The sequence below is a fragment of the Homo sapiens genome, chromosome 3, assembly GCF_000001405.40.
Source record: "Homo sapiens chromosome 3, GRCh38.p14 Primary Assembly".
In the NCBI taxonomy this organism is placed as follows: Eukaryota; Metazoa; Chordata; class Mammalia; order Primates; family Hominidae; genus Homo; species Homo sapiens.
In genome coordinates, this window is record NC_000003.12 from 151,733,376 (window position 1) to 152,021,733 (window position 288,358).

Genomic DNA, 288,358 nt, shown 5'->3' on the forward strand with positions numbered 1-288,358 from the left:
ATAAAGTTCATCATCATACTATGTAATCCTCTAAGAAAACAGATAATTGCACTGAGCTTCCAGGCTTAGTCTATGGAAAAATTCTAGTTTGATGCTTAATAGAACTCGGACAAGTTGCCTCATTCCTTGTTTTTTAATCCAAAACTTGTTTCACCACAAGAAAGTTTTGTTAACATGTTTAATAATCCATGATAATGGCATTAGCCTGGATTTTGACTTAATATCAGCAAGCTAAAAAAAAAAAACCTGTTCTTAAAATATGTTGCAACCACCACCCAATCACAAAAATTTACTTCATGACTTATTCAGTGCTGTCATTTAGGTTCATTTAGGTTTCATTTAGGTTTAAGTCTCAATAATAAAGTTGTTTTGGGCTGATGATGGTATCACAGGGTGAAGAAACACTGTAAGAGTATTACATTGCATGATAATAATGCATGCACGCCCTCATGAATTATGAGATCTGTTCCAGTCTGTGTGCTTGCAAAACAAGTTACTACTGACACTGTAACATTTGAATTGAAAATTAGCTTCATGTTGTTAAGATGATCATATCACCTGAGAGAGTTCCCAAGTCTACAATTGCTCTACTAGTTACTATTCAGTGTTTGTGAAAAATTTTAATCTCAGTACTGTGAAGAAGCTGGAAAAAGGGATATTATGGGGCTAAAAGCTCTCTGTTTGGGGCTGCTTTGTGTTCTTTTTGTCTCTCATTTTTACACACCCATGCCAGACAACATTGAAGAAAGCTGGAAAATAATGGCCTTGGATGCCATCGCTAAAACTTGTACATTTACGGTAAGGTTAACATTTATTTTTTCTGTTGGAAATTGGGATGACTTATTGACTAAAAATGGGTGCTTATGAACTCTTTTATTAATAGTATTAATATCACCATTTTGAAAGAACCATTGCTTGTTTGAGTAAATTAATTAAACAACATTAAGTAAATAAAACTCCCTATATCTGTGAGTAACAGTGAGACAGAATTCTCAATTCTAAGACTTTATGTCTAAACGTGACATGTATAAAATAAATTTATTGTGACATGTATAAAATAAATGGTATTGCTAAAGGAAAAGGCTTTGAGGTTTATTTGAGAACTTGACTTAAATTTGAACTTTCAGGGACAACCTAGTCCTGTAATTATCTTTTAGTTGTTTAGATACACATTATTGATATTTGTAACTCTTTGATATTAATTTAAGGCTCTTATTATTTAATGGCTTTCATTGTCCATCTTCAATTCTAAATTGCTGGTTTTCAGGCATTATCTGACTTGGCATGTGCAGAATGAATTATAAATTCATGCAAAAATAGCTCCTTTAAAAGGGAGAGATAGGGTTAGAAACTAATATTTTTGAGTTCTTAAGTTGTATAGGCTTTGTATAATATGTACTTCCATTGATTCCCCGCTATCCTGCAATTATTTTTATCAGGTTATGGGGTTGGGGAAGAGATTGAGAAGAACATATGCAGGTAAAAAGTAACAACTCCATAATTTGAACTATAAACTGTCTCATTTTGAAACCCATACTCTTTCTGCCAAGCCAGACAGCTTCCAGAAAGGGTAACAATAAGAGGCTCAAAGGAGAAGGCCACAGAAGATGATCAGAAAAAAAGAGAGCAACCCATGGTATAAAAAGAAGAGGCTGTCTTATGATGCTTTGTACAGCAAACAGTATATTTGCTTTGTGAAACCACAGTCAACTCCTTCTGATGTCTGCTAATAGTTTCCCCTGTAATCACTTCTAGAGGCTTACCTTCTCCATAAATTTTCTCCAATGCTCTTACTTCTTGAGTAAGCATAAGTGGGTAAGCAAGTGTCACTTCCACAGAGAAAATACTATGCTCCCTTTCTTGATTATCTAATTTGTATCTCAGGGCATTAACTTGTTTAAACCCTACTACAACCCACTGAAGTATTATTATTACTGTCATATAGACAAGGAAATTGAGCTACAGAGAGTAATTTTCTCAATGTCTATCAGCTAGTAAGTAGTAGCATAAGATGCTGGTTTAAATGGATGCAGACTTGGCTTTGACATTTACTGGCTACAACTTAGAGTTTCTGCATACTTCCTCGTCTTTAAATTATAAGGGTTAGCATGGTGGCTCACGATTGTAATTTCAGTACTTTGGGAGGCCAAGGCAGGTAGATCACCTGAGGCTAGGAGTTCAGGACCTGCCTGGCCAACATGGGGAAACCCCATCTCTACTAAAAATACAAAAATTAGCCAGCTGTTGTGGTGCACGCCTGTAATCCCAGCTACTGGGGAGGCTGAGGCAGGAGAATCACTTGAATCCAGGAGGCGGAGGTTGCAGTGAGCTGAGATCGTGCCATTGCACTCTAGCCTGGATGACAGAGCAAGACTCCTTCTCAAAAAATAAAAAAATTAAATTAAAATTAAGAAAATAAAGTATAGTGGCTAGATGTTCTCAATTGCCCTGCAAATACCTTAATTTCCTTGGAATAATTATAATAATAAAGATTGTTTAATGTGTTATTAACCATGTAATATTTAAGTTTTTTTATGAGTAAACTGTCCAGTGACATAACACAAAAGTCCTCGAGAAGCTGGTCAGGAATACCAAAGGCAGCTTTTTTCAGTGACATCAAATATGGAATTTAAAGGTGAGGAAAGTGCCCTAATCTTTTTGGAGTTGAAAGCCAAAAAATTTGGATTATTACTAGTGTGTTCATATGAAGATATTTAAAACTTTGGATTAAATAAAATGAACAATGAAAAAAGAAAACATGACAGCATGCCTACAAAATTTATTTTTCTGAAAAAAATTTACAAATCAAAAATAATTACAGCGGCATAAAAAAACTGCTAGTAAATTAGTGGGTTTTGAATAGGACAGCTCTCAGTCTAAAATACTAAATATTTGAGATTTTCCTTTTTTATATACAAGGATTTATCTTTTTTTTTTTTTTTGTCTTTTACTTCAAGTTCTGGGATACATGTGCAGAACGTGCAGGTTTGTTGCATAGGTATACATGTGCCATGGTGGTTTGCTGCACCTATCAACTCGTCATCTAGGTTTTAAGCCCTGCATGCATTAAGTATTTGTCCTAAGGCTCTCACTCCCCTTTCCCCCTGCCTCCCGACAGGCCCTGGTGCATGATGTTCCCCTCCCTGTGTCCATGTGTTCTCATTGTTAGACTCCCATTTATGAGTGAGAACATGTGGTGTTTGGTTTTCTGTTCCTGTGTTAGTTTGCTGAGAATGATGGCTTCCAGCTCCATCTATGTACCTGCAAAGGACATGAACTCATTCCTTTTTATGGTTGTATAGTATTTCATGGCTTATATGTGCCATATTTTCTTTATCTATTCTATCATTGATGTGCATTTGGGTTGGTTCCAAGTCTTTGTTATTGTAAATAGTGCTGCAATAAACATATGTATGCATGTGTCATTACAGTAGAAATATTCATAATCCTTTGGGTATATACCCAGTAATGGGATTGCTGGGTCAAATGATATTTCTGATTAAAGATCATTGAGGAATTGCCACACTGTATTTCACAATGGTCGAACTAATTTACGCTCCCACCAACAGTGTAAAAGCCTTCCTATTTCTCTGCATCCATGGCAGCATCTGTTGTTTCCTGACTTTTTAATGATCGCCATTCTAAACACTTCTCTAGTTCTTTTAATTGCGATGTTCGAGTGTCAATTTCAGATCTATTCAGCTTTCTGATATGGCCATTTAGTGGTATAAATTTCCCTCTTAACACTGCTTTAGCTGTGTCCCAGAGATTCTGCTATGTTGTCTCTTCATTCTCATTGGTTTGAAAGAACTTCGTTATTTCTGCCTTAATTTAGTTATTTACCCAGTAGTCATTCAGGAGCAAGTTGTTCAACTTCCATGTAGTTCTGAGATTTTGAGTGAGTTTCTTAATCCTGAGTTCTAATTTGATTGTGCTGTGGTCCGAGAGACTTTTTTTTTTTAATTTTCATTCTTTTGTATTTTCTGAGGAGTGTTTTTTCTTCCAATTATGTGGTCAATGTTAGAATAAGTGCTATATGGTGCTGAGAAGAATGTATATTCTGTTGATTTGTGGTGGAGAGTTCTGTAGATGACTATTAGGTCCCCTTGGTCCAGAGCTGAGTGCAAGTCCTGAGTATCCTTGTTAATTTTCTGTCTCGTTGATCTGTCTAATATTGACAGTGGGTGTTAAGGTCTCCCACTAGTAGTTTGTGGGAGTCTAAGTCTCTTTGAAGGTCTCTAAGAACTTGTTTTATGAAACCTGGTGCTCCCGTATTGGATGCATATATATTTAGGATAGTTAGCTCTTCTTGTTGCCTTGGTACCTTTACCATTGTGTAATGTCCTTCTTTGTCTTTGATCTTTGTTGGTATAAAGTCTGTTTTATCAGAGACTAGATTTGCAACCCTTGCTTTTTTTTTCCATTTGCTTGGTGAATCTTCCTCAATCCCTTTATTTTGAGCCTATGTGTGTCTTTCAATGTGAGATGGGTCTCCTGAATACAGCACACTGATGAGTCTTGACTTCTTATCCAATTTGCTAGCCTGTGTCTTTTAATAGGGGCATTAACCCATTTACATTTAAAGTAAACATTGTTATGTATGAATTTGATCCTGTCATCATGATGCTAGCTAGTTATTTTGCACAATAGTCAATGCAGTTTCTTCAGAGTGTCATTGGTCTTTATATTTTGGTGTGTTTTTTCAGTGGCTGGTACCAGTTTTTCTTTTCCATATTTATTTCCTTTCCATGTTTCTTTCCATATTTATTTCCTTTCCATGTTTTCTCCTTATTTCCTTTTGTAAGGCAGGCCTGGTGGTGACAAAATCCCTCAGCATTTGCATGTCTGGAAAAGATTTCATTTCTCCTTTGCTTACGAAGCTTAGTTTGGCTGGATACGAAATTCTGGGTTGAAAATTCTTTTCTTTAAGAATGTTGAATATTTGTCCCCACTCTCTTCTGGCTTGTAGAGTTTCTGCAGAGAAATCCAGTGTTAGTCTGATGGGTCTCCCTTTGTAGGTAACCTGACCTGTCTCTCCAGCTGCCTTTACATTTTTCCTTTGTTTTAACCTTGGAGAATCTGATGATTATGTGTCATGGGGTTGCTCTTCTCAAGGAGTATCTTAGTGGTGTTCTCTGTATTTCCTGAATTTGAATGTTGGCCTGTCTTGCTATGTTGGAGAAGTTCTCCTGGATAATATCCTGAGGTGTGTTTTCCAGCTTGATTCCATTCTCCTTGTCACTTTCAGGTACACCAATCTAACGTAGGTTTGGTCTTTTCACATAGTTCCATATTTCTTGGAGGCTTTGTTTGTTTCTTTTCTTTCTGTTTTTCTCTAATCTTATCTTCACACCTTATTTCATTAAGTTGATCTTCAATCCCTGATATCCTTTCTTCCACTCGATTGATTGAGCTATTGATACTTGTATATGCCTCACGAAGTTCTTGTGCTGTGTTTTTCAGCTCCATCTGGTCATTTATGTTCTTCTCTAAACTGGTTATTTTAGTTAGCAGTTCCTGTAACCTTTTATCAAGGTTCTTAGCTTCCTTGCATTGGGGTAGAACATGCTCCTTTAGCTCAGAGGAGCTTGTTATTACCCATCTTCTGAGTCCTACTTCTGTCAATTCGTCAATCTCATTCTCCATCCAGGTTTGTGCCCTTGCTGGAGAGGAGTTGCAATCATTTGGAGAAGAGTCATTCTGGTCTTTGGAATTTTCAGCATTTCTGGGCTGGTTTTTCCTCATTTTCATGGATTTATCTACCTTTGATCTTTGAGGCTGATAACCTTTGGATGGAGTTTTTGTGTGGGGGTCCTTTTTGTTGATGTTGATGTGGTTGCTTTTTGTTTGTTAGTTTTTCTTCTAACAGTTAGGCTCCTCTTCTGCAGGTCTGTTGCAGTTTGCTGGAGGTCCACTCCAGACCCTGTTTGCCTGGGTATCACCAGTGGAGGCTGCAGAACAGCAAAGATTGCTGCTTGCTCCTTCCTCTGGAAGCTTCATCCCAGAGGGGCACCAGCTTGATGCCAGCCAGAGCTCTCCTGTATGAGGTGTCTGTTGACCCTTGCTGGGAGATGTCTCCCTGTCAGGAGGCACAGGGGTCAGCGAACCATTTGAGGAGACAGTCTGTCCCTTAGCAGAGCTCAAGCACTGTGCTGGGAGAATTCTCCTTCTCAGGATCAGCTGCTCTCTTCAGAGCCAGCAGGCAGGAAAGTTTAGGTCCGCTGAAGCTGCACCCACAGCTTCCCCTTCCCCCAGGTGCTCTGTCTCAGGAAGATGGGAGTTTTATCTGTAAGCCTCTGACTAGGGCTGCTGCCTTTCTTTCAGAGATGCCCTGTCAAGTGAGGAGGAATCTAGAGAGGCAGTCTGGCCACAGCCACTTTGCTACATGGTGCTGAATTCCAACCAGTCCAAACCTCCCGGCCTCCTTAGCACTGTCAGGGGAAAACCACCTACTCAAGCCTCAGTAATGATAGACCCCTCTCCCCCCACCAAGCTAGATCATCCCAGGTTGACTTCAGACTGCTGTGCTGGCAGTGAGGATTTCAAGGCAGTGGATCTTAGCTTGCTGGGATCCTCGGGAGTGGAACCCTCTGATCAAAACCTCTTGGCTCCCTGACTTCAGCCCCCTTTCCAGGGGAGTGAACGGTTCTGTCTCACTGGAGTTCCAAGCACCACTGGGGTACAAAAGAAACTCCTGCAGCTAGCTCCATGTCTGCCCAAACAGCCATCCAGTTTTGTGCTTGAAACCCAGGGCCCTGCTGTAGGCACATGAGAGCATCTCCTGATCTGCAGATTGCAAAAACCATGGAAAAGCGTAGTATATGGGCTGGGTAGCACAGTCCCTCAACGGCTTCCCTTGGGTGGGGGAGGGAGGTCCCCTGGCTCCTTGCACTTCCTGGGTGAAGCAATGCCCCACCCTGCTTCTGTTCGCCCTCTGTGGGCTGCACCCACTGCCTAACAATCCCAATGAGGTGAACTGGGTACCTCAGTTGGAAATGCAGAAATCACCTGCCTTCTGCATTGCCCTCACTGGGAGCTGCAGACCGGAGCTGTTCCTATTCGGCCAGCTTGCCAGATATTTGAGATTTTCAAGGGCAAGAAGGTTATGCAATAAGATCTTTACAGTATTATTTGGAAATAATATTTTTAAATAGTCTATTTCTTTTTGTTTACCTTGCTTATTTTTTCTTCCTTTTTAACTTTCTTTTTAAATATATTTGGTGTTATTTAAATATCTAAATATTTAATTTTGTTTGTTTTGTTCTTACAGGCTATGTGTTTTGAAAATATGCGTATTATGAGATATGAAGAGTTTATATCCATGATATTCAGGCTGGATTATACCCAACCACTTTCAGATGAATACATCACAGTGACTGATACAACATTTGTTGACATTCCAGTACGATTGTACTTGCCAAAAAGAAAGTCAGAAACCCGAAGGCGAGCTGTGATATATTTTCATGGTGGTGGTTTTTGTTTTGGAAGTTCCAGTAAGTTCATTGTATAAGGAAAAAGTGTAGCTAGCTCTACATTTTTGATATAAGAACTATTTTATATAAATATACACACTTATACTGATACATACATCTATATATATACTTGTCTGGATATGGATAAGTATAGATATAAATATGAGACATCTAATAAAGAGACATAGACATATGTTTGGCAACTAATATTATGGGGATTTTAAATTCAGTTTTTGTTTTGTTTTTTTATTATCCTTAGCTTTCATATTGAATGAACATATATCAAAGGAAAATAGGATATAAAGTCAGTTATTAAACTTTTTTCTTGGGATCTGAATTCAGGAGCAGAAACATTGAGGGGATGCAGATGTTTTAATTAACAAGTCAAAAGCATTTGCTATTGGTTGCTACAAGATCAAGTTTGCAGTTACTGATAACATAATAGAAATACTGGTAAGGCTTAGAATGCAGTTGTTAGTATTGACTCTAAAAAGAAAACACAAAATAGTACTATGTAATAATAAACTCTTCCCATAAAATCTCGGTTCCCTACTTGTCTTTTTAGGCATTTTTCTTACAGTGATTATTCAATAAATGTTTTTGTGAAGAAAAAAGACACACACATAGTGAATGAGAGGGACATCTGATGATCTCTAGAGGGATTATTATCCAAAATGTTCTAATCCATTTCTTTTATGTATTTTTTACCTTCTTAATGTTTTCAATACATTGGATTTCATCTATATTTCATCTATAATTTAATTTATATCATGTGTTAAAATGGTCGAATAACCTGCTTTCTTGATAAGATAAATACCAAGTTTGCCTCATTTCTCTCCAAAGAAATGCATTCATTCCACTGAAGTTTTTACGAGGTGTATGAAATATCCAAGTGTTCATATACATATTACCTAGGACTTGAGTAAGCACAAAAGAAATGGCCACTGACAGGAAAATATCACTTTGATTGAAAAATACTAAGAAGTATTCCTGATTATTAGGGTTATATCTCTTTTTACTGACATAGGCAATGATTGTGATCAGTAATTTCTAAAACTGTGAGAATTATTATTCAGGATATGACATTCCAACATTCTGCTTAGCTAAATTCTAGATGTCTTTTGTCAATATTTTGGTTTTATATTTACACATTATTTGTTTTCAGATCTCCCAAACATATGTGAATACACTGGAAAAGACTTAGATACTTTCTAATTTTCACCAAGAAAAAATAGACATTATAACTATTTTCTAGTATTTGCAAATTTTAATTTTCTTTCTTTTCCCCCTAGGCTTCCTCTTTTGTCTTCTCTAAAACATACATAAGTTGCTTTGAGAACCAAGAAATATAGGAAAATGTTGCTCTAGTAGACTTTTTATATACTTTTGTGATCTTTGTTTTTCAACATTTATCCTCATATCTTTTTGTTTTTCAACATTTATCCTCATATCTTTTTGTTTCTATACGCATTCTACAGACACTATAACAATAAAAAGGCATGGAATAAAAGAAACAAGACCAGAGAGATTATATCAGCAAATATTCTATGAGTACAGACAGTTTGAGATAAAAATGGGAAACAAACAAGCAAACAAAAATATGGCTTTAATTCTAAGACAAAAAGGATTGGGAGATAAAAATGAAGACATAGATTTGAAATACATCACTGAGTGGCTTTAAAGGTTATGAAATGAAACTGGAAATAAGACCTCAAGGTCTCTGGATGAAACGGATTTCTTGTGGCTGATAAAGAAACCCAAATTATGACACTAAGAGCTCAGTGTCCATAATGAGTGAGAAAAGGGTGGTCACACATCACTTTGTTCCCAGAGAAGGCAGCTCCAAACATCCTGTTTGCGCCCCTGAGCTAAGATGTTTCCAAGCTGAAACACCCTGATTAGAAAACTCATCCCACCAGTTGCTTGAAAGCGGTATCTAACAGACTTTTGGTTTGGGGCTTGGAAACTACCCAATCAGGAATCAGCTGTTTTAAACTATTTGAATAAGTTTGAATCCTTTATTTACATATATATACCTGATTGTGATTGAGGGATGCCAGCTGATTCTCCATATTTAAGCCACAGACCCTCTTTTTGGTCTCTGGAGCACACTTTTGTTTTACATGGAAGGCTATGTCTCCCTAATCTGCAGATTTTTTTTTTAATAGAAATTAAAGCTCTCCCATTTTCTTCTGAAGATCTCATGCTCTTTCGTTAACAAGGTGAAGTTCAGAGAGTTCTTAGGTCTTGTACATTTTGGTCTTCATCTATGCATGGCCTTTTCTTGAAAATTAACTTAATCTTTAATAAAACATTATTTTTTTCTATTTAAAAGACTAGGTGACTTACTTTCCTGTTTTCCAGGTTATATATACACCCTGTGGTTAGTTTTCACTTTGCAGTTTTGTTAATGTGCAAGAGAAGGTCCAGAGAAGTCTGGAATTTGATCACAACTCTAGAATTCTTTGGATTTCTAGGATCTTGTGGTAAATAAAGCAGCAGCAGATGTTACAGAATTTGCCAAGGTGCTTGGCCAGGGCCCTGGTAAATAGGATATGTGGGGACCTGGGGAAAGATGTGTGTGTGTGTGTTATGTGTCTGGGGAAAGTCAATAGCTTGTACATCAAGCATGTCAAAACTCATATGTATATCAAGTCTTCACACTGACCTGCCAGAGGCTCTCTCATATCTAGTTATTATTCCTTAGACTCTGTCTTAATGCCAATGTTATTGGACTATTTTATTATGTGGCATCTTCAAAGAAGACAAGAGGTTTTGAAGAACGATGTTTAGAGACTCAATACATACTATTACTTTCTTTTTCCTCCGACTTCTGAACCAGTTAAAAAATTACACCCAGAGTTCACATAAATGCAAGTCAAACCATTACCATTATTTCAGATGAAGTAAAATGCACCAGGATACAAAGGGTCCTGGGAAGGGTCATTGTGTACAGACAGCAGATGTCAAGACGATATTACAATAGGCTGAGCCTATTCTAGTTGATCCTCCCCAAAATAATCAATTGGTGAAGTCATCCTTTTCCTCCTGGAAAGAGTGGCTGAAAAGACTAGGAAGGGGAGAGTGTGCCACGTGGATTCAGGTCCATCTGCTTGGAAATGGGGGGTGGAAATAAAAGCTATGTGATATTCACAAACCACAGTTATTTCCACATTCATATCTGTAACTGTTTCTATAGCTTTTTAATTACAGGAAATACTTTGATGTTTATTTCTTCATTTCAGAACAGAGGGCTTTTGACTTCCTGAATAGATGGACGGCAAACACGCTTGATGCTGTTGTTGTAGGCGTGGAGTAAGAATGATTTTTTTCTGGCTACTATGATTTTTGCCTTTACCATGTAGAGGTTTGATTTCCACATCAAGTCAGCTATGCTTCAAATATAATTTTTTAAATTAATATATTTTACTTGTCACCATTGCAACATAGACTGCTCCTCAAAGAGGTTCAGTGTCCCATTATTTTTCTGTGATTGTGAGAATATCTGAATTATACCCCAGAGTAAGCAGTTTTGGAAACACTTGCTCTAGACACGTAAGACTCAGGTCCTATAAGGCCCTAGTAGTGTCCCAAGTAACACAGCTGGACAGAAGGAAGTATATTAACTATTACACATTTGGGATACTGGATTGTATTTGAGCAGGCAAGAAAAGTTTAATTTCATAGCTTTTGAAGTAATCTAAATACTATTTTATATCTGTTTTGATATAATAATATGTTTGTGCCTGGCTTATACATTCTATCAAATCCCTAAAATTTGTGTTGTTCTTTGTCCAAAAAGTATAAATCCACTGCATTTTAAATAAAGATACCAACATCTTTTTGGTACACATCTATGTCTAAGCTACAAATTACTTAGAGTTTTCTAGATAGTTTATAATAAAATTCTAAGAACCCTATTACCAACATTTCATATTGGCTATAGAAATATACATGTTTTAGCATTCTGAAGATCAAAAAGAAAAAGCTCTATGAATTGACTGCTAGATGTATTTTCCTGTCTTACTGTTCTACACACACTGGGGAAAAAATAATTTGTGCCCATGAAAAGAAGAGTGTGATAATTTGCCTTACAAATGAATTTACCAGAAATAAGCAAGCTCTCTGGCATATTTAAATTTTATTTATATATCAAAATTTTTATCTAGTAATAACTACTGGGTATTATCCATGATGAAGTATATGCACCGTCAGCTTATAAAATTTTTACCTAAATGTCCTTGATAAAATAGGACACTGCCTACAATATGCTCTCAGATCTGCAGCCTATTGTGCTTTTTAAACAAGCATTTTTAAAAAAATGTTTGGATTACAAGTTACATTGAGAATATGATGTAAGCTATACACCATCTCCATTCTAAAATACACTTGGACTAAAATTTTTGCTTACAATTCCTAGGAAGTTCATAACACTCCCCTGACTCCTCACAAATAATTCCATTCATGGATTTTAGGTACAAGATTGAAAACCTTATACTTTATTAAAATAATTTTCATTTTAATCAAGAGTTAGTAGAAAACTTAGGCTTGATTTTTAGAAGACTGAACAATAAAGACTGGCATTAAATTGCATCTATTTGGTATTTGAGAATTAGATGGACAGATACAACCATAAATGCTTTATTATTCTTTCTTTAAAGCTATAGGCTGGCTCCTCAACACCACTTTCCTGCTCAGTTTGAAGATGGCCTTGCTGCAGTCAAATTTTTTCTTTTGGAAAAAATTCTTACAAAATATGGAGTGGATCCCACCCGAATCTGCATTGCGGGAGACAGTTCTGGGGGCAATTTAGCAACAGCGGTCACTCAACAGGTACATTATATTTGTTTTTATGATAGGAGGCAGAAATTGAGGCTCATTTTTTTTCTATAGATAATTCAGTTCTTCCCCCACCATTTGTTGAAAAGACCATTCTTTCCCATTGAATTACAGTAGCACTTGAGTAAACATTTATTTAACCTTAATGTGACTATTTCTGGATTATTTTGTTCCATTGATCTACATGTCTATCCTACTGCCAATACTACACTGACTTCAACTGTTCTTCTTTAAAAAAAAATCTAGTATTCCATATCTTTCCCATTAAAATATTAGATTATCTTATCAATTTTTAAAAAGAAAGACTAACTGAATTTTTATTAGGATTGCATTGAATCTATAACTTTGGGGAGGATTGACGTGTCAACAATATTGAGATTTCCAATTAATGTACATGGCATGTCTCATACTTTATTAGATCCTCTTCAATTTCTCAGCAATATTTTACTATTTTCAGTGTAGAAATCATGGAAATCTTTTCTCAAATTTTACCCTGAGGTATTTTTTAAAATTTTTATTAAAATACTATTTTCTGAATGTTTATTTGGAACATATTGGAATTTGTAATTTGTAATTTATTTCTATGCTATATAGAAATACAATTGATTTTGATATTGGCCTTTTCCCATCATATCCTCAATAAACTCACTTATAACGCTAGTGTTCTGTGTTTTTTTTGTTTTTTTTTTTTTTAGTTTCCTAGGATTTTCTATATTTTCAATGACGAGAGACAGTTTTAGTTCTTGCTTCCCAGTACTTGTTCCTTTTAATTTTTCTTTTATTATTGCACTGTCTGGGGCCTCTAGTAAAATATTTAATATAACTCTCTTGCTTTGTATTTTTGGAGGAAATTTTTCAATATTTCATCAATAAATATAGTATTAACTGAAGGTTTTCATAGTTAGCTTTTGTCAGATTGAGGAACTTATTTCTACTCCTAGTTTGCTGATAGTTTTTGCATAAATGGGTCTTGAATTAGTCAAATGTTTTTACTCCAACTATTGAGATGATCATGTAATTTTTCTTATTTATTATTTTAGTGTGGTAAATTATGCCAATTGACTTTTAAATGTTAAATTATGCTTACATTCTAGGCATGAGCCTTACTTGGTCTTGATGAATTAAAATTTTTATATGTTGCTGCTTTCCATTTGCTTTAGTTCATTAAATGTTTTGTATTTTTGAGATTAATCTTTAATTTTTAACACTTTTTGTCAGGTTTTTTTTTTTTCTTTGAGATGGAGTTTTGCTCCATCACCCAAGCTGGAGTGCAGTGGCGCGATCTCAGCTCACTGCAACCTCTGCCACCTGTCTTTGTCAGGTTTTGAGAGAAAAATTACACTAGCCTCATTAAATAATTTGGGAAGAATTCCAACTCTCTTATTTTCTGTTTTTTTCTCTTTTGTGAGGTTGTATTGAGGTACAGTTGAAAAGGAAAAATCATATGTATTTAAGATGTACAACATGATGTTTTGATATATGTATGCATTTTTAAACAATTAACAAAAGCTAAGTAACGTAATCATTACCTCACATAGTTACCATTTATTTTTTCTCTATGGTGAGCATGTTTAAGATCTGTCTTAGCAAATTTCGAGTACGCAGTATTATTAACTATAGTCACCGCACTTAATATTAGATCTCCAGAACTTATTCATCCTGCATAACTGAAACTTTGTAACCTTTCACCAATATCTCCCTGTTCTCCCCATCTCCATCCCCTTTCATCTATATCCCCAGCTCCTCATAACCACCACTCTACTATCCACTTCTAGGGGTTTAACTTTCTTAGGTTCTACATAAAAGCAAGATTATGCAATATTTGTCTGACTTATTTCATTCAGTGTAAGGACCTCCAGGTTCATCAATGTTGTCACCAATGACAGGATTTTCTTCTTTCTGGAGGCTGAATAATATTCCATTGTGTGTGTTTGTGTGTGTGTGTGTGTGTGTAGATACACACACACACACACCAAATTTTCTTTATCCATTTATCCGGCTGACAAACAGTTTGATTCCATATCTTGGCTATTGTGAATACTGCTTCAATGAATATGCGAGTACAGATATCTCTTCACATTACTGACTTTGTTTCCTTTGGATAGATACCTAGAAGTGGTATTGCTGAATCATCTGGTAGTTCCATTTTTAATTTTTTGAGGAAACTCCATACTGTTTTCCATAATGGATATACTAACTGACATTTCCAACAACAATGTACAAGGGGTCCTTGTACATATGTCTACTCAGTTCTATTTCCCATTTTTTAAATTGGGTTATTTGTTTTCTTGCCATTTAGTTGAATTCTTTATACATTTTGAATATTAACCCCTTATTGAACCCATGATTTGAAATATTTTCTCCTACTTTGTAGAGTGTCTCTTCACTCTGTTGATTGTTTCTTTTTTCGTGCAGATGCTTTTTAGTTTGAGGCAATCCCATATATCTATTTTTGCTTTTGTTGCCTGTACTTTTGGAGTCATACCTCCCAAATTAGTGCTTAGACTAATATAAAGTCATTTTTCTCTAAGCCTTCTTCCAGTAGCTATACAGTTTTATATTAAGTGTTAGACCTTTGATTCATCATTTTGAGTTGATTTTTGTATATGAAATGAAATGAGTGTCCAATTTCATTCTTCTGCATGTGGATATATGAGAATTCTCAACATTATTTATTGAAAAGACTGTCTTTTCCTTTTGTGTGTTCTTGGCACCTTTGTCAAAGATCAATTGACCATTGCTATAGCTTGGTCTTTCCCAGTCAAAGCTCATGTTGAAATTTGATCCCCAATGTGGCAGCATTGAAAGACTGAGCCTAGTGAGAGGTGTTTGGGACAGGAGGGTGGATCCTTCGTGAATAGATTAATGCCCTTCAGAGGGAATGAATGAGTGAATTCTTGCTCTCCAGGGAATGAAATAGTTTGTCAGAGAGCAGATTATTAAAAACAATCTGGCTTCCTTGGTTTCTCTCTCTTGCTTCCTTTCTTGCCATGTGATTTCTTTGCACATGCAGATACCCGGTTCTCTTTCATGAGTTAAAGCAGCCAGAGGCCATTATCAGATGCAGATACCCAATCTTGAAACTTTCAGCCACTAGAATTGTGAGATAAAAATTTTTTAATAAATTACCCAGTCTCAGGCATTCTATTGTAGTAGTGCTAACTGAACTAAGACAACAATTTATTTCTTAGCTCTTTATTCTGTTCCATTGGTCTATATGTTTGTTTATATGCCAGTACCATACTGTTTTGATTATTGTAGCTTTGCAGTTTATTTTGAAATCAGGCATTATGATGCCTCCAGGTTTGTTCTTTTTACTCAAGATTATATTGACTATTCAGTCTTTTGTGGTTCCATATTAATTTTCTATTTCTGTAAAAAATACCATTGAAATTTTGATTGGAATTGCATTGAATCTGTACATTGCTTTGTGTAGTATAGACATTTTAACAGTATTAATTCTTTGGATCCAGAAACATGGTTAATCTTTTCATTTACTTGTGTCTTCTTCTATTTCTTTCATTAATATTTTATAGCTTTCTGTGTATAGATCTTTCTACCTCCTTGGTTAAATTTATTCCTGGTGTTTTTTATGTACTTATTTTTGATGCTATTGAAATGGGATTTTTTAAAATTTCTTTTTAAGATAGTTTGTTGTTGGTATATAGAAATGCAAGTGATTTTTCTATGTTGATTTTGTATCCTGCAACTTTACTGAATTTATTTACTTGTACTAACAGATTTTTGGTAGAGTCTTAGGGTTTTCTGTATCTAATATCATGTAATATGAAAATAGACTTTTTTTTTGGTTTTTGAAACAGAGTCTCCCTCTGTTGCCCAGGCTGGAGTGCAGTGGCATGATCTCTGCTCACTGCACGCTCTGCCTCCCGGGTTCATGCCATTCTCCTGCCTCAGCCTCCCGAGTAGCTGGGACTACAGGCACCCGCCATCATGCCTGGCTAATTTTTGTATTTTTAGTAGAGACAAGGTTTCACCATGTTAACCAGGATGGTCTCGATCTCCTGACCTTGTGATCTGCCAGCCTCAGCCTCCCAAAGTGCTGGAATTACAGGCGTGAGCCACTGCACCCGGCCCAGACTTTTTTTACTTCTTTCTCATTTGGATGCTTTTTATTTCTGTTTTTGTTTGTTTTTTTGTTTTCTTAATTTCTCTGACTAGGTCTTCTAGTATTTTATTAAATAGGTATAGTGAGAATGGGTATCTTTGTCTTGTTCCTGATGTCAGAGGAAAAGCTTTCAGCTTTTTATCACTGAGTATGATGTTAGCCTTGAGCTTGTCTATATGGCCTTTATTATGTTGAGGTACTTTACATATAATTTGTTGAGAGTTTGTATAATGAAAAGATATTGCATTTTGTCAAGTCATTTTTGCATCTGTTGAGATGTTCATGTAAGTTTTATTCTTCATTCTCTTACTATGGCATATCACCTTGATAGATTTGTGTGTATTGAAACATCCTTGGGATAAATCCCACTTGAACATGGTGTATGATCCTTTTAATGTGCTGTTGAATTCGGTTTGCTAGTATTTTGCTTATAATTTTTGCACCTATGTTCATAACGGAAAATTAGCCAGAATATCTTTGCCTTTCATGACCTCAACATTTTTTAACAGTGCTGGGGATTTTTCTGTGATGCTTACTCATTACGTCAGCTTCCGCCACCTGTGCATCCAGGTTCCTAAGTTCACCTATGAGTCTCTGTTCATCACTTCCTCCACCTACGCATCTATGTTCCTAACGAATAGTTTGCCAGCCTTTTCTTATCTTTCATGATCTTGCCACTTTTCAAGAGTGCTGGTTTTTTCCTGATGTCTACTCCTTATGTCAACTTGTCTACCTTTCTATTTAAAAAAAAAAGATGAAACTAGTCTTCTTCAGACTTCTTTTTGAGAAACACTGCTCTGTACTTTTTAAAATATGACTTTAGTTATAAAAACTTGAGCCAAAAGCTTACTCTAGGTGCCTCTCTATTTATTTTTTAAAATTTCTTTCCTTTTAAGTATTATAAGATTCAGGATTAGAGCACTAGAAGAAGTTTATATACATACATATTTTTATATACATATACACTTGAAATACACGTTATACATACATAAGTATATATGCACATACATACATATACATGTACATGTACATATGCCTATACGTATATATTAATCTATGACATCATACACACAAAACCCTATTGTGAAACCAAAATTGTAGTGATAACAAAGCTTCACCTTTGGTTCTATACCTGGGCCTCCCTTCAACCCAACCTGTTACACTTTAGTTGCCCTTCATGTTTAGAGCTCTAAGTAAATTTTCTTAGGAGAAAAATAAAAGAGGACTTCATTGCCAAGAAGAAAGTTTGCAAACCATTAGACATGTTGATTCCTTAGGACTCTTCCAGACAGAACTTATTTGCTATTTACTTGAAATAATGTCATTTATTTGAAAGATCTTACTGGAGTAAAATGAGGAGTATGATGGAGGGTAAAAATTGGAGAATGCCCTGCTTAGAGATTATTATACTAATTACTATGTAAAATTGCATAGCAGTCTGGTCTAAAATTTCATCTGAAACCGGTTTGGGGAATGTAGAGATTCTGAAAGCTGTCCAACAATTACCCAATAGTGATTAAGCAACATCTTACCATACCTCTAATTTCTTGCACATTTGTAACATTTGCTTGGCTTTGCAAGTGTAGCAAGCATAACTGAAACAACAATTGGGCTTGATGTATTGGCTCACCTCTGTAGTCCCAGCACTTTGGGAAGCCCAGTGGGGAGGATTACTTGAGGCCAGGAGTTCAAGACCACTCTAGGAAAAATAAAAATAAAAATAGTCAGAGGTAGTGGTACACTCCTGTAGTCCCAGCAACTCAATAGACTGAGGCAGGAGGATTGCTTGGGCCCAGGAGTTCGGGGTTTGCAGTGAGCTAGGATCACACCACTGCAATGCAACATGGGTGACAGAGGAAGACCCTAATTCTAAAAAACAAAAAAGAAAAGAAAGAAAGAAAAAAGAAATAACAATTGGATGTAGCCATACAGATTCGTGAATATGTGATACCCTACCTTATAACTTTTCAGCAGGACAATACTTAATAACACAGGCACCAAACAGAGACGTGATTCTTAGTAAAATCTGTAGGGCAGCACAAAAGTGCACAAAAATCTAACACCATTCTATTTCTTAATTAATTATATAAGAACTTAGTATCTATTTAGACATTCTGATTTATCTGTTCAAAGGGAACATAGTGTAGTATGCAGATGAACAGGCTGCAGAAGAACTCAGTGTACTTAATGAGCATTTAAAAAGGTGATTTTCTTTATCCTTTCCTATTTACTTTTGTGATTATACTTTAAGTTATTTGTTCTTCATGGACTGCTAAACTTTCTATATGAATTACATATTCATTGAAAAGCTTTATTACCTGTACTGTGTTTATTTTGGGTCATAAGAATCAACTTTTACTTTGAAATTATTATAGAGCTCATTTTTTCCAATGTCTCATGATCCTGTGATTGATAATATGTTATAGATTATGGCTTTAAAAATTCGGTATCAATAATCACCACTGAGGGATATATTTTAAAAAATGACTCATCTGTTTCAATTCACATTATAAAAGGATTTTCTCATGGATTAGGACACATACATTACCCTGTCATTTTCTCTTGTGGACTTGGTCCACTTTTCAATTGTATTCTTATTATTGAGAAGAAATGAATATATTTAACCTATTATTGCTAGATTTCCTGGCAACATCACATGATGTGTCCTAAAATCACTGATGTGGCTTGCTGGTCACAACGATCTGGATGATCACTATAGCTTAGAAAACTCTTGTGGACATGGTGCCTTAATCTTTAATTAAGAGGAAAAACTATTTCTAAACTTTAATCATATCACTTAAATCCAATTTCATGGCCACATTTTATTTTAAAAGAATGTATGCATTGCTCTTATTTAGGATCAGAGATATTCTTTTTACTTTCATAAAACAATGGGAATTGATTTGATATTTTGAAGTAATTAGTAAGTCCTACTCTCTTAGATATTCTAAAAAATAAGTATTTCAATGTAGGTAATTTAAAGAGGAAGCTGTGATATGCAATAGCTCTACTTATTTAGGTTTATAGCTTTGGTCTTTCTAAATACACTTTTGTTTCTAATTTGTATCATTTGTCATAAGGTGGTAATAAAGCCGTATGATCTTATTTATAATAATATTTCTATGGCATCCCATATTTCTATGGCTGTATATATTACATATGTGACACTTCTTTAAAAATATAAAAAACTCTTTAAAAACAGTTTAATAGCAAATATTAATCAGAAATTATAATTAATGGTGATGATTTTTAGAAAAACATGATTGACATGCAGCATTCTTGGACATGGGATGATGTCCCATACATAGATAGTATGTATGTTAGTTTCTGTTATTTTGTTTGTTTACCTCTGTGTAATCACTGCATATCAGTGTTATAGAGGTCACCTGAAGTCCATCAGAAGCAGAAATATCTGTCTTCTTTTACTTGCACCTGGAAGTGGTATCACTGTGAGTCCTGCACTTCTGAGTGATATAATCTGTTTTACTGTCACACTTTTAGGACATAAAGTGGGAAGTGGGATTTTAGGGGAAGAATAAAGATCAGGAAAGGACAGGATTAATCTGCAAGGAGGAGAGCAGGTTGATTATCTTGGACTCTAGCCCATGTGGGAGTTTTGCAGTTTCCAGCATGGTTGGAACATGCGTGCTAGGATGAGGCCAAAAAATCCTCCCATTTGGAATTTCTTCATGGTGGTTCATAGTTTATCCAGATACTCATTGGCTAGTTGTGTATTGTTGGAATCAAGTTTGGAGTTGTTAGGGGTAGTTCATAGAAAGGAAAATTAGTGGGGATAGCAATCACAGTTTCTATGAAGTTGAGTGCTCTGGGTTGAAAATGACAGATATGAAGTTTGGTGAACAATACTTACCATTAGCAATGTAGGAACTCCTCAAATAACAAGTTAATATTTTGTCTACATCCATCCTTCCATGGATGACAGGCTATGGATAAGTTGGTGTGGGCATGCAGGAATTTGAATAACACACACTCAAACCAGGGAGCTAGATGGTAGGGTATCTTGTGAACAAGTAACTGGATTGAGAAGGGTAGTAGATGATGGGGGGCAAAGTGCAAGGGCCGTAATATGTTCCCTTGGCAGCGGAAACCATTATTCTCTAGGAAAGTGCCATGCCCTTTGAATGGTCACAGGGCACTTGGGAAATGGGAGAGGATTCAGTAATGCCTCAGACTGTCTGGAGTTGACTTTATGCCAAGTGCAGGTGTCCATGGCAGATTACTGCTTTGAATGGGCTTTGAAGCAGTTGAGTCATAAAATGACACAGGGCATGAAGTCATGGATCATCCCTTCTCTGACTTTGTTACCAGCTTCCTTTCAGCCACCACTCCCAATTCATGCTGTCCAGGAGGGATGTTTGCGAATGAAAAAAACTGATGTAGGAGTGAAAATCGTGCTGGTCCACATGTTTACTCCAAGCATTTTAGCATGGCATAGAAGCTTTTCATGAACTGGGTCCCAAATTTTGCTCTCAAAAGTATAAACTTAGGAGACCAGTCTTCATCATGGTATAAATAAGTTACTTTCTTGATGACAATAATACCAGTGGCATGGCCTATAACTTGAAAAACACGGCCTATAACTTGAACCAATTAGAGATTCAAACTGGGGGACTTAATAAGGGAGGGGCAGAGCAAATAATTTATATGAGACAATTTTACTGTAAATACCATAAGTTTAGGATTAATGATATTTAATTATAAAAGGAAAGTTCAAATGCATACTATCCATTGTGTTTTCATGAAAATAAAGTTCATTGTTGAAAAAGATTAAGAATAAGGATGGGCTTTATTGAAGCTCTTCCACAACCTTTAAGTTACTTAGCTATCCAAAGGTCTTTATTATATTGGAAATATAATAAAAAGGTAAATAGAAGTTTGAAATACAGTTACCAGTGTCTAAACTCTAAGGACATTACCGTGAGCCAGATATGTTCTCTCAAATTTTGACCTTTTACTTTTTCATTCTTGTTCTTTACAAAGTAATAACATCCTGAGATGAATGTCACATTTTTTTGCACTCAAGTACATATCAGTTACCCACAAAATCAGAAATACATATCCATTCCTTCATGTCCATTTTATAGAATGCTCCATTCTAGGCTTGTTTTGGTTTAGTATTAATGTTTATGTGCACTTTTGAACTTTGCTTAGCTGGCTATCTTCGAGACCATATAGGTCTAGGAGGAAAGAACTAAGCTATAGATAGGTCAATAATTCAGCATTACTGTTGGGACCTACTTGTTTTATACTTGTTACTGTTTCTCGGATCCTATTATTCCTGGCTCCAGATATAGTGTCCTGTTAAAAGAATTATACATCAGATATTATAGTTTTTAATATTATGGTTTCCATATTATTAAAATATTCATTTTTCTATTTTCCCATATGATATTAATGACTTTATTATCTTAGGCCCAGTAAGGGGTACAATGACAACTTAGGTATCATGTCAGTGTTTGTGAAATTCAAAACCAAGTAGAAAGATTAATCATGTACATTTTTGTATAATAAAGGAAAAGTGACGACTGGCCTTAAAGAGGTAATAGAGATTTGGGAATTTAAAAAAGAAGAGTTTCCTTTGATCAGGTATTTACATGCAGAATCACACATATATGCTTGTGAGTATATATAAAATGTGTAGAAAATATCTGAAACACACCTGATAAATAACATAGTTGTTAAGACTATGGCAAAATTGCCAACCTCGGAGAATCTGACTCAGGTGCTTTTCCAATATCTTGAAGAGAACTGACTTTAGCATGGGTTTTGAAGAATGTTAGAGGAAAAAAGCCTTGAATGGCAAAGTAACAAATGACATAATGGGGAACATAGAGATGGGAAATACTGACACATTTGTTGAAGTGACTTATTTCATATGGCATTCCAGAAAGGAAAGTTAGGGTCAGGCAAGGTTATTGATGGACACTTTTTGACCTGTCCCTGTTTATGTGTTCTCTGTTTGTTTTTTTCCTAGATTAGCGAGATTGAGAGTAGGATGACTGAGGGTGGGCTATTGATAGCAATCTTTGATTAGTAAATTATCTACCTAAGGGCATGGCAGAGAGATTTGGGATCTAGGAAAGTTTCTGTAAGATAACTTTGTTTTGGCTCATTTTCATTCTACACTTATTAAACCTCTAGCATCTTGGAAGTACACTGTAGAGATGGTAGGATACCATTTCCCTTTCTGAGGTACCTCTTGGATTTCAATTTAGTTTTTCCTTTCAGTTCAGCCAGCCACTGTGGTGACTGGGTGACTTAGAGGTACATCCTGTGGTCCTGAGCTTTTCACTTGTAGCAGCAGCAGGTATTTTCATTTGTCCAGATCCCAGACTCTAGCCAAGGCAATAGCTCTTGGGAGATTAATTCAACGTTATCTCCTGCAGTCTGCAGGGTCATAGGTGAGACCTCAAATGCCTTTCTCTTTGAAAAAGAAAAGGCACTCCTTATCAAGTACTTCACATTTTATCCTTGCATATCAGACTTGTGCACATCGATTTTTTCATAATTTTCTCCCTTTGTTTCTCCAACACTGCATCATTCTCATAAGATACCTGTTGATTGGCCTTTTTTTTCTTCACCTTGGTCCACGTGCTTTTGCATTGGGATAATGTTTCTTAAAAATTATGGTATGATGTTGGTAATGTCCACCTTGTTTCCAAAGAATATATTCTAAAAATGTTTAAGATTTTTTTTTAGATTCTATAATGAAATAATATGATTTAATAGCTATATTTATTTCTTCCACTCACTCTGGTTACTTTATTTAAGAAGGATTTTTACAAAACTATATGTACTGCCAATTTCCACTAGAAATATCTTTAGAATTGGATCATTTTCATTTGTGATTTTTGACCAAAAAATCCTGTGTATCTCTCTCGCCTTGTACATTCTCTTTCTGTCTCTTTCCCTCTCCTCTCTTATACTTTCTCCTTTTTTCCTCACACAAAAAATCAATATTTTTTAAAACCTTAAATTTAAATTGGTTTGAATTTTTTTATGCCATGGTAATATATTATAAATATTATAAAAATAATTATGATACATCACATCAATTTATGTAGATTTGTTTATCTTATGACTGCTAGATAATTAAATTTTTTTTCTCCTGGTATTTTGGAAATGTTTGCATTACAGAATATTACCATATATTTTCAGGTGCAGAATGATGCTGAAATAAAACATAAAATCAAGATGCAAGTCTTACTTTACCCTGGCTTACAGATAACAGATTCTTATTTGCCATCTCACCGAGAAAATGAGCATGGTATAGTTTTGACCAGGGATGTAGCCATAAAACTCGTGAGCTTATATTTCACCAAGGATGAAGCACTTCCCTGGGCAATGAGAAGAAACCAACACATGCCTCTGGAGTCAAGACATCTGTTTAAGTTTGTTAACTGGAGTATTCTTCTTCCTGAGAAGTATAGAAAAGACTATGTATATACTGAACCAATTCTTGGAGGACTTAGTTATTCATTGCCAGGACTTACAGACAGCAGAGCATTACCCTTGTTGGCCAATGATTCTCAGTTACAGAATTTGCCACTAACCTATATTCTTACTTGTCAACATGATCTCTTAAGAGATGATGGACTTATGTATGTTACAAGACTTCGAAATGTTGGAGTCCAAGTTGTTCATGAACATATTGAGGATGGAATTCATGGAGCTTTATCATTCATGACTTCACCATTTTATTTACGTCTAGGTCTTAGGATAAGAGATATGTATGTAAGTTGGCTGGATAAGAATTTATAAATATGTGATGTGTATGTATAGCCCTTACATAGTGGATTGTAATTTGTGATATTTTGTGGTTTTGGAGCAAAGAACAATGTCATTTGAGTTATCTAAATCTACATTTGCAACATTTGTAGCAGTTAATGTGTGTCCTTGAAGAGTTATTAAATTTTCTGACTTGCAGACCCTGAATATGTAAAATGTATGTAATCCTGCCTATTTTCTCCTTACTTATAATTTATTATAATTATGTTGGTTCTAATAAGAACCAATGCTTATTAAAGTTGAGAAATAAGAGTGGTTATTGGCAAATTAAGCAAGATACTTTCCAGATAGGCACAGAAATTGTTGTAGTGAGTGGGAAGAGGAAAAAACATGGAACAAACTTGCTGCTAAAAATATATGGAAACCACTGGACTAAATAAACCCTAAGGACCCTATATTAGTTTCCTGTGACTATTGTAGCAAATTACTACAAATTCAGTCGCTTTAAACAACAGATATTTATTCTTTTACAGTTCTGGGGTCCTAAAGCATGAAATTAGTATTAACTAGGCCCAAACCAAGTCACAGGCAAGAGACATGACTCCCTTGGAGACTCTCTAGAAGGTGCTCTTTGCCTCTTTTAACCTCTGGTGGCTGCCAGTATTCTTTGACTATTCTTAGATCAGTTTAATCTTGAAGGCCAGCATCTTCCAATCTCTTTCTGCTTCATCTTCACATTGCCTTCTTCTCTGCCTGTGTCTAATCTCCCTATGGGCTTCTCTTAGAAAAACACATGTGTTTACATTTAGGAGGGTCCACCTGAATAGTCTAGGATAATCTCTGCATCTCACGATCCTCAATTTAATTGTATTTGCAGATTTCCCCACCCTTTTCTATATAAAGTAACCTTCAGAGATTAGGATGTAGTTATCTTTTGGGAGGCCATTTTTAAAAATATTTTTTAAAGGAGGCAGCAGATCAATATTATAATTCAAGAATCTGATCTAAATATGCATTCAATAATGAAGAACATTTGAGTATGGACTAGAAAAGCTTCTCCAAAAAACTTTCAAATATATCATCTCAAATTACCTAAAGAATAAATCACTTCTGTAGCCCTTTTGTTGAGTGGAATCATAAACAAAAAACTGAAAATTTATTGCTATGAAAACAGATCCATGGTACAATGTTATAAATTTTGAGTATTAAGCATAGTCAGTTGAATCCAACTAAGAAGTTAAAAATGTAGTAAGAAATGTGTATATGTATGAGTATGTGCATGTGTGTGGGAAAAATCTACCATCCAATTGACCCAAAAACAACTTACTCAGTTGGGACCAGACATTTTTCTCAATTCTCCATGATTCAGAAGGCAATTAAGAATTACAATTTCAACAGTCCACAAACAAAATAAGATTTTTTTAATGTAGAGAGAAATTAATTATGTTCAAAGAGCCCTTTTTCTTTCACTCAATTTCAGTACCCCAAAGCTAAAAACGCAAACATGACTATGACAAATGAAAATAAGTATCATGGGAATCTGTTTTTTTCCTCTGAGAAATAAAATCTAAATGGAGATTTGATACTATATGCTATACTACATACACTAAGAATATTGTATTTTTCATAATTCTGATTTAATCTCCTGTAAACTTGATATATTTTAAAATTTGTAATTTGTTTTTCATGATACTGAATCTGGTTCCAGTTCTTTTTCATCATTTAATATACTGGCTACCCGTTCTAATTAGGAAAACAAGTCCTAGAAATCTCTTCATTTTGACAGCAAGTGCTGATTTGTAAGAAAATCATTAAAAATGCAGCTCTCTAGGAAGCACATTTTGTTGATTGTCCTATTGTCTGAACATTTTCACAGTGATTCCTGACTAAAAATCCTTTTAATTTTGTAAGCACTACACTAGTGTGTCATGTCACTAGTATGTACTTTCAAGCCTTTAAACAGAAAGGATGGCTCACAGCTAGATAATAACTAAGTTTGTTTTCGTTTTGAAAAAGTTTGTATCTTGCAGAGCAGAAAAGCACTTCTTTTTTTGCTACATAAGTATGTGGTAGAAATGTATGCTAAGGTAGGCCAGTCAATCCTTTTTTATTTATTTTGTAAATTTGGTCCCAGAATATTTCTGGAAGGAACCACAGGTAGACTAGCTTCCATTGCAGTCCCTTACCTCACTAACTTCTTTTGTGGCTTTATCCAGGCACTGTTACTGTTTGTATGCTAAAGGGTTCATTTCACTGGGTCTTACTTTCAAAGTTTGTTCCATTTTGTGTGGTGGCATGAGCATTGTGATCAAGCCATTAAGTTTGGAAACAACTGAATGAAAGTCGTCTGTTATAATGTATTTTACTTTATTTTTAAATTTCATTTTAAATTGACAATAATTGTACATATTCATGGGATACATAGTGACGTTTCAATACATATCATGTATAGTGATTATATCAGGGTAATCGGCACATCATCTCAAACATTTATCATTTCTTTGTGTTGGGAATTTCAATATCTTTTTTTTAGCTGTTTGAGATTATGTAATATATTATTGTTAACTATAGTCATCCTACAGTGGTATAGAAACTACCTAGCTGTAATGATGTATCTTTTAACAAATCTAATTTATTTCTTGACAGTATAGGGGAAGACTTGATTACACCCCATGGCATTACAGCTAAAAATTCCAACGTTTTCAGTCTCTTTGTAGCTATGTTATCCAGACATTGATTTGTATTTACATCTCATCTTCCTTTCTAAGAGAAACAGTGATGCAGAACCTGAGAGTCAAATTTAATATTCTCTAGGTACCAAGGCAAGGGTTTATGTTACAGTTTGTGTACTAGTCCAAGTCCCAAGTTGTGACGATACAGCTCCATAACCTACCTTTATACCACCCAGGGAAAGTATACAGAAGAAATTCTTGACTTCATCTATCCGAATTTCTACAAGTCATCTGTTATTTTTCTGATAATCTGCCTGTGTCTCCTGGAAACATAAGGTGTAGGTTTCTGACACATATATCTAACATGTAAAGAAGTAACAATTTCCAAAATACCTCCAAACAGCGCCACATCCTAAAGGAAATTTCTAGGTTTTTCTGCTGAAATATCCATTCCAGCATTGTGTTTGTTTGCTAGAGCTGCTATAACAAAGTATCACAAACTGAGTGCCTTAAATAAACAAAAGGAATTTATTACTTTGTGGTTCAGAAGGCTAGAAGTTGGAGATCAAGGTGTCATCACACCATGGTCCCTCTGAAGGCACCAAGGATGGATCTGTTTCAGGACTCCTGGCCTGTAGCAGCATAACTCCAATCTTCACATGATATTCTCCCGTTGTATGTGTTCTTCCCCAATTTTCCCTTTTTATAAAGATAGCAGTCAGATTAGATTAGGGCCTATCCTAATAATTTCATTTTAACCTGACTGTCTTTGTAAAGACCCTATCTGCAAATAAAATCACATGTAAAGTATTGGGGCTTAGGACTCCAACATATAGATATGTTTTATATATATGGTGAGATATATATATATTTTTTTATATATGGTGAGATATATATTTATATATGGTGAGATATATATATATATGGTGAGATATATATTTATATATATGGTGAGATATATACATATTGTGATATATATATATATATATATATATATATATATATATATGAATTTGGTGGAACACAAAAGAACACCTAGCAAGTATCATATGTTCCAATTTCTTAAAAGTAAATAAAGGCCTTGTGCCATTGGTGGTGTTCTGAAAGGAAGAGTCCATCAATTTTCCTTCTGTGCATTTCTCTCTGGGGAACAGGATACCAGCAAAAACTGAGCTGCTAGCTGAATACAGCATAGGTCATATCAGAGCCTGCCGTGAGCTCAGAAGTACCCTCATGGATCATATCAATGGTAGAACATAACCCTCTTCTCCTGTCATGTTTGAGCCTATTGTACACTCACCATCTACGAAGAAAATCACTTGCCTTGAGACACAGCAGCTCCTTTTAAATCTAGTTCCGATTAATGCAGAAAATTGTTCCATTTGGATTATGTGAATCCATTTGGATTATGTGTAATTTTTTCACATAGCTCTCTAGAGTCTTTTCAAACAGTCTCTCACTGATAGAACTTACCAGAATAATTTTTCCTAGCATGGGCCTTGGTGAGACATTAATGACACTAATGACACCATGGACAGTTCACAGAAGTCTACTCCAAGCCTCACTGTGGACAGAAATATCTGCATTTGTAGGAAGATTATCTGGGTACACCTTTGTTTGACTCCAACCCCAGCAGGAGTTCCTCTCTCCTTTTTATTTATTTTTTTAAATCACATTTGTTGTATTTACAGAAGTAACACAGCAGAAGCATATCCAAGATTACACACATCAAATAGATGGCTAGGCCCACCGTGCAATAGGTAAAATTTCTCATGACACTTTAAGGCCAATGCAAAATTTATACATATATATGTATATATCTGTGTGTGAGACAGCATGTGTGTAAAGAAGCATTTAAAACATATGCAAATCACGAAATCCATTTCAATCTGTTATCAGAAACGACATCCGTAACCTAGGTTTTGTGTGGCAGTGGCGGGGCGCTGGACTGCCATCTACCATGCCAGCTCCTCCTCCTCTGCCACTGTTCATGGCTCCCCAAACAACTGGGGGAATGGGGTCAGCCTCACCTAGGCCTTCGTGGGGTCCACATGCTACTCCCCTGGCTGCGATGGACCACCCTACTGGCTCCCATGGGGTCCTCAGTGAGCTAGAGGCTGGGCAGCAGCCTTTGCAGCTGTGTGCAGCTGCCCACTTTTTCAGCCTGCTTATAATTATAATAAAGAAATACATATATAAAAATAAGTATAATGTAAATTTCGCATACCTTCGAGCCTGTTAATGAATGTGGAGAATTCAAGTTCACTGCCATGTGATATACTTTCAGCTTTGATGTGAACTCAAAGAGAAGACTGCTTTCAATTGTAGGCCTATGATCTTTGCTTGATTATTTTACTTCATCTCCAACCAAATTCTTTTCACTAATTTTTGTGCAGCTTGCACCGAATAAGGCAATCTTCAGTCTCAGTACTGAGCTACTGCAGTGGTTCAAAAAGATCTGTGTCCTCCATGTGTACTGTTTTCCCTATCAGTTGTCACAGGCAGTGATGTGCATGACAGGGTGAATTGTATAGGATTTTATATTCCATCAGTTTGGTGTATATATATATTTGGATATATATGTATATAAATGTCTGTTAGAATGAATGTGATAATGGACAAAAATAAATGTCTATTAGAGTGTTTCCCTAAAATTAAAATATGGCTTATACTTTTCCACTTAAATAAAATGAAAGGTAAGTAAATAAAAAGCTGATAATTTTTGAAGATGAATAAGACAAATAACACCACACACCCGTCCCCAGACTCAGAGAGAGAATTAAAAAAAAATATTGGGAATGAAAAAGAAGACAGAAGGTATGGAAATAATTGTGTGACTGCCATGTGCTATTGGGGGCACATATATAAAACCTAGAGGGCGTGGGTGAGATATAAATAGGGGGAAAAAATGACACTCCCTATAGTATAGTTTGAAGTCAGGTAACTTGATACCTCTAGCTTTGTTCCTTTTGCCTAGGATTGCCTTGGCTATTCAGACTCTTTTTTGGTTTCAAATGAATTTTAAAATTGTTTTTTCTACTTCTGCAGAGAATGTTATTGGTAGTTTGATAGGAATAGCATTCAATCTATACAATGCTTTAGGCAGTAGGGCCATTTTAATGATATTGATTCTTCCTATCCTTGAGCATGGGCTGTTTTTCCATTTGTTTGTGTCATCTCTGATTTCTTTGAGCAGTGTTTTGTAACTCCCATTGTAGAGATCTTTCACCTCCCTTGTTAGCTGTGTTCCAAGGTATTTTATTCTTTTTGTGGCAATTGTGAATGGGATTGTATTCCTGATTTGGCTCTTAGCTTTGCTGTTGTTGGTGTATAGGAATGCTAGTGATTTTTGTACATTGATTCTGTATCCTATAACTTTGCTGAAGTTGTTTATCAACTGAAGGAGCTTTGGGCCAAGATTATGGGGTTTTCTAGATATAGAATTATGTCATCTGCAAACAGGAATAATTTGACTTCCTCTCTTCCTATTTGTATGCCCTTTATTTCTTTCTCTTGCCTGATTGCTCTGGCCAGGACTTCCAATACTCTGCTGAATAGGTAGTGAGAGAGGGCATCCTTTTCTTCTGCCAGTTTTCAAGGGGAATGCTTCCAGCTTTTGCCCTTTCAGTATGGTGTTGAGTGTGGGTTTGTCACAGATGGCTCAAACGGCATGGTACTGGTACAAAAACAGACACACAGACCAATGAAACAGAATAGAGAGCCCAGAAATAAGGTTTCACACTTGTGACCAACTGATCTTCAACAAAGCTGACAGAAACAAGCAATGGGGAAATGACTCCCTATTTAATAAAATGGTGCTGAAATAACTGGCTAACCATATCCAGAAGATTGAAACTGAACCCCTTTCTTACACCATATATAAACATCAGGTCAAGATTGATTAAAGACTTAAATGTTAAACCCAAAACTATAAAAACCCTTGAAGACAACCTAGTCAATACCATTCTGGACATAGGAACAGGCAAAAATTTCACGATGAAGATGCCAACAGCAAACGTGACAAAAGCAAAAATTGACAAATGGCATCTAATTAAACTTAAGAGTTTCTGCACAGCAAAAGAAACTATCAACAGAGTAAACAGACAATCTACAGAATGAGAGAAAATATTTGCAAACTATGCATCTGACAAAGGTCTAATATCCAGCATCTATAAGAAACTTAAATTTACAAGAGGAAAACAAATAACCCCATTAAAAAGTGGGCAAAGGATATGAACAGATACCACTTTTCAAAAGAAGACATACATGTGGCCAAAAAGCATATAAAAAAAGCTTAATATCACTGATCATTAGAGAAATGCAAATCAAAACCACAATGAAATATCATCTCATGCCAGTAAGAATGGCTATTATTAAGAAGTCAAAAAAAAAAAAATAACAGATGCTGGTGAGGTTGCAGAAAAAAGGGAATGCTTCTACATTGTTGGGAGTATACATTAGTTCAACCATTGTGGAAATCAGTGTGGAGATTCCTTAACGAGCTAAAAACAGAACTATTATTTGACCCAGCAATCCCATAACTGGGTATACACCCAGAGGAATATAAACCATTCTACCATAAAGACATATGCATGTGAATGTTCATTGCAGCACTATTCACAATAGCAAAGTCATGGAATCAACCTAAATGTCCACCAGTGACAGAATGGATACAGAAAATGTGGTACATATATACCATGGAATACTATGCAGCCATAAAAAAGAATGAGATCATGTCTTTTGTGGGAACATGGATAGAGCTGGAGGCCATTATACTCAGCTAATTAATGCAGAAACAGAAAACCAAATGCTGTGTGTACTCACTTATAAGTGAGAGCTAAATGATGAGAACTCATGGACACAAAGAAGGAAATAACAGACACTGGAGCCTACTTAAGGGTGGAGGGTGGAAGTAGAGAGAGAAGCAGAAAAATAACAATTGAGTACTAGGCTTAGTACCTGACTGATGAAATAATCTGTACAACAGACCCTTGTGACATGAGTTTAGCTATGTAACAAACCTGCACATGTACCCTTGAACCTAAAATAAAAGTTAAAAAAAAAAAACAAGTAATTACTGGAAAAAAAATCACCATAGCTGCAAAAAAAAAAAACGACCTTCCCTTAATTTATAAAGCTGAGAAAAATTGGAAAATTAATTAGTAATAATCACTGGAGAAGGCATCAGCAACAGATGGATTCATAGTAATATGAGTTTTATCACAATAGCATGAGTTATTTAAAACTGATTAATTCTACTGTAATTGAAATTATTCCAAGTGACAGAAAAACAATAAAAACATTCCAATTCTTTTTAGGAAGCAATCCAGCAATGTATCAAAAGAAAATACAATTTGAGCAGGCAGGCATGCCATAGTGACTCAGTACCAGAATATATATCAATATAGTTTATTACATCAAAAAATTTATAGATTTAGCAGAGCACAAACAAAAAAAAAAAAAGAAAAGGAATTAATGGAGAAGAACCATATGAATGAACCAATTAAGGAAAAGGCATGATAAAATTAATAGCTGGTCCTAATGTATGTAAATCTGAGGAAACATGAATAGATTCCTTAACATGATGAAGGTGAAATGACCAAGCACAATGGAAAGGGTTATCATAAATAATGAATCACAAAACAATTTCCTGTTGAAATTGTAAATAGGAAGTGATGACTATTATCACTCATATCTCTTGAATTCATACTATTTCCAATTCAAATGAGTTTATCAACCTTTTTATCTTATATCTATATCTTCTTTTCTTCACACTAAGATTCCTGCTTCTCATATACACTGGAGACAACAGAATTGTATTGTTTTTTCACCTGCTTTATCACACATTACACAGAAGACATTTTTAGAATTACATACCAATACATCCAGCAGTGTGAGTATTGAAAACAGTTTAAAATGTTTTGCATGCGTTCTCTCCATTTGCTCCCCATTTTGTAAAAATAAACTTTTTATTTTGAAATAATATTTAGATTTTCAGAAAAATTGCACAGATGGTATAGAGAATTTCTGTATTACTTTCACCCATTTCCCCTATTGTTAACATATTGCATAACCATAATACATTTGCCAAAAATAAGAAACCAACATTAGTATATTACTGTTAACTAAACTCCAGACTTTTTCAAAAATTTCAATATTTTTTCCAGTCATGGCCTTGTTCAATTCTAGAATTTAATCTAGGATGACCCATTGTTTCTATTTGTCACATCTGTTTAGACTTCTCTGGTCTATGACAATTTCTCAGTGTTTGCTTATTTTTCATGACTTCATAGTTTTGAGGAGTACTCATCAGGTATTTTGTGAAATGTCCCTCAATTTGTATTTGTCTTATGTTTTCTCATAATCAGTCTGGATCATGGGTTTGAACGGAAGACCCCACAGGAGCAATGACCTTTTCATATCACATCAGGGAAAACAATGCTATCACCATGACTCATAGCTGATGATATTAACCTTATTCATTTGGCCAAGGCAGTTTTTCCCAGGAGTCTCTACTATAAAATTACTTTTTCCTCCATCTTTCCGTATTCCTTAGAAGCAACTCATTAAGTTCAGCCCACACTCAAGGAGCAGGGAAAATTGAACTTTATCTCCTATAGGGTAAGAGCTACATAAATTATTAGGAATTCTTCCGTAAGGAAGACTTGTCTCTTCTCTTTCATTTGTTTATTTATTCAATTATTTATTTATATCAATGTGTCGAGATGTATTTATATATAAAATTTCCTTTTGGTCTAAAAATTGCTATATAATATCTGAAGACAATCAGATTTTTCTTTCTTCTATTATATAAGTTATTCGGTTTTTTTTTTTATGTGCAAGGGATTTTTTTTTTTTTTTAAAGACAGAGTCTCGCTCTGTCCTAGGGTGGAGCGCAGTGGCACGATCTCGGCTCACTGCAACCTCCGCCTCCCGGGTTCAAATGATTCTCCTGTCTCAGCCTTCTAAGTAGCTGGGATTACAGGCGTGTGCCACCACACTTGGCTAATTTTTATATTTTTAGTAGAGACAGGGCTTCACCATGTTGGCCCGGTTGGTCTCCAACTCCTGACCTCGTGATTCATTGGCTTCAGCCCCCGAAAGTGTTGGGATTACAGGTGTGAGCCACTGAGCCTGGCCTGTGCAAGGGATTTTTTAAGTCTAATAATCTTACTATTAATAGAATATGTCAGTATTGGCTACTATGCTTTAAATTTTTTCCCAGTTATGTTGTTTACCTCATTAATACGCAGTTTCAAATCTTAATTTTTTTAAGATTTCAGGAATATCTTGAAATATAGTTTTTAATAATTGTTCCATTCCCTTGCTTTGGTTTTTCTTTCATGTAAAATATCATTCTATCTATGTTGGATGTTCTTTCCCTGTCTTCATCATTTGCTGTTTTTTTAAAAGTCATTCTAATTTTGATCCTAATTTCTTTTTGCATTCACTTACATGTTTATATACTATAAAGTTCACCATATTTGGTATACAATCCTGTGTGTCTTGAAGAATGTATACCATCATGTAAATTTCACCATAACTGAGGCACAGAAAAGCTTCATAGCTTGAAAACGTTTTCTCCTATTTCTCCCTTGTAGTCAAACCCTTTTTTTGCCCTCAGCCCCACAGAAACTACTGATCCATTTTTTCTGTAAATTTACCTTTTTCCGGATTTCATAAAAATGAATCATAGAGCATGTAGCCGTTAACTTCCTTTTATTTGAAACTTCTATCTCATTTTCACGCTGTATTTCCCCTATGACATTTTCTGTATTCCTTGTAGCTTTATATAATTTTTATTCTCCTTTGTGCCCATTTTGGTCTAGTCTTTATTTTTGAAATGGTGTTGTTTGTTTGTTCTTTCATTTGTTCAGGGGGTTATTTATTGTGTTATTGACTAATTTCTGAGTTTTCATAATTCTGGTTTATGATGTTCTTTCACATGGCAGGTTATTGTGTTAATGACTTTGGCTAATTTTAAAACATTAGGATATAGTTTTCCTCTGCTTTGTGGGCTTTAATTGTCTATAAAGAGGTTATTTTGCTTATTATTTTGCTATTATAATAACTCTGAATGATATTTAACCTCAGTTATTTCTGAGGCTCATTTTCACAGGAAATTCATTAGCTTAGAAGTTAGTTCCTTAGAAAGGAACCATGATTTTGTATATTTTCTATTAATAACTTCCTCTTCTGTTGTTCTTATGAAATATTCCATTTTATTCCCACAATTTAATCCACTTCTTTCCCCATTTCCTGCTTAATTTAGATTCTTAGTTTCTTCTCAGTGTGGGGTTCTTCCCTGGAAGAACCTTTGGTTGATTAGTGTTGAGGGACAGTAGGGCCCAGCCTGTTCCAACCCCTTCAGGTCACACTGCAGATAGCTTACACAGCATAAGACTATGCAAACCCCAGCCAGTTTCAACTGTTTTCTCAGATTTGTAACCACAATTTCAGGTGAATATTTGTTGGTTAATTCTTATTCTGTCAAATACTTCATCGCTTTCCTCTGCTTCCACCTGCACATAGGGAAGATTATACCACACAGGCCTTGTAGTTGTTGGTAAATTATTTCCAACATAGATACTTGGAAGTTGGTTTGTTGTTATATTTTTGCCTCATATTTTTCTTCATATTATGTTGTCCATAGGTTTTTGGTTTTGTTTTATTTCTCTGTGAGTTCTTCTAAGGAGATTTGGGGATTTTCAAAAGCTGAGAACCTGTGTAGAAGATTTTAACTCATTTTTTCAGTAACCGATAGAAAAACACAAAAATTAAGTAAAAAAAAAAAAGTTTCAATAACACAGTTAATACTACTGACTTAATTTACACAAATTGAACCCATACCAAATAATGTCATAATACACATTCTTTTAAAGTAAAGTACACATTAAACTTTTTTTTTTTTAATTCTTGGCCATAAAGCAATTATCCTCAAATTTAAAAAGATAGAAATGCAGAGGTTAATAACAACTTCAGACTTAGGTTGGGAGTTACAGCATTGGTTCTCAGGCCTCAGACTCAGGCTGAATTACATTATCGGCTTTCCTGGTTCTCCAGCTTGAAGATGACAGATAGTGGAACTACTACACCTCTCCAATCACAAGAGCCAATTTCCACAATATGTTTCCTGTTTTATACATACATATATCTGCATCTACATTCAGTCGTACACCCATAGCAATGTTTTGGTCAGTGAAAGACTGCACATATTGATGGTGGTCTCAAAGGATTGTAATATTGTATTTTTATTATACAGTTTCTAGGTTTAGATGTTGATATGGTTTGGCTCTGTGTCCCCACTGAAATCTCATATTAAAGGAGGGTCCTGGTGGGAAGTGATTGTATCATGAGGCAGACTTACCCCATGCTGTTCTTGTGATAGAGTTCTCATGAGATCTTGTTGTCTGAAAGTGTGTAGCACCTCTCCCTTCACTTGCTCTCTCTCCTGCTCCACCATGTGAAGTTGTGCCGGTTTCCCCTTCCACCATGATTGTAAGTTTTAAAATATTCTGTTTGGGCCAGGTGCGGTGGCTCACACCTGTAATCCCAGGAGTTTTAGAGGCCTAGGCGCATGGATCACCTGAGGTCAGGAGTTCGAGACCAGCCTGGCCAACATGGTGAAACCCCATCTCTATTAGAAATACAAAAATTAGCCAGGCGTGGTGGTGTGCACCTGTAATCTCAGCTACTTGAGAGGCTGAGGCAGGAGAATTGCTTGAACCCTTGAGGCGGAGGTAGCAGTGAGTGGAGATCGTGCCACTGCACTCCAGCCTGGGCGACAGAGTGAGATTCTCATCTCAAAAAAACAAAACAAAACATAACAACAACGAAAAAATTCTGTTTGTTCTTCCTTACTCGAAGGTTTGTTATTTGAGACATACACTGCGTTTCTTGCACTGTCACATGGCCTTTTTAAAAATAAGGTATTCAGCTCTTAGTAATTGTGCATTAAATGTTTGTTTACTAACTGCCTAGCAACGTAATAAGGCTGTTGGATTTGACAGAACTTGCAGAAAATAAGTGCTGATTGTTTCTCAGAGCTCGCCTTTGTATTTCTGCTAAGTATATTTATTTAGGGTCTGCCCATGAAATGAAAACTGAACAGTGGAATTTGTACTCAGGAAGTTATGTAACACTTTATGGCAGGGCTTAAAACAATGAAAATTCAGCCACTGCATGTTTCAAACAAGTATTTGCTGTGTTGCCAAAGTAGAAAGAGCAGAAGGGAAACATCATGGGAAGAAAGACTATTTTGTTTCTGATTGCAGGGGTCCTTGGGGCATATTATGTTTATACTCCTCTCTCAGATAATATTGAGGAACTCTGGTGACTGGTGTGGATAGCTACACCTGTGAAAATGGTAACAAATTTGGTAAGTTCAGAATTTCATTGTCTCTGTGAATATTTAAGTTTAATCAGGAGAAAATAATTACCAGCTATATTATTTTTAAAACTTTCTGCTGTCTTGGAAATTTTGCTCTTAAAGTTTGCTTGACGATTTTCAAACCTTAAAAAAAAAAACAAACTTCATTCTTTAACACAAATCCCTAACAGAATAAGTATGAAGGAAGTATTCAAGTAATTTTAATTTTAAATATTAGAAAACAAAATATGCTGGCTGAGAAAAACAATCTTACTGTGATTTTCATGGCATGAATACTGACAGAATGAAGCATTTATGAAGTATAAACTTCAGAAAAGGTAGAATTGAGCAGCACTGTGATTAGTTATAGAAAATTCTACACAACAATCTTGGATTCAGGCATGAAAATGCATTCTCACTGAAATATTCTGTCAAAAGGTCAACTGGTAAAAGGTCAAGGGAAATTGAACACACGGCATGATTCTCAGTTGAAGGAGAGTGAGCCGCTGAGGCGACAGGGCAGCTCCCTGGCTGGCTGCCCCCAGTGTCCACACTGGCCCTCGGAGACCTGTGGTTTTTTTCTAGTGAGGCTAACTACTTGGATATGAAGCCATTCATGATTTCCTGGAAACTTCTCTGTAGCAAACTGCCTTCTTGTAGCAAAAGAAAAAGATAATTCAAGGACACTTAGCCTGGATATTTAACACTTGGCTCACACTCTGTTTCCTTGCATATATTTTTTAGGTGTTTCAACATTCTCTACTGGCATTTAATGCAGCTCTGAATAAGTGTGATACATGCCTTATTCTCAAGGTTTTTGTTTGTTTGTTTTTCTATTTTTATGTTTTTTTTAGAGACAGAGTCTTGCTCTATTGCCCAGGCTGGAGTGCAGTGGTCCAATCTCAGCTCATTGCAACCTCTGTCTCCTGGGTTCAAGTGATTCTCCTGCCTCAGCCTCCCAAGTAGCTGGGATTACAGGCATGCGCCACCGCACCCAGTGCATTTTTCTATTTTTAGTAGAGACGGAGTTTCGCCATGTTGGCCATGCTGGTCTCGAACCCCCCGACCTCAGGTGACCCGCCCACCTCGACCTCCCAAAGTGCTGGGATTACAGGCATGAGCCACCACGCCCAGCCCTCTTTGTGGTTTTTTGTTTGTTTGTTTGTTTTAAAGACGGGTTCTTGATCTCTCTGTTGCCCAGGATGGAGTGCAGTGGTGATCATAGCTTCTTGCAGCCTGGAACTCCTGGGCTCAAGTGATCCTCCCACTACTTGGCCTCCTGAGCAGTTAGGGCTATAGGCACATGCCACCATGCTTAGTTATTTTTTTAAACATTTTTTGTAGAGATGGGGTCTTGTTCTGTTTCCCAGGCTGGTTTTAAACTCCTGGCCTCAAGCAATCCCCCAAACCTTTGCCTCCAACACGCTGGGACTAGAGGCATCAGCCACTACATTCAGCCCCACATTTTCATTTTCTATTAGTTACTTAATTTTCTAGTCATTTTATTAGCATATAGAGTTGGTCCTCTGTATATACGGGTTTTGCATACCACATATATTATATTTTTCATCCTCAAGTTTAATTTTTAAAAATCTGTGTGTAAGTAGACTCACTCAGTTCAAACTTGCTAAATGGTCCAGTGTATGTTGTTACTGGACTTGGGTCAGTTTCACTGGAATATAGCTTCAAGTCTTATTTTTAAAAAGTTATTCTGGAATTATTTATAAAAATATTTATTTTGGGTCATTGTTTTGCTTTATTATTTGTATTTATTATGTGTATATATATATATTTATACGCTAAAATAATGTCATTTCTCTTGAAAGTGCTTAGTCTCTTTTTACATTTCACTTCCTTGTGTTTGCTTTTTCGTTTCTATCTTATATAATACCTTGAGTTTCTTTACCTTGGTTTTATTTCTGAAGTTATTTGTCTTTTTTGCCTTATTCCTTTTCTGAGTTCTACCAAGGAGTTCTGGGAACTGCTATTTCCTGACTTCCTCTTCAGGAATAGGGTGGGGACAATTTAGTATTGAAAATAGACAATTTTGTTATTTCTTTTGTACTTATTTAATTTGCATTAATAGGAAAGAGGTTCAGCTAGTTGTTTGATCACCCAGCCCTTTAATCCACATGTTTCCAACTTAAGATAGGAAAGCAAGTTTTTCTCATCCTTGGAATCCCAACATTATAGGTCCATTAGGATTTGGCTCATATTCACCTCCGGAGGTCCCTTTTCTTTCATGGATCCTTGTACAGACATCTTTATTGCTTTACCAAACTACATGCATTTCTCTGATTACAATAGAAGTGTCCTTGTGGCGATTGCTTTGGCCTAGCATGAGATTTTCCCCTTTGGCCAAACTCTACTCCCCTTTCAGTACTCATATCAGAGCTCACCCACTCCTTTTCACTTCTCATCCAGGCAGCTAGTTGGCCCACTGACCACTGCCAAAGTTCTTTGTACATATCTATGAGATATGCAGTGATGTTGTTTTGTAATTGCTAATACATCTATTTTTCCTTCTTGAATCTGAGCTTCTTTAGAAAAGAGAACTTGTCTTACTTATCTTTGTAATTCAAACTGTCTAGCATGGAATCCATCAAGTTGTAATTCCTCAGTAATTCTTTACTTTTTTTTTTAACCTAAGGCAACTATGTGGCAACACCACTAAACCTCCAGTATTTCCAGTTGTGCCATTCAGATTCACCTGTGAGACTACCAGACAGGACCATTGGGAATACCTATGCATAGTTCTGTGTTCATAAGCAACGCTGGCATTTGATATTTGTAAACTAGTACTTTTTTTTCCTATATCTCCTTTTAGGCTTTGTTAGTTGAACTCTTGGGAATCAATCATTTCATGAATACTGCAACGTTCTTTGTGAGCTTTCAAGAAGTCCCACCTACATCTGATGAAAATGTCACCATGATAGAGACAACTTTCAGTAACATTCCTGTCCGTGTATACATGCCAACACTAAAGTCAGAGATACTAAGAACGGGCTTAGTTTATATTCATGGTGGTGGTTGGTGTATGGGGGATGCTGGTATGTGTTCCATATTAAAAGTTTTAGTTTATCATATAACATACATTTTACTGAAATGTTGACTCCATCATATCAAGACAAACATGTTAGATAACAAAACACTTCAGCTGTCCAAAATTTATTTCTTTGGAGCTATGTAGATTTAAAAGAACTATTTTAAATCTCATTCTGAAAGAGGGCATAATAAATACCAAAAGCTGTAGCAAATCTCAGGTAAGAAGAGAATGTGTTTCACGCACTTAGACATTTATTATTAATTGCAGATTTGATAGAAAGTTGCAGTAGAAAACAATGAGGTGAGTTGAACAGTGGATTAAATATGAGGAAATAGAAATGGTAACTATAGTCTTCTCATAAGCTTAAATATTAAGGAAATGAGAAAGAAGGCGCTAGATTTAAAAAATAGAGTTGAATAGGGGTATTTTATTTTGATTTCATATTATATCATATATATTTTGTTTAATGCACTCATGTATTTATATAAATATTTATATTTTATATATAATTTTATTTGCTATAGAATCTAAAATTATTTTATTTGTATATAAATATATTTTATATTATATGTTTTCTATTATACATATTTTATAATTATGTATGGGAGGTCTATGAACATGATTATAAGCTGAAGTTAAGATGGTGGTAAATTGAGGTACATTGGAGAAACGCAGGGAGTGGTAGGTAGAAGAAGGGATGGGGGTTTATCTGACCTAGAGAATGTGGAAGCAAATTGGATTCAATGCAGATGGGAAGAATTGGCAAAACACAGGAGAAGGGACATATCTTCATTTGTGACAGAAGAAAAATAGGTGCTGATGGGTATTGATGTAGATTGGGAATGTAAATTGGAGCAGTAAATGGAGTGATTCTATCATTTTCTCTAAATTCAGATAGTAAAGTCATCATTTAACAATGCAGTGATGTTTCTAACACAAAACCTGAGTATGACATACCAGTTTCCATGAGTCTCTTCTGCCCAAAGCATTTCTTTGAAAACTTTTACATCAAAGTATCTGTGAAGAATGAAAATATGTTTACTAAAGTAAAGGAATTAAATAAGAATAAACCTAGAAAAAAATAACATTTGTCTGATACTTTCTATTTCAATATTAAAGAAAACATAAAAATATGTATTCCAATCAAAAATATGAGCATGACTTTTTATAGTAAAGGTTAAATAAGAACTTAAGACTTAGTGTGTATTTGACATGTCAATAATACTCGGCACCTAGTTTTGGAAACATCACAAGATAATAATATCTACTCCTCTTTCCATGGCCCCCAAGAGATAGGTTTTGTAAGAACCTCATATCCTGTTACTTCTCCTTCACTACTGTATGATTTCTCCTGACACTTGTTACTACCAAATTCTATTTATCTTTTAACAATTTTCTTATCTGCAAAAGGAAGCATTTGCCCAAGCCCCATAGCAAACAAGTGTGACCCATCCCCAATCCATACACATACCAAAACAAAACAAACAACAAAACAGAAGAAAACACATTCTTTCTTGTCTGCCAAGAAAATATGAATACCTAATTCAAGTCTTAGCTCTCTCTACTTCCTGTTTACTCTTCTCTATCTTTCTCTGGGAGTTTCTGTGAAGTCTAATTTGATTTCCAAAGAGCATTTTCTGTACTCCATTAAAGAAACTATTATTTTGCATTATTGCTTTTGGTTTGTATGCCTGTCCTCCCTACCCCTGTCTCCAGTAGACTGTGACTTCCTTAAAGTTGGAGTTAATATATATGTGTTTGTACTTTCAAGACCTAAGACCTGTTAAATGAAGGAGACAGAGATTAATCTTGAGGAGAGAAAATTGGCTTAAATGATCCAGTGTAAAAATGTACGAATGGATGAAAAAGCTGACAATGCACATGTAAAAGGAACACTGGGAAGAATTCATGTTCTATAATTAAGATAAAATATTAGAAATATTTTCTCTAGAGTATATCAGTGAGGAACAAGGTGTACTAGTAGGTTTTCTCTTGAAAAAAAACACTCATCAATTCATTTGGCTGCCTTTTTTTTTTTAATTTCAGCTTTGTTTAATTATGACTTTCTGTCAAGATGAACAGCTGATAGACTTAATGCTGTTGTTGTATCAACCAAGTAAGAGCACTCATGGTTTGTTTGGGTTTTGGCCAGATGCTTTATATAGGAAAATGCTCTCAGCTTTTTTGGTCTTTCTTTGGTTATGCCAAGAAATTGAGAAAGTGAGCACAGAGAAAATGAGGTTGAGCGTTACAGGAACAGACACGGGAAATAACAAATCAGATCAAACAGGAATCAGAAACAGGAAGTTTAGAAATAATTAGAATACAATTAAACTATTGGATCTTATGGACAAATTACTTCTGCTGGATTTCCAGCCTAGTTTTCACTAGCAGAGTTAATAAGAATGAGGGCTTTGAAATCAGAGAATCAGGTTCAAATCTGGGTTCTAAAATTGATTCTGCGACTTTGTACAAGTTGAATGTGATCTCTTTAGCTTAGTTTCCTCATCTTTAAACTGGGAATCATATAATATTTTCTACATAATAGGGTTGTTTTGAGGATTAGATGATAAAGCAAAGGTACTACAAGGTATGTCAGAGTAAAATCCTTCACTAAAAGCAATTAGCCACCAAATTGCACATGGGAACACAAGCAAAATCTATTCTCAAAAAGCATGCTAGATCAATAATTACTGGAAAATGCACCCAATAAAAATGAGTAGAAAAATGAAGAACCCATATGAAAAAACACAGTAGTGACCATATGCCATCTGAACATTAGATTAAAGTAGAATCTAACAGTTCTGAAAATTTGCTTACCATTTATTGGTTACCACCAAAGTGTAATGATCACAGAAAAAAAACATTCTGGAAGAAATTTATCTAGGGAAACGTAACACCTGCTTGTGTTTGTTTTTTCCTTAAACCTAATCCAAGTTTTGTATTAATGAATTTACTTGTGTAAATGACCTTTGTAAAAGTTTTCATATAGGGCATCATCATAAGGATGAAACCTGTTTTTGGATTTCTGATGACCCAAAGTATCAGGTTTGCTAAAGCAAAAATTACTTTTGATTTTAGGGTTAGAGTGAGCAGAAAATCATATACTTTTTAATTAAAAATAGTTGACTTAAAAATTGTTATTCTGCCCACAGCTACAGAATAGCACCTAAATATCATTTTCCAGATCAATTTGAAGATGTATATAATGCACTAAGATGGTTGTTATGCCAAGATATTCTTGAAAAATATCGTAGAGAGCCTAAAAGAATTGGCATTTCTGGAGACACTGCTGGTGGAAATTTAGCTGCAGCAGTGACCCAACTGGTATGATGCTCGGATTTGTTTTATTTCTTAAATATCCTATGCTTAAATATATTTATTTCAGATAAAATTTTTAGAAAAAAATGTTAGCAGATTCATAGATACCATATACTTGCAGAAGGAATTATACTTTTCATATATTATTCACACTATTTATATGATATTTAGCTAAAATTGCACACCTATGAGTTGTCAATTTAAAGTATTCCATAATTATAACTAGCCTACTATATTATGGATAAAATTGTTTTTGTTACTGTTTTTTTTTTTGACATAATAAACCAGGCAGTGATGTCTTAGAAGCAATGTTTCTATAGGGAAAAATAATTACATAAACTTTGCAAATTAATGTCTATAGTTTAATAACTGATTCTGCACTTGAATAACTGACTTTGATAATAAATGTCACATCTAAATTTACTGTGCAAAAAATATTGTTTTTGCTGCTTTTATTATTTATTTTATATACTTTGGAAATGTATAAATTTTGGTTATTGGTACATTCACGATAACCTTTTTCTGATTTCTAGCCAAAGGAAAAATACAAATTTTGTGATTCATTCTAATATACTATAGAAGAGATACATGCAACTTCCCCAAAATTGAACCCTATATTGCCTACACATTGTTGCTCCGAGAGGCCCCCTAGTGCAGTACAATTAATCCGTCAGGAGACACAGATTATTGGAGCTGAAGCAATGTCCAGCTGTGACCTTAGACAAGCCACCTAATCTCTTCAAACATCAATTTCTTTTTATTATATTACATAATAAGTCTTTCCTCTTACAGAGTTTAGACTTCTGAAATGATGAACCAGTTAATTCTGACCCATAATTATTAAAAATCTAGCTAAAATATCTTGTAAAGGGCTAATAAGATATAGAAAACTTCTAGGCCAAAAATTTTAAAAGACTAAAAAAGAGAAAACTTCACAAAAAATAATTCTAGCACTCAACATCCTCTCTGCCCTAAAGGCATATGGTAGTCAAAAGGAAACAATTAAACCAAGGTGAGCTTTGGGAGTTTCTCACGGTTATACATTCAAATCCTTGCAGATATGAGTACACCCATAAATCACTCCTCCCTTTAAGTGATGCTCTGTAGAAATACACTCTCAGAGTCAAAGTGAACCTGATGTAAAACAAAACGCACTTCCATTTAAAGCCTTGCTGCACATCATCCAGATGGCTAGAGGAACCTCAAGCTTTGAATTTAAATTAAATTAAGGTAGTATGAGTGGTAACTACTACTGTGTGATTGACTGAAATACATAAAAGGCATTGCTGGAGAAATACAGTACCATCATAGTCTTTAAATTATTCTTGCAAATACCTTGTGAAATTGAATGCCCCAAACACTATAAAATATACTTGGGCAAACAAGTAAGCAAGAAACAATGAAGGAAAGCAAGTTGAATCAGCAGACAATAGAAATGCTCTACAAAATTTAGATATTAGAGCTATCAGCCATACAACATGAAAAAACTGTCCTACTTTGTTCAATGAATTCAAAATGAGGGTTACGAATTTCAGCAGAAAATTTGAGGTTTTTTTAAAAAAATTCTAAAACAAAGTAATAACCTTATAAAAATTAAAACCTTAAAAATGGCATAAGTAATTTTACACAGCTGAAGAGATCATTTGTAAATTGATAGATGGGAAAGATGGGTCATATCAACTCAGGTAACAGGCAAAATGAAGCTTGAAGAGCCAAAAAGATAAATAACACAAAAAAGAAGATTAAAGATATAGTAGATACAGTCTGAAAATCCAATAGTGCTTTAAATGTTATACCAAAAAGAGAGGTAAGAGAATGGGAGAAAGAGATACTGAAAAATATAACAGTAGGCTGGGTGCGGTGGCTCACGCCTGTAATCCCAGCACTTTGGGAGGCCAAGGTGGGTGGATCACCTGAGGTCAGGAGTTCAAGACCTGCCTGACCAACATGGTGAAACCATGTCTCTACGAAAAATACAAAAAAATAGCTGGGCGTGGTGGTGGGCGCCTGTAATCTCAGCTACTTGGGAGGCTGAGGCAGAAGACTCTCTTAAACTCGGGAGGCAGAGGTTGCAGTGAGCCAAGATCATGCCACTGCACTCCAACCTGGGTGACAAGAGCAAAACTCCATCTCAAAAAAACCAAAAATTTATATATACATATAGTACCTTTACAGAAGTACCAGTTATACTAAAAGCTTACTTCTCAACAGCAACAATGTAAGCTCTAGGACAGTGGAACGATAATATTAATGTACAGAACAAAAATGACGGCCAACCTAATTTTATGCCTCAGAAAGATATTATTTAAGAATAAAGGAGAAACAGAGACATATTTAGATAAATGAGAATGAAGACAGTTTGCTGTCCTTAATAGGACAAATTGAAAGATACTTTAAGTAAAGCATTTTAGACAAAATGAAAACACAGATAAAAGGTTAAGATGTAGGAAGAAGCAAAAGGCAAGAATGTGATAAGATGTAGAGAAACCTTAATAAGCTTGGATAGTTTAAAATAACATATATAACATTAAAATATAAGAAAAAAAGGAGCTATAAGAGAAGTGGGAAGGACTTTAAGTGTTATAAACTCTTTTTATTACCCTAAAGGAGATAGAAAGTTAGAATTGGCATTTGATATGTTCATTACCCTTTGAGAAGTTAATAAATAACACATTGTAACACTGAGGACAACAATTTAAAGTATAGAAACTGTATAATTTCTAAACTGTTAGAGGAAAAAATACAATAATTGAAAGGTTAATACGAAAGTAGGCAAAAATAGAAAAAAAAGGATAATAAAATGAGGTAGTAGGTTGAAACCAAACACTTTAATAATTAGATTAAATATAACTGACCTAAATGATCTGGTTGTAAAACCAAGTTTGTCAGAGTAGCTGAATAAACAGTTTCTGATCATATGTAGTTTATAAATGGCACATTAAAGACATAAGCAGAAAATTAGAAAGTAAATGGGTGGAAAATACATACCATAAAAACACATTTAAAGATATTGCTAGGTTAAAAAAGAAGGTTACATCATTACAGAAAAAGTTTAAATTACCAAGAAAATACAACACCCTAAATCTGCGTGGATTTAATAATATGGCCTTAAAATAAATGAAGAAAATATTAACAGAAGTGCAGGGAAAAATACACAAGTCCACAATGATAGCGAGAAATTTAAGGATACCTCCTTCAAAAATTAAAATAAGAAGCAGACAACAATAATAGTAAGCTGAAAGACTGCTGGAATAACAACACATTTCGTGTAATGGATGTATAAAGAACAGAGGAACAAGCAAGCACACAAGGATTTTTTTTTTTAAATGGATGATGTACTGGGCTATGATGCTTTTATTATCTTTTAAACACCTTTTAAATGTTCTCCACATTTAGAGCAATATTTATAGGAATTTGTATATCCTTAAAAGCATATATTAGAAAATAAGAAAGGCTAAAATTATGTATCTGACTCAATAATTCTTTTTAAAAAAGAACAGACGTCCCTAAAAATACAAAGGAGATAATAATAGTGATAATATCAGAAATTATGATATTCCTAACAAGCTTCAGTAGTATGAATGAAAAGTAAAAACTTAATACTTTGAAAAGATGAATAAAATTGTAAAATCTCTAGAAAGACAAGCAGAGAGAAACAGATTAATGACAGAATTGAAAAAGGGGTAAGATTGTATGTAGATCCTTCAGAAATAAAAAAGAATTAGCCTTTAATAAGTTAATAATGCACACTGTAAGTCTTAAAAGAGATATTTTGAAAAACTTTTCAATTAAAACAAAATGGAAAAATATGTAAATAATCAAATTCCAAGAAAAATATAACTCACCAGATAGACACGAGAAATAAAAATCTGAGTCATTTAATAACTACTAAAATAATTAAATCAGTACAGGTTGAATATCCCTAATTTGAAAATTCAAAATTCAAAATGCTCCAGAATGTAAAATGTTATGAGCACCAATATGACACTCAAAGAAAATGCTAACTAGAGCATTTTGGATATTAATTTTTTGGATTGGGGATGCTGAACTAGTAGGTATGATACAAATATTCCAAAATAAAATTAAAAAAAAAAAACAGAAATCTGAAACATTTTTGTCCCACGCATTTTGAATAAGAGATACTCAAAATACAGTACCAGTAGAAAACCTCATTGGTAATACACGTTAAACATTCAAAGATGAAATAATTCCAAATAAACATGAAGTATGCCAGAGGATAGGAAAACTGTGTATATTCTCTGATTTATTTTCAGAGAAGCATATTTTTTATAACCAATCAAGCAAGAGCAGATTGTTGTCAGGAAACAAGAGCAAATTAATTTCAGGAATAAAACAATGAACCAATAACACGCATAAAACTAAGATATTAGCAACATGAACAAAATATACCATTATCAAGTTGCTAATAATGGAAGGAAACTGTATTTTATAAAAATCAGTTAATTTCCCTCATATTAGTAAATTACAGAAGCAAAATGATATAGCATCTCACTAGATGCAGAAAAAGAATTTGGGAAAAGTCACAATAATTGTTATCATTATTGGTTAACTAGGAATAGATAGAATTTCCTTAACCAGATAACCTACGTGGATTAAAAATGCGCACAGGTGGTATAATTCTAAAGAAACTTGCAATGTTAAATACCATAAAATAAAGAGTGATGATTTCTGGGAGGGAAGAAAGGTAAATGATCAATTCAGGGCATATGGTGAACTCCCTGAACCTTACAAATATTTGTTCTATTTTGCATTTCTGTTTTATGAAGCTATGTGCTTTCTTTTCTTTTCTTTTTTTTTTTTTTGACGGAGTCTCGCTCTGTCGCCAAGCTGGAGTGCTGTGGTGCCATCTCGGCTCACTGCAACCTCCGCCTCCCGGGTTCAAGCAATTCTCCTGCCTCAGCCTCACAAGTAGCTGGGACTACAGGCGTGCGCCACTATGCCCAGCTAACTTTTGTATTTTTAGTGGAGACGGGGTTTCACCATGTTGGCCAGGATGGTCTCGATCTCTTGACCTCGTGATCCGCCTGCCTTGGCCTGCCAAAGTACTGGGATTACAGGCGTGAGCCACCGTGCCCAGCCTATGTGCTTGATTTTCTATGTTTATTTTATTTAATAATAAAGGATTAATAAAATAACTGCACATTCAAAGATTTAGTTACCTGTAAAATTGAATTTATTGGTAAAACATAAAATATTTTTGTGTTTTTCCTTATCTAAAATCAGCCACCTATTAGCTACCTACTTAATTATTTACCACACCTCTACTAATGTAAACAGCATCTTTCATACTAGATATTGAGCTAAATGGAATGTGTGTGGCAATCTTACTTCAGCTATAACACTAAACTGATTATTTAAATTCAGAAATTATTTTTACATAAAAAATATTCTAATGGACTTATAAATATTTTATTTTGCTAAGTGGTTCCCGTTATTAACTTTGTTTTAAATGTAATAAAATAAAATTTGCTGCTATTTGGTTTTACTGCTGTATGTGCATATTTTATTTTATTTTTTATTTTTAGAAAGTGTTATATTTATGTTAAAGGAAGAATGTCAGCATGCTGTACTTTCTTCAACACTATATAGAAAATGCTGTTGCGAGTTTTCAGAAATAGACTTCCAATTTACCCATTAAACTTCGGTCTGAGAAGCACCCAAATGCATGTAGCTTCAATAATCACTATTTATGACCTATACCAGTGGATCCCAAATTTTAACTTGCATCAGAATCACCTGAAGTCCTTCTTAAAACTCAAATTGCTGGTCTCTACTCCCCTAATTTAGTACCCCATTAACAAGAAACATTTAGCACACCCTGAAAATATGCATGTTGATTTATAGATAATATTTCTCTTAACACCACTATAATTTGAATATTTAAAACATGAAAATTAAAATGAATTAGATTTTTATAGCAGGAATGAGAATCCTAATATGTTCTTGCTCAACTTTAATAAATATTTTTGTATTTATGGCTCCCAATCTCCCACAAAACACCTGAGAGAGTTATTTTCTAATTAGGATACCACTGCCCTATAGAAATTAAAAAAGATAATTATACAGATGATTGCAGCATGAAGAGAAAGAACACACTTGGAATACTCCCATTTAGAAAACAAATCAATCTGACCCACCTGTTTCACAGAGGGACTATAGGACTTACTCAGAACTAATTCGTTCAGTGTTAAAGCCAAATTAGAATTCTTAGTTATTTGATCCTTTTCTTTTTCTTTTTTTTTTTTTTTGTTTTTTGTTTTTTGTTTTTTGTTTTTGAGACGGAGTCTTGCTTTGTCACCCAGGCTGGAGTGCAGTTGGCCAGGCTGGAGTGCAGTGGCACAATCTCGGCTCACTGCAACCTCTGCCTCCCAGGTCCAAGCGATTCTCCTGCCTCAGCCTCCCCAGTAGCTGGGATTACAGGCGTGTGCCACCATGCTGGCTAATTTTTCTATTTTTAGTAGAGACGGGGTTTTACCATGTTGGCCAAGGCTGGTATCGAGCTCCTGACCTCAGGTGATCCACCCACCTTGGCCTCCCAAAGTGCTGGGATTACAGGCATGAGCCACCGTGTCCAGACTGAGATTTTGCTTTTTAATCACAGATTAGATGGTCTCTTTCCCCACCAATGAAAAAAATAGCACAAATCATTTTGCTTATATTAATAGTATTAAATTATAGATTCCTATAATATTGAAAATGGGAAAGTTCCTGAGATACATTTTTGTTGTTTCTGATTATCTTGTTGAGAATCTTAATTAATGGCACATCAATATATTGTTTTTAAATAAAAATGTTTTCAAATGAAAATTATTCAAGAAACTTATTTTTAATTGTTTTTCAGCTCATAGAAGACCCAGATGTCAAGATCAAACTCAAGCTTCAGTCTTTAATATATCCTGCCCTTCAGACGCTTGACATGGATTTACTATCACATCAGAAAAAACTAGACTCTCTAGTTCTGTCCAAACCATTCATGGTCAGGTTCTGTAGGGAATACTTTACCACAGACAGATCACTTGAAAAAGTCATGTTCTTCAACATGTACCAATGGAATCAAACCATCTGTTCAGATTTGTTAATTGGAGTTCCTTGCTCACTGAGAAGTTTAAGAAAGGCCACTTTTGTTATATTCCAACTCGTGGTAGTTCTGAGCTAGCTAAAAAATATCCAGGGTTCCTAGATGTGAGGGCAGCCCCTTTGTTGGCCAATGACAAGTTACATGGTTTACCCCTGTCCTATATCATCACCTGTCAATATGACATCTTAAGAGATGATGGACTCATGTACATCACGCGACTTTAGAACTCTGGAGTTCAAGTGACACATAACCACAGTGAAGATGGATTCCATGGAGCACTTTCCTATAATGGGCTTAAAATTGAGTATGGAATAGAAAATCAGTATATGAGTTGGCTAAGTGAAAATCTATAGTAAAAATGTAAGCAATGGTTTATTTAAAATGTATAAGGCTCAGAACAGGAAACAAATTAGTGAAAATCAAAGGGTTGATGTTTGAATTGGTCTTTATCATCTGTGACCTTTCTAAGGTCCTCATAGCCATAGTGGGTTTTGGTTTTGTTTTTATTTATTGGCCGCTAGCAAATTCTTCTCCATTTTATTTATTATCCTGTTATTCACTCACTTCTGTGAAGATACTTTAGTATTTTCTTCTGCTACCATTACTCACTTGTTAAATCTCTAGTTTACAGCTATAGTTTTTTGATTGCCGAATAGTATTACAGATGAGAAGAAAGTTTTAAACAAACACGTCTGATTTGTAAAATGCCAGTTTTAGTCAACATGAATTTAGAGACTTAAAATGTTTCCCTGTGAGAACTGATATGAAATATGTGCCATCTCTTTTAAAAAGCATTTGCCTCAATATAATGCTGTTTGCCTGTCACTGTAAAATTTGCTTCTTAATACAGATCTCTTCCAGTACTAGGATACCAACATTAATGCAAATGATCTTTCAGTTACTTTAGGGAAAGGCAGCTCTAATTGTGTGAGAAATTAGGGAGGTTGAGGTAGGCACGAAGCCAGCATAAGGCAGTAGCTCCACATGTGGCAGTGGCTTATAGTCGTGAGCGAAGCTTAAGACACGGAAGAAATTATACAACCAAATTGAAACACTTAAATCTCTGAAACTTCTTATGTCCATATAGGCACCGTATGGGGGAAAGACCACAAAGAATAAGCCATAGTGATCATATGGTATGTAAGGTTTGATCGTTTTGGAGCTGCATTGAGGAAGGCAGCTGAGGGCCAGCATAGAATTTCCTCACAGCCACTGGAAACCAAGCTTTCTTTATTTTCCTGCTCAGCTGTTGACAGGCAGGAAGCACTGGTGGGGACAGTGGGGCAAATCACACACTTCCATTTTTGTCTATTATATCAGGAAAAACAATAGCATTCCTGGAAGCCCCACTCAATACATATACATATACATATACATATACATATACATATACATATACATATACATATACATATACATATACATATACATATACATTTTTATATGTCATTCTACAGAATTATATCTCATGTGATCAGCCTTAGCTGTTAAGGTTGCCTGAGGAGTCATTTTTTTTAATCTGAGCACATCATTCTGAGTAAAACTAATATTCAGTAAAATCATGTAAGTAGTAGATAGGCAGTAAGAAGTAGGCCACAAATTCTTTAGGGTAAGTGATTAAAATTATGTGTGAATAATATATAGAAATATCTGGGGTCATATAATGCATGGAATGGATGTATAAATGAATTACACCTACAGCTCCCAATGGAGCATCACAGTAATATTTGTGTACTCAATTAGTTGAAGAAGGCATTTGTCTGTTTTTTTTTTTTTAATTTGGATCTCTATGCCCTATTCCTTTACCTCCCTCAAACCAGGTGCCCATAAATCAAAATAATCTATGTTCCCTGGTGGGAACATAGTCTTAATTTGGGTTAGGAAGATACATTTAAATATAGACATAAGTTATGATACAAAAAACCTTATTAAAGCAACATAAACAATAATGATGAAATGAATTGGTATTAGTTATACCATGTTTTCCCAAGACTCCTGCCAAAACGAAGACGCAGTAGAGTGAGGGAATGATAGCAACAGCAACATAACATTCTTTAATTATTTACCTGCAGATTCATTTTCTGGTACAAATATCCATCTTGGTGCCTATCTTTGGTTTCCTCAAAGTAAAATAGGATAAATAATTGAGTGTCCCCTACCTTACCAACTGGCTTTTTGTATTCTAAGTCACCAGGCCTGGCTCTTACTAATTGCTTTTATCCCTCTCTACATCTATCATCACTCCCAAGTCACCCTCATCTCCCAAACCCTAATACCTGTAAAGTCATTCCCTGTACCTTATTCTGTCTTTTCCATAGTCCCTCCCCAATTCCTATAAATTTCACTGAGCTGTCTGGGACTCATGATTCATTTATGAGTGACACCCTCAAGCTTTTGTCAGTGTTTTCCATCAGTTTTCAACTGAGATTCAGTACTTAATTTAGGATCATGCTTCTTCTATTTTTTTCTTCCACATTATTCATATTACAGGATTTTAATGTGCAGTAGATGTCTTCCTTGCTCATTGCTGCTCCCAGACTGTTACCTCTCCTACAGCCTTCTGAATTATTGTAGCAGGCTAGATCACCAATCTCCCTTCCATTTTGTAGTCATCTGCTTACCTCTGAGTCACTGGTACTCCTGTCTCAAGCATTTTAGATTTAAGCTCATTGTCACTCTAATACCCAAATCCATTATTGTTGTCATTCCAATATCCACAATGTAATATCTCCAATATTACAATTGAGGATTTCAAAATCTGTACAGATAATACAGCCAGCAACATGGACTCTGATTTTTATGACTTGTTCTTTTCCAATCATCTGTCCTCTATTCCTTTATTCTGCACAAATCATTTGTCCTTATAATCATGCCTTAGACCTTGTTACTAACAAAAACTATACCTCTCTAAAATCTCAGCATTAAATAGACTACTGTCGGATTATAACCTGCTGTATTTGTAGGCCACTGCCACTAATACTTCAATAGCCACAATGCTTGAGAATTTTACCAGGATTTCATATTTCCTCTCTATGCTCATATACATTTTTTTTATTTTCTTCATTACTCAGATTAAGTTGTATAGTCAGTCATTATCACTTCTTTGCATATATACCCCCAGGTTTTCTCTCTCTCTCCCCCATCTCTTTCTCCTTCCCCTATCACCCTTTATCCTTCACAGATGAGCATGATAGAATAAAATAATCCTGCTTCAATGTTCTCATTGTAAATTCAATACGGCAAGCTTCCCGTGTGCCCTTAGTGCTGTCCATCAATCATATTATTTTCCCCAAGTCAATCTCTCCTATTATTATAACTAAACTGTGCTCTTATATGAGGCCAAATTCTCTTAAGTGTATACTAGATTCATCCCCTTTTGCTTTCTCAAGGACAATATTCTAGAAATTATCTTTTTTTCTTCTGCTTTATTGCTAACTGCTGGATCATTTCCACCAGAATACAAATATGATAAAATTTCACTCTCTTTAAAAAAATCTCTCATGACTCTATTTCCCCTTCCAGTTCCACCATATTTCTCTATTTTCCTTTATAGCAAAACAAAAAGAAAAACTGAGTAGAGCTGTCTATATTTGCTGCCTCCATACACTTTCTTCCAAATCTTTCTTACATATCTTCTCCAATCAACCTTTTATCCAAAATTGCTCTAACCACCAAAATCCTTCTTGTCAGTGTTAATGATGTAGCAGGCTAGATCACCAACCTCCCTTCTGTTTTGCAGTCTTCTGCTTACCTCTGAGTCACTGGCTCTCATGTTACTATATCTATTGTTTTCTGATCTATTTTGAGTAGGGTGCTTCTGATCTTGGAACTCAGGCCTCTTCTCTATCTGCAGTTTATTCTCTGAGATGCCATTCAGTCTCATGGCCTTAAATGACAGAGAAGGCAACCCCCCCAGGTCATATCTTCAGTCTGGAGCTTCTCAAATCCAGCTTAATATATATCCAATGGCTTACTTGGCAAGCTCACTTGGATTTAAATAAAAATCCCAAACAAATTTCTGATCTCCCTCAAATAACCTCTGATCTTTGTCTTTCTTATTTCAGCAAGTAGCAATTGCATATTTCAGTTGTTCAGAACAAAAGCAAAACAAAGGAGCAAACAAAATTAGCTATTTTTTATTTTCTTTTTATTCATTCTGTCACACATATCGTTATCAAATCCTCTTGGCCAAAATATGTCCGATATTCAACCCCCTTTTTCTTCTAAACTCCATTGCTAATACCCTCCTCTAATCTACTACCAATTTTTGCTTAGAATAGTCCAATAGCATTCTAACCAATATCTCCCCTTCCACCCTGTACCCTTAGAGTCAATTTGCAACATGTCAGAAAATGATCTTTTTTAAATGGAAGTCAAATGATGTCACACTCCTCTGTTCAAGATCCTCCAGTGGCTTCTCAGCTATGTCAGACTGAAAGCTCTCTAACTAGTCTTACTTGCCTCCTAAGTGTTATTTGAACATCCCTGGAATGCTCCAGCCTTATCATTGAGACTTTCCAATTGACATCTCCCTATCTTCCATGCTCCTTCCTCAGATACCCACGTGGCTCACTCCCTTATCTCCTCAAATATGACCTTCTGAACTCCAGAGCAGCCAATAAAAATAATAAAACAGACATATTGGTAACAAACCTCAGGTGAAGGTAAAAGAGAATTATAAGAAATACTCAATTCGAAATAAGGCTTAAAAAGAGGAAAATGGTAGAAAGAAAACACGGGATACATAGAAACCAAATAGTAACGTTTAAGACAAACCATATCAATGATTACATGAAATGCAAGTGGTCAGAGCATCAAATTAGAAATCAAAGATTAACAAATTGGATTAAAATGGAAGGTCCAACTGTTTTAAGAAAAGCAAAAAAAAAAAACCTCGTAAATGTAAAAATGTAGATATACAGGCCGGGTGCAGTGGCTCGCGCCTGTAATCTCAGCACCTTGGGAGGCCGAGGCGGGCAGATCACGAGGTCAGCAGATTGAGACCATCCTGGCTAACACGGTGAAACCCCGTCTCTACTAAAAATACAAAAATTAGCCGGGCGTGGTGGCGGGTGCCTGTAGTCCCAGCTATTCAGGAGGCTGAGGCAGGAGAGTGGCGTGAACCTGGGAGGCGGAGCTTGCAGTGAGCGGAGATCATGCCACTGCACTCCAGCCTGGGCAAGAGAGCGAGACTGTCTCAAAAAAAAAAAAAAAAAAGTAGATATATAAGTAAAATGATTGGATAAGACATACTATGCATATTCTATTCATAAGAAATCTGGATTGGCTATATTAATATCAAAGTAACTTTCAGAACAAAACAAAATTATGGATAAAGAGAGGCATTTCAAAGATACAGCAGAGAAAGACAAAACGATCTGAAATGCGTGTACACCCAGTAGCAGAGATTCAAAGTATAGGAAGCAAAAAAAGACTAAACCGAAGACAGAATTGATAAACCCATAGTTATAGTTGAAGATTTCAAAACTCTTCTCTCATTTTATAGAACAAATAGGGGACAAATTTATAGGAACATAAAAGTCCTGAATAATATCATCATATAACTTAACCTAAATATAGAATAGATATTGCCTATCTCTTAATAAGTTGTTCTAGGTATTATTATTTTTGATAGATTTGTATTCTGGGCTTCATACTAGAGTTGTGAGTGGACTGCCCACCACAACTACAGTATTATCACGTTCTGAGTTTGTTCACGTACTTAATTTTACCAGTGGGTTTTATACCTTCAAATATTTTCTTTTTACATGTTAGTGTTTATATTTCATATAAAAACAGTTAGAAGAAAAGCTAGAAATTATTTACCAAGTTCTCTTTTTCCTTTTTCACTTTCCCACCTTGTCTCTAAAGGTCTCCACTCCCTCCCCTTTACCATCTTTTTCCCTGGTTCCCATCTTCTCCCCTAGTTACCACTCACAATGAGCTGTGCACACCTGTTATTAATTATCTTCACTAAGTTTTATGAGCTAGCACTCAGACTTTTGTACAAGCTTTTCATGCTTTGGGTTCACTTTCTCTTTCTGGGGGGATGATTTTAGCTCAGTCTTAGACCTTTCATTTCCCTTTCTTTTCTGTGTAACTTTCCCAGACAATTCTCTCCCAGGTCTCATTCTCTGTACAGTTTCAAGGCAAGAACTTGAGAAACAACTCTGTTGAAAGTTGCTGTTTACTTTTCTACTTAGAGATAATTTGAAGTTTGAGGCTTTGTAGCTTTATTTGTTCTTGTTGAACTATTTTGCTGGAGGGCGTTTCTTGAGATTTGAATTTATGTGGTCATGATTATTCTTGAGCACTTGGGAGATTAACAATTGAAAATTAAAACATAAAAGATGATTTAAAAAACATATTCAACTTAGCTGAAGTGAATACTAGTAAACTAGAAGATAGCTATCAAGAAGTAGATTACCTCAGAAAGAGAGAGCGATAAAGATATAAAAGATTTGAAAGAGTGACTAAATATATGGAGAATAAAGGTAATGAGTATAGGGGAATAATGTGCAGTCTTTGACGTAATAGGTGACATATGGTTAGGATATAGTTAAATTTATTTTTCCATAGCTGTTAGTACATAAATCCTCAATTTTTCTATTAAGCCATTTCTGTTTTATTATTAATATGTAGAAATGTTATGTGTAGTAAAGAAATTAATCCTTTGTTGCTGAATTGTCATTTTCTTTTGAGATAGCCATTTATCTTTTAACAAAATTTCTTTCTACATTTGTATTAGTCCATTTTCATACTTCTATAAAAATGCCTGAGACTGAGTAATTTATAAAGAAAAGAGGTTTAATTGACTCACAGTTCTGCATGACTGGGGAGGCCTCAGGAAACTTACAATCATGGCAGAAGGCAAAGGGGAAGCAAGGCACATCTTACATGGCAGCAGGCAAGAGAGAGAGAGACAGACAGAGAGGAGAGGGAGAAGCACCAGATATTTATCAAACAACCAGATATCATGAGAACTCACACACTATCATGAGATCAACATGGGGGAAACTGCCTCAATAATCCAATTACCTCCCACCAGGCCCTTCCCTCAACATGTGAGATTACGATTTGGATTACAAATCGAGGTGAATTTTGGATGGGGACACAGCCAAACCATATCAGCATTCTACAAAATGTGTTGTGCTATTATCTTAAAATTGATTTCTAATTTTATTGCACTGTGCTAATATATAATTTGACATATTAAGTCAAAATGCCTTAAAATAGTAAAATCTGGGTATGTAAATTATATTTTAATAAAGCTGTTATTTTTTAAATGGCATAAAACATGATATATTTAGAGAGAAATTTAACAAAATACATACAAGACAGGTCCAGAGACAAATGAAAGCTATTCTGGGAAAAATTAAAGATGTCCTAAATAAACAGAAAGAAATAAGACGTTAATTGCCCAAAAGACTCAAGATTACTTGGGTGTCAGTTCTCCTAATGATTTACTGTGATCCCAATCTAGATCCCAGAAGGATTCAGTTTGATTTTTAAAGAAAATATCATATTTATCCTAAAACATGTATGAAAATAAAAATGAATGTAGAATATTTTAAAAACTATTTTGGAAAACAAATTTATAGCATTTACAGTATGTGATTTTAAGATTGTATACAAAACTACTGTAATCAAGATATTTCAATAGAATAATATTCAAAAAGGATTTATTTCAATGACGTATTTCAATAAGGATAGACAGATAGATAATAAAAGACAATCTAGAAATAAATCCGTAACTTTGGGGTCAATTTTTAAAGACAAAATTGCCAAAGTAATTCAGTTCCAAAAGTGTAGTATATTTTTAAATGGTGCTTCAACATTTGAGTATCCATATAAAAAATCCTTAACCCTGACCTTTATTTCATTCCATATACAAAAATTATTAATAATCTCAAAATGAATCATGGATGTAAATACAAAAAAAAAACTTTAAAACTTCTGGGAGAAAACATAAGAGAAAAATCTTTGTAACTTTTTATTAGGCCAACATTTCTTAGATTAGACATGGGACAGAAAAAGCACTAGGCATAAAAGAAAAGTAGATAAATTGGACTTTATCAAAATTCAAACTTTGTTCCTATTATAAGAAGAGATACAAAAAAAGAAAGCAACATTTAAAAAGGGGTTTTAATTCTTTATTAGAGAGGTATCTTAATGCCCTCATAGTTAAAGAAAATTCATTTATTCAACAAATATGTATTTAAAGGCTCTGGATTTGGGACCGTGCATGTAGCCATGATGCAAGTTCTTGATGTCTCTTTCGAGAAAGAGAAAGAAAGGGAGTTATTAAAACATGATAAGTTCTTTGATAGAAATATATGTGTGAGTGTATGGGTACATAGATTAGAGTTCGGTCTGTTTTGATGCTCTCTTGAGTGGGCTGTATACACTAGTTCACATCCTAAACCTCATGGCATTTATGTTTTCTAAGCCACAAAGCTTGGCATATTGAGAGAATTAGAAAGAAAGGTGAAGACATCGGCTATTTCCTTAGCCTTGTGCAAACATTCAAAGTCATGACAACCAGAGGTAGCAGCATGACATAGCTAATTTTTTTGTGCTCCTTACTTACAGCTTTGGAGGCCAATCCATTAGGAAAGCAGCCAATTTGAACACTTCTTAGTCCACAATTTTCTCCTGCTTCCCATAGCACAACTGTGTTGTATATTGCTGTGTTGCAATATTAAGAATGGTCTTATTTTGCCTTATTTTGAATGTCTATATGTGCACATAACATGATTTATGTCAGTGTTAGCCTTGTGTTTTTCTATAGCAATAAAGATTGCTTTAGTTAAATCTTCTTTGGTCCATCAACAACTAATGAGAATTCATTTGGTAAACAGATTGTTTGAAGTCCCGCCACTTTTTCTAGATAAGGTGAGAAGATTAAAGGGAGTAAATGAAACCATTTTCAAAATGGTTTTCACTCTTTTATGTGATACTTTTCAATATCCACAGTGATAGTTCCAGTTCATAAACAAATTTCTGAGTTATTTGGAAAGAAAGATAGGTATTAATTAAAAAGCTTATATGAATTTGATAAGAATGATATACTCTCAAATTAAAACCACTTTCTAAGTTTTCTAACTTGAGAGAAGCCTTAATTTGCTATTGAAAACACACTTAAATCTTAACCTTTAATTGGGTCAAACAATAAGATCCTAGGGTTTACTTATTATTTAAATTCTGAAAGTATTTCTACAAACACTTTGGAAACTTATCTACAAATGTAAAATTGAAAGCTATACCATTTTCTGCCTTAGTAAAGTTTGTCTGAATATGAGTGAAACTAAATATCTGAAAAAAGTCAAGAATTTGGTACAGCAAGAAGCTCTGATGTCAGTATTTTTACATTGTTGTTGCATATGGTGTTCTGATATGCCATTATTTTACATAGTACATATTATCCACAAAGGAAAGTGTGATTCATGTGAACAAAGGGGAAAGAAAAACCACTGAAAACTTTCTCTTATCTGTGTAAAAGTTGCACTCCTTTAATCCGTAAAATTACACTTAGAACTGATGATTTATACATTATTTATTTTCTCCATTTTTAGTAGATTAATAATCTATAAGAAGTCAGGGAAAGGATTTTGACTTTCATTGGTCATTAGGCGTTAATATACTACACTTTTGCACCGTACAATCTTGGCCTTTTCTATGCTATCAAACTTTACTGCATTTCTACATATTTCAGGTCAGCAGTTTCAGCAGCATTTTTTAAAACAGGGGACAGATTAAGTCAGATCTATATCAGCATGAATCATGTTTGTGTCCCTTTCTCACTGTAATGATGATATTATGCAGTGATAAAATTAGTAACTATATTAGCATTTATTGTGGATCTCCTAGATGCCAAGTGCTATGCTTAATTCTTTGCATTCATTACTACCTTAACCCAAACAACACTCCTATTAGATATGAATTAACATATCTTTATTATAAATCAAATTATGAATCAAGAACATTCTAACAAACTTCCCTTTGATCACACAGCTGGTAATAATGTAAGTTGAAATCCTCATCTTGAAATGGTAAACACAATATATACTTATTATGGAGTATTGTTTAAACGGTAAATACCTTTATTATATGGGCTTTATGGAAAGGGGTTTATTTAGCTTTTTGTACCTTGTTCTTACTCAGAGCTCCATTTTCTTGATTTTAATCACAAAGTAAACTTTTGATTACATTGAACTTGGACTGGCCACAAAGTGACGAATGCAAAAGTGTTTCCTGCTAGAACTTCAGCTGAAGTCTATTGATTTTAGCATTCTTTCTTTGTATTGTTTTTTATTTTACTCTTCCTCCTTGGGATTCAGTAAATAAATATGGAGAGTAGTAAGATAGAATTCAATAGAGCATCTACTCAGACAGTGAAAATCATTAAGAAACAACCTGCTCAAAATTGTAATGTTTTGAAGAGAAATCTATCTGTGATATATATCTGCTATACAGATAGATTACATAGATTGATTACATAATAGTAGGAAGACAGATGATAGATAGATAGATAGACAGACATTACATAGATTTACACACACAAACACAAGATTGGGGAGACTCCTGAGAAAGCTTCCTTTATGGTGTGGGCCAGGGAGGGAAATGGCAGCTGCTGCAGAATGGTGGCAGAAGTCCATTGGGATCCTTGTCCTCTATCTCTCTTAAGAAATAAAACCCTAACATGCAGGAGTGAAGGACACCAATAAAGCTGTCCTACGGCACTGGTGAAAATACATCACAGTTGGCAGAAGGGAATAAAAAACAGCAACAACAATGACAACAACAAAACCTTCTATGCCATGAGGAGGAGCAGCATCTGAAATGAGAATATTATAGTTAAGAAAATAACCTTAAGCTGGGCACAGTGGCTCATGCCTGTAATCCCAGCACTTTGGGAGGCCGAGGCCAGTGGATCATCTGCGGTCAGGAGTTTGAGACCAACCCGGCCAACATGGTGAAACCCCGTCTCTACTAAAAATACAAAAATTAGCCAGGCATGGTGGCACATGCCTGGAATCCCAGCTACTGGGGAGGCTGAGGCAGGAGAATTGCTTGAACCCAGGAAGTGGAGGCTGCAGTGAGCCGAAATGGCACCATTGCACTCCAGCCTGGATGACAAGAGCAAAACTCCATCTCAAAAAACAAACAAAAAAACCCCCCAAAAAACCAAAAAACAAAATCTTAAAAGTTAGGCTTAATATTCACGTATCTGTTTTATGATTGATACATAGTATTTATGGGGTACATGTGATATATTGTGGCATGCGAGAAAGGTTTGCTTTTGGATGAGATTGAAATCATAGCTCACTATTTATCGCTTACTGAAAACTAGATGCCCTTGTAATACAGATGAGTCCAAATGACTACACACAATTGGTTTAAACAAGCCCCAAAGATCCTGATTCATCAGGAAAGAATCTTTGGTTGGATTCATGTCAGGATTAGCAGGATTACTTAAAGGTCCTGGTTCTTTAAGAGGATAGTGTCAGAAGAATTATAGTGAAACACAGCATTAAATTTTGATTCTCTCCTGGGCAAGTGCTGCTGTAAATTGAAATGTTTCCGTTTATATCATCCACTCTCCATGCAAAAATTTTCCTGACAACACAGAAAAAGGTGGTTATCCAAATTGTTTTCTTGCCTTTCTAGAACACAGAACCATGTTAAAGAAAGAGTAAGACTTGGCTGTGCGCAGTAGCTCACGTAATCCCAGCACTTTGGGAGGCCAAGGCAGGAGGATTGCTTGAACCCAGGAATTCAAGACCAACCTCAGCAACAAAGCAAGGCCTCATCACTACAGATAATTTCTTTAAAAAAATTAGCTGGGAATGATGGCACACACCTGTGGTCCCAGATACTCAGGAGGATGAGGTGGGAGGACCCCTGGAGCCTAGGCGGTAGAGGCTACAAAGAGGTATGATTCCACCACTGCACTCCAGTACTCCAGCCTGGGCAACAGAGAAACACCCCCTCTAATACAAAAGAAAAGAAAAGAAAAGGGGAGGGGAGGGGAGGGGAGAGAAACACCCCCTCTAAGAAAAGAAAAGAAAAGGGGGGGAAAGGGGAGGGGAGGGGAGGGGGGAGGGGAGGGGAGGAGAGGGGGAGGGGAGGGGAGGGGGGAGGGGAGGGGAGGGGAAGGGAAGGGAAGGGAAGGGAAGGGAAGGGAGAAAAGAAAAAGACGAGTGAATCTTACATTAAAGACAGCAGAATAGCAGAAGAAGCTTAAGGACACATCAAGGACTCCTTCATTTCTTATCAAGTACCTTGATATTCAACAACATATCAGGTGAGGTCATATATTAACTAAGATAGAATATGAAAGATCAAGAAGTTATATAGATTACAAGGTATATTTTTAAAGCCTACTTTAGTGCCTTTTATATTACAAAGTCCTTTATTTTTCTTATCTACCAGTCAGCCTTTCTAAGACATGACTCAAAGTTTCTTTTGCAACAAGGTTTTCCATTATTCACTACAAACCACTCCAATCAGTACTTAAGATACTCAATTTGCCCATAATTACTTGGCTTTTATTAAAGATGAAATAAAGTTAATTATTTAAAATATATCAGAACCTTTTAATGAATCAGTTTGTTTTTCTCTCCACTGGGGGGATGTGCTTCTACTATATTTTCCAGAATATCTGATAATTAACATGCTTTTCTTCAAGTCGGTGGGCAAGAGGCCTCTGTCTGGTGACGATCTGAAGATATGATAATGCTGGCAGTTTGGACAGAAGTTGCTAGAAGTGAGTATTTCTTTTTTCTCAGTGCTCACTGGAATTTGTACTGTTATTAGTAAAACTTGATACAACATGACAATCTGTTTTGCTAATAAGAACTCTCTGGGATAGAAAGTTAGATAATTGTTTTGGGTGGGAGTTTTCCAATGTCTATTTAATTTCAGGCATTGATATAAACTATAATGCTGTCTTATTGAAGAAACAGATTTACAAAAGGGGAAGAAATTCTTTTGCTTTCTGATATTGGGAGTCCTCATAGCATATTGTATCTATACACTCCTCTCAGATAATGTAGGAACCATGGAAAATACTGCTGCTAAATGCTGTTATGGAAAGTCGTCATATTCGGTAAGTGAAAAATTTTATTGATCAAGAAAGACAAGTTTTCTAGGATTCTAGTTGTTTTTCTTTTTACAAATTAAGTTTTATATGTACTTGGTTTCTTATTGCCAAATGTTACTGGCTTCTTTATTGTATCCCTGAATGATCCTAAAGTATACCACTAACAAGATGAACAAGGTGATATTTGGATTATATTTACAATAAAAATGACCTATTCTAATAGCAGTAAAGTCATAAAATATACAATAATTTTAAAACATTCTTCTACTTAGGTATGATTTTTAAATTTCATACAACACTCAGAAGTCATATGTTTGAGCTACTCTGTGACATTTAATCATTAATAGAAGATTTGGGGTATACACTACAGATGGGTAAGTTCTTATGAAAATATACTATAGCTTCACTGACTGGAAAATGCGTAGAAACTATGAGAGATGTGGTTAGTAGTTTTGGAAGAATGTTTCTCTCTCTACTATGACTATTTCATTGAGAACCTGACCCAGTCTATCTCCTCAAACCTTCTTGCTACAAAATTAACTCTCTATCTCAGTCTCTCTCTTTCTGTATGTGTATGTAAACACAGTTATATATATGTGTGTGTGTGTATATGCATGTGTGTATAAATATGTGTATGTGTGTGTACATATATGTATATATAGCAATGTATAGAGAGAGTAAAAAGTTTAACTGTAACAAGTAGGAATTGTTTGGTGGTAGACATTAGAAACTGCTGGATCTTCACAGGAAGAGGTCTTTGATCTTAACATCCACAATTCCAAGAATGGAGAGCGCATTACTTTCTTATGTACCCACTCCTTGTTTCCGAGATAATTTAAAGCAAATTTTATGTTTTAAATAGTAATACATTTAAATAGTTGAAAATCAAAGCAATATGAAAAAAAGTACACAATGACACATCCTGCTCCCATGTTCTAACTTTATTCATCCTATTCTCAACCCAGTCGTCTATAGATCATCAGTCTTATTAGCTTCTTGTGACCCATCCTGGGTATTCTGCATACAAGTAATACTAGTAATAATGAATACAGATAATAGAAAAATATATTCTTATCCTTCTTTCTTTCTTTCTTACATAAGAAACAACATCACATGTATGCTATTATGGTCTTTACATTTTCATTTAATTATACATCCTAGAGATGTTTCTACACCTTTACATACAAATTGTCCTCATTCTTTTACATAGTGGCATAGGAATCAATATCTGTATAAACCATAGTTTATTTAATCAGATCTGTTCAGATGAAAACTTTTGTTCTTTCCAATGTTTTGTCATTACAAACAATAAAATGGTATTTGATATGGTTTGGCTATGTTCCCACCCAAATCTCATTTTGAATTGTAGTTCCCACAATTCCCACGTGTTGTGCAAGGAACCCAGTGGGAGTTAATTGAATCATGGAGGTCTTTCCTATGCTGTTCTAATGATAGTGACTAAGTCTCACAAAATCTGATGGTTTTTATAAAGGGGAGTTCCCCTGCACAAACTCTATCTTTCCTGCTGCCACGTAAGACATCCCTTGCTCTTCTGCCATGATTGTGAGGCCTCCCCAGCCATGTGGAACTATGAGTCAGTTAAAACTCTTTCCTTTATAAATCACCCAGTCTCAGATATGTCTTTATTAGCAGCATGAGAACAGATGAATACAGTATTATATAATAACATTTAATTTGGAGGCTAGATTTTATCAATAAATAATCTATGAAGTGGGATTGTTGGGTCAATTGTAATTTTGCTACTCTTTGCAAAATTGTCCTTTAATAATTTCAACTCCTACAAACAAGGCATGAGTATGTCTTTGTCCTGTCAGCTTCTCAATGAAGTGTCTTATGATTTTTCTGGATTTCATTTCCCTAATATAAATGAGAAGTGGTATCTTAGTATAATTTAATTTTATACATCACTTATTAAGTTTTTTAATCTTTTATGTTTGAGACATTTGCATTTATTTTCCTTTGAACTCCAAGAAGCTTCTTTGTCCAATTTTAATCAGGTTTTTGTTTTTTTTTTAAATTTCTTTCTATATTAGGAAAATACAATTTTTTCCCAGTTTGTCTTCTGTCATTATTAAAATAATTGGCCATGATGAAGTAATTTTTTTACTACTCTTCATTTTTAAATCAAAATTTATTGGTCTTTTAAATTATGTCTTCTAAAATTTGATTCATAGCTGAGAAGTTTATCTCCACTCTAAGACTATAGAAGAATTCCCCTTTAGTCTCTTCTGGGGCTTTCCTGGCTTCTTTTTTATGTTCAAATCTTTGCTTCAGTTGGAATTTATGTTGATAAGTAGTGAGAAGTTTAGACTGAACTTTTACTTTTCTCCAATTTTCTATCCCAGTCCCATTTATTGGAAAGTCCCTTGTGATTTAAGATCATATAAAAGATTCATGCAAGTCAGGCATCTAAGAAAAAGCTGAAAGGAAATTCTTCCCCCATAATCTAGGAGACTTAATTAGATAAAGACAGGCATGGAGAGAATAGCATAGCATTTTCTTTCCAAGAAAAATGGTGGTGGTCCATTCAATATTAAGGAGCAGATTTCCCTTAAATGCACAAGTGGCCAAAAATGAGGGTGAAAATGGCATTTCTGAGCACTGTCCTCAAAATACTAGAAAACCACAGCAGCCTACCATGAACCTGGAGCTTGGATATTTTTTTCTTTTATTTAAAGTTTCACTTGCATTAAAAAAAAAGAATTCACCCAGTCAGGTAATGTCAATGACTTTCAAACTTTTAGCTGTGATAAAGTTTTCAAAATTGTTCAGGGAAATACTTTTGGAATTTAAATAGTAATCAAAATCTAGATTTTGGGTGGCCCTAATAAGTACTGATGATTAATTATGTTTTCAGTAGCAAGTCAAGACTCTTCTCAAGCATTTGGAAACTTATTTTGGTTTGGATTTATATTTTTATTGCCAAATTTGAGCTTCTCAGTACATATCTTTCTTTCTAGGAATACTGGAATCTGCTCACAAACTTGGAGTATCAGGTTTTGGTATATCTGACATTATGGTCACTGAATAGTTCTCACTGAATAGAGAGGCAAGAAATACGTTGTACCTCACCTAAGTAAAATAGCCTGACTCATAAAAGTACTATGTATGAAATGCACTGTTATGGGATATTGAGAATCAGAGGCCACCAAATAAACCTACCTTTATTGCTGCAGAAAAACACTAACCCTGCTAAGCCAGCACTAAAACTGCTGTAAATCAATACAGCATATTATCATAGCTATTTGAATTTAAAACAGTATTGACAGCACACACCACAGCACTTCTCACTAGCAGGGCTATCTATTATTGAAGAAGAGGAGAAAAGAGTTGTGGACCGGGAAAGGACCAATTTGCCTGCTAACTTCATAACAGGACACCAAAGCTATTAGTAAGGGTGCCCCTAGACTCTGCCTAAAGAGCTCAGAGAATAGAAACTTTCTCTTCCACATTTAATCCTTTAAGCTGAGTTACAATGCTACTACTGTGTGCTGTCTGGGAATGCTTACACAACACTAAGGAAATATCTGATGTCTTCGCCTTTGTAACTACTAGCTCTATTGCAGTTTTTTGAGTACACTGATATTCATGACATGGGCTCACATATTTGTTCTTTTAGGGAAGCATCATAATAGTCTAGCCTCCTCCTCTGTACAACCATATTATCCAATGTGCATATAAAAGTGCATATCAGAGTTGGCTACATAATTTGTGGAGGGCAGAGCAAAATAAAAATAAAGAAAACCTTATTCAAAAGGCAGATTTAAAGATGCAGTTAAAAATATTAAAACATAAAGACTTTTCTTTAAAAAGACATTTATTATTTATAAACTGTAATAGGAGTAATAGTGACATGAATATGACATAAAGTTACAAATTGCAAAAGCATGTTTATCATTTTATATAATACAATGAATAACAACAATTTATCAATGTGATATATGGATTGATCATAAGATTTTTCTGGCCCACTTTTTTGTAAATTTATCATTCAAATTAAATTTTTTAGCCTCATTTTCTTTTCTTTTTTTTTTTTTTTTCTTTGAGACAGAGTCTTGCTCTGTCGCCTAGGCTGGAGTGCAGTGGTGTGATATCGGCTCACTGCAACCTCCGCCTCCCGTGTTCAAGCAATTCTCCTGCCTCAGCCTCCCGAGTACCTGGGACTACAGGCGCACGCCACCACACCTGGCTAATTTTTTGTATTTTAGTAGAAATGAGGTTTCGCCACGTTGCCCAGGCTGGTCTCAAACTGCTGAGCTCAGGCAATGCGCCTGCCTCAGCCTCCCAAAGTGCTAGGATTACAGGCATGAGAGCTACCGCGCCCAGCTCATTTTCAATTGACATAATTGAAAGTGAAGTCAGCTGTTCTCCACAAATGCAAGACTGAAATTAAGTTTTGATGATTTTTAATTTTGAGAAGGCTCATTCTTCTGATACAACTGTTAGTAGAACTGGGAAGAGTATTTTATGGACTGTGACAACATTGGGATACATTTCTGATAACATTTAAAATATAAATTTCAGTACATCTGGAGTTGATTCCTTTGAAAGAATTCTTTAAAAAAGATTTAACTCTTGATGTAATGGGTTTTATAAAAGTTTGAATTAATTTTAAATGTACAATTTGTACCATGAAATGTTAATATTTGCTCTGATATTACCTATAACTTGTGGAGGCTGTACAAGAAACTGAATTTTCTATATGCCTACTGTTTTCTGCATACTTGCTCTAATTATAGAATAATAATTAAAAGGAGACTATTATTCTAATAATAATAACCTATTATTAGACCATGTAAGAATTAATGAGATAGGAGTGTTAATCGCCAACTAATAATTTTTTTTTTTTTGAGACAGAGTCTTGCACTGTCGCCCAGGCTGGAGTGCAGTGGCACGATCTTGGCTCACTGCAAGCTCTGCCTCCTGGGTTCACGCCATTCTCCTGCCTCAGCCTCCCGAGTAGCTGGGACTACAGACGCCTGCCACCACACCTGGCTAATTTTTTGTAATTTTGGTAGAGATGGCATTTCACCATGTTAGCCATGATGGTCTCGATCTCCTGACCAGGTGATCCACCCGCCTCTGCCTCCCAAAGTGCTGGGATTACAGGCATGAGCCATCACACCTGGCCTCATCATTTTAATAATATTTGGAGACTGGAGAGGATGCTAAAACAGTGCTTATTTTACCATCTTGTTTTATAGGTATTTCTTTTTGAAATATATACTTGAAAAATGAATAGGTTTTTTTCTTTGAAATCTCAATAACTAGACCTTCCATGAAAAAACTGTAGAAGTTTTTCATCTACTTTATTGAGTTTTTGGTCTATTCCTTCTTTGTATGAGTTTGTTATACATTCTATATACTAATATTTTCATATTTTCTTATTTGTATGTATTACAAATATCATTGTCCACATTGTAGCTTGTCTTTTCTTTCTTTTTTCTGTCTTTTTTTTTTTTTTTTTTTTTTGAGATGGAGTCTTGCTCTGTCGCCCAGGCTGGAGTGCAGTGATGCAATCTTGGCTCACTGGAACTTCTGCCTCCTGGGTTCAAGCGATTCTCCTGACTTAGCCTCCCAAATAGCTGGGATTATAGGTGCCCACCAACGCACTTGGCTAATTTTTGTATTTTTCGTAGAGACAGGGTTTCACCATGTTGGCCAGACTGGTCTAGAACTCCTGACCTCAACTGATCTGCCTAGACCTCCCAAAGTGCTGGAGTTACAGGCACGAGCCACCATACCCGGTCATAGCTTGTCTTTTCAATCACTTTATAGGATAGTTTGATTAACATAAATTCTTAATCTTAACTAACTCAATTTTTCAATATTTCTATCACGGCTTTTGATGGTTGCCTTTGTTTTTTCCTTAATGTGTGTGTGTTTTATTAAATTTTTCTTAAGGATTCTCTCTTCTTACCCACTGTCATACACCCAGAAGTATAGGGATAACAGAAGACCTGCACTTCTCACTTTCTATATTTTTGTTTTTCTCTAGGCTAAGCTCATTTAATCTGCCTGAGAGGCCTTCTGCTAAGTTTGTTGTCCAAACTCTACTTTCCTTTCAAGTTCCAGTTTAACTCCAAGTTGAAATTCTTTTCCTTCTCTTACGTCTTTATGATTATCCCAAATAACTTTGTCTATATCTATGGTAAGACCTTGTTTTGTCATTCATGTCTCTCATTTGGCTCTGACGTTTTTGTTGGTGGTGGTTTTGTTTTGTTTTAGGATGATGAATTTACCTGATTCTGCTTGGTCTTCACAGTATTTCGCACAGATTATAGACCCATATGGTATTCCTATTGAGTGATGCATAAATGAGGATTCATTTCACTTAGAATAATTCTTATTTTACAATATTTGAACTTCTGTATCTTCAGGTGATATCATTTTTCTGAGAGTATGTAATTTAAGACCATTGGGATCATAACAGATATTAATGTGCACTTCTTTATTCAAAAATATTTTTGACACTTAGAATGTGTGTGTATGTGTATGTGTTTTATTTTAGGCCCTGTTTGCTGAAATGTTGGGGCCAAACAACTTGATAGAGCCTATGATGTTCCTTTCAAGCTTTCTAAAGTTTCCACCAACCTCAGATGAAAATGTAACTGTGAGAAGTAAATTTAACAACATTGTTGTCTGCATATGTGTGCCAAAATGGAAGACAGAATCATGAAAAAGAAGCTTATTTTATAACCATGGTGGTGGCTCATGTTTGAGTAGTAATGGTAAGTATCAATTGGTGGAAAATTTATTTAATACAATTTTGATATTACTTTGACTACTCTTTTATCATAATCTACAAATTAAATATCATGTTCCTGCTTCCTAAGTTTATGAGTCAGGCTATTTTACTTAGGTGAGGTACAACGTATTTCTTGCCTCTCTATTCAGTGAGAACTATTCAGTGACCATAATGTCAGATATACCAAAACCTGATACTCCAAGTTTGTGAGCAGATTCCAGTATTCCTAGAAAGAAAGATATGTACTGAGAAGCAACATAAATTAATTGAATTTTTGAAATTTCAATCTAATATGTACTGAGAAGCTCAAATTTGGCAATAAAAATATAAATCCAAACCAAAATAAGTTTCCAAATGCTTGAGAAGAGTCTTGACTTGCTACTGAAAACATAATTAATCATCAGTACTTAATAAGTACTTTGAAATATTTTAATAGTTTTTTACCCTACCTAAGAGTTTCTGACCCTTCCATTCACTGACAGAACTTAGAAATTTCACAGATTTACCAAGCTCCTTTGTGAGCTTGCCAACATACTGTTGCATTGTGAGCTTGCCAACATACTGCTGGAAATGACTTATTTTTCCTTCACAGCTCAAATAAATAGTTCTTTTCCAAATATGCTTTTCTCGTGTCCCCAAATAGAGGTAGGAAAACTGCAGAGTTTCCATATACTAAAGTTAAATATTGGCTGGGTGTGATGGCTCATGTCTATAACCCCAGCACTTTGGGAGGCCAATGTGGAAGCATCACTTGAGGCCAGGAATTTGAGACCAATCTAGGCACAATAGTGAGACCCAGTCTATAAAATAAAGAAAAATAAACAATTGAATATTAAAGCATAGCTTGCTTTCTTTGAATTGTTTCATGCTTAACATTATAGGATTAAATAATGGGTTGTCTCTTCCTTTCAATTTTTTCTCCAACAATATTATTATCCTTTCCAAGATCAAAATGTACTCCAGGAAAAATGCTTCAGTTCTCATGTTTAATAAAGTAGCTAGTATTTTTTTTTTCATGTGGAATATTTCAATGAACAAGACAATAGATTAAATGTAGAAAGACTGTTCAAGGCTCAAGGTCCAGGGTGCTGGGAGTATGGCCTAGAAGGGAATGGACATGCCCCCTTGCTCTGCTAGTCCTACAGTGAAGCCAGCAATCAGAGGAAGACCAGACAGTCCTTTTAAGTGTAGGGGCTTGGGATGGAGGCCTCAATTGCCTAGATTTAAGGAGGGTTCTGATTGCCAGTGTTACAGGTTTGGGCTTAGAGAGTGCTGACGTGAAGCAACTTGCAAATGGTGAAGAGGGAGGGTACACTCTTAGGTGACTGAGAAGGGTTAGAGATCTATGTGAAGCCAAGAGAGGAGAATATCAGGAAAGAGGATGGACTTATTAATTTTCCTTTTTGCATATAAATGTTTTATAATTTTATACAACAGAACGTAAGATTTCAGTAATGTAAAATGAAAATGAAATGTTAACTTGAAAAACTATATAAACTTGCAAAAGTAATGAAATCAAGACAATCTTGTAGTATTAAATTTAAACATCATTTTAAACTCATATTTTCAAAATCTATCTTTTCTAGCTCTGCAAACTAAGATGGCTTAGTACCAATGAGTACATATAAAGCCAAGATTTTTTTCTCTAACATTTACCACTAAAGGAAACCATGACTCCTTGAAGAAATTATTTACTCTAGGATTCAGCTAGGAAAGATTTACATATGTATAAAAAAAGTTATGACAGTAAATATAGGAAGGTGTCAACATCAGTGAGCTTAGCAATGTAGGAATGTGATTTATTATTATTGTTAGGGTTCACCCAAGTGTACTGTTTCCCCCTCCCATAGACCTAAGCCCCAAAGGCCAAAAGTAAAACCTCCTACCCCAAACCCGCCTGTAACTGTCTGACCAGTTCCCGGATGCAGTCAAGACGTCTACCTTACACAACAGAACTGGCAAGAAAAACATCCCCAGGAAGCGGTCAGACACCTGGCACAAAGGACCCTACAACTCTTTTCTTTTTCCTTCACCTTGACCCAGTTCTACACCCTATAAAACCTTGCTATAGCCTGTAAGCGGGGCTGCCTCCTCTGCTTTTGTCAGGAGGTAGCCCGGCAGGACTGACAATAAATCAGCTTGCCTGAACTTAGGTCTATTGGCCTCATTCCTTTCTCGGCTGTCCTTCCAATTATCCCTTGTATCTTGGTGCCGAAACCCGGCAAGGTGGTAGAGCTCGGCCTCCCTTTCTCCCTCTCTCCTTTCCTCCCCGCTTCCCCCGGCCAAACTCCCCCTTCCAGAACGTGCTGGAGACCCAGAGGATTTCCTACTCCTTTCCATTGCTGGCAGACACATCCAACACCAGGGCCACCTCAGGGGTGAGTAAAGGAGACTTCTGCCTTCTGTCCGGAACCCTTGTCCACTCTTTCCTTCCCAAAAGATGCAGCACTGGGCCAAGAGTTTTCTCCTCCCAGCCTCCAGGCCCTTGGTATCTGCCTTTCACGGATGCTTGAATGGGGAATTATCGCACCTCTCCGACTCAGGGGACGCCTTCTCCTATCATTCTAGTCTCTGGCCACGTCTCTCATCTCCATCTGTTCCTCATTCATTCTATCATGGGAGCCTCTCAGTCCAGTCCCTCAAAGACATCTCCCCTCCGATGTCTCCTCCGGAATCTTAATGCCCTTGGCCTCCATTCCGAAATTCGACCACAAAGGCTCATCTTTCATTGTAACACAGCCTGGCCTCAGTATAAATTGGACAATGGCTCCCAGTGGCCTGAAAATGGCACATTCGATTTTAACATCCTCAGGGACCTAGACAACTTTTGCCATCGCAATGGAAAGTGGTCTGAAATCCCTTATGTTCAGGCCTTTTTTGCCCTCCATAGCTGCCCCTCCCTTTATCGGTCCTGTTTCACTTTCCAAATCCTCCTCGCCCGCTCCAAGCCAGGCTCACCCTCAGCTCCCCTTCCTTCTGGCGATTCCTCCTCCTTTGACCCTGCCGACGTCTCCCCCTGCCCCTCCCAGTCAACATAATAATGCTCCGCCCAATCACCACGACCCTCCGCCCTATGCTCCAGCTCCTGCCCTCCCTCTTCCCCCCCTCTCCAACCACCCAGCTTCTGACTCTGATTCATCCGCATCTCCACCTCATACTCCACCTCATACGCTCTCAAACTCAGCATGCCCAACAACCAGCCCCCATACTTCCCCTCCGAGAGGTGGCTGGAGCCGAAGACATCATTCGAGTCCACGTTCCCTTCTCCCTCTCTGACCTCTCCCAAATTGCAAAACGTCTCGGGTCGTTTTCCTCTGATCCCGACACTTATATCAAAGAATTTAAGTACCTTACCCAATCTTATGAACTCACTTGGCATGATCTCTACATTATCCTCTCTTCTACCCTCCTTCCAGAAAAGAAGGAAAGAGTGTGGCTTGCAGCACAGGCACATGCCAACGATCTTCATCGGCAAGACCCTACTAAGCCCATAGGGGCTGCTGCAGTTCCCCTGGAGGAACCCCCCTGGAAGTACCAACCCACAGACCCTGGCCGGGCATCTCGTAACCATATGATTACTTGCCTCATCGCAGGACTTAACAAAGCAGCCCATAAGGCCGTAAATTTTGAAAAGCTCAAAGAAATCTCCCAAAGAGCCGATGAAAATCCTGCTGAATTTCTTTCTCGTTTTACAGAGGCCCTCCAAAAATATACTCGTGTAGACCCCACCTCCCGGGAAGAAACTATCGTTCTTAATAACCATTTCATCTCTCAGTCTGCTCCTAACATACAGCACAAACTGAAAAAGGCCGAAGATGGCCCTCAAACTCCACAACAAGATCTCCTTAACCTGACTTTCAAAGTCTTCAATAACAGGGAGGAGCAGATTAAATTAGACAAGGCCCAAAGAGATTGTGCTAAATACCAGCTTCTGGCAGTGGCTATCCATCAACCTAGCCATAGTACCCAAGGGCACAAAAAACCCAATGGCAGTAACCCTCCTGGGCCTTGTTTTAAGTGCAGCAAAGAAGGTCACTGGGCGTGGGAATGTCCTAACCCAAGGACACCAAAAACTCCTTGCCCAGCCTGCCAACAGACCAGCCACTGGAAGTCTGATTGTCCTCTTAAAAACCAGGCTAACAGACCAACTCCTCAAAGCCCTGGCAAGGCAGAGAGTGAAAGATCACTCATCCTACCGCAGCTCCTTGGTCTGGCCACTGAAGAATGACAGAGCCCAGGGCCCCCGGTCCCATCTGCCATCACTGCTTTGGAGCCCAGGGTAACTCTGCCAGTAACAGGTAAGCTGATCTCCTTTTTAATTGATACCAGGGCCACCTACTTGGCTTTGCCTGAATTTTCAGGACCCATTCATCCCTCTCAGGTCTCTGTCATGGGGGTTGATGGATTCGTCTCTCATCCACACGCCACTGAGTCCCTTACTTGTTCCTTGTTTAATACTATTTTTTCACACTCCTTCCTTATCATGGCTCATTGTCCCACCCCCATTCTAGGCCGAGACCTTTTAGCTAAATTCAAAGATTCCATCACTTTCTCCTGTGTCTCTCAACCAGAGTCCTTTCTGCTCCTCTCTGCTAGTCCAGCCCCTGACCCTTCTCCCCACTACCCACTTCTCTCCTCTCTCATTAACCCAGTGGTGTGGGATACCACCACCTCTTCTATTGCAGGATCTGGCCAGCAGCCCACAATGCAACAGGGCTCTTTCTTTGTTCCCAGGCGGATTGGCATGTTGAGAAATAATAGACACACACAAGATAGTGAAAGCCAGGTCTAGGGGGGTCACCGCCTTCTGGTCCTGCAGTGCCAACAATGCACTGGATATACCAGCATTTATTATTAAGTTTAGTGAAGGTGGGGGTAGGTTACTGAGGGATTTAGGGGCATTTGATTATGAGATGAGATGGTCACATGGGGATGAAGTAATTCTTTAACATAACATCTGTATGCAGAAGTACAGTATACAGAGATAAGAATTTACAATATAGTGTGTGCATCAGTAATTCTTAACAGAGCCTTAAAACAGAAACATAGCCTTTCCATAACCTATGATTAGCCAGATATTAATCAGCAGTAACAGTTGCAGCAAAAGCTGGTTACAAACAATCCATAGAAACAGGACGTAAAGGTAGACAACCGGTTAGACCAGATATTCTCAGAAGGGAGTATGCCTTAACCCTAAAGAGGCCTAGAAGAGCTGTGGCAAGATGAGGGCAGTTATAGCCCTATCTTACCATATGGACAGGTGCCCCTCATGCATCCGTTTATAGGCTCTCCACAAGGCTCACATTCCATTCCCAGAGCTATGAACATCTGCTTTTCTGGAATAGGATTCTTGGTGATGTGAAACCTCCCTGACTGCAAGTCCGTTCATAGGCTTTCTGCATGGGGAAGCACATCACGCACTATTGGCTCATTCTGGCAGTCCAACCTGGCATTGTCTTTACACAATCCTGAATGCAATTTTGTATTTACAATAATCAGGGGCATTTCGTCTTTTATTCCATAGCAATAGTTTCAGGGGGTCTCCCTACACTCTTCCATAGCTGCACACCATAACCCCATCAAAATCCAGTTAAAGGACCCCTCCAAATTTCCTAACGTTCCCCAATACCCTATCTCCCTAACCCACCAAAAGGTCCTCCAACCCATTATAAACAAGCTGTACTCATGTGATCTTCTTAGACCAACACATTCTCCATATAACACCCCCTTCCTCCCTGTTAGAAAATCTGACAGCTCATACCGACTCGTTCAGGACCTCTGAGCCATCAATCAGGCTGTACTCCCTATTTACCCCTTGGTCCCTAACCCCTGTACACTTCTCTCCCTCATCCCTTCCAACACCACCCACTATACAGCAATCGACCTACAGGATGCTTTCTTCACCATTCCCTTACACTCTAATTCCCAAGACCTCTTCACCTTCACCTGGACAGATCCTGACACTCTTCAGTCACAACTCACATGGACTGTCCTCCCTCAAGGCTTCAGATACAGCCCTCACATCTTTGGACAAGCTCTAGCCCAAGACCACACCACCTTAAACCCCTCCCCCAGCTGCCTCCTCCAATACATTGATGACCTCCTTCTTTGCAGCCCCTCCCTAGAGGACTCCAAACTCACACCATCACCCTACTAAACTCTCTTTCTAGCAAAAGATATAGGGTCTCCCCCTCCAAAGCCCAACTATCTGCCCCAACAGTAACATACTTAGGAGTCCAACTCTCCCCTGGGGCCCAAGCCATGACCCCAGCACAAGCAACCTTAATAAACAGCTTGCCTCTGCCTTCCTCAAAAAATGAAATTCTCTCTTTCTTAAGACTAGAAGGTTTCTTTAGAATATGGATTCCCAACTTTGCCCTCCTGGCTCAACCCCTCTACGAAGCAGCCAAAGGCCCCCTCAATGAACCCCTAAGCCCCATACACAACATACTTCCCAGTTTCTGTAAACTCCAAACTGCTCTCATCACTGCACCTGCCCTGTCCTTACCCGACCTCTCCCAACCCTTTGTTCTCTATACCACCAAAAATCAAGGAATAGCTCTTGGGGTCTTAGGGCAACAAAAGGGAAATCCTCCTTCCTTTGACCCTGTAGCATATCTCTGTAAACAACTAGACAACACTGTCAAAGGGCAGCCAACCTGTCTTAAAGCATCATCAGCAGTGGCCGTTTTGCCTCTGGAAAGCAAAAAACTAACATTTGGCCAAAGCACCACCATTCACAGCCCTCACAACTTACAGGATCTCCTCTCCTCCTGGGCATTAAGCTCCCTCTCTCCTTCCCAAATTCAGTCGCTCTACGCCCTCTTTATCAAAAATCCTGAATTCAGCCTTGCCAAAAGTGCCCCCCTCAACCTGGCATCCCTACTTCCCATATCCTCTTCCCCTCCTACTCATTCTTGCACTGACATTCTGGATCACTTGCAGCCACAATTCCCTAACATCTCCTCCAAGCCTCTCACTAATCCAGATGACCAACTATTTATAGATGACTCCTCTTCCAGAGCCCCCGGCTCTCCCAAAATTGTTGGGTATGCAGTAGTTACCTTAAACCATGTAATTGAGGCTAAACCCCTACCCCCAGAAACCTCCTCCCAGAAAGCAGAACTCAGCTCTCACAAGAGCCCTAACCCTCTCCAAGGACAAACAGGTCAACATATACACAGACTCCAAGTATGCCTACCACATTCTTCATTCTCATGCCGCCATCTGGTAAGAGAAAAAATTCCTTACTGCCAAAGGAACCCTCATTACTAATGGCCCCCTTATTTACCAACTCCTTCAGGCTGCACACCTCCCAACTGAAGCAGGAGTCATACACTGTCGAGGACAGTAAGCAGGTTCAGATGAAATCTCAAGAGGAAATAGGCTGATGAGCACCGAAACAGGCCTCTCTTTCTCCTATCCCTGCCCCCATCCTCCTTGTCACCCCAGCAGTCCAACCCAGATACTCTCCCACCAAAAACTCTTCACTACTACAGCAAGGAGCCTCCCTTCAAGGGGACTGGATAATCAAAAACCAAAAGCTCATTCTTCCCCAAGAGCAAACCAAGGAAATTCCAACATCTCTTCACCAATCCTTCCATATCAGTGGGCGCCCCCTGTACCTACTCCTTCACCCTTATTTCTCCTCCCCCCATCTATTCACCTCACTAAAGGACATAACCTCAAACTGTCATATATGCTCTGTTACTTCCTCCCAAGGGGCCCTCCGCCCTCTCCTCATCCCTACACATCAGCTCAGAGGAACACTCCCAGGGGAGGACTGGCAAGTAGACTTCACCCACATGCCTCCTGTCAAAAAAACTAAATATTTTCTTACTCTCATAGACACTTTTTCAGGTTGGGTAGAAGCATTTCCTACCCCTTCAGAAAAATCTCTCAAATTCTCATAACAAAAATCATCCCTAGATTTGGTCTCCCTTGTTCCATACAATCAGATAATGGGCCTAGCTTCATCTCCCAAATTACCCAACAAGTCTCTCAATCCCTTGGTGTTCAGTGGTGCCTCCATATCCCATACCAGCCCCAGTCATCTGGAAAAGTCCAAAGGGCAAATGGAATTCTCAAAACTCAGTTAACCAAACTCACACTTGAGGTTAAAAAACCTTAGACCTCCATTTTACCCATAGCACTGGCTCATATCAGAGCCAGTCCAAAGGCCCCCTCCTTCCTCAGTCCATTCGACTTAATGTATGGATGCCCTTTCCTCTTACAAAACAGACCCCCTCCTGAGTATCAATTAGAATACCTCCCAACACTCTCCCTCATCCATCATCTCCTCTGCGAACAAGCTGACCAGGCCCCCACAAAACCCCACCAAGGCACCACTGACCAAACACTCCTTCCAGGAGAATATGTCTTCCTAAAAATCAACAAGTCTCATGCCAAAGTGCGAAATCCCTTTCCAAGTCCTTCTCGCTACCTCCACTGCAGCCAAACTTTGAGAACACAAGTCTTGGTACCATCTTTCCAGGTTAAAAAGAGCACCTGCAGCTGACCCATCACCAACTAACCAACCAGCTGTTCCCTGCAAATACTCCAGCACTCTTCTCAGACCAATTCGACTCCGCCTAACGCCCATGCCTGAAGACCCCACTCTTCCCTCATGAACCATAGCAGATAAGTTATCACCCCTTACCATTAAGTATCCAAACCCTTATTAATGGAAATCATCCATTACGCTGCCCTTGCAGGAATCACCCTACTTACTCTACTCTTTGCCATAGGAATATATACTGTCTTGCCTCCTGGGTGGAATTTCAGACAAAAAAAACTCAATATTCGTAACCTCTTGCCTCATAATCCTCCTCATAGCAGGTATAATAGCCACCACCAACAGATAGTGGCCCCTCCTAAATGTCCTGTCTTTGCCCATCCTGGCATTTCACACTCTTCCTTCACTGCATCACAGAAAACCTTTCATGGTCCTACCCAGAACATCCCACCCTCACAGCATTCCTTGATTGGATCACCAATCTTATATTTCAAGGGGATTTACAGGAATTCACTCCAGATGAAGCCGAATTCTTTACCTTTACACTTGCTCTCTGTCTATTTACTCCTTCTTCCCTCCTCCTTCTCGCTACCGCTCCACCTACAGCGCACCATTCCACAGGCACATATGATACTCAGTCAAACTAACCCCTCCCTGGCCAAGGCCTGCTGGTACACCCCTCAGAAACCGTATCAAAAGATGTCTTCCCAGCTCCCCTCAAAGACTGGGTTCTCAGCAATATGACCCTCCACCCCCGCTACCAAAGTTTTGGAGAAGTAAATGCACTCAAAAGTTACAAACTCAATCTTACCACACATACTGCAGAACACAAGGTTATCTTAGGAACACTTACCCCAGACTCAGAACTCAGTCAACCAGCATCCCTATGCATAAAGCGTGAACTTTCCAAAGGAGTGCCCCTAGGCACCCTCTCCTCTAGCTTATGCAACTGTACCCTAACACTCACTCCCCCGACAGGCATCCAAACAATAACAGAAAAAAACCCCACACAAACTCTCAAAATCTCCAACCCCCGTCAGACCCAAGTCACGGGAGAAACATCAGGATTCTGCAATAACTGACACAGGCCCTGCATAGAAATCGCAGGGTGGAACACTTGCCTAAACCCCGTCCCCACTTCCCAATGCATGGAAATCCCACTGCCTAACACACCCTCAAACAAACTACTTATTGACACAAAACGCTTCTTATGGACTCAGCCTGGGTGACAGAGGAAGATTCTGTATCAAAAAATATATATATATACACACACACATATATATGTATATATATGTGTGTGTGTATATATATAATTTGTTTTTTCCATGATAAGCTATTTTAAAACAAAGATTCTGAATTCTGTATGTTTTCTATGGATAATTTTGTTAGAGTTAAAGAATTTGTTCCCGAGTTATTACTCAATACATGCTGTTTATTGGAATACAGATAACAGCATGATCATTGACAAACTTTGCCCTAGTTTCCTATTACTCATTAAACCTTGAAGTTGCACTTAACATGACTGTATCTGGATAACAGATAAAATTTTGGCCTTATTATGCCAACCCTTAAACTAAGTGAGCAACTCTGTTTTCAAAGCTTTTGGGTGGAGCTGAAGCACACTGCTTATTAAAGTACACTATTCAGGCATATCATGTAGGTTTACTTTCTGTGTTTCTAGAGACCAAGAAGCGGGACGTTCACCATGGGAAGAAAATCGCTGTACCTTCTGATTGTGGGGATCCTCATAGCATATTATATTTATACGCCTCTCCCAGATAACGTTGAGGAGCCATGGAGAATGATGTGGATAAACGCACATCTGAAAACTATACAAAATTTGGTAAGTTTGGAATTTTATGAATTCAGATGTGCATACACCACCATTTGACCCAGAGAATTAAGTTTTTCAAGATTCTATTCTTTTGATTTATTGACTTATTCATCTTTTAAAATAACTGCTGTGGCCTTTGACAATGTGTTACTTAGAAATGTTGTTTGTTTTCTGTCTTATGTATTGGAATCATGTTAAAAAAATATCAAGAACAGCAAGCAAGGAGTCATTTGAATAGGTTTTGCTAAAAAGTACTTTGTTTAGGTAGCTTTAATATCACGATAGTGGCTCTCCTTTGAAATTCTTATCTTAGGTATGGTTTGTTCCTTAAATTTTATACTCAAATTAGAGATCATCTGATTATGCAGCACTGTGTTAGTTACAGATTTTTATGCACTTATCTTTGGGATTCAGAATATAGACTAAGGACACGTAAATAAGTTCTCAAGAAAAGATTCAATGGGCAGGCTGGTTGGCACATGCCTAGGGTTAACCACGAGACGGCACAATATGCACAAATGAGAGGGGGAGGGAGACCTGGGTGTCCTGGCAACTGGGCAGCTTGGATGCTGGCAAATTAAAAAGGTGTAGCTCTCTCTGGATCCTTGATGATATTTTACTATTACTTCTTTGGTTATTTTATTATCTTCATTAAAACAAATCTCTTTTCAGAACTTAAACCAGATAAATGTTGTAACTCCTGGATTAATCTTTTATTTTGCATTTATTCAACAATTCAACTGTCTCAAATCCTATTAGGCAAACAAGTAGTCTATCCCCACACAGTTGACATTCTAGTGGTGGAGAAAAAAATAAATTAGAATTAAATGAATAAATGATTTTAGTTCATGAGAAGTACCTTTAAGGAGGTAAGATGGAAGAAAAGAGAGTAATTTGGGCAGAAGGCAAGAGTGGGCTACTGTATGCATGGTGAGAAAAAGCCATTCTGAAGAGGAAACAGCTACTTAGGGACCAGAAGAATGAAAAGAAACCAACCATTCTAAGTGCTAAGAAAAATGTTTTCCAGCAGAGACACCAACAAGTAAAAACACCCCAGCTACAGAATATTGACAAGTCCAAGAAATCATATGAAACATTTGGGTTTAATGGGGAAATTGTTGCAATTAGTTTGGAGAGGTTAGAAGCCATATCATACAGTGCTTTGTGGGCACTGGTAGTAAGTTTTGATTTAATTCTGTATGTGATGCAGAGCTATTAAAGAGCTTTAAGAAAGGGACACATTTTTTTCCCTCATATTTGCTGTCTGTGCTACAATATGTGAGAGGTCTTTGATTTTTTTCTTGGAGTCTTTATATTAATTTTTATTTATTTAAGCAATTATATATATATTCTTCTCTGGTAGCCTTTTAATTAATTAATTCATTCATTTACTTACATTCTGTCCACAATTTATGAAAGTAATGTATTTTCAGAGCTCTCAGTCGATATACCTTTTAAAAGTTGTTTTAATGCCCTTTCTTATTCCTGAATTATCTGCTTGTTTGTTTGCTTGCTTTTTTGTGATCGTTTATGCTCCTGGTTTGTCCCTTTTTTCCTGATTAGTTTTGCTGGCTTCTCTGAAATGTCTGGCAATCTTTGAGTGTTCATACCCTTTATTAAAGGATTATGTTATGAACATTACATCAAGAATCAAACTACTGGATTGAGAATCCTGGTAAATATCATTTACTAGTTGTGTAGGCATGGACGACATATTTAACCTTCCTGGGCTCACTTTCCTCATATCTGACATGGATAAGAAAATGTTATCTTCCTCCCATATAAGCAAGTTGTTAATATTACTGAGATGACTACAATAGAGTGCTCAGAACACTGACTCATTCTACAGTGAAAGGATGGGCTGCAGGCAGGCAAGCTGCCCTCCCTTTTTCTCCCACTCATTCCTTCCCTCCCAACCCTGACTCCCAGCTCCCATGTGCAACCAGCTCCATAGCCACACCTCACTGCACCTCCCTATTTCTAAACTAAACCAGTTCCTCGACCTGCCAGGGTTTTTCCTTTTCTTATTTGGTTAGCAAAAGACTTAGGAAAAGGTATTTATTTCAAGCCTCAGACAAAATTGCTTTTCCAGTTTCTACTCCCAAGTAGCTTTTTGTAATCACCTGCTGTTCGCTCCCAAAGTACTTTGTACAGAGCTCTGTAATAGTATTTACATTGTTTTGTAACCATTTATTTGTCTTTCACACTTAACTCTGAGATTCTTGAGAAGAGCATTTGTCTGGTTCATCTCTGAAACCGTAAAGCTTGGTAGAGAGCCTGACACATTTTAGTGACATAGGAACTAAATTAGTAGCAGGGGTCACAATAAAACTTCATCTTTGCCCTCTGAAAGTTGCTGAAAGTCAACTGACAGGTCTGGTTAATAGAAGAAAAAGGCATATACATTTTTAGCATACATAATAGACTTACAAAATATAAAATCTCAAAGAAATGGCCAGATGGTTGACACTTTTTTTTTACTATCTTGAGGTTACAGAAAGAATGGTGGCTTGGCCAAAAAATGATATGGTGGCAAGACAGGTTATGGGAAGGAGAGAAGAGGAGACATGGTTAGCAAAAGTGGTCTTGTTATATAGATGGATCCTCACAGGTAGCAGCCCTCAGAGAGAACAGATGGTAAAAATTTCTTTCAGACTTTTAAAGGTGTCAGATTCTCAGTTGATTTTTCCTAGATCTGGACAAATGAAGGCTCTCAGAAGCCATCAATGCAGATTTTCTCTACAGATGCAAATCACCTCCACAAAAGAAAAGCTTTCCAGCTAATCTTGTATTTCCAGCCCTTCTGAAAAGCTACCTTGCATTATGTCAAGGAGATATATTTTGGGATGAAATATTTTTATTTCCTTCACAGTGTATTCCCTCTTTTTTAAGAACCACCCTAGGCATAACCTTTGCATTTCTGGTTTCTTTTAAAAGGACCAAGCAGGATTCATGCATGAAAATTTAGTTCATTCCATTTGAGTTTATTAAGGGTTAATGTCTACCTATAAGTCCATAGATCTCTTTGCCATTTGATACTTGAATTTCAGGAGGTTTGTGAATTTCATTTTTAGGCTACATTTGTGGAGCTCCTGGGACTTCACCATTTTATGGATTCCTTTAAGGTTGTCGGGAGCTTTGATGAAGTCCCACCAACCTCAGATGAAAATGTCACTGTGACTGAGACAAAATTCAACAACATTCTTGTTCGGGTATATGTGCCAAAGAGAAAGTCTGAAGCACTAAGAAGGGGGTTGTTTTACATCCATGGTGGAGGCTGGTGCGTGGGAAGTGCTGGTAAGTGAATGCTTTGAAAAATCTCTGTCACTGAGGTAGTTCGCAGACATTTTACTAAGTCTTCAGTAGGTACACATGCCCTTCGGCATGGACATTACTGCCTCTTTTATCTTCTCGTGCTTTGTTCTGGCAAAGTTTTACTTTTCCCTGAAGCTTTATATCACTCTTTTCCACATATGCATTTCCTCATCAACCCAGGTAGAGGTGAGAAGAAACTTTTTTTTTCTATTTATCACAATTACTCTAAGAAAGCCTTGTTATTTCTATCATTCTCCACTTGATATTACAGAACCATTTAATGTTTTCATCCATTTACTCATATTTACTATATGTCTGGTAATATTTTTATATCTTTGAATATATTTTTGAATTGACAAAATTTCCTCACGCCTGTAATCCCAGCACTTTGGGAGGCCAAGGCGGGTGGATAACTTGAGGTCAGGAGTTTGAGACCAGCCTGGCCAACATGGTGAAACCCTGTATCTACTAAAACAATACAAAAATTAGCCGGGTGTGGTGGCGGGCACACATTATCCCAGCTACTCGGGGGGCTGAGGCAGGATAATCACTTGAACCCAGGAGGCGGAGGTCGCAGTGAGCCAAGATTGCACCGTTGCACTCCAGCCTGGGCAACAGAGCAAGACTCTGCCTCAAAAAAAAAAAAAAAGAAAAAAATCCTGTCTTCCTGTATTCTTGGATCTTACATTCTAATGGAGACAATCTTTGATCGATAAATAAGTAAATAATACAGTGTGTTTTAAAGTGATAAATGTAGGAAATAATAGGCCAGAATGTTAGAAGAAAAACCTTAGACAAATTAAATTTAACAGAGTTTAATTGAGCAAAGAACTACTTGTGGATCAGGCACCCTCCTGAACCAGAATAGGTTCAGAGAGTCACCAGCGCTGCCTCCTGGTCGAAGAAGAGTTATAGGTAGAAAAAGGAAAGTGACATTCAGAAAACAGAAGTGAGGCACAGAAATAGGCGGATTGGTTACAGCTCAGCGTTTGCCTTATTTGAAACTGGTTCCACAAGTTGGTTACCTTTGGCTGAAACTCAGTGATTGGGACAAGAGTAGATTACACATCCAATTAAGTTACAACTCACTGTGTATCAAGAAACCTTTAAAATATGCAAAGAGGCAGCTTTAGGCTAAACTTAGTTTATTTGGCAAGAGTAATCAAGATTGGGTGTGAAGGTTGTATATTTCTTGATGTATAGAATTACAGCAGAAAGACAAAAACATTTAGAAGTGGAAGCACTGGGATAAAAGTCCCAATTATGTGAGAAAATCACCTAACCCACCTGAGTCCTAGGGCTCTTGAGATTCATCTGTTTACCTCCAATGAATACAGTATAGATTAACTGGAGGAGTGAAGATTGGACTGGACCTACTAAGTTAAGAACTCTGAACTCTAGAGAGGAAGAATAAATTAGTCCTGAAAAGAAAAGGTTACAGGCTTGAAATTAAGCAAATTTGTCCATTGATGTGGGAAGTTAGAGGAGAAAAAGACAGAAGATTAAAAAAATAGATCTGAATGAGTGCCTCATTTCTGACAGGATGACTGGGAGGGTGAGAACAGATTTCTGGGGAATGCAAACAAAATTGTTGGGTGAAGGAATAAGCAGACAGCAAAGCACTGAGGTGGTCAAAAATGTCAGAAAATGAAAAGAAAGCCGAAGAAGGTGAGAACCTCAAGAAAGAGGAAATAATAGAAGTCCTGCATCGTGTAGAGATGTCAAGTAAGTAGGATGGAAGTATGTCTCTTGGATGTTGAACTTTCTATGTTAATATTGTTGAGGAGAGACTTGCTGACATGATGGGATATTCACAGAGAAACACATTACAGCAAGCAAAAAGTGAGAGGGAAGAAAATAAAATGGTTAGAATAATTGCTGGCCTTAAAAGGACTTAGTTGTGAAATAAATAAGCAAGAAAATTATAGATTGAAATGAGAGTTAAGTAGGAGAATTTTCTTTTATTTTTGTGCAGGAGAAATATAAACAAGTTGGTAGACTGAAATAAATGAAGGCAATAAGTAGAAATATGTTAGCCAAGTAATGGGCTGGGAGTGTTGACTGATAGATACACATCCCAGAGGAAATGAAAGGGAAGAAGATTTAGAGCACTAGTAAAATAATTGGATATAGATAGGAAGGTTGGAAATGGAAAAAAAGAGCATTACGTCTTCCTCTTAGACAAGAGAAAAAGAGGCAAAGAGAGGCCTCAGCTAGATACATTCTTAAAGTAGTAGTACAGATGCAAGCAGTAAGTTCCAGTGTTTGTTTAAGGGGACCTAGTTCTATTCCACTTATATTCAGGTGCCTTTTCTATTGTCCCATGCAGACTTAGGTGATCCTTCTATATTGCAACAATTCTGTCTATATCTCCTTGGCTCACATATCTGACAACGTATTGATCAAGTTAGCGACTTGTCTTTTTATCTTTGTATACCCATCATCTAAAACAGAGCCAAATCAGTACCTCCTTCCAGTATACACAGTTGGGTTAATCTAGAGAATGAGTCTGACACAGAAGGATCAATGGCAAAATGTGCAAGACAAAAGATAAAAGGGAGGAAGAGCATTAGGAGGTTCACTGGGAAACTTGAATTCCACTGAGTCATGAATGGATGGCTTCTTATAAATACAGTGTTAAATTTGTCTCTCGTATTTTAAGGTAAAATAGAACTGCCAGAACGTGAAAGAAGTGCAGCAGGATTTTTGTGAAGGAAACAGCCTTGTCTTCATTTGTCTGTTTTACTAATATGTTGCTTTTATCCTTTTATTTCAGCTCTAAGTGGTTATGACTTGCTGTCAAGATGGACAGCAGACAGACTTGATGCTGTCGTCGTATCAACCAAGTAAGAGCTGTGCTGTTTGGTTTCCTGGCCAGATGTCTGACATGCCAAGATTTTCTCAGCTTTCTTTTTTTTTTTTTTTTTTTGTGATGGAGTCTCACCCTGTCACCCAGGCTGGAGTGCAGTGGCAGGATCTCGGCTCCCTGCAACCTCCTCCTCCCGGGTTCAAGTGATTCTCATACCTCAGCCTCCCGAGTAGCTGGGATTACAGGCACGAGTCACCACACCCGGCTAATTTTTTTATTTTCGGTAGAGATGGGGTTTCACCATGTTGGTCAGGCGTGTCTTAAACTCCTGACCTCAGATGATCCACCCTCCTTGGCTTCCCAAAGTGCTGGGATTACAGGCGTGAGCCACCGCGCTCAGCCGATTCTCTCAGCTTTCTCAGCCAATGCATGATCATGCCAAAAATAAATGTTTCTCAGATGACACTAAGTAGGCAACTGCAAGTGAGTGCTAGGCTTAACCTGATTAGAGTTGAGAAAAAAAAATCTGTATATGTGTGTACACGTGTTATTTTGGCAAAAAGAAACAGCAAAAAGTAAAAATTTTTTTCACATAAATTCAAACTGTATCATTTATGGATATAATTACCTGGACGGTATTTCCTTTCAACCCTTAATTCCCAGTCTTTAAAAATGAGTGCCCTGGAGTCACAGGATCATCTATAAAAGTGCATCATAAATAATTTCCATCTCAGATGGTCACTGTGAAGAGTAAGTGATAACATCCTTGAAACAGAGTCCAGCGTATATAGCACTTGGTGAGCCTAAAATGTAGGCTATATAATTTTAAATATTTAAAATATAGCGTATAGTTTAGGCTCAACAAGTGTTATACACTGCGCTAAGTATATTAAAAATGTATTATCAAATTAAACAAAATAGATGAGTTCATATAAAATTATGTTAGATAAATAATCCACCTATGGAAAGAGCACTTAGGGACAGCAAAATTAGGGGCGGATTGCTGGGTAGACTCATGCCAGAGCAGTATATATTTAAATTGAAATTTCAGAGAGTAAATGAACAGTTAAAAAAATAACATACTCATCACCATTTGTCAAGTTAAATCATTATTATAAAGTTGGGACATAATCTTGATCAATATTTGGTTGTATGTGATCACTCATAAATATAGTGGCTAGAATAATATTTTGTAAAATGCAATTAGAAAATCCAAGCTTATGCTGTTTTGCATTCCAACTTTATACTTAAAGAGAATTTTCTTAAACATGGCAAGTCAAATTATAGTATAAGACCGACATCTGTGTTTAATTCATTGCAATGACTAATAAATCACTAGTACATGAAAGATAAAATATACTTTAAAATATTTATGCAAATATATGCCTTGCCTTCAAATATTCTCATTTTATTTATATTAAAGATGAAGAACTCCAGTATTCAAAGATAGATAATTTTGGTTATATTTAAATTAAAATGGCCAATAAGCATCTTTCATGTACTTGAAAGATAAAATATACTTTAAAATATTTATGCAAATATATGCTTTGCCTTCAAATAATCTCATTTTATTTATATTAAAGATGAAGAACTCCAATATTAAAAGATAGATAATTTTGGTTATATTTAAATTAAAATGACCAATAAGCACATGAAAAGATGCTCAATATCATTAGTCATTAGAGAAATGCAAATCAAAACCACAATGAAATACCACTTCACACCCACTAGGATGGGTATAATATATATATTTAAAAAGATAATAACAAGCGTTAGTGGGGACATGGAAAAATCAGAATCCTCTATACTGCTGGTGGGAATAAACACTTCGGCAGCTCCTTAAAAGTTCAAACAGAGTTACCATATTGACCCAGTATTTCCATTTCTAGGTGTATACACAAGAGAAATGAAAACATGCCCATATAAAAACTTGTATGTTCACAGAAGCAGTATTCATAAACCTTAAAAGTGGAAGCAACCCAATGTTCATTAACTGATAAATGGATGAATAAAATGTGGTATATCTATACAATTGAATATTTGAAATTCAATTGAATATTTAAATAAAATGTGGCATATCTATACACATATTCAGTTGTGTAAATATACCACATTTTATTCATCCATTTATCAGTTAATTATTCATTTGTTAATAAAAGGACCACTACAGTATGGACAAATTTTGAAAATATTATGCTAGATGAAACAAGCCAGTCATAAATGGAAAGTTTTGTGATTCCATTTATATAAAATGTCCAAAATAGGGCAAATGCATAGAGATAGAATGTAGATTAATGGTTGCCTATGATTGGGTTTGGAGGATGGGGAGAAATGAGAAGTGACTACTAATGGGTATAGGATTTCCTTTTGGCATGAGGAAAATCTTCCAAAATTGATTGTGGCAATGGTTGCACAACTCTGAATATATTGAAAATCACTGAATTGCATACTTATAATGTGTTAATTTTATGGGTTATGAATATCTCGGTAAAATGGTTATATTAAAAATTAAGGGCATACTTTTAATGTGTTAATTTTATAGGTTATGAATATCTCAGTAAAATGGTTATATTAAAAATTCAGGCTGGGTGCAGTGGCTCATGCCTGTAATCCCAGCACTTTGGGAGGCCGAGGCAGGTGGATCATGAGATCAGGAGTTTGAGACCAGCCTGGCCAACGTGGTGAAACTCCATCTCTACTAAAAATACAAAAATTAGCCGGGTGTGGTGGTGGGCACCTGTAATCCCAGCTACGCGGGAGGCTGAGGCAGGAGAATTGCTTGAACCTGGGAGTGGGAGGTTGCGGTGAGCCGAGATTGTGCCACTGGACTCCAGCCTGGGCAACAGAACTAGACTCTGTCTCCCCGCAAAAAAAAAAAATTAAGAAATTATGTTCATCAAAAGACATTAATAGAAGTCTTAAAGTTTGTGTGTGTATATATATGTGGGTATAGACATATGTATACTATAAAAGTTTTTAAATACATATATACATTTTCAAATCCAAAATATAAAAACACCTACCAATTAATAGAAGTATAGGCGAAAGACTCAGAAAGACAATTTACAGAAAAGGATATTGAAATCATCAAACAATATATGAAAATGTACTGTATACATCAGGAAAATACAAATTAAGACTATTATAAGATACCTGCATATACTCGAGATTATAGATAAAATGAGAAAGACATAAGATACCAAGTGTTGGTAAGGTTTTGAATCAACAGCACTTCCATAAGCTCTAGTTTGAGAATAACTTGGTAAACTACTTAGCAAAACTCTTTGACATTATTAAGTAAAGCTAAGCATATATGCATACCTCTGTTATTATCAATAGCACAGGTATGTATCAACAGGAACACAGCCATAGGGCCCCAAAAAACATGTACTAGAATATTCATAGCAGCACTGTTTGTGCCCAAGACTGCAAGCAGCCTAAATCCCCATAACATTTTTTTACTTGGAAAAATATTTATTTAGTATTTATTGTTTGTTTAATTATTTATAAGAACATTTAATATGTGATCTACCCTCTTAGTGAATTTTTAAATTTGCATTATTTTTGACTGTAGGTACAATGTTGTACAGCAGATCTGTGGAGCTTATTCAACTTGTTTGACTGAAACTTTATGCCAGCTGATCAGTAACTCCCCATTTCCTCCTCCCCACAGCCCTTGCAACCATCTTTTCACTCTGATTCTATGAATTTGACTATTTTAGACACCTTATATAAGTGGAAACATACAGTATTTGTTCTTCCATGAGTGGCTTATTTCACTTAGCCCATCAACATGTTAATGGGTAAATGATTTGTGGTATATTCAAACAATAGAGTACTATACAGGAAGACAGAAGCAATGTGAATGAGGCTCAAAAACATAATGTTGAACAATTGAAACCAGATACATAGGAGTATATGCTATATGATTTTATTTATTTAAAGGCCAAAACTAGGCAAAATTAATTTATGCTGTTATGTCAAATTAGTGGATACGTCAGGAATTAAAGAGAGTAAACAAAAGGTTTCTGGGATGCGGGCAATGTTATATTTCATGATCTGAGTGCTGGTTATATGGCTGTGTTTAGTTTGAAAATTAAAGAAATTATATACTTATGTGCACCTCCAGCATGTATTAGGTTGGTGCAAAAGTTATTGCGGTTTTGTCATTACTTTTGCACCAATAATATATTACAGTCTAATCAAAACAAACAAAAAAATGTGTAAACTATGTTTTCTCTCTACAGCTACAGATTAGCACCTAAGTATCATTTCCCAATTCAATTTGAAGATGTATATAATGCCTTAAGGTGGTTCTTACGTAAAAAAGTTCTTGCAAAATATGGTGTGAACCCTGAGAGAATCGGTATTTCTGGAGATAGTGCAGGAGGGAATTTAGCTGCAGCAGTGACTCAACAGGTATGTTCATAATTTCTATGCTTTTTAAAAATAGCGTTTCTACGCTGTTTTAAAAACATATTTATAAACATATTGAATGCATGTATTAAAATATGAATGCAAATAGGAGATATTGATTTTTTGAAACTATTAAAGAGAATATTGAGAAGAAATGACTAAAACATTATAATATCAATCCCTGCTTCTGTCATAGATTTTTTTTTCTTCCTTAAGGGAATGTTAATTCTTTGGATAAATCATTCATTTAAAATTATAGCCTGCATGTGGTAGCTCAGCACTGCAATCCCAGCGCTCTGGGAGGCCAAGGCAAAGGGATCACTTGAGACCAGGAGTTTGATAGCAGCTTGGGAAACACAGTGAGACCCTGTCTCTACAAAAAAAAAAAAAGAAAAAAGAAAAATTAGCCTGGCATAATAGTGTAAGTTTGTAGTCCTAGCTACCTAGGAGGCTGAGGAGGCTGAGGCAGAAGGATCTCTTAAGCCCAGGAGTTCAAGGTTACAGTAAGGTGTAATCGTGCCACTGTACTCCAGCCTGGGTGACAGAATAAGGCCCTGTCTCTTAAAAGCATAAAAAATAAAATAATATGTGTCAGTAAAATATTATATTAAGTAGGTGAATGAGATCATGTAATTGTGAGACTAATGACCCTATTACGCTATTAGAGATTCAGACGAATTCATATAATCTTCGATGGTGTATTCCTTTATTACCATAATAATCATCCTATTTTAAGAAAATTATCAACACATTCAAAGATTCCCATGCTACTTACAAAGAAGAAATATGAAGAATTCAAAAGATTTTTGTATGTAGATGTAAAATCAGATCTTTTTATCTGTCATTTAATAATGGCAATATAATAATAATAATAATAACAAATGGCATTTTTGTCCCAGATTATATGTAGAATAGATTTTGTTTTTATGATGAAGGAGAAACACTGCTATTGATTGTTTAAACATCTAAACTCTTTTCTCATGTAGTAGTCGCAAAGGAACTATTTTCCCATGGAGTAGCAGTCAGGAGAAGAAGCTACCTAAGATCTTCTCTCTAATGTTAATTCTTTGGATAAATCATTCATTTAAAATTATAGGCTGCATCTGGTAGCTCAGAACTGCAATCCCAGCACTCTGGGATTATGTAGAAGTTAAGTAGAACATATGTAGAAGGTTAGATTTTTATTAGTTGACTTTAGTTACAAACGAGGGTTCTACAGCAATTTTAAAACATTGCTGTTATTTGTTTTGTTAATTATATTTATTTATAATTTTTCACACTAAAAGCATTTTGACTGCTAGAATCTGTTGGACAATATTCTCAAAAGTAAAGAATCATAGTTGCACTTTGTTTCAACCACAATATAGAACAAGTATTTGAAACTTCACAGATAGATTTCTAATCATTATTATGGATTTCATAATGTAGCAGCAAAAGCATTAGACTGGACATCAGGAAACTTGGAGATGCAGTAATTTCTAGATTTGATATTGGCTTAATCTCCCTAAATAAACATTCATTTCCTCACCTGTAAGAAAAATGAACTCTTTCAACTTTAAAGAGTTGTTTGAGAGTCATATGAATAAATTTATATAAAAATACCTGGCAACTTGTAACAATCTTTACAAATAGGCTCCACAATGGTCTATTTTGATAATTATAGTTAAAATGTGGATAAATACTACAATTTGCAAAATATTTGGGGTTACATCTAATAATATCTGTACTTTTATTTAGAAGTTCTATACATCTTTTATAGTATATTACACACTTCAAAAACACAAAATTATTTTTTAACCTATATGTTTTCACAATTTAAAACATATTTTGTAATATTTCATTCTTATAAGTCTCCTTTTTTCCTCCCTGGTATTGGTATATCCCTCTTTACAGACCACTGATTATTACAAATATTAGCACAACAGACTTGATATAAAAGATGATGTTAATAGACCATTTCACACAGAAGTCTTGCCCAAATCTCCTAAAGTAACATGTCGCTTTAGCATCAAAGCCATGTCAGAAACCTCTATTAAGTGATCCTTCTTCTTCATGGCAAAGCTTATTGATATACTGGTATATTTTAATAATATATTTTTTTGAGACAGTGTGTCACTCTGTCTCCCAGGCTGGAGTGCAGTGGTGTTTTCTCAGCTCACTGCAACCTCCACCTCATGGGTTCAAGCAATTCTTGTGTCTTAGCCTCCTGAGTAGCTTCAATGACAGGTGTGCGTTACCATACCTGGCTAATTTTTGTATTTTTAGTCAAGACGGGTTTTTGCCATGTTAGCCAGCTGGTCTCAAACTCCTGACCTCAAGCAATCCACACTTCAGCCTTGCAAAGTTCTGGGATTACAGGAATGAGCCACCATACCAGGCCTATTTTAATAAACTCTTACATGAACAGAAGATAATATTTATGCAATTCTTCTGGTTATCATTCCTAGCAGAAAGGAGATTAACTTTCTAATGATCACTTAGATCTTTTTGCATTATCCATAAAGCATATATGACAGATGATTTTCCTTAAGTTGAAAATATTGATGAACATCTAGTTCTAGAAACCCATTTTGAATGTTAGAAAGTTTGCTGTGGTGGTATGTTTCATTTATTACTTAAGTCTTTTTGAGATCATGAATAGATAGATAGATAAAAACAAGATAGATAGACAGATAGATAATCTTATTAGGGATATTTTATTGTTTTAAATGAAAATGATTTGTGCAAATCATCTTGCTTCTCAGCTCCTTGATGACCCAGATGTCAAGATCAAACTCAAGATCCAGTCTTTAATTTATCCTGCCCTTCAGCCTCTTGATGTAGATTTACCGTCATATCAAGAAAATTCAAATTTTCTATTTCTATCCAAATCACTCATGGTCAGATTCTGGAGTGAATATTTTACCACTGATAGATCACTTGAAAAAGCCATGCTTTCCAGACAACATGTACCTGTGGAATCAAGTCATCTCTTCAAATTTGTTAATTGGAGTTCCCTGCTCCCTGAGAGGTTTATAAAAGGACATGTTTATAACAATCCAAATTATGGCAGTTCTGAGCTGGCTAAAAAATATCCAGGGTTCCTAGATGTGAGGGCAGCCCCTTTGTTGGCTGATGACAACAAATTACGTGGCTTACCCCTGACCTATGTCATCACCTGTCAATATGATCTCTTAAGAGATGATGGACTCATGTATGTCACCCGACTTCGCAACACTGGGGTTCAGGTGACTCATAACCATGTTGAGGATGGATTCCATGGAGCATTTTCATTTCTGGGACTTAAAATTAGTCACAGACTTATAAATCAGTATATTGAGTGGCTAAAGGAAAATCTATAGTAAAACATGTAGCTATAACATATTTTAAAAATAAAATCTGAAAACCTCAGAAAATTTGCATTAGAAATTGGTCTTTCTTAGAATGGTCTAGTTAAGTTCCACATGTAGCATAATTCTTAAATAGGCACTTTTCTGTTTTTTTTTTCTTACTGTGGGATTTCATTTCAATTTTCTACATTGTCTATCTGCTTTTTCTGAGATTTTCCTTCTTACACTGTTAATCTTATTTTAAAAAATATTACATTCTTGTATACTTTATTTTTGTGAGTTGGCTACTATTTACGATGCAAGAGAATAAATGTGAGCAAATATTGCCTGTCTGAGTAATGTCAAGATTTTATTCAATGTTCATTTATAACGTGAAACATCCCTAATCACAGATATGAATTAAGTGCCAATTCTTTTCAAAAGCAGTTGCCTCAGTGAAATGTCAATTTATTACCACTGTAAATTTCTTTATGAAACACTTTTAGAATTCAGATACCAAGTGTTAAACTAACCAATGCTAAAAAAAAAAAAAAATCACTGTGGTACTTTGGGGAATTAGCTGCTTTTTATTTGAGGAAAGGTAGAGAAACTGAAGTTTAGTAAAGACAGAAGAAATATTTGGGATGAACACTGACCTAACAGCCAAAGACTACAGATGTGGAAGTCACTGACCAATGATAGAAAAATCAGAGAAAATTTTAATCTCTGAAAAGCCCATCCCAATATTGCAGGGAGAAAAATAAAATGGAATATCTTTAAGGCTGAGCAGAATTACTTGTATTAACTATGAACTATGTAGTGTATTCTAATTATAAAGAAGCCCAACTACAGGCAGTCTTCAGATGGCGCAGAAGCTCCACACCGTTATCAGGGACTAAAGCTTTTTCTATCTTTGTACTCACTGATATGGTTTGACTGTGTCCCCACCCCAATCTCATCTTGAATTGTAACTCCCACAATTCCCATGTGTCATGGGAGGAACCCAGTGGGAGGTAATTGAATTATGGGGGTGACTCTTTCCCATGCTGTTCTCATGATAGTGAATAAGTCTCACAAGAGCTAACGGTTTTAAAAATGAGAGTTTCCCTGCACAAGCTCTCTGTCTCTTTGCCTGCCGCTATCTATGCAAGACATAACCTGCTCCTCCTTGCCTTCCACCATGATTGTGAGGCCTCCCTAGCCATGTGGAACTGTAAGTCCATTAAACCCCTTTTGCTTCCCAGTCTCAGGTATGTCTTTATCAGCAGCATGAAAACAGACTAATATACTCACCATCCTCAGTGTCTGTTTGTGTGTGCATACTTATAATTGTATTTTTGAGTACCGTCTAAATATTATATCTAGGCAGAGAAGGGATATGGCAGAAGAGCTGTATTTGAGGTAATTTTATTTTATCAGGAAAACAGTAGTAATCTCAGAAGATCCAACAAAGAGACTTCTTATATTTCATTTTCTAGGACGGTGTCACAAGGAATTTTGCAAAATAGAATTTTAGTAGTTGGGCAAATTGCACATTCTTATTTTAAGAAATAAGGCAATACCCTAGCCAGAGCAATCAGACAAGAGGAAGAAATAAAGGGCATCCAAATCAGTAAAGAGGAAGTCAAACTGTCACAGTTTGCCAGTGATATGATTATATGATTATATACCTAGAAAACCCTAAAGACTCATCAGATCATAGATCTGATAAATGAATTCAGTAAAGTTTCAGAATACAAAATAAAAGTACACAAATCAGTAGCTCTGCTATACACCAACAGTGACCAAGCTGAGAATCAAATCAAGAACTCAACCCCTTTTACAACAGTTGCAAAAAAATAAAATTAAATGAGATACTTAGGAATATACCTAACCAAGTAGGTGAAAGATCTCTACAAGGAAAACTACAAAACACTACTGAAAGAAATCATAGATGACACAAACAAATGGAAATACATCCCATTCTCATGGATAGGTAGAATCAGTATTGTGAAAATGACCATACTGCCAAAAGCAATCTATAAATTCAATGCAATTCCCATCAAAATACCATCATTATTCTTCACAGAACTAGAAAAAAAATTCTAAAATTCATGTGGAGCTGAAAAAGAGCCCACATAGCCAAAGCAAGACTAAGCAGAACACAAACAAACAAACAAACAAACAAAAAACAAATCTGGAGGCATCACATAACCTGACTTCAAACTATACTACAAGGCTATAGTTACCAAAACAGCATGGTACGGGTATAAAAACAGGCATGTAGACCAATGGAACAGAATAGAGAACCAAGAAATGAAGCCAAATACTTACAGCCAACAAAGCAAACAAAAACATAAAGTGGGGAAAAGACAACCTATTCAACAAATGATGCTGGGATAACTGGCAAGCCACATGGAGAAGAATGAAACTGGATCCTTATCTCTCATCTTACACAAAAATCAACTCAAGATGAATCAAAGACTTAAATCTAAGACCTGAAACCATAAAAATTCTAGAAGATAACGTTGGAAAAAACATCTTCTACCTATTGGCTTAGGCAAAGTGTTCATGATGAAGAACCCAAAAGCCAATGCAACAAAAACAAAAATAAATAGGTGGGACTTAATTAAGCTAACACACTTCTGCACAGCACAGCAAATGAAATAATCAGCAGAGTTAACAGACAACCCACAGAGTGGGAGAAAATCCTTGCAAATTATGCATCCAGCAAAGGACTAATATCCAGAATCCACAAGGAACTCAAACAAATCAGCAAGAAAAAAATAATCCAATCAAAAAATGGGCTAAGGACATGAATAGACAATTCTCAATAGAAGATATACAAGTGTCCAAGAAACATGAAAAAATGCTCAGCATCACTAATTATCAGAGAATGCGAATCAAACCACAATGCAATACCACCTTACTCCTGCAAGAAGGCCATAATTTAAAAATCAAAAAATAATAGATGTTGGCATGGATGTGGACAAAAGTGTAAAAGAAAACACTTTTACACTGTGGTGGAAATGTAAAGTAATACAACCACTATGGAAAACAGTACGGAACTTTCTTAAAGAACTAAAAGTAGAACTACCATTTGATCCAGTAATCCTGCTACTGGGTATCTTCCCAAAGGGAAAAGAAGTCATTATATGAAAAAGACACTTGCACACGCATGTTTACAGCAGCACAATTTGCAATTGCAAAAATATGGAATCAGCCTAAATGCCCATTAACCAACAAGTGGACAAAGAAAATGTTACACACACACACACACACACACACACACACACACCATGGAATACTACCCAGCCATAAAAAGAAATGAAATAATGGAATTTTCAGAAACCTGGATGGGTTTGGGGACCATCACTGTAAGTGAAATAACTCAGGAGTGGAAAACAAAATATCATATGTTCTCACTTATAAGTCAGAGCTGAGTCATGAGGACACAAAGGCATAAGAATGATATAATGAACACAGGGGACTTGGGGGGAAAGTTGAGAGGGCGGTGAGGGATAAAATACTACACACTGGGACAGTGTACACTGCTCAGGTGATGAGTGCAACAAAATCTCAGAAATTACCACTAAAGAACTTATCCATCTAACCAAATACCACCTGTTGCCCCAAAACTTTTAAAATAATGAAAAATGAAAAAAAAAAGTCCAGGGGATAAAAGTTGGAAAAAGATAAAAGCACTTAATCTGTAAAACAGGCAGAAAATAAAGAAAGAAAAGAAAAGAAAAGGAAAGGAAAGAAACCAATAATATAGGCAACTAGTAGAATATGCCACACATATCTACAGCAGGAATTTGTTAAAAAGCAATTGTGGAATGATGATTTTCTGAGTAAATAAGGAGAGTTGTAGGTTAATATTAAAGGTAATGAATAGAAACATAAGTTGGATTATGGTCCCAAATTGACCGTTTCTGTACCATGTACAAATAAAAAATGTGTTGGCTGCTTTGAAATAATCTCTAGAACTCATCCATGCCTGGCGTGTGCTATTGTTTTATCTGATCCTTCTTCAAGGGTAGAAAGCAGTGACACTAACATGGATACTAACAAGCAAACACCTTCTTGGCCAGAAAGTGGGGTTTTTAACTGTTATCTGTGATATTTGTACATTAAGCAAATATTTTCTTTGACACTTTGATATTCTGCTTTTTGTCCTAAAGGCAAAAAGCAGACAGGAGAAGCAGGTCAGAGTGTCAGCCTACTGAGATCTATGAAATTAACATTCTGAAAGTTGGAACTTTATCTTCATAAAGGTGATAATGTTTTTAGATTAGTTTAATTTTTAGTAAAATTGAGTGGCAGTGATACAATTTCAAAACAGGGGGATTACTTTGGGAGAAAATCCAAAAATTCCAATGATCTGGCAATTCTATTTCAGGTGTTTTTCTCAAAACAAATTGAAACATAGGTCTACAAGACAGACTGGTACACGTAAGTGTATTCTGGCTTTATTAGTATCAGCAAAAAATTGGGGGGGGGGTGGAATTCTCCAACATTTTCTATTTTCCTCCTCTTCAACTTCTAACAACTGAAATTTAGTACTTACTTGAGGACGCTGCTTTCTCTATATTCCTTACATCACAAGGGCTAGGAGTGAGGTACGGATTTGCCTTACTGCTCCTTGAAGAACATTCCTTCTACCGCCAGTTTTGTTCAGGGGTTAGCAACCCACAGCCTACTGGCCAAATTCAACCTCTTGCCTGTTTTTGAACAACTCTAAGCTAAAAATGGTTTATACATTATAAAGCACTGTGGAAAAAATAAGAAAAATAAGAAGCAGTGATGGTAGCAGTGGAGGAGGAGGAACAGGAGGAGCAACAGCAGGAGCAAGAAGAGCAGGAGGAGGGAGGAACAGGAGCAGGAAACAAAGACTATATGTGACTGGCAAAGCCTAAAATATTTATTATCTGACCCTTTACAGAAAAAGCTTGCAATAGACCTTACCACCACTATCAGTCCTTTTTGTAGTCAACTCCTGAGCCCTGTGTTACTCTCCCTCATATCTTAAAAGATTTTGAGCTCACTGACAATATCTCACAATTACATTGGTAATCTCAGTATTTATCTAGATGATCCGTCGAGCTACCTAGAATCCCAGCTGTTTGGAATTCTCTCCCCTAATAATCTTGTTCTTTTAGTGGATAAAAAACTCTCATGGTCAATCCTAGAATGTGTTATGATCAATTACTGTGCCTACTCTATAATATCAATACCAAACATTCCAGTTCACTCCAGTTGGGTCTCTAATTTTAATAACATTTAAGAAATAATAGAAGTTAAAATTCATTGACTATATCCAACACTTCACTCTTCCTCATTGCCCTAATGTAATTTTTTCTCTTCCTTACCCAGAATATGTTCTGTGGTCAGTTAGAGCAATGCCTCCCTTGCATAAGCCATCAACCATCAACCCCCGTGGATCTCTACTAATGTACTTGTTTATCAAAACTCCAACCTTGAAGACATTCACCTACTGCCTACTCTTCACATGTACCTATGCAGTTACACATGGTTGGAGAAAACCAAAAAAGTGCTGAAATTTCCCACTTAAATGAAGTCTGTAAACCTCGATTATGCCTTTAATAATGCCTAGCAATCATACTATAATTTTCCAGTCCCTTGAGACTTCTGTTCCTAACTCTCATCAGGTCTCCAATACCTCCTCTGCCATCTTTTATCACAGCTGATAACTGTGCTTCCTATTTCACCGAGGACACAGAAACAATTGAAGAAAATTTCCACAAGTTCTCACCCTATATCAACCTCTATCGTCTATTTCACCTTTTATTACTATAGATGAACTAAGCGTTTGTGCTTCTGTGTAAGGATTGTTCCTCTCAATATGTGCACACGTAAATGACTCTTGATTTTGATGTTTCTTCAAATTTGTTGTGTATTAAGAATCATCTCAAAGGGTTCTTTTAACAAATGAATTTTGAGATACCACTACCCAGAATTTTCCTTCATCAAGAAGCCCTTAGATGATTCCAAAAAAAGAACATTTGAAATAAAACCAATCTGGTGACAGAGAAAGATAAATATATTAACCACTTCAATTGATAGAAATAAGAATTTTGTTCTTCAGACTGGAAAGAAGGAAGGAAGCATACTGCCAAGAAAACCTTGACACTTGCCCTGAATTTGGAGGAACAAACAGGAGTCCCCAGTGAAGAGGATAGCTATGGGAAAGCATTTGCAACAGGAGAAACAATGCTTTGGAGATCCTGGAGGCAGTAAACCACATAGTTCACTTCATCCTTTGACATCTTTCCTAGAGAGTAGAAGGCAGGGAAGCTGGCTGGAGAAGTGAAGTTCTGAGGAGCCTGGGCTGCTGAGCCAAATACACTGAAGGTTGCTCTGATTGATGCAGTACGTGATATGATCTTTAGGAGAACAGTGTGGTAGGTGGACTGCAGAGACACTAAATGGAAACAGAATGAGGCCCTGGCTATACCTGCAGTGATTGTGTGGCCTGAGAAGCTGCAAAAAAACTAGGGGAGTGTCTCTGAGGAATTTGCAGGGACATAAGAATTTCAAGAGGAAGGGGGTAATTGGTTCTGTCAATGCTAAAAATAAGATGTGAAAAAGTGTCAGATAGTCTCCTAAAAACCTGTGGCTCATGCAGTTACTTTCTGTAACTTCCTTTTTCCTTCCCCAACCTTAAAATATAAGGGTGAAGTCAAGTCATTCCTTTATGACATAGGGCAGTGGTCTCATATTACTATCACACGAGAGTTTTAAAACATCATTTGCTGAAGCCACACCTTGAGCTATTATTATGTCTCAATCTCTGAAGGTATGGCCTAAGCATCAGTATTTTTTTGAAGCTCTTCACAAGATTTCAATGTACAGGAAGATCAAGAAACACTGACTTAGAGAGTGAGGAACATTTCTTTTCATGTACAGAGTTCCAACACCATTTAAGTGTTTCAATTTCCCAGTAGTAATATTTATCACCCACCAATAATATTCATCAGACTTTACTTTAGGAAATATATATCTTAGAAAATCCTACAGATAGATAGATAGATAGATAGATAGATAGATAGATAGACAGATAGATACAGATATACACATACATATATGTATATATGTATATATCATAGAACTAAATGAATATATAAATACGTGTGTGCACACATTTAGTTTTCACAATTTCATTAGGTAAACAATATATGTAGTATATATAAAAATATACATATATTTTTTGACATATATAAAATATATATATAAGTATACATATATATATATATATATATATATATATTTTTTTTTTTTTTTTTTTTTTTTTTTTTTTTTTGAGATGGAGTCTCACTCTGTTGCCCAGGCTGGAGTGCAGTGGCGCGATCTCGGCTCACTGTAACCTCCGCCTCCCGGGTTCAAGAGATTCTCCTGCCTCCGCTTCTGGAGCAGCTGGGATCACAGGCACCCACCACCACACCCGTCTAATTTTTGTATTTTTTAGTAGAGACGGGGTTTCGCCATGTTGGCCAGGCTGGTCTTGAACTCCTGACCTCAGGTGATCCGCCCTCCTCAGCCTCCCCAAGTGCTGGGATTACAGGCGTGAGCCACCGCTCCCGGCTGACAACAATATTAATAGGTATTTTGCAGAGAAGGAAAAGGAAGAAATTGAATTTACATGGGTTTCCAAGGTCCCATGGCTAATAAGTGGCAGAGCTGGAAGCCAACCCCCATAGGCCAGTTTCAAAGGCTTTGCCATCAATTGCTTAAGGATTTTGGAGACTACTTTTTGCTTTCTTAGAAAGGGTGGTAGGAAAACAAGGGAATCTGAATCATACAAATACCAGATTAAGTATAAAACCACTAACTAGGTAACCTCAGGAAAATCTCAAGATTCCTGAGACTGCCGCAAAGATCCACAGCTCTGTTGTTAATAGTGTGCAACGTGGATAATCAAGAGTTAATTATGCTTAGTTTCTTTACCATATAAACAAATCAATACCACTTCTGATGTACCTCAATAGTGGAAAAAGCATTTAACATTCTGCAATGAATCACTGCAAATTGGTATGTTGCTTTGGCCCTAAGTGTATGTGTTGGGGAGCGGCAGGAGGGAATTTGAGCTGCACAAATACCCAGTAAACCAAAAAGGTGCTCAGGCATTTAGAAACTCACCAGGTGCCAGAGGGGGCATGACACGCAGGATCCAGGAGAAGATTTTGATTTCCTCTGTGCTCTGAGCTCTTTAACCTGGACCTGAGGAATATCTGCCCAGCAACCCGTCAAAAGGAAGCAGTGGGAAAAAAAGCACACAGCTGTGGCTGGTGACCATTTTAACCTCAAAAAAACCACAGCTGCTGGTTGTTACCAAATGCCAAAAAATCACTAAACCTTGTTGATTGTTTCATGTAACTTATGTCTAGCCTTCTAGCCTTTAAAATTTTTCATTTACAGGAGGAGCAGTATTGAAAATAAATAAAATTAAATTAAAAAATAAAATAAAATAAACTTTTCATAGCTTTCCCGGAGTTTTTCAAGTTTATTTTATATTATATTATTGTTAAACGGGGTCTAATCTTGGTACCAGTACTTTAAATTATTCTCTTAGAATAAATATTCACAATTTCTTTCTCTTGATGCCAAAAAGAGATTAATTAGGGCTGGAATTATTTCCAATGGCATTTCAAAAATTCTTAGCTCCTCCTCTCCCTAGGCTTGAGCATTGTTATAAAATTAAAAATAGCCCATTTTGGAAAGTCCAAGATTCTTTAAAACTGAAGTCTCTTATAAAAAATCAAGAGGAGGCTGAGAGGAGGCTTCTCTCTCATTTGCCAATTTCTTTAAAACAAGAGGCACCGTTGTCAGTACTTTTAAAGTGCTGAAAAAGACTACAAGCCTGCAAAAGAAGGCTGAGTGTTTCATTCTAGAGCTGTTTTTTCTTAGTGAACATCCATTGACTTCATTTGGAGGTTGTATCTGAGTGAGCCCTCTTTCTTACAAGTAAAGTAAAACACCAGTCAGCTGAACTCTTTATCAAACATACTCTTCATTTATCTCTTGATGACACAATGTCACTCTTCCCTTTCAAGCTGAGCCTTCAGATTCTCCAAAGGTTTCGACCTCCCACAAAGTCTTCACGAGGTGACTCGCTCTTCAAGGAGCCCTGCTATTATGCCATATGGTGTTATGACTCAGCAAACCTGCAGTCCCTTCTACTTCCGAGACCTGGAAAGACATGTTCTAACTGCTTCTGGATGAACCAGGCATACCAGTATTAGTTCATGCCATCCAAAAAGAAACTTCATGTTCTTTTTAACTCTAAATTACTAAAGCTAAAAGTTACAGTCTTCTGATCTTCAAGAGTTCCCAGAATTATGCTCTCTGGTGATTAAACTCCCTTCCCTAAAAAGTGGCTCATCCTAATAGTGCAATGTTCACTATGTGTCAGCTTTAAAATTCTATGCCTGTAAAATACTCGAAGTTTAGAGAATGCATCTTTTTTCAAACGCTTCTTAACTTTCTGAGGGTGAGGACCAATTTAACAGGATTACATGTAAATTGGCCTTTCAGCTATGACCATTTCAAATCTTGGAAAATTTTTCTCCTGCATACGCTTTATCCTTAAGTAAAGATACATAGTATCTATTTAGAGATCTAATCACAACTTTATAACCTTTAAAATATTTATTCTATAAATTAAATACCAAATATGAACATATAGCGTGTACACATATGCATATATGTACATATGTATGTGTGTGTATATATAGGTATACACATATACATAAAATCTCAAACAAAGAAATTGTCAATAAGATTAAACTGTGGCTCCCTGGAGTATACGAGAAGTTATATACATGAGCTAGAACTCAATCAGTAATTTGGAATTGAAGATTGGCTTAGGAAATAAGAAACTTCATACTTTATACTAATTTAAGTAAAACACTTTGCTTGAATATATTTAAGTATATAGACTGTTAGATGAATTCTATTTTTAATCTAATTAAATTAGAAGTAACATGCATTAGTATATTAGCTAAATCTCATTTATTTACAGTGAATCGAAGTTGGACATATTCCTTGAAAATATTTTGAAAATTATTTTAATGATTAAGAATCAATTAAAAAGAGATTTTACTTTATTTGCTAAAGAATGACTTTCAATAGTTTAGTCTCAAAATTGTTACACATGATTACCAGTGTGAAATATATGAGCAAAGATAAAAATAATACCTCCCTGCCAAAAACAGCTCCTGTTAGAAAATATTTTATTAACTAATCAAATAATCTTCTGGTAAATACAGAGAGATGTTTAAAGGTTGCAATCGAATTACAAGGACACAATAAAACTAAAGGAAATGCAAGAATGCCAGAACCGTTTATTAATAAAATACTGATTTATACAATTGATATTAAAAATGACAGTTATTTTGTCGTTTTCTTTTGAAAATAAGCAAATTATGCCTGTAATCTCAGCACTTTGGGAAGCCGAGGTGGGCGGATCACGAGGTCAGGAGATGGAGACCATCCTGGCTAACATGGTGAAATCCTATCTCTACTAAAAATACAAAAAATTAGCCAGGCATGATGGAACGCGCCTGTAGTCCAGACTACTCGGGAGGCTGAGGCAGGAGAATCACTTGAACCCAGGAGGTGGAGGTGGCACTGAGCAGAGATTGCGCCGAGATTGCGCCACTGCACCTCAGCCTGGGCAACAGAGCGAGACTCTGTCTCAAAATAAACAAACAAACAAACAAACTATTATTTAAAAATTAATGTAAAATAATGGATTAGAAATTATTACAATTTACTTCTTCAGCTTAATCATGTATGATTTCCGTACAGTTTTCACTTAGAAGACAATAAGAGAGAAGATGCGTATCGTCAAATGAGTTTAGATTTTTAAGTGCTCAATTTTCCAATACAGTGCAAAGAAACTGAAATTGCTTTCGGTCAGAAGAAAATAAGATAAAATTCAGTAAAAAGGAAATAAAGCCAAATGCATTCAGTTGGAACGGAACTCCGCCAGTTAGTGACTACAGCGTAAGGATTGTTTTCTTTCATACGTTCTTAGTCTGCCCCCTTGTGGGCTCCAGAAAGCTGTTACCCAGCATAAGCTAACGTGATAAAGTTAGATATCCAATAAAATCATGTTTTAATAATTCCTTTAATGTGGTTTAGAAAAATGTCTAAACTTGCTTTAGTTTATCAAACAAAAGCATTTAAAATTATAAATAAATATCTCAAAACTTACACCTCTAAATAAATTGAAAGAAGATATTTCCTTTAATTCCTAAAATTCTTTTTAAGAATGAAATTACCCATCCTGGGCAACATAGCGAGAGTCTGTCTCTAAAACAATTAGCCAGGGATGGTGCCATAGTCCCAGCCTCTCAGCAGGCTGAGATGGCAGGATCCTTTGAGCCAAGGAGTTTCAAGTTTCAGTGAACTGCCATCATTATGCCACTGTGCTCCAGCCTGGGCTGAGAGAGGGAGGCTCCATCTCTCAAAAGAAAAGAAAAAGAAAATAAATTACTATATAAGCCTCATAGAAATTGGAACTATAAAGCAATTGTCAAAAAATGCTATCTGAAACAATCTAGCTGAGGTGGGTTTTTTTTGCATTTATTTAATGTTCCATGTATAGAATGGAAAGCATTTATGACTTCTTTGTAAAAATAAACTGCATTACTATTATTGGAGAGACGAAGAGGCACATTAACTACATTATCTTCTTGTAATTGAAAATTGCTCCGATGGAGATACTGCAAGTTTGAAGATCTGAACTTCATTGCCGATGTCATTGTCATTCCTTGATTTGCCTAAACTTAAAATTTCAACATTTGTAGATTAAAAGGTATCCTGTGATAACCATCTCCTGGCATATTTTATAACTAATAGATAAATATTGTTGATGTCTTTTAAATTAAATTCTTAAATTTTTAGTATTTAAATAGGCAATCACTAGGTAACTATAATCAATATGCTTGATTTTGTTTTTTATTACATATTCCATATGTTTCATTTTATCTTCTACATTACACACAGTCCTTCCATGAATTCAGGCATATGTTGTTTTTTCATTTTTGGCAGTACAATACACTTTTGGCTTTCCATGTTTAATTGGATGAGTAGATTCTTACAAAAAATAAGACAAAGAATAAACACTAATATTTCGATTAATTATAATACCATTTTCTCAAGTAGTGTTCCAGGATTCAGTATGACCATAACCTTTAAGTAAAGTTCAATACATTGTTTCAAGATAGAAAGCAAAGTAAAACCAGGTGGTACAAACTAAGTTACATGCTCATACAGGCCCACGCGCATGTGTGCACACACACACACATACACACACACTCACAATTTTCTTACCAACACATCTCTCTGTAACTCTTTGGTGATCCTGGACAAGGTTCCCACGCCTCTTTGGATTTAGTTTTCTCGCCTATGAAATGGTACTATATCAGCTGGTCAATATTTTTTTGAACTGAGGTCTACAGATCTGCTTATGTGTCCACAAGTGGTCCAGTAGAATTTTAAAGTACAGTTTTCCCTCAGTATCTCTAGGGAATTGATTCCAGGACCTCTCACAAATACCAAAATCCATTGATGCTCAAGTTCCTGTTATAAAATGGCATAGTATTTGCAAATACCAAAATCTATTGATGCTCAAGTTCCTGTTATAAAATGGCATAGTATTTGCATATAATCTAAGCAAATCCTCCTCTATAGATTATATGCAAATCCTCCTCTATTCAGTCATGAATCACTTAACCATAGGGATACATTCTGAGAAATGTTGTTAAGCAATTTTTTTGTTGCGTGAATTTCATAGAATGTACTTACACAAACCTAGATGATATAGCCGACTATACACCTAGGCTATATGGTACAGCCCTATCACTTCTAGGCTGCAAACCTGTACAGCATGTTAGGGTACTAAATACCACAGGCAATTGGAATACAACTGTATTAGTGTATCTAAACATATTTAAACATAGCAAAGGCAATGCCATGCACTATAATGTTAAAATGGCTGTGATATCACTAGACAGTAGAAAATTTTCAGCTTCATTAGAATGTTATGGGGCCACCATTGTATATGTGGTCTAAAACATCAATATGTAGCACATAACTGTACTTTAAATAAGCTCTAGGTTACTTATAATACCTCATCCAATGTAAATGATATGTAAATAGTTATTATACCATGTTGTTTAAGGAATATGACAAGAAAAAATGTCTGCATATGTTTAGTGCAGATGCGATTCAAAAAAATGTATTTTTGATCCAGGATTGGTTGAATCCACAGATGTATAACTCATGACTATGAAGGGATGACTGTGCTTTGTTTTTATAATTATGGTAATATAAACACATACACAAATTGTGGATCATTTAGATGACCACTTTATAACTGGGCACAGCCATGAAACCAAAACCTAAAGTCGAGGTTTTGAATTTTTAAAATTGAAAAATCTTTGTAGTCCTCATAGGTACTCTTGATAGTCCACAAGTGCCCAAATTTGAGAAACGTTTCTCAAATTCCTTTCAGCATTTAATATTGATTTAAAAATGTGATGCTCACTTGCTTTAAATGAAGCTACCAGCAGAAAGCAGCACACTGAAAAAAAAAAAGACAAAATTGCTTTTCCTCTATTAGGTTTGTGTGCTCAACTCCTATAAGCATCTTGAAAGAAGTAGAGCGATTTAGACGATAATGCATTTGACGTCTAAACCCAAGCAGTAACAGTGTTTGTGAAGGAAAACCTCCAGGAAGAGCTTGCTAAAATTTCTAACAAAATGATGTTAATCTATAGTGCTCTTTGTCAGCATGTAACAGAAGAGATGTCATAAACTCCGAGAGAAAAGAAAAGTCAAAACATTAAAAGGATTCGTGACATCAATGATACAGAAGCAAAGAATGTTAAACATTTCAAGGAAATACACTCCACAAACACAAAAGTCGCTCCCTTGTGGTTTCAAAATAATTGAACCTATGCAAAAATGAAGTTATTAATGAATGGACTGAACATTATTAAGAGCAATTTATCAAAAGAAAGATAGATTGCTGATCAGTTGCAGAATGAACATACTCCAAACGTAAAGATGGTTCAGAGTATTTGGACTAATCAATTGTAATAACTCAAAGCAGAAGGAAATAGATGGCAAGTAGAAAGACTAATATCTGTTGAGCTTCTAATGTGTGTTTATTTTAATCAAATAATTACTAAGATCATCTACTAATAACAATCATGGGTTCAAACTCTGTCTCTGCTAACAAATAGTTCAAAGCCCACAAATTTGTAAAGATCACTAAAAAAAAAAAGCAGAATTCAAAAATTGTCAAATACAGAATTCTTATTTTTGGGAGCCAATATAATTAGTTACCAATATTTATTTTTTGTTTGTTTTGGGGGTTTTTCATTTTATTTTTTGTTTTCTGGGTTTGTTTTTGTTTTGAGACAGGGTCTCACTCTGTCATCCTGGCTAGAGTGCAGCAGTGCAATTATGGCTCAGCCTTATCCTCCCCAGGCTCAGGTGATTCTCCCGTATCAGCCTCTGGAGTGGCTGGGACTACAGGCGTGTGCCACCATGCCAGGCTAACTTTGCTATTTTCTGTAGAGACCAGGGTTTTGCCATGTTCCCAGGCTGGTCTTGAACTCCTGGGCTCAAGGGATCCTCCCGACTCTGCCTCCCAAAGTAGAGGGATTACAGGCTTGAGTCACCAGGCACAGCCAGTTACCAACACTTAATTACTATATCGATGCTACTTTTGTGATCTAATTATTTGAGTTTTATTTAATTTGATCTGATATGTTGAGTATAATACAGACAATCATGAATTTGTTACCAAAATATTTAATGATTATACTTTTTCATTAAAAAAACTAATTTAAAATTCATAACTGAATAAGCATTTGTCATAAAATACATCATTATCCTATAATTAACTTCTTTCTTTTTAGCATATATGTGTTATTTCTAGACATATAACAGAGGGGATATGTTTTAATATTAAAATTATAACTTTAATTTTTTAAAAAAATCATATTTCTTTATGAATCAGTCCTTAAAAATTTTAGACTCTTTATGGCCCCATATATTCATTTCTGATCAAACACACCGAAAATAAAAACAAAAACCCAGATAAACACCAAAACTGCCCATCTAAGTTAGATCTGCCCCTTTCTCTCTTGCCAATAATGGAAAAATCACCAGCTTTCACAACTTTGCAGAAAAGGTCAAAAATAAACAAAAGAACAGGCCATGTGTTTTATTATGATGTTAACACAAATAAAAGAGAAAGCAAACATTTCTCCCTCTGCTTTCATAGTACACAAGATTAAAAGCAACAGCTGGCTTTGCCTTCCTAAAACTATCTATCATGTTCACAATTGCCTAACACTGACTTAGAGATAAACTGAGCTGAAGGTATACAGAGAGAAGGGTTCTATCATAATTGTGCCACGACTTCTGGCTGACTGAATTCTGTGAAACCTACAGCACACCCTCTGATATTCTCCCTCACCTCAGAGCAGTGTCTCAACACTTTACTAATTAGTGTACTAGCCTTGTGATTTTGCCATATCTAGGTGTCATCCATACTATTAATTTTCTTAATGTTTTCTATTAATTATTATAAAATTAAATACATTTGTTCTTAAGAAGCCAACTTTATGTTATATCATAAATAGGAAAGTAGTGTCTCCTGTCATGAATGTAATAGAAATAAAATACTAGTACATACTATCTGAATACTCTTGCCTATCAAAACTCTGAGCCTAAGGCCTCACATATCTTTTATAAAGGATAACAGCAAGTGTTACAGAATACTAAAAACTTGAAATAATCAAATAAGAGTTTCTTCTTGATGTATTTCACATTGGTTGAAAGGTAATTGTAAAAAGGAAATGCAAGATTCGAGTTTGGTAATAAAAAAGTCAGGATTGATAATGTTTTAGATTCGTACATTTCCAGGCACTTCAGAAAAATATCAATTTTATGTCAAGCTCCAAGACAACCCAGAATATCCCATCAGGCCTCCCCAAGGTTGGAGTGAAGTCTGCTGGAGGCATAATAGGTTTCATTATCCACAGACTCAGCTCTCCATCTGTCCGTATCATTCCTTTCTCCTGATATACAATTCTCTCACCATGTTTCCTTCAAGTTAAGAGGCTGTTAAATGTACACTGGCTACTATATTAGAGTAAGAGCAACTTATTGGGTATAAATAAAACTATGAAATTTGACAAAAATATAGTTTGGAATTTGCTGTTGTTTTCAGGTTTACTTCCATCCAATACTAGGCTGAGGTCAGTTATGTTTATTTTGTTTGCTTGTTTTCTTCCCAGTTGTATTAATTATTGAGCATTTAAGATCCAATTTTGTTTGCCTCCAAAGTTTGCCATTGATCAACATATAATTCAATTTCTACAAACAAATGATAAAACTTAACCGAACCAACTATGCCCAAACCACATCAGTTAACACCACTTGTCTGAATAGAATTCTTTTCATTCTCTAAGGCTCAACCCCAAAACATTTTCTCTTTACTTTCTCAATAAGAACTTTATTTCATTGTTGCAACACTCAATTTTTGTCCTTTTTTAAAAAATTATTTAAAAAATTATTTTTTATTTCATATTTCCCTGTAGTACCTATTATAATGTTTTGTATTAGAAACTAAATAATTGCTGAATTCATTTATGAATAAATAAATAGGAAGTGACTATATTTGAACCGAACACTATTAAAGACTTCCCAAACAATTATGTTGATTATATTAAAGAGAATATATATCTTGTTTTTTGCATAACAGTATATTGAATCTCTAATGAAAACAAGCTTTGAAAATATATTTAGGAGATTAACTTTACATTTTAAAATCCAATGTGTAGAATTTTTACAAATATGACAGTATTTTGTATAGAAATGTACTCCCTCCCTCAAAGGAAGAATGGAGAAAGTCATTGCTTTATCCTGATTCCATTTAATAAAATTTATATCGGTCCTCAGAGAATTTATTTATTTAATTAATTTATTTAATTTTATGTTAGTATTAAAACTAGCATAACTATGTCATATAATAGCAACTTATAGTCAATGTAGAGACTAAAGCTTTTAGAGTTGTTTTATAAAAGCAGATCTAACAAATACTTTTAAAATGTTTATCTTTTTAACTTAGCTATAATTTATTACTGAGTAAGATATAAATCAAAGTTAATCATTCTCTGTATTTTTATTGCTTTAAAAGGCATGTCTGAAATGGTGAATTATTTTCTCATTAGAATTTTAATCAATTACTAAAGTTCCATTTTATAATTTATTTATTTTTGTAGTCAATATTTAATCTGCTATTATGTGTTAAGCACTTCAAGTGAATAATGATTAATCAGTTTTCGTCCTTTCTGTTTAGTTGGGACTCTTGTTTTTAAGTAAAAGAAACACGTTTAATCATCTAAATAATAAAGCAGTTTAGTGGGGATTTGAAGGAATATGGGAGAGCAATTTCTAAAATATGGAAAAACAGCTCATAGAAAAACCAAAGGCAGAAACTGCCTAGAGCCACAGCTCATGGAAAAGTGAAGGTAACAGCTACCAGGGACCCAAGCTCCTATCTCCTAGAGGGTGATTCCTCTACCTTGCTCTGGATTTCTGATTTAAAATGGAATAAATGACACAGCAACACCCTTTACCTCACAGAAATCTTGATACATGCTTTGACTTCTGCTCTTGATGATGCCTCATTTTCTCAGTTACCCCGTTTGAAATTTCCAAAGAGAAATCTAATATCTAGGCTTACTTTTCCAAACCAGATTATTTAATTCAGAGGTCAAACCATGAGAGCCCACCCCTAAACATCCTGCACAATAAGGGCTTACTTGCTCAGCACACCCTGTGGGTTAGCAGGATCTCTTAAGTGTGACTGAGATTTCTTGAACATTTTCCTCCAAAAACTTCGGGTTTCTTGAGGTAGATAAGTACATCATCCAAAGTATTCTTTGCATATTCACAGGTAGAACCAAATTTCACTTTCTAGTTTTTTCAAATAGTATGTTAACATAATCATGTATGTTTTCTTATCTCACTTTACAAGTAAAATTCTTGTCAGATTACATACTGAATTCTATTCCTTAAGATATATTTCTTTTTTTCTTTTTTCTTTTACTTTAACTTCTGGGATACAAGTGCAGAACATGCAGGTTTGTTACATAGGTATACATGTGCCAGAGTGGTTTGCTGCACCTATCAAGCCATCATCTAGGTTTTAAGCCCCACGTGCATTAGCTATTTGTCCTAACGTTCTCCCTCCCTTCGCCCCCAAGCCCCTGACTGGCCCAAGTGTGTGTTGTTACCTTCCCTGTGTCCATGTGTTCTCATTGTTCGACTCCCACTTATGAGTGAGAACGTGTGGTGTTTGGTTTTCTGTTCCTGTGTTAGTTTGCTGAGGATGATGGCTTCTAGCTTCATCCTTGTCCCTGCAAAGGACATGAACTCATTCGTTTTTAGGGCTGCATAGTATTCCATGGTGTATATTACCACATTTTCTTTATCCAGTCTATCATTGATGGGCATTTGGGTTGGTTCCATGTCTTTGTTATTGTAAATAGTGCCGCAGTAAACATTCATGTGCATGTGTCTTTATAGTAGAATGATTTATAATCCTTTGGGTATATACCCAGGAATGGGATCGCCGGGTCAAATGGTATTTCTGGTTCTAGATCCTTGAGGAATCGCCCCACTGTCTTCAACAATGGTTGAACTAATTTACATCCCCACCAAGTGTAAAAGCGTCTCTATTTCTCCACAGCATCACCAGCATCTATTGTTTCTTGACCTTTTTAATAATCGCCATTCTGACTGGCATGAGATAGTATCTCATTGTGGTTTTGATTTGCACTTCTCTAATGATGAGTGATGTTGAGCTTTTTTTTATGTTTATTGGCTGTATAAATGTCTTCTTTTGAGAAGTGTCTATTCACATCCTTTGCCTACTTTTTGATGGGGTTGTTTTTTTTCCTGTAAATTTGTTTAAGTTCTTTGTAGATTCTGAATATTAGACCTTTGTCAGGTGGGTAGATTGCAAAAATTTTCTCCTGTTCTTTAGGTTGTCATTCACTCTGATGATAGTTTATTTTGCTGTGCAGAAGTTCTTTAGTTTAGCTAGATCCCATTTGTCAATTTTGGCTTTTGTTGCCATTGCTTTTTGTCATGAAGTCTTTGCCCATGCATATGTCCTGAATGGTATTGCCTAGGTTTTCATCTAGGGTTTTCATGGTTTTGGGTTTTACATTTAAGTCTTTAATCCATCTTGAGTTAAGTTTTGTATAAGGTCTAAAGAAGGGATCCAGTTTCAGTTTTCTGCATATGGCTAGCCATGTTTCCCAGCACCATGTATTAAATAGGGAATCTTTTCCCCATTACTTGTTCTTGTCAGGTTTGTCGAAGATCAGACGGTTGTAGATGTGTGGTGTTATTTCTGAGGTCTCTGTTGTGTTCCATTGGTCTATATGTCTGTTTCGGTAGCAGTACCATGTTGTTTTGGTTACTGTAGCCTTGTAGTACAGTTTGAAGTCTGGTAGCATGAGGCCTTCAGCTTTGTTGTTTTTGCTTAGGATTGTCTGGGCTATACAGGCTCTTTTTTTTTTTTTTGGTTCCATTTAAATTTCAAAGTAGTTTTTTCTAATTCTGTGAAGAATGTTAAGGGTAGCTTGATGGGAATAGCATTGAATCTATAAATTACTTTGGGCAATATGGCCATTTTCATGATATTGATTCTTCCTATCCATGAGGATAGAAAGTTTTTCCATTTGTTTGTGTCCTCTCTTATTTCCTTGAGCAGTAGTTTGTAGTTCTCATTGAAGAGGTCCTTCACATCCTTTGTTAGCTATATTCCTAGATATTTTATTCTCTTTGTAGCAATTGTGATAGGGAATTCATTTACGATTTGGCTCTCTGCTTGTCTATTGTTGGTGTATAGGAATGCTTGTGATTTATGCACATTGATTCTGTATCCTGAGACTTTGCCTAAACTGCTCATCAGCTTAAGTAGTTTTTGGGCTGAATCAATGAGGTTTTCTAACTATAGAATCATGTCGGCAAACAGAAAATTTGACTTCCTCTCTTCCTATTTGAATATGCTTTCTTTCTTTCTCTGGCCTGATTGCCCTGGCTAGAACTTCCAATATTGTGTGGAATAGGAGTGGTGAGAGAGGGCCTCCTTTGTCTTGATCTGGTTTTCAAAAGGAGTGCTTCCAGCTTTGCCCATTTAGTATGATATTGGCTGTAGGTTTGTCATAAATAGCTCTTATCATTTTGAGATATGTTCCATCCATACCTAGTTTATTGAGAGTTTTTAACATGAAGGGATGTTGAATGTTATTGAAGGCCTTTTCTGCATCTATTGAGATAATCATGTGGTTTTTGTCATTGGTTCTAAGTGATGGATTATGTTTGTTGATTTGTGTATGTTGAACTAGCCTTGCATCCCAGGGATGAAGCCAACTTGATCATGTTGGATAAGCTTTTTGATGTGCTGCTGGATTTGGTTTGCCAGTATTTTATTGAGGATTTTCATATCAATGTTCATCAGGTATATTGGACTGAAGTTTTATTTTTTTGTTGTGTTTCTGCCAGGTTTTGGTATCAGGATGATGCAGGCCTCATAAAATGAGTTAGAGAGGAGTCCTTTTCAATTGTTTGGAATAGTTTCAGAAGGAAACTATTCTTTTTACCTCTAGTAGAATTCAGCTGTGAATCCGTCTTGTCCTGGGCTTTTTTTGGTTGGTAGGCTACTAATTACTGCCTCAATTTCAGAACTTATTATTGGTCTATTCATGGATTCAACTTCTTCCTGGTTTAGTCTTGGGAGGGTGTATGTGTCCAGGAATCTATCCATTTTCTAAATTTTCTAGTTTATTTGCATAGAAGTGTTTATAGTGTTCTTTGATGGTAGTTTGTATTTCTGTAGGGTCAGTGGTGATATCCACTTTACTATTTTTTGCTGTGTCTATTTGATTCTTCTCTCTTTTCTTCTTTATTAGTCTAGCTAGTGGTCTATCTATTTTGTTTTTTGTTTTCAATAAAAACAGTTCCCGGATTCATTGATTTTTTTGAACTTTTTTTTTGTGCGTGTGTATCTCTTTCAGTTCTGCTATGATCTTAGTTAATTCTTGTCTTCTGCTAGGTTTTGGATTTGTTTGCCTTGATTCTCTAGCTCTTTTAATTGTGATGTTAGGGTGTTGACTTGAGATTTTCTAGCTTTCTGATCTGGGTATTTAGTGCTATAAATTTCCCTCTTAACACTCTTTTAGCTGTGTCCCACAGATTCTGGTACGTTGTGTCTTTGTTCTCATTGGTTTCAAAGAACTTCTTAATTTCTGCCTAAATTTCATTATTTACCCATGATTCATTCAGGAGCAGGTTGTTCCATTTCCATGTAGTTGTGTGGTTTTGAGTGAGTTTCTTAATCCTGAGTTCTAATTTGATTGCACTGTGGTCTGCGAGACTGTTATGATTTCCATTCTTTTGCATTTGCTAAGGAGTGTTTTACTTCCAGGTACGTGGTTGATTTTAGAATCAGTGCCATGTCCACTGAAAAGAATGTATATTCTCTTGATTTGTGGTGGAGAATTCTGTCGATGTCTATTAGGTCCACTTGATTCAGAGCCTAGTTCAAGTCCTGAATATCCTTGTTAATTTTCAGTCTCGTTGTTCTGTCTAATATTGGCAGTGGGGTGTTGAAGTCTCCCACTATTATTGTGTGGGAGTCTAAGTCTCTTTTGTAGGTCTCTAAGAACATGTTTTATGAATCTGGGTACTCCCATATTGGGTGCATATATATTTAGGATAGTTACCTCTTCTTGCTGAATTGATCCCTTTACCATTATGTAATGCCCTTCTTTGTCTTTTTTGAACTTGGTTGGTTTAAAGTCTGTTTTGTCAGAGACTAGGATTGCAACCACTGTTGGTTTTTTTTTGTTGTTGTTGTTGTTTTTTGCTTTCCATTTGCTTGGTAAATTTTCCTTCATCCTTTTATTTTAAGCCTATGTGTGTCTTTGCACACGAGATGGGTCTCCTGAATACAGCATATCAATGGGTCTTGACTATCCAATTTGCCAGTCTGTGTCTTTTAATTTGGGTATTTAGCCCATTTACATTTAAGGTTAATATTTTATGTGTGAATTTGACCCTGTCATCAAGATGCTATCTGGTTATTTTGCATACTAGTTGATGCAGTTTCTTCATAGTGATATTGGCCTTTACATTTTGGTGTGTTTTTGCAGTAGCTGGTACTGGATTTTCTTTTCCAAATTTAGTGCTTCCTTCAGCAGCTTTTGTAAGGCGGGCCTGGTGGTGATGAAATCTCTCAGCATTTGCTTGTCTGTAAAGGATTTTAGTTCTTCTTCACTTATGAAGCTTAGTTTGGCTGGATATGAAATTCTGGGTTGAAAATTCTTTCCTTTAACAATGTTGAATATTGGCCCTCACTCTCTTCTGGTTTGTAGGGTTTCTGCTGAGAGGTCCACTGTTAGTCTGATGGGCTTCCCTTTGTAGGTGACCTGGTCTTTCTCTCTGGCTGCCCTTAACATTTTTTCCTATATTTCAACTGTGGACAATCTGATGATTATGTGTTGTGGGGTTGACATTCTCATGGAGTATCTTAGTGGTGTTCTCTGTATTTCCTGAATTTGCATGTTGCCCTGTCTTGCTAGGTTGGGGAAGTTCTCTTGGACAATATCCTGAAGTGTGTTTTCCAACTTGGTTCCCTATCTCTTTCAGGTACTCCAATCGATCATAGGCTTGATCTTTTAACATAGTTCCATATTTCTCTGAGGTTTTGTTCATTTCTTTTCATTCTTTTTTTCTTTAATCTTGTCTGCATGACTTATTTCAGCAAGATGGTCTTTAAACTCTGATATCCTTTCTTCTGCTTGGTCCATTCGGCTGTTGATACTTGTGTATGCTTCATGAAGTTCTCATGCTGTGTTTTTCAGTTCCAATAGGTCATTTATGTTCCTCTCTAAATTGGTTATTCTAGTTAGCAGCTCTTGTAACTTTTTATCAAGGTTCTTAGCTTCTTTGCATTGGGTTAGAACATGCTCCTTTAGCTCAGTAGAGCTTATTATTACCCACCTTCTGAAGCCTACTTCTGTCCATTTCTCCATTTCATCCACTGTTGAGTTCTGCACTGTTGCTGGAGAGGCATTGAGATCATTTGGAAGAGAAGATGCACTCTGACCTTTTGGGTTTTCAGTGTTTTCTCATAGATTCTTTCTCATCTTCATGAGTTTGCCTAATTTCAATCTTTGAGGCTGCTGACCCTTGGATGAGGTTTTTATGGGGACATTTTTTTTTTGTTGATGCTGTTGTTGTTGCTTTCTGTTTGCTTTTCTTTCCGTGGTCAGGTCCCTCTTCTGTAGGGCTACTGCAGTTTGCTGGGGTTCACTTCAGGCCCTATTCACCTGGTTTATTCTTGCGCCTGGAGATGCCACTTGAGGAGGCTGGAGAACAGCACAGATGGGTGCCGGCTCCTTCCTCTAGGATCTCTGATCTCAAGGGGCACTGACCTGATGCCAGTAGGATTGCTCCTGTATAGGGTGTCTAACAACCCCTGTTGGAGGGTCTCACCCAGTTGGGTGCCATGAGGAGCAGGACCCCTTTAACGAAGCACTTTGACTGTCCCTTGGTGGAGTGGGTGTGCTTCACTGGAGGAAAAACCATTCATCTGGGCTGCCCGGATTCCTCAGAACTAGCGGGAGGAAAGACTAAGTCTCCTGGTCTGTGGAGACTGTGGCCACCCCTACCCTAGGTGCTCAGGCCCAAGAAGATCAGGAGATCAGAGTTCTGTCCCAGAACCCCTGGCTGGAGTTGTTGGAATTCCTGCAGAGAGGCCCCACCCAGTGTGGAAGGAAGAGTCAGGGTAAGGCCCAAAGAGGCACTCTGGCCGCAGTCTGCCATAGCTGGTGTGTTGAGCTGTGGGGAATACTGCTTGGGACCAAGCCATCCAGCCCTCCCTGGCTCCACCAGGGGAAAAGCAAGGCCTGGAGCTATAGAGATGGCTGCTGCCCTTCCCCCACCCTGGAAGCTTAGTGTGTGAGGCAGCTATCAGTCCCAGTGTTGGCTGCTGCCCCTCCCACAAGGAGCACGAATGGCTTAGACATCAGGCAGCTGCAGCTGTGGTTCTGGCCGCCCCTCCCTCCAGGCTTAAGCAGATTGTAGCTGACTGGCTGTTGAGAATCTGAGTGGCTCTGTGGTTGGGACCCTAGGCCCCGGTGGCATGAGCTCACAAATTGGATCTTCTGATCCACAGGTTGCACAGTGCTGTGGAAAAAGCACAGTTTCCCAGGCTGGGTAGCATGCTCACTCACCACCTCCCTTGGCTGGGGGATGGGGACTCCCCTGCCCCGTGTGGCTCTCAGGTGGGCCGCTGCACCACACTGCTCTTCCTTCCTCTTTGTGGGTTATGCCAGCGTCCTAGTCAGTTCTGATGACAGAGCCTGGATACCTCCGTTGCCAGTGCAGGATTCGCACACTGCTATGGTTCTTTTCGAAGGGAGCCTCCATCATCACTGCTTCTAGTCGGCCATCTTGGCCTCGCCCTTCCTTAAGATATTTTTCTACACTTTGTTATGAAAAGGTTTAAACTGTTTTCTAAGATTTTATTTCAGTTTTATGTATCTACCTTTATGTATCTACCTTCATAATATACCAGTGCTTATGTTTTTCTTTCAGTTATGCTCTAGTTAAGACTGAGAGCTAAGACCAGATGGTTTTTTCTCAATAAAGAAAACCAAGCAATACACCATGATTTTTATATTTTGGAGAAATACTTGTAACATAAAAGTTATTCATCTCTAGAAAGTTTAGAAAAATTCCATGCAGTTTATTTTTGAGGTTTCTTTTTTATTGTTCTTGTCACGTCCTCTCTTTGATGCTGTCATTTTTGCTATGTTGGGTTTTTTTAAAGTAGTTTTCCATTTCCAGTTGGAAATAAACTTTGTATTTCTTAAGTATAGTATTTTGCCTGTCTATTGTATAACCTTTTTCTACCTCTTATTTAATGACATATCATATCCTATCTTTTATTAATTAGGTGATTTTTGTCTAACCAGAGATTTAAATAACCTGATTTCATTAGCTTTCAAATTATGTTTACTTCTGCTCTTTATTTATTGCCTCTTTCTGGGTTCCTTTTTTGCTCTTTATTATAGATAGAAATACAGTGGCAGTGTTTACATTTCATCTGTTTTACAAATGGAAACACCTTGGTCAATACGCTACTCCTTAAGGAAGATTTGGTGAAAAGGCCTACCTTCTGTGTAAGGTTATGTTTTTATTTTTATTTTTTATCATTTCTTTTCCAACATTTAATATGACAATTTTCAAACACTCAGAAGAGAAATTGAAAGAATTTAATATAAATACTCATATACCCACCACCTAGATTCAGCAATAAACATTTTATTGCACCTGCTTCATCAACTCTCTATTTGTCTATCTATTCTATCAATCAGTCCATCTTTTTTTTTTTTTGAGACGGAGTCTTGCTCTGTCACCCAGTCTGGAGTGCAGCGGTGGGATCTTGGCTCACTGCAACCTCTGCCTCCTGGGTTCAAGCGATTTTCCTGCCTTAGCCTCCCAAGTAGCTGGGATTATAGGCACCCAGCACCACACCTGGCTAACTTTTGTATTTTTAGTAGAGACGGGGTTTCACCATGTTGGCCAGGCTGGTCTAGAACTCCTGACCTCAGGTGATCCACCCGCCTCAGCCTCCCAAAGTGCTGGGATTATAGGCATGAGCCCCATCTTATTTTTTATACATTGCAGACATCAGTACATTTAATCCCTAAACATTTTAGCATGCATTTTAGTAAACAGAGTACGGTATTTATTTTTGCTCCTGCTCTTTTTGAGGTAAATTTATATACAATGAAAGATAAAAATATCATATATATAAGTATATATCATATATAAATATATCTATGATATATATAAATATATCTATGATATATATAAATATATCTATTAAATATATATCATATATAAATGTATATATCATACACACACACACACACACACACACATATATATATATATATATATATATATATATATATATATATATATATATATAAAGGGGAATTTATAAAGTATTAACTCACACAATCACAAGGTCCCACAATAGGTCATCTGCAGGCTGAGGAGCAAGGAGGGCCAGTTTGAGTTCCAAAACTGAAGAACTTGGACTCCAATGTTCAAAGGCAGGAAACATCCAGCTCAGGAGAAAGATGTAGGCTGGGAGGCTAGGCCAGTCTCTCTTTTCACATTTTTCTGCCTGCTTATATTCTAGCCATGCTGGCAGCTGACTAGATTGTGCCCACCCAGATTAAGGCCGTGTCTGCATTTCCCAGCCCACTGATTCAAATGTTAATCTCCTTTGGCAACACCCTCACAGACACACCCAGGATCAATACTTTGTATCCTTGAATCCAGTCAGATTGACATTCAGTATTAAGCATCACACTTAGGCAACCCCAACCCTATCTCTATCAAGTTTCAGAAAATTACTATCATCACCTCCCAAAAAGTTTTCTGGTGCCTCTTTCCAGTAAATCCCAGTGCCATGGCCACAGATCCAGCCTTTGCTCAAATGATTCCACAATAAATTTGTGTTTCTAGTAGTTAGTAGTTAGAAATCTTTTAATTTGCCCAGGTTTTCATCACAAATCAAAGTGTTGTTTGATAAAATACTGTTAAATTTCAATAATAGGAGCAATGTTGTAGTAGTTTATAGTCTAAAGCATTTCAAATGTCGTAAACTATCTGATTTGATACTCCCCTACCCCCACCAAGCAAATTTATTTTACAGATGAAGACCTGATTACAGATGAACATCTGAGGCTGGTAGAGGTGGAAAAACACATTTGAGTGCAGTCAGAACCTAATCCCAGATTTGAAGATTCTGAAGCCAATGCTCTTTTCTGTTATTTCATATAGTGTAGTGTTCTAATTTTATTTTATTATGAAATGAGAATGCACAGATTGGCCATAAAATATAGAAACATAGATAAAGTTTCTTTTTTTTTTAACAAAATGAACCTACTTATTTTTCTCCATAATGTGCCAAAAAAGAAATTTTACTCAGTAAAAATGAGACACATGACGTGAGCCAGCACATCGCAGACACATGTGCAGGTTTGATGGAAATACCGTGTGGATGGACGGTCTTCACGGTGGTTTTGCACAGCACCTTGACCTATGCATTGCTAGTGAGGCATAACGCACAGGACATGTCACTAATGTTATGAAACATGTCATGCATTACAAGGTGATATCAATAATGTATATATATATTTGAATCTGTTTCTAAGTTTCACAGAAATTCTATAGCATTTACACCTCTGACTATTAAGATTATATTAAGAGCAACTTTCCTTGCCATAATATAAATAATGTTTATAAGTGATTTTTATGAATACAAAATGATTTTACTTTACACGTATCAGTTATTTTCCTGTGTCAACCCAAATAAACCTCTAGAGATGTCTACCAGTGGCTAAATTTTGTATCTTTTGTAGAGCCAGGGTTTCGCCATGTTGCTGGGGCTGGTCTCCAACTCCTGGCCTCAAGCAATCCGCCCACCTCTGCCTTCCAAAGTGCTGAGATTACAGGCAAGAGCCACTGTGCCTGGCAAAATTTGATTAATACTGATTTTAGTTTAAAACATGGTAGAAATGAAGTATATAAATGTCGACTTTGGCTTACAAGTAAATTTAATAAGCTACTTCTCATTCAGCATCTGATTGGAAGAGGTGATGCACCTTCCCCATAGATCTGTGATTATTTTACTTTACACAGAGCATTGGGCAAATATAAATTTCTCTGCAACTTCAAGAAATACCACTAGATGAGGATGAAGAAATTGCATCATATAAATCCCCAAGAGAAGGATAACAGAAATGGAGAAAAAGAGATCTACATGGTTTTGGAATATAGTAAGACTTGAGAAAGCTGAAACAGCACATGCCTATTAACGGCTAGAAAACATGGCCATAGAAAAACCAGATTGTCTTAGGAGTTTGATATGCAAGGTTTTTTGAAACTCAGTGGTATTCAGACAGTGGGTAAGCTACTTAGGAAAAATCAATCAATGCTGTTAACTGTTGGCTTGGTTCCAATATTTTGCCGAAATGGGCATATCTGATGCCATGGTATTTAAAAGCAAGCAGTGCAAGTAGCCTGGAGCTGTGGTGATTCAGCACATACATTCTCAGTTAATTTTCTGTTATCTGTCTTTCATGGGCCTGTTGTCACCAAGACCGGTGACCACTTATTTATTTTAATTTATCCTGAAAATTCATATCCAGTCTTCTGTAAATTTAATACCTTATGAATGTTTTCATCAAATCCCTCTGTCTTTACACCCCGCCCCCTCCACCTAACCATTGTTTCTGTGTGTGTCCGTGTCCTGATCACCTCTTCTTATAAATACTACAGTCACATTGGATTAGGGCATACCCTAGTGACCTCATTTTAACTTAGTTTTTTCTTTAAAGATTCGCTCTCCAAATGCAATCACATTCTGATGTACTGGGGATTAAGAATTCAGCATGTGAATTTGGTGGTGGTGGTGAATTCAGCCCCTAAAAGGAAGAAAAGATAATCAATTCACCAATGAAAGTAGGTGTATTTCCACACATAAAGGCCCTACTAAGTGCCCAGCACATTCAATAAAAAATACTTACCCTAAGGTATATTAACACCAAACTTAAAACCAGTAGGGGAAGAGAAACTAGATGCAAGGTGCAAAAATTATTGCTTGTAAAAGACCGAATGGCACTGAATTTTTTTAATTATTATTAGAGATGAGGGTCTTACTATGTTGCCCAGGCTGTTGTCTTTTTTGTTTTGTTTTTTGACACAGAGTCTCCCTCTGACTCAAACTCCTAGGCTCAAGTGATACTACTGCCTCCCAAGTAGCTGAGACTATAGGCATGGACCACTGCACCCAACATGGCATTGAACTTAGCAAAGGTTTGAGAGCTTAAATACAATGGAAGTTGCTTTTTAAAATTCTGAAGTAGAATCATTTTCAATCAAACATTTACCTTCTGAGGTACGTGTATATATATCTATATATGTGTGTGTATATATGTATATACACACACACACATTGGTAGTTAGTTACAATACATTGGTAGATACTGAATGGAGATCCAACAAAAATTGCAATCTAATTTTGTAGGGATGATGAAAGAAGATGTTGTGTTTAAATATCTATAAGAGGTTATATACTTATCTTGAAAAGAAAGTCAAACAATAGCACCTAAAATTGAAAAATTAACCGAGGCAGGTGGATCACCTGAGGTCGAGTTCGAGACCAGCCTGACCAACGTGGCGAAACCCCGTCTCTACTAAAAATACAAAAGTTAGCCTGGCATGGTGGCGGGTACCTGTAAGCCCAGCTACTTGGGAGGCTGAGGCAGAAGACTCGCTTGCAGAGGTTGCAGTGAGTTGAAATCGTGCCATTGTACTCCAGCCTGGGCAACAAGAGTGAAACTCTGTCTCAAAAAAAAAATTTTTTTCAAATTTAGAATTAGGGAAATACATACTAGTGTTTTCTTATCTACACATACTGTATATATAATATATACAGACAGTCCTGTTCAAACATATTTTGAAATAGTATCTGTGCAAAGTACTCTTCTGGCCATGACCAGGGGTAGGGTACAATATAATATATGTGATATAATCCTTGGCATTAAAAATGTCTATTCACATATAGTTATCAATTGTCTTAAACTCAAAATTTTTGATTGTATAATTGTATTTAGATGTCTACATCAGTGGTACTAACATAAGTATTGGCATTTAGCAGCAGAAGATATTATTGCCAGCTAATATTCCAATGTAGGATTTGAAACTTGAAGAATAGACAGAATTTTGACTGGAAGTGAGGGAGAAAGAATTCCCCATTTGTGGGGGGAATTTTATCATGGATTAAAGAAAAAAAGAGTGTACCATCCAACATGTAGTTGAGACTAAGTATGCAAAAGAAGAAACATAGTTGGTTAGAAAGATGGAGTGTGATAGATTGGTTGGGCTTCTTGAAAGTTAAAGGATTTATACTTAATCCTCATATAGTAGGTAGCTGCTGAAAGTTTTTAAATAGGAGAATATATGATAAAAGGGGTTGCTTTAAGTTTCTTAAAATTTATTTTGAGGATAATTTGAGCTAGAAATGAGAATCTTACTAATTTTTTATTAATACATGATTGCCCATATTTGGGGGATACATGTGATATTTTGACACATGCTTATAATGTGCAGTGATATGAGAAAATCTAAATCAAAATGAGAAAGTGGAAAAAAGGTGTGTGTGAGTGTATTTGTGTGTATAAAAAGACAGATTCTTTCAGAATGCAAATATCATTCCATCCCATTTTTACTTAAAACATTTCTATTGTTTCCTCTGCCTTCATAATATGAATGTCTTTAACTGTTCCCACATGGTCTTGCACTAGGCAGCCCTGAATGTGAGAGCCCAGTCTCTCATAAATTGCTGTACTTTGAAGAGTGAATTTTAAAATGTTATTTCTAACCTATGTTATTTCTTATATTCAGCCAATAGAAAAGCAGCACCAACAGAAACAAATTTATTATTTAAGGAATTAAATAGTATATTTAATAAAGAGTTTAAATATATCAATTTTTGACTGTAGAGTTGAGAGTTTAACATAAAAGTTGTTTGGAATGTTATGTTGCAGTTGATATAAAAACATTGGTCAAAGTTTTTATTTTTGTCAAATAAATAAAAATACTCAATGCTTTAAATCAGTATGATTTGCTGAAGTTTATCATATGTCCTTTGGAACTTCTAATTAATGTATCCAAGAGTTTAATTCTGAAACTTACAGAACAAAGAAAAATGCTTTTAAAAATATGAAACAGAAAAGTAAACCTAAGATTCAGTTTAATAGCATTTCCATTTAATTCAAGTAACATTTATTGGGCTCTATGTGCCCATAATATGAGAGGTGCTCTAGAACTTTAACAATGACAAAATTAAACTTACTATATTCATACAGCAGAATGTGTTATTTGCCCTATTAAAAAGTGCTAAGAGAAGGCTAAGCTTTGAATTAGTTAAGAGGAGGAAAGGTTAAGAGCACAGTACAAAATAGTAGCCAATAAGACAATTATTAACACATTTCCTCTAGAAAATAAATAACAGAGTTCATAAATCAAGGTTCTGTAATGTTGAATGGAAAATAATTTGTATCTGCAATTCCGTCTGTGTGTGTAAATATATTGCTGCAAAATGAATCAGAAAAGTGGGACATTTTAAAACAGTTAATAGATTTCTCTATGAGTCTGGCCAAGAATCAACATCAAATAAATTATATCTTGGGCCATGAATGTCATAAGAACAAATATGCATGAATTATGCACTTGTTGCTCAAGTTGAGCTAACAGGAGCTCTACTCTAGCTAACATCTTCCATACTTCCCCACCCACACGCTCTGTATCCAAACATATGCATGAAGACTTGGGCCACACAATTATCATGAACAAATATTTATAGAGAAAAAAAGACTTTTCTTCTCTTGATATGGAGAAAGAGACTGCAATGATTAATCCAATTTGAAATAAGACCCAAGAGGGATAGGAAAAAATTGAGTTAACAGTATAAAACTAAAATTGTAAAAGAAAAACAATACAATGACCTGCCCCTACCTATAAAATATTTTTAAATACGGGAAAGATTAATCAGTTGTGCCTCTTTCTCTAGGTTTTATTTCTAGGTAGCAGTACTCATAAGTTTACTTTTTAAAAAGGTTAGATGTATTTGAATTCTCCTTTCAACAGCCCTTAAAGTATAGAGACCAAACAATGAAGAGAGCCAGACATTCTGGGTGTCAGGGATGGTAAGAAATCCTGTCTGGAAAAAGGAATGGAGGCAGGAAATAACACAGACATAGAATGGAGTAGGTGTTCATTTATCATTGTCCAGCTGGCTCCCTTGAAGTTAAGTAAGGTAAAATTAATCAGTAACTTGCCCATTAAAGAGTTAGCATTAGGATTAAAACAACTACAGCAAGTCCAGATGTCCTGAATCTCCTGGTTACAAATACTCCAATTTCCTGTTAGGCTAGGCAGAAACTATGGTAGTGATATTTCTGGAAGCAGAGTGCCTAGAACAAAAACCCAGTTCTATCTTTTACTGTCTCGGTCACTTTGAGTAAGTTACTTAAGCATGCTAAGTCTCTGTTTCCCTATCTATAAAACATGGATACTCTATTAAATTTGAACTTATTTTCAGAAATTAAAATATTGTAAATAAAGTGAACGGCACTTAAGTCATAAAATGAAGGAATCATAACAATTTCAGAACTGATTGAATGTGCAGGGGAGATAGGGAAGAGAAATCAATGATGTCTGCTATCCTCTTAGATTAGATAACCAGATAAATGATGATGCCATTCATCAATATAAGGGAAACAAAGAGTACAAGTATGGTGTGCACGTGAGCTGAGGAACGGTGTGGAGAAGAGAAAGATGATTCTAGCTTTAGGCATATTGTGATTAAGGTGCCTGTTTATAAGGTATACTTTTAACTACCTACTTCATCCATATCCCTTTCTAAGGAAAACTACATTCATATACCATACTACTCTATGCCCTGCCTACAACTTAGTCAGAGCCACAGAACTAGCTGGGAAATGTAAGCTTGAACAATTAGACCACTCATTCAAAAACTGGGAGTTAAGTCATTTAAGCTAAGAAGTGCTGAAGGAACATGCAATCCTATTGGCTAAGAGAACCATTTGAAGCCCTGCAGAAATGGGTAAGCTAAGAAAGCCACTAGAGAAAGAATAATGAAGTAAATATTGTGATGATAGACGAATGATAGATAGATGGGGCGAGGGAATATACAGACAGGTAGACTAGATAGATAGACACTAGTTTCCATTCATTAATTGCCAGCTTTTAAAATTCTAGCTTTTCAATGAAGTCTAAATGTACTTACATTTATGTTTTCATTCATACGATAAGCCTCTTTTGTGAATAGATATGTCCTGACTATAATACTGTGGGTGTATCTACCTATTTAGTTGGTATTTCTTATTTTCTATAATCCCAACACACTCTAATACAGTTATTACTACATATGGTCAACAAAAATCACAGATGATCAATTTTAGCAAGCTTGGGATGATGATATTGCAGAGAAGTTCACATCACAATTATGAACTTTGGGATGATGATATTGCAGAGAAGTTCATATCGCAATTATGAACTTTATACTTAGATATGTATGTTCCTCATATCAGCGTAGGCCTGACATGAAGGGCCATGTTTATTTCACAGATTAGAATTTTTTTTTTTTTTTAGACAGGGTCTCATTCTGTCACCCAGGCTGGAGTGCAGTGGTGCAATCTTGGCTCACTGCCACCTCTGACTCCCAGGCTCAAGAGATCCTCCCACCTCAGTGTCCTGAGTAACTGGGACTACAGGCATACACCACCTGACTAATTTTTGTATTTTTAGTAAGGACAGGCTTTGATCATGTTGACCAGGCTGGTTTCAAACTCCTGACTTCAAGTGATCCACCTGCCTCGGCCTCCCAAAGTGCTGGGATTATAGGTGTGAGCCACCGTGACCAGCCAACAGATTAGAAAATTATATGTCACTGAGTCTAATCCCCCTACCAGAAACCCAAGAAACTGCATCACTAAACAGACACTTTGCTTCTGAAAACACTTACAATATAATGCTATACAAAGTTTAATTAAAAAAACACATCAAAGATATAAACTATAATGTTCTTGGAAACCAAGAGTCACAGAATGATTTTACATTATTCTAAGTCCCATATTTAGTATTACCATGTCAATTAGTCTTTGAGAAAAGGTGAGAGTCTTCTATTAAAAGTCTAACTACATTTACACCCTCAGTTCAATTCCTCTGAGGGTGGAAACTGAGAGTTTCAGGTACACTATTAAGGAAATTTTTAAGGCAGAGACTTGTTTCACTCATCTATCTTTCCCTCACGACAACTGGCATAGTACTTAGCCATAACAAGGATAATTCAATGTATCATTAATTTTTTCATTAGTTATCAAATGCACACAAAAGGCAGTATCTTCCTATTTCCCAATTTACTGGAGGTGGTATGTAGTATGCTATAATTTACTAGAGAAATGTTAGTGTGTTTTGTAAATAACACTCACTTTTAAGAACTTTGCTGGGCCCAGCACGGTGGCTCACACCTGTAATCCCAGCACTTTGGGAGGCTGAGGCAGGTGGATCACAAGGTCAGGAGATCGAGACCATCCTGGCCAACATGGTTAAACCCCATCTCTACTAATAATACTATATATATTAGTCTGGCATGGTGGCACATGCCTGTAATCCCACCTACTAGCAAAGCTGAGGCAGTAGAATGGCTTGAACCCGGGAGGGGGAGGTTGCAGTGAGCCAAGATTGCGCCATTGCACTCCAGTCTGGGTGACAGAGCGAGACTCCATCTCAACAACGACAACAACAACAACAACAAGAACTTTACCAATCAAATACACATAGTCTACAATATACATCTTTGGTTCGCGTACTTAGGCAAGCCATTCCATCACTTGCCTTACTTGGAACTCAGATTTGTGAGAGTAACAGGAGTCCCAGCCTTCAAGGCCTTGAAAGGAGAATATCACAGGGTGTGAGCTTGGGAATTTAAAGATATAAGAAGTTAGAGAACAGCCTCTCACAGGACATGAAGACATAGCAACTGTGAAGTACAGGAAGATAAACTTTGTTAAAGGAAAAAGAAAGAACATGAAAATGCAAGTGAATAAAAGATCTTTGAAACTTTTATGCAAAATTTCAATTATTGATTGATAATATTACTATGTGAATGCTATTATTAAGAAAAACTCAAAAGGCTATTCTACCAGTAACGATGGATCTTTATCTTGGTCATTAACAAGAGTTGCAATTTTTAGCCTGTAATATTATATCTCAGAGATTTTTAAATCTCAGAGGAAGTCTGCAGGTCCAAAAAGAAACATCATATTAATAATTAAGTTCATTCTATTTAGTATAATTAACTCTAATCCAGACTTGAAAAACATTATGCCCATGGGACTCCACCACATAAGGCCTGACCTCTGGTACATGAGAACTGTGTAATGGCCTCTGTGCACAGACATGTAGATATTGTTTTAGATAAAGGTTAATTAGCTATTTTGAAATATATTGCTGATTTATTGTAGGTCTGATAACATCCTGTTTTATAACTAAATATGGCCGAATACAATTTTTGTAAGGAAAGGGCATTGAGAGGTTAGCTGGGTATGTGACCCATGTTCTTACCATTGGTCATTACATTACTGGCCTGAGCCACCCTGGTGACAGGGCAGAAAAAATCAAAGCATTTATCCCCTTTATGAATGAAAGAATGCCTGCAATATGACATAGAATAGTGGAATTTCTCTAGTTCAGGAAACACTTGGAATTAAACATGGGCTTAATTTAGTGCTTCAAGATAAAGACTACCAATTTTTCAAAATGAAACACCGGATAAGGCCACCATCATTTACTCCCTAAGATTTTGCCTGGACATACAGGGACAAAGAAGGATTTTTCTTTCTTACATGGGTACAACTGTAAGCACAACAATGCAACATCCCTTTTCTAGTTTGAGTCAGCCCTGTATAGCACTTATAACGCATTTGTGGCCAGAGTTATCAGGCCAGCTCATTTTACATTTCATTTCTTTTTCCTCACAATACTTTCACAGTTTGAAATGAAACACATTAAACTGGCAGACATTTAAGAACACAGCCATATAAATGATATTCAGTACATTAAACACTATTAAGATAATATTGTATTTGATATTATGATTACATCTAACAGCAATATGTAACTTTAAACTAAACTAAGGCAGGTGCGAATCTGAATGTACATAATTTTCCTTCCAAGGATGGTGCAGCAGTCATTTATGTCATGACATAAACAATACTCTTAAATTTCATGATTCAAATAGGCAACACAATTTCAAGTCATTTATCACTTAGTTCCTAAAAGGCAACAATAAGGCACTGAAACAGAATGATCACTTTAAACTTAGTGATCCCAATCATGAATCATGTTTTCTTACTTGACAGATATTTTATTAATCTATATTTAGCTTATAAATGTGCGAAGGAAACAAGGAATAAAATAAATCAATACTCAACACTTAATTAATATAGCTTTTTCTCCCTTTAGGCCTAGATAGGCAGTTTAAGTCTGTCTGCATTAAGAAATTTAAAAATTCATTGCAGCCTGGGATGAGGGAAAGGGTTGTCTTTGAATTTAATGAGCTGAAGGATTAAATAATATGATTTCCTTTGGCTTAAAAGGAAAGCCATTAAGAAGATTGAGGAGTGTGCTACGTTGAGATACTATAGAGAAGAGGAGGCAGGGTTCTCTTTAAAGATTCCCAAACCTTTAACATGACTCCTTCTAATGTCCACAGCCATAATTGCACAGATCCACCTGAATCGTCTATCCAAATAGGAGACATTACTTATTCCTTGCTCATGAGTGCATACCTGTGAGAAAAAGAGGACTTCTAGATACTTTTAGAACATATGCTATAGGGCTTAATATCACTATTATTGTTTCTAATTTACTGCAGGGAGAGAACTTGAGTGAACTCACCAAAGGAAATAAAGAATTTTTCAGCAATCATTTCTGCAAATACTTGTTTAATTACCAGTCGTTCTCAAGAAATATTTGTTTCATGACTCACAGGAAAAAATGAGGCAAAGATGAGGGGAAAATTTCACAATATTGTTTTTTTTTTTTTTCAACTAGATACTCCCTTGCAGATAAGGCAGGGTACCTCCTTAAGTCATGTTCGTGTCCTCTAATACTAGTACAGTTTCTGCCAAAGAGTAGTTTTAAAATGTGCACTTGTTGGAAAAGTAGTCTTTGAGTATGTGTGTGTGTGTGTGTGTGTGCACGCGCATTGGATGTGTTTGTCTTATATATATATTTCCCATAGGCAATAATAATGACAAATGCAAGGATTTATGGAGTGGTGTACTGATAAATGTTTAACAACCAAGTCTTTGTAAAAAGTAGGGTCTGAGGAGAGAATGTTGCTGTTTTATAGGGTTTTAAAACAAATTTGCTTCATATATGAGAAAATCAAGGCTTAGATAATGACATGAATTTTCAAGATGTCATATTACATTTTATTTGATTTAGCAAATCAATAAAAAGGGGAGACTGTCAGCCAGGAATTATGGAAAGAAAAAGGAGATGTTTCATGTGGTATGAGACCTTGTTGAGAATTGTTAAAAGTTTTGAGTATAAAAAGGTTGTAAGTTTTTTGAGGTCAGGTTTTAGCCTGCCTATTTATCCTTTTATTTCACATGTTGCCTTGAACATAGCAGGTGATCAATATGTGTTTTTTTTAATTGATTATTGAAAAGAAGGTAGGATGTGAGACAGATAATGAAATATTAATGTCTGAGTTAAAACTATGGAAGAGAAATTAGAAGAGAAATATCAGATATTGCTTTCTGAAGGGCTTTTTTAAAATTATACTTTAAGTTCTGGGGTACATGTGCAGAACATGCAGGTTTGTTACATAGGTATACATGTTCCATGGCGGTCTGCTGCACACATCAACCTGTCATCTACATTAGGTATTAACCTAATGCTATCCCTCCCCTTGCCCCCCACCCCACAACAGGCCCCAGTGTGTGATGTTCCCCTCCCTGTGTCCATGTGTTCTCATTGTTCAACTCCCACTTATGAGAACATGTGGTGTTTGGTTTTCTGTTCCTGTGTTAGTTTGCTGAGAATGATGGTTTCCAGCTTCATCCATGTCCCTGCAAAGGACATGAACTCATCCTTTTTTATGGCTGTGTAGTATTCCATGGTATATATGTGCCACATTTTCTTTATTCAGTCTAAAATTGATGCACATTTGGGCTGGTTCCAAGTCTTTGCTATTTTGAGTAGTGCCATAATAAACATACGTGTGCATGTGTCTTTATAGCAGCATGATTTATATTCCTTTGGGTATATACCCAATAATGGCATTGCTGGATCAAATGGTATTTCTGGTTCTAGATCCTTAAGGAATCACCACACTGTCTCCCACAATGGTTGAACTAATTTACACTCCCACCAACAGTGTAAAAGCGTTCCTATTTCTCCACATCCTCTCCAGCATCTGTTGTTTTCTGACTTTTAATGATTGCCATTCTAACTGGCATGAGATGGTATCTCATTGTGGTTTTGATTTGCATTTCTCTAATGATCAGTGACGATGAGATTTTTTTTCATATTTGTTGGCTGCATAAATGTCTTCTTTTGAGAAGTCCCTGTTCATATCCTTCACCCACTTTTTGAGGGGTTGTTTATTTCTTGTAAATTTGTTTAAGTTCCTTGTAGATTCTGGATATTAGTCTGTGAAGTGCTTTTCTAATCACTGCTTCTCTTCCTCCTCTCATAATGCTTGGTATTTTACATTCCAGAATCTAGTGCTATTGGAAACAGTTTTGTTTTATTTTCCCTGTATTCTAATCTCTGCTATAAATTAGTATTTCACCAGTTCCTGATAGATAAACGTACACGTCTTCAAAAAATGTTGAGTGAAAAGGGGGGAAATAGTAGAATAAAGGGAAGGGCCATTTTCACTCAAAAAGTATGCTTCAAGTTTGAGGATGACAGGCTTTTTCAGTGGCAAAACAAATTGATGCAGCTGTTGCATTTTACTGCCGTCACAGTGAACAAACACAGACTTTTGTTTAAAGTAAATGGTCTTTGGGTAGAAGTTTCTGTGTTTGGAGGTCCTTTGGCAGGGACAAGGCTTGTTATATCCCTTTCCCCAAGAAGGGTGCATGGTGGAAGGTCAAACTGCTGTATTCTCTCTCTCAAGCTTGCTATTGTTTTTCTTTCCTTCTTTTTTTTTTTTTTTTTTTCATGTTTTTTAGAATAGACATTGTTAGGTCCTAGCCTGGGGATGGGTAAGAGTGATTTTCTCCTTTAACATCAGGAAACAGTGTATACACACAGCTGTCAGGGAGGGTTCTCTGCCACTCTCTCTTCCCCTAGGGTGAGTCCTCCCATTTCCATTGTGCACAAGATATTCTTCATTTTTCCCAGAGTCAGCCTTCCCAGCCGTATCCCCTCTAACCACTCTGAGGCTGATGTCCTTGTTGTGATGATGAGGGATCTAGAGTGAATGACTTAGAAGCATTTTTCTAGATCTGACAGTCCACACATGGCATTTTGACTGGCAATAATTCTTTCAAGTAGTACAAATTATGTTAGGATTTAAAGTTAGATGAAAGTGAAAAAATACAACATATGGACACATAAATAATAAATATAGGATGGGGAGATATTTTTTAAAGCAGAGAATGAGGTATTTCCTTAACGCTTTACATTGCTTATAATTGTCAGACTGCTACATTCTGAAAATTCTTTATTTGCTTTATTACAATACTGACCTAATGGTAAAGCCAAATTTTATCAGCTTTACAGTTAACAAATCAGCATAAAATATAAGTTTAAATGTAGTCAGTACATTAATGATTATATTATAGCGATAAAGATACTAATACAAAGGAATCATGCCACTGAGTGTGTTATTAACAGGGGCAGGTAATTTTCTTTAATTCATAACACAGTCACAAACCACTTAGCTCACTTAATGAACACATACTCTTGTACTCCAGGGAATTTTGAAAACCTCTCAATTCAATTACTAGGATGCTCAATGAGATTCAATCAGACTGACTTCTTGTTCTTATTTCAAGGGCAAATAATATATTCAAGCAAGTAAAATGAAGAGTGGTTAATTAGTAGCCAATTGAAAAAGTACATCAAGACAATAAACTAGCTGCTTTTTTGTTTCTATAAATAATGTAAAATATTCCAGGAATCAAGCAAATTTGTACAAAATACAGTAAATGTGACTGGAAGAGACTGAGTAGTCAAGTAATCAATTAGCAAATTAATAAATTACTTTAATATTTTAGGCAAACTCTTTTCTTTAAATAAAAAAGATGCCTTGATCAGCAACAGTTAAGAATGAAATCTGGCCTGGTGTGATGCCTCATACCTGGATAGCAAAGTGCTATCCAGTACTTTGGGAGGCTGAGGTGGAAGGATTGCCTGAGCTCAGGAGTTCGAGATGAGCCTCGCTAACCTTTTCTCTACAAAAAACCTAAAAAAATAAATTAACCAGGCGTGGTGGTGTGCACATGTAGTGCCAGTTACTCAGGAGGCTGAGGGCAGGAGGATCGCTTGAGCCCAGGAGATCAGGGCTGCAGTGAGTTATGGTCATGCTACTGCACTCCAGCCTGGGTGACAGAACAAGACCCTGTCTCAAAAATAAATAAATAAGTAAATAAAAATAAAAAGATAAAGAGAGAGAAAGAGGAAATGAAATCTGTCTCTAATTGTACACAAATGCCTGAATTTCATATACCGCTATTTCTATTCAAGGAAACAAAACAACATTATTTGTATAGAGAAACACCTGTGATTAAGGTTCAGCACATATTATCAAAAATGAATTAGCTGTGGAATTTGCATATAAACTGAAAGATAAAAGGTGAATTTGCTGTGTTTCTAGGTTAATTGTTAGTACTTCAAGGAACTTAGAATATTTTAGCTGTAGTCAGATGCTTTTAACAAATAATGTGTTTTAATTTAGCAGAACAATTCCTTTGAGTTATGCCCAGTACCAATAGATATGACACATATTTTTCTTAACTGTATAATCAGAAAAAAGTCAGTAATGCAAAAATTTCCATTAATAATGTAGCTCTTAAATGACAAGGATTTTCATAGGAAAAGGAAGTAGATTGCTTGAGTGCCTATTTTGAATAGACCATTTTCCGTGGTAAAGTAAATTTGGTTAATATAATTTATTGATTTCTAGAAGCCGGAAGAATTTTGAGACATGCACAAATACCTTCTGCTGTGTTTTTCCTTTTGCTGTTTGTCCTTTATTATTTTGCTACATGAAACCATTCATTGAAAAAGGAAGTAACCATGTAATCTTGCTTATATCTATCCAGAAACACCAAAATATCCTCCCCAATAATCTTGATTTGTTTCAACTTCTGGGGGTTGTTATTATTATTATTGTTTCTCCTTACGGGTTTAGAAGAAAGTCCTCGAATTAGATTAATTGCCCTCTTCTTTCTCTGCTTGTGACCCTTGAAGATTAGCATGACCCTTAAACCAGTTTTGTTTTCCACACAGACTTTTTGGGCTGTTAAATGTGGCTTGTAAACATTCCCAGAGACGTTGCTAGGAGAATCTTTCTATAAATACTTTAACTATTTATTTTTAACATGTTTGATTTTTATCTAAAATGTTCTATTCTTTTTGGAAGTTGGAAGATTTAAATTATTAAATTTGATAATCAATAAGTTTTATAACTAATAATTAAATTTAGTGTTAGTTTTAAATTTATTTTACTAAACTATATAAAATTGCCATATATAAGGTAAAAATGTTCCAATATCAATAATTTTATGTTTCAATCTAATATTTTCATCTTTACCATGAGTGACTCAGGAGAATAATGGAGAAGAGTTTGGATTCAGGAGTCAAACAGATAAGGCTTCAAATTATACAGCCAAATCATGTATTAGCTGTGTATTTGTGGATCATTTATTTAATCTTTATTAGGCCTTGATTTCTTCAACTGAAAATGAGTGATATTAATAATATCCACTGCATTAAATTATTGTGAATATTAAAAGAATCACTGCATACACTGTGTTATTATAGAGTGAATGCTGAAAAAATGTTAGTAGAAGTTATTATTAATTTTTTTTAGACAGGATCCCACTCTGCCACCCAGGCTGGAGTAAAGTGATGCCATCATAATTCATTACAGTCTTGACATCCTGGGCTCAAGTGATCCTCCCACCTCAGCCACCTGAGTAGCTGGGACTACAGGTGTGTTCCACCACTCCCAGCCAATTTTTTCGATTTTTAGTAGAGGAGGTCTTGCTATGTTGCCCAGGTTGGTTTTGAATTCCTGAGCTCAAGTGACCCTCCTGCTTTGGCCTCCCAAAGTGCTGGGATTATAGGTGTGAGCCACCGGACCCAGCAGAAGTTATTACTAGCATTGGATTTAATTAATATTTATATTATATTTCCCACCATTTTCTTTTTCCTCTTGAATTTCCTGATTAGTTTGCCTGGTTTACATGAACTGCTCTTCAATTTCAAGCCCATTGCATTTTCAAACATTATATAATTTGATACTATGAACATTATGAGTTTGATGGGTAGGAATTATTATTCCCCTTTTCCAAACAAGGAAATCAGGTTATGTGATTTTTTTTCAAAGATCACACAAACTAGTAAAAGGCAAAGCCAGGATTAGAACTCACTAATCTTTTTATCATGTTGGCTTTTATAAGGACCTTTTAAATGGATATTTCTGGGCAGCAAGTATTCTAACATCAATGGCACTGAATTACCATTATTATTTTAGAGAAAGTCTTCTCTCATTCATTATAAATTTCTGTAATAGCCAACAATTATTTAGCAACTAATATGTACCTCATATTATACAGTGTACGTATATACTAGTACCTCATACTATGTAGCATATGTACTTCTGCTATATACATAACAATTCATAAGATTGGTAACTCTCATTATCCCTGTTTTACAAATACAAAAACTGAAAGCTAGTGAGTAGTGAAGCCAATATTTGAAACAAAGCAGTTTGCCTCCAGGACCTATGCTCTTAAACACTGTGTTATACTACCTCTTAGCAAACAGTACTACAAGCTTTTAAAAAATATATATTTTAAAAAGTGTTCATTGTTGTACTTAACTTTTTTTTTTTTTGAGACAGGGTCTCACTCTGTCTCCCAGGTTGGAGGGCAGTGGCACAATCATGGCTCACTGCAGCCTCGGCCTCCCCAGGTTCAGGCCATCCTCAAGCCTCCCGAGTAGCTGAAACTAAAGGCACGCACCACCATGCCCCAGCTAATTTTTGCATTTTTTGTAGAGACAGAGTTTTGCCACTTTGCCCAGGCTGGTCTCCAATTCTTGGACTCAAGTGATCCGCCTGCCTTGGTCTCCCAAAGTACTGAAATTACAGGTGTGAGTCACCATGCCCGGCCAGTACTGCAAACTTTCACTGCCTTTCAAACTTCCATTGATTCTCAAGCAGTGCATCTCAACATGTTATATGTAAAAAAAAAAAAAAGACAAAACAAAAAAACTTTGCCCCCTCAAAATTTGATGTGCTATACTGAATAGAAATAGTTTCTGAGGAGGTTTCTACTCTCACAGGCAGAACTGGCTACATATTTAGTAGAGCCCAGTGCAAAAGAAATATATGGGGTCCCTTGTTAAGAAGTTATGAAACATTTTAATTAAGAATGTGACAGTAGAGCATTAACTCAACTGTGTGATCTTTTTTGAGTGTGAAGCACTGTGAGACTACACAGTAGCATACCATGAAACCCACCCTGCTCACAGGGTCATAATTCTGAATCCAGCCTTGTTCCCGTGCAGCTATCATTTTGCAGACCTGCATAAAGCTTTGTAGCAGAAATACTCGTGACCTTTTAGTAAGTCTTTCCCAGTAACACTCTAGTATCTCAACTGAGAGCATTCGGAGGAAACAGGAAGTAGGACTTGGGAGGGAAACAAGGCTACCAGGCTACAGTCTAGATGACGTGTTCTATGAAAAAGGAGAAGCATAGACCAATTTTTGTCTTAGCAGCCAGAGTGAGATGGTAGTCAGGAAGTGGGACGAAGAAAGAGGAAGCTCTCGGGAACTCCCACCACCCCACAAAGGGGGAATTACTCTTTTCTTCCATCAGAATGGTGGCAGAAACCTGTGAAATACATCCATTTGTCTTTGTTTCTTGGAAGGGGTTCATGTTAATTTATGTCTAAAATTAACAAGCCTGGCATTGGTTATTCAAATGCTTTTTGCCCTTTTAAAAATATAGACAAAAATAATGTTTTAACCTTTCTTCCTTCTAAAAGTAGAAAAGAATTGCATTACTGAAAAATACCTGTTATTAATTCTTAGACTTTGTTGTGCACAAGGGTATTGTCATTCAATTCTGTAGGCAGTCAAGAATCAGAGTCGGTGCTTTTAGAATCCAAGTACATAGGCTTAAGCTCTGGTCCCTCCCGTTATTGATTCTGCAATCTTGAGAAAGTTAATTGACCTCTCTGAACCTTAGCTTTTTAATCTGCAAAATGAGAAAAATCTTAAATAATAACAACCTCAGAGGATTACTATATGCATTTGATGCATAAAGGTACTTAGTGTAATACCTGCCTGCCACATCACAAGAACTCAACAAATTATAGATATTTTTATTTCATGTAAATGCACATGTTTGTATACATAAATATTCATACATGTATAAATATATTTTACACATGTATATAAAGTGTGTAATATAGACACATATGTATGTATATATGTATGTGTATATATACATACATATATTTTGAGTTCCTGAGTTTTTAAGCTGTCAGATATTGGTGAGGAGAAATGCTTAGTTAGGAGGATGCCTGTAACAGAGCTTCTTTTTGGGCTTCTGCCTGTCATTGCTAACTCAATATTCAACTTACATAGCATTTAAATTGAATTACTGCTGCCTGCACAATTATGGGCTTTCTTAGTATAATCCCTATGCTTCACATCAAGAAGACTGAGTGTTTACTTGAATCTAAACCTAATATAATGCTTGGAAAAAGCCAGGTGTGCTTCCTGTCTGAAATGGTGGTAATGTACTTCCAGATGTTTTTCAGAGCATTGATTGGGATATATAAATTGCCATCTATTAAGGTTATTTTACTTAGCATCTCTCTCCCTAATCCCTAGCTATCTGATGTATCTTTTATGTGTTTCTTGATTTTAAGCACAGAAAATAAAATGGAAAATAACTTGAAGCTCTAGTATCTTTTTGCTAGTACACCAACATAGCATATATCCAGGTTTCCCTTTAAAATTTCAGTTTTATAGTTCCCTCAAAGTTATTGAAAACAGAGGTTTCGTTATTATATTCTCAATACAGAATTCACTAAGAAAATTAATTTTAAAAAAGAAGAAAAGCAGAGGCAACTGTATTCCCAATATAAGCAGTATTTACCACTTCTTATTGTGTAAATATGCAAATAAAATGAAAATAAGGAATGCTTCTCTGTTGCTTTGGTAGTGGATAAAATAAGTTCAACAGTGTTTTTCTAAAAATCTATTTGGTAAATGTGTTTCCTGTGAAATGAGTTACTTGTTTTTTGTCATTCAATTGCAAAACTGCATGTGAAAATAAAATAAATGTGAATGTGAAAATAAAAGCCTCACAAAAATTCCTCTGCATGAACATCTCTGACTGGGAGGTTTGACTGAATAAATTATTCCTGGGCTTTTGAATTATTAATCTTGGCTGCAGGATATGCAAATAGGATATGCAAATAGGACACTGTAATAACCATGTCCAGTGGCACAACACTGGGTCAGAAGCTATATCCAGCTGCTGGCAGAGTTCCTGTCAAGGGATCAAGTCTTCCAACAGAATGGTAAGCTACATGGCAAATTGTGCCTCTCAGTGTATAAAGTAAGGCCAGATTTCCTTCTAAAGGTGACCTGTGAGCAATTAAGGTTTTCAGTATTAAGTGTTTAAATTAATTCTTTATAAATAGATGTAAAACAGCAAAATAATTGAAAAAAAAAAGTCATTTTTATCTCTACGTTTATTTTTCAACAAATTAACTGTCTTCTTTTAGTTGTCAAATACTAATTTTATTTTATGTAAAAGGATTTATTATATTTGCTAACATCTCAACAACTTATATTTCAACAAAATAGTAATTGGATTTACCTAAATAAATATAACTACTTATGGGGAAAAATTAAAGTTCCTAAATGATTTGAAACAATCATGTATTTGATACATACACACACACACACACACACACACACACACACATATACATACATATATATATATATATATATATTTTTTTTTTTTTTTTTTTTTTTTAAGACAGAGTTTCACTCTTGTCACCCAGGCTAGAGTGTCTGAGTGCCAGAGTGACACATTTACAGCATGTGTTGGCTCACTGCAACCTCCGCCTCTGGGGTTCAAGCAATTCTCCTGCCTCAGCCTGCAGAGTAGCTAGGATTACAAGCGCCCACCACCACGCCCGGCTATTTTTTTTGGATTTTTTAGTAGAGATGGAGTTTCACCATGTTGGTCAGGTTGGTCTCAAACTCCTGACCTCAGGTGATCCACTCATCTCGGCCTCTCCAAGTGTTGGGATTCCAGGCATGAGCCACTGTGCTGGGGCATAATATTTTTATGTTTAGAAAATAATGTATTTGGGGGAATTTTCAGGCATCCTAAAAATTAAATTTAACATTTATGTGTGTAAAAATGATATTACCCAATAATTAATTTACTTAGGAAAAATGAAAAATTGCAGAAACCATTTCTATTCTACCTTCCATAACTTTTCAAAATGTGTGTGGTATTCTTAAAGAAGTTAATACACAATTTGTGCCATACTATTACTTTTTAATACCTTAATTTCTGGTGTAATGTATGGAATACATAAAAATAAAGTTACAAATGTTAAATTATTATATCTTTTCAGTGTGAATATATATTTTTGCTCAAATTATTTAGTAATCAAAAAAGTAATTTGTTAAAAAAAATTCTCATGTTACCATGTAAATTTGCCTTAAGGTAGCACTTAAAAGTAAACATTTTACAAATGTTATTTGTTTAATTGTGATGACTATAAAAACAAACAATTAAAAAGCTAAGAAACTATCACATATATATTTTAAAGTAAATTTCAAAAATGCAGATTTTCAAAAGGCTGAATATATTTAAAGTAAAAAACATTTTCAAGTTAAGTATTATTGGTCTGCTTATGTGAGTAAATTAGATATTGCTTCTAGTTCAATAATTCTAACAGTTTTAGATATATTTTTGGACTGGAAACTAAAGATTTCACTTTAATTTCTGCTCTTAAAAAATACCTATTCAAAATAATTCATCCAAATCAGTTACAATTTATTTATCACTATTTCCATTTCCTAAAAATTAAGAATATAGCCACTAGATAGCAGAAGAGAGAATATGAATTTTTCATGAGGGAATTTTCTCTTTAATTGGGAGTTTTGCTTAAAGGAGCAACTTACTTCATATGTTTATAGAATTGCGATGCCACACTAAAAACATACCCAACTATAAACATATCCAATTTGAAATATAGTATCTTCAAAATTTTGTATCCTAGTGAAGTTAAATTGGTCTGCAAATATTGCACAGCTCATATTTATAAAATCATAATCTATTAGAATTATGAACTTAGAAAAAATGAAACAAATGTATCAAAAAATTATAAAACATCATAAAAAAATCTCATTTTTATGAATAAAAATTCAGGTAAATATTAAAATGTAAAAGGGTACCCAAATATTAGGAGTGGTCTGTTTACAGACCATTTTTATTTCTTATTTTTGCCTATTTGATTTTATGAGTGTTACACCTTAACAATAATTTTACACATACATTTTTAAAAAGTTGTTTCAAAAAAATGAAGAAACAACTGTATGAGAAGAAAGACAAATATGATAATTTAGTCATTCATTTCTCTTATTTCAGCTCTACTCCTTCCCTACTACTCCTTCAATCCCCGACCTTCTGGGCTACTATAAAGCAGAATGCTCCTTGACTTTCATGTGACCCGTCACCTGCCTGAGTGATAGTTGCAGGAAATCAGGCTCTAGTTGCACAAGTCTTTGTGGCTATATTTTCCTTCCATTGCAGTCAAATCTTTCTGCTGTGCACAATACATAAGCTATTAACATTACCAGTGGTGACTAGGCAGAAAGATAAACGTTATGACCAGAAAAAAAGGAAATGCAAAAGTGAAACAAATTTCTTGTGTCAAGGAAACTTTCTATACCTTAATTTTCATTTGAATTTGTGCACCAGCTTTTTGAGTACCCACAAAATAACAAGAGCTCAGAAATAAGGCCTGAGAAGGTCCAACATTTAAAACTTGGGCAAAGAAGGATTAAGCCACAAAAGAGCATGAAAATGGAGAAAGGAGGAAAACAAGGAGATTGTTGTGTCATAGAAGATAGGAAGAGAGTGCTTCCAGAAAGTGTGGACTTAAAAGCTACTGAGAATAAATAATAATAGTAAAAACTGACCATTGAGCTAAAAAAAATAAAGTTTGTTAATATGTTAAAGCCTATTGACATTTTTGCTATATTTCTAGAAATTTAAAGTTTTTAATATTATCAAATAGATGCCAATTTTGAGAGAAAAAATGATAGGAAATTTAGATAAAAGGAGAAAGGAAATAATAAAAACTACCTGAAATCTCATCATTAGAGATAAAGCTATTAACATTTTGATGCACGTCTTTCTAGACTTCTTATGCTTATTAATTTCAGGTGTCATTTCTTAATTAAATGCTTCAGTTTTAAAATTTATCCTGGTAGATATTTAATTTTGCCTTATACAAATGTGTTTCTAAACTACAGCTACTACTACTACAATTACTAATTTTTAATACTTATCATATTATATTATATATAGTGTTGACTTTCACAGTGAAATAAGCAATGAGCTTAATCTGATGGTCTTGCTGCTTATCTGGCCTTGGAGAAAATATTTATAAAAATGCTTTGTAAATAGTCAGGTGTTCATATTCATCTCTTCACTCAACAAAGATTTATAGATCACCTACTATCTGCTGGTCACTGTGCCAGATGTGGACAATAAAAAATGAGTAAGACAAAGTTATACAAAATTCTAAGAAGTTTAGTATACAATGAAAGCATAAATGGGAGGACCTACTTTAGACTGAGGGTCAGACAGCCTACCTTGGGAAACCTACACTTGAACAGAGGCCTGAGAGAAGTATAGATATATGACAAATATGTGATGGGCCAGGAATCACAGGACAAAAACAGCAGTGAAAAGAGATTCAGATAGAGGGACTGCATGTTAAGAAGGCTCTCTGTGCATTCAAAGAGCAGGAAGAAAGGAAGATGAATTAGGAGGAGAGTAATGCCAAGCAAAATTGAAGTGGGTGCAGGGGCCAGATCATGCAGACCTTGATGTCCCCATTAAGGATTTTAGACTATATTCCTTGGATAGTGGAAAGTTAATTAAGGGTTTTGATCAAGGAAAGCTATATGATCTGATTTTGAGTTGTAGTTTTTCAAGACTGTTTAGCTATAATGGTAAAGATGAACTGATGAGGGCCAGAGAGGATGTGAGGAGACAATAGCAGAATATGACATAGAGCAAAATAGAGATAAGAGTAGCCTGGACGAGAATGATAATGAAAGCTATAGAGCAGTAATGATAGATTTGAGAAATACCCAGACATTACAGTAAACAGACTTGGTAGTTTATTCATTACTGGTGTTGAGTTTTAGATGACTTTGAGGATATTGCTTAGATTTTCGTGGTGAGCACCTGGATACATGGCAGAACCATTTACTGAAATTGGTGGATATGCTGCAGGCTTGGTAAGGAATTTGGAGAATTTGGTGTAGGATTTCTAGAGGCAGAGACATCTGAGAGAAATCAATCAATGGCAATAAACAATTATAGTTTGTAAGGCAGATACAAGCTGGGCTGGAAATCTGGGAGTTGTTGATGTATAGTTGGTCATTAAACCTCAAAAGTGAATGAGATCATTTAGGAAGAATCTATGAAAAGAAGGAGCCCAGAAATTAGCCTTGAGGAACTCAACATTTATTGCTTGAGCCAAGAAGACTTGAGCCCCAAAAGTGCCTGCAAAGAACAACCAGGGAGAAAGAAGGGAAACTAGGATATTGTCATGTCTCAGAAGGCAAAAGAAGAGTGTTTCCAGAAGACAGAGTATGAAAAACAACTGATAAATAAAATAAGATTAGTGAAAAATGATTATTGGAATGAGCAATGTGGAGGCTACTTGGAGGACTGGTAGGTCCGAAGCCAAATTGGAGTAAGTTGAAAGGGAATGGGGTGTCGAGATGTCAAAACACTTAATGAGATGGCTCTTTCCAGAAATCAAACTATGAAGAGGAGAGGAACACGTGAAACTAGGGAGAGTTGTTTATGTTGCTCCTTATTGTAAGATTGAAATGATGAGAGTGTTTAAATTCTAATGGAAAAGAGGACATGAAGACTGACGATGAGGAGAAGAATGCTGAAGAGTCAGAAAAGAAGAAATAATGGTACCATGGGAATACTGAGAATTTGGGAATGAGTTGGATCTAGAGTAAGCTCAACAAATGCTCTCTATCTCAATGAACTAGGAGGTAAAACCATTTGCTAATAATGAGTAAGGTAGAGTAAATGAAAAAAGTTTTAAGAGATAAAAAAATATGAAATTGAGAAATATAGGAATATGCTGGCAATATGAGAGAGCGGTAGAATTAGGTGACCTCAAAGACAGAGTGAAACCCATCTGCTTTATTCTTCAGCAGCATTCATGTGTCTGCTGCTTGAGAAAGTTTCCACTCAGCTTTGTCTGGAATTGGACTTAGTGGCAGGTTGCCATAGAGAGATTCGAGAGACTCCGAAAAATGTATAATGTTTTAAAGTAAGTGATTAAAAATAACTTTTCAAAATATTAAACTTATATCTACAATTCTGTGACTTATTTTCATAAATAAAACACTCTCAAAATAACAATGATCTTTAACTAAAGTAAACCACTTGAATTTGACAAAAATACATGAGTTTTCCAGATGCCTTATCATAGCAAATTCTACTGAATTTTGCATGCTTCTCATAAAAAGCAGTTTAGGTGCATTTATTCTTATTTTGTTCTATTTACCAAAATTCTAAATTGAAAGAATTGTTTGTTTGCAACTAATACTCAGAAGCCTACTTGACAAAGAGGTTTTTAGAACATTTTGTTTTCAACCTTGGTTTTCCTCACTAGAAATAAGTAACACTTAATGTTTAACAATGGCAATCCAGTACTTTTTTCAGATAATTAAAGTTCTTGAAATACCCTATCCAATCACAATCTGGCCTCTTGACAAGAGTTAAAAACAGTAGGTTAGCAAGACTCTTGAGGTTTGAGTGAGTCAGGTTGCTTATTTCCATGGTACATATTCAGAAGGCATTACAATAAAGGTCTTTCACTAAGCATATGACCTAGGCAAATGCCATGGTCTTAATATTGGTGTCTCCTCAAAATGTATGTTGGAACCTAATAGTATTAAGAGGCGGGGCCTTTTGGAAAGTGATGAAGCCATGAAGACTCTACCTTCATGAATGGGATTGGTACTCTTGTGAAAGAAGATTAACGGAGCTGCCTTGCCCCTTCTGAAATTGTTGTGAGGACACAGCAGCCACCATCTTTGGAGCACAAGGTGACTTTTCATCAGACACCAAATCTGCTGATACCTTGATCTTGGACTTTTCAGTCTATAGAACTGTGAGAAATAAATTTCTTTTTTTTATAAATTACTGAGTCTGAGGCATGGCATCTTTCAATAAATCATGACCAATGTTAATATTACTAAGATTTTCAGTTTCATATTTTGAATTTTTAAAAATTAAGTTTTAAAACTGAAGTTGTATCATAGTTTATGAATTTAATACAATAAGCAGAATTCTTTGGCAATATGGAAACAAGTAAAAGCTTAAAATAGTGAGACTGAAGTTCTAAAAATTCTTATTTCCTCTTCTAGGTTATGGTTTAACTCAGCAGAATTTGTTGAACAACTACGACATGCTGGGGATCATGGTATGTTTAGAGACACAAAAGTGAATTCAAAATCTTCTCTTCAATTATTTTATCATACGTTCCCTTTGTTTCTTTGCTATTTGCCAAGCCCTCTATTTGTGTTTCCACCTTAATGCCTTCACATGTGCTCTTTCTTATGCCTGGAACACTTCCTGCAAATATAGATATGTCTCTTTCACTTTCTTCATTGAGGTTTTTGTTTAAATGTCATCTTGTATAAAAGCCTCTCCCTTATCACCACATATAAAAATGAGTCACTGCCACCCTCCATCCCAAAACTTTCTAATATTTTTACCTTCCCATATGTTTTTATTCATAGCACTTATCATTATTGGTATCATTCATTGTTTACTTCCTGATTATTCTTCCCAAGAGAGTATAAATTGTTAGAGATTAGGAACTTTGATTTATTCACTGCTGTTATCTCCCGTGCCTGAAATTATATTCAGCACATAGTTGAAAGGTATTCAAAAAATTTGTTAAAATAATACATTAATGACATATATATATGTGTGTATGCTTTCCTTACTGATGTAACCTACTTTCTATAGTTCACCATTCAAGTGTTTTTCATTATTATTATGTTCTGCACAGTTTTGTCATTAGTCACAGTCTAGTGTTTAATCCTTATATTTTCTCTCTCTTCTTTAGGCATGGAATGCAACTTGCAAAAACTGGCTGGCAGCAGAGGCTGCCCTGGAAAAGTACTACCTTTCCATTTTTTATGGGATTGAGTTCGTTGTGGGAGTCCTTGGAAATACCATTGTTGTTTACGGCTACATCTTCTCTCTGAAGAACTGGAACAGCAGTAATATTTATCTCTTTAACCTCTCTGTCTCTGACTTAGCTTTTCTGTGCACCCTCCCCATGCTGATAAGGAGTTATGCCAATGGAAACTGGATATATGGAGACGTGCTCTGCATAAGCAACCGATATGTGCTTCATGCCAACCTCTATACCAGCATTCTCTTTCTCACTTTTATCAGCATAGATCGATACTTGATAATTAAGTATCCTTTCCGAGAACACCTTCTGCAAAAGAAAGAGTTTGCTATTTTAATCTCCTTGGCCATTTGGGTTTTAGTAACCTTAGAGTTACTACCCATACTTCCCCTTATAAATCCTGTTATAACTGACAATGGCACCACCTGTAATGATTTTGCAAGTTCTGGAGACCCCAACTACAACCTCATTTACAGCATGTGTCTAACACTGTTGGGGTTCCTTATTCCTCTTTTTGTGATGTGTTTCTTTTATTACAAGATTGCTCTCTTCCTAAAGCAGAGGAATAGGCAGGTTGCTACTGCTCTGCCCCTTGAAAAGCCTCTCAACTTGGTCATCATGGCAGTGGTAATCTTCTCTGTGCTTTTTACACCCTATCACGTCATGCGGAATGTGAGGATCGCTTCACGCCTGGGGAGTTGGAAGCAGTATCAGTGCACTCAGGTCGTCATCAACTCCTTTTACATTGTGACACGGCCTTTGGCCTTTCTGAACAGTGTCATCAACCCTGTCTTCTATTTTCTTTTGGGAGATCACTTCAGGGACATGCTGATGAATCAACTGAGACACAACTTCAAATCCCTTACATCCTTTAGCAGATGGGCTCATGAACTCCTACTTTCATTCAGAGAAAAGTGAGGGGCTTGTGAAACAGATTGTTCTACAGATGAATCTGTAAGCCAGTTACAGTTTGCCTTAACTCATAGACATCAATCAGAGAGTGTCACAGATTTAACCTTGATCTAAAGACAAGTTGTACCCAGAGTATGTGAAAAGAATGGGACGACAAGAATGTACTGGTTTCTTCCTCTAAGAATTGAAAGGAGTTGAACTGCCTTATGTTTGGGCATGTAACTCCAAAATACTAGGTAGTATAAGGCTTTCTCAATCAGTGCAAAAATGGAAGATATATAAAGCAACAAGTTGTCTGCATTTGATCACTGGTCAGATTGTAAAAAAAAAAAAAATTGTTTTGGCAACATTCTCTATGTTATTCTTATTCACATGATCCTAGAACTTTATGTGAGAACTGAATAGCAGAAGATATATTATTAAATAGTTTTTGGAAGTTGTGCTGTTAAGCAAATGTAAAGTCAACAGTAACAATGATTAAGAAAGGAATATAATGAGTTCAAAGATATCTATCTGATATATTTTTTATATTCATCATGAATCGGGGTAGTCTTGTAATTTATCTAACCTTTTTGTTGTATGGGTTTATAGTGGAAAGAATCTTAATTTAAATAAAAAGAACCTGAAGAGATAATTCAACAAAAGTAGAGAATATGTTTGAGCTTGTCAGAGAATTTAAGTATCAAAATACTAGAGAGATACACCAAGGATATTTGAATAAAAAAAAAATTTGTAGAACACAAAATGCCTATCAGGAAACCCAAAGCAAAACAGAACAAAAAGTGAATACATCGTTTTAAATGATGATTTTGCCATCTGGTATTTTATTATCATAATTTGACCACCAGTGCATGAAAATATATTAAAGTTCATTAGCCTTCTGCTCTTGATTTAATAGTGAACTTTAAAATATATTAATATCATAAACCAGCAAATAAGGAGAAATAAACTGATAATACTAGATTCATTGGGATAGTTTTCCCTTTTGGAGGGAAAGTCACAATTTTTCTCCATGATCCCCCATTTTTTGTAAACACTGGAATAATTTACAAGGATAACTTTATTGTAGCGAGAGCAAATCACATCTGGAGTGAGCCTTGTTTTCATGCAACATTACCATAAGACCATTGGAGTAAATGTTTCAAACAAAATGTACTTCATGAAATTATAGAACATAAAAATATTTATGTGCATATTAACCTGTATTATCCCAGGAGGGTTAATGAGGCCCCATTTCCTGCACAAAACAAATGTAGGGGAAAAAATGGGTGCTGCATTAGCTTTTTAAAGTCAAACAACTATCACATAATAATTCCTTGATATGCAACATAAAGTACCTATGGCCACATATCTAAGTTCCTTTCCTTGATGTCATTAGCTATAAGGAGTGAGTAATGTGAAGGACAAAATAAGCATTATGAATACAGAGACATAAAATTCCACTGTCCCTTCCTTTTCTGAAATACTCTGGGAGGTATTCTGATATTTTTAAATCCCCCAATTTTCCCAGTTGATATCTCTAGACTTCAAGCAACTGAAATATTATAAAAATGCATTAGTCACAAAAGATTTATTTTCTTACATCACACCAGGCTTTAAGATATTTTCTGCCATGCCTTGCCTTTAGTATCAATATTTTAAAAATTTCACTGTAATTTTATAACTGCCTAATAACAAACTGAAAACAGAACTTCTGAGTTTCCTTATCAGAAAGGGCCACAGAAAAGGCCTTAAGAAAGAAAGATTCACTTACTTCTGCAAACTTGGCAATCCGTAATTTAACTTTAATTTGTATTTTATGCATGAATTTTACTTGTAAAGACAAAATTAAATTTGCTTCCCCTACATCCCAACTCCAAGAAGTCACAGGAATAGACTCTTTCTAATAGTGCAGTGAAATATTTTTTCAAACCATAAACTCACATATATATATATATATATATATATATATATATATATATATGTACCTTGTAAACAAGAGGTTAAGAAATTTTATAGCACATTTTAAAATTATTTTCTTCCTCAAATCTATCATGTGGTAACTTAATCTTTAACAGACTTTAGGGCCCTAAACTAAAATTATAAGAGCTATTTCATTTGCTTGTTGTACTGGGTAATTGTAAGAATCACAAACAATAAATCATGAAAATCCTTTCTGGGTTTGTGGTTTCTAAAGGAAATAATATTGAGCTTTTGTATTTTGTCTTTTAATTGGCTCCCTGGTATCTTCAGAATGATGTCTAGATTCTTCAGTCTGGACCCACCTACTCTTCTCACATTATCTCCCATCACTGTTGTCACAAACCATACCCTATAGCTAAAGATTGCTACTTTAGTTTATTACATTCAGAACTTTCTTCACTTTGTTCACCTGTTGCCCATCTTTGTTCTATCATACCTGAATGGTATAATAATTCTAAACAACTTTCAAGGTTCATCTCATCTGTCATTCTTTGTTGAAGCTTGCCCTTATATCCTCTCTTCCCCAAACCTAAAAGTAAAACTTTCTACCACTGGGGCTTCAGATACTTTTAATACTACTTATTTGAATTTCATTATTTTTATTATAGTTTATTATTGTCTTCATAGCTGAGTACTCTTAAAATTACTGTTTATTATAAGTGAATGTCTTACAGAACAAACTCAAAGTCAATGCTTCTTTTGCATGTGAATAATCAAGCTATTTTTTTGTCATCATTACTTTAGTAAGTAACATTATTTTATATGAAGAATAGAGTGTATATACATAAACCCATGTGCCAGCTGCCATTGCACTGCCTCACATTTTCCTTTAGATGTTTGAGCATAGTTTTAATGACTGTTTGAAATCTCTGTCTCCTAGTTCCAAATATGGGTCATCTTGGAGTTGGTCTTCATTGGTGCCTTTTCTCTTCAGTATGAGTCATAATTTTCCTGTTTCTCTATATGCCTAGTAAATTAGAATTTTATTCTAGATGATGAATAATGTGTGGCAGAGATTCTGGATTCTGTTACATTCCATCAAAGAGTATTGATATTTTGTATATACATTTACAAATGTACATGTACACAATAATAAAAATAATTTTTTTCTCAGACCTGCCTGCAATCATGAAGGGTTTCTTCTTTATGTGCTTATAACAGTGTAGACAAGGGGACTCCCAGGCAAGATGGCCAAGTAAGAACAGCTCTGGTCTGCAGCTCCTAGCGAGACCAATGCAGAAGGCCAGTGATTTCTGCATTTCCAACTGAGGTACCCGGTTCATATAACTGGGACTGGTTAGACAGTGGGTGCAGCCCACGGAGGGTGAGCCGAAGCAGGGTAGGGTGTCACCTCACCCTAGAAGTGCAAGGGGTCAGGAACTCCCTCCCTAGCGAGACCAATGCAGAAGGCCAGTGATTTCTGCATTTCCAACTGAGGTACCCGGTTCATATAACTGGGACTGGTTAGACAGTGGGTGCAGCCCACGGAGGGTGAGCAGAAGCAGGGTAGGGTGTCACCTCACCCTAGAAGTGCAAGGGGTCAGGAACTCCCTCCCCTAAGGAAAGCTGTGAGGGAACTTGCCATGAGGGACGGTGCTATCTGGCCCATATACTACGCTTTTCCCAAGGTCTTTGAAACCAACAGAACAGGAGATTCCCTCAGGTGCCTACACCACAAGGGCCCTGGGTTTCACGCACAAAACCGGGCATTCGTTTGGGCAGACACTGAGCTAGCTGCAGGAGTTTTTTTTCATACCCCAGTGACGCCTGGGACACCACTGAGACAGAACTGTTCATGCCCCTGGAAAGGCGGCTGAAGCCAGGGAGCCAAGTGGTCTTGCTCGGCAGATCCCACCAGCACGGAGCCCAGCAAGCCAGGATCCACTGGCTTGAAATTCTCCCTGCCAGCACAGCAGTCAGATGTCAACCTGGGATGCTCAAGCTTAATGGGGAAGGGGCATCCACCATTAATGAGGCTTGAGTAGGCAGTTTTCCCCTCACAGTGTAAACAAAGCTGCCAGGAAGTTTGGACTGGGTGGAGCCCACCGCGGCGCCACAAAGCCACTGTAGCCAGACTGCCTCTCTAGATTCCTTCTCTCTGGGCATGGTATCTCTGAATGAAAGGCAGCAGCCCCAGTCAGGGGCTTGTAGATAAAACTCCCATCTCCTTGGGACAGACACCTGGGGGAAGGGGAAGCTGTGGGCATAGCTTCAGCAGACTTAAATATTCCTGCCTCCCATCTCTGAAGACAGCAGCAGATCTCCCAGCACAACACTGGAGCTCTACTAAGAGACAGACTACCTCTTCTAGTGGGCCCCTGACCCCGTGCCTCCGGAGGGCGTGAAACCTCCCAACAGGGGTTGACAGATTCCTCATACAGGAGAGCTCCAGCTGGCATCTGGCAGGTGTCCCTCTGGGATGAAGCTTCCAGAGGAAGGAGCAGGCAGCAATTTTCACTGTTCTGCAGCCTCTGCTGGTGATACCCAGGCAAACAGGGTCTGGAGTGGACCTCTAGCAAACTCCAGCAGACCTGCAGTAGAGGGGCTTGACTGTTAGAAGGAAAACTAACAAACAGAAAGGAATATCATCAACATCAACAAAAAGGACATCCACACAGAAATCCCATCTGAAGGTCACCAACATCAAAGACCAAAGGCAGATAAAGCCACAAAAGGGAGGAAAAACCAGCACAAAAAGGCTGAAAATTCCAAAAACCAGAGTGCCTCTTCTCCTCCAAAGGATCACAACTCCTTACCAGCAAGGGAACAAAACTAGACAGAGAATGAGTTTGACAAATTGACAGAAGTAGGCTTCAGAAGATGGGTAACAACAAATTCCTCCGAGCTAAAGGAGCATGTTCTAATCCAATGCAAGGAAACTAAGAACCTTGATAAAAAAATTACAGGAACTGCTAACTAGAATAACCAGTTTAGAGAAGAACATAAATGACCTGATGGAGCTGAAAAACACACCATGGGAACTTCGTGAAGCATAAACTAGTATCAATAGCCGAATCAATCAAGTGGGAGGAAGGATATCAGAGATTGAAGATCAACTTAATGAAATAAAGCATGAAGACTAGATTAGAGAAAAAAGAGTGAAAAGGAATGAGTAAAGCATCCAAGAAATATGGGACTATGTGAAAAGACCAAACCTACATTTGATTGGTGTACCTGAAAGTGACGGGGGAATGGAACCAAGTTGGAAAACAAACTTCAGGATATTAGCCAGGAAGGAGAACTTCCCCAACATAGCAAGACAGGCCAACATCCAAATTCAAGAAATACAGAGAACACCACAAAGATACTCTTTGAGGACAGCAACCCCAAAACACATAATCGTCAGATTCACCAAGGTTGAAATGAAGAAAAAAAACGTTAAGAGCAGCCAAAGAGAAAGGTCGAGTTACCCACAAAGAAAATCCCATCAGACTAACAGCGGATCTCTCTGCAGAAACCCTACAAGCCAGAAGAGAGTGGGGGCCAATATTCAACATTCTTAAAGAAAATAATTTTCAATCCAGAATTTCATGTCCAGCCAAACTAAGCTTCAGAAGTGAAGGAGAAATAAAATCCTTTACAGACAATACTGAGGGATTTTGTCACCACAAGGCCTGCCTTAGAAGAGCTCCTGAAGGAAGCACAAGGGAGCACTAAATATGGAAAGGAAAAATCTGTACCAGCCACTGCAAAAACAAAGCAAAATGTAAAGACCATTGACACTATGAAGAAACTGCATCAACGAATGGGCAAAATAACCAGCTAGCATCATAATGACAAGATCAAATTCAGACATAACATTAAATTTAATGGGCTAACAGAAAACCTAACACCACATATTTTCACTCATAAGTGGGAGTTGAACAATGAGAACATATGGGCACAGGGAGGGGAAAGTCACACACTGGGGCCTGTTGTGGGGTGGGGGGCAAGGGGAGGGATAGCATTAGGAGAAATACCTAATGTAGATGATGGGTTGATGTGTGCTGCAAACCACCATGGAACATGTATACCTATATAACAAACCTGCATGTTCTGCACACGTATCCCAGAACTTGAAGTGTTATCCCAGAACTTGAAGTGTAATTTAACACAAATTTAACTAAATTTTTCCCAAAGTCAGCTTGGTCTATGCCCAGGAATGACCAAGGATAGCTTGGTGGTTAGAAGCAAGATGGAGTCAACTATGTCAGATTTCTCTTACTGTCATAAGTCATCTATATCCCTACTTCACACCATTTTATTTCTCTCTTAAAAGCAGGTAGTGTTTGCCTTAGTATCCATATGAATCCTAAGGGCACAGGGCAAAGAAAAGAGACCTGAGTGCAGGAGCCAGGCTGTGGAGCGTGTGTGTGGGCCTGCATCTGGGTCTGGGTCTGAAGCTGGAGCTGGGGCTGGGTCTGAGGCTGGAACTGGGGCTTGTTCTGACGCTGGATCTGGGTCTTGGCCTGGGGCTGAGGCTGAGTGAGACATGATCCAGGCCTGAGTCTGGTCCTGGGTTTGGGCCTGGGCCTGGGACTTAGGCTGGGTGAGCCTGGGGCTGAGATGAGACTGAAGTTGGGACTTGGGCTGAGCTGGGCCTGGGGTGGTAAGTTTCCACTTGTAAGAGGAAGTCAGGGCTGCTGCTGAGCTCCAGAGGCCTTGACCCTCATCAAGTCAGCAGATATCAGGAGTCCTATCTATACTTTTTCTAATAAGGTCACTGAACTATCAGTGAACTATCAGTGACAGAGAATTCTGCTCCTTTCATATGCAGACTTTCCTTTAAATTCAGAAATCTTGATATCTGGATTAAAATAAAAGTTTATCAAGAGAAGAACAAAAGTGAAGATACAGCTTCAGTTTGGGCAGAGTCTTAACAATTAGTTTGTATACAGAACACATTTAGGTTTTTTAGTTTTTTTGAACCTTGAAAACTTTCAGTTACTAGGTCTTACAAGTTTTAAAGTAATATTTTTAACTAAATATTCCTTTTGTTTGTTACCGATATTTTTGGAATCGAGGGATTATTTCTGTAACTTTTGTTTCTAAAACTTTGTGGATCTATGATTCTATAAAAGTAGCTAATAGTTTTTAGTTATCCATGTTAGAGGCTGGGTAACATACCTTGAGAACAACTCCTTCAATTCCAGCTCTGCCTTTAACTTGATTTTCAGTGTATCAGTTAGCTCTCACAACCTCATTTTTGATATAATAGCATTGCCTCAGGGAATTGTGAGCAGTCCATCAGCTAATAAGAACAATATAGGAAATAGATAAGCTATAAAATATTCATTCCCTTCATAGGTCAAGGCATTCCTATCCTCCAGGTCTCACTATCAGAATTCTGTTCCCAGAAGACACGAGCTACTTTCAGCTGAGTTGCTTTCTGAGTTGAGTAAAAGTGGCTATGAGATTGTAAAATATCTCATGCTAACTTGTTGAAGTATAAGTTACTATTCCAATGTGGACTCATTTTGCTTCTTTGGTTTGTACTTGGTAAAAGTACAAAGAAAATAACCTTTATTTATTTATTTATTTATTTTATTATTTTTTTGTTTTGAGACAAGAGTCTCTCTCTGTCACCCAGGCTGGAGTGCAGTGGCACGATCTTGGCTCACTGCAAGCTCCTCTTCCTGAGTTCACACCACTCTCCTGCCTCAGCCTCCTGAGTAGCTGGGACTACAAGTGCCCGCCACCACGCCCAGCTAATTTTTTGTGTATTTAGTAGAGACAGGGTTTCACCATGGTCTGAATCTCCTGACCTTGTGATCCATCCGCCTCGGCCTCCCAAAGTGCTGGGATTACAGGTGTGAGCCACTGCACCCAGCTGAGAATATGTAAATTTTCAGAATAGAAATTTATCTAAATAATGCCCAGATGTACTATGTTTATAGGAAGCTGGCTGCTTCAGTGATGCAATAATAAATCTTACGGCACAGAACACTATATGTTACAGTAAGATTATCAGACAGAGACAATGAGTCTTGGTCATATTTTGTCTAAATATCAATAATATGGAGAATATTTTATCAGGAAATTTGCTCTTTCGTAACTTTCTATTGAAGTTAATAGTGTATTCAAATACAAACTTTGCTAGATTATTAATTCTAACTGTAAAAATAGTAATTTGATCAGATTTCTAAAGATAGCAAATTATTATCCTTTCCATGGCACATTTAAATCTATATAGACCAATACTTGAAAGATATAATGCTACATGGATATGTGTGTATAGTTCACATAAAGAAAAGGAAGAAGAAATGTGCTGTACAAAATTATTAGCCTTGTTACAGTAACTCAGGCCTGTCTCTTGGTTGTATTATTATCATCTCCAATGTACTGATGAGGAAACAAGCTTTAAGAGATCTAGTAGTTGGGTGCACTGGCTCATGGCTGTAATCCAAGCACTTTGGGAGGCTGAGGCAGGAGGATCACTCAAGCCCCGGAGTTCAACTCCAGCCTGGGCAAGAAAGCAAGACCCCATCTCTACAAAAATTACAATAAAAAGAGAGAGAGATGTAGTAAAGGAGTCCTCAAGGCAAGTGTCAGAGTTGGCTTTGAAATCTAGATCTATCTGGCTTTAAAGAAAAATGAACTCTCTGTAACAATCTCTTCTGAAATGAAATCCAAGTTATCATCTAAAAGTTTAAGCCACAGATATATAAACAAGAAACTATTTATAAACCATAGAGGAGTATCATTTTCTTTTCTTTTTTTTTTTTGAGACAGCCTTGCTCTGTCACCCAGGCTGGATGGAGTGCAGTGGCACCATCTCTGCTCACGGCAGCCTCTGCCTCCAGGGTTCAAGGGATTCTCCTGTCTCAGCCTCCTGAGTAGCTGGGATTACATGTGCTCGCCACCACTCCCAGCTAATTTTTGTATTTTTAGTAGAGACGGGGTTTCACCATGTTGATCAGGCTAGTCTTGAACTCCTGGCCTCAAGTGATCCTCCCACCTTGGCCTACCAAAGTGCTGAGATTACAGGTGTGAGCCACTGTGCTTGACCTGGAGCATCATTTTCAGTGGGAAAACACTGATATGGGGAGGAGAAATGTTTTTCCTTCTGAAAATGTTTTTTTTTCATTTAAGATTTAACTTTTTGACAATATAGTTTAAAATTAATTTAATGAATGCTAATTTCCGAGCTTTCCATCCAAAGTGTAGTAAGTCAAAATATATAAAAGTGCATATTTTAAAAACCCTCATTCAAGTTCGTTTGTGGTAAACTTCAAAATTATTATCATAGGGTGAAAGAATGAGAGGGCAGGTGTTGAAACAGATGATGTCTCAGCTTACATTGTACACACTTCCTGTGGTTTTTTAACGTGTCAAAACTAAGAAATAAATATGGTGTGTTTGAAAATTGGCACATCCTACCAGACTAATATGTGTACACAGTACACTATTACCTCACCTTTAATATTCATTGTGTCCACAGCTGGGATAAATACTTGCGTTGGGTGACCATGGGGCAGAGCAGCCTGTGCTTTGTGTATATGAAGAGTTTTCTAGAAGGTGAACTCATCCCAATAAAAAACTGAGTCAAACAGGCAAGTTCAGCCTTATCTTATCTAAGAATAAAGCCTCAGATAGAGGAGATGGGCAATTCTGAGTGTAGCACAATGGAGCAAAGCGATTGTTCAAAACGTTTATCTTTGGCAATCTCAGGAAAATGCCATGGAAAATAACCTGGAGCAGAAGAGGGGAAGGAAGCATGAGCATGTGATTGTAAATGAGACACATCCCAGTGGCCTTACATAAATATACACCTGGGTAGAACTGTAGACATGCTGAGGAGGTGGACTTGGAAAATTATTGACATACACAGAAAATTTTGCTGTTGTCTTTGTCCATGATCTATTACAACTGAACATCTGAGACAGGGTCAGTTAAAAAAATGAAGGCTTATTTAGTTCATGATTTTGAAGGCCAAGAAGTCTAGAATCATGGCACCAACATCTGTTGAGGGCCTTTTTGCTCCATCATAACCCGGCAGAAGGCATCACAAAGCAAGAGAGCAAGAGCATGTGTGTCACGTATGTCAGCTCGGATCTCTCTTCCTTTTCTTATGAAGCTGCCAGTGCTATCGTGGGGGTTCTGCCTTGATGACTTTATCTAATGCTGACTACTTCCCAAAGGTGCCACCTTCAATCAAGAATTTGGGGATTAAGTCTCCAAAGCATGATATTTAGAAAACATATTCAAACCAGAGCATTATGTATAGACAGAAATATACACATATTTAGTACATTTTAAAAGAAAGTAAGGCTCACTACATCAATCATACAATCATTTAGTTCCTACGTCACATTTGCTCATTAGACTTTGTCTATAACCAAGAGTAGTGAGAAGTAAATTAAGTTGCTGAGATGTCTTTTTGGTTCTAAACACATTCAAGATAAAATGATTTTAAATAAGTAGAATTGCTTGGCAGCTTGCCACTTCTGTAACAATTCTGCTTATTTAACAAATATTCTTTGGATGCTCCGTGTTTGCCAGAAATTTTGCTGTTGGTTAAACTATAAATAACAAATATTTTCCTCCATTAATTAACTCACGGTCTTTTAGGGAAATCAGGCGTGTAAATACACATACATAAAGTGGTCGGTGAAAAAACAGAGATGTGCCCAGGTTGCAAAAGAACAGGAAGAGAGGTTGCAATTCTTGCTTATTATGGCAGGGGACGATTTGGAGATGATACTAATTCTACTAGGGCTGGCATGGAGGGAGCGCAGCAACAGAGACAGAGCTGAAGCATAAAGGTGGAAGGTGGGCATTTGCAGGCAAACCAATGAGGGAGCAATTTTTGTGTCACTGTGCCTTTTCAGATGAGAAAATTGGTAGTTAGTAGAAAAGTAATACATACATGTAATACTGTTCAGTTTACAATGGAGCATACCTGGAACCATTCAAGCGTTTTCAAACGAGCCCTTTTTTTTTTTGTCATAAGGAAGGCTTAATCAAAGACAGAAAATAAAATTGGATAAACTTTTCAATAATTAATTTTACATACTTTGTCCTGCCAGCTTTCTTTGAATGCCCTGCCAGCTCTGTCATCCTTATTCCAATTCCAGCCATCTCTTAAATATTAGCGTTCTCAGCTCCATTTTCTTTTCACTCTTTTTTCCCTCAGAAAATTTTATTCTCATACATGGATTTACATCTCTGAGTTTGAATTGGTTTCTATGCTACCTGCACAGATTTTCACCTGCCTTTCTGTGCAACTCTATATGAAGATAAATTCATGGGTTCAAAAGAGGGAGCTCAGTGTCTCCCTCAACACATTTTGTACCTTCTGCACATTCTCTTAGGAACAAAAATGCCATTTCTTTTGCTCCCTCTCCCTCATGTCTACATCCCCTTATTTGTCTAGCCTCTAATTTAGTTTTTGTATTCTTATTTCAATCCCTCATCATGTTTCACCTGGATCATCTATTTTTTTAATCAAATAAACATTCATGTGCATTTATTTATCTAATATCTATCCATGGCTTAGGAATTGTGCTTAGAACTAGGGGAGCACATGAAGAAAAAAAAAAAAGGAACAAATAAGTGATCCAAAAAGTAAAAGAAACAAACAGAGAATTTAAAAAATATGAAAAATTCTTGGATGGGGCATAAGAACAGCTTCTATAGCCCATATGATGTCTTTGTAAGAATTAGTAAAAACATACCCTATGGAGAATGTAACCCCATGCATGATAGGTGCAAGGCTTGGCTTGCAGAGCAGTGACCCGTTTCCAGGCCCACTCTCCCCTCAGTTGGGCATGGACTGCACAACCTCTGTGAACCTTCAAGCATAGGTTATGATGGCAGCCCAGTGAAGGGATACTTTATGTAACTTCAGGATATGCAGAAGTTTATCTCTAAATCTCATTTCAACATTTTATAGATATTCTGTCAGTAAAAATAAATATTTTTAAAATATTTTTTATCATTCAAGTAGTGTACATTGTACCCAATAGGTAGCTTTTCATTCTTCCTACCCTGTCCCCAATGTTTATTATAACACTCTGTATGCCTTTGTGTATCCATAGCTTAGTTTCCAGTTATAAGGGAGTCATGCAGTATTTGGTTTTCGATTCCTGAGTGACTTCACTTAGAATAATGGCCTCTAGTTCCATCCAAGTTTCTGCAAAAGACATTTCATTATTTTCATGGCTGAGTAGTATTCTATAGTATACATATATATATATATATATACACATACATATATAATCACATTTTCTTTATTCACTCATCAGTTGATGGGCACTTAGGCTGATTCCACATCTTTGCAACTGTGCAATACGCTGTGATAAACATATGCATGCAGGTGTCTTTTTGATATAAATACTAAACACCTCTATCAAAGAAGGCCCAAAATGGCAGGAGAAACATTTCATATAAAACAATAATTATCAGGATAGTCACTTGTTATTGAGTACCTATATTGCATCTGATGTTGTAAATATATTCAAATATTTAATCCCTAAAGCAACCTTTAAAGTTAAGTGTTACCACTCTCATCTCCAGATGAGGCAGTGAAGTGTCTGAGGGATCTAATAAACTGTTCAAGTTACACACATGAAAATTTGATGTACACTTATTCTGATTCCAAAGGCCAGGCTTTTTTAGATCTTAGCACTGCTCTTATACAAGCAACAAATGAAAGAGGTTCAAGGAAAGAGAAATTTCACCCAATGTATTGAGGAAAAGGGTAAATATGGATGCTACTGCAATAGACTGAAAGGTTATGTCCTCTCAAAATTCATGTGCTGAAATCTAATCTCCAAGGTGATGGTATTAGAATGTGGAACATTTGGGAAGTGATTATGTCATGAGGGTGGGATGGGATTAGTGTCCTTATAAAAGAGGCCCCAGAGAGTTCCATCATCCTTTCCATCATGTGACAACACAGTGAGAAAATGGCTGCCTGTGAACCAGGAAGTAGGCCCTCAGCAGACAAGGAATCTCCTAGCACCTTGATCTTGGACTTCCCAGCCTCCAGAACTGTGAGAAATACATTTCTGTTGTTCATAAGCCACCAACTCTATGGTACTTTGTTATAGAAACCTGAATGGACTTAGACACCATTTAAAACTGTTTGAAAGATTTTAATAAAGAAGAATTAGCTTTAGTCTGTGTTGCTTTACAGGTCACAGCTTAGCCAGTTGGTAGAAGGGAATTGATGTGATGTTCAGCTCCACACAGTAACAAACTTTGTGTTCCTATGACTGTCTGAAAATTGCATGAGCTACCTTGAAAAGTAATGTACTCCCCATCACTGTCTATGTTCCGAATTGTTGGAAGTGCTGTAAAGAGAGTGCAAATCTTAGGCTGGCCTGAATGACTTCTAGGTTCCCTTCTGCTTGAAGATTCTATGTCTGCAAGTACTGCTGGAAGCACAACAGAGGCTTGTACATAAATTAATTCCCAATTTTCATGCACCTGAGGTCAGTTTGAACCATTATTTTTTTTTAAAAAAAAAGGCCGTGCACGGTGGCTTATGCCTGTAATCTCAGCACTTTGGGAGGCCAAGGCAGGCGGATCACAAGGTCAGGAGATCGAGACCATCCTGGCTAACACGGTGAAACCCCATCTCTACTAAAAATACAAAAAACTAGCCGGGCGTGGTGGCATTTGCCTGTAGTCTCAGTGACTTGGGAGGCTGAGACACGAGAATCGCTTGAACCCAGGAGGTGGAGATCGCAGTGAGTCTAGATGGCACCCCTGCACTGCAGCCTGGGAGACAGAGCAAGACTCTACCTCAAAAAAAAAAAAGCCTTCTCATTTCTGTTCAAATTGCCATTGATCTTCTATTCAAATTGCCTTAGCTATTTACACTACTTAAAATGCTACACATGGAATATTAACTAACCTTTATTGAGTGCTTACTACTTGCAGGATCTAATGGTTCTAATAGCTCCACAAACATTAAACCTTTGTATCCTCTTAACAAATTCACGAGGTAGGTGTTATTATCTTCATTTGACAGATGAGAACATCAAGGCAATTTGATGGTAAATATCCTGCTAAGAATTACAGAGTTAATAAATGAAGGAGAAACATAGTAGGAATGTAGATTTCGGCAATGTCATCCTCTCTCCCCTTCCTCCGTTAAATCAGCATACTTAGGCTCACTCACACTACCCTGCTGAGTTTCTCCTTTAAGCAACTTTGTACCAGATACTTGTGCTGTATCTTAGGGCGAGTTATCTGCATTTGTTAGAGTTCAAAACGCTAACCTTAGGGAGAACAAAGATGGTGAGAGATTACAGGCAGGAGATAAGTTTTTCTTTTACTTTCTCTACACCATAGAATTTGTAACAGGTTAGCATTTAGACAATTTATTATATATAAATCTAGCTCTGACTGTCAAGTTCCTTTTTACTGCTATGTTCATAAGACTTGATGATATTTATTAAATCTCTCAAGTCATCTTTCCTTTTCATCATTCTTCAGCACTCTGTTTTTAATAGCCAATGCTTAGTCAAGTTAATTTAAAGATTTACTGTCCAGAAGTTACAGTAAATTTTTTTTTTTTTTTACCAAAAATGGTGTGAGTAATGACCTGTTGTTGACATATCTTTCCTCCAGATTTTCTTTGCTGCATTAACTCTTCAAGGTCATAACTAATGACTTTCTCATGACCTTGAATTTCCTGGATTTGTTTACTCAGAACAACTGAACAGGTCATTTTTATACATATCTTAGAATCTCAATAATTAAAACTGTCTCTATTGACAGTGCCAAAGAATAGGAATAAAATTGATAAAGAATATTGAAAAATGTGGAGATATAAACACATTTTTACCATCTGTGCTACTACATGAAGCAATGCCACAGGCAATACTAATCAAAGTGAAATACAAATGCAAATTAAATAATGTGACATTTTAACAACACATTTCCCTTCCTTGAAAATGCCTTACCCCAATACTAAAATTAATTTGCATTCTTAAAAAAAAAAAAAACAGACTGGTGGAGCCAGCAGCATAGACAATAGGAAATTGCCTCAGGATTTGTAATTTGTCTTGAGTAGCACAAACACACACACACACACACACTCTCTCACTCTCTCTCTCTCTCTCTCTCTCTCGTGAAAATCAAGAAAGAATGCTATATTTATTTTTCTTGGTTTATATATCATATATCTTAATTTATTTATCATTACATAAGTCAAAATAAAACAATTTTTGTAGGCATTAAAAACTCTAGCTTTAGGCACCATACCAAGAGAATGATTGACAGTGACTCACAGGCATAAGGCTCAATTCAAGACAGAAAGAGCCAAGTCACAATACTGAAAAATAGCCAAGAGTCGGGGAATCTAGGAAATATCAGAAACCAGAAGATAGGTACGTGGTTATGACTCAGAGAGCAATCTGCTGTTACCTATGTAGGCACCACAGCAGTCAGAGAACTGGAAGAAATCAGGCAACATCCTATTGTAGGATCAAAGGGCAGTACCATGCCCTATATCAAATCGAGGCTCTCTCCAGTACATTTACATAACTGGGAGCAAGTTATTAAACCTCTTTCAAACCCATATTCCTCAGATATTAAATAGGGAAAATAATTCTCCTTTGAAGGTTGTTGTGAAGATTAAATGAGAAAATGAGTCTCAAGTGCTAGACACATCGTGTAAACTTAATAATGGTTATTTTCTGCCGGGCACGGTGGCTCACGCCTATAATCCCAGCACTTTGGGAGGCCGAGACGGACGGATCACGAGGTCAGGGGATCGAGACCATCCTGGCTAACACGGTGAAACCTCGTCTCCACTGAAAATACAAAAAAAAAAAAAAAAATTAACCGGGCATGGCTGTAATCCCAGCTACTCGGGAGGCTGAGGCAGGAGAATGGCATGAACCCGGGAGGCAGAGCTTGCAGTGAGCCGAGGTCACGCCACTGCACTCTAGCCTGGGCGACGGAGCGAGACTCTGTCTCAAAAAAAATAATAATAAAATAAATAAATAAATAAAGGTTATTTCTTTTACCAAGACCAAACCAAAGAAGCAAAATAAGTCCACACTGGAATAGGAACTTATACTTCAACAACTTAGCACGAGATATTTTACAATCTCATAGCCACTTTTACTCAACTCAGAAAGCAACTCAGCTGAAAGTAGCTCATGTCTTCTGGGAACACAATTCTGAATATTTTATAGCTTATCTATTTCCTATATTGTTCTTATTAGCTGATGGACTGCTCACAATTCCCTGAGGCAACGCTATTATATCAAAAATGAGGTTGTGAGAGCTAACTGATTCATTCAAAATCAAGTTAAAGGCAGAGCTGGAATTGAAGGAGTTGTTCTTAAGGTATGTTACCCAGCCTCTAACATGGATAACTAAAAACTATTAGCTACTTTTATAGAATCATAGATCCACAAAGTTTTAGAAACAAAAGTTACAGAAATAATCCCTCGATTCCAAAAATATCGGTAACAAACAAAAGGGATATTTAGTTAAAAATATTACTTTAAAACTTGTAAGACCTAGTAACTGAAAGTTTTCAAGGTTCAAAAAAACTAAAAAACCTAAATGTGTTCTGTATACAAACTAATTGTTAAGACTCTGCCCAAACTGAAGCTGTACCTTCACTTTTGTTCTTCTCTTGATAAACTTTTATTTTAATCCAGATATCAAGATTTCTGAATTTAAAGGAAAGTCTGCATATGAAAGGAGCAGAATTCTCTGTCACTGATAGTTCACTGACCTTATTAGAGAAAGTATAGATAGGACTCTTGATATCTGCTGACTTGATGAGGGTCAAGGCCTCTGGAGCTCAGCAGCAGCCCTGACTTCCTCTTACAAGTGGAAACTTACCACCCCAGGCCCAGCTCAGCCCAAGTCCCAACTTCAGTCTCATCTCAGCCCCAGGCTCACCCAGCCTAAGTCCCAGGCCCAGGCCCAAACCCAGGACCAGACTCAGGCCTGGATCATGTCTCACTCAGCCTCAGCCCCAGGCCAAGACCCAGATCCAGCGTCAGAACAAGCCCCAGTTCCAGCCTCAGACCCAGCCCCAGCTCCAGCTTCAGACCCAGACCCAGATGCAGGCCCACACACACGCTCCACAGCCTGGCTCCTGCACTCAGGTCTCTTTTCTTTGCCCTGTGCCCTTAGGATTCATATGGATACTAAGGCAAACACTACCTGCTTTTAAGAGAGAAATAAAATGGTGTGAAGTAGGGATATAGATGACTTATGACAGTAAGAGAAATCTGACATAGTTGACTCCATCTTGCTTCTAACCACCAAGCTATCCTTGGTCATTCCTGGGCATAGACCAAGCTGACTTTGGGAAAAATTTAGTTTACAGTTTAACCTTAAAGCAAGGATGACAATAGTCCTTCCCAAAACTAAATCACCTTTGTAAAACAAATGAAAGGCCACAAGGTTAGGATTCTGAGAGAGGCCTGAACTCTGTTGAAATGTGGGCATAGTTTCTATAATCCCTAATGCTCAGGAGTCATGCGTCCACAGGTTACAAGATTTGTGACTTCCCCAATTACTCCTACAGATAAGATCACTGTTTTGGAACCTAAAGCTGGTTTTTTGAGATGTCTCTCAGACTGACGCCACCCAGACTCCTGGCTCTTGACTCAACCAATCCTGTGGACTCAGCACACAAGGACTGTTTTCCATACCCCTATGATTTCATCCCCAATCAGTCAACATTCCTCATTCCCTAGTCCCCTGCCCACCAAACTATCCTTGAAAACACCTACCCTCTGAGCCTTCAGGGAGATTGATTTGAGTAATAACTCTGCCTCCTGCAGTGAGCCGAGGCGTGGCTGGCCGCGCATCAACTAAACTCTTTCTTTACTATTAGTACCATGCCGTGGTCCCAGAGAATTTATTTTGTCTGTGCAGAAGGCAGGAAGAACTCATCTGGCAACTATAATTCTTAAAAACCTAGTAAAATTAGGCGAGTCTTTAATTTTCAGCAAATTGTGGTAGAGGGAACACCACTGTCTTTTTGTTCTCTGTATTATTTTTCTTTTTTTTTTTTCTTTTTTTTTTTGAGATGGAGTCTCACTCTGTCTCCCAGGCTGAAGTACAGTGGCGCGATCTCAGCTCACTGCAACCTCCGCCTCCCAGGTTCGAGAGATTCTCCTACCTCAGTCTCTTGAGTGGCTGGGATTACAAGTGCGCACCACCATGCCTGGCTAATGTTTGTATTTTTAGTAGAGACGGGGTCTCACCATGTTGGCCAAGCTGGTGTCAAAGTCTTGACCTCAAAAGATCCACTTGCCTTGGCCTCCCAAAGTGCTGGGATTACAGGATAAGCCACTGAGCCCAGCCTTCTCTGCATTTCTTTTCTACATGTAAAAACTTCATGACTAAACTTTCCTCATGGATGTTACATTGTTTTTACTCAGCTTTCTACCTGACTCTCTACATAGGTGTTGGCCATTTTCATGAGCTTGGCCATCCAGATAGAATATGTAGTTTATACCATTCCAGAGGCACCAATTATTTTCTGCTTTATTTACTGCACAGTTTTGGGATCCATGCATGTGATGAGGGAGGCTGAAAGCTCCCATTTCCAGGCACACAAACCTTGAAGGTCCAGTCCTATGCTGTGTGAGGCTCCTCTTCCTTGCCTCTGGTAAAACTCCTCTCTTTTGACTGAGTAAACTACCCTTAAATCATCATGTGTTCTTCCTCTTCAGTTGTTAAACTCAAAGTTTGGTGATCTTTGCATTTAGACATGTGTTATGTAAATATCTTTTATTTCTCATAACTCTGGCTCTTGCTCTAATAAACTTTCACTTTCATTATTTATATATATGAATGAATTGACTTTTTTTTTCCAACTTTATCAATTCCTCTCTTGAGGCAATTCATGCCCACACTACATGATGAGCATCAAGACCTTTTGGGAAGATGGTAGCAAACTTCAGATATCATCCCCCAAATTTATTCTATCACATTTGTCCCTCAATTTCCCCTTTAAAGAACATTTATTTTAATCCATTTCTAACTGTTAGAATTTGGGATCTATTGTCTTTGTTTAGAGTTCATTTATCTAAAACCTCTCCCATGACTGGCTAAGATTTTGTGGGTAATTGAAAGTTTTCTCACCTCCCTCCACTGGAGTTCACTGTGTATTTATGCAAAAGGCTCTCTTTCCTCCCGTTGCTATATCCCCAAACTTTCGTAATTTATCCCAACCTCAGGATGTTTAGCCTGGGCTGGGCTTTGCAAAAAGATTAAGATCATCTATTTTTTGTTTTTTAAGTCAGGAGTTCATTTGGGTTGATGGCTCAGCTCAACTCTCCCACACACTCTGTTTTGACAACACTTATGATTAGAGATATCACAGCCAGAATTGGCTTTCTTGCACTTAAAAGAGGTTCAGTGTATCTAGCATGCAGATTCTATAATACAAACATTAAAATCAACTTCAGTCTCTCTCCTTTTACCCAGGACATCTTTCACTTCCAAAGATAAGTTTGCTCTAAGCAAACTTACAAACTGCAAGCCATGTTACAGGTGTGTATGATGTAGGGAATCTTTGATATTCTGATTAGATCATCCAGGTAGAGTTTGAATTTTCAATCACAGTCAGTGGTGCAAAAGTGGACATTTTACAATTTCATCATCATCAGTAACCTTACTCTCTACTTCTCCACCCTTCCTCCTGCTCTCCAATTTCTACTAAAGGTCCTGAATATAATCTGAACAATTAAAACTAAACTCAGCTGCTTATGAGATTTTCTCTGTTTCTGATGAGTAAGTAGCCAATTCCAGACTGTTTTCATTCCCTTCACCTTTTTTCCTCTAGGAGATGACATAAATGATTTTGGGAGAGGGGGTTCAATTTCCATCAGTATACACTGAGAAGCAGGTGCTTCTCTTTCTTTTTCTCACTTTCTCTGGGTCCTATAGTGGAGGTCTAATGCTATGTGTTCAGCCTCCAGCCTGCCTGCACCCACTGCCACAGCATCCACATCCCCCTCTACTTTTCCTCTGTCGTGACTAAGCAGGCCACTCTACATCCTGTTTATTTTACCTATAAAGTCTGTCCAAACCACTAATCAGCTCTCTTGTGCCTCTCTCAAGGACACAGAAAACTTTCTGAAATTCTGTGCTAGTGCAACATTGTGAGAAACTTGAAATAGGTTGTACTCTCCATCTCTGATTAAACATCTCTGACTCTACTCTTCAATTGCTAGACAATGATGACTTTGGTTGACTTTATACTGAGATTTACCTTCAGGCTTGTGCTCCCTCAGGCTTCATAGAAAACTTGTATCCTTTGTTTCAAGACCTCTGCCAAATCTATCTGGCCTCTGCATTTTACACTATCCAGAGCTTGGCTGGGAGTGAGGGTAGGACACAATGTGCCCTCTCAGTTACTGTCACTTTCTAAACTCTATCCTCTTCGCCTCTGCTAATGCTCTTCCCTCTCACTTATTAAACCTCATCGCCATTGGTGTGGGAAAATACTCTTATCTCAGCATGCATTTTTTTCCCCTAACTTTATCCTCAGGACTCCATCTTCAGCCATCTCCAGAGGCTTAGCCTTTTGTAGCTCAAAAATCCTTTGTGTTCTCAAAAAGCTTGGCTCTTATAAGACTTGGCTTTCAAAATGCCTGGCTCACAAGATTTAACAGATTTCCTAGGAACTCAATTGATTTCCTCTTTCTCAGCCGCATTTGCCCTCCCTGGAGAGGATAAAAGCTATTTAACTTGATGGGTGGAGATCTGAGCAACAACCTAAAAGTGTAGAAAGAACAAAACAGTTATTATCTCCTCCAGGTTTTATCCCACAAGAAACACAGAGTGTCAGGTACTTGGTAGCTGCTCAAAAAAGTATAGTTTCCCCAAATTTTCCTCACACTATTAAATAAGACATCTGCATTATTCTTAAGATCTCTAATGCTTATAATAAGAGTCAAATGTCCATTTCTTTCCTAAACATTCTCCCAGAAAATGGGGAATACCTTTTTCTACTAGATGGTCATTTATCCTAATCACAACCCCTAAGCTTATAAACAAACAAATGAAAAGCAATGTCAACACAGAAAAAGAAAAAAATGCATATTCTAAATGTCACAACTGAAAACTTATAGTAACTTCAAATCCTACCATGTCCAGTATATAGTTTGTGTGATCTATGGTTAGCTGATGGCTACAAAGGCTACAGTGCATAGATAATATGGTCTCTTTTGAGGTGTGGTCTACTTCCTTTTGTCTGTTATCCCCATGTATTGATCAGTTTTTATTACTCTTACTTACAGCATTCTAAACGAAGTGAGAGTAGCTGTCTATCTCCTGTAGTGCTATGTATTTCCAGTCATCATCCAGAACAACAAAAACTGTATCTGGTTTGTATTAGTTAGGATTGAAGCTCAGTTGCGGTCACAAAGGGTTCAAACAATACTGTGGTTCAAAGGAGTTTGTTTCTTACACTACAGTCCAGCAAGAAACAGGCAGGGCACTACAGGTAGGTAACTCTGCTCCATGAGGGGGTAAGGGAGAAGGGAAATCTCCTTTGCCCTCTGAAGGTTCACTGAAAAATCAACTCACAAAAAGGCAGAATAATTGGAGAAAAGGCAAACAAATGTTATTAACGTGTACACAGGGAGAACCACAGAGTGACTATCCATGCCGCCATCTATTTCAGAAGCTTATATACTGTCCTGGCAAATCAAGTTATGGAAGGCAGGAGAAGAGGAATGAGATTGAGAATATTTCTAGGGAGAATGAATGAATCAGGGAGCAGACATTGCACATTATCTTATGAAAGGGTCTGTTCAAGCGTGGCTACATTCTTGGTCTTACAGAGAACAGGGGAGAAAATTGTTCCTTTTGGTGGGTCTGGATCTTACTTAGGCAGATAAAAGATTTGGGGAGACAATGGTGGGGGAAGGTCAGAGAGACCTTGAGGCTTCTTCAATTCAGCATGTCAAAGCACCATACTTTGGGGTATGGTTTCTGACACACAACAAGGTCATTCAGGGACACAGCTTCCTTCTGAGAACTAAAAATAAAATCCTACACCCACCCCCTAACCCCTAACCAACTGATTGGGCTCACTCTCAGCCAAGGGGACTCCAGAGAAACCTTAAAAACTGAGTTCCTGGCCATAACTGGACAGGCGGTTGGATATGCCTATTTATAGCCCCTTCCTTTTGTGGTTTAGACATACAAGTGAGCAGCATTAATGTAAAAATAGAGATGATAAGACAGGCAGAATGGGCTCTTTCTGACAAAAAGACACCAAGTTATAAACAAGACCTAAGGCCACTGCAGGCAAAAGTTACATCATGCACCCCTACACTTAAAGAATAAACTATGTACTCACTGCCACGAGGATTTTCTTTTTCTCTAGCAGCTAAATAAGCACTGGCCTTGAGATAAACAGTATTGAAACAATTGCAGCTCATCCACTTCCAGGCACTGACTCACTGATTCCCCTGTTCCACAAGCCAGAACTATAGCTTTGATTAGACCAGAGACTGATTTCAGTAACTTTCTCCTGATAAGAGACCACCCACATGGACAGGTTCTGGCTTATTTACCGAGGCTTTGCACTGAATGCCTTCATGTCCCCGCTTCACATTTTGACATATAGGGCCTAATTGTCATGCATTTAAATGTTAAGTCTCTACCCCAAAGTGAATATGGGACAAATGTAACATATATGTTTGTTCAGTTTGCATGTGTTAAGACCCCCTTCATGAATATTCAGAGCTATAACCTGTTGGATAGACTTGATCAAGGCATTCTGTATAAATTCCTATTTCATCCTTCCCTCCCTCCAAGTGCCTGCCAATGGCCTCTGCCAGGGGCTATGCTTTCCAGCCTGTCAGAATGGCCACCTTGCAAGCTGTAACCCTTTATAAGAAATAGTCTCCTTTCCAAATTTATAGATATTGTGATTTATAGATTTTTTTTAGTTCATGCTTCTATCCGATGGCTTCACCAGCCTATGCAATTGTATCCACATCTAAAAGGACAAATATTATTTACATCCTTTGATACAGTTCGGATACTTGTCCCTGCCCAAATCTTATGTTGAATTGTAAACCCTAATGCTGGAGATGGGGCCTAGTGGACGTTGTTTGGATCATGAGAGTGGATCCCTCCAGGCTTGGTGCTGTCTTTGCTGTAGTGAGTGAGTTCTCCAGAGATCTGGTCATTGAAAGGTGTGTGGCACCTCCCCCAACCCTACTCTCCCTCTTGGTCCTGCTTTTACCATGTGATGTGCCTGCTCCCCCTTCACCTTCCACCATCATTGTCAGCTTCCTAAGGCTTCCCTAGAAGTTGTGCAGATGCCAGCACCATGCTTCCTGTAAAGCCTGCAGAATCGTGAGCGAATTAAATCTCTTTTTTTTTTTTTTCTTTTTTTGGTGGTGGTGACGGGGAGTGTGGGTGTTTGTTTGCTTTTATTTTCCTGCCTTCTGCCTTTTGAAACCTCTTTTCTTTATAAATTTCCCAGTCTCAGGTATTTCATTATTGCAATGCAAGAATGGCCTAATACACCCTCCACATCCACATTATCAGTTTCAGGAAGGAGAGAAGAGAGAGTGCAAAAGGCCTCCTCTTTTAACCACATGAAGCACATGTCCATTCCACTCCTTTCCATTTGCTAGAATTTAGTCCCACCATCAATCCTGACTGCAAGTGAAAATGAGACATATAGTCTCTAACTGGTAGCCAAGGCCCCAGCTAAAACTCAGTATGTTCTATAACTAAAAGAAATAAGAGGAAGATTTCTATAGCAGGACAAATAGAAGCCTCCGGCCCCAGCTGTTGGTGTTAACAACTGAAGTCCAGAGGTTTTCTTCCTGCTTCACTCAGCAAGAAAAGGTCTGAGCACAAACAACTGTAGCTCAGTATTTGTCACCCTGGTACTATTGACACTGTAGGTCACATAATTCTTTATTGGTGGGCTGGAGGATATTCTGGGCATTGTTGTATATCTAGCAGCATCCCTGGCCTCTACCCACTACATGCTAAGAGCACCCCCTACTCCAGCTGTGACAACGAAAAATGTCTCCAGATATTGCCAAATTTCCCCTGGGATTAAACTGGTTCTAGCTGACGACCACTACTCTACCTATAAGATGCTATCTCAGGGAGTCTATTCTTTTAAGGAATCTCCCCTTTGTTTTTAAATATGATATCCCTGAATGCTAGAATCTTCCATAGGTGTCAAGTTAATCCTATTCCCCTAGCCTTTTGACTCACTCAACAAATAATCTATTAAACACATACTAAATAAAGACTTCATGCTGATTGATGAGACGATATGGAGAGGAATTAGGAACCACATCCTTAGAGCTTCATAGTTTCATAAAGAAGATAATACATGCAAAGAATTATATGGGCTATAAAAAAATAGATATTGACATATAATAGCAATAATACATGACTGAAAGTGAGACATGCCCCTCATATTACTAACTTCTTTAGAATGTTCCTAAGTCCAGCGTGGGTCAATGCACAGTTTTTATTTTATTTGCTGTTGGGATGATTAACACATAAACCTTGTGTTTTTCCTACATTTGCATCTTAAGATGTTCATCTTTAACCCTCTGGAAACTGGTCTCATTAATCCAAGTATTCCCTCACTGCTGTTACATATTGATTAGTAAAATAAAAAGATGTGGTTGTCTGAAGATCTACTTAAGGCTACAATGCTTCATATTTTAGTCTGGGGTCATTGGTTGTAAGTAACAGAGACTCACATAGAGCATATTAGGTAAAATCCAAAAACCTATTAAAAGAGTATAGGGTCTATTTTTCACTACAAATATAGATCTTTAAAATATAAAACAAAATCCTTTCATCTAGTATCAGGATTTTTTTTAACTGATGGTAAATGTTAATTACTGTAAGAAACTTCCATCTTTCATTTAATTTTTATCACTTTAGAAAATCTAATCAGTATCTTTACACTAATTTTACTTGTCTTGTTAGATGAGTTAGTAAGGCTGGTAAATAATTTATAATAACCAGGTCTTATTAAAAATCTAATCCCTTTAGGTATCTAAATTTCTTGTTTTTTCTCTTCTACCCTGGATGTCTGTATTTTGAAGAATTAGACTTTGGAAGTACAGTGGACATAAAACCACTCTTTTCCACTCTGCCTCACTCAACCTTAACAAATCTGCCCATGCCCTGTAATTAGAGATTCTGCTCCCAGATAAACTCCTAAATGAACAAGGATCACATGCTATGTCCTGAATGTAGATTTTCTTTCAAAATTCTTATGTTGCAACCTAATACTCAGTGTGGTACTATTAAGAAGTAGGGCCTTTATGAAGTGATTAGGATAAAATTGATAATCTTATAAAAGAAGGTGGAGGAAGCCTCTAGCCTCTTCTGCCATTGGCATAATCTATAAAGAATGAGCCTTCACTGGACACCGAATCTTAATTTTGAGCTTCCCAGACTCCACAACTATGAGCAATACATTTCTGTTGTTTATAAATTATTCTAAGGTATTTTGTTGTAGCAGCCTGATCAGACTAAGCTACCACACAATCCATCTCTTTAGCCACAGCAGATAGAATAGAAGGAGGGTTTAATACCAGACCAATAATAGGGCAATTAATTAGTTTCTTTCTCAAAGGAAGTTCTTGAAGATTAAATGAGGATGATCCCTTATTTTCTGCTACGTAATGAGCAAAGAAGATGTCAATCTAAAGGATAGAGCAAAATAAGAGACTTCTTAGGGGACCAGACATACACTCCTGGAAGTTTGAATGTATATGTAAATGTAGTGACTCAAACTGTTTCTTACCCGGAAGACTGAGAAGACTAAAAGCTTGCTAGATTACTCCATATCAGCAAATATATAAGAAGCAAAAGCAATGTAACTTTTATTAGCCTGGCAAAGACATGCAAGTTTTTCATTGATCAAGGGGAATTAGGCTTGAACCATTTTACTAGTCCTCAGTTCAGAGACCCATCACCTAAGTAAGATGATCATAGAAGCACAAGTTGGAGCTGCTGAGTGGCTCAAAAACGTCTGCTTGAAAACACAAGACCCAGATAACTCTGCATCAAGGAGACTTCCTACAGGTCCTCCAAGGAACTCATACGTGTTGCCCATGCAGGCCACTGTAAGGAGACTTGTTACCTACATGACGTCAAAGACCAGGGACTACAGCAACATGAATCTGACCTTAGAGGAATCTGAGAGCAGAAGAGAAAGGAGGGTATAATCTTAAGGCAGAAAAGGCTTTGAATTAGAATTTTCAGTGAAGTTTTTCTAATAACTGAATATGACCACACTTATCCACATGATTGTGGAGACTGGCAGATATCAGAAGACTTACCCAAAGGTGTAATTTCCAACATGTCCCAGCTAGTAATTTCAAATGGGAGCAGCCTGAAAGCTGAGTTTAGACAATTTTGACTTCAATAACTCCTTAGAATTGTGCATTAGAAGGAGACAAAATAGGGATCTACCTGACAGGGATGCAACAGCCTCTAAGACTGGGATGGGTTGTTGGAAAAAAGAATAGTATTAAATACAATTATAAGACACTAGATCATTTATAAAGTATGGTTAAAAAATCATGATACCATACGAAAGACCTTGTAATCATCACAGAACTGACTTTTGGAGTCCAAATGACTACTGAAAAATCTAGAAATAAAATAGATATTGACTATTATATACTAAACAAATGGCCTAAGTCCGACCGATATACCTTGTTGTTAGTATGCCCTGGGCTTTCTAGTAGAGACAGTAGTTATTGTTAGTTTCAAAGAATGGCTATTAGGAGGCCAGAACAGGTATGAAGAATTTAGTATTCATTTGTTCAGAATAATTTTTTCCTATCCTAAAACAATGGATTGGGGTTTCTCCAGATACCATTTACTACCAGTGACTGATTTACAAGTGTTAGAATATTTAGATAATGTGATTGTATTTGGGAAGACTTTGGAGAAAAAAAAAAAACTAAATCCTTAGAGTGACAGACTATCTCAATGAGTCAGAATTGAATATGTTCCCTAAGAAGTAGGGTTCTGTTCTGTTGTGCCTGCGCCTATTCGTCTGCTAACTTTACAGTAGATATAGTTTCTCATCAGAGCAACTGTTGTCCTTATCTGCTGGCCTCCTTTCAGGAGATTTAGAGAAGTAAAGATGCTCTGAAAGTTTAGCTGGTGTTTCATGCTGTCAGTGAAAGATTACACCTGGATCCTCATTCATTTGACTTGTAAGCATTTGGTTAGCACAAAGCTCCCTCCCATGTGTTCAAAGATGCCCATAGTGGCTGTGGGAGAGAGACGAGTGACCCTATCACCTCCAGGGAAGCTTGGAGTAGGTAGTCTAAACCCTCAACCAGGTGTTCTCCCCCTTAGCTGACTATTAGAACAACCTGGTGAGGTATTTTTTTTTTAATTCAGAAATTCCAATTCAAGTAATCGATTTTCCTTTTAAGGCTTCCCCAGGTGACTCTAATATTTAGTGAGATTAAGCATGTTTGTCTTAATCAAACATCTCAATTTAAATTCTGCTGACTTTAATAACCATTGCACATCACACATTGATGGTGGCTCAGAAGTTGAAAGAGTGGTAATATACTTTTAAAAATTTAATAATTGGAGAATGGAAACTCTGGCATTTGCTAGTCCTTGACTAAAAGCTCAACCTCTTATTCACAAAGTAGACTTTTTATCGAAGAGGTGGGCTACATGAATAAATTTAAGGTGTATGTGTTTGAAAGACCATTTTAAGAGTTGACCAGTAACAACACTCTTACTTCTTATTTATGTCCTAACTGTTCTAAATTGGGTGGGACAGTACTACAAGGTTCACTGGCTATGAGAGTTGTTGCTGGCCAAGGTTAAACCAGAGAAGGCAAATGCTCTGTTAGGCAGGTATCATCCTCAGACACTGATACCCTCTTTAGTGAAGTAGTAAAATCTATTTGGGATGATAACTGAAAGAGCCTCACACAGTTGGGGTGGACAGAGACATGATTGATAATCTAGTGCTTCCACCAGAGATTCTACTAACAGCAACTGAGAATTAAGCAACTTGAAATCTAGCCTCCTTCTAGGTGGAAATGAAGGACTGATAATAGGGCCTTTGAGGCAGATTTGGAGGTATGGATCAGAGTGGAGCGAGAAAGGTAAGCATTCTAGCAAACTGTATCTACATCTTCCCCAAAAGTAGGAGAACCTTATTCAGAGCGTGAAATAAATGATCACCAATTAATGGTATATGATATAGTGTCATCATGCCCAAGGCATTAGTTATGGAAGCAGTTGGTCTTGGCCAGAAATACTGCTCCATTGTGCTGAGAATGAAGCATAATAATTTCCTCTAGGGAGGAAACATGCCAGAATCAATCATATTGTAGGATACAGCAGCTAATGTTCACACAAAATGTGACTATTTTCTCAGAGAAAAATATTATCCAGCAAATCAGCGTATCTGGGAATGACTCAGCCATTACACTCTATAATCAGTATGCATTGACTTTCCTGTGTTTAGAATCAGAGAGACAAAATCTGGACAACTTTCTCCAAGTTATGAATCAGTTTATAATTTCTATGCCCAGATAATTCCAACCTGAAATTTTCCACTTGTTTTCTTTCCAACCAAAGCAATTTTATTTTATTTTTAGTCAATCTGGAAATATTTTTATCAATTAATCTCCACCAAGTATAAACTTGGTGGAGATCAAAAGTTCCTATCATTCCATAGGAGGTCCATGCCAAAGAGACTTAACAAGTTTATTAATCACATGGGAACTCTCCTAGGAGGCAGAAAATACAATAGGTTTTCAAGTCAGGGCATCCAATGTCACTAAGAGTGTTGCTACTAGATTTCCTCTTTGACTCTTAATGGAATTACCAGAGCCTTATGCCCCTCCATGGCTGTTTGTAGGCTGCTTCTCCTAAGTTGCAGGAGAAGCTATAAGGGGTTTGTCTACCATCTTTTATGTTGATTTATCACAGCAATTATATAGAAAAACATTAAAGATGCCCTGTTACAAAGCCTGTAGAATTTAGTTTCAAATAAGCATAAAATACTTGATAGGTAAAATGGAATCCCATGTCTGAAAGTATATCAACTGGGTTTTCATCTTGCATATATGGTGGAGCCAGAGACCCAGAGACGAGGAGTGGAGCTATCAAGCAGTTCTTAAAAACCATTTGTCAATCAGGAAGCTTCACAGAAGAAGCTCTGCAACCCCACTCCCCTGACTCCCTACCCACAAACTCCCAAAATTTACATAAAACTCATGACTCAATGGTCCAAATGAGGGCAATAAGAGTTCCCATTTTCTTCTCCATTAGCAAGGAAGAGGAGAAAGAAGGTGTTGTCCTCTCCTTAAGAGTAGTTCCAGTGTATCCTCTACTTTGAGTAAAGGTGAGAAACATACTATCATAACACCGAGATGTCATGAATGCTCCTCTAAAGACCTTATTCTCCAAGCAGAAGAGTTGAAGCCCACTGGATCAACCCACTGCATGCAGGACAACAATGAGAAATGCATCATGAGAAAAAAGTTGGCTTCTCATGTAGAAGGAATCTGGATATTCACCCAACATCATGGTGGCAGCAAGAGTTCTTTGTGCCATCTCACGTTTCCATTCTGCCTGGCATGCTATTCATGAGCACTGGTTCTGTGTAAGCAATGGTTTCAGACATTGGTGATGAGTAGATAAATACTCGTTAAGTCCCTGACTACTAGTGGATCACATTATAGAGAGGGAAGAAGTAAAAGTTATTATAAAATGTGCTATACCAGCTATAGCAGAGGTATTGAAAAGACACTAAAGAGAGCAGAGAAAAAGGGAGATTTAACTGTATATGGGAAAGAGGTAGAAAGGTTTTACAGGGAATGCCTCATGATGTAGCTGTCACTTGAACTGAATCACAAAGGAACAATATTTCCCAGATATACAAACAGAATAATATTCTATGTCCAAAAACAAACAAGCAGGATTAATGTGTAGTAAAGAATTTGGCCTTGCCCTAAATCAGGTCTGGCTTTTGGGAGATAATCTGTTGTAGCTGATAGGAGTGTTTTTCTTGAGGATAGAAGTTGATTTCCATAGTCTTACAGCAGAAGCTGGCTACGTTAGGACCAATCATGTGATTTAGGATAGGGACTTTGGGCTCATGGTATCAGTCAACCCAGAGACTGAGATCAACTACATAGGCAATTGACAAGCATGCCTGCAGAATGAAGCCCCAATAAAAACTCTGGGCAGCAGAGCTCTGGTGAGCTTCCCTGGTTGGCAGTATTCCATGCATGCTATCAAAAACTGATAATGAAATATGCATGTTGAGTAAAACAAAAACTTGATGTTTGGAATTCTTCCAGACACTGCCCTATGCACCTCTTCCTTTGCTTGATTTTTATCTGTCCCCTTTCCCTGTAATAAACCATTAACATCATAGCTTTCAGTGAGTTTTGTGAAAACTTCTAGTAACTTTTCAAAACTTAGAGTGGTTTGGAGAACCTCCAAACTTGTATTTGGTGTCAGAAGTGAGGGTGGTCTTGTATGGACTCTTCACACTAACTCTGTAGTTGGACTCTAGTTGGACTCTAGCTCCTTTAAAACTGTGTCAGAAGTCTTGTGCATACATGGCAGTATGTGGACTGTGCCCTCAAACCTAACAGTTTGGCTCATTCTGAATAAATATCCATGGTAATTTTTGAAAATTCTGAATTATCTCAGTACTTCAATTTGGAGGGGAGGAGTGAGACATGTAGACTAATGATGACAGATGAGTCTGGAAAGGAAAGGAGTGATTATTTTATGAAAGGTCTGACTCACTGTAATAACTAGTTGGAATATATGAGTCCCGAATTTGAAGTCAAACTTAGGTCAAATCCTGACTCTAACACAGGATTAACCAAGGGAAATTATGTATCCTCTGTTATAAAGTGGTGAGGAGGATGAAGGGGAAGGTATGGATTAGTCAAATAAAGAGCCAGAAGTATTTCTACAAATGGGATACTTGGATCTAGGACTAAGAATAAATCACCAATAAAGAGGAAAAATTAATATCCAAGAAACTGGTTAATCGTGATGTTTTAATAACAAGTATATACCTCTCCATTATGTCTCCTACGGACTGCTCATATTGCTAAAATTCATTTCAAATAAATGCTCCTGTTCTGGTGGATTGGGAGTAAGCTTTCAGAATAGTTTTGAAGGAAGATTCCCAGGAAGTTCTAGTTTGATAGCCTTTGCTAGAAAATCCAAGAAGTTTGCCACCCACTCTGACTATTATTATTATTAATTTTTTTTGAGGTGGAACCTCACTCAGTCACTCAGGCTGGAGTGCAGTGGCACAATCTCGGCTCATGGCGACCTCCACCTCCCAGGTTCAAGCAATTCTCCTGCCTCAGCCTCCTGAGGAGCTAGGACTACAGGCGCGTGCCACAACGCCGGGCTAATTTTTGTATTTTTAGTAGAGACAGGGTTTCACCATATTGGCCAGGCTGATCTTGAACTCCTGACCTCATGATCCTCCCGCCTCGGCCTCCCAAAGTGCTGGGATTTCAGGCGTGAGCCACTGCACCCAGCCCACTCTGATTATTTAATCATGTTATTGATAAATTATTTTGCTAATCTGCATCTAGCCACTTTAAGATAGGTTAGATCTATGAAACAGACTGCATTTCCTAGTTTCAGAGATAATCATCTACTGTCTTTTTCACTCAGATTTATTTGCCTGTAAACAAATGCCGAAGTATTCTCTCTGTACATTTTCTATACAACATGCTCTTATTTTTTCATTGTTGTTCTATTTTATGATTGCCCTTTAGTATATGTTCAACTGTGAGCTTCCTGCTTGGCCAACTGATGATAGCAGAGCCCAGAAATACTTAGTTTTTGCAATGAATAAAGCTTGGAGACTTCTTGGATGGGTAAAAGGAGTGGAAGTGTGTGGATAGAGAGTCTGATAATAGGCAAATAAAGAAGTTTTCCTTGGTTCCAGCTTGTATGGTTGAGTAGATGGTGAAGCCATTAGCCAGCAGGGGTAAAACAGGATGAAGTGCAATCCTGGGTGCTCCATAATATGTTCAACAGGCTACATGGAATTTGAGGCATCTAGGTGAACATTTCAAAAAAGTGGTGACAGCACAGAACTCAGGTTCTATCAGAATTTGTAGACAGATAGATTGAGCTCTCTCTCTCTCTCTCTGTCTTACTCACTCTCTCTACCTGCCTACCAATTATCTATCCATCTATCTCTCCACCTACATACCATATATCTTTAGTAGTATATTATGATTAACAATCATCATTACAGTTTCTCTTATAATTCTAATAGTACCAAAAGCACTACTAGTAAATAGTCAATTTTTATTATTTTTAATGACGTATGACTTTACATATAGCAGTGTGTACATGTGTACTATTATTTTTTTAAATATGTATATAATCCCTAACCACTTCTCAGAGAAAGATATGAACTACTTCTACCATTCCAGTTCCCTGATGCCCCTTCCAATTCTATACACAACCCCTAAAAAGAGGGAACTCTTAATCTTATTCTCTCCTCATCATCTGTTTCAGGCAGATTCTAAGGTGGCCACCCATGATCGCCACTTTCTTGTATTCAAATTTGTGTAATAACCTCTACTGAAGTATAGGAGCAACATGTGACTGCTTTTTAACCTAATATGGCAAAGGTGAGGAGACTTCTTCTCCAGTACAATATGCTATATAAAACTGTCTTGATAGCAGGCTTATTCTAAAGTCTTTCTTTACTAGCTTGATGAAGTAGGTGGCCAAAGTGAAAAAGCCAGCTTGGGAAGGAAATGCAGATAGCACTTAAAAACTGTGAGCAGGGGCCGAGTGCAGTAGCTCATGCCTGTAATCCCAGCACTTTGGGAGGCCGAGGTGGGTGGATCATGAGGTCAAGAGTTCGAGACCAGCCTGGCCAACACGATGAAACCCCATCTCTACTAAGAATACAAAAATTAGCCGGGCCTGGTGGCACGTGCCTGTAATTCCAGCTACTTGGGAGGCTGAGGCAGGAGAATCGCTTGGACCCGGGAGGCGGAGGTTGCAGTGAGCCGAGGTCGCGCCGCTGCACTCCAGCCTGGTCGACAGAGCCAGACTCCGTCATGAAAAAAAAAAAAAAAAAAACGTGAGCAGGATCTAAGAACTGATGGTGGCCACTAGCCACTAGCCAACAAGAAGCCAGGGCCCTCATTTCTACAACCAAAGGAAATGAATTCTGCCAACACTCTGAATGAGTTTGGAAGAGGATTCTGTCCTAATCAAGCCTGAATAAGAGAAAATATCCTGGCTGATATATTGATTGCACTTGTGTGAGATCCTAAGCAGAGGACCCAGGTAAGCTGTTGCCAGACTTCTAGTCCCTTTAAACTGTGAGACTATAAAACTGTTTTGTTTAAAATCACTACATTTAATTTGTTACTACAGCAATAGAAAATCAATACATCATTTATTAGTGTTACTTGTTCTTGAACCTCATATTGAAGGTTCTGTTATATAGTCTTTACTCTTTTGTGCCTAAATGTCATTCACACAACATAATATCTATGATGTTCGTGTCCATGTTGTTACACGTAACAAGTTTGTTCACTTTTGTTGTTATATAGTGATCCATTGTGGTATTGTTTGGCTCTGTGTCCCCACCCAAATCTCATCTCTAATTGTCATCCCCATGTGTCAGGTGGAGGAACCTGGTGTGAGGTAACTGGATCATGAGGGCGGTTTCCCTCATGATGTTCTCATGATAGTGAGTTCTCATGAGATCTGATGGTTTTAAAGTGTGTGGCAGTTCTCCACTTGCTCTCTCACTGTCTTGCTGCCATGGGAAGAAGGTGCTTGCTTCCCCTTTGCCTTCTGTCATGATTGTAAGTTTCCTGAGGCCTCCCAATCATGCTTCCTGTTAAGCCTGTGGAACTGTGAGTCAATCAAACCTCTTCTCTTCATAAATTACCCAGTCTCAGGTAGTTTTTTATAGCAACGTGAGAACGGACTAATACACATTGTATGCTAACAAAACAATGCATTGTTCATGATCTGGTTTATTATCCAATCTAGTTTTTGGTTATTGTGAATAAAGCTTCAGTAAACACTCTGATCTTTTAGCAGATGTGTTCTCATTTCTCCTGAAATAGGATAAGTATATGTTTCTCTTTACTGAAAACTTCCCAAAGTCATCCAAAGTAGTTGCATCATTTACTTTCCCACCAGCAACTCACACAGCATACAGTAAACATTTTCTGAACTTAATTAAATTACTTTTGCACAAACTATATTGCAGTTTTGGACATAAAGTAGTTTCTTTGTTGGATTTTGCTAAAATCGACTTACCTGTCTACATGATGTTCCTGGAAATTTAAGCAATAAGATTTTGCAAAGAGCAGGCTAGTTACCACATCCAACATTGGCTATATTATATAAAACAAATGCTCAATCTTAAAAAGCATACTTCTACTGTTTCATAATTGAATTAAAATGAATTAACATGTACTTATATACAAAAATGATACATTCTAATACTCTATTATTTTTATATTTAATACTCCATCTTCTGCAAGATGGTATTTTGAGATTGTTTTTTCCTAGAATTATTTTTCAGCTCCTTTTTCTTCCTCATTTAATAAGCCAATAATTTCTCTCATTTCTACCACCTACTTATGCTTCTTTTCTTTTTCCCCAAGAGACCCTGATTTAGTTTAGGCCCTCATAATATTACCTGGATTATCGCAATAGCCTTTGAACAAATTACTGCCTCTAGCTTCGAAATTATTCTCCACATTCTGCCCACCATCTTCCTATCTTTTTATAATCCAAATCTAATTTTAGTTCTGGTGAAATGTTCTCTTTTTTCCAGAGTTGTATTTGCTCTCTTTCCTGTGATCTTATTGCATTTGTACACGACTTTATTATTACTCATCTTTAGGAAATTGTCTTTGTGTTTTCAGTTTCTAACTGTGAACTCCTCAAGAATGTGGAGGCTCTCTTGCTAATTTGCATATTAGCTCAACTTATTACTGATTCCTGCACAAAGGAGATGCTCAAAATATTTGTTGAATTGATCCCTTCTACTAATGAAGATATTAATGTATTAAGGGAATTGAGGATATTTAAAATGTTCTTCAAATAAATATTTAAATTTCAAAATATCTAATGCCGAGTAAAAGTTTTCCCTATAAATGATGTCATTGGGCATTATATTGAGACTCTTTCTGTCTCCGTTTCTATAGAGTTTCCTAAAGGCTGAGAACAAAACAAAGAGAGCAAGAACTTGCAACTTCCAAAGTGAGGCTAAACTCCCTGTACAGACCTAAAATAGGAGGGGCCCAAAATTGACGTTTTGACCATTAGCTTCTCACCCACCTTATGGGTACAAAAGAGTTAAGTTTGAAGATGCCAGGGAGTTAGGGAAAGAATTGGTTTTTGACAGTTATCTGGAGGAGGAAGATATGATGCTCCACCTCACTCAAGCCCAGTGAGAGGACTAAACTCCACTTCAAAGACTAAGTGGAGAGCCTACATGGGTCTGGTGTTGCTTAGGAACACAATCAAATTACCTGATTCATGTCTGAGAAGAAAGTGACTGGAGAGAGTTGGCTGAGATGACTTCTGACTCTAGCAGAGAGAGTTTTATAATAGCCATGCTCCCAACAAGTGTTTGCTTTTCTGGAGCAAAAAACCTAAGGACAGACATTGGTGTGTGATCTTTATTCATGGGACCCTGTCCAAGGGGGTTCCTGCTAGGGGCAAAATCTGACCCGAGAGGCAGAGGGAGATTATAAATTATCAGCTGAAAAAGAAGCACTGTCCTGCAGTAAAGCTGCTGTTGAAGGGGCTCAGTCAAAACCAGCTGTATAATTTCTGGGGCCCAGTGAAAAATGAAAATGCAGGGTCTCTTGATCAAAAATTATTTTAAAAATGCAGAGGCAACAACAGAGCATTAAACCAAGCCTGGGACCCCTCTAAGCCTGTGGTCCTGAGATTCTACATAGGGCTCACACCCATGAAGTTGGCCCTGACCTGGTTGTGCAGTCACACAGCTCACAAAAGCCCTCAAAAATGACCACAAGAGAAATGGGCAGATTTGAACTACTGCCGCAGTGCCCCCCAACCCACCAAATGAATGTCAGATTGCAGAGGTATTGGTGAAAGAAAACACCTTCTGCTCTTTACCTCTTTCCTCTTCTTCTCTTGAACCCTCAAGTCAGAGGCAGCCTTGTGGGAAGAAGAGTAGAAACTTGGTAGGGACATGGACCAGAATGTGTGTGACCACCTCACCACTTCTCCCCACTGCAGACTTCTGGTGGGAAGCAGACAAAATAAAGGGAAGAAGTTTAACTTTAGGTGAAGTTAGCAATTTTAAGTATTACACAGAGATAGGTGATTTAATTACTGAAATGAAACAATTTAGGGGGGAAAGGTAACTAGGAAACCTTTCTTCTTTTAATTTCTGAGAATTTATGGGACTTGCCCAAGATTTTTTTCAAGGTGGTGATGAAGAAGATGCCAAGACAGTGGATTTGCAGGGCTGTGATGGGAAAGAGTAAAGTACCTTTATAAATGTGCCCAAAAGAGTTCTTCTTATTCACTATAATGATAACGACTATTTTTATTTATATACTCAAATCTCTCCGGGTAAACACACACATATCCACACACAAACATTCATGCTCACATATATGAATTGATGTTGAAATATACATACATTTGAGGTAAAGAAGTTGAACTTGTGACTTAATTGAGCCATGTCTCTGAAATACATCAATTATAAGCCACAGCAAAAATATTGCTTATGAAAGAAACCAAAAACAGAATGTGTGCTTTAAATTTTTGTTCTTGTTCTACTTAAATTTGAGAAACTAGGAATATAAACCTGGCAGATGGGGGTGGGGGCATAACTCTAGACAAAGTTAGAAATGCAGATAAGGTATTCTGGCCAAGTCTTTAATTTTGGAGGTTATGGTTAAATCATCTGCAATGTACAGTTAAGAAATGTGCTTTTACTGCCCTCAAGTGGTTTTAAAATTGTCACTGCAACATTTCTGACGACTTCAAAGTGAATGTTTCAAAACCCTAAGCAGTCTTCACATTTTCCAGGCTATCTGACAAGGGAATCTGAAATAATAATCTTTTATTCTGAAATAGTTTCTAAATAAGCAAATAATGAAATGGATCAGGTAGATTTATGTTGTTGTGTTGAAATATATGCACTAATACAGATTTGTAAAATTGTTTCTCTTCTTTTTTTAAAAATGTAACTGTAGCTTATACATGGACTCTCAGCTGGTCAGGGTTTGCGTAGGAAGATAGTATGACAGTTACTTCTTCTTCTAAATTAAGCAGCTGAAAATTATATAAATATTCAGAGAATGTAAGCTTCAACATCTTTGTAAGTGCTGTTTCTCTGCTTCCCTTTCTACCTCACAGGAGAACACCTGAGTAGAGCAGAAAGCTTGCTGGGCCAGCCCTGCCTGCTGGCTCTTTGCTAGACTGGGTGGGTGGCCCACCGTGTTGCTGCCTTGGCCCCTCCTTGTCGCTTTCGGATGCTGCCAACCCCTTGTGATATGGTTTGGCTGTGTCTCCACCCAAATCTCACCTTGACTTGTAATAAACTCCACGTGTCAAAGGTGGGGCCAGATGGAGATAATTGAATCATGAGGGCAGTTTCACCCATACTGTTCTTGTGGTAATGAATAAGTCTCACGAAATCTGATGGTTTTATAAATGGGAGATCCCCTGCATAAGCTCTTTTACCTGCCACTATGTAAGGCATGCCTTTGCTTCTCCTTTGCCTTCCACCATGATTGTGAGGCTCCCCAGCTATGCTGAACTGTCAGTCCATTGAAGCTCTTTCCTTTATAAATTACCCAGTCTAAGGTATGTCTTTATTAGCAGTGTGAGAACAAACTAATACACCTTGAGTCTCAGTCATGCTCTCCTCCACCAGCCCATAGTTTAAGAGATTACTTGCAGTTTCTGCTCTTGGCACATTTACTCCTCACCATTGTGGGCCATTCCAGGCCTGCTGGTTCTTGGCTCTCATCAGCCTTCTTCAGCACCCCCAGGGAAGCACAAAAACATGTCTATATATGTTCACACCAAAAGACAGCCCATGTTGGTGCAAGGTTTCTATCCTGAGCTTTCCTTTTGCTGAAACCTCCTACTGTTCACATGTTCGCTGATCAGAGTCCCCTGGAAGTCTTGTCAACACACGTTTCTGGGCCTATACCCAGAGTTTCTGATTCAGTAGCTCTGGGTGAGTTCCAATGACTTGATGTTCTAGCAGGTTCCCAGATGACGATGCTACTGGTTCTGGGACCACTTTTTAAGAACCACTGGCCTAAACCAGTACTTCCTCCAATTGTTCACATAGAGTTACATGTAAAATATAATAAAATAGCTCATATTTTTGGACCACAGTTGACCATGAGTAACTGAAACAACAAAAAGTGAAACAAGGAATAAGTGGGGACTACTGTAGATGGTTCAAATTTTTCTAATGTGTAGAAAAAAACATAGAGTAACGAGTTTCTCTTTCATAGACAACTATGGGCACATTTTTGAGCGCACATAAGTTTGTTCAAACAAGTTGGGTAAATACCTAGGAATGTGATTGCTGATTGTAGAGTAAGAAAATATATATGTGTTTTGTATATACATATAACACATCTTTCTCCATGTTTTTGTCTTCTTTATTTTATTTGTTGATATTTTGTCATTTCCTACACACATTTTCTATACATATTATATTAGATTTATATCTGTGTAGTTGAGCTACTGTAAATGGTATGGACTCTTTTTCTAATTTTAATGTTTAGTTGTTTATTGCTGGTATATAAGAAATCAATTGACTTTCAACCTTCTATCCTGTGACCCTTTTATATACACTTATCAATTACAGGAATTTATTGTCATTTCATTGGTATTTTAAAATAGAAAATTATATCATTTGTGAATATAGACAGTTTTATCTCTTTCCTTCTGATTGGTGTCCTTATAAGAAGAGGAAATTCAAACACACAGAGATACTAAGGATGCACACAGACAGAGGAAAAAATCACGTGAGGACACAGCAAGAAGGTGGCCATCTGCGAGTCATGGCGACAAGCCTAAGAAGAAGAAAAACCTGAAGGCACCTTGAGCCTGGACTTCTAACCTCCAGAGCGAAATAAAATTCCCTTGTTTAAACTACCCAGCCTATGGTACTATGTTATGGCAGCCCTAGCTAACAAATATAGAACCCTTAACATATTTATCATAGGTATTTTAAATTTTCTGTCTGAAATTCGAACATCTGTGTTACATTTGAGTCTGGGTCTTATGATTGCTTTGTCTCTTCAGACTGTGTATGTGTGAGTGTGTATATGTGCGCACATGCGTACACGCATGTTTTGCCTTTTTGTACATCTTGTAGTTTTTGCTGAAAGCCAAACATGTTGCATTGGGTAATTATTTTGCTGAAAGCCAAACATGTTGCATTGGGTAATTATAACTGAGATAAACTGTCCTTTACTGTCAGGATTTACATTAATCTGGCTGGAATCTAGGCTGTGTTTAATCTCAGCTGTAGCTGTGGGTGCCAGAGGCTTCATGTTCTTCTAGTCTCCTTGCTTTTGTCTTCTTTCTTGACTTTAGGATTCCCTAAGTACTCCTCCTCACAGAGAGTCTGCATCTTGCAGCTCTTTCCGATGTAATCCAGTGTTACTATATTGCAGTCCTGCTGGTGTGGTGGTAAAGTGTCAGTGAGGGGATGCCTTCTATATACTTAGGATGAAAACGCACACTTTTAGTCAGCCTGTGTCTGTGGGCTGTGACTTTCATAAGCATTTCTCCGGTTGTATAGTTTTTGTACCCTCTTAGTTGGGGCAGAAACACTAGAGGGAACTAAAGTGGGAGGAATGCTTTTTTCCAGCTTGGATAAGGCTCAGGTAAAGTCCTTTTATCTGCAGCGTAGTCCATTATGGAGGAGGCTGTGGGTATATTTTACATTGACTAGTTTTTCTTTCCCCTGCTAGTGCCACAAGGGAAACTTTCATGAATATTTACCATGAGAACCTGGAGGGGTTCCCAGAGGTAAAAACCCATAAAATTGTTGAAGCCTCTCTAAGATTGGGACCTCTAGGAGTTTTTTGCTCTCAAATAATCCATACTCAACCTCTAGGAATTTGTTAAAATTAATATTTTAGTTTTTCTGCCAGCTTATGGTGCTAATGGCTTCTGCTCCAGATAAGTTGCTCCACTGTGACTGTCTGGATTCACGTATGTATTCTTTTTCTACTGACCACTATAGCAAATTACTACAAACTTGGTGTCTTAAAACAACACAAATATATTATCTTAAAATTCTAGAAGTCAGAAGTCTGAAATCGTTTACATCAAGCTAAAATCAATTAGTCAGCAGGGCTATGTTCCTTCTGGATGCTCTAAGGGAGAATTCATTTTCTTGCGTTTTCCATGCATTAATATAAGGCCAAGCACTTTTCAAACTGGTATCACAATAGTTCTCTTCTGCTACCCCTTCCAAATTTGAAGACCATTATAATTATATTGGGTCCAACTAATATTGCAGGATAATCTCCCTGTTTAAATATCAGTTGATTAGCAACCATAATTCCATCTACTACTTTAATTCCTCTTTTCTTTGTCATATAGCATATTCATAGAATCCAAGGATTACGACTTGGATTTCTCTTCAGCCATTATTTTGCCTATCACTGCCTGTCCAGATTTCAGTGGCAGGTTGCTCTGAAACCTTAGTTCTTTGATAGATCTAAGAACAGTTGTTGATTCTTAGTTTCTTCAGCTTTTTGTTATTTAAGGATAGGAGTGATGACTTCTAAGCTTTTTTTTGAGACGGAGTCTCGCTCTGTCACCCAGGCTGGAGGACAGTGGCATGATCTCGGCTCACTGCAACCGCCACCTCTCAGGTTCAAGCAATTCTCCTGCCTCAGCCTCCTGATAGCTGGGACTACAGGTGTGTGCCACCACACCTGACTAATTTTTGTATTTTTATTAGAGATGGGGTTTCACCATGTTGGCCAGGCTGGTCTTGAACTCCTGACCTCAGGGGATCTGCCCACCTTGGCCTCCCGAAGTGCTAGGATTACAGGCATGAGCCACCACGTCCGGTCGACTTCTAAGTTTTTTAGATGGTGGGGCTAACACTAGAAGTAGTAAGCACTTTTTCATACTAAATCCAGAGTTCTTAAATAGCAGTAACTGAATCTCTCACCTTTTTGTCTCTGGCATTTATTAGATGGACAAGTTTTGAGTGAGAGGATGTGGAAGGAAGGTAATCTCTCCATTAAAAACACTTTGCTTTAGATTTGAATAACTTAGAGCAAAAGATGGAATATAATAGATTGACATTTCACAGAGGTGTCTAAGTAGTCCTTTGAAAATAAATGAGGACAATTACAGTAGATACAAAGAAGACTGTCACTGGATTATGATTTGAAAGCTGTGCCCTGTATCCGGTGAAGTTTCTCTTTAAAGAACATTTTGTGCTTCATCAAAACCAAACCAAATCTAGTCAATCCTATTTCAATTAATTTGGTTAGCCATGAATTTTTTTTTTAAATAACACCTAGAACACATTATTCCAGGGCTACTAAAATATACATGTACATCACTTAAACTACTTTCTTTCCATCATCAAAGAGTATGCTTAAATACAACTCCAAAGCCAAGGGTTTAATCCTAATCTTTTAGAAATTTTTTTTTAAGTTTTGAAAATTACCTACATATTATGATTTCCTAGATATTGTTGATGAAATGTAAATGATGGGGAGGACAACTGCAAAATGACATACAGGTGTCCTGGAGGACTCCACGTGACTTTATCCCAATATATGTATGCATTATTAATCACCAGGATCCACAATTTTGTGATCATAATGTTAAGACTTTTTTGAATCTTTTGGGCGAATGTTGATATGCATTTTTTATTTCCCTCTAACAAAAAGTCTTAAAGTCTCCTCTCTCTTGTCTTTTTACAGTATAACCAGAGTAGAATGTGGATTTAGGAAATATGATAAGTTGTATACCATCTGGTTCTTTACCATAGACTATTTCCCATGCTATTATATCAGAGGGCAGAAACTGGCAGCCTCAAATAAAGTTTGTTCTGTAGATACATTTTTTGGGAGGTCAGATATTTTATTAGAAAAAATTAAATCAGTTTTTAACATTTAAAAATCAGAAGATTTTCAATTTTAAAAATCTACATTTTTGGCTTTTTTAACTGGGAACTTATTTCCACCCATCAAGAGAAGACTGATCTTAAGAGAAATGTCTGTCTTGGGGAGGAGTGCAGGATGGCAGACCTCTTTATTTTGGCAAAATTCCTACCACACTCTATTGTATTACACCCAGTATATGCATGAATTTTCTCGATAGACATTTGAGTTTGCACTCCCTGACACTTTCCTCTGCTACTTCAGTTACTGGCTCTTATCACTGACATTTAAGAATCTCTTTATAATGGCCTAGAGAATAAAGTTGCATAGGATGCCTATCCATGGAAATTCCAATGTTCATACAGAGCTAAATCTGTTCATCAGTGTTTGCAATAATTGCTATGCTTTAAAATTTGTAAACGATAGTTGAAAGGAAGTCTTGCAGCCAGATGATATCTGACTCATTTTTGTAGTATGATTAATTGTGCTATAAAAAGTATTTTTTAATCTAGTCAGGATTCTTTAGGCTCAAGAGACAAAGAATACTCAAGCCCAGATGAATTTAAAACTAAAAGTTGAGTGTTATGGTTGGAATCTAGGAGACCTTTAAGAAACTGGTAGTGAGACTAGCAGAATTAAAAGATAGGCAGGGGCTGGCTGGGTACTCTGGGCTCTCTTACTAAGTGTCTCTGTTTCTTAGTGATTTTTTTTTTTTTTACAATGTCTCTTCTTTTTTACTCACTCTTCTTTTAAATACTTTTTTGCCTCCCAATTTTAACCTTCACAATGCCACACAATGTCCATCCCAGCCTATGACTTTTTTGGCCACAGTTGGTTGGTTTTTTGAGAGGACTCTGGCCTAGCTCATCTTTTGCAACCAGCCAGAGGAACTGTAAGACAACATGCAGCTTCTGGATTGGTAGCCTTTGGATAAAAGCGTTACTTGTCCAATCAGTCACAGCCAATGATGTGTTAATACCATCATAATCACCATCATGTCATCTCTTATCATTACTGTCAATATTATTGCTAACACGTCTTAGATGCTTACTATGTACCAGACAATCTCCTAAACACTCTAGACCTGATTCATTTAATCCCAATTACAATGTGTGAGGCAGACACTCTTTTGACCATATTTTACGGATGAGGATATTGAGCATGGTTGTGGTGCTCAGCAGGGACTTGAAGGCAAGGGCAGCATCCCTTATTGCTAGCTGAGGGACAAGCATAATAGATGTGTCTAGAAAAAACTGTTTTCCCTTTGGGCTTGCAAAATAGGAGGTTCACAGAGAATTACAGGGTAATCCCTTTATTGAGAAATTACTAAAACTGGTTTGCAATTTGCTTTGTTTGCACAGTTGTGCATCTCTCTAAATGTATTACAGGCTGGTACAGTCAGCACTCGCAACGGGACAACTTCAGGGTCAGACTTTAAAGTATATAGAGCTTTTTCACTCCCATTCCCTTTTCTGTGTTCCCAGATTCCATGAATCCTTTCTTTCCACTCTCTTCCCCTTCAGTCAGTCTCTGCTGTTGCTAGCTCCTCGTGAATTCTTTAGTTCTTTCCTCTGAAGACTCAATCTCACCCACAGGTTTCGACAACATTGTGAACACGGGACTCGGCAAGGTCAAGCAGTGACCAGACTCGGGGAATACTTGAGAATAAATGTTTGCTGCCCAACCTGAAACACCTAGGTAGTCACAGATTTTGTGCAGAGTTGGTGCTTAAAGGCCAGTTGCAGGCCCTGTGGTAAATTTCAGGAATAAAGGTAGGACCTCAGTTGAGAACCAGCAGCCAAATACAAGTCAAAGTGCAGCATAATGAGAGATGCACAAATATCAAAGCAATCCAAGAAGGAGAAATTAAGTAGTGGCAGGTAAATTAAAAGTCAGAGAGAGCTTTGGAGAGAGTGAGCATGTTGGGATAAACTTTGTCAACCTAGAGGATGTGGCTTCGGTGATCTCATAACCATGCGCCGTTGGGGTGTTATGAATCTGTACACACCACAGGTGGAGGCTTAAAGACAGCTATGTGCTCATTGAACTACTGAAAGCCACACAACCCAGATTTTCTTCCTCCAGGGGGTCTCAATGGAACACCGTTCCTTCTCTGTTCCCTCCTTCCCTCTCTCCCTCCCTTCCTATAATTGCCCTTTTCAGTCCTTTTCAGGCACCAGGTACTTTTCAGGTGCTAGGGATCTAGTAGTGAATAACACCCTACCCTCGAGGAATTCACATACTAGAAGTAAAGAGAGACCATAAACAAAAGTCCTACTGGAATTTCTATTTGCCAAGATTTCCCCGATGTATTTTTTGGACGTCAACCTAAGCCTGACCAAGAAACCCTCATTAAAACAAAAGTTACAGCTCCAGCCTCTGTGTGGCTAGTGGATAAGCCTCAAGGCAGCTCACAGCTCCCTCCTGAAAGACTTGTTTGCCTCATGGTTTTTTATGGATGAATCATGCTTCCTACTAGACTCCTGAGATTTTTTTTTAAAACTCTTGTCTTAATGTTCTTTTCTTTTACCTCTTTTCTTTTTATCCTAACCCACCTTCAGAAAATAATAAGATACAAGTCATGTATAACTTAAATGTATGTAAAACTTTAGTTTAAATAAATGTACCATCTTTCAGGGACACAGCCATCTTACTTCTTAGTTTGAAAAGTTGAATGAAAGTATTTTTTCCCTATTAGAAACATTTTAAAAGTAAGGATCTAAATGAAGTGACTACTAAGAATAAAGCCTGTCCAAATATACACCTTTTTTTATTATGTGGAAGGCAGGAATTTATTCAATGTTTCCTTCGGTTTTAACCAGAAACAAAAAGTACCTCATGCCTTCCAAAAATGCTCAAAGATAACGAGGAATTACACTGCCTCATCCTAATTCTCTCAAGCTTAAATTTCTTAATTACAGTTGTTTGCCAGCAGTTCTTTATTAGTATAGAGTCAGCTTCCAACAAAGGAGGAATCATTAGTGCAGCAAGATAGCTGGCCTCTTCGGGAGGAAACAGACAGCTGGAAGTCCACGACCAATTCTCAGTAAAGGGACACTGCATGGGTAGGAAAATGGTTGAAAGTAAACTTAGGTAGCTGAAAAGAGCCATGTCTGCCATGGCCTCGTGTTGAAGTTAGAGCAGAGCACACCTATTTATTCTGACAATTTAAGACCTCATTAACTAGACACTGCTTAGGGCAAATTAATTGTGTTGAAAGAGAAACACCCATCAATACATTTATTAAGTGTACCCCTATTATTAGAATCTTTATATTTTATATTCTGGGTAGGGTGGAGACAGCGAACTTGCTCTATAAATGATTAGTAAAGTGTTTTTTGTATATTTGAGTCAGACTAAAAAGTGTCCAAATATGTGCTAATGGTAACCCAGTCTCTAAAAATAAACTATGTGCCTGTTGCTTACAATGCTGGCTTCTTTGAGATCTATTTTACATGGTTTTTCCATGCCCAGAAAAAAAGAGGTGCGGCTCTTACTGCAAACACATTTGAAAATCTATCTGATGATTTTGTAGGGCCCAGAAAGCACCTAAACATGACTCACATATTACCAGCTTCAGAGCAACTGAAGCGATCGTAGCGATTGTTTTTTAACTCCCCACAGATGTTGGAAAATTACAAGGCTTGTGCTTCATAAAAATATCACTCTACCTACGCCTGGCTTCTGCCTTTATTTTAATGAATGAGAATGTGTAAAAATTTGGAATTGTGCATGTTTGAATTCCATAGGCAGTGATTAAGATTAACTAATTGATTGTGCAAAGCTTCAGAAAATTGAAACCAACTTGCTATATTTCATGGGCTTCTATCAAAACAAAATAAAGATTTGTTTGGCCTTTTTTTTTTTTTTTCATTTTCTGCTTTTATTGCCTCTTCTTTCTCCTTACATTTTATCAGAAGACAAATATTTTGGGGGCTTGAGGAGAACAGAAAAGGGCAAATTTCTCCATGTTATAACATTTTCTTATAGAATCTGACTCTGCAAAGCAGAGAAGTGATTCAGCTAACCTCCCTCAGGTTTTCTTTCCTAAATTTTATGCATGAGAAACTGATGCTCAGAAAGATGTTCACTGGTTATTCCCAGACCCAGAAAGCAAAGTCTATTTTCTTTATTCGAGCCATGTAACTACTACCAAAATTTTTCACTGAGTATAACCAAAACTAACTTCAGATGAGTTAAATCCAAAAGGAATTGTCAAAGTTTGTTGTATACTCACAGAATTTCCGGAAAAGCTGGAATGTTAGACTCTGAAAATGAGCAGGAACCACGAAAAGCTGAGTAGCAGGAACACGACCAAAATTATTCCTCAGGAAACGTTGGGATGGGCGTTATTGAGAGGTGACAGCGTGCTGGCAGTCCTCACAGCCCGCGCTCGCTCTCGGCGACTCCTCTGCCTGGGCTCCCACTTTGGCGGCACTTGAGGAGCCCTTCAGCCCACGGCTGCACTGTGGGAGCCCCTTTCTGGGCTGGCCAAGGCCAGAGTCCACTCCCTCAGCTTGCAGGGAGGTGTGGAGGGAGAGGCGCGAGCGGGAACCGGCGCTGCGCGCGGCGCTTGCGGGCCATCTGGAGTTCCGGGTGGGCGTGGGCTTGGCGGGCCCCGCCCCCGGAGCAGCGGGCGGGCCCCGCCGACCCCGGGCAATGAGGGGCTTAGCACCCGGGCCAGCGGCTGCGGAGGGTGTACTGGGTTCCCCGGCAGTGCCAGCCCACCGGCGCTGCGCTCGATTTCTCACCGGGCCTTACCTGCCTTCCCGCAGGGCAGGGCTCGGGACCGGCAGCCCGCCATGCCTGAGCCTCCCACCCCCTCCATGGGCTCCTGTGCGGCCCCGAGCCTCCCAGACAAGTGCCACCCCCTGCTCCACGGCGCCCAGTCCCATCGACCACCCAAGGGCTGAGGAGTGCGAGCGCACGGCGCGGGACTGGCAGGCAGCTCCACCTGCAGCTCCGGTGCGGGATCCACTGGGTGAAGCCAGCTGGGCTCCTGAGTCTGGTGGGGACGTGGAGAACCTTTATGTCTAGCTCCGGGATTGTAAATACACCAATCAGCACTCTGTATCTAGCTCAAGGTTTGTAAACACACCAATCAGCACCCTGTGTCTAGCTCAGGGTTTGTGAATGCACCAATCAACACTCTGTGTCTAGCTACTCTGGTGGGGCCTTGGAGAACCTTTGTGTCTAGCTCAGGGATTGTAAATACACCAATCTGCACTCTGTGTCTAGCTCAGAGTTTGTAAACACACCAATCAGCACCCTGTGTCTAGCTCAGGGTTTGTGAATGCACCAATCGACACTCTGCATCTAGCTACTCTGGTGGGGCCTTGGAGAACCTTTGCGTGGACACTCTGTATCTAGCTAATCTGGTGGGGACGTGTAGAACCTTTGTGTCTAGCTCAGGGATTGTAAACGCACCAAATCAGCGCCCTGTCAAAACAGACCACTGGGCTCTACCAATCAGCAGGATGTGGGTGGGGCCAGATAAGAGAATAAAAGCAGGTTGCCCCATCCAGCAGTGGCAACCCGCTCGGGTCCCCTTCCACACTGTGGAAGCTTTGTTCTTTCACTCTTTGCAATAAATCTTGCTGCTGCTCAGTCTTTGGGGCCGCACTGCCTTTATGAGCTGTGACACTCACCGCGAAGGTCTGCAGCTTCACTCCTGAGCCAGCGAGACCACAGAACCCACCAGAAGGAAGAAACTCCGAACACATCCGAACATCAGAAGGAACAAACTCCAGACGCAGATGCGCCACCTGAAGAGCTGTAACACTCACCGCGAGGGTCCGCGGCTTTATTCTCGAAGTCAGTGAGACCAAGAACCCACCAATTCCGGAAACATTATGGCCGCACTGCAGAATACCAGGTATTGCCCCTACCAACCCCGGACATTGCCTGTCATTAGCGCTGTCACCAGCACTGTTCAGACTCTGGAACTCTTGTCTCTGCTACCTGCACTGGGACAAAAATCTCCTTTGTCCCTGTATCTTTGCATCACTTGCTCTAGAGTGGATTTCCTGGCAGGTTATATGCCTTTATCCTCGGTACTGCAAAATCTGCAAAAGCAAGCGCCCATCATTTCTTACTTTTGTGGACACCGAAAGTAATGGATAATTCCTTACCCCATTCCTTGCCCAAGAAAGGAAGGGACTGCATGTGATAGGCAGCCACCACCACCAGTGATATCAGCCTAACATATCATGTTTATATTATTCAGTTAGAAAAGGAAAAAATGGCCACTTTTAAACAACATTTATATAATAAACAGTTAAAAAAAAGGAAGAAGCTGCACAACCCAAAGAATGTAGAAGAAAGAGCCCCTCTGCTACATCTAAACCAAACCTGTTACTACTTTGCCATGTTACCTTGAACAGGACCCTTCACCTCTCTGCTCCTGTTTCATTGTCTTACAAATGAGGGGTTGGACCAAGTGATCTTAAGGTCCCTTCTTTTTTGATATTCTCTAACTAAAACATGACAGTATCAAAGGGGGAGACTAGGTGGCTTAGTCTGTGGCTTTGCCAATCAGATCTCAATTGGAAGAAACAATCATGAGGTTGAAAGCAGGTTTGTGCAAACAGACAAGAAAGAAAACCAAGGTATTTTTTAAAAATTGTATCATTTGTGCTCTGATCCAGAAAGGGAAATGGGTTTTTTTGTTTGTTTGTTTGTTTGTTTGTTTTGGAAATGGAGTCTCGCAATTCTCCTGCTTCAGCCTCCCGAGTAGCTGGCACTATCAGTGCACGCCGCCACGCCTGGCTAATTTTTTCTTTTTTAGTAGAAATGGAGTTTCACCGTGTTGCCCAGGCTGGTCTCAAACTCCTGAACTCAGTCAATCTGCCCACCTCGGCCTCCCAAAGTGCTAGGATTACAGGCGTGAGCCACCGCACCTGGCCAAGGGAAAGATTTTAAAATTCATCTCAAGGGGTAAAATATTTGTCACCAACTAGAAAGCAGAATATCATATCAGAAAAAATCACTCTCACCTTTGTCCATATGCTGGAAGGCAACTGGAGTAGCCATCTGGATTCATTCATAAAAATTTGCTCTGTTAAAGCAAAGTGGATACAAGAGCACTTGGTAAGCCAGGACTGTATTGTTTCTGCATCATTAAGGTTACTCCTGTTGTCATTTTCATTGAAATCATAGGCATCATCTGGCAGGCTTTTTTGTTTTTTTGTTTTTTTTTTAATTAAGGGCTAGGGTTTTGTTGTGTCAACCAGGCTGGAGTGCAGTGGCATGGCCATAGCTCACTGCAGCCTCAAACTCCTGAAACAATTCTCCTGCTTCAGCCTCCCCAGTAGCTAGCACTACAGGCGTGCACCACCACACCTGGAAATATTTTTTCATTTAATATTTTATAGATACAAGGTCATGCTGTGTTGCCTAGGCTGATCTCAAACTCCTGGCCTCAAGTGATCCTCTCACCTTCGCCCAAAGTGCTGGGATTACAGGTGTGAGCCACCATGCCTGGTCTGGCACTGGCAGGCTTTGGTTTCTAATGCCTAACTTGCCAGCTACTTCCTCTAATCTAATTTTTTACAAACCCAAGAAGCTCTGAAGATGAGACAAAATAATTTTTTGAAAAATTTTCTTTATAAACACACACATACATATATCAAAAACAGAGAGCCTGGTCATGACATAACATTGTATTGAAGGGGTTCTTTTTATTTTTCTCAGATCTTAGGTTTATTCATCTTTTATTTTTCACCATAGAAATCCTATGACTCATAAAAACACAGGGCCAGGAGTCCTGTGACTCTATATTTTCATAGAGAGAACATGATTTGGAAGACCAGACTTAATAATTTTACTCTGTCTCAAATTTTGAATAGTGTTTGCTTTAAAAGGCATCTTATCACCGAAAGCAAAGTGAGAAAAATGAAGTCAACATTCACTGACAATTCTTGCCACTCAACCCTTTAAAAAGATAACCAACTACATAGTTACTGAGGGGTCCTTCATTATTAGGGAGTAAGGGGAATAACTTTCACATCTCTATAGTATTTATGGATCTGACATCTGGATAATAAGGTGTTTTGTAAGTAAATCTTTCGATAACATTGTTTTAATTTTCTGAGAAAAACTCAACCTTATTATCAAAACGTATTTCACCTGACTATATTTTCCCCAAATATAAAATTTACCAATAGGAGCAATCAGTCAGTACATACTAGGTCTTACTCATTAGTATATTAATACCAATTTCACAACACTGCATAAACAAATCAGCTTCATAGAATAAAATTCTAAAATATTCTGATGTAAATTAGTAAATGTATGCAGGGAATTATTTATTTACATATTAACATTAAAACATTTGAAAAGATTACACATCAACTTGAAGTACAAACACTCTGCAGATCATCTTACATTTTCTCTTGTGCCTTCTCAGGCTAAATGTTCTTAATGAAAAATGACAAGAAAAAGGTGTGAATAGTCAGCAGTGTTAATGCTAATTTTTGAGGTAAAGGAGACAACTAGCTTCAAATAATATTTGAGTGAAAATGACTATTTCCTCAATCATTAGTCATAGGGAAAGGAGAATGAGAACACTAAAAAAAATTATTTAAATAGCACTTTATATTCAAATATTTTAATTAAAAATTCATTAAATATTTTAAACTAAAGAAGTAAAGCATTTGGAACCTAAGCTCCAGGCAACTAAAATTTGGTCAAAGTATTTCATGTACCTGTCAAATTGCAGATAAAAGTTGTAGTTTCTTTTTCTTTTTCTTTTTTTGTATTCATCTTTGGCATTTAAAGTAGATTAGCTAGTTGTTGGGTGTGGACATCTGTGTCTTGAGCTTTTCTCCTGGAAATCAATATTTATTTAATAAACCTTTTTTCTTTAAAGGCAAATTATCATCTGTTTTTTCAGGGTGGTCCCGGTACTTTCCAGTTATAAAATAAAATCGGCTGAGATTCAAGAAGTTCATTTGGCTTGAGGTTAAAAAGTAAATTTTGGCCCTTTTGAATTGAAACTTGGTTAGTCAGAACCTCTAATCATTTCCCTCTAAAAAACCTAGGGTTATTTTATTTTAGAAGGAGACGACTATTGAATCCATGAGTCACTCTAAGGCAAGTCTTAATATTAATCTTTAATTCTTTATATTAAATCTCAAAGGGCCGGGCACGGTGGCTAACGCCTATAATTTCAGCACTTTGGGAGGCCAAGGCGGGTGGATCACTTAAGATCAGGAGTTCAAGACCAGCCTGGCCAATATGGTGAAACCCCGTCTCTACTAAAAATACAAACATTAGCCAGGCATGGTGGCACGTACCTGTAATCCCTGCTATAGGGAGGCTGAGGCAGGATAACCGCTTGAACCTGTGAGGCAGAGGTTGCAGTGAGCCAAGATTGCGCCACTGCACTCCAGCCTGGGTGACAGAGCAAAATTTAAAAAAAAAAGAAAAAAAAAAACTCAAAGGGATATTCTGTTCTGTTCTGGGATCCCCAGTCTCCACTCTACACATAATATTGCACATTTCAAACCAAGATTAAGAAGGTGAACGAACTCAGCACTGGCAGAAAAAATCCCTTGACTTTTGCAAAGTCAAGCCAATTCATTCTGAGCCCATATGAAGAATATGTTATTGTTCTGATACCTTAAGCCAGGTTTTTTTCCATTATTTTTAAAGTACCCCTTTAATTAATTAGAAAAGCATAAAATTAAATTTTAAAGCATTTTGTTTTACGCAATCAATTCATCTTTAGAAATGCATAAGAGAACGTAAGGATTGTCATCCTTCATTTTACAGAGGAAAGTGATAATAATCATTTGCTGAGTCATCAACACTACAAAATAAAGCCCTGGAGAAAAGGTTAGCATTTAGACAGTCTTTGCATCTGGGGTAAGTTTAGAAAACTAAAAAAGCTGCATTAAAACAAAAAGAAAGAAAAAAATTTTAAAAAACTAAAAACAGACCAGATGTTGACTGCTGAATGTCAATGGCAACAAGAGAAAAACAACACATGTGGATTTAATGTTCTTTCTGCAGATAGAATCTCAGAAAAACATATTCTCTAAGAGATCAGACCAATTTTGTTTGAATGTAAACCACTGCCTAACACACCCTACCACATTCCTATGCCTGGAGAAACAGGAAAGATGAAGATGAATAGGCCTAACATGAGCCCAAACTTCAAGAAGAGTCAGAAAATTGCCAGTGAATGAAATAAGTAAGAGCTCACACTTCATGGATATAACTCACCACTGCCATCACACCACATTTTCATCTGCCTGTAGAAAAATCAACTAGGTATTGCATGATCTAGATATCAGTTATTGGGATAGTCATGAAAAGTATTAGTCTTGCTTTCATGTAATTTGCAGAGAATCACACAGTTGGAACATTAAAAATGGGTTCAGGCCTGGCACAGTGGCTCACGCCTGTAATCCCAACACTTTGGGAGGCTGAGCCAGGTGGATCACAAGGTCAGGAGATCAAGACCATCCTGGCTAACATGGTGAAACTAAATCTCTACTAAAAAAAATACAAAAAATTAACCATGCGTGGTGGCAAGTGCTTGTAGTCCCAGCTACTCGGGAGGCTGAGGCAGGAGAATTGCTTGAACCTGGGAGGTGGAGGTTGCAGTGAGCCGAGATCATGCCACTGCACTCCAGCCTGGGTGACAGAGTAAGACTCCATGTTAAAAAAAAAAATTGTGTTCACTATTAGCTATGTTTATTTTCAGTCTCTGAGTCTCTGCAAACCTGTTCCCTCTTACGTGACCCCTGCCTTAAATAGGGTCATCCACAACCAACCAAATTCTAAAACCCTTTCAGAAGGTACAAAAGGAAAAGCCCAGAATAGATTTCTGAAGCTGAGACTCTTCATTATATATATTATTTCTGCCTCATAACTCTATGATGCTGAATTGAAATTCTCTGGCCCTTTTTCTCAACCATATTCCAATAACTGATAAGTTGAGTCACAGGGTAATGATACAATAAACAAGATTGGAAACACAGAGTTCCTTCCTAGGAAGATTTCACAGTCTAATGCATGAAGACAGGAAGGTAATTCACTATGATAATACAGTATGGGGGAGTGCTGAGAAACAGGAATGCACAAGAAACTGAAAGCAGAGAGATGTGCACTTAACCCAGACTTGAGGGGGTACGATGGGGGTCACAGAAGTCTTCCTTAAAGATGTGACCATTTTGCTAAATCTTGAAGAACTAGTGCAAGTAAGCCATGTAAAGAAATAAAGGAAAAGGCATTCTGGGCAGAAGGAATGGCCCAAGCAAGAGCTTGTAGGCCCAAGAAAGCCTGAGAAGTTCCAGGACCTACAAGTTGTTGCAAGAGAAGAGGAACTTTGTTTTGTTCACGAATGTGTCTCTAGTGCCTCAAAAAGTGCTGGGCACAAAATAGGTTCAAGGCCTTGAATGCTTGGATAAATGAACCCAACCATTAATTAACACTGTTGGCTTTTGAATGGAGAGGCAATGTTAGAGGGGCAGAGGCAGATGGAAGGAGATTATTCAGGAGGCTTTGGCTCTAGTGCAATGTGATGGAGGACTAGACAAAAACAGTGGAGGCAGACATGGGGTGAAGCGGGAGAAGTGGAGGTGTATTTTGGAAGTATAGCAGAAAAGACCTTGTATTTAGGAGAATGAAAGGATTGAGGACTACTCCATGGCTGAAGGCATCCAGGGAGTTGTGTTTTATTCAAATCTAACAGTGGGAGTGACGATGGAGATAAATCAAAATAAGCAATAGTTATGGAGCATTAGCATTTAAGTGTAAATTGTTTAACTGATGTCAGTATTTCTTCTAATCTTACTATAATTTTGTGTCATAAGACAAGTATGTCAATATTTTGCTTAACTCTTTTAGCGAGTTTTAAAAAATTAGCGACAATAATTGTATTTCTTAGTGGCTTAGCAGAGGGTTTTTACTTTCTCCTTTTTATATGTTTGAATTGTCTGAACTTTTCACAAAGATCGTGTAATTTCAAGTTGGTCACATTCACCACACTTTATGCAATATATACATCTCTGAAACTCTTGCATAATAAATACTTGCAAAATCCAAGACTTACTTCGTTAGAGCAGAGCCAGTATTTCTGTCTGACACTTATAGTGGTGCCACTGTGGGCAACAGTACAAACACAATTATAATTCACTATCATTTTCAAATTAACATTATTTTAAAATTTATAAATAGACTTTTAAGTTATTTTGTAGTAACAAAAATTTATGCAAGTCAAATACACATAAAAGGCAACTACACTGCACTTTTACAGGAAAAAATGTATTTGCTTTTTGTACAGTTATATGTTTGAATAGAATATACCCTCATATCTTTGATTTATAATTTTTATTTGCACAGTTTAGACTCTATTCAGGCAAGGATGCCCTATCCAGGCATGGTAAGCCACCTATTGACTGATAACAAGTTGTAGGTGAATCACATAAGAGAAGAATAAAGCCCAAGATCTCCTTGACAAATCAAAATTCAAAGGGAGGGTAAATATGTACAACTATTATGTATTCATAATAATTAAAAATAAAATATTTTAAAAAGGGAGAGTGTTATATATATCTATCTAAATTTCTATATATTAAGTAAAAAAAGTATGACTACTTTTGTATAATCTTTAAACAATACACAGAATTTAAATGTTCTTATTATCTCTGTAGTTTCTATCTCATCCAGTCTCTGAGAAACCGAAAAAATGGAGAGTCTTTAACTGAAAGATGCTAGAGTCACCTCAGTGGCCATTTGAAGACCCACTGTATCTTCTGTGCCTTGAAAAGAAACCCTGGGTGATCTGTTCTTTGTCCACCTTAGTTGTATATGGGGTGAGGGGGGTGAGAGATGGTTTGAACATTTTCATTTAGCTGAATTGGATATAACTGAAGAAATAAAAAAAGAATAGATGCTGAATGAAACAAGAGGAACAGACATCCAGAAGTGAGGCACCTTGTGACTGACCGCTACCTGACCTGACACATCACACGCCATACACACAATAACTGGTTTCCACTTCTACTTCCTCCTTTAATAGAACATAGAAGTCTTTTTTTCTTATCCTGGTTCACAATCATCAAAATATTTTTTGGCTCTTTTCACTGGTAAAAAGTATCTATAATCTCTCCGATAAACTAAAAGCACTTTCTTCTTCAAACAGAATGTTACTGATGTGGGGAACATCTTGAGAAAATGCTCTACTTTCTAAAGTAGCCTTGTGACTGGTCTCAAGACAGAAACACTTAAATAGAATCCTATGAAGAGCCACCATCCTCCACACACATATCTTTTCATGAAATGTGGGAAGTGGGAGGCAGGAGAGGGCTTCAGAAACATTTTTGTGAGATGGTTTATGGAATGGAGTTTAGGTACACATAAACCTAGACAGACATACAAATATATACTTGTTTACCCAGGTTGAAATTCTGAACCTTCTGAAGTCTGTCATTCATGAGAAGGTACTTAATTATTCATAGACTGGTTACAAAATTTGTACTTATTTTCCAGGAAATGTAAGTAGAAAAAGACATGGTTCTGGTGTTAAATAAAACCCTATCTGTGCAGAAGACATTTGATTCATTGTTCAAAACACATTCATGCCTACAAAAATATGACTCCTGTTTAGGTGCCAAAGCTGGTCAGAGGCTGGCTTACATGCTGCATAAGTGTTTTTTGCTTCCACCCTGCTTGGATGTAGTCTGATAAATAATACTGCATGTCCATGGGCTTTAACTATATTATTAATCATCATTTAGAAAATGTACATATTTGTGTACATTTATTTCCATAAGCAATTTCATTTTTCCCATTCATCTTCCTACATTTATTAAAACACTAAAATTTTAATATGATATGAAAAATGTACATTAAAAATATTAGATTGGGGCTCCTTGGTGCTTTCCCTCTGCTTACAATTAGTGCTTTAAAAAGAATAAATACTCATAATTACACATTTCTGGCTTTTCTGAAATGCTTGTCATTATTTTCATGCCACAATGTGATTTATAGCTTAAGTGAATAAGGTCCATTAAAGAGTTGAGACTGATCAAAAGCGGGAGATTTGAGTATCCAGAGGTTGTTTTCAACTTCACAAATGCCATACATTTGTTCTTTAAACCCTAACTCCCTAATTTTCTTGCTATAGCGTACAAAAAGAATAGAAACATTCAATAATTGGCCTCTTAATTATATAAAAATAGTCCTTCTCCAAAGAAGCATAACAAGAATTTTAACATAAACTTTCTCGTAATCCCTCAACTTCTCTACTAATGTATTACCAAAAATAAAATTTCAGGGCAGCCTTTCTGACTACATTGTTTAAACCAATTCAACATAGCATATGGTCTCCACACACAAAAGTATAGGAAATACAAGTTGTTAATAAGATGTTGTGTTATATGACAGGTTGCCAATGCTCATGCAATACCCACTGGATAACAGCTATCTAACTTTAAGATATTAGATTTGTTTTAAATCAAAAGAAACTTAGCCTAAAGTCATTTATGCTGACCTAGATGCAGCCACAGAAAATCAGCAAGTGAGAGATAGAGGAATGTTTGGTACAAATAAGGATAATTACCTGCAAATTAAGAGGTAATCAGTTTTCAACACGAAGAGCCAAAGGACTACTCTTGTATTACTATCTCCACCATTCTCTCCCAGAATCCTAACTCCGAAACTGCAGACCAAAAGTCTATGGGAAATTGGTAATTTAATGAGACAATAAACATTTAAGAACTATAATGACAGTAGTCTGCCTCTTTGAAGGAAGATGTAAAAGGATATTTTCTGTGACTGCTGAGATAATAATCATGTTTGAAGTCTATTGACTTCAAGGGATTTCTGGTAGGTGCTTAGCTAGCACCTACCACCAGAATTCCCAAGTATACCAGGAGGGGCTTAAATATAAAGTATTTGATTGTTTTCTCATGTTAAGTCTACAATATCAAGAAATAAAGAGTGTTGTTTTGAAGAAATCAAGCAACTGAAAGCATTTCAGGTGTTTCATAAGTCATCAGAATTCATCTGTGTGATAGGCACAGTTCAGTTTTACTCTTCTAATCAAGATGTTGTTGATTTTCAAGAAGCTAATATAAAATACAGCATAATTTCATGCAATTTTTAAGGTGCATGCCTCTATCTTAAATATCCAGATAAATGGTATATCGGATACACTTTTGGCTGCAATTAAGGAAAGCTCTAACAATGGGGTTAAATTATAAGGAAATTTCTATTTTGCTTAACAATAAGTCTAAAAATGTGTTCAGTATCACAATAGTATAATCAAAGTCTTTGATTACCATAACCTTTGGACTTGATCACTTTGATGTGTTACCTTTTCACTTCCATGCTCATTGCTTCATGGTCCCAAAAGGGCTGCTGAAGTTCCAGGAATCATATCCAGCAGCAAGGCAGGAAGATGAGGTAAAGAATGTCATTAAGCTTCTCTCCTCTTACGCTACTATCTTTAGTAAAAAAAGCAAAGGTTTTTCCAGAAATCCCCAGAAACTCCCTCTTAAATTTAACTGGTCAAGACTGTATCACATGGTCACTTTTAGTAGTAACATGATTGAAAATAATATATTTGGCCCTTTCAGCTTTTATAGAGGAAAGTGGAAAGGGGCAAAGGTGTTGTTAATGGCTTTTATGTCAGCCAATCGCCAAGGTCTGCTAAATTAGAATAAGGTAAATGCCAATAGCCTGATAATAGGGTTTCGCTAATTGAAATAAGAAATAAGGAGCTCCAGTTGCACAATCGGTTAGCAAGTTGTACTTATATAAAATAAGGAATAAACAAATCTTTTCTATACAGGATGGAGGAGTTAGAAAAAGAAGCTATTAGCTTTCCTGTAGCTCCTTTGATCCCTTTTATGTCCTGTTACCACTGGGTTTGAACCAGTCTCCCTCAAATTGGTATTTTATTTTATATTTTTTGAGACAGTCTCACTCTGTCGTCCAGGCTGGAGTGCAGTGCACGATCCCGGCTCACTGCAACCTCTGCCTCCTGGGTTTCAAGCGATTCTTCTGCCTCAGCCTCCCGAGTGGCTGGGATTACAGGTGTGTGCCACCATGCCTGGCTAACTTTTTTATTTTTAGTAGAGACGGGGTTTCACCACGTTGGCCAGGCTAGTCTCAAACCCCTGACCTCAAGTGATCAGCAGCCTCCATTTCCCAAAGTGCTGGGATTACAGGAGCGAGCCACCATGCCCAGCCTAATTAGTATTTTAATAATAGATTATACCTCAAAATAATTATTTTATACAAAACAGTAATGTGAATGAGCAAAATACAAATATATAAAACAGCATAAATGAATCTCATATTCTTGAGTAGGAAAGAAAGACACAAACAAGTACATGTTATGATTTTATTTACATAAAGTTCAAAGGCAGGAAAAATTAATGTGGTAATAAAAGTCAGACAGCAGCTTTTTTTGTGGAGACAGAGTGTGACTGGAAGAGGATATGAGGGAGACTTCTAAGATACAGTATTATTCTGTCTCTGGATATGGGTCCTGGGTTTTTTTTGTTTTGTTAAGATCTGTTAAGCTATACATCAATGGTCTTTGCATATGTATATGTGCATATACAATATTTCAATATAATTAAAACAAACAAAAATGTAATAAGAGAATCACTTGCTTTGATTTATTATGGCTGAGTACCACTAAAATAATAAGATTTGGAAATTTTAATATTTAGGTATTTGGGGACCTATCTCCATATATTGCCTGTATAAGATGAAAGCTAGTTATCTCTCAAATCTGATGGATTGATTTCATCTCAATTGGTTGTTCAAGGTGAATTATTTGGATGAAATAAAAATAAATCAATAAATACACACACATACGTTCACATGTATATGGATGTCTGTTTAGGAATTGTTAAAGTTCTGCTCTAAATATTTTTCGTTCCCACAGAATATTCACAGAAAACTTGATCCAGTTGAGGTTGCAAGTTTTAAACTTTAGCTCCAAGAGGCCCGCAAACATACTTTCTTGTATAAATTTCTGTGCATAGTAGTAGTATCTTCTACAGAAGGAATGGTGTTTTCTGCCAAGTTGAATTAAGTGCACAGAGCATGACTTTTCAGGGAACACTGTAACTATTGTATTACATGGTGAAAACACTGCTACTTATATTTTCACTGCAAAAATACAGTAGTCTTCAAATATATTCATGACTTACATAGAAAAGGGCTAGAATTCAGTAGCCCTAGCCAGTGTCAAAGTTCATTTTATACCATTTTATGAAAAATAGTAATTAATTTAAATCTCCAGATAAATGTGCCTATTTATATGTAGACATGACCTAGCAAGGAAAACTATATAACACAAGATGTATGATAGCAAGGAAGCAAGTCTTCTAAAAACTGGGTCTGATTCTGTAATCCACACAGAATCTTGTATGAATTAACTATCCAGGAAGGAAAACTAAGAGCTACATTCTAGTTTTCAAAGATAGAAAAAAGTCTTAGGAATCATGGGGAAGAAGAAACTGCTGAGATGTGAAATACAGTGGGTTAAAGAGTATTCTGTAAAAGACAATGTGGTAGAAGATAAATAAGCAGATTTATAATTTGTTCCTATGAACCTTCTCTACTTGCAACTTGCTAAAAGTCATGTTTTAATTAACTGGACAGGGATCCCTTTCTTCTCAGCATAGCTCCAAATATGTCCTTGGCATATTTAAAACTGCATAAAATAAGCAATAATGCCCTGACAATTCTGGCTTCAAAAACTGGCCATTTTATCCCTGAGTAGTTTTCCTGAAATGAAGGGCCAGCACTCTCAAGGCAGGCTTTTGACTCCTGTACCAAACTATAATTCACTTCTAACCTATAAACCCAGATAGAGAGTAGTGGAATGAAGGAGAGCTTTCTAATATCATATAAATCTATAAAATAGAGAGTCTTTGGTAGGAGCAAATACACATCATAAAATTATGTCCTCTACCTTTAGCAGCTGGGAAACATTACACACTACCACAATTCAATGGTGCCCTTTTAATTGCACATGCTTAAACAAAATACCGCATTATAATTACATTTGGCATTTCAAAGAGTCAAGAGTTCAAAACTGGAATGTGTTAGAATGAGAAAAATTATAACCAAATATCCCACATCAGGATGCAGCTTTTTGGACAAGCACAGTAATTCAGTTTCGGTATTTCATAAAAAGTGGTTTATTTCACTTTGCAATTTTCCATTTATTAGAAAATATCATTCATACAAAACAATATATAAATGCATATATTGACTTAAATAATTTTAGTAAATGATGCACCTATGTGTCCACTGCTGAGGTTAAGAAATAGAGACTGGCCAGTTTTTTCCAAATCCTCTATACATCTTCCCAATTATATCACCTTCCCATCCTACAAACAGAGGTTTTCGTCATTTTGACTTTTATAATAATCATCCCACGTTCTTTCGGCTTTAAATGATTTTACCACTTATGGATATATTTCTCCTATTTTTGAACCTTATGAATATGAATTCCTACACTATAATGTCTATGTCTTACTTATTTCATTCAATATGAGGTTTGGGTAGATTCACTGGGCAAAGCTCACATGTAACTGTCTCTCATTCAGTTTCCCTGCTGAACAGTGTTCCACCTTAAAACCAGTCTACAATGTATTTTCCATTCTACCATTGTCGGACATTTTGGTTATTTCCTGTAATATGTTATTAATTTTTATACATTTATTCCAGGAGTGAAATCCTTAGATCATATATTATGAGCATATTCAAACTTCCTATGAAATGTTGATCTATTTTTTAAATGTTTGGGCCAATTTATACATCATACCACCAATATTCATAAGTTCCTGTTGCTCCACATATATGCCAACATGACAGTGTCAGATTTAGTTTTTCACCTAAAGATTGGGTAAGACATGGTAACTCTTGTGGTTCTAACTTGCTTTTTTATTGCTAGTGAAGTTAGGCATCTTCTCATATTCCATAGTTTGAATGTAAGTGAGTAGAGTACAATGAGATATTTTGAGAGAGAGAAAGAGACCACATTCACCTAACTTGTATTACAGCATAACATTTAATTATTCTATTTTATTATTAGTTATTGTTGTGAATATATTACCCTGCCTACTTTGTAAATTAAACTTTATCATAGGTATGTATTTATGGGAGGGAAACATAGTGTGTACACACACACACACACACACACACACACACGGTTTAGTAGCATCCTCAGTTTCAGTCGTCCACTAGGGATCTTGGAACATATCCCCTGAGGATAAGGGGGAGACCACTGTATTGAGAATTTTGTGTTTCTTTTGAATTGTTAAACATGTTAGTCTTTGTCTTGCTTTTTTGTTCTGGATACTTCTTTTTTAGGAACTTTTAAGTATAAAATCAGCTTCTTTAATAGACAGAGGACTAGTTGAGTTGCCTATTTATCTTGAAATTCTCTGTTATTATTCTTTTGATATCTTTGGATTTTGTAACGAAATCCTCTCTCTCTTTCCTAGTATTGGTAATTTACATCCTCTATTTTTTTCTTTGTTAATCATTGTAGATATTTATTAAGTTTATTGGTCTTGCTTTTTTTTTTTTTAAAGCACAATTTAAAAAATTTGTTCATTGGCCAGGCGCGGTGGCTCACGCCTGTAATCCCAGCACTTTGGGAGGCGGAGGTGGACAGATCACGAGGTCAGGAGATCGAGACCATCCTGGCTAACACGGTGAAACCCCGTCTCTACTAAAAATACAAAAAATTAGCCAGGCGTGGTGGCGCCGCCTGTAGTCCCAGCTACTCAGGAAGCTGAGGCAGGAGAATGGCGTGAACCCTGGAGGCGGAGCTTGCAGTGAGTTGAGGCCTGGCCACTGCTCTCCAGCCTGGGGGACAGAGAGAGACTCCGTCTCAAAAAAAAAAAAAAAAAAAAAAGAAAAGAAAAGAAAAAGAAAAATTTGTTTATTGTTTTCTGTTTTCAATTTTAACAATTTCTGTTCTTATATGTATTACAAGATGCATTGCTTAACGACAGGGATATGCTCTGAGAAATGCATTGTTAGGCAATTTTGTTGTACAAACATCAGAGTGTATTTACACAAACCTAGATGGTATGACCTCCTGCACATCTGATATAGCACTAGGCTATATGGTATGCCTATTGCTGCTAGGCTACAAACCTATACAGTATGTTGCTCTACTGAATACTGCAGGCAACCACAACAGAATGGCACTTGTGTATCTATGTTTAGATACACAGATATAGCAAAGTTCATGCAATGCACTGGGACCTACAATGTCAACTAGGTGATAGGAATTTTCCTGCTCCATTATAATCTTTTGGGACTACTGTCGTACATGCAGTCCATCATTGACCAAAATACTGTTGTGACACATAACTGTATTTTCTTCTGCTTCTTATTTTACTATTGTTTTTATAGTTTCTTATACCGGAAATTGAGATTACAGAGACTTTCCTCCTTTTATAATGTATGTATTTACTGTTACACATCTTCCCTTTGTGCATTGCTTTAACTAAATTTGACTTAATTTGTTATGTTGCATTTTCATTCAAAATGTGTTCTAATTTCTCTTGAAACATTTTCTTTGACTCATATTATTTTGAATCATGAGCTTTAATTTTCAAATATTTGAAGGTTTTGTTTTTTTCTTTTGTTATTTATTTCTAGTATAATTCCATTATGGTCAGAGAACATACTTTGTGTGATTTCAATTATGTTTGTTAATGTGTGACTATGAGCCAGAATATCATCTATCTTGATGAATATTCCATGTGTCCCTCAAAATAATGTGTATTTTGCTATCTTTGGATAGAATTCTATAAAAATCAAGTAGATAAAGTTGGTTGATGGCATTGTTTTGTTCTTCTATATCCTTGCTAACTCTGTTAACTAGTCCTTTCTGTTACTAAGAAAGAAATGTTGACTGTCCAACTATATTTGCTGATATGTCTATTTTTTCTTTCAATGCTGTAGGTTTTTGCTTTGTGTGTTTTGAAGATCTGTGGCTTAGCTCATATAAATTGATAATTCTTATGTCTTCTTGGTAAATTAAGCCTTTTTATTATGTAATGTCCATCTTTATTCCTGGTAATCTTTGCTCTGAGTCTGCTTTGTGATATTAACATAGTCATTCCAGTTTTTGTTTGATTAGTGTTTGTGTAGTGATATGGTTTGGCTGTGTCCCCACCCAAATCTCATCTTGAATTCCCACATGTTGTAGGAGGGACCCAGTAGGAAGTAATTGAATCATGGGGCAGGTCTTTCCCGTGCTGTTCTAATGATGGTGAATAAGTCTCACAAGATCTGATGGTTTTATAAGGGTAAGTTTCTTCGAACAAGCTCTCTCTTTGCCTGCTGCTATCCACATAAGATGTGACTTGCTCCTCCTTGCCTTCTGCCATGATTGTGAGGCCTCCCCACCCATGTGGGACTGTAAGTCTATTAGACCTCTTTCTTTTGTAAATTGCCTAGTCTTGGGCTCATCTTTATTAACAGTGTGAAAAGGACTAATATATGTGGTATATTATTTTTCATCATTTTACTTTTAACCTATCTGTGTAACTATATTTTAAGTGGCTCTCTTTGCAGCATATAAGTAATTTTTAAAATCACTCCAACCATCTCTGTCTTTTAATTGGTGTGTCCAGACCATTTATGTTTAAATTAATTATTGATGGGTTTAGATTTAGGACTATCATTTTATTTTCTGGTTTTGTACTTATTCCCCTTATTTTATATTACTCTGTTTCCTATTTTAAGTCTTCTTTTGGGTAAAAGAATTCAAGATAAGAAGACTAACTTATTACATTTGCTTTGGTCTGAATATTTGTTTCCCCTCAAAGTTCACATGTTAAAATCCTAACCCCCAAGGTGATGGTTTTAAGAGGTAGGATCTTTGGGATTTGATTAGATCACAAAGGTAGAGCCCTTATGAATGAGATTAGTGTACTCTTATTTTAAAAAAAGGCTTAAGGGAGGTTGTTTGCCACTTCCATCATGTGAGGATACACTAAGAAGGTGCCATCTATGAGCCAGGAAACAAGCTCTTAGCAGACACTAAATCTGCTACCCCTTGATCTTGGACTTCCCAGTCTTGAGAACTCTGAGAGATAAATTTCTGTTGTTTATAACCTACCCTGGTTTATCGTATTTCTTTAGAGAAGCCCAAATGAACTATGACAACTTTTCATTGAAATGTTGCTCTTTCTTTTCTTCTCCCTTAATTCCTGGAGTTTCAAGTGTTTTGTTTCAGAAACAATTTCCCTTCTATCTAAAAACCTTCCTTTAGAAATTCTTTTAAAGCATGACTGATAGATACAAGTTCTTTCAGTTTTCTTTCATCTGAGGACATTTTTAATTTTATATCTAAATGAAATATCCTATCTAAATGAAATATCCTTCAGTAGTGAGAATTTCACTACTGAAGGATATTTCATTTAGATATAAAATTCTGGATTAAACATAATAAAACATTTTCTTAATTAGGAATTGACAGTTTTTTCTTTCAGCATTTCTTCTTGTCTGCCATGATTTCTGATGAGAAGTATTGAAGTTTCTAAATCATTCTTCCCCTATAGTTAATGTGTCACTTTTCTTTGGCTGCTTTAAGCACTTTTTCTTCGTCTTCGGTTTTCAGCAGTTTTATTATGATATGTCTGTGCATAGATTTCTTTGAGTTTATCCTATTTGGGATTTGCTTCACTTCTTTTATACATTTTCTAAAAAATAAAGTTTGGAAGATTTCTGTCATTATTTTTTATTTTTTTCATCATTACCCTATCTTTCTGAAACTCCAGTGGCATGGTTAGATCTTCAGGTATCATCCTGTTGGTCCTTGAGATTTTGTTCTTTTGTAAGTTGTTTTCTTTGTCTTGTTTCGGTTAAATGAGTTTTTTCTCCTGATCCGTCTTCAAGTTCACTGACTCTGTGCTCCGTTATCTCCATCCTGCTGTTGAACTCAGTGAGATTTTTATTGGAGGATAGAAGAAGGTGTTTATTGTATTTTCCCATCCTAAAATTTCAGTTTGGTTCTTTATATCTTTGATTTCTTTGCTAAAGCTTTTTGTTTAACCTTTGTTGCAAGAGTGTTCACAATTGCTTCTGGAAACATTTGTATAATAGCTACTTTAAAGTCTTTGTCAGCTAATTCCAACATCTATTGTCATCTCAGCTTTGCTGTCTGTTGATTGTCTTTTCTCATGTGAATTGAAATGTTTGTGCTTCTTTCTATGCTGAGTCATTTTTGACATTTTGTGAATTACTTCAAGATTCTTTGGAGTCTTGTTTAAATTCTACGCAGATTGTTAATATTTTGTTTCAGTAGGTTTGGGCCACAAGTTTTTGTTTGTTTGTTTCTTTTTTTGAGATGGAGTTTCACTCTTGTTGCCCAGGCTAGAGTGCAGTGGCATGATCTCGGTTCACTGCAACCTCTGCCTCCTGGGTTCAAGTGATTCTCCTGCCTCAGCCTCCCAAGTAGCTGGGATTACAGGTGTACACCACCGTGCCAGGCTCATTTTGTATTTTTAGCAGAGACAGGGTTTCACCATGTTTGTGAGGCTAGTCTTGAAGTCCTGACCTCAAGTGATCCACCCTCCTCAGCCTCCCACAAGTTCTAACCCACCCCCTATAGACTGTGGTTCCAGTGTTAGTTCAGTGTTCCAAACCTTTGTTGTGCTGTTTGCTCTCTCCTGGGTATGCACTCCACAGTGTTCAGTCTGGGACCTAGACTATCTGTTAGTTCAGTGCTCATAGATCTTTGATGTGCTGTTTGGGGTCAGATCTATGCATATGCAGGTTACATGAAAGTCCTATCATTCCTAAAGGACTTTCTTGGGTCACTTTTCTGAGCTCCTTTCTCTCCACAGTCTCCCCAGTACTTTGGCTTCCTGTGGCTTCATTTTTTGGTGGGCTGTCTCATGAAATTACTCTTGTCAAACTCTGTAATGCATTTCTATGATGGAGCACACATTCTCGCTCTACTGGAGCAAGGACTGAAAGATATAAAAAGCAATGGCATTTGCCCCATCCTTTTGAAAATGCAGCTACACCCGATGGCATCAAAGGTGCTCCTCCCTGAGAGCTATGGTTTTTGAGGTTTTCCGTAGCTTCTATCTCCATGGTTTTCCACGACTGGGATTAAGGTAGATTCTTCCTGAGAGGATTTCTCTTCATTTCTGGAAGTTATCTGAGTGCATTAACAATTTAAGATCACTTAAAGTTAAATACTTGAATTTGTTCATATCACATAAGTAATATGAATTCTAACTTCAAATTGATATAAGATTAGACTTGTAGTTATAATACTGTAGGGTGTTAAAGAAAAACTTATTCTGACACTTGTTAAAACTATAAGGAAGACTTTATCAGAGCTATTGTAATCGATGTCCTGAATATTGTAATAGGTGGTCAAGATTGGGTTCAACTCTGAATACAGCAAAAGCAACAAGGTGTCTATAGCCTATGAGAAGAGTGAGGGGGTCATGAATGGAGAATTGCTAAGAGGAGACATCAAAGGTAGGGAATTCTGGCTAAACAGTCTTAACAGGGTTCTTACTGATAACAGGTCAGGGTGACCAGGTATGAAGAGTGGAGGATTCTCTCTAAATTGACTTGGCAGGATTTAAAAACTGGACTCATGGAACAGGGAAAAAAGGAATGAAGAATTCTTGCTAAAACTGGATTCAAAGAACAAGAATCAAAGACAGGGTCCTAGGATGAGGCCTGGTTCAAAAGAGGATTCACAGGAGCTGCTAAAGTTTGGTCAAAAAGAGGGTTTAGGGACTCGTTTTTAAGTCTTTCTTCCCTTTCAGTGCCTAGATTCAAGATAATCAATATATTTTGAAACTGAGGGAAGAAGGGTTTGTTAGTTACATCTCCTTTCAGATTTCTCAGCTTGCTGAAATAGAAGCTTTGTTTCCAGTCTCCAATGCCCTGAAGGCCATAAAAAGGAAAGTTCAATTTTTTTGTTATTTAAAAGCCACCTGCATTTATTAGCTTTCAAAGTTTCAGCCTTCAAATGGATTTTCGCTTGGGTATTTTTTACTTCTGCAAGTTCAACTCCACATTTAGGATTTTAAATTTTAATTTATCTGGCATTTGAGTTGTTATCATTGAAAGAGTCTATCTGAGAAACTAACTCACCACACAGTTGGAAACAGAAGTTTCTATGTATGTTTCAATAGTGAATTCTTTTTATATTTCCAGAATAATTGCTTAGTTGGTAATATTTGGGTTCTAATTTTTCTTTCTTCTAAATAGTAAAAAACGTTTTGACTTTTTATCACAAAGGACAAACATAAATTAATTTTGTTTGTCCTAGCCACAATCAAGGAAAACAATTTTGGCAAAATTTCTTTCTTTTTTACTGCACAAAACAATTTACAGATTTGTTGCTATTTCTATCAAACTACCAATGACATTCTTCACAAAACTAAAGAAAATTATTTTGAAATTCATACAGAATAAAAAAGAGCCTGAATAGCAAAAGCAAGCCTAAGCAAAAGGACAAAGTTGGGGGCATCATGCTACCTGATTTCAAACTGTACTACAGGGCTGGAGTCACCAAAACAGCATGGTACTGGTACAAAAACAGACACATAGACCAATGGAACAGAATAGAGAGCCCAGAAATAAGGCTGTACACCGACAACCATATGATCTTCAACAAAGCTGACCAAAAAAAAAAAAAAACAATAGGGAAAAGACTCCCAATTCTATAAATTATGTTGGGATGACTGGACACTCATATGCAGAAGAATGAAATTGAACCCCTTCCTTATACTATATATAAAAATCAATTCAAGATGGATTAAAGATTTAAATGTAAAACTCAAAACTATAAAAACTCTGGAAGACAACCTAGACAGTACATTTCTGGACACAGGAATGAGCAAACATTTCATGAGAAAGACACCAAAAGCAATCAACAAAAGCAAAAACTTGACAAATAGGATCAAATTTAACTTAAGAGTGTCTGCACAGCAAAAGAAACTATCAACAGAATAAACAGACCACCTACAGGATGGGAGAAAAATATTTGCAAACTATGCGTCTGACAAAGGTCTAATAGCCAACATCTTTAAGGAACTTAGACAAATTTACAAGAAAAAGACCAACAACCCCATTAAAAAGTGGGCAGAGACCATGAGCAGATATTTTCCAAAAGGAAACATACATGCAGCCAGAAAGCTTATAAAAAAAAAGTCAACATCACTGATCATTAGAGAAATGCCAATCAAAACCACGATGAGATATTATCTCACATTAGTCAGAATAGCTATCATTGGTCAAAAAATAACAGATGCTGGCAAGGTTGTGGAGAAAAAGGAACACTTATACACTGTTAATGGCAGTCTAACTTAGTTTAACCATTATGGAAAGCAGTTTGATGATTCATGAAAGAGCTAAAAACAGAAATACCATAACTGGGTATAAACCCCAGGAAATACGAATCTTTCTACCGTAAAGACACATGCACACATATGTCCATCGCAGCACTATTCACAATGGCAAAGACATGGAATCACCCTAAATGTCCATCAATGGCAGATTGGATAAACAAAAGGTGGCATATACACCATGGAATACTATGCAGCCATAAAAAGAATGAGACCATGTTCTTTGCAGGAACAGGATGGAGCTGGAGGCCATTATTGTTAAGAAACTAATACAGGAACAGAAAACCAAATATCTCATGTTCTCACTTATAAGTGGGAGCTAAATGATGAGAACACAAGGACACAAAAAATTACAGTATGTTTCTCCATTTTCAATTCTTTGCTCTCTGAAAAATGTCTTGTGAACCAGTTAAGGCAAAAATTGAACCCAGACTTCTGTTTAATAGGTTTTTAATCTTTTGATTTTTTCAGACAATAAAATAAGAAAATCATTTTTGTAATCTCTGTAGAGTCTTTCCCTTGTCATGGTGAAACATTTCGGTTAGTAAATTAATACAGTCTGCGTATCTCAGAATATGTTTTACAAATATTATCTGAATCAGCTGCATATGTATAAACAGTTATTCTTGTCTGAAATCAAGTGTTTCTGTCTACCTAATATGAGAAGAAACATTTAAGTAAATGTGTATTTCTGTCATAGAATATATTGTATGTATACTTTAGAGAGATTTTTAACTGAAAGCTCAGAGTATTACTATATTTTAGCTGTATGAACCTTAAAATCAGTAAAACAAAAATATGAAATCTCAAATTCATCTTCTAGTTTATTACAAGTAATTATTATAAGTAATTAACATTTAAATTCTCATTTACTCTTTTGCTGTTCTTCAATTCCCATTTAAGTTATTATATATATTTATGAAATGCTGCCCGAACCACCAAATAACGTTTCTCCCTTTAAACTTGGCTTCATTTCCCTTCATTGAAAATTTAGCTCTATCAACAAAAGATTGCAAATTACCCCTTCATTCCCCAATGGTAATTTGTTGTATCTTTTCATAATCCAAATTCTTCCAAAGATTCAGATGTGGATATTTATCAATTTCCTTCCAACGGGAACTGTTTTCAATATGACTAAGCTTTCACATCCCAAGAGTTAGTTTGCTGTTCAGCCTTATTTTAGTTTATTCTATGTAAAAAGATCTCTTTTCCTCCTCCTGTAACTATTGTCACCTCACCAAATTCATCCTCACAGAAGCAATAACAGAACTAAGTGTCTTTTATCTGCACTTTCAGGAGGTTCCTGTGTCGTAAGAGAGCTCTCCAGGCCAATTAAGAAAACAGCTTCAGTTCCTATCATATCTCTTCCAGAGCAGTATTTTTTCCTACAAGGTTCCTTCTGAATCCTTTATGAAATTGCCTTCCAAGTGTCTTCACTCAACTTATATTTCTTTTCTGCTTTCTGGAATGTAATTGCTAACACTGAATTGTAAGAGATGCAAAGGATGGGGAGAACATAAAGTGAATCCAAAATGAGTTTTGAAATCTATTTCAAAACAGATTCCCTGCCTAGCAGATATTCCCAAATTGTGTACTGCAACATCAGCTTGCTGCATTTATCCCAAAGATTCACATTGTTGACTTATCCTCGCCATAACTCTGATATTTTCTTCATTTCAATGAAAAGAGTTGAGGATTCTTTTCAATTCCCCTTCCCCAGGTCTCCTCTCCTGTTATTCCAGAGACTTTACTTCCAAATCAGTGTCATCCTCATCAGTTCCCTTTTTACTCTCTGCTCTTGGTGCACAAACCTTGATTATAAAAGGCGTTAGTTAGGTTTATCTGATCTAAGTTTATAAAACCAAGTGTGAATCCTAGCATTCTGATAAACTGTTTGACCCTGAACAAACTGGCCTGGGTTGTAGAATGGAACACATCAGGACAGTTTATTCCATGCTTGCCTTTCATCTCCAGAAACTATTAAAAATGAAATATGATTTTCCATTTGAGCAGAGTTTGAAATCACTTTCACTACTTACTTTCCCTACCTCTTTCTGGTAAAGACTTCCTGATGACAGGAATTTAAGAATTTATTCTCATATGTTATGCTCTCTTTTCTAGCTCTATAATCCTCAGCTTGGATATTCCCACTGAACCCCTGCAAAATAATATGGTCTAAGCAAGAACATCCACAACTGTATCTACCTCTGTGTATGTTGCAAAAGGCCCTTTGGCATATGAGCGTTCTTTGGATGGTTGTGAGTCACGTGAGGGGGTATAGGGTAGCCCAGTACTGAGCTAGGTGAGTAGAAAGGAATTTTTTAAAAAGCAGTTTGGGGAGCTAAGTTTAAGGGCTTTATTTTTTACTATCTATAGCCATATTGAGTTATAAAAATGGGACCCAACTTTCTAACAGGAATTTTTTTCTACATTAATATTTGTAGATTTGGGAGATTAAGTAAGAAAATAACAACCAGTAAAATGTTGGTGGACTGAGTACAAGCATTGCTTATTTATTGGCTGGCCAAAGTACCTATGGGTTGTAGAGTAAACACACTATTCTAACTTTTAAGTTACGATCATGAGTTTATTTTACTCTCTCTCCCTCCCTCTTTGTCTCTCTCTCTCGATGAATAAAATTGCCAGAGAAATCAAGGTGCAAGATCAGAAAAGGACCTGAGAATCTCTGACTAAAAAAAAAAATTTTTTTGTCGTTGTTTTTTTTGAGACAGTCTCGCTCTGTCACTCAGGCTGGAGTGCAGTGGCGCGATCTCGGCTCACTGCAACCTCTGCCTCCCGGATTCAAGCAATTCTCCTGCCTCTCAGCCTCACGAATAGCTGGGACTACAGGCGCGCGCCACCACTCCCGGCTAATTTTTGTATTTTTAGTAGAGACGGGGTTTCACCATGTTGGTCAGGCTGGTCTCCAACTCCTGATCTCGTGATCCAGCCACCTCGGCCTCCCAAAGTGCTAGGATTACAGGCGTGAGCCACCGCGCCCGGCCATACAATATTTTTTAGAAGGGTGGTATACCCATTTTTTCTGAGGTAAAGAGGGGCCCATCCCAAAAGCAGTCACTTATCAGATACTGAGGGAGAGAAGGGCTGTGGGTCTATGAGGGAATAAAAACTTGCACTCAGGAAGCTGACATGGGTAAGGAAGGGGAGAGCAGCTTGCTAAGGTCTGCAATATTTTGGACTCAGATAGTAAGATGCTGGAGGGTCTATTCCCCCCCAAAAAATTGCTGTTAAAGGCTTTACTTTTGTGCTCATACTGTCTGCCAAAATAAGAACTCAGCATTGGCCATTGCTCCAGCTGTACCAAAGAGTCTAAACATAAAACAACAAACCTAGAACCTTCTGAAGAAAATATGACAATGTATTTTTATGATCTTGTGTTTTTAAGACTCTAAAGGAATATCCATGCAAGAAAAGATTTATAAACCAGATGATGCTTACATTAAGAAATTTTAGGCCGGGCGCGGTGGCTCACGCCTGTAATCCTAGCACTTTGAGAGGCTGAGGCGGGCAGATCACGAGGTGAAGAGATCGAGACCATCCTGGCTAACAAGGTGAAACCCTGTCTGTACTAAAAATACAAAAATTAGCTAGGCGTGGTGGCGGGCGCCTGTGGTCCCAGCTACTCAGGAGGCTGAGGCAGGGGAATCGCTAGAACCCAGGAGGCAGAGGTTGCAGTGAGCCGAGATTGTGCCACTGCACTCCAGCCTGGGCAACTGACAGAGCGAGACTCCGTCTCAAAAAACAAAATTTATTCTTCAAAAAAAATCAACAAAAAATGGATGTTGATAAGGTATGTTGTGTGGGAACAGGGGATATGTGGAAAATCTTTGTACCTTCCACTCAATTGTTCTCTGAAACTAAAACTGCTCTGTAAAAAAAGTGCTCTGTAAAAAATAGTTTATTTTCTCAAAAAGGGCCCCACAAGGAAAGTGAAAAGATAAATGGGAAGAGTTATTTGAAATGCATATATCCCACATAGAATTATTATGCACAATTATAGTGAACTTCTACTAATCAGAAAATACACACAAACACACAAACCAGAGAAGAAATGGACAAAAGGTATGAATAGAAAATTTGTGAAATAGGGAAACCAAATGGCCAACAAACATAGCACAAAAGATGCTCAAAGAAACTCACTGAAATGTAGGTAACTGCTAATTAAAATTACAATTTGAAATTACACCAATAATGCTGAAAAAAATTAAGCAGTCTTGCAATACCAAAATAACAAGGATCAGAACAATGCAAATTAATGGGAATTCTCATCACTGCAATGGAGCACAATTTGATGAAATTTAGTAAAGTTAAATATATAAACACCCTCTTATAATCCAGCAAATTTCGCTCTTTGGTATATGCCTCAAAAGACTTCTTATATATGTGGGCAAGGAGATTTGCACAAGAAAACTTACAGCAGCATTGTTTGTAGTAATAAAAACTTGGAGGGGAAAAGTGAATACTATTTATCAATGAAAACGAAGAAGCCCCACATGGATACATTTACAAACATAATGTTTATCAAGACACTGCGGAAGACTAGGTAACTGTGTTTCCATTCAAATGAAGTTTAAAGATATGAACATGATAAACATGTTGTTCAGGGATATAGACATATGAATAAAAGTCCACTAGAAATACATAGGGAGCTTGAACAAACATTTTAGGAAAGTTGTAGCTCTGGTGGGGATTGCAGGAGCAAGCAATCAGGGCAAAGTCTGTAAAGATGTTTCAACACTATCAGTAACGTTTAATATTCGTGGCTTGAGGGTAGAAAACAAGTGTGTCTTAATTCTTCTTTTCAACTTTTCTTTCTTACAGCTAAGTATAACTGAGCTTTTATATTTATCCAAGCCGATAATCTTTACCTCTTAACTGATACATTTTCTGTTATTTTTTTCTCTTTGCTCTCCTTTGTTCTTATTTCTGCTTCTAGGGTGTTTTTGTTTGTTTGTTTGTTTTGTTTTGTTTTGTTTTTTTGGAGTGACATGTTCTAAAGACAACATTGTTTTATTTTTCTTTGCTTATTTAAGTTCTTAGCATTTATTAACTATATTTTTTCTGACTAAATCTTTGTTATTTAATATTTCAGTCTTCCTCCTAAACATGAAGAGGACCCTATCATATATTAACTACCAATTAAGCAGACCCTTGTTATTTGATTGTAAAGTAATTCAGTTGTTCATTTATGTATTCATTTATTCATATTTGTAAACAAACACTATAAAGTAGATTTTGCATAACAAAATATAAGGTTTAGCAGTACAATTTATCAATGTCTTCATATGTTGTTTTTTCTTATATCTCACATCTTATTTTGGGTTCACTTTTCTTCTTGCTGTATGTGTCAGCTCTTTATTATATACCCAACTGCCATTTCCCTATTCCTTATATGCAACATAACCTTCATTTCCCAGAAAGTGATAGGAGATGGAGGGGAGGAAGCTAGGTACCTCTCCATACGACAAATCATGATGGATCTAAACCAGTTGAGGTCATCCCATTACCCTTGATGATTATCTAAAGCTGGGCATTTGCATTGACAATGGAGAGAGAAATGTGTCAGAATGTAATTTAAAGAGGCCTTCCCTTCCTGATTAAATTAGGTCACTGAAAGAAAGCCTGTTGCCTCTTTCTACCTTTTTCCTGCCTTCAATGTAGAAATGATTCTAGAAATGCAACAGCCCTTTTGTATCCATGAGGTGATATATATGAAACAGTAAAATGTATATATCATGCATGGTGTTACAGAAAACTAATAAGACCTTGGGTCCTGCTGACATTATAAGTACAAATGTATTCCCACCAGGTATCTGTGTCAGCATTCTCATTACACTTATATGAGACTTTATCTGACAGTTCAATATTGTTTTACCTGGAATAACTTGATACTATTGTATTTAGTTTTCTATGTGATCTTTTTTCTTTTTTATTTTAGCAAAATATATACAACATAATATTTGCCCTTTCAACCATTTTTAAGTGTACAGTTCAGTGGCATTAAGTACATTCACATTGTTGAGCCACCATCATGGCTATGCATTTCGAGGACTTTAGTTTTCTCAAACTGAAATTCAGTATCCGTTAAATGCTAACTCCTTGTTCCTCCTTCCCTACCAGCCTCTAGTAACGACCATTCTACTTTCTGTCTCAATGGCTTTGACTACTCCAGTAACTCATCTAAGTCTAATCATACAGTATTTGTCCTTTTGTGACTGGATTATTTCACTCAGCATAATGTCTTCATGGTTTTTCCATGTTGTAGCATGTGTCAGAATTGTCTTACTTTTAGGGCTGAATACTATTCTATTGTATGCATATTGTAGTAACATTTTGTCTGTGTATTCATTCATCAACAGATGCTTGGATTGCAGCTACAACATTTTACTTTCCTACCAGTAATGCAGAAAAGTTCCAGTTTCTCCGTATCTTGGTTAGCACTTGTCATTTTCTATTTTTCTTATAGTAGCCACCCTAATGGTTATTATACTTTGTAGCCATTTATATTTAATTCTTATCATTAAATTTCTTTTTGTATTTGTAATATTTGTTTTGTAGGTAAATTTGTTTGGGGAGGTATTTGGGTATTTTGTGTGTGTGGGTTTTTTAAAATATATTCTACCTCTACCCATCTGCACACATATTGCTGGTTAACAGATTTGGTGTAGCTCAAATCTGAGGGTTTCCAATCCAGGGCCAGTCTTAAAATAGTGGCTCAGGGCACGGCCCCATGATGAATCGTGGCCATCATTCACCCTTGCTTCAGTTACTGGTCATAAGGAAGCCAGTTGTCCTCTCACCTCCCCAGGCTCTCAGCTCTCTGGAAACCAGAGCTCTAAGCATACCTTCTGTTCTTCCCCCCACCCCTCCCTGCCATCTCCTGGCTTTTACAGTGATCTTGGTTCCATATAACCAACTTCTATGGTGGCTTTGTCACTATCGTCTTATGGGAGAGTCTCACTCCATCGCTATTACCTGTAGGATGTCTCCAAGTTAAGCAAGTCTATCCTTTTTCATCTCTACTTATTTTTTCCCTTATTTTTTAAAAAATTGTCATATATTTTTTGTTTTATCTACAGCCTAGTTGTGCTGTTTTCCTTGTCTACATTTATATTTTTGCTGCATGTTTGATATAGTATAACCATTTGAGTACAATAAATTATGAAATTCCTGAACCACCTTAATGTGCAGTCTCAAGATAAACGGAAGCAATTCTTTTTCTCTCATTAAGGCTACTTTGAGTTCACCTTCATAAATGTGTCTTTCTAGACAGTATACTTGCCTTAAGGCAGAAGAACACGAAGAGCTAGGTCAGTACCTTGTCATTAAATGCAAAGGTCTCTTGATTTTTGAAACCTCTTGATTTTTGAAACCTTACATTTGTAGTATTCTTTAGTTTGTTCTTCCTTTTTGGTTCCCATGAATCATTCAATACCTTCATGCCTGTTAGGGCTTCGTCTAACTTCCTTACTTTGTTTTACCCTCTCCCCTTTTTAAAATAATCTTCAAGCTGCCTTCTGGTTTCTAAATTCACTGCTTACCCTAAACATTAATACTCATATGCTCTTATTTCTTCCTTATCTTCTTGCTTGATTTGTGATAGGTTGTTAATACTTTTTCACTTTAGCATTTGGATTATATTTTTATTCAAAATTTAGGTTTCTCATCTGCTGATGGGTTTCCTAGCATCAGTTCCCTCAATTCTCTCTCTCAGTATTATAGAAGGGATCTAGAAAGAAGGTTCAATGACAGAAAGCAGCCCTGCAGGAATAGCCAGGATAAAAAGTATTTAATTTAAACAATTTTACAAAATATTCAATCATTTTGCCTCTTTCAACTTTCTTTATATATTTTGTTAATTGTACTTTAATAATTTCTCATTGAGTACTTGTGAAAACAATGAGTTATGTCTATGCTACATTTATTTATGAGTGTATTATAAACAGCTAGAAAACACTTCTACAAAAAAGATTAAGGAAAATACATGTGAGAATTGTAGGGAATTTATTCATTCATCCATATACATTTAATGACACTTATTCCTCATGCTTTGGAAATACAAATATGAATAAAACAGAGTTTCACACTTCAAGGAACTCACAGTCTAGCCTAATGACAGACACACAAGCAGGTAATTTCACATGTAGTGTGATAAATACATAACAGCAGGAGGCATGATGGAGGGATCTACCAAACTTGCCCAGAAAGGCCTAGTAAAACATTACAGATAAAGGCTTTGCTCAGCTGCATTTTATAAGGTGAGTGGACCTGAGCACACATACAATGTAGAGCAAAGGCATTCTAGGGAGAAAGGATCAGCAAAATATTTAAGGTTTATTTTCTCTTCAGAGGATGATTATAGGAATGATGTATCAAATACGTGGTGTTAACGTTAAGAGATTAAACAATAAGTGAGGGCTTGGATGAGATTGTCAAAGGCCCTGTGTACTTTACTGAAAATTTTTAATTTTATCTTGATGTCTGGAAAATTTGGCTATACATAATACAATGCATATTTGAGGGCAATGTCGTCCTTTATATAAGAGTGGAGATTAGGAAGAGAGAGCTGCAGAGGAGGAGCCAATGTAAATAACCTAGTCCTTAGTGAAGAAAATGGGCAGAATGTGATGGATTTGTGAATTGTGGCTGAGGTTGCACTGTTGGACTTTTTGGCTGACTGTGTAGTGGTGGTGAGGGAGAAGTAGAGCAGTGTCCTTTTAGGCTGACTGTGTAGTGGTGGTGAGGGAGAAGTACAGCAGTGTCCTTTTAGAAGATTCAAGAATTAAGAAAAAAATGTTTTAAAGATAAAGAAAAATACTAAGGCAGAAGGGAAATACTTACAGGACAGGATTGCCAGAGAAGGCCTTAAAAGATGAAATCAGTCTCCATTGAACAATTTGGTACCATCGTCTTTAAAGTCTATAAGAACGGGCCCCCCTGTAATTGCAGGTGTGTAGCCTGCATGGCTAGGTGCAGTCAAGAGCAGCAGCCCTGAGATGTGTGGTAGCTATAACAAATAGTTTTTGAGGGGACCATGTTTGCAAAAACAATTTGATTTAAAATGTATTATAAAACTCAAGGGCCCATGTGGAATACAATAATTTATCAATGAAGAAGTAGAATAAAGAGTAGAAAGGAGGTACTTACATATGTAGTTATTGTCCAGTCAGCTAACTTAAAGATTCTTTATAGTAGCCAGGCACTATCTCTTTCTGTTCCTATCTAGAGACCATCTCTTTATTATAAAATGGATATGTTATTATAAAATGTACCATTTACAGCTCATTTAATATCTCCCATAATAAAAAGAAAGACAGCAATGCTGTTGCTACTTATAATGCCATGGTTCTTCCAAACATTTTATATTGAAATAATAGAGATTTCTTGCCTCTTTTGTTCCCTAATACCATATTTTAATGATCTTTGCTCATGGTACTACATTAATCATTGTGCCACCTATAAATATTGGTGTCTGTTAATTATTTCAAAAGTTGTGACTCTGAATCTTTGATGATGACCACACATGTAAGTTTTACCTAGGGTATACTGAAATGTGAGTAATAATTAGTTTTCTAATTAAGTAAATTCATCATTCAGAAGTTTATAGTATAACTACTGAACAACATCTCTTCCATTCATCTCTACTCTTGAAATCTTTTGGCTGTAAATTCTGTGTTTGTTATCTCTTTCATTGTTGACTGCACCTCTGACTTTCACACACTATCACCAGCAAAGAGGATAGATGAGGGGTTCATGAGCAAATTGGGAAAAGAAGCCTGATTTGCACAGGGAATATCTATCCTTCACAGTACATCTTAAGAGAGTGAATCAGGAGAGCACAATATAACTACACACATTAGAGACAAGATAGGACATCAACAAGAGTCCACTGGCATTGCAGAAGACTGATCTCAAAAGCCCCTGGAAGAGATAGGTGCAGCTAGCTACCCCAGAGGACTGTGGAGGAGACAACGTGACCATCCTAGGTGCCAGAGATAGGGGATGCACATGGTAAAGAATTCCAGCCACCACCTCTCGAGTGCTGTAGACAAGAGGCAGTACTGCAGTGGGAATAAATATGGGTGAGAACGAACTTACAGACCTCCCGACACAGCTCAAGCTTAAAAATCAGAAAATGAACTACTGGAGCCCAGAGGTCTGAACAAATCTTATGTCCAAGATAATTGAGAGTCACCTCAAATCACCATTCTTGTACACCAATCTTGCATTATCTCATGAAAGAAATTCTTCACCAGCTAGTGGAAGAAATTTGCCAAGCAGGACACCTCCTGGATTATAGGCATGAGTCTTGGTGTCCACTGGTATATTTTGTCAACCCCATAAGTGAGACAGAGGGCCAAAGAATGTTCCAAAGGGGAGAAATTGGAAAGCTGGTCCAGGCTTGGTGTACCCTGCCCAGACTGTACCGTAGGCCCTGGCCGGTCCAAGCCACTCGAGAGAGACTTAGAACATTTCACATTTAGTACATCCAACAATCAGACCCATGCATGACCAGATCTGGGCTCAGGAAATCCCACCCAGATGGCACTGCCAATTCTAGATGATCCCAAGAATAAGGCACTCAGAAGCATAGGCAGCCTGAGGCATAGGTTCTAGTGCAGCAACCTACTCAGGTCTAATGGTGGCTCTAAGTAGTGATTCTAATTCAGAACATACATATAGAAGTTTCCCTTAGAATTTTTTCTTGCATTATAGTTAAAAGCTTAACACTTAATAAAGTTAATAGCTGTTAAACATTTTGCACGTGCAAGCATTCTGTTGTCAACCTTTAATGTATTTTCTCTTCAAATTCACTAATAATCTCATGATTATTATTATTGTTAGCTTTATGATATATAGGAGGAGAGTTACTTTAAAAATTGAATAATCTGTCAAAAATCACGCAAATAACAAATATCTGAACCAGGAATCAAACCTGAATCTATGTAACATCAAAGCCCGTGCTCTTAATGATGCTTCTAAATTTCCTAATCTTTGAGGTAGAAAGTAAAAATAATGAGTAAGATATAATAAGCATGGCAAGAAAGGAAATCAAGCTAAATTTTCTCTATTTGCTCTGAAAATGGGAGTTGGGTTATCTGCCAAGAATAAGGAACAGATGGTACAGAGTGTTTGAAGATTTACTGCTGTGGAATAAACTAGGAAGAATGTTTGTTAAGCAGCATTGAGGAACCAAATGAGTCTGAAAAATCATAAATACAATACATATTGGCATGATCTAGATGTTTCTGTGGCTTTCTGCATCAAGAATTTAGTGCTATGAAGAACAATGAGAAAAACATAACTGTAAGAAAAGTGAATGGCAGGGTGCATATATTGGTTGGTGCAAAAGTAATTGCGGTTTTTGCCCTTGAAAGTAATTACAGAAACCACAAATACTTTTGCAGCAATCTAATAGTAGAAATACGTGTGGGAACTCAAAGCTCGCCTCCTTCTCTTCCAATCCATGTGGTGCCATACTCCATCTAGAACTGGGAGGGGTCTTATATACACAGGGATATCCTAACCTGCACATCCTTTCAATAAGCATCTCTTAGCAAACCCCTCTCACAACTTGAGCTAATACACACCAGTAGTGCTATCAGGTCTTGAGAGGAGAGATCTGTGGAAGAAGGCTACATAGGACCTTGAAGCAGGATTGAGGCTGTTTTGGCAAGACATTCCAGGATCCTGGGTCCTGAAAAGCAATATAGAAGGGGCCTTTCCAAATTTCTCTCCTTGTGCACTTAAGTTGCTGTGATTGTCTGTGTTTTATGGCAGTACTCCTTAAGGATATATAAGTTAAGATACTATGAGTTGTAAATAACAGAAAACTCTACCCATGGTAAATTAAGCACAAACAAACCCAAAATTTATTGACTCAGGGACATGAGCAATTCAAGGCCAGATTTAGATGAGACTATTCAAAGTTCAAATGGGCTTCAGCTTTGTCATCTTGGTGCTGGTTTCATTCTCAGGTGAGGCTTTCATGGGGCTCATGTTTCCTCTTTTAAAAGCCTTTGGAAAACAAGAGTTCATTTCCCTGATCTCTTGGCCAAAGAATGAAATTGTGTGGACAACTCTAACTGACCTGACTCCAGTCATGTATCCTTTTTCAATCAACCTTTCTCTGGCATCAAAGATAGGCTGTTTGCCATAATCTTAACTACTCTTGGGAATGAGGGAGTGCTCAACCCCAACAAGCCACTAAACTGAGAACCTCAGTGTCCTGTTAGAAAAATAGAATGTTATATATATAATTGAAACAGAGATTGTTTTTCACATATGTTGTATTATGAACAATCACCTTACATGGTAATTTGTTGTTTTGTTATCCATGTAAGCAGAACACAGGGGTTTAAAATAATACAAAAAACCTGCATAAAACTCAAAACTATTTTTTCAATGTTCTTTCAAAAACAAGAAGATTTTAGAGGTCAATTTTGGAAGTAAATCTTTTTTCCATGCATTTAGAATAGCATAGCATCTGGCCTTGATTAAGTAAGCCAGTTGTCTAGGGACAAAGCAGAGAGACAGGAAAACTCAGTGGTGGGAAAGAAAAAAGAGTGCCTCCAGCAATAATCCAAGACTCCTCCTTTTTCACTAGTCTCCATTGCTTCGGATTTGTGGTTTCTGTGGATTTAACTTTTTCAAGTGGCAAATAGTTTTTATGCATCTGCTATAATCTTTCCCTAGGTAGTTTTATTAATTTTTTAAACAAAATTTTCTTTCTAGGCTTCTAGATCCTGATTCCTAAAGTGACTGAGCCCATTGTCCCTGTACCTTTCTAAGGGCAGTATTGCTGAGCTTGTCTATTAACATTAAAAACTGGGAAAGGGAGTACTAAGAAGTACCCAAGTGGATCATGCAGGTGACAAAAGTATTATTTCCTGTACCCACTGTAACAACAGCTCTGCCCCCACCTGTGATCAGGATCAATTACCCACAGCAAGATGCTGACTTCTCTTCTTCCCTGGTTCCTGCAAGGAACTGGGGAGTGATTCCATGTAGCTCCTTCCTGTTATGCTTGAAGTGAATCTCTCACCATGTGCATTTAATCATCTTCTTAAACTCTTAAAAGTCAGACTCATGTTGCTGCCACTCCATCATAGTAACTACTATTCATGCTATTCATCATGGTAACTACACTGGCCTGTATTCTGAAGGTTACACCCTGCCACCTGACCTTTATTGTTTCTAATTGTTATCATCCCCTATTGCAATTGATGAGTCTATTTCTGCAAATGCTACTGTCAGCCTTGGCTTAGAAAGGAGTGCCTCCACTGAACTTATTAATGCTGGGGCCCGCCCATCAGCACCTTCCTTTGGGTCATTGTGTGGACCAGAGTCCTCTGGGGGCATTCATAGTCACACAAAACGTATCTACTCTAAATCGCCTACTTCTCTGGGCCTTTCAACTCCTTCTTTCAACATCTGTCATGGCAATTCTGGCATTTCCATTTTACATAATGTAGCCATCATTTTTCCATGCTTCCAAAAGCCATCTGGATGTGTGTACCATATCCCAGGGTGTTAAACTCTGTATTTAAGAAGTGTGTAGAAGTGTGTGTGTGTGTGTGTGTGTGTGTGTGTGCGCATGTGTATTATTTGTTCTAAATGTATTTTCTGTCCCAACTTAGACCAACAGCCTCAGAATCCATATCAATGAGTAGTCAGGGAAAGACCTCGTTTCTCCATTAGCAGTCATAGAATATCTTTGATTATACTAGAACAAAACCATAGTTATTAGCCTAGCAGACAGAAGAGGAGGTTGGGGAAGATACCAAACTGGCAGGCTGGGGGAAGTGGGGAATGTAACATTGTCTATAAAGAGAAAGGCCCCTGCAGCATCTTTAAGGGGGGAGTGATAGCATTTCTGTAGGCTCAGACTCCAGAGAAATTTGGGGGACTAAATATTTTCATATGTGTCAACACAGATTCCTTATCCCATGTACCAGATTTTCCATTATTTCCCAAACAGGACTCTCAAGTATAGCATAGCCAACTAACCTTGGCTGTAACTTTTAAACTTTTTTTGGAATTTGGCTACTAAGAATAAAAAACTGGGCCTGGGCCTCAGCATTTTCTATTTTTTAGTACAGGATACCCAAGCCTTTTTGTATGCTGCCAACAAGACCCTCTGCTTTCACACTAAAATTTAATTGTTAATTAATGACTCTCAACTTTTTGTTATCTTTTCCCAGAACTTCAACTGAGTTTGGCAATATCAATTTAATTTCATTGTCTTCATAGGTACTACTTTATTCACATTTATCAAATATCTGATATATCTACCAACTAATGCATACTCCTCCATTGATAGAGCATCTCAGTTCACCCTGGTGAACAACTGCACTGCTGCTTTGTCCCAGGTGATTATTTGTTCTTCCTGTATGAATAATAGGTCAAGCTCCAAAATCTTAGTATCTGCTTTGTTATACTTTCTTACCATGGACCATCACCTGTCATAGGTAGAGTTTGCCAAGAACAGACATTAAAATGGATAGTAAGAGGGGATTGAGATGGCAGATAGGAGGCTGGACTAGCTTGCAGTTCCTTCTTGGTCAGACAGAGCAGCATGTGGAGACTCACATTGTGAACTTTTGCTACAAGAACTACTGAAGGAACATGCCAGGAAAGCTGAGAGAATTCACAGACCCTTTGAAGGAACTGGATCACCACTGCAGGCTCCCTGAGATGCCAAAAAACAGTGAGTGTGTTTGCATTCTCAATAGGGAGGCTCATGATCTGGGGTAAGTTCTCAGCCCTGATCACTGGCTGCCTGGAAATAGACTTGGTGCTGTTGGGGAGACACAGTGGGAGTGAGACTGGCCTTTAGGACTGTAGGCTGTGTGGGAGTAGGATGAGGCCTATGACTGCCAGCTTTCCCCCACTTCCCTGGTGACCTCTATGACTCAGAAGAGGCAGCCATAATCCCTTTAGGAACATAACTCCCTTGGACTGGGAACGACACCACCATCCCCAACAGCAACTGTATCAGCAAGCCCTGCCCAAAGAGAGGCTAAGCTCAGACAAGCCTATTCCTGCCTCCACCTGATGGTCTTTCTTTACCCACCCTGTTAGCCAAAAACAAAGGTCATAATCTCTTGGGAGCTTTATAGCCCTGCCCATCACCTGAGAAACCTGCACATTTAAACAGATATCTCTAGGGCAAGTTTGCATTCTCCCTATAGGACCACAGCCAATGAATTCTTGAAAGTGCCACCTCCTGGCTAGAGGCCAACCAACACAAAACCAGTGCACTAAACAAAAACACAACCAAGGATGCTTACAGAGTCCACTTCACTCCCCTGCTAACTTCACCAAGGCAGGTGCTGGTATCCATGGCCACAAGACCTGAAGATGGATCATATCACAGGATTCTTTGCAGATACTCCCCATTACCAGCCCCAGAGCCCAGTAGATCCACTGGGTGGCTAGATCCAGAAAAGCAAAAACAATCACCATAGTTAGGCTGTCAGGAAGCCCCATTCCTAGGAGAAAGGGGAGAACACCACATCAAGGGAACACCCCATGGGATGAAAGAATCTGAACAGCAGCCTTTGACTCCCAGATCTTCCCTCTAACAGAGTCTACCCAAATGAGAAGGAACTAGAAAAACAATTCTGGTAATATGACACATCAAAGTTTTTTAACATCCCCAAACGATCATATCAGACACCAGCAATGGAGCCAAACCAAGATGAAATATCTGAATTGCCAGAAAAAGAATTCAAAAAGTTGATTATTAAGCTAATCGAGGAGGCACCAGAGAAAGGTGAAGTCCAACTTAAAGAAATAAAATCATGATATAGGATATGAAAGAAAAATTATTCAGTGAGATAGATAGCATAAATTTAAAATATCACAACTTCTGGAAACCAAGGACACACTTAGAGAAGTGTAAACTGCACTGAAAAGTCTCAGTAATAGAATCAAACAAGCAAAAGAAAAGAACCTCATAGTTTGAACACAAGGCTTTCAAATTAACCCAAATCATCAAAGACAAAAAAAAAAGAATTTTTTTTTAAATGAACACAGCCTCCAGGAAGTCTGGGTCTATGTTAAATGTCCAAACCTAAGAATAATTGGAGTTTCCAAGGAAGAAGAGAAATTTAAAACTTTGGAAAACATATTTGAGGGAATAATTGAGGAAAACTTCCCTGACTTTGCTAAAGATCTAGACATCCAGATACAAGAAGCTCAAAGAACACCTGGGAAATTCATCACATAAAGATCATTGCCTAGGCACGTAGTCATCAGGTTATCAAAAGTCAAGACAAAGGAAAGAATCTTAAGAGCTGTGAGGCAAAAGCACCTGGTAACTTATAAAGGAAAACCTATCAGATGAACAGCAGATTTCTCAACAGAAACCCTACAAGCTAGGAGGGATTGGGGTCCTATTTTTAGCCTCCTTAAACAAAACAATTTTCAGCCAACTATTTTGCATCCAGTGAAACCAGGCTTCATAAATGAAGGAAATATACAATCTTTTCCAGACAAATAAATGCTGAGAGAATTCACCACTATCAAGCCAGCACTACAAGAACTGCTAAAAGTACCTCTAAATCTTGAAACAAATCCTCAAAATACACCAAAATAGAACTCCCTTAAAGCATAAGTGTCACAGGACTTATATAACAATAACACAATGAAAAAAAAAACAGATATTCAGGCAACAAATAGTATGATGAATAGAATAGTGCCTCACATCTCAATACTAACATTGAATGTAAGTGGCCTAAATGCTCCACTTAAAAGATACAGAATAGCAGAATGGATAAGAATTCAAAAACCAAGTTTCTGCTGTCTTCAGGAGACTCACCTAACACACAAAGACTCACATAAACTTAAGGTAGAGTGGGGGAAGAAGATATTCCATGCAAATGGATACCAAAAGCAAGCAGGAGTAGCTATTCTTATATCAGACAAAACAAACTTTAAAGCAACATCAGTTAAATAAGACAAAGAGGGACATTATATAATGACAAAAAGACTAGTTCAACAGGAAAATATCACAATTCTACATATATATGCACCTAATACTTGAGCTTCCAAATGTATAAAACAATTACTACTAGACCTAAGAAATGAGACAGATGGCAACACAATAATAATGGGGGTTTCTAATACTCCACTAACAGCACTAGACAGGTCATCAAGACAGAAAGTCAACAAAGGAAAAATGGACTTAAACTATACTCTGCAACAAATGGACTTAATAGATATTTACAGAGCATTCTACCCAACAACTGCAGAATATACATTCTGTTCATCAGCACATGGAACTTTCTCCAAGATAGACCATGTGATTGGCCACAAAACAAGTCTCAGTAAGTTTAAGAAAATCGAAATTTTATCACGTTCTCTCTCTGACCTCAGTGGAGTAAAATAGCATTTCCCCTGAAAACTGGAACAAGACAAGGATGTGAACTTTCACCACTTGTATTCAACTCCAAAAGGACCCCTCAAAACCGTGCAAATACATGAAAAGTAAATAACCTGCTCCTGAATGATCGTTGGATGAACAATAAAATCAAGATGGAAATTTTAAAATTCTTTGAACTGAACAATAATAGTGACAAAACCTATCAGAACCTCTGGGATACAGCAAAAGCAGTGCTGAGATGAAAGTTCATAGCAGTAAATGCCTACATCAAAAAGCCTGAAAAAGCACAAACAGACAATCTAAGGAGAATGGAACTGGCCCCCCATCTCACACCTTATACAAAAGTCAACTCCAGATGGATTAAGGACTTAAATCTAAGACCCAAAACCATAAAAATTTTAGAAGATAATATCAGAAAAACCCTTCTAGTTATTGGCTTAGGCAAACACTTCATGACCAAGAACTAAAAAGTAAATGCAACAAAAACAAAGATAAATAGATGGGACTTAATTAAACTAAAAAGCTTCTGCACAGTAAAAGAAATAATCAGCAGAGTTAACAGACAACCCATAGAGTGGGAGAAAATCTTCACAACCTATACATCCAACAAAGAAATAATATCCAGAATCTACAAATAAATCAAACAAATCAGCAAGAAAAAAAAATCCCATAAAAAGTGGGCTAAGGACATGAATATACAAATGGCCAATAAGCATATAGAAAAATACTCAACATCACTAATTATCAGATAAATGCAAATTAAAACCACAATGCAATACCACCTCACTCCTGAAAGAATGACCATAATCGAAAAATCAAAAAAGAATGGTGTGGATGTGGTAAAAAGAGAACAATTTTACACTGTTGGTGGGAATGTAAACTAGTACAACCACTATGAAAAACAGTGTGCAGATTCCTTAAAGAACTAAAGGTAGATCTACTGTTTGATCCAGGAATCCCACTACTAGGTATCTACCCAGAGGAAGAGAAGTCATTATAAGAAAACGATACTTGCACATGCATGTTTATAGCAGCACAATTCACAATTGTAAAAATATGAAACCAGCCCAAATGCTCATCAATCAATGAGTGGATAAAGAAAATGTGATATATACATATACACACACACACACATATATACACACACATATATATATACACACACACACATACATACACACACACACACACACCATGGAATACTACTCAGCCATAAAAAGGAACAAAACAATGGCATTTGCAGCAACCTGGATGGAATTGGAGACTATTATTCTAAATGAAGTAACTCAGGAATGGAAAACCAAACATTGTATGTTCTCACTCACACATGGGAGCTAAGCTATGAGAATGCAAAGGCATAAGAATGGTACTTGGACTTTGGGGACTCAGGGGAAAGGGTCAGGGGTGGCAAGGGATAAAAGACTACACATTGGGTACAGCGTACACTGCTTGGGTGATGGGTGCACCAAAATCTCAGAAATCGCCACTAAAGAGCTTATTCATGTTACCAAACACCACCTGTTCCCCTAAAAAACTATTTAAATAAAAAATAAGACATTAAAAAATAAAAAATAAAAAAGTTAAAAAATTGAGATGACTTTCAAAATATGAAATCAAGATTTACTTTTAATAAAAACATTACACACACACACACACAAAGATGGCTATTAGCACATAGCATATTAGTTAAGGAGTACACTTAGGATAAATACCTGTGTAAGAGAAGGGAGGAAAGCTGGATTGGGCGGAGGGTTGAGCTCTGTCACAATCTCAATAAAGGCCCCAGTTGAATTCTTGGTAAGCATTTGAATGAGAATGGTTCTTCAGAATCATGCTGAGTTGGAGTGAGGGAGGCAAGCATTTATATCTTTCCATTGATGAGCTGTTGGATGCAGGCTATCCATGGAAGGGATTGTTGCTTTGGATGAGGTAGTTTTCTTCAGTCAAGAAAATTCCCAATAAGGGTGAATCACAACAGACTATCTTCCAGTAGCACTCTCAGAGTTTAGGGAACTAAGTGCTTCATTCCTGAAAAGCAATTGCTGACACATCACATTGTGCACTACAAAGTCCAAATAAAATGTAACTGAACATTGAATTAGATATATGATCTTTCCAATTATGTCCTGAGTAGTTGACATTTGGAAGTAGATTATATAGCACTTCTAGTCCTGGTAACTAGAAATTGTTTAAATTCAGAAAAGGAAGATTTCGACAAGAATTTTTATGTCCTTTTTCCTTCCTGTAATAAATATTCCAGTAAACCATTGCCTCTATGGGATATTAGGAGTGAGAGATATTCAAACTACACAAGATAAAATTTTTGCCTTAGAAAAAAATAACCATGGAAATATGCCCAACTGGTGATGTCTTCTTTCCCCAGAAAAGATCAATTAACATAAGGGAAATTTAGGAGCAAATTAACTGCACATAAGTTATATAATAAGGTATTATTTTATTTGCTATGCTAACATATTTCAAAATTGATACAAGAAAATTTAAATAAATTAATGTAATTTGGATCTCTCTTTAAATTATAATTCTAGCCAAAATATGAAAAAAATTAATGTATCAGCTCCTTTGTGGTTTTGGTATTTGCACCATGTAACTCATTGTTTCTCTATGACCTCATGGTATTTAATCCTCTGACTTCATAGTCAGATTCTATAACAACTTAAATGATATTAAAAATAAAATATTAACACTAAAAAGAAATATTAGGATTGTATAGTACAAGAATTCTCATTTTTTAAATTAAAAAACAGAGATTATGTTAGGCAAAGTCCCCGGCGTAAACAAAGATTTAGAGGAAGAATTTGGACTTTGGGACTAGAAAGAGTAAAAGATTTACCTCTGCAAATTAGGAATATTTTTCTAATTCATACTCTTCTTTTTTAATATAGTGTTGCACATGTTCTTTTCTGCTCATATACTAACATTGTGAAAAATTATAATTTCACTTTTAAAAGATAAAATTCTTTTCTTAAATTCTTGATAACTGCCTAAACAAACAACAGCAAAAACAATAAATATAAAATCTAAGGGGATAATAAAATTGTTATAAAAGATTCATATTTGATCACATTTAATTTAATGACTGACTTCATAGACTGCATTTAAAAACTACAACACAACAAATTTAAAGAAGGGACTCAGACTTGTTCTAAAATAGTTGTTTGATATTTTCTTATCTTCACCACTCTTCTTCTCACCTTCTTCCTTATTAATAGCACATCAGGAAAACTACCTCAGATCAAAGAAGAGTCAGGGAACTCAGAAGACAACTTTCAAGATATCCACACAGTCATCTAGGTAAAAGTAATCATAACTGTTAAATTTGTGAATTATCTAATGGAAAATCCTTTAAGCAACAACAACAACAAAAAGTTTCTATGTCAGGGCTAGAGTTGCTTTCTACCTTTAAAACAATGAGACCCAAACATTTCACACATATGTTTAATAAGAAATATTAAGTGTATAATACCCCCTCTACAGTGGTGCTGATGTCTTTCAGAAACAAACATTGCTTAATTATTCAAAGGCTATAAATTTGGGGTGGCATATAGTACAAAGAGCAAAATGAGTACCCAAGTTAATAAACTACCCAATAATCTCTTCAAACAAATATACTGCACCTGTTTTTACATTTAATATCCAGAGTACATGGAAATGGCAGGAAGTAATATAGGAACTTCTACGGTAAAATCTCAATCTCTCTCTCTCCTCTGTCTGTCTGTCTCTCTCTCTCTCTCTCTCTCTCTCTCTCTATATATATATATATATATATATACACACACACATATATATGCATATATGTGTAAGATATATATATATATATATCTCACCCTAGTCAGGCCCTGCCTATCTTCTAAGGCCTATTTTAAGTCTAATCAGTTCCTTAGGCTTGACTTTCCACTGACCCTACTATTGCACTTCAAGTCTATGCCTTATCACTTTTTGATTGTCCTGTCAGACTTCCTCACAATTTTCAAGGTCCCTCTTGCATTGATTTAGTCTGTACTACACTATAAGTTCCTTGAGGGTTGTGACTATGCTTTAGGCCTGTCTTGGATTACTAATAATACCTTCCAATGTTACCCCACTTTTCTCCTGCAAGGTTAGAGAATATTTAAATTTTCTTAGTGTGACAACCTTGGTCATAGCTAACAGAAGGAAGTCAAGGTGGGGGAGGGCTGTCTCAGAAGTCAATAAAACCTGGGTCACCTACAAAACATAAGCCTATGATAAAGATATCTGTTCATTTTTAAACTATAAAGGTATATTGGGGATGATAAATTTATTCTAGCAAAATGTCTATTCCCTCTATGATATTGGTCATTTAATTTCATCTCATTCTGTTTCATTTGCCTTCAAATCATAAAACTCCTGTTTCCTTTCTGCTGGTGTAATTTTCTCTCATTATTTACACAGGATGATTACATATTTACTCTAGAGGAGAAAGAATATATATTGAAAGACCTTTGTCATTGAACCAGCTATGGAGCTTTAATCTATTAAGAATAGCCTTTGAGTGCTGTAAATGCTTTTTATCTTTGTGTGAATTACTGTTTGGCATGCCAAGAGCAGACATCAAAAGGACCCGTAAGTTCCCCAACACTTAAGTGGCCAAGCCTTTTTGGAGTTTTCTGGTAATTCGTTGACAAAAGCCTGTTCCAAAGGCAGTCGTTAGGATTGTTCTAACTATAGGAAACACTTTGCAGGTAGGAAGGCTTCGTGGAAAGCCCTCCCCTACTGCGGCAGCACACCTCAAGTAGGAGTTGAATGACATACTCCACACTTTCCTGCTCCATAGTCTTCAACACTCACTAGCATCTATTTTCTTCTTCTTCTTTTTTTTTTTTTCTTTTATTCTTTTTTTCTTTTTAAGGGACAGAGTCTTGCTTTCTCTCCTAGGCTGGAGTGTAGTGGTGTGATCATAGCTCACTACAGCCTCAAACCCTTGGACTCAAGCCCAGGCAATCCTGATGCCTCAGCCTCTGGAGGAGCTAGGCCTACAGGCACATGCCCATACCTGGCTAAGTTATTATTAATTATTATTATTATTGTTTTTGCTCTTTCTGACAAAATCCTTTCAGGCAATAATAAGTAGGGGCCAGGATAATTTATGTTCATGAGTTCAGAAAAATGCTACCTAATTTATGTTATCTGTTCTGAACATATCTGACAAGAAAGTTTTTCTCATGAGGATCTGTGCCTCTCCATTCCATTCCTCCCTTGACCTGTTCCTTACTTGTCTCGTGTCTTTTGCCTGAAAATCAAATCACCAGAGTCTACTCTGTTAATAACAATCATCATCACAGTAGCTCCTATGAACCTATCTCTATATTAACTTTATCATAATAGGCATAAACCGGAAATAACCCAGGATGCAAAGTAAATGAAGACTTACTCAAGGAGTATGTACTGTATGATTCTATTTATATCAAATTCTAGAATAGACAGAACTAATCTAGGTATAAAGAAATCAGGACAGTGCTTGCCTCAAAGAATGAAGGTAGAGATTAACTAGGAAAGGATGGTAATATTACAGATGTTAATAGGGTTATTGGTTATACAAGAATATTAATTTGTCATAGCTAAGCAAATATATACTTAAACGTTGCCCATTTTGTTGTAGGTTTTATATTAAAAGAAAATACGACAAACAGACATCCAATTCTGGTTAATAGTGTATCTGAAGTATGTAGAGGAAAGTGCCATTTGCTTTGAATTGCATTACAAAATATTTGTTAGGTGATGAACTTTAGAAGAATTGCTGTATAGATATGAAATAAAGCTAATAAAATAAGATGTTAACAACAAATGGCGTAGCCCTATGGGTGTTCACTGTAAAGTACTTTCAACTTGTGGTATGTTTGAAATGTTTCATAAACTAATCATAGTGGGAAAGGGAGTGCTAGTTAATTGTTCTTGTCAGTTTATACCTAGTAAGCCTTGCTAAATTTCTGAGAATTTTTGTGCAAATACCATTGTTACAGGAAAGGGATCCCGATCCAGACCCCAAGAGAGGGTTCTTGGATCTTGCATAAGAAAGAATTCAGGGCAAGTGCACGGTGCAAAGCAAAAGCAAGTTCATTAAGAAAGTAAAGTGGTGAAAGGACAGCTGCTCCATAGACAGAGTGGGATGTACCTGAAAGTAAGAGGAAGAACGCATCCACCCTAGGTACAATGATTGCATATATGGGGAGATGTGTTCTGCTACAAGGGTTTGTGATAAAGGATTAATTTCATTAAATACTGTATTTTGCAAGAAACGGTATTATTTTCTTTAAAGCAATATTGGGAATGCCTTTGTTATGCAGATATCGGGATATCTGGACACTCCCAAGTCTGGGTCTGTTTTAGTAAACATTATTAATCTGTTCCCTTAACCATAAACATCCAGAGTCTAGGAATGCCTAACTTTCTGGGAATGCAGCCCAGCAAGTCTCAGCCTCATTTTCCTAGCCCTCACTCAAAATGGGGTCGCTCTAGTTTGAACGCCTCTGACAGTATTATTCTTTGGCTTATAGAAATTTTATGACCAAACAAGACTCCTAGTATCTCTCAGAAAAACAAGGACACTAGGTATAAGAATGATAATTACATTATATGAATTATCTTTTACTACTATTTAGAATGACTTTATTATGTGTTAAATGAAAAATTTAAACTTGACTATTAAATTTAAATCAAAATAACTTGGCCTATGAATTAAGTCTAATTTTTGTGATGAGTTAGAATTTACCAAATAACATGTCCTAAGTGCAACCCTAAACTATGTTTTTTTAACAGTTGTAACTCCTGATACAGAAGGTCCTGGCACCATCTGGAGTCATGACTAATCTCGTGCATTTTCCCTAGAGGACAGAATTAACACACTGATCATAATCTCTTTAGCCATAATCTCCTTTAATCTTTTACAATCTCATTAGAACGTCCCCCAAACTCTGTAATGGACCTATTGTCAACTTCATTTAATGTATCCTTTTGTAATTCGTTACCTTAAATGGAAAATTTTATCATTTTAGAAATTTGGAAAATGTAGAAAATAATGTGAGCAAATGATTTAGCTCATATTTTACCAAAGAAAATATTTTATATATTTTCTCTTTTTAAAGATCTATTTTTACTTGGAGATCTTTTCTGGGTATACTTTTGCATCACTGTTTGATCTTTTCCCCTAAATGTTATCTGAGCATTTTCAACATGATCATACTTGTCATTATTTTTTATTATTATATAGTGTTTCTTGAAATAAAGGTATGGTTATTATCCTTCCACCATTCATTTATTTTGTCACTCATTAAAAATATTTATGGAGTGCTTCCATGTGCTACATACTTAGAAAACTCAGGCAGCAAGATAGAGATTATTTCTATCTTCATGGAACTTATAGCCTAACAGAGTTCATTGACATTTTAAAAAGCTATGCCAGTCAATAAATAAGCACAAATTGTGTTATGCACCATAAAAGGAAAAAAATTACAAAGTTGTTTGAGAAAGATATTGGAGAGCCTAATATTTATTTGAGTTTTAGGATACATTACAACCAACCGAGTAACTTTTGGGTTTTATGTCTGCATGTTTATTTCTCTTATCTTTCAATAGAATTATAAACTGGGAAGGTGAAGATTTTTTTGCTTATCATGTTTATACCTCCATGTGGCAGTAAATGTAGTATATTGAACACGGAACACTAAATAAATATGTATTCAATAAATTAATGATTTTTCTATAGGTATTTGTCTCCTTTTGAGGTTTTCTTGTTTTTGTTGGTGCTTGGTTTTGTACTGTTTTTCATATCTTTTATCACATAAAAATCATGGTGAACCCTAAATGGTTTGATTTATAAACATAACTTTTAAGCACAAGGTAAATGTTCTAAAGGAAAAGAAATGCCCAAATGTGTTTTCTCATGAGTTTAATATTCAAGTTCAATTATATGTTGAAAGATATGTTTCTGTGGTTTAGTGACAGATTAAAATATTGGTTTATCTTTATTATAGAGGAATAAATCCTATTAGATATAAACTCTTTGAAGCAAGAGGCTATGCTTTAAATTGGTTTCGATCAATATCCAGTGCCTTATAAAAAGAAGGTACGGCCGGGCGTGATGGCTCACGCCTGTAATCCCAGCACTTTGGGAGGCCAAGGCAGGCGGATCATGAGGTCAGGAGATCGAGACTATCCTGGCTAACATGATGAAACCCCGTCTCTACTAAAAATACAAAAAATTAGCCGGGCGTGGTGGTGGGCACCTGTAGTCCCAGCTACTTGTGAGGCTGAGGCAGGAGAATGGCGTGAACCGGGGAGGCGGAGCTTGCAGTGAGCAGAGATCAAGCCACTGCACTCCAGCATGGGCGACAGAGCAAGACTCCATCTCAAAAAAAAAAAGAAGATACCTGGTAATCAATGAATGGGTAAATGAGTAAATGAATGAATGCAAAATGGCCTTCTCTTTCATCAAACTTTATGTTCTCAAGCCATACACGTTTCATCTAGACTCCACAATGCTAGACGTTTTAGGGGGAGTTTTTCATTTTTTTGTTTTTTAATGATATTCCTAAGGTTTGAGCAGAACACCATAAAGATCATAACATTAAAATGAAATCAAAATTGGCCTTTTGCTTCCATTTTAGGGTTAACAGAAACACTGCAAGTTAGACTGCCAATCATCTCCCAATCAAATAAAATTCTTTGTTTTTCTTCTTTAGTTGTTATGTTTTATCTACATCCTTCTGCTATTCAGATGTTTTTCTCAAGTGACTTGGACATTGTAGTTCTCAGAAAAGATCTATTTTTACCAGTATGAATGAATTGTAGCTTAAGCTGCTTCCTGGCTGAGGAAGGTAGCTATTAAAACACTAACCAATAGAGGCTGGAATATGCCCAGTGGAAAGTGAGTGTACAGGAAAGCAAGCAAGAACACTGTCAGAAAAAGGAACATTTTAATGCATTCCAATGAGGCCAAAGATGCCACTAGGGTTTGAAAGGCAACCAGTTGTGATGAGCATCAATGACTCATGAAAACCACAATTTAGTTTACTTTACAGCTCCTGCTGCTGTTTCAGATGACTTAAGTCCTAAACTAATTAAGGAAAGTCACAGATTTCAGTATGGCCAAAGATAGGAATTGACCTATTTCCATCGATTTTCATTTCAGTGACACAATCATTGCTGGAGGCAATCCAACTTCTGTGAGTTTGACCTTTGTCATTAGAAAAATGAAAAAAATTAGATTTAATGATTTACAGGCTCCAATGCAGAATGATTGCTCCAAAAATAAGGTTTTCTAAAGAGAAAGAACTTTAGCGACATTCAAAATATTTCCAATTGACACACAGAAAAGTCTTGCTGTGCATTTGGAACTCTCTATTTCCACACATATCAAGGAAGGTTCGTGATGCCAGAGTTGCATTGGAGGTTCCCAAAGACCTCCTGGTTTTCCATATGGTAGAACCAGAACAGAAAGTCTTTCTAAACCCTGGGAAGCAGAGTAGCTTAAAAGTCAGCTAACTTCCATTCTAATAGCAGCTTCTGTGGAGTGAGGACATCACAATGTAAAAATGTAATCATATCTTTAAATTTTCCTTGTGGAAATAAGGTGTACAAAATTGAGCAAATCATTAACAGTACATAAATGGTCCACTGACAGACTTTTTTTTTTTTTTTTTGATTTGGAGTCTCACTCTGTTGCCCTGGCTGGAGTGCAGTGGCACGATCTCGGCTCACTGCAACCTCTGCCTCCTAGGTACAGGCAATTCTCATGCCTCAGCCTCTGGAGTAGTTGGGATTACAGGCACCTGCCATCACACCTGGGTAATTTATGTATTTTCAGTAGAGACAGGGTTTCACCATGTTAGTCAGGCTGGTCTCGAACTCCTGACCTCAGGTGATCTGCCTGCCTCGGCTTCCCAAAGTGCGGGGATTACAGGTGTGAGCCACCGCGCCCAGCCCAGACTATGAATTTATTAGGAAAAATAACATTTATAACAGTCAACCTAAGAACTACAATATTACTAGCAACTTATATTCATCCTGTGCTAACCTAGATCCATGCTTATCCACTCATTCTTCTGTCAAAACTAACGACTTTCTTGAGAATTTTGTGGTTTTCATTTTCTTGTTTTATTTATTTCTATATTATTTATGTCTTGCTCTAGCTATATATCATATATATCTATATCTAAAGAATATATTGTGTTTTTTTATTTTTATTTTTATTTTTTGGAGACGGAGTATCACTCTGTCCCCCAGGCTGGAGTGCAGTGGTGCGATTTTGGCTTATTGCAAGCTCCACCTCCTGGGTTCATGCCATTCTCCTGCCTCAGCCTCCCGAGTAGCTGGGACTACAGGCACCCGCCACCACGCCCGGCTAATTTTTTGTATTTTTAGTAGAGACGGGGTTTCACTGTGTTAGCCAGGATAGTCTCGATCTCCTGACCTCCTGATCTGCCCACCTCGGCCTCCCAAAGTGCTGGGATCACAGGCCTGAGCCTCCGCTCCCGGCGTGGTTTTTGTGTATACTGTTTTTAGTTTCCCGGAAATGCTTTTTTAAATTCAAATATTGTGTGCTAAGATCCCTACCTGTCGAATTTAGTTGTAGTTCATTAATTGTTCACTGCTGTATAATATTCTACTGTGTGAATATACTGCACTTCATGTATTCATTTTCTCATGGAGAGCAATTTGGGGTGTTTCCAGATCAGTTGTTTTCCTGTGGCAGAGAGAGTACAGAGAGTACTGCTATCAATATTTTTGTACAGGTATCCAAGTACCTACAGTTAAACTGTAAGTAGAATGGCTGAGTCATAGGGTACACAAATGTTGAACTTTATAGACAATACAAGTTGTCTTCCAAAGAAGTTGTACCAATGTGTACTGCCACCAACATTGTAGAAGAGATTGTATTGATCACCACTCTCTCCATCTCTTAGCAATCAATGTAAGACAATTTTTTCCAATCACATATTGGATATACATGTTCTTCATGTTAATCTTCTTTGGATCTTTATATATGTTATGAATATCTTCTTCTAGTTTTACCTTTTTTTTTTTTACTTTCTAAAAGGCATCTTTTGATGAACTATGCTTTATATTAATGTAATATAATTTACCAAGTCATTTTCTTTCCTGGTTATCGCTGTTTGTATCTTGTTTTCAAAAGTCTGCTCCATCCAAGATTAGAAATATTTTATACTAGAATTTCTTCCAAAATCTTTAATTTTGCTTTTGACCTTAATACACGTGGAGTTGATTTTGGTTATGTGACATACCATGAACTGAAGCCATTTTTCCGCCTCCATATGGCTTATCAAGTATTTTCAGCTCTATTTTTTTTATTGTGTTTTTTTGTTGAGACCACGTCTCAGTGTGTTGCCCCGGGTGGAGTGCAGTGGCACGAGATCTCAGCTCACTACAACCTCCACCTCCTGGGTTCAAGTGATTCTCCTGCCTCAGCCTCTGGAGTAGCTGGGACACTACAGGCGTGGGCCACAACGTCTGGCTACATTTTTTTTTTTTTTTTTTTTTTTGGTAGAGAGAAGGTTTCACCATGTTGACCAAACTGGTCTCAAAACTCCTGACCTAAGTGATTCACCTGCCTCGGCCTCCCAAAGTGCTGAAATTATAGGCATGACCACCATGCCTGGCCTCAGCTCTCTTTTTTAATAGTCCTTCCTTTTTCAATAATCTACTATGTCATCTCTGTTACATATCAAAGTTCCATATATGCTTGGATTATTTCTAAGTTCTATTGATTGATTTCTCTATCCCTGCATCTATACTGTATTCTTAATTGCTATAGCTACATTGTAAGTATTTTTATCTTGTAAAACAAGTCTCCCTTTTTCATTTTTCTTCTCTAACAGCATTTTGGCAATTTAAATGGAAGACAAGAGGGCAATTATAAGCCCTCTCATCTTCATTTAAATTTTAGAATTATATTGTCAAGTTTTTAAGATAACCTTGATGGAATTTTTAATTGAATTTTAAAAAGTGGTTAAGTTAAAATAAGGTCTTTAGGGTGGGCCCTAATCCAATATGACTGATGTCTTTATAGGGAGAAAATATTAGACACAGATCATGTAAAGACACAACAAGAAGGTAGCCTCTGCAATCCGCAAGCCAAGGGAGAGGTCCAGATCAATTTTTAAAAATTACCATCTTTATAATATTGTGTTTTTTGTGCTAGACCATAGTATATCTGGCCAGTTATTTAGGTTTCTTTAAGGCCTTTCATTAAAGCTTTATATTTTTATACTTTTCTATGACTTATTCTTGTATATCTCTTGTTTGACTATACCTGTGTACTTTAAATTTTGTTACTATTGAAAATGGTGTTTTTAGGTTACATTTTCTAATTATTTTAACTATATCTTCCTGTCTCTACTTTTTTCAATTTTAAATAATCTAGTCTTAAACCACTCACTGTATTTTGAGCTATGAATTAATTTAGCAGCATTCAAATAAATACATTAGACTTTCCCAACCCTGTGTACTTCCCTTTTTCACCACTCTATTACTCTTCTCTAACAAGGCAAAGTCTTTGATGCTCAGCAGGTTCTTGTTAAATGCTAGTCACCAAGCTAACATTGTCAATGTTTTTCCTAGGATCACTCCCAGAACACCAACGTTTTCATTAAATAAGAAAAAAATAACATTTGCCTTTCTCATCTCTTTAGGGAGAAAAACAACATAAAGATGTTTTCAATTTCCTCATGGGCAAATTGCCCCATCCTCATCCATCCCAATACCAAATTTTACTGCATCCCAAAGGGACATTTTATAGTCCTGACATGATTAAATTAAAAAAATAAGGGCTAGAGGAAGAAAATAAATTTGAAATCTTCCATTTATTGTATCTTCTGCTTGGAGAGAAAACATACAAATTATTGCATAAGATGTCTGAGAAGCTCAGTCATAAATAAATGCTTAACAATGCTTATCTAATGTTTCCCAAATGTTACCTAACAGTATAATATTTTAACTATATTAAAATCCTTCAAGATATTCTTTAAGAAATAATAAAGAATGAGGAGTTCATGTCTGGCAAAATGTCCAGTCTAATATTAGGTCCTTGTGGTCAAGCTATATATTAACTGTAATATATAATATGAAGAACACTGAATATATTTTACATTAAAATAACAGAAAGTAAAATTCTCCATTAGATGCAACTCTTACTGCAGAGGGAAAAATAACTTGCTTCCATTTTTTCATTACCTCAAGAATATTAATGACATTGTATCCAAGCAACAAGATGGTAACACTTATTATCTTATCATACTTGGATGATTAAATTTGCTGTCATATAAAAAAGAGGTATATTAATACCAAAAGACAGCTTTCTTACATCTAAATAGGATATATATATATATATATATATACTTCCCATATTTCCAATATATATAAAATAGTCTCTAATCAACTGTTCAGTTTTTGATGCACAATAATGAAGTGTAGTGATAGGGACCCAATCTGACCAATTCTTTAAGATATCTCTTCTATTAAAATTCAAGGTTCTGGCTGAAGAAGTAAGATTTAGAAAGGAGAGAGGCAGATAGATGGGTCCTAGAAAGAAAGCAATGAAAAAAACTAAAATCTATCTTAGTGTTTATAGGAAGAAGTGGTAGTGTTTTCTAGGGGCCTGTTGTGTGCACAAATCTCTATGATATTTGCTTGGATTTTTAAAATCTATTTTAAATTTATTTTAATTGTGGAAAATAAATGTAGCATAAAATTTACCATCTTAGCCATTTTTAAATGTACATTTCAGTGGTATTAAGTGCATTCATATTGTTGTGCTACTATCACCACCATCTACCCATGAACTCTTTCTTTTCATCCTACAAAATTAAAATTCTGTACCTATTAAATAATTATTTCATATATCCTCCTCTCCCAAACCTTGCAATCACAATTCTACTTTCAATCTCTATGAATTTGACTACTCTAGGTACCTCATTTAGTGGAGTCATGCAATATTTGTCCTTTTGTAACTGGGTTATTTTATTTAGCATAATGTTTTCAAGGTTCATCTATGTTGTGGGAAATGTCAGAACCTCCTTCCTTTATATACCCTATTGTATTCATCCATTCATCTGTTACTGCACACTCATTTTACTTCCACAAGTTGGTTATTATGAATAATGCTAGTATGAACACTGGTGTGCAAATATCTTTGAGTCCCTCCTTTCAATTATTTTGAGTATATATACCCAGAAGTGAAATTGCTGGATCATAGTCTAATTCTATGTTTAATTTTTTTGAGAAATAACCATACTGTTTTCTAGTTTTCTACAGTGTCTGCAGCATTTACTTTCCCTCCAACTGTGCACAGGTTTCCAGTTTCTCCCTGTCTTCACCAACACTTGTTATTTCCTGCTTCTTTAATAATAACCATTCTAGTACATAGGTGTCATCTCATTTACATTTCCCTAATAATTAGTGATGTTAAGTGTCTTGTTATCTGGTCATTGGTCATTTGTATGTTTTCTTCGAAGAAATGTCTATTCAAGTCATTTGCCTATTTTAAAATGTCTACTTTTTGTTGTTGATTTGTGGGAATTCTTCATATATTCTGTATATTAACCCCTTATCAGATCTATGATGTGCAAATATTTTCTGCAATTCCAGGAGTTGTCTATTTGCTCTATTGATTGTGCCCTAAATGCAGGGCACAGACGTTTTAATTTCGAAATAGTCTAATTTATCTTTTGTTGCCTGTGCTTTTGGTGTTATATGTAAGAAGTCATTGTCAAATCCAATGTCACAAACTTTTAGCCTATAGTTTCTGCTAAGACATTTATTGTTGTAGGTCTGTTATGGGCTGAACTGTATTTCCCTAAAATTCATATGTTAAAGCCCTAAACTTCAGTAACTCGAAATAGAATCATATTTTAATATAAGATATTTAATTTTATTTATTTATTTTTACTGTTATTTTATTCATTTATTTTTTTGAGACAGAGTCTTGTTCTGTCACCCAGGCTGGAGTGCAGTGGCATGATCTCGGCTCACTGCAACCTCCGCCTCCCAGGTTCAAGCGATTCTCCTGCCTCAGCCTCCTGAGTAGCTGGGATTACAAGTGCTCGTCACCACTAATTTTTGTATTTTAGTAGAGATGGGGTTTCACCATGTTGGTCAGGCTGGTCTCGAACTCCTGACCTCATGACCCACCCGCCTCAGCCTCCCAAAGTGCTAGGATTACAGGCATGAGCCACTGCGCCCAGCCAATATAAGATATTTTAAAAGGTGGTTAAGTTAAAATAAGGTCTTCAGGGTGGGCCATAATTCAATATGACTGATGTCTTTATAGGGAGAAAATATTAGACAAAGATCATGTCAAGTCACAACAAGAAGGCAGCCTCTGCAATCTGCAAGCCAAGGAAGAGAGGCCTCACCAGACACCAAACCTGCCGACAACATAATCTTGGATTTCTAGTCTCCAGAATTGTAAGAAAATAACTTTCTGTTATTTAAGCCCACCCAGTCTGTGGTATTCATTATGGCATCCCTAAAAACTAGTACAGGATGTGTGGAGTTAGTTTTTTTAATTAAACTTTTTGTTTTGAGATAATACAGATTTACATGTAGTTGTGTATCCTTCACCCAGTTTCTTCTAATGGTAACAGGTTATAGAACTAGAGTATAAATATCACAAGCAGGATATTGATACTTAGACAAGACACATGTTTTATTCAGATTTACCCAATTTTACTTTCACTTGTGCATATGCATGTGTGTGTATATGTATACAGTTCTATACAATTTTATCATATGTGTGTATTCATTTATTAACCACCACAGTCAAATACTGGATCCCTTGTGTTGCCCTTTCATAACCACAAATTCTTAACATATGGCAATGGCTTAACTGTTCTCCACATTTATAATTTTGTCATTGTAAGAATTATATATAAACAAAATCATACATTATATAGGCATACCTTGAAGATACTGCAGGTTTGGTTCCAGATCACTACAATAAAGCAAATATCACAATAAATCAGTTCATGCAAATTCTTTGGTTTCCCAGTGCATATACAAGTTCAGTTTACATTATACTATAGCCTACTGAGTGTGCAAAAGCATTTTGTCTAAAAAAATATACATACCTTAATTAAAAATACCTTTTTAAGTTAAAAATTGCTAATGATTATCTGAGCCTTCAGCAAGTCCTAATCTTTTTGGTGGTAAAGGGGCTTATCTCAGTGTTGATGGCTGCTGACAGATCAGGGTGGTGGTTGCTGAAGTTTGAGATAGCTGTGGCAATTTCTTAAAATAAGGTAAAAATGAAGTTTGCTGTGTCACGTGACTCTTCCTTCCATGAACGATTTCTCTGTAGCAGAATCCTGCTGCTGCTTTATCAACTCAGTTTATAGAATATTCTAAAACCTTCGTTGTCATTTCAACAGCGTTCACGGCGTCTTCACCAGGAGTAGATTCCATCTCAAGAAACCACTTTGCTCATTCATAAGAAGCAACTCCTCATTTGTTCAAGTTTTGCCGTGAGACTGCAGCAATTCAGTCACATCTTCAGGCTCCACTTTAGTTTTAGTTCTCTTACTGTTTCCATCACATCTGCAGTTACTTTCTCCACTGAAATATCCAACCCCTCAGAGTTATTCATGAGGGTTAGAAGCAACTTATTCCAAACGCCTGTGGATGTTGATATTTTGACCTCCTTCTATGAACCATGAATGTTCTTAATGGTATCTGGACTGGTAAGTCCTTCTCAATTTACTTCTTTCAGATTTATCAGAGGAATATGATCTACAACAGCTGTAGGCTTACAAGTGTATTTCTTTAATAATAAGACATGAAAGTCTAAATTACTCCTTGATCCATGGACTTCAGAATGGATATTTTGTTAGCAGACATTAAAACAATGTTAATCTCCTTGTTTGTCTTCATCAGAGTTCTTGGGTTACCAGGTCTATTACCAATAAGCAGTAATATTTTGAAAGAAATCTTTTTTTCCTAAGCAGTAAGTCTCAACAGTGATCTTAAAATAGTAAACGGCCGGGCACGGTGGCTCACGCCTCTAATCCCAGCACTTTGGGAGGCCGAGGCAGGCGGATCACGAGGTCAGGAGATCGAGAACATCCTGGCTAACGCGGTGAAACCCCATCCCTACCAAAAATGCAAAAAAATTAGGCGGGCATGGTGGTGGGCGCCTGTAGTCCTAGCTACTCGGGAGGCTGAGGCAGGAGAATGGCGTGAACCCGGGAGGCCGAGCTTGCAGTGAGCCGAGATCGTGCCACTGCACTCCAGCCTGGGTGACAGAGCGAGACTCTGTCTCAAAAAAAAAAAAAAAAAAAAAATTCAGTAAACATGCTGTTAACAGAAGTCCTGTTATTCAGGCTTTGTTGTTCCATTTGTAGAGCACAGGCAGAGTAGTTTCAACATTACTCTTAAGGGCCCTAGGATTTTCAAAATGGTAAAAGACCACTGGTTTCAACTTAAAGTTACCAGCTGCATTAACCTCTAATAAGAGAGTCAGCCTGCTTTTTGAAGCTTTGAAGCCAGACATTGACTTCTCCTCTATAGCTGTGTTAGTCTTCTTCAATAGCATCTTTTTCCAACAAAAGGCTATTTTGTCTACATTGAAAATCTTTTGTTTAATTTAGCCTCCTTCATCGATAATTTTTGTTAGATCTTCTGGATACTTGCTATAGCTTCTCCATCAGCACTTGCTGCTTCACCTTGTACTTTTATGTTGTGGAGATGGCTCCTTTTCTCAAGTCTCATGAACCAATATTGCTGGCTTCTTCTGTGGCTTTCTCACCTCTCTCAGCCTTGACAGTATTGACAGTTATGGCTTGGCCCTGGATTAGGCTTTTTGGCTTAAGAGAATATTATGGCTGGTTTGATCTTCTATCCAGACCACTAAGACTTTCTCCATTTCAGCAATAAGGCTTTTTCTCTTTCTTATAATTCGTTCATTCACTGGAGTAGCACTTTTGATTTCCTTCAAGAACTTTTCCTTTGCTTCCACAACTTGACCAGGTGTTTGGCATAAGAGGCCTAGTTTTCAGCCTGTCTCAGCTTTTGATATGCTTTCCTCACTAAATTTAAATATTTCTAGCTTTTGATTTAAAGTGAGAGACATGCAACTCTTCCTTTCACTTGAATACATAAGAGGCCATTGTAGGTTAAAATTGGCCTAATTTCAATATTGTGTCTCAGGGAATAGGGAGGCCTGAGGAGAGGGAAAGAGATGGGAGAGATGGGAGAGTAGCTTTATCAATGGAGCACTCAAAATGCATACATTTATCAATTAAGTTTGCTGTATTATCTACAGAATTTATGGCACCCTGTAACAATTACAATAGTGACATCAAATATTACTCATTACAGATCACCATAACAGATATAATAATAATGAAAAAGTTTGAAATATTCAGAGAATTACCAAAGTGTGACACAGAGTCACAAAGTGAATACGTGCCATTGGAAAAATGGTATGTCAGACTTGCTTGATACAAGGTTGTCACAAACCTTCAAGTTGTAAAAAATATCTCAATCTGCAAAGTACAATAAAGCAAAGCACAATAAAACAAGGTATGACTGTATAACCGTTGGGAGTTTCTCTCAGTATAATTCCTTTGACATTCTTCCAGGTTGTCATTTGTATCAGTAGCTCATTCCTTCTAACTGTTGAGTAATGGTCTATGGTAGGTATGTAACAGCATTTAATTAGCCATTTACCTGTTAAATTATATCTGGGTTACTTAGAGTTTTGGGTTATTATCCTTATATCAACTATTTTATTCTTTGCTTTTGTTTGTTGCCCTGTTCCTCTTTTCATGCCTTCCTGTGGGTTAATTGAACATTTTCTAGTTTTCCATTTTGACTTGCATATACTGTTTTGTGTGGTATCTCTCTGTATAGTTTTCTGAGTAGCTGCTCTGTATGGAGTTCTTAAAATCAATTTTCCTAATTGCCTCTTAAGTTAACTATTAGTATTCCTATATCACAGATAAGAAAACTGAGGCTGAAACAGTATGTAGCATATCCCAGATCACATAACTAGTAAGTGCAGAGCTGGAATCTGAACCTAAGTCTGTCTTACTTCAGAATCTACTGTCTTGCTACCATTGGCCACAGGGCAAAGTGGGAAAGCCTCACTCATTATAAGCCATCTTTACTAGGGAGGAAATTGACAAGATTTGGAAACACTGAGTAAGGATCCAAAATGTCGTATCTCAAGGCTTTTGCTCTTGTTCTTCCTTCAGTCTGTGATGCTTCTTCTTTAGTCTCTTTCTACCTATCTAAACACAACTTACTGGAATGCAGCCACCTCTATTAATCCTTCTTCAATTGCCTTACCTCTCCACTGTAGAAAATGATTGTTTTCCTTTGGTTTCTGCATGGCAGTTTATTTATACCTCTCTCCTGTCCTGGATTCTGGCTAGCTATTCATATACTCCTTGCTTCCTGTCTGATTGGAAAAGCTTTGAGAAAATGAACTAAGACATAATTAATCTTTGTCATCTCTAGCTAGAACAGTATCTAGTATGCAGTAGTTGATCTAGCAAATATTTACTGAGCTCAGTGAAACTGAATTAGTACTTAGAAGTTCTGAGTAAATCTGCTAAGTTATTTGGAAGGAGAGTTAACAAGAACCTTCCTAGATAATTAACAGATAATTACCTCCTTGATAGATTATATCTTTTACATGTGTCATTGAGAATTTTCAAGAGTTGAAAAGTAGAAAGCAGATCAATTCGATTAATTAACAGGTGGGGAATTCCTCGCTCCTATTTAGAAAATTCTTCAGGTTATAAAGGTTTCATTTAAAAAATTGTGTAAAGCTCAAATATCCTGGTACCCACAGAAAGAAGGAAAGAGTTTTTTTTTTATTTTAATCATTGTTTATCAAACATGGTGAAATATCTCTTTCAGGATTATCTCTAAATTCAGAAAAAAGATAAGCTAGCAAGTGTTTACCAAGATCACATATTTAAAACCTACTCTAGGGGAAAAAAAGTCATTTCATTGACATAATGACCCTTTTATACGTTTAAGTAGTGCTTTGCTTTAAAAGCCATAAAAATATATATACAGTAATACAGTAATATACTCATCTCTCATTCTAAAACAACTACTATAAACCATGATTTGTAAGAGTTTTAAACATAAACGCTTTACTAGGAGGGCATGAATACGATTTATATTGCTGTACTATTCCTTCCTAAGTGCTTCTTGAAGTCCATTTTCCTCATAAGTTGTGACTTCTCAAGTAGAATAGAAGTACTATTGAACGTTATTAATGCAACTCTATTTTAAAAAAATAAATTAAATTTGATTTTTTGAATATGACTAGTCAAAAGAGGAAGAATTGCATGAATCTTTAATTTTAATTTAACTAGGAATAAATATATACACAGTGATTACTCATCCTTAAGATTAATAATCATAAATCTTCAAGTTAAAGAGATCTTGACCATAGCTTAGTGTTACCCAGATGAATTAGTCTGACTGTACACTGCAGAGAATTATAAAATGATCCAAGATTCATAAATATGCACAGTGCTTTTCAGTTTATAAAATGCATTTAAATGGTCATGATGGGAGAGCACAGATTTGGAGACTAAAGTTAGGGAAGTTGTTTAATATCTGGGCAATTTCATTTCCTCTTTTCTAGTACCTAATCATCAATGGTTCATTACCTGCAAGGTATGAACATACTATTTTACAATATATATGCTCTTCTCTTGCTCCAGTGACCTTTGTCTGTCTCCCCTCATGTACCTTGTATTTCACCGCCCATTTTTCAATTCATGCCATGTTTCAAAATGACTTCACTTTGCTCTCACTTTGCTTCTTTCCATCAAACTAAAGCCTGTTTGTGTCCTAAAGAGAAGCCTGAGTTTCATGTCTCTTACAAAATTATCTAAACTACTCCAAAATTTCACATGCTGTCTTTCTTCTATGTGCCACATATTCATTCATCAAGCATTTGAGTTCATAGGTACTTTGCTACCTATGGTAAGCTGTATTCTCTGCCTGCAGCATTTTCGACATTTTTTAGATGCATTGCTCATAGTAGGTGAAATGAAGCAAATAAACTCTGCATCCAGCCAACATTATAGACGTATGTATAGCCATAATATTTCTGCATCCAACCAACATTATAGCCACGTATATAGTTAGGGAACATCCAGGAGGGACTCAACTTCTTATTTTTGGTTGTTCTTTGGGGTAACTATTTCTCAAAAACTCCTAGTTAGCATGAATCATATCACATCCTCCACTAGAGTATAAATCCACAAAAATAAACACTCTTTTTTTCTTACTGTTGTACTCCAGATAACTAGAGCAGTACCTGGTCCAGTGTAGGCACTGAATTATGTTGGTTGCATGCAGAAATCTTAGAGTTATTTGCTTCATTTTGCCTACTATGAGCAATGCATCTAAGAAATGTTCATGACATATTTGACAAATGAATTTTAATAAGACAGATATATCTTGGTCCTAGATATTTCAATCTTCACTATTATCTGTACTTTCACTAAGGAGCAAGACATAAGTAGGATTTAAAATGTGCAGAGAAGAAAATGTAGCAAAAGACAAAAGCACAGGTCTTGGATGGCTGTGCTCCTTTTAAATCCTCTATCTGAAAAAATTTTGATATGAAAATAAAAATTAAATTTAATTCTTCTTTTATTGATTATTTTTTATTTCATACATTGTTAGGTTAAATTGTTATCCTTAGCTTTAATATTTTTACTTTGAAAGATGCTATTGCCAAAAATAAAAGCTAAATAGTTTTTCAAAGATAATTTTTCTTTTTATCACCATGAGACTTAAGACACTCTTAGTTGAATAATCTCAATGTCATTTTTCCTCTGTGTGTCATGCAGGACATGAATGACAAGGGACCAGCAACAGAAGTCTTGCTAAATAGGAGGGAGTCTGACTGCATCCTTATCAGAAAGAGGGTGAGCTGGCAAAGTCAAGAAGCAAATTTAGGAAAATTAATTGAACAATAGCGAAAATGCAAGTTCATTAAAGTTTAATAAAGGCAAAAGAGAAACTGGTAATTCCCATTAATAAACAATCAAGTTGTTGGGTTTGTTGGGTTTTGTTTTGTTTTGTTTTGTTTTTTCACTTACTTTTGTTTTTGTTTTTGTTTTAGATGGAGTCTCGCTATGTTGTCCAAGCTCAACTAGATAGACTAGAACTCCTGGGCTCAAGTGACCCTCCTGCCTCAGCCTCCCAAGTAGATGGGATCATAGGTGTGTATCACTGCATCCAACTCATATAATCAAGTTCTGAGCAACTTATGCTCTCAAATATTATTAAATGATACTCCCAAAGGAACTCTTACATGCCAGACTTAGATTTCCATACATCTGCTCAAGATAGAACATTTGAATTTGACACATGGCTTGTTGTCTGACAGCCAAAAATTCAGTTTTGGCAGCATCAGTGTCTTTGTCCACAGTAGAACAACATTTATGCCATTATTTCAATATATTATTACAATGTCTTTTCAACATTGTTTCTTATAACCCCAAAACTTTTCAAAGGTGTTGCTTGTTTATGAAGGTGGGAAAAAGGGTAAGAGTGATGAAGTAGGAAGTAGGGATTTTTAATTTTTAAAACACAAACTTTTTAATTTATGTTTAAGACAATACAAGATTTTGTTTTAAAAAGTTGTTGCTAGAAAAAGAGCTTGAAAATTACTGCTTTTTAAAACACGAGTGAATATGGAAATAATAAGTGTTGATACTAATGATGAAAATCATAAGTATCATACATTTAAAATTGTTGCAAATATAGAAAACAATAGACCTGCCAACAGCAAAACATTTTTAGCCTACAATACTCATTGCTTTTAAGCTGGGAGACTATCTATTCCTTGGAGGAAGAATGGGGAAATTAAAGAACATGAATAAAATGCCACGAATATACTGTGACTGCATTTAACAAGGGAGGTGTGATGAGGAATTTTTAAAAAAATTTTTTTAGCTTTTTTGGAAACAAAGTCCCATGGTTGAAACACACAAACATGTTCAAGTTTGCTGCACATTTTCAGGAATACAGTGTATTCGAAAGAAAGTGGCCTGCACTATAAATCACGCAGGTAGGAATTGTTCTGAGCCCAAGAAACTTCAACATCTCAGAACTGGCTAACAACTTTTAAATCCTATAAAAGAAAGTTTTGACTCGGGTCTGTTTTATGACTGCCTCTGGGACTATGACACTGATATGCAGGATTTTTCAGCCTTAACACTATTGACATTTAGGGTAGGAAAATGCTTCATCATGAAAGGAGTTGTCTGAGCCTTGTAGTATGTTTCAAAGCATCCTTGACCTCTACCACTACATTCCAGTAGCATCCACCCTCTCCCACCCCATCTCCAACTTTCTCTCCGCCCTGAAGAGTGACAAAATGTCTCCAAACAATGCCAAGTGTCCCATGGTTGTATATTGCCTCTCTAGAGAACTACTGATATAAACTATAGGACCAAGCCTGACAGAAGAGCATAACCACAAAGTGATGCTAGGATTACTTCACATGCTTTCTGGACTAAAGAAATCCAAATGAAACAACATTATTGGTTAAAGTAATTGTGTTTCAGTACCTAACAGTTTCTCAACTGTTATAGTTTAGGTCTTGCTTTCCAAGCATTACTAAATGGGCAAATTCAGCTGAGACCATTATGTTAATATTGTCGACTTTGTTAGTTTATAAGACATCATTCTACTGCTATCTTGTACTTCAGTTTGGTGTTTTATGACCTATAAATATAACAATCTAGGTGAGAGGTTTATACTTTCATGTAAGTGTCTTTGAATGTTCCTTATAGGTAAAATTAGTGCTATAAAATATGACCTCTTGAATTTCACTGGGTTTTAAATAAGGATTGTTGATAACTTGAAAACTCTTGTCTTTAATTTTTAATAAAAGTTCTAAGTATGTCAAATTAAAAATTGTGGTAGCTTAATTTTTATTCTGTGAATAATTTACAACACAGATGGAACTCATTGACAGCTCTTAGGACCTTTTCAACAAATATTAAGTTAGCATCTACCAAATGTGAGGCATAAGAAATGAAGTGCTGAATGCTAATTTAATGCCTCTTAAAGACCTCTCTGTCTGAAGTTTGTGTGTTTACCATCTTTTTTTTTTTTTACTACTTATTATGTATAATTTTTACTAACTCAGACTGTTGCTGTTTGTTGCTACAATCACTTGGAGATAAAACTTACTTTTGTAAGTTTGAGAACTAAATCTCCATATCTAATCAGGATCTCTTCTAGGCTCCAGAAGTTCATCTCCAACTCTTTACGAGGAAGTTCAGTTTAATATTTTAATTTGCACCTGAAATGCAACAAATAAAAATGATCTTTATTCCACTCTTCATCCCCTGAGCTTCTATCAGATAGGTATCTCAGAATTTCTAGTCTGCAATACTGTGGGAAACAGAAATCTTGATGCTTTTTATTGCCACTCAACAGACCAGGTCTGGATCTGATCTATTGCAATAATTTTGTCTTGTCTACAAGCGCCTATCAAAATAAACTATACTTTGGTTGTCATTCAAGGCCTTTCTTAGACTATAAAAAGCCTACCTTTATATTTGGTTTGTCTTTTGACCCTTGACTCGAGCCAGGCTGACTTCCTACTGTCTGAATCCACCATGTACATTCCTGCCTTTTCACTTCTCTCATGAACACATTCCAAAATGGTTGCTGACATGAAGGCATCCAGATTTTAGTTTATAGCAATTTAATCTGTTTTCTGAATTCAGTTATTCTATATAATTTAACGTAAAAAAGTTTATGTCGGTCCTGCTTAAAATCATCTAGTGCTTTCCACTGCAGTTAAAATATACTAAATAATATGGGTCATGACAGCTCCTTCAAATTTAACTGGGCATACTGTTTTTGTCTACTAGGGCTGGAAGTTCTAAACTTGAACCATTCTCTCTTAAATCATTCTCAAATAAACTGACCACCTTTCCCAAAGGCATGTCTAAGTAATCAGCTTGTACTTCTCTTTCTGTGTAGACTATAATTCCACAGTTCATCATATGTTTCCTCTTTGTCGTGCTTCAGTTCAAATTCCGTCTTCTCATACAAGACTCTCCTGATTACACAGTGTAAAATGTCCTGCCTTTGCCCTGTTTTACTTTCTCTATAGAATTTATTTCCATGCATAATTAATTTGTGGGTTGTTTTTTTTTCTCTTTAACACAGGGAAGTTACTTCTCTGGCTTACTCTTTTATCTCCAGAGGTTTGAACAAACTTACAAACAGTGGTAGTTTAAAAAATATTTGTAGAATAATTGAATGAGTAAGTTCATGTTAAAAGTAGACCAAAGGTTTCCGCTTCCATGAATAGCCAAGCTGTTATTATATCAGCTTTCTTGTAGATAACTATAAACTATAGACACACACACACACACACACACACAGAGCATTGCTCTAGATTACACTCCAGTCCGTGCCATAAAATTGACTAAAACTCTGATAGAAACTTGCAGTCTTACATGAAGTGCCAGATGATGATTTTGAGTCAACATGAAAAGTGAGGGAGAAAATTTTCAGAGAGAAGAAATCCATCAAGGAAGAACTTTAAATGTAGTGCCTAAACTCTGCCCAAATTTCTTGATGTGCCCTGAACCATGAATATGCAAGACATAGGCAAAGCAGTCTACCTAAGTCTGAAAGAAATGAACTGAAAAAGCTGCCACCCAGCAGAGGGAAGACAAAATTGGCCAAGCCCTCTGTTGCAACTGAATCACAATTGACCTTCTCTCTACCCAACCTTGGTTCTCATACATCCTTATGGATTGTTCCCAAAAGCACTTTTGTTATGGATTTGTTCCCAGAAGCACTTCCTAGTAAATCACCTGCATGCTAATCTTTACCATAGAGTTTGTTTCCAGGGAATTGAATATAAGATAATAACAGAGATTTGAAGGCAGACCCCACCATTTACTATTGAAGCTACTTCTTTAATTCTTTGGGTAAGTTTGAAGCTTTCATGGATTTTATGAAGATTTAATGAGGAAGTAGACATGTGAGTAATATTATATGTAACACTCTCCACAGAACTAAGCCTTATTTAAGATAAAAAACTTTACAAAGGTGTTACTTAACTGGTGTTTTCTATGTCGAGCAACTAAGACTCTATTTTTTAAGCACACTTTTTAATCTGATGTAATTATACATTAATGTGAATTAAATGCAAAAATTATAAGTGTACGGCTCAATGCATATGCACAGCTATGAAACTACCACTCAGAGCAATCTATGAAACATTTTTCAGCACCCCACTCCTCACTTAACACTGCCACCAGAGACAACAATTACTCTGATTTTCATCACTATATATCAGTTTTTCCTGTTCTTGAACCCATATGGGTGCAATTGTACAGTATATGCTATTTTATGTCTGGTTTTTCCCACTCAACATAACTGGGTTCATCTATGCTATTGTGGAAATTAGTAGTATGTTCTCTATTTACTTATTTATTAATTTATATATATATATATATATATATATATTTTTTTTTTTTTTTTTTTTTTTTTGAGACAAGGTCTGGCTCTATTGCCCAGGCTGGAATACAGTGGCATGATTTTAGCTCACTGAAAACTGCACCTCCTATGCTCAAGCCATCCTCCCACCTCAGCCTCTCGAGTAGCTAGGACTACAGGTGCATACCACCATGCCCGGCTAATTTTTGTATTTTTTTGTAGGAACAGGGTTTTGCCATGTCGCCCAGGCTGGTCCCAAACTTGTGAGCTTAAGGGATCTGACCACTTCGGCCTCCCAAAGTGCTGGGATTACAGGGGTGAGCCACTGTGCCTGGCCTAGCAGTTTGTTCTTTTTTTAATCATAGTGATTCTTATAAAAATATATCACAATTTACTTACCTATTTTACTCCTTATCACTTAAGTTGATTCTTGTGTTTGGCTATATAATAAAGCCACTGTGAACACTTTTGTACATGTCTTTTAGCAGATACATGAACTCATTTATCTTAAATAGATGCCTAGGAGTGCAATTGCTGAATTATAGGATAGGTTTATTGGTCAAATGTATCTTGATAAAACCTGCCCAATATTAGGATTTGAATCCATACACTCTGTTAAATAATATATACATATATATATGCTACTAGTTAAATTAAAATATATAAAAATTACAAAGATTATGAATGAAACCTGTGAATGCTCAACAAGACGGATAGTGAAAAGCAGAGAAAATAATCATCTAAAAAATGAATAGAAAACACAAGTTCATTTCTCTTGTTCAGTGTAGCTACACAAACACTGGGAATCAGTCTAACCAGCATTTTGTTCTACAATTCTTCGTCAGACCTGCACGTTTGTTTTTAATTTACAGATAATACATAGAAAGACATATTGAGTATGACACCTCAGGTTGTCCTGAAGGTTGGATGAAGTAGTTGAAAACCCTGTCACTGATCTGCCTACAATGGGCTGGGCAGTAATGATACAGCAAAAAGAAAAGAAATAAAAGTATAATAGAATTAGAAGACCCTCACAATGGTTGCACTGTGAGAATATTCCTTGTTGAACATGAAAACAACTTATTAAATATTAAAATGGCAGTATATTAAAATGGCATCATCTTGAAGAAGACATTTACAAAAATAGAAGCATGGTTAAGGGAAACCAATAAGCAGAAATGGAGCCATTACCAGGGTTAGGACTGCAATCAGCAAGCATAAGGAGTTTTGTTACCAGAATCTGGAGAAGCTAGCCCAATAAAAACTGTTGTCTTCAGTGGATGAAATCAACCAAATGGTCGCATTGTGGCAAGGAGAGAGTTGGAGATGTAAATATCCTAACCTCATTCACTTTCTGCCTTCTGAACAGCTGGAACTTCTCACTGGCAAATTGCATGTGTCACTTCTGAATTATTTTCATAGCCAATAATTTTAAAGCTAAAATTAATAGGTCATAGGGTATGGATTTTTAAATATCTTAGTATGTTGTCAAATAGTCTTAAGGGATGGTTACACTGTTATATGCACTCAAAAGGATATTAGGAGAGTAGCATTTGTAATAACTGGACAGGTAGAACATTTTCTCTTGTACTTTAATAGACCATTAGTTTTTCTCCTGTGAATATTTTCTCTGTATATTCTCTACTTCTTTTAACAGTAGAGTGCTAGTGTTTTCCCTGATAATTTGCTAGGGCTCTCAATCTATTAAGAATATAAATATTTATTTATTTAAGCTAGATTTGCTACTCATTCAATCTTTTAAGATTTTTTTCCTACTGACAGTGCTTAGGGAGTTATTTCTCTTTCTGAAATCATTTAAAATTGTGTATTTCCTGGTTTACAGTACCATAGCGATTTTTCTGACTCAGAATTTCTTAATCTATCTGACACCTTTCAAATATTTATATAACAGTTGTACCATTTGGGAACATGATTTCTCTCTTCACTAATTTCTTATATGTGTTATCAAAATGCTGTTTTTTTCATCTTTCTGCCCTTCCTTCCTTCCTTTACTTCCTTCCTTTCTTCCTTCCTTTCTTCTCATACAGGTAGGATCCATTTTTTGTAGAGTGATTCCTAGGATTTTTTTTTGTTTTCATTTGTTTTTTCTGTAATAAAGAAAATTGTGGCCGGGCATGGTGGCTCACGCCTGTAATCCCAGCACTTTGGGAGGCGAAGGTGGGTGGATTACCTGAGGTCAGCAGTTCAAGACCAGCCTGGCCAGCATAGCAAAACCCCATGTCTACAAAAAAATACAAAAGTTAGCTGAGAGTAGTAGTAAGCACCTGTATTCTCAGCTATTTGGGAGGATGAGGCAGGAGAATCACTTGAAGCCAGGAGGCAGAGGTTGTAGTGAGCCAAGATCACGTACACTGCATTCCAGCCTAGGCAACAGAGCAAGACTCTGTCTCAAAAAAAGAAAAAAAATTGTGACAAGCATGCTGTGAATTTTTTTTTAAAAGGTTAAGGTATGATAGGAAAATAGGAGCCAATTGGGTAAAGAAAATTCCAGGTAGAGGGAATATCATATGTGATAGTCATCTAATGACAAATAGAATGGTACATTATTTTAAAGCTATAAAAAGGACGGAATTGTTGAAGCAAAATGACAGAAGAGCAATTAAAGTTGAACCTGAAGAGGTAGGCCAAGGCCAGGCCACAAAGGGCCTTTGGTCAATTTATGGATATAGATCTTTATTTCAGAAACAAAAGAAAAGCATTTGGGAGTTAAATGATGAATAAAGAATGATATAGTTCAATTTTTAATTTGAAAAGAACTTTTGTTTGCTGAGCCCCATAAAATTTTTGACAAGCCTAGTTAGGCGGCAACTGCAGCAATTCAAGAGGAAGGCTTAGGAAGGTAACAGTGGAGAATAAAGTAAAATCAATAGAATTTCATGCTGAAGTGGATAGAGAGCATTAGAGAACAGAACCTTCGTTGAACTTAGAAATACCCATGATCTTTTGTGTTCTTTCCTCTGTTACGTGATGTTCTATAAGAACTAGGTCCATTTTCGTATTCAGGTCCATTTTCCAGCCCTCTGTTTTTTTTTTTTTTTTGGTTTTTTTTTTTTGGTTTTTTTTTGTTTAAATAGGAGCTGATCCCTGCACACTGCATTCACTCAGCTCACTTTGACTGGTCAGCCAACAAGAGGCCTTAAGGAGATTGAAAGATGAGAGAAAAGAGAAATCAAGGAAATTTTTTCTTCCTTCTCTTCCTAGAGTGGTATCTTCAGTCATGAATATGTTTCCCTATGACTGTGGTGTACATTAAACAGGTCTAGTGTGTTTCTAGCTTCCCCAAGGACTTCAGCCCCTAGAGTTCCATAGCACGTCCTCCCTTGGACCTGCAGCCTAAGGTCAATACTAGCTTCCCGCTATTGCTAACTTCTGGTTTGCCTACATATATTCTACTTGACTTTTCAGTTACTTCATCACTTATGTAACCAAATCACCTCTATATTAAATACTTAGAGAGGTTTCTATTTTCCTGCTTGAAGTCTTAGTGATATAAGCCTCAAAGCTCAAATCTAGAATTAAGAATTATAAGTGTCAAAGATCTATACCTCAGGCTTGACTCTCTCTGCCCATTTAAGTCAATGTAGAGGTGCACTGTACGGATTAAGAGAAGCAGTAGTGTAATAAATTAAGCACTTAAGCTCATTTGGTTCACCAGGCAGCCCTCTAGCTCACAGTTCTTTCTTTATAAAACAGAAATGTTTTTAAAAAGTAAGAGTCATTTTTATATACCTAACCAGTAGGGAGGCCAGTTTTGATATGGAATTTAGAATTTGTAGCTTTATGCTTACCCTTTATAACATGCTAATTATGGACAGTAAACATTCTGAATCAGGTGGTCAGTTCTATACAATTTTGATCTCTTTCAAAATACTCTTTCAACTTACACTTGAAAATTGTAAATAATCATATAAAATAATTATTTTATCAAAATTTATGTTAGTTCAACAGTCAAGCATTTATCAAGTACCTACTAAATTAGAGACACAACAGCACATTTTTTACATGTATTTGATTTCATCTCCCTTGTTTGTTACAATAAAAAATTTAGAAACTGATACCCAGAGAGGTTGATCGAATTGCAGAAAGTCATTGCAATAGACCTTAAAGTCACTCCTGTGATATGCTATAGCCAATCTGTTTTACTTTTGGCATGCTTTAGACCAAATATATCTTCTGGGTTTTTGTTTGTTTGTATGTTTCAGTTGGTCCAGATACCAAATAGACATCAAAAGGAAATGACATATTAGATCATGCAACTTAATGAAAAACAGCAATATTATAATTAAAATATTTCAACATATGGCGGCAAAGTGGAATTGTCTAAGAGCTTTTACATCACATTGAAAGACTAAATCTTTTTCTGCACTGAAGTCTAGCAGTTTGAGCAGATTGAAAAAGTTTCTGTATCAGATGGCTTTCTAAGTTTCATGCGTAGAAACCAATTCTGGCTAAATTATTAAAATAAAAATTTGAAAGAAAATCATCTTCATACCATCTACAAAAGTTCAATTTTTAAAACCTTTTCAGCCAGACCAGGATAAACTTTATCAAATAGCCCTATCCAGGAAATGGCACTTCTATGAAAAGAAACAGGACATGTTGTTTTGCCTGAACAACAAACTGTAGGTGAAGGGAGATTAATAGTTCAGAGTCCGTGAGTCGGCGGCACCAGGAGCCTGTTTCAATCCAGCCATGCTGGTGGTCACCTTGCCCCTTAGGTAAATGTTTATGTCAACGCATTTAAAGAACTGTAATAGTAGTGGAATGAATTTGTTATAGGTGATGATGATCGATCCTGAGGAATAATTGCCTACTATCATAGCACCATGAGGGACCACTGTGACATGATCAGATGATAAATTTAATAAAATAAAATCTTTTTAGTGTCTGTTCAGGTTTCATCAGGAGCTTATATTGGAAACAGTGATGAGCAGAAATGACTAGTACAGCAGAGGCTGTTGCTCTGATAAGGCACATGTCTGGTTGTGTGGGGCTTATCTGGTGTCTGCGGTTGATGAAGACATTATCTTCAGTTCCTAGGAGGGCACTGGCATTCACCGGTCTCCAAATACATCTTCAAAGATGGTTCTGAAGTAACACTGGGTCTCAAGCCTAGTGCAGATGGAAGAATATTGAGTACATAAAGATATCCATGTCCTGATCTCTGAAACCTCTGAATATGTTACCTTACATGGTGAAGGGGATTTTGCAGATGTGGTTAACTTAAGGTCATTGAGATAGGGAGACTATCTTGGATTATCCAGGTGGGCCCAATCTAATCATGAGCCCTTAACATTGGAAAATCTTTCCTATCTGCGGTCAAGAACAGATGTATTTAAAGAAAAAGGGTCAGAGAGATGCAATGTTGCTGGCTTTTAAGACAGGGGAAGGAGGCCATGAGCGGGAAAACAAACAAACAAACAAACAAACAAACAAACATGGGCAGCTTCTAGAAAGTGGAATCAGCAATGAAATGGATTCACTCCTAAAGCCTGCAGAAAGGAACAGGTCTTGCCAACATCTTGATTTTAGCCCAGTGAAACTAGTCTCAGACTTCTGACATACACAACTGTAAGACAATAAATTTTTATTGTTTTAAGCCATTAAGTTTATAATTTGTTACAACAGTGTAGTGAGTTTAATGGTGATCTCTCCAAAATACAGGTCCTCCTCCTAATTCCTGGAACCTATGCATGTGACTTTATTTGAAAAAAGAGCTTTGTGAGTGTAAGTAAGAATCTTGGTGGGTTAACCAGATGGGTCCTAAATTCAATGACACGTGTCCTGATAAGAGACACGCAAAGGAGAGGCACAGGAAGAAGAGCAGAAGGCCATGTGAAGACAAAAGCAGAGATTACAGTTCTACAGCCACAAGCCAAGGAATGACTGGAGCCACCAGAATCTGAAAGAGACAAGGAAAATGTTTCCATAGAGCCTTTAGAGGGATGTGGCCCAGCTGACAGCTTGATTTTGACTTCTTGCCTGTAGAACTACAGTAGGATACATTCTTGTGGCTTTAAGCCACTAATTTTGTGATACTTTCTTACATCATCCCTAGGAAAGTAATACAGACTGCAGTAAAAATACACCTTGGTAGCAGCAATGCCAGGACTCATTCCGAAACAATCTGGAAGTGATGCAGATCCCTGGCCTTGGGAGGACACCTGAGTTGGCTCCAGTAGTGAGGCAGGCCCTTACTTGGTCTGGCCTATCGCACATAAGAAAGTGCTGAGGTGATTCTTGGACCTCTCAGGAGACGGCATCGCTAAGGCAATAAAAGACAGGAGTTCTTGTCAACATGGAAAGGTGGTTACTAAAGCAGTGACAATAACAAAGCTGGACAATAATAGCTAGTGCTTACTCATGTGAGGCACTATTCTAAGCACTTAACGTATATTAATCCACCCATTCTCTACAACAAATTTCTTAAGTAGGTAGTAAAAATACTCCCCATTTTGTAGATAAGGGAACTGAGGCACAGAGAGATATAACTTTCCCTTTGCTGTTTTTCTGTATTGATTTATGAAAAGTTATATATTAAAAACTTTATATATTGTATATAAACATGTTTTGCAAGCTTTTTTTAGTTTGTCTTTTGACTTTTCTCATGATATATATTTTTAATATCCTAAATATTATTTAGTTATGTGTACTGGTCTTCTGTATTTTGTATATTGCTTAGAAAGGGCTTTTTGTTTTTAAGGCTTAAAAAATAAATCACTTGCTTTAAGAAAAATATTTACATTTTGGTTCATCCAAAATTGTTTTATAAAGATGGGGATAGGAATCCAACTCTCCTTGCCCCCTGCCAAATAGTTGATCAGTTTATCCCTAATGATCCTTCGTCTAGCAATCTGGATGATTTCTGGAGATTCCTCAAAGTCTAACAGTTTATAATTCTAGAAGCTAAGGATTATAATTAATCTCTGACAAATCATTGGGCATAGCAAAGACTAAGTTTTGGATTTTAAGCAGATATGAACACTTTATTAACAGATTCATCATGTGGATGGGTTGGGAATATAGACTCTTTCTAATAATGGCTGCATTCAAACCCAGGGAGTCCTAGCCACTAGGCTACAGTGCGTCTAAAGTGAGCTAATTTGGGCCAGGCGTGGTGGCTCACGCCTGTAATCCCAGCACTTTGGGAGGCCGAGGTGGGTGGATCACGAGGTCAGGAGATCGAGACCAACCTGGCTAACATGGTGAAACCCCGTCTCTACTAAAAATACAAAAAATTAGCCAGGCATGGTGGCGGGCGCCTGTAGTCCCAGCTACTCGGGAGGCTGAGGCAGGAGAATGGCGTGAACCCGGGAGGCGGAGCTTGCAGTGAGCCGAGATCTGGCCACTGCACTCCAGCCTGGGTGACAGAGCAAGACTCTATCTCAAAATAATAATAATAATAATAATAATAATAATAATAATAATAATATAAGGTGAGCTACTTTGAGCCCTCAATAATAACAATAGTAATAAGAGCTAACATTTGCAGAGTACTTAGGGACCAGACACTGTTCTAAGCATTTTACACATATCCATTCATTTTTATCTATATAATAGCTCTATAAGAGACAGCCTATTGATATCTGCGTTTTGCAAAGGGACAAACTGAGATACAGAGAGGTTAAGCAACTTGCTAATGCTCTCAGCAACAAATGCAAGAATTTCAGCCCTGATTTCCAAGCCATGGACTTAACCATTTAGCTATACTATTTGGGGAAATTTTATTTGTACCCTAAATGAAAAGGAGGTGAAGTCTTTTTTTTTTTCATTAAAAATTCAAATTCATCTTGACAAACTGTCAAGACAATCTCTGATGAGAATTCAAACTTAAAGAAAAAGCTGAAAGTCCTAGGGACCCAACGATCCATTAGTGTCATTCAGTGCTCTGCAGAGTTTAGGTGATATTAACAAGAGATATCACAGAGTAGTTGCTGGCAAAAAATTTATTATCTAATAGATCTAGTGTTGAGTCAACAATTTACTACAAACTAACTGTATGACTTAGGCAAGTTATTTTCCTTTTAAATATCAATGTTTTATTTGTAAAATGTGAATAATAATACCTATTTCCTAGTTTTGTTTCGAGGTTAAATAAGATAATTTATTATTTAACTACTTATGTCACTACTCACAGTGAATTATAAAAAGACCTTAAGAAACGTCAACAACTGTTTTTAATAGTTATTATTATTAGCTGTATCAGATAATTTTCAATAATTGGTCAGGTTGCGCATGAATTTTATAACATTTTTGTGCACCTATTATACATGTACCTGGAATTGTATGAGAACTTGAGAATACAGATCTAAATAAGAAAACGTTCATATTTTCAATAAGCTCAGAGCTTACGAATTTATTTTTTTATAAACGCTACAATATTAAACTTCAACAAAAACACTAAGTAGGCATTGATGAAATGCTTAACAGTAGCCAGTATTTTCAGCTTTACTAATAATTTTACAAATTTATTCAAAAAGTATTTGAGTTCCTTCCATGGGACCAGTTACTGTGCTAAGAGGCTGGTGAAATGATACAAAAATGATAAAAACAGTATTTGTTGACAGAGGCAAGAGAGCAATTGGAAGATTGTGATAATTGCTAATAAAATAGGTATCTTACAAGAGGGAGAAGGAAATTTAGCCTACTTTTTGCATCGTAAGTGTTTCATTTGGAAAGTAGGTAAATTTTAACTTCTCTTGTGATAGTCCAATAATTTTAACTGTAGTTGTTTGATAGTCCAATAATTTTAACTGTAGTTGTTTGCTTTGTATGAGGAGGTGATGTAGATCCATGGTGATGCCACCAGAAAGTAGAACCTGGAAGATGCATTGCCTATGCACTGCTTTGGGTTCTGGGACTAGAGCTCACTGCACCTCCCTCAACCCCCTGAAAAATGAAAATGACACGAATCCAGTGGCAGACATTTAACTATTCACTCTGTGAAGTTTTCTGGAAAGCAGTATTTATGCTTTATTTTATATTTACATTTATTTATCGAAAAATCAATAGTTCACCTGTGACAGAACTACCAGCATCGCCACTCTCTTTTGTCTCCTTATAGGTTAGGGGCAGGAAGACACAGAATGGTTTTAGGCAGGTTTATTTCTTAGAAGAAATCATGGAATCATGGAATCATAGACACCCACCTATGAGCAAGATTGACCAACATGGCTGCAATGAGTGGAATAATTCATAAAATAGCCTGTTTGTTTTCTAACTACTTTAGTAATAATAATGTAGTAATTTTTATAATAATAACTTTTATGTAGCATTTACTCTCTGCCTGGAAGTGTTTTAGACAATACTTGAACTCATATATTAACCCATTTAATTTCCAAGATGGTCTTATGATTTAGACGCTACTATTACCCTTGATTTACAGATAGAGAATCTGAGGCACAGAGAGGGTAAGATGTCAAACATCACACGGCTAGTAAGTGGCAAATATGGAATTTGAACTTGATGGTCTCAAGAGTCTATATTCCCAACCCATCCACATGATGAATCTGTTAATAAAGTGTTCATATCTGCTTAAAATCCAAAACTTAGTCTTTGCTATGCCCAGTGATTTGTCAGAGATTAATTATAATCCTTAGCTTCTAGAATTATAAACTGTTAGACTTTGAGGAATCTCCAGAAATCATCCAGATTGCTAGACGAAGGATCATTAGGGATAAACTGATCAACTATTTGGCAGGGGGCAAGGGGAGTTGGATTCCTATCCCCATCTTTATAAAACAATTTTGGATGAACCAAAATGTAAATATTTTTCTTAAAGTAAGTGATTTATTTTTAACCCTTAAAAACAAAAAAACCCTTTCTAAGCAATATACAAAATACAGAAGACCAATACACGTAACTAAATAATATTTAGGATATTAAAAATATATATCATGAGAAAAGTCAAAAGACAAACTAAAAAAAGCTTGCAAAACATGTTTATATACAATATATAAAGTTTTTAATATATAACTTTTCATAAATCAATACAGAAAAACAGCAAATAAAAATAGGTAGACATAAACACACAGTTTGCAGAAATACTGTTGAAAACAGATGACAGATTTTAAAATGCCCAACCTAAATACAAAAATGAGGCGTGGTGGCACATGCCTGTAGTTCCAGCTACTCAGGAGGCTAAGGCGGATGGATTGCTTTAGCTCAGGAGTTCCAGGCTGCAGGGAACTAGGATGATGCCATTGCAATCCAGCTTGGGCAACAGTGAGACCTGTCTCAATAAAAAATTTAAAAATAAGTAAAAATTCAAAATTCCCAACTTTAATTATAATTAAAGCAATTCAAATTAAAATAGCAACATATAACCATTTTTCACAGATTGTAGAGGCAATAATGTTTTAGATGGTATAAAGAAAGAAGCATTCTAATACTTTCATGGTAGTTGAAGATGGAACATTTTTGGAGGACATATCAGCAGTATTTAGTGAAATTTTACTGCCTGTACACTATCTCCAATACCATATTGAGTAGAAGTGGTAAGAGCAGAAAACCGCCTGTTGTACCTAATTTTAGGGGGAAAGCACCCAGTCTTTTAACACTGAATATGTTAGCTGTGGAATTTATTGTAGTTGCCCTTTATCAAGTGGAGAATATTCCCTTCTCTTTCTAGTTTATCGAATGTTTTTATCATGAAGTGGCATTGAATTTTGTCAAATGCTTTTTCTGCATCTATTAAGATGACCATGTGGAGTCACTTAATTCTACTGATGAGCTATAGTACGTTAATTGATTTTCAGATGTTAAACATTATCAAAATTAAAAGATTTATTCAAACACACTTAGGTTCTTTGTGGAGAACTTCAGAGCTCTTTTTTCTTATAGACTTTCTCTCCCCTTGGGCTAAATCTCTGAGTTGCTTTCTGCACAGTGAACAGGGTGGTAGCCTCTTGTTTTCCTGGCTTGACTGTCCCAGCTTGGAACCTCTGTACTATGAGTGAGCTTGGGTGAAGGCAATTGGCTTCCAGTATTCTCAGGCAGCTGCACCTGGGGACCTAACTCGTACTAGCAGGGGCTGTGTGAAAAAAGGGAGCTCCTCACCTCCTGACCATACTCACCATGAATTTAGTCTCTCTCATTTAGAGCTGGAGGGGGTGAGACATGTTGGAGGCCTGCCCCTCTATTCAATAAGCAATCACAGTAATGCTTTATTGGAATCTGAGGGAAGAGGGAGCTCCATCTCTTTGGACACACTGGCCAGGAGAGGAGCATCATGCTAAGTAGGTGTGGGGAAGGAGAAGAGAGGACTGTGACCCCTTACCTCAGAAAATGCCGTTATTTGTCACTCTGTTCTCTGTGCTCCACATTGTATTCACTGTCACCAAATCATTTTAGCTGTGAAACGTTGATATGTGTGACTCTTTCCCCACTTGATTGAGCTCCTTAGGGACTTGTTCACCTGGAAACCCCACTGGAGACTAACACATAGCAAATGAGGAAGAATGTTGATAAAAATGGCCAGAATTTCCAGGATTTTCACAGAATAAATATGGGGTTGATTGCCTTGAAAAGAATTCATTTACCTCCTACAAAGAAAATGAGTTTAAATAGATGAAATTTTTGAAGAGCATGTACAGAGACCAGACTGTTACTATACAAAGCTGCGGAGAAATGGACTAAGGAAATTTAAAGGCAATGCAGGTAAATGAGGGGAAAGTCTGCCAGTAATGAAAAGAAATTACAAATATAGGGCCGGGCACAGTGGCTCACACCTGTAATCCCAGCACTCTGGGAGGCCAAGGCAGGCAGATCATGAGGTCAGGAGTTCGAGACCAGCCTGACCAACATGGTGAAACCCCATCTCCCGTCTCTACTAAAAATACAAAAATTAGCCAAGTGTGGTGGTGTGTGCCTGTAATCCCAGCTACTCAGGAGGCTGAGGCAGGAGAATCACTTGAACCCGGGAGGCAGAGATTGCAGTGAGCAGAGGTTGCAATGAGCCTAGATCCCACCACTGCACTCCAGCCTGGGTGACAGAGCAAGACTCCATCTCAAAAAAAAAAAAAAAAAAAAAAAAAAAAAGAAAGAAAGAAAGAAAAAGAAAAAGAAAAAGAAAAAAAAAGAAAAGAAAAAGAAAATGAAATTGCAAATATAAATTGTTCATCAGAACACAGCTGTCCTCATTCATAAGGTCAGCAAATCTACTTCAATTGACTTTAAACCTAAAGGAGACTCATTAAATTTAGAGTCATTGTGGATATCTTTCAAAATAAGAACAATTGCTCATTCAAAATTGTCAAAGAATAAAGCTATTAAGGTCTGTGTAATCAAGTTTGCAGGTCTGCATGTATGAGGCATGAAAAAGATATTCTTAACCCAGAAATAGGACCTTTACAAAGATTACAAAAGAGAATGTGAAAAATTTTAGAAACAACTAGTCTTTTTATGAATTCCAATTGAGTAATAAACATTAAAATAAACAATAATCTTTATTGATAGAGAAAAGGGCTTGGCATAAAATCTTACAGTTCATCTAATCCAAACTTGTCCAACCTGCGGCCTGTGGGGTGCATGTGGCCCAGCATGGCTTTGAATGCAGCTCAACACAACTTTGTAAACTTTCTTAAAACATTATGAGGGTTTTTTGTGTGTGTGATTTTTTTTTAAAGCTCAACAGCTATCATTCATGTTAGTGTATTTTATATGTAGTCCAAGACAATTCTTATTTTTCCAATGTGGCCCAGGGAAGCCAAAACATTGGACACCCCTAATTCTAATCCAAAGTTGTCATGAGGGAAATAAATGAAGGAAATTAAATTGGAAGATATTATAACTGAACCAAATGTACAAAGCTAGTATTGGAGCACATAGAACTAGAAGATATAAATTTCCAGTTTAGTTGAGACTATTTCTCCTTGTATTCATATGATGTTGTTGTGATTGTTTATTATCTATTCACTAGTTAATCATTTATGGAGTATCTAACTGGGGACAGGCTGTTAGTATCTAACTGTTATGGGTTGGGGCAGTATGTAAGGAACAAACAAAATTCTTACCTTCATGGAACTGATGTTCCAGGAGGAGGATACAGACAATGAACAAAGACAAATAAAGATATATCAGGTATAAATCCTACAGGCAAATAAAACAGGAAAGAGCAATAGAAAGTGCTCGAGATGGGCAATTACTATTTTAATCCAAATTACTATAACTCATAAAGAAAAATTACTCCTTTTGAAATTAATGAATCTCATATTCCAATCTATGTATGTCCTCTTATTCTCCCTTCCTCTTTCTTTCCTTTATTCTTTCTTCAACAAATCTTTCTTCATCATTCTTCTCTCAAACAGCTCCATAACATAGTAGAGAATACAAATAATATATTTTATTTATTGTGTGTTTTTCTGGCTTCTTTATTATACTTTAATTTTTAGGGTACATATGCACAACGTGCAGGTTTGTTACATATGTATACATGTGCCATGTTGGTGTGCTGCACCCATTAACTCATGATTTAGCATTAGGTATATCTCCTAATGCTATCCCTCCCCCCTCCCACCACCCCACAACAGGCCCCGGTGTGTGATGTTCCCCTTCCTGTGTCCAGGTGTTCTCATTGTTCAATTCCCACCTATGAGTGAGAACATGCAGTGTTTGGTTTTTTGTCCTTGCGATAGTTTGCTGAGAATGATGGTTTCCAGCTTCATCCACATCCCTACAAAGGACATGAACTCATCATTTTTTATGGCTGCACAGTATTCCATGGTATATATGTGCCACATTTTCTTAATCCAGTCTATCATTGTTGGACATTTGGGTTGGTTCCAAGTCTTTGCTATTGTGAATAGTGCCACAATAAACATACGTGTGCATGTGTCTTTATAGCAGCACGATTTATAATCCTTTGGGTATATACCCAGTAATGGGATGGCTGGGTCAAATGGTATTTCTAGTTCTAGATCCCTGAGGAATTGCCACACTGACTGCCACAATGGTTAAACTGGTTTACAGTCCCACCAACAGTGTAAAAGTGTTCCTGTTTCTCCACATCCTCTCCAGCACCTGTTGTTTCCTGACTTTTGAATGATTGCCATTCTAACTGGTGTGAGATGGTATCTCATTGTGGTTTTGATTTGCATTTCTCCGATGGTCAGTGATGATGAGCATTTTTTCATGTGTCTTTTGGCTGCATAAATGTCTTCTTTTGAGAAGTGTCTGTTCATATCCTTTGCCCACTTTTTGATGGGGTTGTTTGTTTTTTTCTTGTAAATTTGTTTGAGTTCATTGTAGATTCTGGATATTAGCTCTTTGTCAGGTGAGTACATTGCAAAAATTTTCTCCCATTCTGTAGGTTGCCTGTTCACTCTGATGGTGGTTTCTTTTGCTGTACAGAGCTCTTTAGTTTAATTAGATCCCATTTGTCAATTTTGGCTTTTGTTGCCATTGCTTTTGGTGTTTTAGACATGAGGTCCTTGCCGATGCCTATGTCCTGAATGGTATTGCCTAGGTTTTCTTCTAGGGTTTTTATGGTTTTAGGTCTAACGTTTAAGTCTTTAATCCATCTTGAATTAACTTTTGTATAAGGTGTAAGGAAGGGATCCAGTTTCTTTCTGGCTTTTATCAAGAAGGATATTTTGATGTTTTTAAATGAATAGACTATCAGAAGATAAGCATTGTGAAGAAATTTACAATATGATAAAACAAAATGAAAGCATACATGAAGTCCGATACTTTTGCTAGAATTCCACGAATTTGGCTTTAGCTTTTCTAGTGAACAGAGAGGGGAGATAAATTAGCTATGAAATTCAAATGGCTACAAGGTGAAACAAATCAATTGCTTGGTGACACATGGCTACTTCTGATAGAATATTGCTACTGCTGGCCCTCCTTAAGAGAACATGTCACAGTAAAGTTAACCTTGTTCCCAATGTCATCTTTCTTCATCTGGTAGTTTCTGATTGAAAGAATTTAAGTGTGAAATATCCTAAAATATTGGATCTCATTATCTTCTTGATGGTGTCTACTATATGCCCAGGGAAATGTTACCTACTGTATTATAATAATCAACATGCACTATCACAAATTAAAATTACAGAGAAAACAGTGTTAACTATGGGCTGATATCATAGGCAATTTTTGTAGAAAGTATAATTTAAATTAATTTGCTAGAATTGGGAATGTGAAGAGAAAAAAGACAAAGGTTATCCAGGATCCAGTTGAGGATGGCAGCAGTAGGTTGGTATCATGATTTGTTTTGGAGACAGTAAGGAAATCATATTGACTTGAGCAGAAGCTTCATTTTATGAAACAGTGGGAGAAAAGTTTGTGACAGATAGTAAATGCTCTAGTTGTAGAGGGTAAGCTTGAATAGTATAGACTTGGTGCTTTAAGCTTCAGATTTTAAATTTGGTGTTCATTGGGTAGTTCAGGAGGCATGTAGACCTCCTAAAATTATTTATAATTGTGAATGAATACGTGGATTTATCCACATATGCATGATATGTATGCTTATCTTGAGAAAGTGCCTGTCTCATTCATCACTTTCTGAAAGGGACATAACCTGCTTATGCCAACAGCCAAACAACAAAAAGTATAGAAACATTGCCCCACAGTCACTGATTAACCATGGATGCTCATTGAGACTGCTGCTAGGCTTTGAAAACTTTGGGGCTACTAGCATAAAGTTATTTCCATTCCAAATTCGTGGAATTTTAGCAAAAGTACTGGACTTTTATGGCATGCTTTCATTTTGTTTTATCATATTGCAAATTTCCTCACAATGTTTATCTCCTGATAATATATTTATTTTAACAACATCAAAATGTCCTTAATAAAAGTCAGAAAAACACATGATAAATAAAATATATTATTTGCATCCTCTACTTTGTTATGGAGCTGGAAATCTTGGAAATCTTGATTTGATGGGAAGCAATGAAAGCCCTTAGTTTTATTCATTTTGCTCATATAATATCAAAAGCAGTAGTTCCAAAACTTTGGCAGATAGAATTTTCCACACCTTCACAGTCCTTCCTCCACTCAGTTTATTCTCCTAACTGGTTGATTCAAGTCTTTGTAAAGTCAGTACCTGTTTAGGGATTGTGTGGTCACAGTAGAATGTCATTCTAGGGCTCAGGAACACATAACCAATAATAATCATGAATTTCCAGTCCAATTAGATGATTTTTATTCTTATATTTGTCATAAAATGAAGCCACTGCAATATAATTTGAAAATTACCAACACCTTCTACCATATAGAATTTAATTCTTCTTTTGCAAAGTCTAATGACCATAGAGAGATGATAAGGCAGCTTTTTAAAGGCTTGGGGTAGTTGAGATAGCAATAAAAAGCAATAAATCAATGTTAGGTAAACAGAAGAAATAAAATGAACTAAAATTGTTTTAGGATTTTGGAAGTTTAGTTTTTTTCATACCAAAATCTCTAGGCATATAAAATCTCATGTAAATCAAAACTAATTTACTCTGCCAACTGGGTCTGTTTCCTTTGGGGTATTTTACACATTCTCCTCATGTTTCCAATTACAAAAAAAAAGCTAATTATCTTTAAATTAAGGCTTATCTGACAGCTGATTTTGCAGTAAACTTACAACAACAAATTTATGTTTTCCCATGGCAATACCACAAGATATGGAAACATCATAATATTGTGTTAAGATATGACTGCATGTTTTTATAAGATGTAAAACTTTGTTCTTGACTATATATCACTGTATAAACTTAATTATAATCTTTAAAACCTAGAACTTGGATGAATATGTTTTGTGTATTCAATAAAGACTATTGGCTCATTTGAAATGTCCTGAGTTGTTTCTGTTTCCACAGAAGCTTGTGAAAGAAAAGTAACTGGATATATATGTTCATCTTCAGCCTTCTAAGTCCCTGCTCAGTCATTGAAAGAGCTCCTGGCCAGAAGGTTGTATATGGTACTAGAGCTGAATACTATATCCCTTGCTCTTAATTCCTGGCACTGTCAATACATCAGCCAGGTGACCTTAAAATTATTCTATTCCCTCTTACTGTATTGCTTTATACAACCCTTTTCTGATCCACCTACATGATACTTTTCTGTCCAAAGCCATTATATTTTATGTTCAGTGGGCAGCATTACTAGTCAAGGCCTGTGACGGCTAACCTCTAGGGCATCTTCCTAATGAAATCTATTTCCTAATTGATTTATCAAGCCATATTCTTTCCTTCACCTGTTTACTTTCTTAGATTTATGTGTATTTTATCACAATTTTATTTAAAAAATCTGTTTGCCAATCTGAATGACCAAATATTTCTTTTTTAAAAATATTTCAGGCCAGACATGGTGGCTCACACCTGTAATCCCTGAACTTTGGGAGGCCAAGGTGGGTGGATCGCTAGATCAGGAGATCAAGACCATCCTGACTAACACGGTGAAACCCCATCTCTACTAAAAATACAAAAATTTAGCTGGGCGTGGTCGTGGGCGCCTGTAATCCCAGCTACTCAGGAGGCTGAGGCAGGAGAATTGCTGGAACCCGGGAGGCAGAGGTTGCAGTGAGCCCATGGCACTCCAGCCTGGGCGACAGAGCGAGGCTGTCAAAAATAAATAAATAAATAAATAAAATTATCTCAAATTTAAGCATTTTACCAATATTTCCAAAACCATTTAATGGTTCGCCATGAAGAAAATAAAAACAATGTAAATGACTTAGCATTGCTTTCATGGCCTTCCATAGCATGATCTCATCTTATTTCTCTGAGATCTCCCAACTTGCTATTTCAACTCAGGCTATTTCAACTCTTTGTTTTCCAAATATGTCATTTACTTCCATACTACCAATCTTAGCTAACTCATACTCCTTCTTCATTTTGAAAATCCCCCTTCTCATCTTGTAGGATAGAGGTAAAATGTTCCTTCTGCCCTGAATCCTTGTAGAATTCAGAAAGCTCCAATTACATCAGACTTCTCAACAAGCCCAAGCTGCTGCACAGACCGTCACAACCAATTCAAATAATTTTCTTTGCTATCTTTCATTAACCAATCAGAGTACATCTGGGCCCTCCCCTGCAAACAAATTTTTTGAAAAGCTTTATCTATCTTATCTATCTATCTATCTATCTATCATCTATCTATCTATCTATCTATCTATCTATCTATCTATCTATAAAATTCATATATATTTCCCTCTGTGTCTTTCTACTTTCTGGCAGAGTGTTTTACATATAGTTGTCACACAAATGTTTGTTAACTTGTATAATGTACCAGGATACCAGGACTAGTAACTTTAGCGCCTGGATTATTTTAAGACACTACTTGAAGGTTTAAAGTAACAACCCTTATGACAGTACAGCAAATTGGCAAACAAGCAAAATAGGAATAAATTAGCTCTGTGCTAACTAAAAGCATTTTAAAAATTACTAGTGTTAAATTACAAAATAATCAGTTTATTAAAATAAAAGCTTTGTCAATTTTAGACAATGGAATGATATATTTAGTAAATTTAGCACAATTGTTAAAGGAAAATTCCAGGTTCATGGAAGGTTATAAAATATGACTGTCCAAAAATTGGCCAGACCACGTTATAAATAAATGGATTTACTTTGGCTCACAATGTTAGTTCTTTCATGCTGCTCTTCTGTGTTACTCAACATTAGTCTTTGCAGGAATATAATAAGCTAGTTTTTGTTAGAAAGTCAGATTATAAAGCCAGTAACTGTTAGAAAATTTGGTTGGTCTCTGTGGAAACCAGTGTGTATGACTGGCATAAATGTTGTTAATGAGAATGACTGTGAAAATTTGACATTTGGTGTGATTTTCTGGCTTAACGTTAACTGAATTCTGTCCCATTCTACTATTTCATGTGTATCACTTGTGATTAAAAAACTAATAATCACAGTATCCCTTCCTTTATTCCCTTCCCTTTGTGGCAATAGGAAGATTTTTTTAATTCGTCATATTATGAGCTCTAGGTGAAAAAACTGAGGATAGAATCCCTTGGTCCTTTGTTATTGGACTCCATTTCATCAGAAAATTTGGGTAGGATAATTTATTTAAAATTTTTAAATTGTAACTATTATAATAGTTGTAATGTATTTACTTAGTACAAGAGTCTAAAGTTTACAGAACTTGTACTGTAAGTTCTGTAACAGGAGGCCTTCCAATGAAAATTCTTTCCCCCATAAAATTGTCATCCAAACACCCACTTCTGGCTGGCAACCGAGTCACCAGTTTTCTGCATAATTTCCCCAAAATGTTCAATACAAATAAGCAAAATGTGTATTTATTCTCATTTTATACTTTAGTTATACTAATCATAGCATCCTATACACATTTTGTTTGCCTTACTTTTTTTCCACTAATTTACCCTGAAGGCTATTTCATTTTGACATATAAAAGTCATCTTTTTCTGTATTTTCTCCCTTTCCCATTTTAAACTAAGGATTGTGTCATGCATATATAAGTCATGTTGCATGTATACATGTATAGAGCATATGCATCTATATAGCTTATGAAAGCTATGTAGAGTACTAATGAGACAACCACCTGTGCAGCTACTTCTTGGATTAAGATATGATACTACCAATAAATTTAAAGCCCATTGTGCATCACTCTTCATATTTCCTTTTATTTACCATCCAGAGTGTTTAAAAACTTGAAGTTTTATATTGAATACTCTCTTGCTTTTCTTCAATCTTACCACACATGTATGTAGATAATTACTTATTTTCATATTACATGTGTTTGAGCAATAATAGAAATCATACTACATGTATTTTTCTATGGCATATTTTTCATATTATGTGTGTGATTAATCTATGTTAATGCATATAATAGTAATTCATTAATTTTCATAATTACAGAGAGGAGCTAGCTAGGATTATCCATGCTCCTATTACAGAACATTTCAATTTATTTTTACAATATTTTGCTGTTGTAAAAAGAAATAGTACTATAAACTTTTTTGTGTGTACCTCCTGCATATGTACCAGAATTCCTCTACATGTACCTAATGGTGAAGTTGTTGAGTCAAGGGGTATAAGCACCAACTTTTCTAGATACCAAATCTTTTTCCAAAATGTTTATGTGAATTTACACTCACCATCACCTTTCTCTACATTCGCACAATACTTTTTAGTTTTGCCAGTCTAGTGAGTGTAAAACCGCATCTCATTTAATTTTCTTTTTCATTATTATATGTTAAGTTAGGAATCTTTTTATGGGTTCGCTGGATGTTGATTTTTTTCTCTTCCTGGAATTACTTGTTCATGAGATATACCCACAGAAGACAGCATAAAACATACATGCATAATTTAAAGAATAATTATAAAGCAGACTCTTGTGAAACTACAACTCAAGTAAAACTCAAAACATTTTCAGCATTCCAGAATCCTTTCATGTCCACTCCCCATTGCTCCTCATTTATCATCCCAGAGGTAACCATTGTCCTGATTTTTATTGTGTTACGTTTTTTTGCTACTGTTTGTCATTTCATCATTTATATATATATTCCTAATCAATACAGCTTAGTTGTGTCTATGTATAAATATTATAAAAATGGAACTATACTATATGAATCTTTTGCATCTTGTTCATTATTTCACATGCTTGGAAGATACATACACATTCTTACGTGTAACTTCAGTTCATTCCTATTCAACGCTGTATAATATTCCATAGTAGAAACATAGCACACAGTTTATTCATTCCATTCTTTTAGAGACATTTTGATTGTGTCCACTTTTAGTTATTTCAATCCTATACAGATATTCTCATTTGTATTTCCTAGAACAGACAAAAGATATTTACTTCAGGAATATATTAGGAGTGAAATTGCTGAGTAATAGGGTATGACAATGTTCAGCTTATTTAGGTAGTGCCAAATTATCTTCCAAAGTGGTGGTATCAAAATTATATGTACTGTGGTAGTCTGTGCCATTCCCTGTTTCTCCAATTCTATACTACTTTTTGGTCAAACTGTTTTCTTTCGTTTTTTCACCAATCTAACAGGTATCTAATGGCATCACTGTAGTTTCCATTTTCATGTTTCTTTTTAGCAGTACTTCATATTTTTAGTTGCCATTTAAATTTCCTGTCTTGTAAAAGGCCCTTTTTATTGAGTTATCTTTTACTTAAGAAATTTAGAAATTGTTGATGAGTTATTGGGTGCAGCACACCAGCATGGCACATGTATACATATGTAACTAACCTGCACATTGTGCACATGTACCCTAAAACTTAAAGTATAATAATAATAAAAAAAAGAAATTTAGAAATTGTTTATATAGTCTAGATATGAATCCTTTGTGAGTGTATCTGTTATAAATATCCTCTACCACTCAGTAGAGGATATCTTTCATTTTCATTATGATCTCTTTGGATTTAATTAATGCAGTAGAATTTGTCAGTTGCTTTCTTTATATTTAATTTTGTATTGTGTTTCATTTTTTAAAAATCCTTTCTTATTTTGAGGTAATACAGGAATTGTCCTATACTACCACATAAAATTGCTATTAATCTTCTATCTGGAATTGATTTTTGTTTATAGATTGAGGTAGGGATCAAATTTTGTTCTTTTCCATGTGGATACCTAATTGTATTTTTAGTAAATAATTCATCTGATCCCCAAGACTTGACATGTGATTTGCCATGTACTTCTCTCATACATCCAGTTTTCATAATCATGTAGATCTATTGGGAACTTTCTTTCCTATTCCAGTGGTTTATTTGTCTGTGCTTTGCCTGTCTTAGTTTTTATTGCTTTAAAAAAAAAACAAACCACCTGGACACCCTGAATTTATTAATGTAAATTCTCCCACTTTCTTTATTCTTCCTACAGTGTGTTATGGCTGTCTTTGGTCTTTTTCATTTCCATAAATTAATTGAAACTTTCTTAATATTAAGCCATTTATACATGAACATATCTACTTACTCATTTAGGTTTAGTTTGCTTAAATAATTTTTAATAAAATATTTAATAAATTTATGTATAAAATGTTTCACATTTTTTGGTTTGGGTTTTTATTACATTTTTAATTTAATACTTTTAAATATTAAACATTTGCTGATGTTCAGAAAGGCAAATGACATTTCATATATTGATACTTTCTAAAGTAACTTCTTTAAATAATCTCATTATTCCAAATGATTTATTTGTACAGTATATTGATTTTCTTCATTGACAATTATATTATCTGCAAATAATGACAGGGATTTTTTCTTTCAAAATAATTACTCCCTTTATTTATCTTATTGTACTGGCTTGGATACTAAGATATACGTTGAATATTAATGATAAAGTGAGAATCCTTTCCTTTTCCTGATTTTAAAGGGGATGCTTTTAATGTTTCATCATCAAATTTGAAGTTACTATAAACTTTAGAAATTACCTAAAATCAGCTTTTTAAAATTATCTTTTAATCCTGGTTTTCCACAAAAATTAATGTAATTTTTTACATGAATTAATTTTAAGTGTTATTTAATGGTCTTCCACATTGAGATGATCAAAAAGAAGATTACATTGTTTTTCTTCTTCCACCTGTTAATGGAATGATGTTAAACCAATTTTCATTCCTGAGATATGTTCAAACTGCTCATAAGGTACACTGGGGAAGAAATCCTCTTCCACTCCTTTTTTTTCTTGCAGTGCCAAGGTACAGTATCAACCCAGCACTACATTAAAATAAATTATTTGCTGGAAGTATTCAAGACCTTACTGGGGTAGTTTAAACTTGGGTCACATACCTGAGGAAGAGCTACCTTATAATTCCATTTTCTAAGAGGAGATATTTTATTATTTGGTCTATAACTAAGGTCAATATAGCAATGTTGGCTATGTTTACAGGGTCTCCCACTCCCCATCCAACCTAGTAACAGTTTTATTACGGTTGTGGCCCATTTTTATGAGAAAGTCTGATTTAACTCCCCAAAATGCATGGTTCTGGCCTTTTTTTTTTTCTATTTTACATGGTTCTTAATACTGATGCTCCAAGTCATTAAGGAATAGGAAGTTCTTTAGGCAACCACTACTTTTAGTGCTTGTTTATGTCTGAATTTGTGATTTAGCTTCAAGTTTGACTTCTAAAGAGTTCTTTTATTGCAAACTTAACTCTGTTATCTAATATGCATTTGACATTAATTCATTATGCTTACTTGCTTTATAGTGGATTTCTTGGATAAGCTTTCCTGGATATCTGGTGTACCATATTAAGGGAAATAAAAATTGCTTTTTATACAGACACATAGCATTCAATTGTATGCATGTAACATCATCTATATAGCCATAGGCATATGTAGTCATTCTTTTATTTTTATTGTTTATAAATGATACTATAAAAGCAATTTCACAAAATAGGAGTATGTAAGTAAAAAGTAGGAGAATTACAGGAACAAAGAGTTATACACATTTGTCACTGTGACAGATATTGCCAAATTACTCTCTTTAGAGATTGTACTACATTATGTTCCCACCAGCAATGTATGAAAATATCTGTTTCTCTTCACCCTCAACAAGAATATCTGTTATTACACTTTTGATTTTTACCAGTCTTACAGGGATAAAAAAAATGGCATTTCAGTTTTGGCTTATTTGCAATTCTCACATTCTAAGTAAAGGTGAAGTCTTTAAATATGTTTAAAAATCATTCAGAGCTTTTTATCTATAAATTTTATGTTCATAATTGTTTCTGTACTCTTTGTTCATTTTCTTTTGAATTGCTGGTCATTTCATATTGATTTGTATTTTAGCTTATTGCTTGTGATGTGAGTTGCCAGCATTATTCTTCTGTTTTTGGTATTTTGAGCTTACCTGTTTTTTTTTTGTCATGGGGAATGATTTTAATAAAATAAAAATTTTGCCTCTGGGCTATATATGACTATTGGAAGAGTCTTCTAAACTGGGGTATTACAAATTGTCGCTTTTATCATTACTTTTTTTTTTTTTTATCAAGTTCAGTGTCACTTTTGCTCCCTCTTTAAAACTTATAAGAATACAAGTTCAGGATATATTTGGCTATTTATCTAATTTCCTATGTATCTACTTTTTCTGACTACTGTGTGCATCCCAAATAGGAAGCATTCTTATGCAATGGTTCCATTTCTTTGATATTTAAACACACTACAGTATTCCTGGAGCAACTGATAGTTCTTTCAATGGCCTGGTTCATATGAGTTAGATGAAAAAGATGATCAAAGAGTCTAGGTATTGTCAATAAATATTCTGTAAGCTACAAGAATCTAGTTCAAAAAGCACCAAGTAACAGGAGAGTAATCCCCCTCTCATTCAACAAGATTGGAATAGGCAACTAACAAGTTAATCAAAAAAGTTAAAGAGAAATATCATTTTTAAAGACATATCACTTAAACTGGTAAAGCTAAAATACATATGAATGTAAAGTCATTGAACAACATTTTGACTCATTGCGAAGAACTTGAATTTGATCACAGCTTGCTTGATTAGAATTTCATCATCTTAATGCAGATACCAGAAGCCTAGAAGGCAGCATTGACATTTCCCTGTTTAGTCTATTTTAAAGTAAGTGTGTGTTTGTATATGTGTGTGTGCATGTGTGTTAAGCACTCTGGGTGCCAAACTCTTCTAGAATTTTCAGCTTTATTTCAATCATTTTTTGCTCCCCATTCAACATTTATTTTATGCATATGTTAATATTAGAAAGTAATCCATTAGCTTTGAGATTGCAGAATTATGTGAACATCTATCAACTTTATAGTAGGAATGAAGAATGTTGGTTAATTGGGTGACTTTGTTAAGTGGGATTAAATTAAGTACACTTCAGTTGCATCTGTTATAGGGAGTAATGGTTAATTCGGTGAGTTGATCAAGTAGAGTTAGACAGATTAAATTATACCTTCCATTTTTACCTTTCTTAGGAATAACAGACATATTTTCAAATCTTTTAGTCTTCAGATTTTTAGCTTTTCGAGAAAGAAGTAGATTGTAGTAATGTTAAGTTATTGATATAATCATATTCTGGAAAGTAGATCTAAAGCAATGTTGGCCAAAAAATATGAAACAAATGACAAAAATTCTTTCCCCTTGCAGAATTGGCACTAGTTGATTTAGGATGAGTTTTTCTAAAATCTTTTCTTGCATTTAGCAGAACTTTGGCTATAGTCAGTTAACAGAAGTTGGCAAAATAGTTCAGGTTCTTAATTAGAAACATCATACACTTCTCTTGGCTTTGTTCTCACCTGGAAATCAGAGAAAACATAACCTCATGGACAGCTGTAAGCCACTAGTTCAACTGAAAAAATATACCGGACAAGTGCCATTTGATATCTGTCAACATCCATCAACATCATCCTCATTACTATCATCAGAAATATCATTTACTGAGTATATGCCATATGTCTGGCACTGTACTCTGTGCTTTATTTGGTTTACTGTTTAAAAATTGCAGTGATAATGAAAGGTGCAGATTATTGTTCGCATTTTCCAGATGGGGAGAAACTCAATAAGGTATAAGGTATAATTTTCCAAAAGGCATCCAGTTAACATGTGGGAGAACAGGATTAATAACTGTCTAACTCTTTCCCAATCGGTAAAAATGTTTTCACTGATATAATTGTGTTAAAAGGTATGCTTTAAAGCAACAAAATGAACTTAAGTAAGCTTAATTAAAAATTGGTCTTAATCAAAAGGATATTATCCCATGAATCAGCCAGACTAACTGGTCATTATTTTGAAAGAGATTAGGATCAGCAACTGCAAAGTCAACAGAAATTCAGTCTCTGCCTCGTGTCCTTTTTCGCATTGTTTTGCTTCATTCTCATCCCACCCTCACTCTCTCTCCTGCTTGTGATATGTTAGAAGCTTGTGATATGTCAGATATTCACCACTGATAAGTCAATGAGGGTGAAGAGAGGGTGACACATCACTAATAAAATGGGAAGGAACACAGAAAAGGCTGCTAGCAGCTCACCAAAATCTACATTCTCTTTTAAGAGTACTGTTGGACTAAGTGTCCCAGCTATTTTACAGTTAGGTATAGCAAAGTTATTAAGTTTCCATCATAGAATGTGAATAAAAATGGTATGTGCCAATTCCAGCCCTAGACCCTATAACACTCATTTATTTTCAACCCTTTTAGGCCTGACCAGAATGGATAAAACTCAAACAAAGCATGACCTTGGAAGGCATATTTTAAAGTTGACAGAACATTGGCAGCTTGGATCTCTAAGCGACTAGGTGGAGCAGACCTCCCTTGTCAAATTTTCAGCCTACTCATTAATGTTATTTGGGAGAAATAAAGTTTCAGCATATTTGAGTAATACACTTTGGGGTCTAAATTTTATGCCAGTAAGTAGATCTCTCTGTTTATGCCAGAGAGAGGGCACATAGGCTGAGAAGTTCTACCTCAAAACTGTAAAGAGTAAAGTAGAAATTACAGGGGAACTATAAATAAGCCACAATAAAAAAAATGATTTGAACTTACCTATTTAATCTCAAATAGTTATTTCACCATGTCAATATAACTTTGTATGCACATCACCTTCTCTAATCATGGTTATAGCTGAAATCCTGATATCCTCTACTTAGACTTATTTTGCTTGGTTGGCTGTCACTCATATTGAGGGGATAGATTCTAGAGTTGTTTTCTTTGTCTCTTATAGGACATACTTTCCAAAGTCAGCCTATTTGGAAAATTTATACGAGATTATTCCAAAATATTGAGGATATATTCTTGTACATAATTCTGAAGTTCAAAAGAAATTAAAAATTAATTTAGCTCAGTGTTTTTCCCAAAAGAGCTTACTTACTATCCAATTGAGCAGAAGACACACATAGCGTTACAAGGTTAGTTAGCATTATGAAATATTTTACGTGCTATTTTCTTGATGTATTCCATTAAAGATTTCAAAAGCATGTATTCTGTATCCCACTTTATTAAAACAAATAACTTTTTGAGGAGTAGAGCAAGACGGTCAAATAGAAGATTCCGCCAATCATCCCGCCTGCAAAGACACCAATTTAACAACCGTCTAGTCAGAAAAACACCTTCATAAGAACCAAAAATTGGGTGAGCACTCACAGTACCTGATTTTAACTTCATATCACTGAAAGAGGCACTGGAATCAGGTAGAAAAGAGTCTTGAATTGCCACCACCACTCCTCCCTCATCCCCCAGCAGTGGTTGCATGGCACAGAGAGAATCTGTGCACTTGGGAAAGGGTGAATGCAGTAGTTGTGAGATATTGCAGTGAGCTCAGTATTGCCCTGTCATAGCAGAAAGCAAAACTGGGCTGAACTCAGCTGAGGCCTGCCCACAGAGGGAGTATTTAAACTTACTCTAGCCAAAAGGGAATCACTCATCCCAGCGGTTGGAACTCAGTTCTGGCAAGCCTCATCGCCATAGGCTAAAGCATTCCAGGGCCCTAAACAAACTGAAAACACTCTATGCCATAAGGACTGCAACTCCTAGGTAAGTCCTAGGGCTGAACTGAGCTCAGAACAAGTGAAACACCAGGCAGGGTGGCTAAGGGAGTGCTTGCTATACCTCTGCCCAAACTCCAGGCTGCACAGCTCATGGCTTAAAAAGAGACTCCTTCCTTCTGCTTGAAGACAGGAGACGGAAGAGTAAAGAAGACTTTGTCTTGTATCTCACTTACCAGCTCGGCCACAGTAGGATACAGCACCAGCCAGAGTTGTGAGGCCCCCTTTCCAGGCCCTAGCTCCCAGATGACATTTCTAGACATACCCTGTGCCAAAAGGAAACCTGCTGCCTTCAAGTGAAAAAGCCCAGTCCTGTCAGGATCCATTACTTGCTTACTAAAGAGCCCTTGTGCCCTGAATAACCAGCAGTGGTATCCAGGTAGGACACTGTGGG

General features: G+C 36.6%; 3 protein-coding genes, 3 long non-coding RNA genes and 1 pseudogene across 9 annotated transcripts, besides 2 other annotated features; 5 read left to right on the plus strand and 2 right to left on the minus strand.

The window, feature by feature from the left end:
* Nucleotides 1-551: 551 nt before the first annotated feature.
* Nucleotides 552-27,964, plus strand: AADACL2 (arylacetamide deacetylase like 2). Its single transcript, NM_207365.4, has 5 exons — nucleotides 552-798; nucleotides 7,271-7,493; nucleotides 10,718-10,787; nucleotides 12,134-12,305; nucleotides 23,617-27,964. Exons 1-5 carry the CDS (start codon nucleotides 661-663, stop codon nucleotides 24,217-24,219), a joined length of 1,206 nt encoding a protein of 401 aa, NP_997248.2. The 5' UTR covers nucleotides 552-660; the 3' UTR covers nucleotides 24,220-27,964.
* Nucleotides 16,339-17,538: an enhancer, noted in NCBI's record as "P300/CBP strongly-dependent group 1 enhancer chr3:151467502-151468701 (GRCh37/hg19 assembly coordinates)". NCBI's record gives its function as "activates an origin of replication core promoter dependent on BRD2, BRD4, P300/CBP, MED14 and CDK7 cofactors, with strong dependence on P300/CBP, by STARR-seq in HCT116 cells {active_cell/tissue: HCT116}" and the evidence as "EXISTENCE:reporter gene assay evidence [ECO:0000049][PMID:35650434]".
* AADACL2-AS1 (AADACL2 antisense RNA 1) lies at nucleotides 17,804-194,800 on the minus strand. 2 transcript variants are annotated; one of them, NR_110202.1, is made up of 4 exons: nucleotides 194,482-194,800; nucleotides 41,231-41,290; nucleotides 21,697-21,756; nucleotides 17,804-18,136 (listed from the first exon to the last, which is right to left on the minus strand). It is a non-coding gene; the product is annotated as an AADACL2 antisense RNA 1 (long non-coding RNA). The 2 variants fall into 2 exon arrangements; NR_110203.1 differs by lacking the exon at nucleotides 21,697-21,756.
* On the plus strand, nucleotides 37,081-51,519 carry AADACP1 (arylacetamide deacetylase pseudogene 1; annotated as a pseudogene). Its single transcript, NR_026915.1, has 3 exons — nucleotides 37,081-37,236; nucleotides 42,320-42,389; nucleotides 50,457-51,519. The product of NR_026915.1 is annotated as an arylacetamide deacetylase pseudogene 1 (transcript).
* Nucleotides 80,741-95,113, plus strand: AADAC (arylacetamide deacetylase). 2 transcript variants are annotated; one of them, NM_001086.3, is made up of 5 exons: nucleotides 80,741-80,925; nucleotides 83,991-84,213; nucleotides 87,008-87,077; nucleotides 91,288-91,459; nucleotides 94,201-95,113. In NM_001086.3, the coding sequence occupies exons 1-5, from the start codon at nucleotides 80,788-80,790 to the stop codon at nucleotides 94,795-94,797; spliced, it is 1,200 nt and encodes a 399-aa protein (NP_001077.2). In that variant the 5' UTR covers nucleotides 80,741-80,787; the 3' UTR covers nucleotides 94,798-95,113. The 2 variants fall into 2 exon arrangements, with proteins under 2 accessions (NP_001077.2, XP_005247161.1); XM_005247104.5 differs by having other exon boundaries at nucleotides 84,042-84,213.
* Nucleotides 140,268-151,244, plus strand: SUCNR1 (succinate receptor 1). Its single transcript, NM_033050.6, has 3 exons — nucleotides 140,268-140,331; nucleotides 146,477-146,532; nucleotides 147,184-151,244. The coding sequence occupies exons 2-3, from the start codon at nucleotides 146,518-146,520 to the stop codon at nucleotides 148,171-148,173; spliced, it is 1,005 nt and encodes a 334-aa protein (NP_149039.2). The 5' UTR covers nucleotides 140,268-140,331; nucleotides 146,477-146,517; the 3' UTR covers nucleotides 148,174-151,244.
* LOC105374159 (uncharacterized) lies at nucleotides 160,843-169,424 on the plus strand. Its single transcript, XR_924584.3, has 3 exons — nucleotides 160,843-161,105; nucleotides 164,295-164,418; nucleotides 169,350-169,424. It is a non-coding gene; the product is annotated as an uncharacterized LOC105374159 (long non-coding RNA).
* Nucleotides 163,092-163,292: a silencer, noted in NCBI's record as "peak4862 fragment used in MPRA reporter construct". NCBI's record gives its function as "represses an SCP1 promoter by STARR-seq MPRAs in K562 erythroleukemia cells {active_cell/tissue: K562}" and the evidence as "EXISTENCE:reporter gene assay evidence [ECO:0000049][PMID:32103011]".
* Nucleotides 194,801-197,176: 2,376 nt separating the features above from the next.
* LOC107986047 (uncharacterized) lies at nucleotides 197,177-236,124 on the minus strand. Its single transcript, XR_001740567.1, has 3 exons — nucleotides 235,754-236,124; nucleotides 198,950-199,071; nucleotides 197,177-197,301 (listed from the first exon to the last, which is right to left on the minus strand). It is a non-coding gene; the product is annotated as an uncharacterized LOC107986047 (long non-coding RNA).
* Nucleotides 236,125-288,358: the final 52,234 nt, after the last annotated feature.

Excerpts from the sequence above, each read along its gene's own strand:
- AADACL2 (NM_207365.4), top strand. The coding sequence starts at position 661 with ATGGGGCTAAAAGCTCTCTGTTTGGGGCTGCTTTGTGTTCTTTTTGTC. Across the intron at positions 799-7,270 it reads CTAAAACTTGTACATTTACG|GCTATGTGTTTTGAAAATAT; the intron begins GTAAGGTTAACA and ends TTGTTCTTACAG. Across the intron at positions 12,306-23,616 it reads CAACAGCGGTCACTCAACAG|GTGCAGAATGATGCTGAAAT; the intron begins GTACATTATATT and ends ATATATTTTCAG.
- AADAC (NM_001086.3), top strand. The coding sequence starts at position 80,788 with ATGGGAAGAAAATCGCTGTACCTTCTGATTGTGGGGATCCTCATAGCA. Across the intron at positions 80,926-83,990 it reads TGAAAACTATACAAAATTTG|GCTACATTTGTGGAGCTCCT; the intron begins GTAAGTTTGGAA and ends TTTCATTTTTAG. Across the intron at positions 84,214-87,007 it reads CTGGTGCGTGGGAAGTGCTG|CTCTAAGTGGTTATGACTTG; the intron begins GTAAGTGAATGC and ends CTTTTATTTCAG.